This window comes from Rhamphochromis longiceps, linkage group LG3 (assembly GCF_057381845.1).
Source record: "Rhamphochromis longiceps isolate RC_006_pf linkage group LG3, R_longiceps_female_GT1.1, whole genome shotgun sequence".
NCBI lineage: Eukaryota > Metazoa > Chordata > Actinopteri > Cichliformes > Cichlidae > Rhamphochromis > Rhamphochromis longiceps.
The window spans coordinates 70,601,802-70,845,594 of record NC_140559.1 but is presented as its reverse complement, the minus strand read 5'-3'; the positions used below and the strand labels follow the sequence as shown (position 1 = coordinate 70,845,594).

The 243,793-nt window shown below is 41.4% G+C and overlaps 5 protein-coding genes, 2 long non-coding RNA genes and 2 pseudogenes across 11 annotated transcripts in view; 5 read left to right on the top strand and 4 right to left on the bottom strand.

Moving 5' to 3' along the window:
• Window positions 1–515: 515 nt before the first annotated feature.
• LOC146676628 (OX-2 membrane glycoprotein-like) lies at window positions 516–3,032 on the top strand. Its single transcript, XM_085402180.1, has 3 exons — window positions 516–570; window positions 2,263–2,601; window positions 2,694–3,032. Exons 1-3 carry the CDS (start codon window positions 516–518, stop codon window positions 2,999–3,001), a joined length of 702 nt encoding a protein of 233 aa, XP_085258306.1. The 3' UTR covers window positions 3,002–3,032.
• Window positions 3,033–24,122: 21,090 nt separating this feature from the next.
• LOC146676627 (uncharacterized) lies at window positions 24,123–26,556 on the top strand. Its single transcript, XM_085401226.1, has one exon. It carries the CDS (start codon window positions 24,220–24,222, stop codon window positions 26,554–26,556), a length of 2,337 nt encoding a protein of 778 aa, XP_085257352.1. The 5' UTR covers window positions 24,123–24,219.
• A 3,338-nt stretch (window positions 26,557–29,894) lies between these two features.
• LOC146676622 (uncharacterized) lies at window positions 29,895–178,648 on the top strand. 2 transcript variants are annotated; one of them, XR_014910561.1, is made up of 3 exons: window positions 29,895–30,850; window positions 177,909–178,329; window positions 178,455–178,648. It is a non-coding gene; the product is annotated as an uncharacterized LOC146676622 (long non-coding RNA). The 2 variants fall into 2 exon arrangements; XR_014910560.1 differs by having other exon boundaries at window positions 177,909–178,339.
• On the bottom strand, window positions 61,514–75,366 carry LOC146676626 (protein NLRC3-like). 2 transcript variants are annotated; one of them, XM_085402152.1, is made up of 9 exons: window positions 75,239–75,366; window positions 75,062–75,154; window positions 74,194–74,298; window positions 72,384–72,391; window positions 71,362–71,595; window positions 69,454–71,245; window positions 67,767–67,943; window positions 64,940–65,116; window positions 61,514–61,700 (listed from the first exon to the last, which is right to left on the bottom strand). In XM_085402152.1, the coding sequence occupies exons 1-9, from the start codon at window positions 75,325–75,327 to the stop codon at window positions 61,514–61,516; spliced, it is 2,862 nt and encodes a 953-aa protein (XP_085258278.1). In that variant the 5' UTR covers window positions 75,328–75,366. The 2 variants fall into 2 exon arrangements, with proteins under 2 accessions (XP_085258278.1, XP_085258277.1); XM_085402151.1 differs by lacking the exons at window positions 64,940–65,116; window positions 71,362–71,595; window positions 72,384–72,391; ... (1 more) ...; window positions 75,062–75,154; window positions 75,239–75,366 and having other exon boundaries at window positions 69,454–71,264.
• On the top strand, window positions 82,176–86,554 carry LOC146676625 (OX-2 membrane glycoprotein-like). The gene is made up of 4 exons (XM_085400844.1): window positions 82,176–82,185; window positions 83,056–83,163; window positions 85,348–85,686; window positions 85,779–86,554. The coding sequence occupies exons 1-4, from the start codon at window positions 82,176–82,178 to the stop codon at window positions 86,084–86,086; spliced, it is 765 nt and encodes a 254-aa protein (XP_085256970.1). The 3' UTR covers window positions 86,087–86,554.
• On the bottom strand, window positions 126,183–138,330 carry LOC146676624 (protein NLRC3-like; annotated as a pseudogene). The gene is made up of 7 exons (XR_014910535.1): window positions 138,195–138,330; window positions 138,012–138,110; window positions 137,766–137,864; window positions 136,906–137,007; window positions 129,788–130,023; window positions 127,880–129,671; window positions 126,183–126,369 (listed from the first exon to the last, which is right to left on the bottom strand). The product of XR_014910535.1 is annotated as a protein NLRC3-like (transcript).
• Window positions 144,677–147,893, top strand: LOC146676623 (OX-2 membrane glycoprotein-like; annotated as a pseudogene).
• A 4,013-nt stretch (window positions 178,649–182,661) lies between the features above and the next one.
• On the bottom strand, window positions 182,662–187,548 carry LOC146676621 (uncharacterized). 2 transcript variants are annotated; one of them, XR_014910557.1, is made up of 5 exons: window positions 187,459–187,548; window positions 185,426–185,517; window positions 184,544–184,701; window positions 184,061–184,118; window positions 182,662–183,131 (listed from the first exon to the last, which is right to left on the bottom strand). It is a non-coding gene; the product is annotated as an uncharacterized LOC146676621 (long non-coding RNA). The 2 variants fall into 2 exon arrangements; XR_014910556.1 differs by lacking the exon at window positions 187,459–187,548 and having other exon boundaries at window positions 185,426–186,324.
• Window positions 187,549–233,193: 45,645 nt separating this feature from the next.
• LOC146676620 (protein NLRC3-like) overlaps window positions 233,194–243,793 on the bottom strand; it is a 13,426-nt gene continuing 2,826 nt past the window's right edge. Inside the window, exons 4-6 of the mRNA XM_085402116.1 lie at window positions 236,805–236,881; window positions 234,885–236,688; window positions 233,194–233,374 (exon numbers count right to left, since the gene is read on the bottom strand). Of these exons, the coding sequence (XP_085258242.1) occupies window positions 233,194–233,374; window positions 234,885–236,688; window positions 236,805–236,881 (2,062 nt within the window). The remainder of the gene's footprint in view (window positions 233,375–234,884; window positions 236,689–236,804; window positions 236,882–243,793) is intronic.

Sequence of the window (243,793 nt, the reverse complement as noted above, 5' to 3'; positions counted from 1 at the left end):
TGTAAGTTCAGTATGTACCTCAGTGAATTCTGTTATGTAGTTGTTGTTTTTTTTTTTAAAATGAAACATAAAACACGGACTATGAAAGCCTCTTATTTTGTTTGTGCAGCTCTAACAACAGTGATACAAGCACAGCAGACTGTGCTGGCTGCAGTGGGAGAAGATGCTGAATTCAGCTGTCAGCTCTCGGAGACTAAATACATCCTTCAGGTCACATGACAGAAAATCTTACAAGATGTGGAGACAAATGTTGACACCTACAGCTTTACTGAATTTTCAAAATGCAGAAAAAAATGATTGAGTTTGCTGATTAAAACACTGATGAAACTCTGCACTGGGAAGTTTTTGTACTTTACTTGGTACAGTTGATCATTCTAACATACCTTGGAATGTCCCACAAGGAAGGGAGATTCTTCCTTCCTTCGGGGACATTTGAGTTTTCAATAATTTGGCTATTGTACGACGTTGTTTCAATACGTGGTACAATAGCCAGTGGGGACACAGAGACGTGCACCATGTCAGACTGTGGGATTCTGTGTTTGTTTTTTCTTTTTATGGCCTTTTCAAAAGGTAAGTTTTATTCCGTATTGTTGTTTTTGTTTTTTAAAGTTATTTATTGTGACAAGAGAAAAAAAAAGAAAACAAGAACCTTCACTCGTAATAATTAAAAATTGATCCTAAAATGTGAGAACTTTTCTCTGAAGTGACAAAGAGATTGTCTTTAGACAGAATTAGAGGGAGATACAATTACTGAAGAGTTTAGATTTTGTTTGAATGAGTGACAAAACGTTTCTCCCACTGAACACTCAGCCTAATAAAAAAGAACAAAATCAACTTTCTGTGTCATGAGTTGTTCATCATTCAGATTAATGAGACTGTTTTGAGAGCTGTGTGAAAACAGCTTTAGACTGTTTTGTTAAAGGTTGCCCCATGCCTATTCATATTACGATGAAAGCAATAGATAAACCACATGTTTGTGTGTTATGTATATATGGTTGGTAAATTAACAAAAATTGGGTTGTATGTGGCCTACAATGTAAAAGACGTTTCACAACCCCAATGTAGTTAAAAACAAGAAGGCACTCATTTCCATTAGACAGAGACGGAGTTCAGGTCATAAGTAGTTTACTGACAATTATTTAACATTTGAAATGAAAAGATCCGTCAGTCCATTCACATATATACTGTTCAGAGAAGGAATGTAGTTTAGAGCAAAGTGTAGTAGTGTGAAGTGGCTAAACACACTCACCAATTGTTCTAAAATAAACAATTTATCAAAACATTAACAGTCTTTCACACATACATACGGTTTATACACTATTTTAAAAAGAAGGGGTTGAAGACCTGATTGATTACAAAAAGTCTATTAAAATGTTCTGGGTAACCACAGAAATCTTAGTCAGTTATGTCTGAGAGAGAATGTTTATGACAGAAGTAATGCCAAAATCTCAACAAGCCAAAGTTACATACATGCTAAAGAGAAAGATCAAACTGTGCTGAAATTAGGAAGTGGGCAATATAGGGCTTCCCCAGTGAAATAACTGATCTGAAATAATTGAGGCACAAATTAATAAATGACATACTAGTAATCCACAGAAGGGGAGGCCTCTGGGAAAATGTAGAAAATCAATGGGAATTTCTACAGTAGCACGAGTTACCAGTCAATACCAGTCCTGGTATTGGTTATGTTGAAGTGATGGGTTTTATAATTCATTTTTGGTCCACTGAAGGGATTGTTTTGTAACCCCAATATTGATATTTTGTAAATAAAAAATATGACCTCAATTAAACCTTTAAATTCCCTGCACTTGTCATAGATATCTACATGATGTCCAACAAATATACATCAAGTCCAAGGTTCTAATGTTGAACGCCATATTGATGTCCAGCTTAAATCATGGTTGGACCTCCAAATTGTTGAAAAAGTTCAAATGCAGTACAGACCTCCAGAATTGGTCATGGACCAACAGAACCAATATAGACTCGATCTGTACATCTATCTGACTTTCTTTGTTTAGTTGGTAGCTAACTGAATTGTCTTACTTTTTTTTTATAGATGAAAGAAAATGTCCCTGAAACATACAGTATGAAACAATGAGTGTCAGGTTTATATTTATAGTCTACATCACATTTAAGTGGTACCCATATGTCAATTTGTTTGAGCCTAAAACACAGACTACTCCATGACCCGAATTATTGTTTAATCCTTCCCATCAATACCTCTCAGTTCCACATCTCTAACTCATGTTATTCTCCATGCAGCTCTAACAGCAGTGGTCCAAACACAGCAGACTGTGCTGGCTGCAGTGGGAGAAGATGCTGAATCCAGCTGTCAGCTCTTGGACACTGAAGACGTCCTTCAGGTCACATGGCAGAAAATCTCACGTGATGTGGAGACAAATGTTGCCACCTACAGCAAGTACTATGGTCAGAGAGTGAATGATGGCTTTAACGATAAAGTCAAGTTTAAATACACTGGACTACAGAACTGCTCCATAGTCATCAGGAATGTGACGGAGCAGGATGAAGGATGCTATCACTGTCTGTTTAACACTTATCCTGAAGGCTCCTTCACTGGTAGAACCTGCTTCCAAGTCTATGGTAAGAACTTTTGCATTAATGTGTTTAAATGTGCTAGAAACTGATTTCCTTTCAACAACATATTCCTTGCAATATCTCCTGATCCTTCACAGAGCTGCATGAACCTGTTGTTGATGTCAGAGAGTCAAACTCTGCTGAAGAGTGGGTTGTTTCCTGTTCAGCCACTGGTCGACCTGCTCCCACTGTAACACTCTCACAACAAGACCTCAGCTTCTCACAGTACAACACTGTCAGTGTGTCCAACACCAACGCTACATTCACTGTCACCACTACAGCTGTGCTCTCAGGTTCACGTAAACACAGCACACAGGTGGGATGTGCAGCACGAGTGCTCTCTGCTCCTCACAGAGAGGTGATGGAGACGATTCCTGAGGTCCAGCAGACGTCAGATTATCAGTGATGGTGAGAAACTGAGATGCAATAACAATGCATTGTGGTAGTATGCATTTCGTGTCACATTTTTCCTGCTTTTTCAAGTTTCCTCCTGGATCATTGTATTACGGGTCAGAGGGCCCGGTGGCGCCTGTGTCCGGCAGCCTCGCCTCTGTCAGTGCGCCCCAGGGCAGCTGTGGCTACAATGTAGCTTGCTATCGCCAGTGTGTGAATGTGTGTGTGAATGGGTGGATGACTGAATGTAGTGTAAAGCGCTTTGGGGTCCTATGGACTAGAAAAGCGCTATACAAATGCAGGCCATTTACCATCTCCTGTCTTTCCTTCTCTACCATTGCCTCCTAACTGCGGATGGGCACCGGTATCTGATGTCATTATGGCACCGGGTCTGACATAAAGTAGTAACCAGACTGAAAAGCAGTGCACATTTTGGTGCTTTTTTTCCTGAGATGTCATACACTTTGGATTCTAGCCAATCATTTTACCTTTCCAAGGATAGTAGGCGGGCCCCGGTACGTATGTTCTTTTAGAGCAGAGCGACAGATTAAAAATGCCCAAGGCTAAGCGGTCAAAGTCTGGCTGTACTTCACAGCAAAAGATGCAAACTCAGCAGCCTGCAACAAGTGCTTTAAGCTGATACTGTGCAAAGGAGGTAACACCTCGAATCTGGTGAAACAGGGAGGCTGTAGCTCAGGAGGTAGAGCTGGTCACCTACTGGTCGGAAGGCTGATGGTTCGATCCCAGGCTCCTCGTGCCAAGTATCCTTGGGCAAGATACTAACCCCAACTTGCTCTCCACATTCGGAGTGTGAATGTACTTAGAAAGCACTGAGTACAGATAAAGTGCTGGTGTGATTGGGTGAATGTGGCATGTTGAGTACTCTGGGAGAGTAGAAAAGCGCTATATAAGAATCAGTCTGTTTACCATGAAACACCCGGCGACGCATAGTGTTTTTTTTTTAAAGCCGAGAAATGCACCGTATTTGATAGCTTCCTGCAAGACCTCACACCGAGCACAACTACTGCGGGTGTGGTGCCTGTTATCGGACACGGAGTTAGCAACATCCCCCAAGAACCTGAAGAGGAGAGTCCTGGCCCCTAGCCCTGCCAGAGGAGCAGAAATGATGAGGATGATGACGGCAGCAGCAGCCGTTCTTCTCTGCGTGTGTAGCTTAATGTTGTTTGTGTGTAATTTACGTTGAGTAGGCTAACCACGTTATTACATTAATGTAAGGTGAACAAGCAAACACCGTTGTAGTTACATGCTGCTGTCTTCTTGTTTGATAGAGTGATACCATATATGCCCTATAGCTGCACAAAAGGCTAACATTGTTATCTTTTTACAAAAAAAACAACAAAACATGAGCGGTTTCAGGACAAAGTTTGTGTTCTCCATTCTTTAAGCACCGGTTCCAACCAAAGGAGGTATCTTGTATCAACAGAAAAGGCTAACTTGGTTATCATTTTGCAGAAAAAAAGAGACTGCTAAAAATAAAAACATGAGAGGTTTTTGGACAAAGTTTGTGTTCTCCATTCTTTAATCACTGATTCGAGCACCGATTAAGCACAGGCACTGTTTCAAAAGTACCGGTTTGGCACCGGTATCGGATAAAACCTAAACGATACCCATCCCTACTCCTAACATGCCTCCTTCCTCCTCTTCCTTTTCTTTCCGCCATCAGTAGCATGACAGTCTTATTCATTATGATCCACGCATTTTATTTGGTAAAGCTTTAGTTCAGAAGGCCCTTACTAATGCAACACTCCCCATTTACCCAGGCTGGCACTTGGAGTACACTGGCTTGTGGCCCCTTGTGCCAGCATTAGTGCTTTCCTCCTTTCTGCTGCTCACAATTCACCGATCACACTTTGACTATTACCATTAAAGGCTGCAGAACCTGCGTCTGAAGCCTCTGGTTTAAAAGAGTTCAAATAAATAATCCAGCTATAGTTGTCAGTATTTCCACTGCTGCACAGGAAAAAACTTTATTATAAAATAAATAATAAGAAATAAACTTTATTTTTCAAACACAAGCTTTACACAACTTGTACGTTCACACAAGCACTTTTTCCATGTGTCTAAGTGTTTCCTGTCGAACATTCACCAGGACACCATGCAGACTGGCATTAAACCACCAACCTTCTGGTTAGCAGGTGACCTGCTCGACCACCTGAGTTCCAGCCACCTCATCAAAGTGACCAATCACATTAGAATCCTGTCCTGCTTTGGGCTCCGCCTCCAAACCATCCAAAGCGGGTTTATTTGCACCATGTATGCAGGTAAACTTAAACATCCATTCAGCTGCTTCAGAAGGAAAATGTCAGCTTGTGGTTTCAGTCACAGGAAACTCACAGGTTAGAGTCCAGCCAGAGGGCTGCTGTTGTTTATCTGTAAAGTCTTTCAATTTACAGAAATAAATAATCATGTGGACACATCTGGATCATCAGCAAACATGAAACCAGGTGACCACCAGGACCAAGCTGACTGCTGACACAGAGTTCATACTCTAACTGCTAGCTGCTCTGCTAGCTAAGTTAACTGATGTTAAAGGTCAGAGTAAAGAAATGACGTGATGCTGCTGGGAGTGACACCACAGACTAGCAGCATTTAGTTACTCAGCATATAATGCAGTTAATCTGAAATCTCTTTTTCTCTCTGAAACAAAGTGACAGCAGACTGAGTCAAAGACAGAAACCTTATTGAAACACCAAATATTCCCCGGCTTCACTTCCTGATCCAGGATTCAAAGAGGACGTTGCACTTACTCAGCTTCTTCCCATGAACGTCTTCCCTCTGCAGCTCTGCTGTCTGGACCAGGTCTGTGTAGAAACAGAGACAATCTTCTGCTTCATCAGTCCTCTGTGTCTGCAGGCTGAAGTCACATTAAACACTTCACACCAGCAAAGAGTCTGAAGCTCAAAGGTCAAAGGTCAGCTGCTGCACCTTGTGTGATATTGTTTGATCAATAATTAACCTGCAGCAGGTTTCTGCTCCAACTCCGACACACTGAACAACCCTGAGAACAAATTAGAGGATGTGGGTGTGTCTGCAAGCTTCAATAGTATTAAACACCTCACACCAGCAATGAGTCTGAAGCTCGCAGGTCAAAGGTCAGCTGCTGCACCTTGTGTGATATTGTTTGATCAATAATTAACCTGCAGCAGGTTTCTGCTCCAACTCCAACACACTGAACAACCCTGAGAACAAATTAGAGGATGTGGGTGTGTCTGCAAGCTTCAATAGTAAACACCTCACACCAGCAATGAGTCTGAAGCTCGCAGGTCAAAGGTCAAAGGTCAGCTGCCACACTGTATATAATATTTCAATATGTATACAACCTGACTGTGGGTGTGTGTGCAGCCATAAACAGTTTAAACATTAAACACTGAACCATAAAAGAAGCTTAAGCTGCAGCTCACAGGTCAAAGCTCAGCTGCTGCAGCCAGTTATGACTTTACATAAATCATCATGTTTTCCCTCTCAGCACTTGGGCTGTTTTGACTCAGCTACACTATGGCAAATGGCCAATGGTTCCACAGCTGTTCTTGTTGTGTTAGGGCTGAAAAGCCCGACTTGTTCTCCTCTGCAGGTCATCAAATGCACCACAGAAGTTTGTATTTGCAGAAGCCTGTGTATGTTTGATGGCTTTATTATTCTCTGTTCAAAGACAATAAATGTGGAAAATGTCTCATGTAGTATCAGCGTCATTTAAAAATGACTGCAAACATTTAGAGAACATGTGCTGCTGTTTGTCCTTGTAACAGGGCGGCCCTTAGCGGCTGGAAACACAGTGAGACAGACCAAGGCAAGTGTAGTGGAACAAAGTATTTATTTGCTATATGGCTCTCCTTACAACAATTAACTTGTCGAGCTTCTTCACAGCACAAAAAATCCACCTCTAATGACAACTGGCAGCCTTAAATATGTTCAGCTGTCACAGACTTAACCATTATTCCACTCTCAGGTAAATTCTTAAATCCCAACCTTCCACCACAGTATACAATATATTAATTAGAATAAATAAATACATAAATACATTTCCACATTTACATATTAATAAATATTTCACACTTAATGTTACACCAAACCCAATATTATAAAAACCCAGAAACCCAAGCACAAAAAGATTCACCACACTCTCTTTACCAATGGTCTCTCCCGGAACCTTTAAATGGTGTCTGGACCCCAGGGGAAACATTTGCCCAAACACCTTGAAGAGGACACAGGCAAGAAAGGTGAGTAATCATTAACTTACAAACACTTATTTGCACCACTTTTATCCCTAGATTTCACACACACGTTTGCATTAGTTTTCCTTACTGGTAAACCTTAAATCACAATCTCAATCACCATTCTTCTCTCCTGACAGACAACCACCACATTCCTTGATGAGGAGCAGCTGTGCAGGATCTGAAATAAGGCTACCAACTGATTTTAAAATTCCCAATAAATAGTCAATAAATATTTAAACTTCTTGTGTGCAAATCCATGCTTAAAGTGCAATGCTCATAAATTGCTTGATAAGGTGCTGTTAATAAAGTGAAAGGTGTGCTCTAAAGTGCTATACATATAATATAAATAAATACAGTCAAGTCTGTCCCGTATTCAGTAAGTGAAAATGAAATGAACAATAAAAGGTGAATCAAATGGACCATTACGGCAAGGCTGGGATGGTCAATTTGGTAAAGTAAATCCGTTGGGCATCTTTCTTTGCCTTTAGACAATAGTTCTGATGGCAAAAGAGCCAAACGGGACAGGCACAAAAAAAAAAAATACAGTAAGGGAGTCCTCTTCCTTACATTTCCTCCTCCCTCTCTTGAGCGCGAAGTGCTTCAGTCCTCTGTCATCCTAGATAAACAATCAGCAACCACATTTGACTTCCCTGGCCTATACTGGACCGTAAAGTCATAAAGCTGCAAAGACAAGTACCATCCTGCGGTTCAACCACTGGAGGGGACGATGATCAGTCTCCAGAGTGAAGTGACGTCCCAGAAGATAATACCTCAAGGCCTCAATAGCCCATTTCATGGCCAAGTACTCTTTCTCCACCGTCGAATACCTCGTCTTCCTGTCGAGTAGTTTCCGACTCAGAAACACCACAGGCCTTCTTTCACCATCCACCTCTTGCTGAAGGACAGCACCAAGGCCAACTCCTGAAACATCAGTTTGCAAGATGAATGGCTTGTTGAAGTCTGGACTGTGTAGAACTGGATGTGTGCAAACTGCTTCCTTGAGGTCTCTGAATGCTTGCTCACAGTCTTCTGTCCAACGCACTTTGTTGGGGGCTGAGCCTTTTGTGAGGTCATTCAGTACAGTGGATCGCTCTGCAAAAGAAGGTATGAATTTCCGGTACCAGCCTACTAGACCCAGAAAACCTCTCACCTTCCTTTTTGTTGTCGGAACTGGGAAGGACTGAATTGCTTCAATCTTTCCAACCTGCGGCTTTATCTTCCCAGAGCCAACTACAAAGCCCAAGTACTCCACTTCTCTCTTGGCTATGGAGCACTTCTTGGGATTGATAGTCAGTCCAGCCATTCTGATGGAGTGTAGCACCTTCTGTAGGTGAATGACATGCTCTTCCCAGGACTGGCTGTTCACCACCACGTCATCCAGATATGCTGCAGAGAATGCTGACACATCTCTCAGTACATGGTCCATTAATCGTTGGAATGTCGCTGGTGCACCTTGAAGCCCAAATGGCATGACTTTAAATTGGTACATACCAAAAGGAGTTTTGAAGGCTGTCAGCTCTCTCGCTTCTGGTGCCAAAGCCACTTGCCAGTATCCTTTACACATTGCTCAAACTCTTATAGCCTCTGGTGCCTCCACCTTATCATAAAAGCCTAAACATTCACATCCTTTCTCTCACACGGCGCCTAAGCTACGACCTTGGCTCCCCGTTTATCTGCTCCTGCTGAGATGGGGCAGAAAACTCCAGTATGTTCTGTTCTCTTCTAATCAGACCAATAAGGTGATGACTTTCTGCAAACAGTATTTCTTATAACTCAGCAGTATAATGCATCATAAAACAATATCATTCATCCACAATAAATCAGCAGTCTAATGTAATGCAAATCAGTTTAACAAATGCAATAGTTATCATCTTCTTCTAATTCAGGAGAATGATGCAAACTAAAACTACATAATAATTCACAATCTTTAATTAGGGGTATAACATGGCATAAAATAATATTATAATCTAACAATTCCCCCTGATGAGCTCGTTAGAATAATGAGCTCACCAACACCCTATAATCCAGTGTCGCCGGGTTCATCTCTTCTCACTCCTGAGGCCCTTTGTCCCCCTGAGGGGCGAACCATATGTGAGATGACCTCTGTGTTTGCGCAGTTCAGATGCAAGAAAAACTATTATTCCAACAATAGCAGGTACAGATGACACTCCCCAGTTCTCCCACAGCTTTATTTTGGTGCTACCTTATACCCTTCCGACGTACTCAGACTAGAACCTCTGTCCAAGGAGCTTTTAGCCTTTATTTTATTGCTGCAGCTACCAGTGTCTTCCAGTTGGGTGATCCTCTGCTCTTCATTCTTCAACCTCAGGGGTTAGACAACCCTTCAGTCGTGGCACAGATCAGGGGATTATTCTGCCCCGATTTCAAACAACGATCTGTGTATCCTCCAGAAAAAGATCAGGAACGCGTCCCCCTTTTTGCCCAAGAGCCTCTCGAACTTCGTTGGTCTGGTGTTCCTGGATTTCCGCCAACCCCTTCATGGTTATTGCTGTGTTTATGGGATCCATCCTTTTGTGGTGACTAGCTGGAGCCCAAACGCCATGACACTTGGACCCAGTTGATGTCTCGGCAGTCACTGTGTCTGTCTCTGCTGCGGAGGATCCTCGCATATCTGTGACCTCGTCTGGTGTCTGTCCCTTTCTCTGTAAGAGACAGAAAACCAAAACACCTCTCTTCCTAACCCTAATAATCTAATGTTGTTATCTACTGACCTTCTAGTGATTCAGAATTGGTCTAAAACATTCAGAATGTCCCAGGGACTTATTCTAATCATATCCTATGTGTGTGTAAGCGTGTTTGCATTTAGCCCTCTGCACTCAAGGCATTTCCTACACTTTATCAGTCCGGACCATCACGCCGAACGAAGCTTATGACCTTCAAAAGGCCGAGTGCCAACTCATCATAAGCACATTTGCAAGGTGTGTCTGAAACTTATTGAAACCACTCTTTTTAACAAAAGATAAACAAATTAACAAATCTTCTAAACGCTATTCAGTTCATTTCAATGATTGATGCTTACACATGGAAATAATGATTTATGCTTCTCACTGATTCTCTACAAAAGACCGGAAACTTCTCGGGCCGCTATTAGCTTAAGCTTTACCATTCCTAAGTTATTAAAGACACAAATGAAGTTATAAAAATGTTCAAATAATCCTTGTTTGATGTTAAAACTCAACTTCCCCCCCCCCTTTTTTTGACACATTCCAATGTGTCAAATCAACGGAGCTAGAACATTCAAAGAAAAGGTTAGGCAGCTACAAGGTTTCCCAGATTGTTAAGCTGATCTGCGTATGATGCTCTGACTCAAGTATATAATCTTAAATGAATGTCATTTAATTAACTGCCACTATTTAAAACTTAGCTTAAAGACATAATTGAATAAAAATCACAAAGAATAACATGATATCAATGTTATGTAAGCGCGTGCGGCCCTCTATGCTCGAAGTCACTCCACACCATAGATCAGCCAAACATCGCGTTGACTGTAGCTTTTAACCCTTATTAACTTGAGCACAACTCTATAATGAGCAACAAACTGCAATATGTCTGAAAATGATCATGGTTACACCTGCAATAGAAGATCGTATGATTATCCTGACACCTGTAAATAGAAAATTAACCTGCGGTTATAACAATCACTGGAACACAAATGTTAGTACAATGTCAAAAACTTCAATAAATGTTTAATGCAATGCTAGTTATATGATTCTGATGCAATAATAAAGCTGATGCCAAAATAAGAGTAAAACACCCCCTTTTATCCCGTTTCACTTGACACATAAACGTTTATAAATGCCTCTTTTAAATCTTATTTCCCCCTGATCTCCCCTTACTGACCACAGCAGGGGAAACTCCGCTATGAGTCAACCATGAATGCAGCTCACCTGATTCATCACTGAGCTCCACCGTCACTGGCGTCTGACAGGGTGGCGCTGCATACTCTTCCTTTAATGTCACTATTTTCAACCTGTTGATTAGAGTGCTTAAACCTGAAGTCGACTACGTCCACAACAAGTCAATACAGCTGTAAATGTGGCCAATTATCAATCTATTACCAATCAATAACAACAGATAAGTTTTATTTTATGCATGCTTTCAGTCAACCACTCACCCAGAGGATCTCCAATCCCAGAAAATTCCTTCTCCTCAGTCAATGAGTCTGTCCTCCTTCCATGGCCTGGTAACTGGTCCATCCAGAGCCATATGATCTCAAAATATACATACAACAAGCCAAACCACACCTTGGTCACACCAACCCTTTTCCGCCCTGAAGATGTTCAACGCCATCTTAGTCTGGACTGTCAAAGGTGACTTTAACGCTGGCTGTTCCGACAATCCATTTTATAACATTTCCTGGTCAGATTCGCCAATCTCTGCACCAGGGTTTTAAACGTTTTGCCATCTTCATTAGTTTTTATTTTTATTTAGCTTCGACTCCAGATTTTCAATTTTTACCAGTTGTAATCAGTTTTTACCAATCAGTCGCTAGTTTAGTCTAGTTTTTATTTTCTGAACATCCTTAATTTCAGTTTAGTTTTGATTAGTTTCAGTTATAGTTTTAGTTGTGTTTTGCAAAAATTAAGTGTAACCAAATCCCAGTTCCATCATATCAATCATGCTCTTCCGCTTATCCTTGGGTATTGAGACTATTAACTCTTGCAGCACCGGGTGTTCCTAATTTTGGTTCAAGTGAATTGATAAACTTTTTGAAGGCGATTGACTCACACAATTATTTAGATGTCCCAGTCCTGTTGTCTCGGGACGCATCACGCTGCCTTATCTGGGGTTAGCTGTTTTCTGGGGATGCTGGTTAAGTGGGGGAGCTCTTCAAGGAGGGGGGGGGGGGGGGGGGGGGGGGGCTCTTCAAGGTAAGCTAGGTTAACCTTCTTGTGTGAGCTTTTCAAGTGCACTTCAAGGTTTGTGGGATTTTTAGTTTTATAAATGTCCCTCATAACCCCCTGATGACCCAGTAATTCATTTTTGCACACTGTAGTACACATTTAGTTTTTTTCTTGTAGCTCTCATACTCTACTTGCCACTCCTCTAAGTCCTGATGTTTCTTAGAGAGGACAACAGTACCTTTAAAATTATATCACATGTGTGGGGGTGTGGCCTTGCCAATTGTTTTCCCACCTTTTCAAAATGGCTGGCATGCCCACCAGCACATTTTAAGGAAGAAAGAAAGGTAAGCTTGATATTTACATTTAAAATGTTTTGTTAAACTCAGATTTTTATTAATTTTCAAAAAATAAACATCTAGTAAATAATTTGAGGGGTCTTTAAGAATTAGGCTTATTGAGTTTCACAGAGAACATGACTAATTTATTAATGTGTACTCTAGTGCACGTCGGGACTTTGTACTTATATTTATTTACAGGAAGCGGTGCCTGAGGAAAGCGGGGAGGATCATCAAGGACTCCAGTCACCCCAGCCATAAACTGTTCAGACTGCTTCCATCAGGAAGGAGGTTCTGCAGCATCCGGTCCCGTACCAGCAGACTGAGAGACAGCTTCTTCCACCAGGCCATCAGACTGCTGAACACGTCATAGACACCTCAGCTTCACTACTGGAACTTCAACATTATGCACTCCACACTGTATATAAATGCCACTTGTTTTGCACATATTCAACTCTGTATATTTTATATATTTTATTATTATTATTATTATTATTATTATTATTTTTTTTTTTTTACTATTTAATTTGTAAAAATGTGTATACACACACACACACACACACACACACACACACACACACACACGTAGGAAAATATTTAGTATACACATCCAGAAATGCATACACTATTATATATTGTACATATATTTATTAGTTTCAGGTTGGCCATTCTTGTATTTTGCTCGTTTGTGTTGTTGTGGTTGCACATCTCTGTTGCTTGTGGGGCTCGCACACAAGAATTTCACTCGCATGTGCTGTGCCAGTGTGCCTGCACATGTGATGTGACAATAAAAAGTGATTTGATTTGATTTGATTTATTTCACTTTTTCCTAGTAGACAACTCTTTGACAAAGGCAGAGAGAATTCTTAACAGAATAATTGAGCGAGATTCAAACAGAGATTTTTCAGAAGATGAGAGTCATGTGAGCCAGATAGGAGAGGGTGAGAACCCAGGAGGAGCCACACAAAGATTATCGAGATGCAGTGGCAGATGTGATAGAGAAAAACACAGGGCCACCTGAAATCTGTCGTCCTATCTGGTCCAAAACCAACATGTAGGAGAATCTGGAATTTTTGCTTTGAGTTAAAAATAAAATATGGGTAAAATGCAGGAATGATTTCCAGTATAGTAAAAAATAAGAGTCGCATTTATAGCTGAATCCATGACACCTGATTGTTTCTACACGATCACGTCTTTGCTGAAAGTTATCAATGATCTCAATGTGCAAAAAGAACTCCCAGTATCTGGAGTTCAAGCTCCTCTTGGCTGAGAAACCAGGGACAAACATGTGAACAAGACCTGAATAATACCAGTAATGAAGACTTCTCTCCAAAAATCAAGAAAAGGAGGCCCCAATCAGATGAGAGTGTAGCAAAATATGGTTCCCTCCACTTGCCTGAGATGGTTAACAGTCCAAGGCATTTCAGTTGTAGAATGGTTGGGTGCAACAGTAAAACATATGTGAGATGTGGGAAGTGCCAAATGTTGCTTTGTGTCTCCAAATAAAAAAATCACAGTACTTCCTCAGATATCATAAATGAATTGATTTTTGTGAAATAGAAAGCCCAGTGCAATCACTTGTTCCTGAACCAATGGCTTACAGCTAGTGAAGTGTCAGTGACTTCTAAGTTGGTCCCTGATCTACATTTTTATTATTATATTGTTATATAAATAAGTTTTAATATCCTGCTTACAACAAATTCAGTGGAGCTTTTAATTTTCTTAAATAGCTCTTGAATTTTGTTAGTTTCACATTCGTGATCAATGAACTCCCCTTGTGCACTGTAGTGCACATGTTGTAAAATTTAAATAAAATTAGTTAAAAACAATTTTGTTTTTGTAATGTGTTTTTTTTACCGTCCCAACACTTGATTTATCTGAAAAAGAAAAAAAGAAAAAGAAAAAAGGAAAATGCTTTTCCTTTTTTCTTTTTTCTTCCTCCCTGGGTCTCAGGAGGACATTGTGTCTATCTTACTTTTAAATTGCTGACTATTTCAAGAAAGCACCCAAAAGACGGGGACCAGTGTTTATCATTACATATCTCCATTTTGAGTGTGGCAAGTCTATCATTCCCCTGTTATTCATAGACCTCAGTGGAGGTTTTTGTTTTTTTGTTTTTTTTTACCTCTATAAAAGTTAATTGACTCTTTACAGTGACCTGCTATGGTTAATAATAACCTGCTCCGTCATGAGTGGAATCAAACCTTTTCTTCACTTTAGCATTTAACATTCCCAACCATATAATATGATACATTAATCGAACTACAGCTACTAAAAACACAATTTTCTTAATGCAAACATCAGTAACTCAAAATTAGCAACCAAAGGGTTCAGTCTGCAGTTCACACTCATGTGAAGCTACAGCCTCCCCCCTTAGTCTCTATCATCCTTCTGTTCTTGCAAAAACAAAACAAAGCAAGACAAAACATCCACCCTTCTTTTACAGGCTGGGTGAATTGTTGTGGACATTCACTAATCCTAAAGTCGGTACCGTTTTTGTCTCAATATCAAGTCAGTTAAACTTTTAGTCGTCAGTCCGTCACAGTCCAGTCACATGCATACATCCACACACATTCATACCAGATATTGCTGATAATGGAGTCTCACGCGCAACCTATTCGAGCCTCCATCACCAGCAAGATGACGTCATCATTTTGAAGGAAACAGTTCCTTGTTTTTGGACTGGATTGACTCGCTGCAATCCTTTTAGGCTCGGGACTTCTCATTCGATCAGTGTCCCATATAAGTGAATTTCTCCCAAGCTCATTATAATCATGGAGAAAAATACTTTGCGACTGTTTTCAGTAAGAATATTTTATAGCGCTTTAAAGTTCAATCTCTCAGGCCTGGATTAAAGAGCTGATTTGTTAAATCAGGAACTCACAAAATACCAAAATATCACCACCGGTGGATCATACAGTGGGGCAAAAAAGTATTTAGTCAGCCACCGATTGTGCAAGTTCCCCCACTTAAAATGATGACAGAGGTCAGTAATTTGCACCAGAGGTACACTTCAACTGTGAGAGACAGAATGTGAAAAAAAAAATCCATGAATTCACATGGTAGGATTTGTAAAGAATTTATTCGTAAATCAGGGTGGAAAATAAGTATTTGGTCAATAACAAAAATACAACTCAATACTCACCAAATACCAAACAGGTAAGGTGTAATTGAGCCATAGTGCTTGGTCTCTTTGTCCGATTTAAATCAATTGCAGTTAGAGGCCACATTAATTTTCTTTCTGTAAGCACTTATTGAAATCATCTGAGCACATTACAAGTACATATTTGCTTACTCTGTATGCTCAAATGTGACCCGTTATGGCCACTAGAAAAAAAGCGGAGGCCCGAAAAACAGGTGGGGGTCCTCCACCACCACCACTCACAGAGGCTGAGCAGTTGGCTTCCACATTTGTGATAATGTTGGCAGCATCACATATGATCTTCACAGTGCAGAGAACACAAATTAGCATCCATTACTATAATGAAATGATTTGTTAGTTTGAAATGCTACAGGGAACTATGTACCTGTACATTAATGCTGTGGAAAGACTTCCTGTTCACATAGTCTCCTTCATTTACTGAAGGAGCAATGATTGGAATGTGAGTGCCATCTATACAGCCAATCACGCCTGGGAACCGTGAAAATAGATGTAAAATTTAAGTAGTAGTTCAAGTATCACCACATCATGAATTAAATTTTGTTCATCCTGCTACCTGCAATTTTGTGGCATCCCTCTTTGATAAATCTTGTGGGTCTATGACCGGGGAACACCACAAACGAGTACAGGAGACGTTTCAGTGCAACTGTAACATTCCTGACTGCCCGACAGACGGTAGCCTTGGAAACGTGCTCAGCGTCACCAATATTATACAGAAAGCTCCCGTTTGCAAAAAACCGAAGTGCAATACAAATAATATGCAATGAACTGAGAGCATGTCCGCGATGTGTCACATGAGCAATATTAGGCCTGAGGATGTTCTTCAAATAACTTATAGATTGTGCTGAAAAACGGTAACGTTCACACAGGAAATCATCAGGAAATGATAAAATGTCCGAACGCGCTCTAATCACTCTCTCCCGGCGGAGAGCTCTGCGGAGAATTTGGGCTTCAACATCTACTGGCTCTTCAAGGAAGGAGCACGCCATGTCTGACACTTCCTACAGTCAGGTTTCCGACACAGAGGCGGAGAACGTCAGGGTTAGTTGAAGTAAACCTGCTAGGGAGCAGGTTAGCTTCACAGAGTGTGTCGTCATAGTAACTCACTCAGGATTAATCTAAACTCGCTTTGTGAAACCGAAAACCCAGAGTTTTCGTTAACTCAGGGTATACTTACTCAGAGTTTGCACTAAACCGGCTTCCTGAAATAGGGCCCAGATCTAAATCCAATCAAGAATCTGTGGCAAAATCTGAAAACTGCTGTTCACAAACGCTGTCCATCTAATCTGACTGAGCTGGAGCTGTTTTGCAAAGAAGAATGGGCAAAGATTTCAGTCTGTAGATGTGCAAAGCTGGTAGAGACATAAGGCAAACCAGATTATAAGGAGCACTGTCGATTTCCAGAAAAATCAAAGGACTGATTTTTAGAGTGCCTTATTTTCCGAAAAGCACAGTAATAACATAATAACAACGGCCCGCTAGCATGCTCTTGGTTGCTGAGGGCTATGCTGTGGCTGAGCTGCAAGATTAACTCTGCAAAACCAACTTTCATCAAGTAACAGGGCTCTAGAGTGCAACCAATTTGGTCGCAAATGCGAATCCGTGTAAATGAGAGCAGGTACACTGATTCCACACAAAGACGTAAACACAGAACGGACCGACGCATCAGAATCAACTTTGTCTTTCTCGGCTTTCTCACCCGACGGCTCGTAGACGGACACGCTGTCGGAGCTTAGCGATCCTGATGCGTCCGGTCCGCGCTGCGATTACGTCTTCTTGCGCTGATTCTGAGCTGCAGGTTTTGTCTCTCCAACCAAAATTCAGAGCCAGCAGCAAAAGAAGCAGCAAACTGCGCTTCACATTTGATCAATGTCATTAATTTTGCTGTTTTGCTTCCACGACTATTAAAATCACACTCCATGCACAGCTAGCTCTCTCTCTATCTGTCTCTGTACTTCAAGAACAGTTTCCCGTCTCCAATCTCTGTTTTCTGTATTATTCATGCGCTTATTACCCACCAGTCTACCGTTGTTTTTTCCCTGCTAATATTAGCATCACACGGCACAGCTTCTGTATCACGTGGTATAAGGCTCCGCCCTTGTCATTTGTTGAGCAGGAAGAGTGAGCACTTGGTTTCATGCAGAGTACGTCCCGGATCAAAATGCGGTACAATCGTCGTCGTCTTTTTCTTTCTTTTAAATCGTCATTTGGAAATGAGATCGCAAATAAGTTTGAATCGAGATCGCGATTTTCTAACGATTAATCGTGCAGCCCTAATCCTATTAGTCGACTAATCGCAAAAATAATCGGTGACTAGTCGACTATCAAAATAATCGTTTGTGGCAGCCCTAATGCACACAGGGAAAAGTTAGAGAGGAAAAGAGAGAGCAGGAAATTACTCTTACTCTTAGGACGTATATGGCCCAACAGGCCTCGCGATACAGATGAGCTACATCCTCCTGGAAAGCAGCTGCCAATACAGTCTCCCCCATCTGCTGGAAGGCAGATGCTTCAAAACAGAGTGAGAAGTAAAGAGAGAGGGAAGGAACTCAAACAAATTAACACTATATTTTATCTTTTATAATCATATATATTGCTTTACCAAAACAGCTTGTTTTTGTGTTTTTTAAACTACCATCTCTCTTAAACCAACTTGAATTGAACAGTGAGCACAGCCACTAAGTTCTATGTAACAAAAATACAGGGATGGGAGGGAGGGAGACGGTACCTGCACTGACGTTTAAAAAGAAGGAATAGGAGGAGGAGGGGTGGAGGTGGTGGAGCTCTCCGACAGGGGGAAAACTGAGATTTCAGTAAAGCTCAGTCCAAAGCACTTTCCTAATGATTTCCCTGTAACATTAGTCCTCGAGGTCCCCGTCACAGCAGACTACTGTGAGTGCCACCAGACAGTTAATGAGACAAAAACGAGATGCTCTTACAGCCAGGAGGATGCTTCCAGATGACGCTTGATTAATTTGATTGATTATCTGTGAATAAGTCTTGAGCCTCTCCTCAGTTCTTTATATTTTGCCTGTGCTGAGCCAGATGTTGTTCTTCTTCCTTTCTTTAGACTTTCTGAAGGTCATTTAAAGTTTTTCTTTGGACATTAACTGCTTTTTCACCCATTTTCAGTCCAGTCCTTGTACCTGATCGCTTTCAGAGCGATATTTTTGTTTTTTGGGGGGGTTAAACCACTTAACCTAACTCAAGGGGACAAACCCGAGTTGTCAAATACAATACAAAACACACAACTTAGCAAAGAACCAATTTTAAATTTTATCTTTAGGGACTTTGTTACTAGCAACCTGTCACAGAAACACACTATTTAATTTCTTTGGATTGGGAAAGTAGAAGACAGAAAAAAAGGGGACAAGCTGAAAAATCTATCTACAGTGGAGGAACAGTACCTGAAAGTCATGTCAAAAAAAATTCAGCAAACACCTGACACAGGACCTGAAAGATGCACTTGGTCCTTCAGTTGATCCATCTAGTGTTCACCAAAGCCTCATCTCATGGTGTCAGTGAAGGGTGGCTGTCAAGAAGCCATTATTAAGGAAGGGAACAGGGAGAAAAGGCTGAGGGATGCCAAATTACACAAGAACTGGACTGAAAATCAGTAGCAGCAGGTCTGATGGAGTGATGAACCAAAATTTGACAGTTCTGGTTCAAATTGTGGTAATATGTCTACAACCACCTGTAAACTACTGTACAGCTCTGCCATAGTTTGGGTCTGCATTTCAGCCAGGGTGTTGGGGATTTCGTCAAAATTGATGGAATTATGAAAAGTACCACCAGACTTTGATGCACCATGCAATACCATCTGGAAAGCGTCTGATCGGCAGCAGCTTACTAAACACATCGAAACACCATCATTCATGGACTGACCTGAGCCGTGTGGGATCATCTCGGCAGAGAATGGAACAAAACGGCAGCTGATATCGAAAGAAGAGCTCTGAATGTCCTTAAAGAAGCTCGGAGAACTATTCCTGAAGACTACTTAAAGGAATTCCAAAGAAATGTGCCTAAGAGAGTTCAGGGCGTGCTGAAGATAAAGATGCTCAAGCTCATTACCTCATTATATCAACTCTGTTTTTGCCTTTTATATTGTATTTTCATGTAAACTTTTCAAATTTAAACTGTTGCACCCGTTTCCCATTACCCAGCAAGTTATATCTTAGAATTAAGGTGTGGCTCAAACTTTTGCACAGTCCTACATTTCCCATCTATAAAATGATTTGACACCTGATAAACCTTTAAAAGCACTGACCTGCCTCTCCAACTATCTGTTTTAAACAACACGCACTTACCAGCAGTTGTGTTGCGTTTTCGTCAGGTTAGTGGCTCAGACCTAAAACAGCCCAACATTATCTCTAATTCAGGTCTGGACCCAAGCTGACCCATTAAAGTACGTGGTACTCCTTTTATTTGTACTTGTGTACTCAGGCATAAATTAGACTTTTCAGGTACAAACTAAATAACACAAAGAGGAGCTTATGAATAAGAATGAAACTGAGAGGCCCACTGCAAGAAGATACACACCCAAGTGCTGAGATTGTAAAGATGAAAAGTGAGCAGAGGAAAACGAGCGTTTCAGGACAACGAGGCGGTTTCCTCTTCTTCCCATCTGGCAGCCTCACAGCGGGGAGTTATGAGGTAGCCCCAACCTACCTCACATCTCCCCGCTGTGCAAGAACGAGCTCAGCAACACAAGCATCCTTTCTCTTTCGCGAGTGCATACGTGCACATCTACAGTGCTGCATGCCAATGAACCCATTTTCTTGGAGCACCTACACAAGCTGCAATCTACAGATCGTGTTTCACAGCGCTACAGCGAGAGGCAAACACCTCCCTCTGTTTGTGCTTCATTCTAGCTTCGCCCTTCTCTTCCCAACCACACACACCAACACCTTCCTCTTGTGAATTTTATTTTAATCCTTAACATAAAGACAGCTATAAATTAGGATAATCAAACTTGATTTATTACCTCCTGCACCCCCCCCACTGTGTGTTCAACAGGAAGCTAAAGACTGGTGCTGTTAAAGTGTTCAAAAAACAGCAGGAGCTCGGTGTGAGGCCACAGTGGGCCAAAAAACACAAGATGACCTCCAGCAAGGACAAAATGTATCTGGACGTCTCTGTGAGCATCTGTCTCACTGTGTAAGTGTAGCACAGTGTCTGTGTGTGCATGGCTGGGCAACAGAGACAGCACAACTGAAAGCCAGCACTCAGACGAGGACCCGGTGCATCGTCTGTCTCATCTCAGCCAGTTTACTTACAAACTCTTTAAGTTTGAATTTTAAAGCCGACAATGTGCACAGGGCAGTGATATTTAAAATGAAGGTAAACTATTCCAATCTCTGCAGCCCCAATTGTGTCTCTCACACACACACACACACACACACAGTCCTGAATTCATTACTGAAGTCTCATCCAGACATTCAATGTGCTGTGTAATTAAATTGAGACGTGGGGTCAAAATTCCCACCTAGATTGAGTGAGATGAAATAGAAATCGGCTCTCCTCTAACTGACTTTATAGAAATAATTACATAAGCTGCATTTATAACTGTTATTAAATAACAGCAGCACACGAGAACTGAAGTGTAATCCCAGCACATTTCGCTTCGCTTGCACTGATTCTTTAGAGATGACGACCGTGGTGGGTAATTAAGGGCAAACAATATACAAGTGGCGTGAAAAATGGAGGCTGCATTACCTTTCCAAAGCTTCCTTTCCCGATGGCCCGCAGTATCTGGAAGTGGTCAAAGTTCACTGTGGAGAAAATGAGAAGCAGTTAGTGAGAACGTGTCAGTTTGAGCTGAGCTATAAAACAGGGAACATGACATGTACAGCACTGTGCAAAAGTCTTGAGCCATCCCTCATTTGCTTCCAGGGATCCGGACTTCCCTGTAATCTTTAAAGTGGTATTAAGGAATAGCTCTCCAGGCTTTTTAAAGTGTTTCTGATTTTTAATCCAGGGCTTGTATTTGACCACTTTTTGTCTGTTAAGACCCTTCACACTAATCTCTGAAACATTCAAACATAAACAGACACCTAAGTCACGGAAAGGACCAGAAAACTTAACAAAGAACCAATTTTAAATTGTATCTGTACACATTTACTTGCAGCCTATTGCAAAAAAACAAAAGCCCACATCATTTGTTCTCACTTCTTTAGTTGAAGAATGCAGTTAATAACACCGTTAACACAGACTGACCTGGCAAAACACGAAAAAATAAGGGGGTGGTTCAAGACTTTTGCTCGGTACTGTATGAGAAATGGAAATGTGCACTTCACAATGTATCGCTGCACTTCGGCAGTACTGTGAAGATTAAATGTTTTTTCCTTCCCGATGCATGTGAAAGGTTAAGACTTACATCTCCAAATGTACTGGAACTGATTTGAACCAGAGGACTCAGCCACACTGTTACTATGTACTGCATAAACACGTTTACCGATGAAGGTAAATCAGACGCTGTCCTGACTGTGTGGCTAAATTTTGTGCTGAAAGCATCAAATCAATTGAATATGATTAACTTGCTATGAGAGGTTTTTACTCCAAGTGTGACTTTTTCTGGCTTCATACACCTTTCAGGGTCAAATTCAAGCACTTTGTGAGCACGTTTAATGTCCATTTTCAACATTTTCCAGCACATTACCATAAAAAGGATGCATATTTCACTTCGCATCACCTGAATAAGACCACGTGAAAGGCCAAATTAATAAGTCTTCTCATCAGATATTGATGCTTCTTTCTTATGTGACACAAAAAACAGGAGGAGACAGATCTTTGCTTGTGTTGTTTTTTAAGTTCATTCATTCAAAACTAACTGTAAGACGCTTAACTACATTGCAGTCTGTGTTATTGTTGTAGACCTAATTATCACCTTTAAAGTGTTTGTGCTAATAACATCATGTAGAGTAAGACAGGCATAGAGAACAGCACTGACTGGGAGAGGCTTTGAACAGATGACATACTCAGATCAATTCAACACTTTAGACTTTAAAAATGCACAAGCGTCTTTCAAAAACCCATTTATTTAATCTATCATCATTGATATTATTATGTACAGTTATAATGTACTGTTCATCTCCCTTAAATAAACAGGCAGCCTTAAAGTGTGAAATAGTCACTTGTCTACTGTCTCAGTGGCTGATAGTGCCCCACAGGCCTCAATGTCAGCTTGAAGCCATTATGTTTCAATTGTTTAATGAGAAACAGATTTTGAATGAAAGCGAGGAAACTTCGGTAGCACAAAAAAGTGCCTATTCTTTGTTCCCATATGGTTCAGTCATATTACCGTCATTTCCCCCTAAGCTGTTCCCAAAGACACCAGGTTAATACTTGAAAAGGCTGCAGCGATACACAAAAATATCATCAATATTCTGTTTACTTGGTGACAACGTCGCTTTTAGCCTTCAATCAGAAAGCCTGACGTTGGCTAGTTAAGCATCGGGCTAACGTTTAACGCTTTCACTTGAGGGAAGTAACTCGTATTACTGCTACTGCTGTGTAATCTTGGTTCAATTCACAGCATATTCTACAAGTTACCCTGCAATAACTAACTGTTAGAATAGCGCCACCGTATTGTATCGCACTGAGTGCACTTCAATCCTTTATCCCGCGAGTTTGCTAGCTAGCAAAATAATAATACCAATTTTAAACAAATAACATGTGTAACGTACACACTCGAGAAAATTATTTACTAGTACTTACGCAAACTCCCCCGTTGTGAAAACGTACAAATCCTTCTTGTATTTTTCGTTTTCCAGCAAACACTCATTAAAACGGCCTCCAGGCACATTAGCGCACTCACCCCCGACTGATCAGGGAGGGGGTGAGGGGTCACACACTGAAACAGACTAACGTGCAGAGGTACAGCCCAGGCAGAGAAATGTTGCTTTTAGACTTTGCGACTCGTTTTATTTCTCTATCTGATAAGAAAAATATTCAATCAGATAGTTATTTGTGGTGAATGAAATACGGTTACAGTTTCAAGAAGTTTTAAGCACCAAATCCGAAATCCAAGCACTGCAATATTAAAATCCAATTCAATTTCTTGTTTGCTCCGAAATCTACGACATGACTATATACAGAAAAGCTTGACATGGTATGCAAAAAACCCCCCGAAGACAATACAAATACAAATACATGAACAAAAAAGGTTTTAACTGTCAGTTATGTCATTTTAAAATTTTCCAAAACTAACATTTTCTTTGATTGACTGATATTAAATTGATTAGGGTCAAGTTTAGTGTGAACAATATTACACAAACAAGCACGTGTGTGCGCATGCGCACATATGAGAATCCCTTCGATCACTTCTCATATGTGCGCATGCGCACATATTAGAATCCCTTCGATCGCTTCTCATATGTGCGCATGCGCACATATTAGAATCGCTTCGATCGCTTGTGACGCGGTAACTTTGCTTTGATCCTTTCTGACGTCATAACTTTGCTTTGATCCCAAAACCCATAAATAGGAGCGCTCACCTGTTACTTTATGCTTAACGGACGTTGACCTGCAGCAACTGAAACCCTTTCGAGAAGTTTTGAGAGCAATTTACGAGAGAAACCAAAACAAGTTCAGTTTTGTTTCTCACCAATCCACAGCGCAAACAGACACATTACACCATGTCAGCCAACCCATCCTTCGGCTCAGATGAGCTTGGAATATCTAAAGGGACCATTTTGGGAGATCACCACATGGTGGAGGCTTTCCTTGGAGAAGGAAGCTTTGGTGTTGTAACGAAATGTCGCGATACAAAAAACAACAAAACGGTTGCTATTAAAGTCAACAAGAGCGACCCTGAAATTCTGCTCCAGGCAAAACTGGAAATTTTCATCCTGGAGCAGCTACGACGCTTGGATCCAGACAGGTGCAACATTGTCGAATGGAACGGCTATTTCCTCGATGGAGAGCGCATTTGCTTGAATTTCGAACTCCTCGACCAAAGCCTGTCAGACTACATAGGGGACCGGAATAACCAAGGTCTCCCAATGAGAGAAATCAGGCCAATTTTGAATCAGCTCGCAAATGCTCTGTTCCACCTGGGTTCTGTGGGAATAGTGCATGCTGACCTCAAACCTGTCAACATCATGGTTGTGAACCGCAGTGAGTCTCAAGTCAGAGTCAAACTTATAGACTTTGGCATCGCATGTAACACCTCTGCAGTGATTCCTGGTGACTGTGTGGGGACAATTGGTTATTGTGCACCTGAGATTATGCTTGGCACTCCATATGATGACGCAATTGACATGTGGTCTCTGGGGCTGGTAGCTGTGGAGCTTGCTACAGGGGTGCCTCTCTATCCTGGGGAAGACGATTATGACGTTTTGAAATTCATAATTGAAACTCAGGGTCAGCTACCAGATCATCTTCTAGAGTCTGGCTTGTACACTGACAGCTATTTCATCGAGGATAACCACAACGAACAGCGCTGGACATTTAAGACCCCAGAACAATTTCAATACGAAACAGATTATCGATCCAAGGAAACTCGATCGATAAAACTTAAGTGTCTCGATGACCTCGAACAACTGCTGAAAGTTAGGCGAGGACCGGAAAATGGCCAATCATTATTTGTAAGGCTAATCAAAGAAATGTTGGCCTTGGATGCAAATCAGCGCATAACACCCTCGGAGGTTCTGAAGCATCCCTTTTTCGACCCTGGCCTCTCAAGGAGAACCCCCTGCACGGACATGAATAGTACAGGGGGACAACTCCTTGTGCTCTCTCAGCAGCCTTCAAGCTGGAAAAGTCATGGATCGCAAAAATTCAGCTGCAGTTTCCAAAACTCAGTTGAATTTCCTCAAAAAAGAGACATCAACACCTCAGCCAACCCATCTGCCTCTGAAGATGATCTTCAAATAACGAAAGGGACCATTTTAGGAGATCACCACGTGGTAGAGGCCTTCCTTGGAGAAGGAGGCTTTGGTTTGGTAACCAGATGTCGCGATACAAAAAACAACAAAACGGTTGCTATTAAAGTCAACAAGAGCAACCCTGAAATTCTGCTCCAGGCAAAACTGGAAATTTTCATCCTGGAGCAGCTACGACGCTTGGATCCAGACAGGTGCAACATTGTCGAATGGAACGGCTATTTCCTCGATGGAGAGCGCATTTGCTTGAATTTCGAACTCCTCGACCAAAGCCTGTGGGACTACATTGGGGACCGGAATAACCAAGGTCTCCCAATGAGAGAACTCGGGCCAATTTTGCATCAGCTCGCAAATGCTCTGTTCCACCTGGGTTCTGTGGGAATAGTGCATGCTGACCTCAAACCTGGAAACATCATGGTTGTGAACCGCAGTGAGTCTCCCGTCAAAGTCAAACTCATAGACTTTGGCCTCGCATGTCCTGCTTCTGCAGTGATTCCTGGTGACCGTGTGGGGACAATTGGTTATTGTGCACCTGAGGTTATGCTTGGCATTCCATACGACAAAGCAATCGACATGTGGTCTCTGGGGCTGGTAGCTGTGGAGCTTGCTACAGGGGTGCCTCTCTATCCTGGGGAAGACGATTATGACGTTTTGAAATTCATAATTGAAACCCAGGGTCAGCTACCAGATCATCTTCTAGAGTCTGGCTTGTACACTGACAGCTATTTCATCGAGGATAACCACAACGAACAGCGCTGGACATTTAAGACCCAAGAACAATTTCAATACGAGACAGTTTATCGATCCAAGGAAACTCGATATATAAAACTTAAGCGTCTCGATGACCTCGAACAACTGCTGAAGGTTAGGCGAGGACCGGAAAATGGCCAAACATTATTTGTAAGGCTAATCAAAGAAATGTTGGCCTTGGATGCAAATCAGCGCATAACACCCTCGGAGGTTCTGAAGCATCCCTTTTTCGACCCTGGCCTCTCAAGGAGAACCCCCTGCACTGACATGAATAGTACAGGGGGACAAAACCTTGTGCTCTCTCAGCAGCAATCATCGTTTGGGTGGCCAGAATTCTAGGGGAGCTAGAAAATTCTTGTGGAAAAAAAGCCCAAAACAATAACATCAACAAAAACAACCAGTGAATGTGGTCTTAAACTTGGGCACAATTTGGCTTGAAATCCATCAACTAATCTCTCAATATTCAAAGCGGAACAGCAGACAACTTACCATCACATCAGTCCTTCAATCAGACCTACAACAAACGTCTTCCTTCTCTCACCCCAACCGGTCGCAGCAGATGGCCGCCCCGACCTGAGCCTGGTTCTGCCGGAGGTTTCTTCCTGTAAAAAGGGAGTTTTTCCTTCCCACTGTCGCCAAAGTGCTTGCTCATAGGGGGTCATATGATTGTTGGGTTCTCTGTATGTACTATTGTAGGGTCTACCTTACAATAATACATACAGCCTTGAAGTGAGTGGTGATGTGATTTGCTGCTGAATGAATTGGGAACTAATTGGAAATCTGGATATTAATTAAATAAACCTGCTTTGAGCATCAATTAATTGTTGTTTGAAATTCTTTATAAATATATAAATATAGTGCCACTCTTCTACTGTTTAAATTGCAACTGTTTAAAACTGACTAATTTATTCATACACTTGAGCATAAACACACGCACAGTAAATGGCCTGTATTTGTACAGCGCTTTACTTAGTCCCCAAGGACCCCAAAGAGCTTTACACTACATTCAGTCATTCACACATTCACACACTGGTGATGGCAGCTACATTGTAGCCACAGCTGCCCTGGGGCGCACTGACAGAGGCGAGGCTGCCGGACACTGGCGCCACCGGGCCCTCTGACCACCACCAGTAGGCAACGGGTGAAGTGTCTTGCCCCGGGACACAACGACCGAGACTGTCGGAGGCGGGGCTCAATCTGGCAACCTTCCAATTACAGGATGAACTGCGAACTCTTGAGCCACGATTGCCCTATATACACATATACTTTACAGTACTAGTCAGTGCTTACATACTAGTTCTTTTCCCTACTTTTTCATGCTTACTGGTACAAATGCCTGTTACTAGAGTTAAATGCTATCAATGTATTCTCACAGTTATGGAACTGTACAAATGCATACAAAATAACGCTCACGTAAACATAACTGTGCACTAGTTTGCCCTTATTGCTGCAGTTTGTTTCAAGTTGTTCTCTCTCACACACACACACACACACACACACACACACACACACACACACACACACACACACACACACACACACACACACACACACACTATGTAACGTTTCAGCAAGAAAATACCGCCCCTCCCCCCCACAGTGACACCACCACCACTAGTCTGCACAGCTGACATGAGGCAGCATGGATCCATCCTTTCATGCTATTTATGCCAAATTCTGACCCGACCATCTGCATGTCAGAGCAGAAATCAAGACTCATCAGACCAGGCAACATTTATCCAATCTTCTCATGTCAAATTTTGAGAACTGTAGCTTCAATTTCCTGTTCTTAGCTGACCAAAACGCTCTTCTGCATTCTTTGGTTGCAACAAATGGTTGTATGAGCTACGGTTGCCTTCCTATCAGACATTTTTCTCTGACCGTTGACATCAATAAGGCAGTTTTTCCAAGAGAACTGCCTTTCACTGGATATTTTCTCATTTTTGTCACCGAAAAGGGTGTCTGTGTTACTTCTTGTCTTATATATATTGTCTCTGTTTTCCTCTGTCCTTTGTCAGTGTCTGTTCACCTACCCCTGTGTCTCCATATTCCCAGTGTTCAAGGTTTCCGAGTGTTTTCCCAGTTTAGGTTTTCATGGTTGGTTCTGTTTGCTACTCAGCCAGAATAAACAGCTCGCTCTTTTTAAAAGTAGGCTCCAGAATGGATGATGGCATGTTCGCATGTCTTTATGCAACACTGAGTGTGCTGAACTAAAGGTAGGCCTAGTTTCATTTTCATGGTCATTATTATCATGACAATGATTACGCCTTATTCTGATTATTTCTCCCTTTTGGAGATGTAACATTTACATGAGGGGTGTAGGAACATTTCCCCCTAAATATTTTTAGATAAATTTTTGTTGAAGTCACTGTTTTTGTCGTATTGATGATGCAGCTAGAATAAGTGCTTTTAAATAAAAGAATAACCATTCAAAGTGCTCAGTGGTGAAACTGTAACTCTTTCAGAGTTTGACAGCTGGACAAGTGATGCCGTATTTAAAGAAACATGAGATGAGTGCAGCATATTATCTGAACAGAGATCATTCAATGAGCAAGAATAAACACTGAAAGAGAAACACTTCACTGTTGATTATCATATGAAGTCTAATAAAAGCTGTTAATCTGTTAATATCCTGCTAATCTGCATACAGCAAATACAGAACATGCGACTTTAAAGCATCCAGCAAAGTGATAACTGTCCTCTGCCCACTAAGTAGTGACTCTACAAAAGATTATTTTCAATATCATCTTTATATTATATTTAGTTATTCTCCAGCGCAACAATGTAAGGAGCTCTGTGATTGGTTAGGAAAGGACAGACTGGCCACCTCGATTTTTCTTCACTGCACATTGATCCATAGCTTTGCTCTGTAAAGGCTAACAAAGTGCTTTTGCTTTACAAAGACATTCAGCGTCGGTATTCACTCTTTTAAAATGCCACTGAACACTGGAGTGAAATGGAGCCCTGATCCTCAGAGTTTTATTGTTGCTAACATTTCTTATAGATAGCACAGATAGTGCCCCACTGCAGTAATCACTCATGTCTAGATATTCCTGTTAAAAAGGAGTTTTTCCTCCCCACTGTAACATGGCAAACATAGCAAACGGATAATCCAGCTGAAGCTTCAGACAGCCGTCAGACAGTGAAACACTGCCATCTGCTGGACGCGAATAACAAAGACGCTGCTTTGACGGGTGAGGGAGTTTCAACAAGTCTGCAACGACTCAAGCATCAAACTACAGAACTATTCTAGCGGACATGGTGCTCTAATGACTGCTTCATTAACGCAGGTCAGAAAGGATCAAACATATCAATAAATCATAAAACACAAAACGTCTCTTATTGCCCAGGGCTCAGGAAGTGAGTGTGTTCCTTATAGCCCAACACGTTCTCACTCCCAACTCGTCAAACGTGTGACGCATGGTCAGGCTCCCTCTGCTTCACTTATGGACCATATGGACCACCAGGTAAGACCATTTAAACGGACAGCATTTATAGGATGACTATTAAAAGTCTGCGAGTGTCAGTAATGTTAATGTGGTTATGTTAGTAATACACCGAGTGCTAATATAACAGCTTTAAGATGCATTTGTAGATGTTATTACGTGTTTTACCGTCTTTATGGTGCTAGCTTAAAGTTACGGTGTAAACGTTAGCTTATATTGGAGGAAAGCTGTTACTGTTTAAACGATGTTAGCACAGAAATATTAGCTTCTGTCATGACTGATGAAGTTACTAGTTAATAAAGTTTCCAGTAAAGTGTTTAATCGCAGCCACAGACTGACAGCAAATATCTCGATTAGCTTCAGTGCATCTGTAATAAATATGTGCAAGTTTCAGTGCTTCGTTTAAACTGTATGATACTTATACTGACCCAGGGTCAGTGTAAAATACAATCCTAGCTGTGTGAACAAAGCCTGGCTGCTTTAATCCTGCATGACAAACCTCAGGATGCAGGTTATTATTACTCTTTCCTGCTGGCACACCTGTCACACCTGAGAGTCAGCTAGAAACTCACAGTGACGTGGACATCATGCAAAGACTGCCAGACTCTGTAATACTGCAAATGATCAGTGACTCAGGTTATCACTAAACTTTAAACGGCACCTCTGTGTCTCTGTGTGCTGAACATCTAGGATTGAGTCAGGCTGCATTGACTGTGGGACTTTAATGTGTTAAAAGCAGGTTGAAGACGGCTCAGAAACATTTGAAGATTAAAATTTAGCATTATGGCTGCTGGTGGTTTGTAAAGCCTCTACTCAGCTGTATTTTTGTTACTAATTTATGTTTGTTGTTGTTTAACACAGATTTCAGAAGAGCAAATATGCTTAATAGTTTAACTAGATTTCATTTGTCAGTGTGGGACTGCTGAGTCACCTGAAGAACTCATTTCATTCATTCTCCACATGATGTTCATTTACAGAAATGTTTCACAGGAACTGATTTCTCCCAAAGGGTGAACTAGTGTGTTTCCATAGATTACCTCTGTATGAATGTACTTCTTAAATGAAGGCAAGTGTTTGTCCTTTTTTGTTCCTCAGGTACAGTACGTGATATCAAGGGCAGGCGGTCATCACTGGGGGTAGACAAGAAGCAGACGTACTTCCAAGAGGGAGCTGCAGTGAGGTCAGAGGTCAGAATCTGAAACAGCTCAGGTTTATATTTTAGAGGTTATAAAAAATCAAAATGTATTATTTAAAGAAACCTTTAAATAATAGTCATAATTATGATTATTATAAGAAATATCAAACATTTAAGTGGATTTTCTGTTACACATATCGTGTTAGCCCTGCAATAAACTGGCAGCCTGTCTTTGTCCTGTATCAGCTGGGATAGGCTTCATCCTCCTGCAACCCTGAATTGGATACATTGTATTCCAATTATGTAATCTGATCATTTACAAACTCAAGGTATCTAATCAAAATGTAAGTGATGCCGCCCTTGACAGACAGGGAGATTTTATTCCTCAAAGACCATCATCCAGTCGAAGTACTAGTTGCCACGTGGTCAGTGTTCTCACAACCATTGATTTTATCTCACAACTTGTTTTCACCAAAGAATTTCAGTAAGTAAATATTCTTCAATCTCTTTTTCCCCCCAGTGTCTGCAGATCAGCATCAGTGTCCACGTGAAGAACCTAGTTATGTTGCCAGTGTCAACCCAACAAAAGGTACTTTACCTTCTTGTATATATTGTGATTCCTTTACTTTTATATTTGTTGTTATAGTTGAGTTAGGCAGGGCTTTTGTGCAGTCCTAAGAAACATACTGCCTAGAGTGTTTTTCACTTTGTGGAAGAGTTTCTTTATTTTTTTTCTGTTAGTGTGTGGAACTGAGGTGCTTCGTCAGGAGCTCCTTCAGTTGTTGGAGGATGGAGAAGAGGACGCAGCCATGACTTGTGAGACGTTGTCTGAGTCAGCTGCTACTCACTGGGCGATCAGAAACATGGTGTCCTTGCTAAAGTGGAAAGAGGCCAGGCCTTGTCTTATAGACAATATGTTAGCTACTCTGGATCCACAGTCACACCGTGTGTGTCAGTGTGGCAAACAAGTAGTTGTGAGGTGTCTGGACTGCCTGCCTCTTCCATTCCTTTGTGCTGACTGTGATATTGCAGTTCACACACGCTTTGTCCTGCACAGCAGAGAGGCAGTAACAGGAGGGTTTTTGCAGCCTTCATCAGAGTTTCACAATCCAATATGTACGGTTTTTAAGTCTTATGCATTTATTGCTATGTACTATGAGTGTGTGCTGTTATTGTATATTTATTGTGTATCATTTAATTTCCAATTCTTTTTATATATATTGTGTGTTTTTAATGTTAGTTCGGCTGTTGCCTGTGCAAAGACCAGACTGTGTGTGACTGCCCAGCAGGTAACGTTGAGGTTTCACCCGGTGCAATTGTGGCTCTTGTAACCATAAATGGTAAGTTGCTCTTTTGTCACACAGTACATACACAATAGATGTGTTTGCAGGTTTTAGTGCAAATTGTACATTGCTACATTGTTTTGAATTACCCTCGGCCCGCAGTATATGTGGGCACCTGTCAAAGGTCATTTGGATTTACCAGACCGCTTTGAAAACAACATGGGAAAAAATGAATGTCTTTGTTGAGCCATGACTGGATTTCTCCTTATCCTTCCTAAAGGCCGTTATAACCTTGCACTGCCAGTGGTGAGCTGCACCAGCTGTGGCCTAATGTGGTCCCCCTCAGTTAAGGACTTCCAGGGTGGTGGATATTGGCCTGGCACCTTAAATTTCTGCACCCTGTTTTCAATGGATGTCTTTCAGTCTTTCTATGACATTAAGAAGCTGCAGCAGGGATGTCACTTAAGGCCTTTGTCAAAGTGCTGGATGAACGAACAGCCCATTTTGGAAGGGTGAGTTTCTAAATTTGTCAAGTTTAAGGAAATTGTGCAAATCAATGTTTATGATGACTGTCCGTGAATATTCTGTTGTTTGTCCTCTACTTAAAAGACTGGCCGAATATCAGCTGATGCCTTCAGCAAAAGTTTCTTGGAGTGGAGTGCTGTAAAGTGTGAGGTGGACAGGATGTGCAAGGAGCCATGCTTTAGCTGCCCTGCCTGCACTCCAGACATGCTCGCCGTCTCAGTTGATGGAAACTGCAAGCTTTATCGCTTTCAATCAAATGCAAGGTACGTTATGCATTGTGTACATAAATCAAATATGGATTTGTACAAAAATTGTATTTTGATGTTTCTTTTCAAACAACTGTCACCGTGTTCGTTCAGCACTTCAGAGCAGGGGAACTTTGAAGGTGTCTTCATTGAGAAAGATGAGGAAGTTGCTGAGTTTGTGAAATACATCCAGAGACACACAAATGATGTAAGATACACATATATATCAGTGCTGTCAGCGTTAATCTTGTTAAAATGACGTTAACGCCATAACCATATACTCATACGTGTGTGTGTGTGGATACATATTTGGATGGGTGGATATTTATTTTGTTTTTCTCTTGGTGTTGTCGTAATACTATTTACTTGACTTTATCTTAATGTGTACTTCATTTGGAGTAGCTCACACTTGGATGTGCGAGGTATACTGCAGCTTGTAGTCTTGGATACGTTTAAGACATTTTGTTATAAGGTTGAATGAATTCAGCAGTCATGTATTGTGACCTCCTTTCTATAGATCAAATGGGGAGGTGCGTTTCAGGATGGGGCCGGTTCTACAGTTGGAGAAGAGGTGGAACAAGTAAACAGTTTCCTGTCTAGGGCGGCCATCACAACGAAGTACATGTCTAAAGCAGGTGTGTGTCTGTGTGTGAGATTCCACTCAGTCTCCTGCTCATTCATTCTTATTTGTATACTAACTGAAATGCAGGGCGAACAGACATGCTGAGCCTCCTGGCTTTGGGCTGGAACAAAAGGAAAGTGGAACAACTGGGCCGCACTTTGAGCCAGAGATATCTAAAGGTCATTTTTTCAACACCCATTTTAATGTGTGTGGTAATGGGGCAAAAACACCAGTACTCTAAAAATGTCCATATGAATGACATTTATTAATGTATTCTTAGATCATAAGGATCCTTAGAGAACAAGTGGAGAGCCTGAATGCGAGCAGAAATGAGCTGGGTGTGGATGACGACACACTGCAGCAATGGGCTGAAGGTGAGTCTCAATATAATGCACTCGTGTATAACAACAGGACCCACCATGGCCTCATTAAAGAACTTAGAGTTAAGATCTTTCTGACAGTGTCAACAAACAATGAAAAATAAGCTTGTAAAAGCAGAATTGATGGCAGAGTTGTTGCGTTTGATCAAATTGGATTGGACCTGGGTTGAAGTGATGTCGTACTAGTTGGTTTTATAAAGCTGAACACCAACATACTTGTTATCTCATGATAATGCAGCACATGAAGGCTCCAGATGTCTTATAATGAATATCATCAAGTCAGTGATTACAGAGTCCACTGTAGTTTGGTGACTGTTACTCATCCTGTGTTCTGATTAATATTCCTCTCACTTAGAAACGGATCAAACTGATGGCAGCCTTGGAGCGTTGCAGGCACGAGTAGAGGAGCTTGTCGTCATCATCAGAGTGCGAACACAAAGTCTTTACAGACAAAATGGTGTCACAGTTTCTTTGAAACGGACCGTTTGATGCTCAGTTTGTACAGCTTGTACAGCTACTTTGTAAACAGAATAAAATCAGATCCAGGTTTGTTTAAGCTGGATGTGATTTGTTCTAGCAAACGAATTGATGAGTGTAGATTAAAATGTAAATATATACATTATGTGAAGGTGTTCCTTTTTATGATTATTTACAGATAGCAACAAGAGGCGACACAGAATTCACAAGGTCATCTTAGATGAGAAGAAACGCTTGGCGGCTGCTGTTGACGACTACAACAAGGAAACAAGCAACAAAGCAAATCGTATCCAGTGATGCCCTCATGCAGAGCGACGTTTGGCCCTGGCAGAGCACAAGTGAACGTAAGCTCTTGATTTCTAAATATCCTTTTTAAACAAACTCCCAGTATCTGAGCAGCAGTTGAATGTTTTGTTCTTGAATCATAATATGCTGCTATGTTTTCCCATCTGATGTTGTTAAACTGCAGCTGCTGCTGACCTCCGGACAAAGAGAAAGGTCTTTGAGAAGGTGATGGCTGTGAGGCGCCTGAGAGAGGAGGAGATGATCCTTTGCAGGGAGATGCAGCATCACTGGACAGTGTTGCAAATGCGATCTGTGGTGTTGGGGACAATCTCCTCAGACTGTAAGCACATCTTTTATTTATTTATACATTTGGTGATGAATTGATTGAAAATAATAGCAGATGCTAAAGTCTTACTGGATCTTTTACCTATATTTGGGTTGCTAGCTAACACTGCCTTCTCCCTTAAAAAAAGTTTAATTACATGATCCTAACTCCTTGTGTTTATGAGGTGAGTTTTTTTGTCTGTTTGTTTGTTTTACTTATATTTAATAGTTTTGTTGTTTTTCTAGCCTCCCTTGTTGGCATGTCGGAGGATGCACAGAAAGGACTCCATAGCCTGGTTTAAAAACAAAGTGAACTGAAAGCTGAAACGCTCAAAGTAAAGGACGTGTACAAGAGAATCCTCAGCCACCAACCACTCCTGGAAATGGACTCGGAGGAGGAGGAGGACGTTCCAGATGATGAGAGTGATTTGAGCACTTCTGATGAAGACTGATTGTGTCATCATTGATGTTATGTTTGCTAGAATAAAAAGTTAATCACATCTGTTTAATGTGATTTTTATAATGTCTGTTTCAGAAATTGCTTATCAACAGACATTTTACATGTTGAGAAGAAAAATGTAATTCCCTTGGTGCAGTTGTTTACCCTGAATCATTCTTTCCCATCTAATTTAATGACTCGTGTACATGTTCAGATACAATAACATCATTGAATTCATGGGATGCTTTCTGGGCTGCTCAAATTACCACAAAATGTAAAAGCACCAGGCAGCACACTCACAAGGACATGTTTTGTTCAGTGTTTTGTTGAAGAAATCAACAAGTACAACTGAGATGTTTGCTGTAGTGGTGTGTTTGTTAAGAAGCATGCCAGCACACTGGTGAACTGACAGTCCCAGAATGCACCCGAGCCAGTGACTCGCCCCAGAACAAATGACATTAATTATCTAGAAAGACAACCGTGATCAAAGACTAAGTAAAAGAGTAGGAAACAAAAGATAAGGAAAGGTACTGTGGGGTAGGAAAGAAAGGCCAGAGCCGTGCAAAATGACCTCCAGCAGGCCACAAATATGCACGTCTGTTCAAACGGTCAGATACTGACTCCATGAGGGTGGTATGAGGGCTCGACGTCCACAGGTGGGGGTTGTGCTTACAGCCCAACACCGTGCAGGATGTTTGGCATTTGCCAGAGAACACCAAGCTTGGCAACTTTGCCACTGGCGGCCTGTGCTCTTCACAGATGAAAGCAGGTTCACACTGAGCACGTGTGACAGAGTCTGGAGACATATTGGAGAACCTTCTGCTGCCTGAGTTGGCAGATGCTCTAGTCCTGGAGTCTGGGAGGAGATCCATCAGGAGACCATCTGCCACTTCATCAGGAGCATGCCCAGGTGTTGTAGTGAGGTCATACAGGCATGTGGAGGCCACACAGACTACAGAGCCTCATTTTGACGTGTTTGAAGGACATTACATCAAACCAGATGAATGATTCTGTATTGCACTGATCAAGGAACCAACCCAATAGGAGCTAAAGGCATCCTCTTCACATTACTTAACATAGTGAGTTTATACTATGTTTAATGTGCATTTTCTTCATCAGTCTAGAACATAACATGTTAGCGCTCCCTGGTTCTTTTTGGAGACAGATCCTGAGACAGCAGGCAGCTTTGGAGAACTCATGCCAGCTGTGGTCATTAAGGAAAACTTTGATTTAATATTGATTTCATGACAACTATCCTCAGGCACATATTCCTGGATATATACAATGACACGAGTAGACACTAACCCCCAGCAGTCTGGTGCTATGACAGCATAACTAAGGGCTGACCTGAACCAGCCCCAACTATAAGCTCTATAAAGAAGTGAAGTCTTATGCCAACTCTTAAAAGTCTTGACCATGTCCACCTCCAAAACTCATAATGGACTTTGGAGGTGGACAGCTATCAAGCTCCTCACAGAGGAGCAGCTTGACAGCTAACAGCTCCCAATTTACTTTAGTCCAAATACATGAATTCAAATTGAGGTGATAACTATTTATCAACAGTATGAATGTCTGTTCCCGTCCAACAAAGTTGTTACTACATACCATGTTGAGCAGGGCTTCCACTTGACTTTAACTTCTTCTTTGTCCTGAAAAACATGATATAAACAAACAATTAATTCAGAAAGACATGCAGGTTGCATACAAAAAGGAGCCTACAAACATTTGTGTACTGTTGAATGGCTCAATATATTATACAGTTAGTTTACAAAAACATAAGAACCACTACAATGCTTGTACTGCCAGCATCGAGTGCATGTCAGCAAAGCAACACTGCTTACATTGTGGCTCACAAGCTCCACTCCTTTTCATCAAAACCAAAATTTTATCTACATTCTGTTTTTTACACTTTAAATCCCAGTTAGGTTAAATATTACCAGTAGCTTTTCAGATAAAACAGTAATAAAGTCCTAATGGTTTCATAAATCTTCATATTTTTTTTCATATAAGCATCGGGGACAAGGCTGTCTTGCAACTGTTGAGGTCACTAGTGTGCGCCCTATTTCTTCCAGGATCACTCTTCATTTGTAGGTTTTAGTGGACTCCTACTACTGTGAAGTGGTTTTCATGGGACAGGGGCTTGTATTCCAAGATCTGGGAGATTGTAGAAATGAGCTGTGATGCCCTTCTTGCCATCTTTCCAGAAATATCAGTGATCTGGAAGCTGTTAGGCTGACTTACAGCAGCAGCACTTTCTGCACCTGCAGAAACTCCAGGACACATTTACTAACAGTGTTTGTTGCTGTGTGTGCTGCAGCTGCAGCTTTGAATTTTTTTTGAGAGCTAATATTTTGGCTATGGTGTCTTGTTATGAAATGTACAAGAGTAAGAGTGTTAGCATGTGTGTCAAAGCTACGTTTGACTGGGAAACTCAAAGCTCAATAACCTGTATCAACAACAATTCACTGCAGCCTGTGTAATATTTGATGCATCATAATTTATTCCAGTCTATCTTGCAAATACATGTTTGCGTTGCAATGTCATGCACAACACACACAACTATTAGAGCCTTAAGATCAAACCTGCATCATTCTTTTGGTCCACTGCAGTGTAGCAGTCAAACAAGGAGAAGTGAAGTGGCCCCAAATGGCCAGGATAGAGATCAGAGGGTTAATGCGTAAAATGCATAAAAATATTATTGATTACAGGATAATACATTAATGTTAATATCAACAATAAGCTTTTTACTCTGAAGTTACAAGTATAAACAATGCTGTTGCATTTACACTTAAATTTTTTACTATAAGTATGGAAACAAGTGAACAGCATTTTATAATAAGTTTAACTGGAATTCTGTACACTGAAAAACAAACAACAGATAAAAAACACAAACAAACAGCCAGTGCCTTCATCTGTCCATTAAATGTCAAACATCGCTTTGACCTGTAGTCTCTGCTCGTCAGCACATGCTTTTAAAAAGAGCTCCATGTCCTCTGCAAACTGAAAAACAAAGAGGAAGAAGTCCCTCTACACAAAAACACTGTGGATGACAGGCCAGGCAAACATCTATTGACCTGTTTGAATGCCTCCTCATCATGTGAGCCTTGAAGTTTTTTTGTAAGAAGACTAAGACCACAGTGAGGACGTTTCATTTTCATGGACTTTCCACAAGCCCCAGTTTCATTTAGCACAGAGGGTAGAGCACATGAATGTTCTACCCAAGATTCAGGAAATGGTTTAGATGCTGGAGACGAGACATGGAGAGGGAGACGAGGCTCCACGGAGAGTTCAGTGGGGAGCAGTCCTGAATGCTGACATGACAATAATTGCCTTGCCATATCCCCACGCTGTATGACTGTCATGTTACAGAAGGGCAGTGAAAGTGCACCGGCACATCATTTTGTCTGTAAGAGAGAAAAAAAGAAAAAACATGTAATTTAAATGTAGTTGTATAGAATGCAGTCAGTTTATCTAACAATCAGATTGTACATATTAACAAAAATATCCAAGCCGTCCTCAATAATGAAAGCAAAATGGTGTGGATCACAAGAGCTGTCAGGAAATGTGGTGAACAGGAAAAATATTTAATGAAAACACTTTTTTCTCTCGCTGATGAATGAACTGAACTGTACAATGTGAAAAATAACTTTTAAGTCAACAAAGACCTGCAGAGGTGCTGAAAAGAAGTGCATATTTATGACTTTAACTATGAGGTATATTTAATACCAACATACCTTTGAAAGGCAAAGCACTTTGAATGTGTCCATTTATATGCTGCTCAATCTTTGCCCTGACAGCAGGGCTGAGAGTGGGGCACAGAGGGCAGTGAAACAGCCAACACGTGGTGCATTCCTGCAATTCTGGCCTGGAGGCAGAACTCCAATTTGATATTTGCATCTAAAACAGAGAGAAAAACAGATAAACACCATATACACATTTAAGTTCAGGTTTTAGCAGAAATAACACGTTACAGTTAGCATGTAAGAGATTTGGGAGAAAATTCTTTACAAAAACATAATTTACAAGACACTTATTTGTGACATACGTATCTATTGACATATAAAAGACAACTGAACAAAGGCTAACTAACATCTTGGCAATAAAGCAGAATAAATAGAGAATATTAGTATTTATACATACATAAAACTCTCTGTGACGACCTTTACAATGTTTTTGCAGGTGGAATGAGAGATATGAATAAAGTGCAATATGCAGTAAATGGAACAATGTGCATTGATGTTACAGATCGTGAAAAGTAGTGAAGTGAATTTGTTCATAACAAGCAAAAATCAAATACGTTTGAAACTGACCACTAAATGCTAACCAGAGGTGTCAAAAGTGCACATTCTTACTAAAGTTTAGATGCCTCGGGGGTCTGACCGTTGTTGTAGCGCTAACAAAGTGCCAACGTAATCAGTGTAAGCAAACTAGATGATTCCTACAATTATATAATTATTAACGGCAAATTTAGACATGAAAGACTCTGTAACAACCTTTACGATCCACTTGCAAGGTTTCCACAGTCGATGGCTGTATCCCAATTCAGGGTCTGCAGCCTTAAAGTTCGCAGCCTCAACGGTCCATGAACTCTGAACATCTGAACTCTGAAGCATGAACTCTGTGTCAAAGATTCAAGTTGCAGTTATTTATATTTCCTATCACCTTAAATCTTCACTCAAAGACACTCAAGTATCTGTGACAGTGTGTATATAGATGTATCATATATAAGAGAGAAATATTGTTCTTTTAATATGTTGGCATTACTAAATGTGGCTCAGTGCTTACATATATGTGTAAAAAGCAAATGTACGAGCTGTGATAACTGTGTCTGATAGAATGAAGAGTAGACTGATAAATGAAATATTCCTTTATTGGGTGAGAAAATCAGACCATGTCATAACTGCTTTAAGTCACACAGAATAGACATCAGAGCCTTAAACAGGCTGACTTCTGCTAAATGGGTCAAACTGGGCAGAAAGTCTACAAACACATAACATCCTTATAGAATATGATGTAACACTATAGATCAACTTAGCTCAGAATATATAAAGCAAATAAACAATTACAGCAATATGATGCAACAAACACAGCAGTGCTACTGATCCAAAATACTCAAAGCTTCATAGAACTGAAACAAACATTTATTTTTAGCTCCATTCTGCTGCTGATACAGACTTTAGGTTTCTGAACATTAAACTTGTTGCTGCCTTTCATAGTGTGTAACTTGAAGGCCCTGAGTACTTTCTCCCACAATGGAAACACTGGAATGACAACATTATTTGAACATTACCTAATAAGACTGATTCAGGACAGACAGTTATGTTAAACTTTCCTAGCAGTCCTTCACAAACAGGGAACAGTCTGTCTATTCTCTCCATCTGTCAGCTGCTGCTGGCTCTTCCTCCTCCTCTTCCTCACACACTGCTGAGTTTGTCCTGGTGGATCATCAGGGCTGCAAAGCCTCACAGATGATGTGCAGCAGTGGGTCCCTCAGTCTGTCCTCACTCTGGACACTTGCAGTCGTCACACATGGAAATCAAATGTGTGATAAGCTGCAGGATTCAAACACAAGTGTGACTTATAAACACATGTTCATACTTTTATTCCACAATCAGAGAGAAAGAAACAGAGAGAGAGTGCAGGACCATAGCTGGACTCGCCATCGGGCATACCGGGCATTTGCCCGGTGGGCCGCTGGCGATTTTTTGCTTTTATGGGCCGATCGATTTTTATTTTTTTTTTGGAAGGGTATAAATAATGAAAGGTGTTGGATTGGCCAATTGGTCATGATCGACTCTGGGCTGGACCAATTACAGCCGAGGAGGGCGGATGCACCCTCCCCCTTGTTTAGCAATCTTATAGATGAACTAAAGAAAATGGAGAACAAAAAAAGGAAAGAAGGTGCAGAAAAAATTAGGGCCAAAAAGAAACAAGCCCTTCAGGCAGACGCTGCCAAATGTGTAAAAATAACTGAATTGTTTGGCGGTAGCTGTGGCATAGCTTCCACAGATTTAGCAACATCAGCAAGTGGTGGAGGCCAGCAGGTGGATAAGGGAAAGGGGAGGCAAGAGGAGGAGAGACCCGAGGCGGCCACCGGTCATAGTGGCAGAGGAACTGAACTTCAGGTAAGAAGTTATGACCTGCTGTCTATCTGTGTCAGATATAAACCAAGTTTAGTTGTAGTTTGTTTTCGTTGTGCTGACTTTTTACAGTCGCTTAGAATAACTGGTACTAGCTAGCATGACGGAGTTTATATACTGCTGGGCGGGTGCTATGAAGTTACTGATAGTAAATTTTATTTTATGCTTAAGGTTAGTTTCTCAAACTCCTCAAAATCTTAACAAATTGTGCCAATCCTTACATGTTGCACCAGGCTGATTTATCATCAAAAGTGGAGAAGTCTGTGACAGAGGAGACAGAAGAGCAGCAGAGAGAGATGGAGCAAGAGAGAGAAATAAAAGAGCAGGAGATGGAGATGGAGAGATGACTTTATGTCATCCATGAGGGATGCATTTGACATATGTTTCACATATTATAGCCCAACAAGTTACTTATAGCAATTTAAATACGAGCAATCACTTTTTGGCAGACAATCACTTTTTGGCACAACACCGGCTATTTTTTGTGTTTCTTTTTATCGCTCTGTAGCTGAGTTCAATTGAAAGCCTGCATGCGCTAGTACCTCTTGCCACAAGTTCCCAGAATCCTTTGCGGTTTTTACCCCTGAATGACGTCACATTTTTGGTGGGCCGGTCTCTAGTCAAAATGCCCGGGCCGATTTTTTGTCCCAGTTCAGCCCTGTGCAGGACAGACAGACAGGTGACAGTCTCAGGTGTATACACTGCTACACAACAGCACCAGAGAAGGAGGATTTAGTGTTTGTGTTATTACGAGTGCTAAACAAGAAGAGTTCCAGATGGTGCAGTGGACACATGTGTGACTGCTGTGATTAAAGCATCTTTCTTTCAGCTTAACGAGTGAACCGTCAGCTCGTTCAAACACACGTTAAAGTCCGTTTGGCTCGACACCACCGAACAGAGGCAGCAATATAACATAGCTAACATTAACAGTGCAGTGAATCCTGCTTGTGCCGTGATATTCAGGACTGCAAACCGAGCAGCATCACTGACTTTCAGCTTGTTGTGTTTGTGGATAAATGACTGACTTTAATTATCCACAAAATCATCACATTCTCTGTAGGATTAAGGTCGACTATTGAACAGCGTATATTTTAAAGTAAAGGCTTTAAAACCAAGTAAACGCTGAAAGTACAAACATCACTAATGTCACATAACTTTGCCAACATGTGGCCAACAGGAATGTTTTAATGTTCTTCATTATTAAACATTTGCACATAAATAAGTGACATAATATTCAGTACTTACTTCTGAAAGTTTACTCTTCAGCCGCCCCTCTTCCGCCGTTTTCTTTCGGCAACATTATCCACACCCACCGCCGCGCCGTTCTCTCAGAACTGAAGAAACTTCTTGGATAAAACGTCTTCAAGAAATTTAAAGCAGTTCAGACGCTTTTCTTTCCCAGCTCCTCAGACTGTCCACCCTGTTAGCTTCGTTAAGCAGCCATGAAGAGTAGAAGGCCAAGTATGAGTTTCAAACAGTAAACACATTTATTTTTAAACCCTGCAAATAAACAACATTAACATCAAAAGTTTTACATTTCCTAAATTTATCCCACAATCTGAATATAACACCCACTTCCCTACATTTGATCTGCTGTGTTAAATATGATTAAGAACAGAATGCAATCATTTGCAAATCCTATAAACCAGTATTTTAAACAAAGTGAGAAAATGAAACATTTAAAGAAAAATATTAGCCCATTTTGAATTTGATGGCAGCATCCTCTCTCCAAAAACTAAAGGCTTTACGATGTTTAGTGCTGGACCATGTTGGTTAATGTGTAAACTCAACAGTTTCCATTTTGATTAACCTGACCAACATCTAACATAGAACACCTTTGAAGTGGACCTCGCACCCTGTGGATAACTTCAAACACGTCGAGGTCTTCAGAGGCTGAACTTTGACCCAGCATCACAACGAGCGCCATAAACACTTGTTACGGTTATTAGAAGGAAGCCAGCCTTTAGACATCCCCACAACGACATCGTGACCAAGGGTCTGTTGCATGATTTTTAACATGGCTACAATGTGTCGTCTGCTGAGTCATCGTTTAATACAACAACGTACTGAAAGAGAGCATTCAGCATCTGACTGAGCTGGACTAACCTTCCCTTTCAAAAGTGAAAACTGCAACATAAAACTGGAATACAACCAACTTCTAATGAAATGTAACATTTTATAACATGAACACAGATTCCAGGTGAGCTGTGTCTTCCAGGACTGGATTTACCAGAACAGGTATGAGGACGGTGCCTGACGGGCATGTACGAGCTGGAGTGGATCCCAGCTAACACAGGGTGAGGAGACAGACGACCGTTCACGCTCACACTTATTCACCAGTTAACCTAACCCCACTACCTGAATGTCTGTGAACTGTGGGAGGAAGCCAGAGTCCCCTGAGAGGACCCACACAAACACGGGGAGAACATCCAACCTCCACAGAGACTCTCTCTGCACTAAAAGCACAAAATAAAAACCACACCGTCATGTAATTCAAGAAACTGGTCTTAAAAACAGTTAATCTAACCCTAATCTAATATGTCCACATGGAGCCCGTGTTAAGGTCCGTACTGGGCTAGAAACATGATGTGGAACAGCTGACCTGTAGATCTGCTCAAGAACAATCGTCACAGTCTGATCACAGTCAGTCCCACGTCTGCCATGTTCTCAGCTTCCTTTAGTACAGGTAGCTTTAATGATCATTTCAAGTGTGGTTGTTTCATGGAAACAGAGAGCAGACTGCAACATCTGTGACAGCCACCTCTAACACTCTGATGGACGTGTGGACAGCAATGCTGCCTTGAACAGTACCGATGTTTCAGGGCTGATGACGTTTTTGGGAGGGACATCTACATCCTGACATATCAAGGTTACTTTACTTTTACGTAAATTTGCTTTACAGAAAAATAATAGCATTTGTCATCCCTTCACAAACACACACATCGATTTAAACCTGACAGACACACATTTGGAAATTAGACGCGATTAATCAAATCAGAAAAACAGTTATTAGTTATTAAGTTTAGTGACGGCAGCAGGGACAAAGCTGCTTTTATAAGACTTTGTCCTGCATCATTCTCATGATAAAACAGACTCAATGGCCCCAAGATATTTATATGACTGCACTTGCTCAGGTTTGTCCGGATTTCAAACTGTTCTAAAAGTCTTTTGATTCAAATCTGGGGCTGTGTTATTGAAAGCAGCAGAGAAATCGATGAACTGAAGTCCTTTACTCTCTACATGTTTGACAATCAGGTGAAGTAGAATCAAAAGCGCGTCCTCCACTCCTCTGTTGGGCTTATGTGCAATCTGCATTGAATCAAGCTGAAGTTCAGTGTCTTCCATAATCACATTTCTGATGATTTGTTCAAAGACTGAGGTGAGGGCAGCAGGCCTGAAGTCGTTTAGAACTTTTGGACGACTAGATTTAGGACCAGGAACCACGACAGCTTCTTTCCCAAGAGAGGGCATGAACGATTTATTCAGAATAACCTAAAATATAGGACTGAGTTCTTGAGCACAAGTGTAGGAGCCATATGAGTTGTTCCTTTTTGTTTTGGATTAAGAGGGTTGGTTTAAATGCACACCTTGTATTGGTGCACGGGTGTGGGGCGTGACTCGTGGGCGTGTTAGGTGATAAATGTGGTTGCACTCACCTGTTCACCGCACCTGATGAGCAGAAAGGTCGGGTGAGCATGAGGGGAAACCTGTTGACCCCAGCTTGAGTCATTGTGATGCCTTTTTGGCTGTAACTTGATGTATGCTTTATGCACTAATTGATGCCATAGGCCGATGTTGTAGTTTGGTGTAGTAATTGGTGTAATTCGTTGTGAGTTGCAGTCATTGTGTTTGTGCAGTCTGTGCATTTGTTTAATAGTTCGATGAGCCGTTTGGAATAATGCCGCCCTCTGCTGGACAGATATCGTGTTGTCCCTGAGTCCTTCTGATCCTCAGCACTTTCTATCAGGAGACAACGCACTCAGGTCCCATCTGACGTTGTTCACTTGATGTTCTGAAGCCCAGTACGGACCTTAACACGGGCTCCATGTGGACACATTAGATTAAATGTTTTTTAAGACCAGTTTCTTGAATTACATGACGGTGTGATTTTTATTTTGTGCTTTTAGTGCAGAGAGAGTCTCTGTGGAGGTTGGATGTTCTCCCCGTGTTTGTGTGGGTCCTCTCAGGGGACTCTGGCTTCCTCCCACAGTTCACAGACATTCAGGTAGTGGGGTTAGGTTAACTGGTGAATAAGTGTGAGCGTGAACGGTCGTCTGTCTCCTCACCCTGTGTTAGCTGGGATCCACTCCAGCTCGTACATGCCCGTCAGGCACCATCCTCATACCTGTTCTGGTAAATCCAGTCCTGGAAGACACAGCTCACCTGGAATCTGTGTTCATGTTATAAAATGTTACATTTCATTAGAAGTTGGTTGTATTCCAGTTTTATGTTGCAGTTTTCACTTTTGAAAGGGAAGGTTAGTCCAGCTCAGTCAGATGCTGAATGCTCTCTTTCAGTACGTTGTTGTATTAAACGATGACTCAGCAGACGACACATTGTAGCCATGTTAAAAATCATGCAACAGACCCTTGGTCACGATGTCATTGTGGGGATGTCTAAAGGCTGGCTTCCTTCTAATAACCGTAACAAGTGTTTATGGCGCTCCTTGTGATGCTGGGTCAAAGTTCAGCCTCTGAAGACCTCGACGTGTTTGAAGTTATCCACAGGCTGCGAGGTCCACTTCAAAGGTGTTCTATGTTAGATGTTGGTCAGGTTAATCAAAATGGAAACTGTTGAGTTTACACATTAACCAACATGGTCCAGCACTAAACATCGTAAAGCCTTTAGTTTATGGAGAGAGGATGCTGCCATCAAATTCAAAATGGGCTAATATTTTTCTTTAAATGTTTCATTTTCTCACTTTGTTTAAAATACTGGTTTATAGGATTTGCAAATGATTGCATTCTGTTCTTAATCATATTTAACACAGCGGATCAAACGTGGGGAAGTGGGTGTTATATTCAGATTGTGGGATACATTTAGGAAATGTAAAACTTTTGATGTTAATGTTGTTTATTTGCAGGCAGTGGCGGTCCTAGCCTGTTTGGCACCCTGGGCGAACAATCCCTCTGGCGCCCCCCCCCCACACACACACAGACACAAATCCTTACACACATTAACATAAAGCTGCTGCACACACACACACACACACACACACACACACACACACACACACACACACACACACACACACACACACACACACACACACAGTATGCATTGTATGCAGACGGCTACCAAACAGCCATCATAATTCGTCATACAATGAGAACAGGACAAATCAACAATTGACAAGGACTAATTAATATTTAAATCTGTAACATAATGTATTGTTTGGAGTTTAGTCTGTTACTGTTTGTTTTTTTACCATTTCTTCTTGGAGCAACTGTAACCCACATAATTTCTGACTCACTCTGATTCTGATAGTTTCAGGATGACCTGCCATTATCCAATCACACATCTGCTTACCTGCATCTTTTGCTCGTTTCTCCTCCTCTTCTTTTCTATTTTTTCTAAGTTGAGCACCATGATGGCTTTGAACTTTTCTTGTCCATCTTCCATTGGTTTTAATTTTGCACTCCAGTATGAACACAAATCCCCCAACACAAGGATCACCACAACATGATCTAATAGACCTACACCTTAGTTCACAGATTCACTTCATCTAGGGTGCATTTCTGAGATTTCACACAACCCAGGATTCAAATCATGAATACATAATGGACTTGGATTTACAACATTATAAATGAAATGTGCTCTTTTTGGAAGCAGCAGGGGCCCCCTCCCCTCAAACTGTAAATTTAAATTGTTATTGATCCTTTACCCCTGGTCCTAAAGTGTATATTTATTTTCTTACTCTTCTTATTGTTTGTTTACTTGCACTGCTGTAACTGGAGCCTCGTCATCTCATATCTCTGTATACTGGACTGTCTGTAGCGGAGATGACAATAAAGTTTACTTTGACTTTGGCAGCGAGCAGGCGCACCGAGGGCTCTCGCGCTCACTTTCGTGTATAGAATTTCGAAAAAACATTGGTGCAAATTATAAGTCTGTATCATGATGCCTGGTGTTTTTGTGTTTGTTGGTTTGTTTTTATTTTTCTTTATTTTGTGAGTTGGTTATTAGATGCTGCTCCAGCCGGTCAGACTCATCTGGCTAACCTAACAGCAGTCCTGGCCAGGCTAGAAAAATATGGATTGAGAGCAAACAAAAACAAATGTGAGTTCTTCAAGGATGCCATTGAGTATTGTGGACACAAGATCGACAGACATGGGCTCCACAAAACCGAGGACAAAGTTGAAGCAGTCCTGAAGGCACCAGACACTAAAAATGTGAGTCAGCTACGTTCATTCTTGGGCTTAATTAATTATTACCACAAGTTTCTACCAAACCTTTCAACAGTCCTGCACCCGCTGAACTCTCTGCTGCAACAAAATGTCAAATGGAAATGGACAAACTATGAAGAGGCATTTAATTTAGTTAAGTTAAACAGCTCATTACATCAGAGGAGGTTCTGACACACTTTGACCCCAAGCTACCACTTCGCCTCGCCTGTGATGCCTCACCATATGGCATTGGTGCCGTGCTATCTCACAAAATGCCTGATCGATCCGAACGACTACTTGCCTTTGCCTCAAGGTCCCTAAATGCAGCCGAGCGCAACTATACGCAGATAGACAGAGAAACACTCAGTCTAGTGTGGGGAGTGAAGAAGTTTAATCAGTATTTATATGGACGACACTTCACCCTGATCACAGACCACCGACCGCTGGTGTCCATCTTTAACCCTCAGAAAGGTATTCCAACCATGGCTGCGGCACGCTTGCTTGGGCTTTGTTCCTGGGTGCACACACCTACACCATTGAGTTCAAAGGGAAAAAGCTACATGGAAATGCAGATGGACTTTCACGTCTTCCACACATGCAACCCACCGAAGAAATGACTGCTCCAGCTACTGTGTTTCATGTTACACAAATGGAACCCCTACCTGTCACAAGTGCTCAGGTGAAAAGAGAAACGAGCCAAAACACAATCTTGTCAAACGATCTTACTGTGAATGGTTGGCCGTCCTGTAGTGACACTCAGTTCTCTGCGTACTCCACCCACAAAGACCAACTATCCGTTTGCCAAGGATGTGTCATGTGGGGAACTCGTGTCATCTGCCACCCAAACTACGTACAAAGGTACTGGACTCACTGCACGATGGACATTTGGGTGTTAAGATGAAAGGTCTTGCTAGAAGCTATGTTTGGTGGCCAGGCACTGATTGTGAAATGGAGAATATGGCTAAATCCTGCATTGTTTGCCAGCAGACGCTGCGCCAGCCTCAAACAGCACCTGTACACGCGTGGGAGTGGCCATCTGCTCCATGGCAACGCATTCATATAGACTATGCTGGCCCATTTATGGACTAAATGTTCCAGGTTGTGGTTGATGCCCACTCAAAGTGGCCAGAAATCTTCCCCGTAAAGCAAGCAGCAGCTGCCAGCACGATCAATAGTCTTTGGTCACCGTTTGCACGCACAGGTCCGCCACAACAGCTCGTAAGACATATCACTTCAGCTCCCCATCATCCTGCAACAAAGCTGAACCAGCCAGTCGCACAGAGGGGAAACCGCTACAACAGAAAATTGACAATTTTTTTACTGTCTTACCACTCATGCAACAACTGGACACACACCTGCAATGCTCTTCATGGGATGAGATCTGAGATCACATCTAGATTTGCTGAAACCAGACATTCGCAAGGATGTCCAAGATAAACAGTCTTCCATGGTGGAAGCAACAAGAAACAAAACCAGGTTCTTCAATGTTGGACAAAAAGTTCTCGCCAGAGACTACAGAGACCCAAGTCAGAAATGGCATTCTGGCACGATTCGTTCACGGACCGGACCGCTGATATACACCATAAATGTTGGAGCCAACTTAGTCTGGTGTAGACATGTTGATCAGATTCTAGATGCAGAATGTCACGTGGTTCCAGAGCAACCTGAGAGGACACATCTACACCTCAAGATTCAGAAGAGTTTGCCCTCGCTTCACCACCTGAGGTTCAGGGTTTACGTGAAACCACCAATGTTCAAACACCTGAACTTTCCACACAGAGCACTATGGACTCTGACCAAACAGGCAGACATTACCCTGAGAGAAATCGCAGAGCACCTCAGAGACTGAACTTATAGGTTTCCAGTTCATTTTGTAAGGAAAGCGGTTAAAATGTTTAAGAGGAAACAACCTACCTCTATGTTGTAAATCACTGAGTAGATGTTATGACATGCATAGGTTCTTTCTCTTCAGCACCCTCTGCTGGTCATAATGGGAATTCTCACCTGCTTTTATTTTGGTGGGGTTTTTCTGTGTTCCTGTGGGTAGAAGAAACAGGAAGCTGGTCGCTTGTTAGCCTGCAGGATATGTTGTTGCTCTTTAAAACGTTTCTGCCTTGGAGAGTTATTGCTTGTGAGTATTAATGTATAACATGTTTACAAGTTTATTTGGTGCATTTCTATTACATAGATCTGTTTAGGAACCAGTTATTTCATGTGCTATGTTTATCTTTGAGGAAGCTAAACTCTCTAAGTTGTATTGTGATCAATACTGAGTCGCTGTTGATTACACATACTATATAACAGTATAGTTCATATCCTAGAAGTGTGTGTAAAGAGGAAAAGACATCTTGTGACATTTACTTTGTGTTTGTTTTTAGTTTTACGGGAAGAAAAGAATATCAATCATTGAACTACTGACGAAGTAAAAAGCCTTAAACTTACTTCCGCCTCCAATGTTCATTGAAACCGTTAGCTGTCTGTCAAGTTGGGCAAAGGGACGCACAATAAGGACAGAACAGTAAAAAAGCAGCTTCTCAGCAGGCAGAGATAATCAAAGACAGCAACTTCGTCTGCCAGCACGTCTCATCTCTACTACTGCTTACGCTTGCCACACAGCAGCATTGTGGGATGGAGGACACACAAGTCACAAAAGAAATAACGCAGCTGTCGGCTCTAGAGACCAGGTCAGTGGCCTCTATAGCATCGAGTGGATCATCAGCCAGTCGAGCCGCTGCTGCAGCTCGTGCTAAACTGGAGGCAGCTCGCGCACGAGCTGATTATGCCAAAATAGAGTCAGAAATGATGATTGAAAAGGCTCGCATAGAAGCCAAATTGAACACTTTACAGTATGAAAAGGAGGTAGCAGCAGCTATGGCTGAAGCCAGCATCCTTGAGGTTGCAGCAGAGGAGTCTGTCAAAACTGAAAGGAAACCAGCCTTTGAAGAGACTGCTGAAAGGACACGGCAGTATGTGGAGCAGCATCTACAGCCAACCGAGAGTGCTAAACCAGAGGAAGAGCATAGAGAGTCAACTGTTCATGAGTTGAAGCCCACGATTCAACCCAGGCAAAGCTTTGGTACTCCATATGTTGAATCTCACTTGTTCAAAATGAGAAACAAAGCCATTCCAACATCAGGGCTATCTCAGGAACCAAAGTCTGGTATTTATCCCCACTCAACACCGCACCCACCAGAGAGCACAAGGGAAAGGTCGCCTGATCGAGTCACACCTCAACTCCTACCAGATGGCAGTGCTCAGGTGGGTGATATAGCAAGGTACTTGGCACGGAGGGATCTTATTAATGCTGGTCTCACAAAGTTTGATGACTGCCCTGAAAATTACTGGGCGTGGAAATCCTCCTTTCTGAATGCAATCAGTGGACTAAAACTCAGCCCCAGTGAAGAGTTGGACCTCCTTATTAAATGGCTAGGGCACGACTCAGCACGGCACGTGAAAAGAATAAAGACGGTGCATGTCTGTCGTCCTGAAGTTGGACTGGACAAAGCCTGGGAGCGTTTGGAGGAATGTTTTGGCTCTCCAGAGATAATTGAAAAAACACTGTTCGACAGGCTTACAAACTTCCCAAAGGTCAGTAGCAAAGATCCTGTTAAGCTGAGAGAGCTTAGTGACCTGCTGCAAGAGGTTGAGGCAGCAAAATCAGAGGGTTATCTCCCAGGGCTAAGCTATCTTGACACTGCACGTGGTGTCGCTCCAATTGTGGACAAGTTACCACACAATATCCAGGAAAAGTGGCTCTCTCAGGGTTTTAGGTATAAAGTTGACCATAGTGTCATTTTTCCGCCATTTTCCTTTCTCTGTGACTTTGTCTGCAGAGAGGCACAAGCCCGCAATGATCCAGGCTTCAGGCTCTTAGCATCTACAACAGACCACTTTAGATCAGATACTACAGTGAGGAAGACCTATAAGGGTTTGGTCTCTGCTCACAAGACGGAAATATCACAGGGGAAAGCTGGCCAAGACAGCGTGAGAGAGCAAACCTGTGATGTGGAAAGGCAGTGCCCTATTCATAAAAAGCCACATCCCCTCAAGCGCTGCAGAGGGTTTCGCAATAAACCCATTGAGGAGCGTAAGACCTTCCTCAAGGACAATGGTATCTGTTTTAGATGCTGTTCTTCCACTAGTCACATGGCCAAGAACTGTAGCACAACAATCAAGTGTACAGAATGTGAAAGCAGGAATCATATCTCTGCCCTTCATCCAGGACCACCTCCTGCAACTCTCTTTGGTCATGGCGGGGAGGGCACAGAAGAGACAACTCAGCCTGCTATAACATCGACTTGTACCGAAGTATGTGGAGAAGCTCAGAGAGGAAGATCCTGTTCTAAGATCTGCTTGGTAAAGGTTTTCCCAAAAGCGCAGCCAGAGCGAGTGACAAAGGCTTATGTCGTGCTCGATGATCAGAGTAATCGGTCACTTGCCAGGTCAGAGTTTTTTGATGTTTATGGCATAGAGGGGTCAGAGTCTCCATTCACACTTCGTACATGTGCGGGAACAACAGAAATGATGGGTAGAAGAGCTACAGGCTTTGTAGTGGAGTCACTAGACGGAGCCACATCAGTCACGCTGCCGACAATAATTGAATGTAATAACATTCCGAGTAACAGAGCTGAGATACCTACCCCTGAGGTGGCAGCAGAACATGCTCATCTAAGGCCAATAGCCCATCTCATCCCACCACTCGATCACAAAGCAGAGATCCTCCTTTTACTTGGACGTGACCTACTTAGTGTCCACAAAGCGAGGCAGCATAGAAACGGTCCTCACAATGCCCCATATGCACAGAAACTGGACCTGGGATGGGTCATCATTGGTGACGTCTGTTTAGGTGACGCTCATAAGCCTGCAGCTGTGGATGCCTATCACACTAATGTGCTTGAGAACAATCGCCCATCCTATTTCAGACCATGTCCAAATATGGTTCATATCAAAGAGAAGTATGGGTCCAAGTCTGAGCGTAAAGCCTTCCCTACCACCGAAACACCTATAGTTAAGGCATGCACTCTTGGAAGCACCATCTTTGATACATCCGAGGACGATAACAAAATCGGCCTTTCTATTGAAGACAAACTGTTCCTAGAGGTCATGAAGAGAGAGATGTTCATAGATGACAGCAACAGCTGGGTGGCGCCACTTCCATTTAAGGGACCTCGCCAGTGGCTGCCCAACAATCGCGACCAGGCCGTCAAACGCTTATCCTCTCTTCAGCGCACCCTTGAAAAAAGGCCTGAAATGAAGAGGCATTTCTTTGCTTTCATGCAGAACATATTTGATCGTGACCATGCTGAACTGGCTCCTCCACTTGAGGTGGACAAGGAGTGCTGGTACTTACCTACGTTTGGGGTGTACCATCCTCAGAAGCCGGATCAGATCAGGGTTGTGTTTGACTCAAGTGCAAAGTGCCATGGCGTCTCTCTCAATGATGTTCTCCTCTCTGGACCTGACCTCAATAATAGCTTATTGGGAGTATTGTTGAGGTTCAGACGTGAAACTGTTGCAGTAACCGCTGACATTGAACAGATGTTTCACAGTTTCATTGTAAGAGAGGACCATCGAAACTATTTGCGCTTCCTCTGGCATGAAGACAACAATCCTGCCAATGACATCTGTGAGTATCAAATGAAGGTTCACGTGTTTGGCAACAGCCCCTCACCATCCGTAGCTATATACGGCCTTCGATGTGCAGCAGCTCATGGTGAAGAGGAATTCGGATCAGATGCACGACGCTTCATTGAGAGGGAGTTCTACGTTGATGATGCGCTTATGTCAAGGCCCACAGCCAGTGAAGCTATTGATCTAATGAAGAGAGCACAGGAAATGCTTGCCACATCTAACCTTCGCCTGCATAAAATAGCATCAAACAGCTCTGAGGTTCTTGATGCATTTTCTCCAGATGACCGTGCAAAGGGGCTTAAAGAGCTAAATCTGGAGACTGATGTGACACCTACACAGCGAAGCCTTGGTCTGATATGGGACCTAAAGAAAGACGCCTTTACCTTTCGAGTAGCAGAGACAGTGAAGCCCTTTACAAAGCGAGGTGTCTTAGCTACAATCAATGGTCTTTTTGATCCCTTAGGATTTGCTTCACCGGTTACAATCCAGGGAAAGATGCTGCTGAGAGAACTTTCAAGTGAGGCCCTAGACTGGGACACTCCACTGCCTAGAGAAAGGGAGGCCGAGTGGGATACATGGAAAGAATCTCTTGTCGATCTCAAGAATGTACATATTCCAAGGACCTACGCTTCTGCTACGATGTCAACAGCAATCAGAAAAGAGTTACACATCTTTTCAGATGCCTCCACTAAAGCCATTGCAGCAGTTGCTTTCCTAAAGACCACTGGCGAAAATCAGAACCATCAGGTGGGCTTCGTTCTAGGGAAAGCAAAATTGGCCCCACAATCTGCTCATACAATTCCAAGACTGGAATTGGGAGCTGCTGTTTTAGCTGCAGAGCTTGCTGAAGTCATCACAAGTGAACTGGACCTAAATCTTGAGGCAGTTGAATTCTACACAGACAGTCGTGTGGTTTTAGGCTATATAAGCAACCAGACGAAGAGGTTCTATGTATATGTTGGCAACAGGGTGCAGCGAATCAGGAGGATTTCAGAACCAAAACAATGGCACTATGTCCCTACGAGCTCTAACCCTGCTGACATAGGCACACGCTCGGTGCCTGCCGCCATGCTTGGTGACAGTGCCTGGCTTAAAGGACCTGCCTTCTTGTTACAAGCTAGTGTTACAAGAGAAGCTGAAACCTATGACCTTGTGGACCCCGAGTTGGATGATGAAATACGCAGCTTTGTCACTCACACGAGTAATGATGGGTCTCTGCTTGGATCGCAAAGGTTCAGACGTTTTTCCTCTTTGAAGAAACTCCTCAAGGCCCTTAGTTTGCTCATTCATATTGCAAAGGTCTTCAAGAGCAAAGATGAAGGTCCCTCTTGCAGTTCATGGCATCATTGCAAACAGTCTCGCACAGCAGAGGAACTGACAAAGGCTGAGATTGTCGTCATCAAAAGTGTGCAGAAGGAAATGTTTGAGGAGGAACTTGCCTGTATTGCTAATGGTAAAGACATACCAAAACACAGCTCTTTACAAAAACTCAGTCCCTACTGTGATGATGAAGGACTCTTGAGGATAGGTGGAAGGCTCAAACACGCCAACATCGACTACAAGGAGAAACATCCTCTCATTATTCCAGGTGGTAGCCATGTTGCCAAGTTGATAGTAGAACACCATCACCAGCGAGTAATGCATCAGGGACGGGTGTTCACAGAAGGTGCAGTCCGTACTGCTGGATATTGGATTACAGGAGCAAGGAGGCTAATCAAACAGATTATCCACAACTGTATCACCTGCAACAGACTTAGGAAGAAAGCAACTGAGCAAAGAATGGCAGATCTGCCTGCTGATCGTATCAGCACCGAACCTCCTTTCACCTTCGTGGGTTTGGATGTATTTGGCCCTTGGTCTGTGGTCACAAGGCGCACAAGAGGAGGCCAGGCAAATAGCAGAAGGTGGGCTGTTCTTTTTACGTGTCTTAGCACACGTGCTGTGCACATTGAACTGATTGAGTCGATGGACGCATCAAGTTTCATCAATTCCCTGCGTCGATTCTTCAGTTTGAGAGGGCCTGTTAAGCAGATTCGATCCGATTGTGGGACTAATTTCGTTGGTGCTTGCCGGGAGCTAGGTTTCACACTGACAGATCCCGACGTGTCAAGCATTAAAACATACCTGGGAGAAGAGGGATGCACCTGGATCTTTAATCCACCTCACTCTTCTCATATGGGAGGAAGCTGGGAACGTATGATAGGATTGTCCCGACGTATCCTGGATGCAATGCTTCTCCAAACCCCGCACTCTCACTTGACACATGAGGTGCTTTCTACTCTAATGGCAGAGGTAACAGCCATCATTAATGCTAGACCTTTGTCTCCTATCACAACAGATCCTGACACACCCTTCCTGTTGACACCTTCCATGCTTCTCACTCAGAAGGTGTGCACTCCTCTTCCCCCTCCGGGAAGTTTTATTGAGAAGGATCTCCATCGACAGCAGTGGAGGCAAGTTCAACACCTTGCAAACACATTTTGGACCAGATGGAGACGGGAGTACTTAGGGACACTGCAAAGCCGGAACAAGTGGCAACGTAACCATGCAAACCTCAAGGTGGGAGATTTGGTGCTCATCAAAGATGCACAAGCGAGGCGCAATGAATGGCCAATGGGACTTGTCAACCAGATCTTCCCGGATAAGGATGGCAGGGTCAGGAAGATTGAAGTGAGGGTCTCAAGAAATGGAACTATTAATACTTACCTGAGACCTGTGTCAGAGACAGTGTTATTGATGTCCCCAAAGGACTGAGAAGTATGTGTGTCATGATGGTAAACATTGTATTCAGATATAATCTGTAAAATCTTGCAGTTTATGATGTTTCAGTTGGTTCATAATGGTATTTTACAATACCAGACGGGGAGTGTTATGACATGCATAGGTTCTTTCTCTTCAGCACCCTCTGCTGGTCATAATGGGAATTCTCACCTGCTTTTATTTTGGTGGGGTTTTTCTGTGTTCCTGTGGGTAGAAGAAACAGGAAGCTGGTCGCTTGTTAGCCTGCAGGATATGTTGTTGCTCTTTAAAACGTTTCTGCCTTGGAGAGTTATTGCTTGTGAGTATTAATGTATAACATGTTTACAAGTTTATTTGGTGCATTTCTATTACATAGATCTGTTTAGGAACCAGTTATTTCATGTGCTATGTTTATCTTTGAGGAAGCTAAACTCTCTAAGTTGTATTGTGATCAATACTGAGTCGCTGTTGATTACACATACTATATAACAGTATAGTTCATATCCTAGAAGTGTGTGTAAAGAGGAAAAGACATCTTGTGACATTTACTTTGTGTTTGTTTTTAGTTTTACGGGAAGAAAAGAATATCAATCATTGAACTACTGACGAAGTAAAAAGCCTTAAACTTACTTCCGCCTCCAATGTTCATTGAAACCGTTAGCTGTCTGTCAAGTTGGGCAAAGGGACGCACAATAAGGACAGAACAGTAGGTGTCATATTTCAGTTTAAGTACAATTATTGGGTTACGGCATTTACCTGAAAATATCTCGATTGTTTGATACTTAATGTGTTCATCAAAGCTGGATGGGAGGAACTGTGATGTATTTAGTAAAATCAGTTTATATTTTGTGGTAAAGTAGAGAACACCAAGTGTGGTGTATGTGTGCATTGATATGCCTGTGCCGTTCCACAACATGGTTAATAAAGTAAGTTACTAACAACCAAAAATGTGTTGTTACTTTACCAGTTAAGTTATAAGAGAGAACATAACAAACTGGTTGAGATCCTGGATTAAAGAGGGAATGGGAAGGGAAGAGGAGTACAGAGGACTGATTGGTCGGTTCGTGAGGAGAATCACCTGAAACTGAATGTGGCCAAAACAAAGGTGCTGGTGGTGGACTAATTGTAATTTAAAATGTGAAAATTTTAGCTGTCCTCCATCATTCTCCCTGAGGAGTCGAGTTACGGTGACTTTGTATCTTCTACAAGAGACGCACAAGAGCAAGTTTAAAAAAAAACTGTAGAGGAAAATATGGCAAAGTCCCAAGACTTACAAAAGGAAGCTTATGCTAGACGAGTCCAGAAGTACAGAAACCTTGTGTACAGCGTTGGAGATGAAGTTCTTCTCTTGAACATGAAACGTGGAAGGAAGGGAGGAAGACTTGATCCAGATTTTTCAGGACCCTACACCATTCAAGACATCGCTGGCAAATGTGTGAGATTAAAAAACACAGAAGGAGCAACTTTAAGAAATCACTACAGCATTGACCATATCAAGCCGTACAGAAGAAGCCACCATGTAAATATCAGTGACAAGTAAAAATACCCAACTCGCAGTCAGACAGTGAACAGCAGCACAGACCTGAAGATGCCCCCCTGCCATCCTACTGCTAACCCTCAGTGCCAGCAAAGTCCAGAGGATTCATTATGCACCCAAAACGGCTGACACAAGGAGTTTAATTGTGTTCCAGGACCAGAAACGCGTGAACAAGAACTTCCCTCCCAGAAACAAAGCTTAGAAGATGAAGGTGACATAGTGAACAACTCTTTTTGACCAGTTGGTCATTTGTTGCCAGTTTGGCGTTGCAACTTAATTGACTGTTGCATGACTTTGTTTGCATTTTGCAGTCTTCAACTCATATTAGATGTAAAGAAACGTGCACTGAGCTTGTGGAAGTCTGGAAATGGATCTGCCTGTCAGTAATTTTCTCTTTTGCCCACCCGCTGTACCTTTCCTATTTCTCTGCGTGTAAATGCATGCCTATTGTATTGACTTTTTCCTGTTGTGGCCCGTCGGCCTTTACCAAGCTTATCCACTAGAAATCTCATGCATGCCTGAGCTAACTTATCATATTTTTCTTTTAGTAAAGAGGCTATGGCGTGCAAAGGATACTGGGCGCTTGGAGGCAGCTGTTGGACCATACAAGTTATTTTTCGAACACTGCAGGGGTCACGGTGGCTTTCTGATGAGGTAAGAGAACTTATCATTATTGATTCTGATTTCGAGGTTCTGCTCCTTCTGAAGCATTTGCAGTGCAGAGACCATTAATAGTTTAAAATGTGCGAGTAGGTGGGGGGGTTTGTATTGCAAAACTCTGATAAGGTTTCACCCATTCACTTCAATAGGAAAAAATGTTATCAACCACAACACAGATGTTGTGACATCTGTGACATCATAATACCCAGTTCCAGTATATGCAGAAAGAACCTTTATCAGCAATTCTATTCCTTTAGATGTTTTTGTGTACAGCACTCAAGCAGTTACTTCAAAAATTGTTGCTGTTGTTGTATAAACTCAGATTTTTCAAAACAGGTCATTGATGCATATCTGCACCGTGTTATTGACAGACGAAAGGTAAGTAAGAAATGTCATTTACCTACTAATTTTGAAATTAAAAAAAAACCCTATTTACTGTTCTATAACATTTTTCTATACTTGTGCAGAATGCTGCACACCTGCTCTGTTCAGTAGTTGCAAGCTCGTTGTTTTCTGGGCAGTTCAGATGCCTCAACTGGTATGTTGAAAGCTCAGAAGTGGTCCAAACAGTTGACTCCTTTCTGTTGCTGAGGAAAGAGTTCGGTTCCTTTAAAGAAGACTATATTTGAAAACACCCTGAGACGCATGGTACCTAAGTAAATCCAAATTACTCTGCACTTCCAATCCCACAGATGAAGTTCCCAGTTGAAGACGTGGCTGTGCCCTGTGAACTTTGGTACACACTGGATTCTTGTGGTATGTGTTCATTTTGTTATTAATTTGCGTAATTTGTTGTGAAGCAGTTTCTTGCACAAAGTGTTATTTTTAAATAAGTTTTCAGTGGCACAAACAATTGTAATTTTTAATTTAACTTTTTCTTTAGATTGTCAACATCTCTGCACAGAAAATACTGCTCATAGACCCCATGGGAATGAAGGTGTTTATGACAGGAAAGTTCTGCGCAACTGGAGGTATGTATGATACTGAGGTGTTATTCTTAGATTAAAAAAAAAAAATCTTGTTTCATTACAAACACTTTTGTTCAACTAGGAATTTTCTGAGGATGAGAGGGCATGAAGACACCATGGAGTGGCAGTTACAGACTATGCAACACAACAAGCGACAGGATTCCAGCAGTTGTGGAGTTTTACTGTTAAAGGTAACCCGTATTCAAATGATTCAGTTTCTTGTTAGCTAGAATTAAGACTTTAAGTGAATTTAAGTGAAGTGAAAGTTATTTCGGTCAACAACAACAAAGATGATCATTTTACATAGAAGTACTTAATCATACAGTAACTGAAAAAGGAAAAGGCTGAAGCCTTGTGGCTTATAATTATCCTATCCTTTACCTAATTAAGACTTTACATTCTAATTATGATCAATCTCACAGTTTGCAGAACACTACCTTGATTTTGGAGAGGTCAGTGAGGTGTCAACCACTACAGAGCCAGTTGTGCTGGAGCGAATGCAGATAGCTTGCACCCTACTTGAAAATCGAGGTAAGTCCAGTAAAGTCCTTATCACGTTAGTGCGTACTTCCAATTTAAATAGTGCTTTTCAAACAGCACAGTACAAATAGTGCTCTTCAAACACTTTCAGATAAGACCCTTCTCAAAGTCTAATTTAGACTAATTTTCCAGGAAGTATATTTGGAAAAAATGTACTATTATTTTTTAATTATTCAATAAATAATGTTTGATTAAAACCTAACTATGATTGTGTTTCAGGGAACGCTGAGGACTACTGCATTGTTTGCTCCATGTTAGATGCTAACGCTGACCGCAGCATGATTGAAATGGTAAAACAAAACAAAACAAAAGAAACACATAAGTCTTAGTATCATTACTTGCCAATCATAATTAAAATGTTGAGTAATAGTATTCACCAAACAGAATATGAGCCATTTATTTTTCCTTTCCAGGTGCAGTGTGAATCTTGCCAAAGATGGGCACATTTTGAATGTGAAAAATATAAAGAGAGCAACCAAGAATATAAATGCCAAAAATGTAGCCAGAGTCAGACAGAGACTGTGCAGAGACTGTAGAAGGACAGAGCAGCAGCAGAGCAGTCCAGATACACTGATGATCCTCTGTCAGATCCAGAGGGACACACAGGGATGATGCTGGACTCTACATTGTGTCTGACAGTGGAGCTGTTCTCAGAGCAGTTCACTCTGCAGCACTGACAGTCATCTGCACTTCTTCTCATTCCTCTGTCAGTCACTGCTGGATGAAGCTCTCCTCTCCACCTCCCAGTAACATGGCCCAGTCAGAGCGTCTCTACACACAAGCTGCTGCTGCTTCAACCTCTCTGGATCATCAGGACACAGCTCCTCCTCTCTCAGCACACACACCGTCCTGTTTACCATCATCACCTCCACCTGCAGAGAGAAGAAGGAAGAGCAGAGGAGATAAACGAGTGTTTCCAGAGACTCTTCATCAGCTGTCAGTCAGTGATGCAGCACATCCAGTATAAAGAGCAGCAGGGACTTCAGTGCTGGGACTGTACTAGGACTCATTGTTGCTTCACTTTTTCTAATCTTTGGATTTTTATTGAAGTTGATGAAGATGTTTTTCCCTCCTAGTTTGAGTTTGGACTTTCATTCATTAGAAGAACCTTGGTGTGTCCACTCTGAGCTCTGTAGGAACCCCAACAACAAGCCCAACAATCCAGATGGACGGTTCCAGCTGTTAACTGGAGGAATTCCATCCAAACATCTGCTCTCACTAAATTCTTCCTCACCTACAGACTGTGTTCTTCACTGCTTTAAACTTGGAAATGAATGCAGTCATTGGTCTGCGTGCTGCTTTGTTCAGAGAGCTGATTGGCTGTTGACAGTGTTTGATCAGAGCGTGTCAGCCGTTACTATGGTGACCATAAAGGTCAGAAACAGGAAGTGTTTGTGTCCAATCCTGAAGCCTGTCACCATTCTCCTCTCACAGCTTCACTGAGAAGCTGCAGCTTTACAGGAAACACTGGATCTTTGTTTCATACTGACTGTGTTTAGTACAATACTGCTGACAGCACCACCCACTCACTCCATCACTCTACTGACCACAGAGTCTCCAGTCTGTAGTCTGGACTCTGCTGAAGATCAGACAGCTGCTTCACATCTGGATCCTTCAGGTTATTTCCCCACAGCTCCAGCTCTCTCAGATGGGAGGGGTTGGACTTCAGTGCTGCTGCCAGATAATCACAGCTGATCTTTGACAAACCACAGTCCCACAATCTGTATAAAGAATGAAAGATGTAAGTTTATTAGACAAAGTGTGAGCTTGAAATCATTCAGTGTTTCATCATCTGTTCAGAGCTGAAGAAGGTTCAGAATGTAGAAGTTTAGAAAATGGAAACTCCAAACAGCTGAAGCCAACAGGAAGCAGCTTCAAACAGGAAACTGTGCAGAGTTTCAGACTATATGTCCTGATGCAGCCAGTTGGATTTTGGAGATTTGAATCTCTGTTCTGTGACTAAGTCCTTGAATCATTTCTTCCAGTTGGTCCAACAAGACAGACTAAGTATTGGACATGTGTTGTGGCTCCATTAGGGGAGCTTCTAAATGTGATGTGATGGCCCCTCTGGGTCTGTCAGGTCACAGGACTGAAGAGAGCTCAAACTGGGCACACAGTTGTTCCAGTCTGGACCAAAGACTCTATACTGGGACTGAGGGACTGCTTTGACTGCACCCACTGGGACTTTTTAAAGGCTCATGTTCTCACTTAGATCATCGATTTCTACTTACATTTCTTTCTGGGAAAAATGGGGATTACTTTGGAAACAGGAAGTATTTTCCCCAATAAGCAGCCCTGGATTAGTAAATCACTCCAACATGTTCTCAGGCAGAAGAAGCTGTCTTGTTATGAGGGAGAGAAGAAAAAGATTGAGGCACAGAAACTTGTTGAAAGAGAGATAAAGCAGCTAAAATCAGGTGTAAAAGTAAAGCAGAGGATGAGCTGAATAAAGGACACTCAAGGCTGGCTTGGAAAGGAATGAAGTCCATGGTGGGGATGCAGAACAAGGAGCAAAGATGAATGTGATGCTGAATCAGCAGAAGACTTGGACTCATTTGATTCCAGCTTTGATATCATTGATTTCAATGAAGAGCTTTGTGATTGTAGCAAAGGGCTGGTAGCTCTGAGAGTCCCACTGATGAGGTGTTTGTGTGGAAATCTCTTAGTGGGACCAAAGAGAGAAAAAGCCCTGGTCCTGATGCTGTGGGAGGGAAATGATTGAAGTGTGCTGTGAGGAACTGACTGGGAGAGTTTCACACATTTTCCAGTCCTCCTTGGAACAACAGGAAGTTCCCAGCACATGGAAACAAAGGTTAAGTGTCCTATGGCACTCAGTGATGATGGTGCTGTGGCCCCACCACCTCCACCTCTTTGTAAAGGAACTAACTGTAATCTGAAGCTTCAAATGGGACTAAGACTTCCTCCACTAGGTGGCAGTGTCTGATGAGAAAGTGTTAGTGGAGCTGGCCTGGAGTCAGAAACAGGAAGATGCAGGATTTGGGCTGAAATGGGGAAAAGTGGTTGGCACTAGTGCCTTAAAGCAAGAAGGTTGTAGGTTGAAGCTTGTTGGCCTTTCTGTGGAGGTTGGATGTTCTCCCACAGTCCAATGAAATGCTGCTTAGGTTCATTGGTGCTTCTAAATTGGCTGTAGGTGTGGATGTGAGAGAGTGCTTCTCTGTCTCTCTCTGTTGGCCCTGTGATGGACTGCTCACCTGTGCAGGTGGACCACGCCTCTTGCCCTATGACAGCTAGGGCACAGGCTGCAGCCCTGTGAGCCTAAGCTGAATAAACAGTTAGCAAAAATGATCCATAGATGGCCTGAAATCCCCCAGTTAGCAGTTTGGTAGATAGCTATGACATGCTAATCCCATCCAGCAGCTGTATTCTACCTGTAAGCTGATCCCTGCTGAGCCAAAGCACTTTTTCATATACAAATTACAACCTTTAATAGAAACCTATTGGTCAGCATCTTATTAGCCTGCTGTTAGCTTCATTCCACAGAAAACTGAGAGAAACTAACAGAGTTGATAAAGAATAAAGAGAAATGTGCTGATTTAAAGCCTTTGAAGTGCTTCAGATGATCTCTGTCCACTTCTGTCCACTCATTCATTCATGTAAGCTTTCTAATGCAGCTTTGATCTTCACAGTCTGCTTCATGAAACTCATTCTAACCCTGAATGTCAGAGTGTTCCTCCTTCTCTTTCCCATCATTCATGCTGGCAGTGGAGGAGATTTGGATGTTGGACTGTGTTTTGGATGATGTGTGTATGTTTGTGTTGGACTGCTGTCTGTAAAGCAAACGCACATTTTGCTTTGGATTTCAGTGTCAGACAGACTTTAAGGTGGAATGAAAAGTTGGAGAGTTTCACAGTGAATTATCCAGTGGAGGATTTTTCTTCTTCTTTGAAGGTTTGAAATGTGAACATTGTTCTGCTGCAGTCAATGGACTAAACCAGAGAAGAAGAAAACAGACTTTACCATGAAGATCCTCAGTGTGGATCAGTATAACTTCCAGATGAATCACACACCTGTCATTGGAATATTGGTGTACATTTACCTTATGTCTAATTTTATCTTACAGGCTTTCGTTATGCAGCTGCAGAGTCTGAAGGTGTGCCCCGTGCAGAAGTGATTGATGAAGATCTGACAGAAGACCAACAGCAAAATCACAATGTCATGGAGGCAGTGGTCAGCAGTTGTGTTGGACAAGTGGAGGTTGAGGTACCAGCTGCAAATGTGGATATACTGAAGAAATGTAAACCTTTTAAAATGATGACAGATTACAAACTCTCAGCTGTGTCTGTAATCAAACCTCTGTAACTTTGCTTCACTTCAGCAGCATCAGCTCATGTTCACATGTTGATTCATGGTTTGCTTCAGTTTTTGATGGACTGCAGAATATTTTGAAGGTTATCTGCTATAAAAAGCCAGAACAGGAAAATCTGCTTCATGTGTTTCTGTTTGATCCTCAGTGACTTTGACACAAAGGCCTCTGCTGTGATGATCACACCTCTGATCAAGTCTCACAGTGTCAGCTTTGTTTTTATACATATGGATATGTGCTGATAAATGATCAGAGTTATAATATTTCCCACTGCCTGCTGTGTGCCGTGACCTTTGACCTGCTAAAGACAGTCAGCTGTGGATTATTCATTGTTGTGTCTGATACTTAGAACTGTGAGGAAGAACACTACACAGTTAATCAGGGTCCCCTCTCTCTGAATCAGGGAAGGTGGGCAGGCCGCGTGTGGGCCGCGGGCCATACGTTGAGTCTCACTGTTTGAAATGTGAACATTGTTCTGCTGCAGTCAATGGACTAAACCAGAGAAGAAGAAAACAGACTTTACCATGAAGATCCTCAGTGTGGATCAGTATAATATCAGCCTGATGTCTGCAGTTTAGTGTCAGCACAACTTTCACATCATATTCATCTCAGCACAACTAAAACATGCTGACTGACCCCAGAGTTTCAAGTCCACATCCTGGACTCTCCAGGAAACCACACAGATGCTTCACTCCTGAATCCTGCAGCTTGTTGTTGAAGCTCAGGTGCAGCTGTCTCAGATGGGAGGGGTTGGACTTCAGTGCTGCTGCCAGATAATCACAGCTGATCTCTGACAAACCACAGCCCCACAATCTGCATAAAGAATGAAAGATGTAAGTTTATTAGACAAAGTGCTTGAAATCATTCAGTGTTTCATCATCTGTTCAGAGCTGAAGAAGGTTCAGAATGTAGAAGTTTAGAAAATGGAAACTCCAAACAGCTGAAGCCAACAGGAAGCAGCTTCAAACAAACACAACAAGAGAAAAAACTCTGAATGTTTCACATTAAAGTCGTACATTTCTCATAAAAACAGGACAAAGACTTGAAAAAGTCGTGTTTTTCCTTCCAGGAACCACAAGGCTTCACTTTTAAAGGTGAAGTGTGAAAGAAATGGACATATTTGAAGTCCAACACCTTTTTCCAGTCACATTATTAAAGCAGACAAACTACAAGCTCATTTTCATTCCAACAAGTCATCTTCTGACCTGGACTAACAACACTGGTCTCTATGTGCAGCTGGCTGTGAGACCAGTGCTCAGGGAGCATCTACAAAGTGCAACACTGAAAGAACATCGCACACTAGCTGTGTCCCAAAACGTCGGCTGCATCCTTCGGAGGACCCGGTATTCGCGGTCTACGTGGGCCGGGTCCTTCAAAGACTGAAAAGGCTGGAAGTGCGAGGCTGTGAAATGGGACGGTCTAGCCTTCAGATTTGCGTCACCGCTGTGTCGGTGGAGTTTAATAAACTCGGCCGTCTGCTCCTTGCTATCTAAAATATAACAGGACACTGGCGTAAATTCTCGACCGTCTCACACTTCTGTTTAATCAGTTTCCTGTTTAACGTTTATTCAGCTGTGTGAAAATCCCGGAGGAACTTTGATCTCAGCCAAACCGATTTACTCCGGAACAAATAAAACACAGAAAAAAGGCAAACAATTACATTTTTAAGTTATCCGAGTGACTTATATATCATGTTTAACCTGAGTAGTGAAAGAGCGGGGTCTGAAAACGATGAAGCCGGGCGTCCGCTGCTCTCGCCGGCTGGAGTGACCATTGAACCCCCCGGCTTGCTAGCGAGCGGGTGGGTAACAGACGTCTCCGAAAACGTCGGCACACTTTTGCAAATATGCGATGTCTTGATAAACCAAGCAGATATTTGAAGTTTAAACAGCTACTTTCTCGCCTGAAAATATGTTAAACGTTTATTTTGTGACCCAGAAAGATTAATAAGAGTAATTTGAAAACTTAGTAGCAGCCGCCATTGTTGGCAGCTGAAATTTGGCTGGGCCGCGCTATGAATTCTGGGATATGGTGGGCCACGAAGGACACACCCGACGAATCCTTCAAATTCGGGGAAATGAAGGACGCATTTGTCGGGCACATTTGAAGGAGTCGACAAATACGGACAGCCTTCATCGCCTGGCTGTGACGTAATCGGCCTTCAAATGCAGCCTCTGGAGGATGCAGCCGACGTTTTGGGACACAGCTACTAATTTGCTTCCATCATCCAACCTGAAGAGGAAACAGAGACGCCTCCCCTTCAAAGTAAAAGCTGCTCCTTTTGGACACAGTATCAAAGAAAGTCTACAGTATAACATAGAAAAGACAGAACAAAGTTTTGGTTGTTTTTAAATTGTGCAGAAATGAAACTACACTAAGCTCAATTATGTGACAGACATTTCATCCCATGTCAGTTTGGCCTCATCCTGGGCCGGATTATCCAGCACACACTCTGACCACAGGCCCAGGGGCCACGCACAGCTGGGCTCCATCCAAGAGACAGCAAACAAACCAACACAATAATAAAAAGCACCATGTGATCTTCTTACATCTTCAAGACAAACATAGTAAAAACATGAGCACATTTGTTTCCTGATAAAATGATGTGACAGGTAGAACAGAGTAAAGTGGTGGTGTTACAGCCTTTCTCCCCTCTGCTGCCGAGGCTGTTAGTCTCTCCCAAACTCAGCTACAGGACTTCCAAATGAATGAAAGCAGCAGAAGTGGCTTTACAAATGAAAGAGGAAGAGGAGAAGAAGAGGAGAGGGAGGCCACCCTGACCATCACTCCAGCTGAAAACATCACACTTCCATTAAAGTTGGTGAGGAAATGTTGAGCAGGATGAGCTGCTGGCTAATCTGGAGGCTGTAGCAGCAGCTCACAGTCACAGTGGATTTCCACTCATGAAAAAGCTCTGGCTGCTTCATTTCTCATCTCATATCAGAGACTTTAATGCTTCACTGAAGCTGTACTGTGATGCTTCCATATTGCAGTGAGGCCTCCATAATGATTTCAGCTGTTCTGTACACACACTGTGTGCCCTGTATGGCTCAAAGTCTCTGCAGCCTGTTTTTATCTGCTATCATCAGATCTTCATCATCCTCATTCACATCCCTCACACACTCTACAGCCTCATCAGCACTGACTTCATCTTCACTGACTGATGGAGCACAACATGAACCTGTGGAGGCTGAAACACTGTCCTGTCAAACATCTCCCCGTCACCACTCCACTTCTGTCAGCCTTTAAATGAACCCTGCTCAAGTCTGTCACTTCTGTTTGGAGCCAAAAGGAAAAACTGTTGTTCAGTCGTTTGGAAAGACAACATTTCTGAAAGCACTCAAACTTCTTCACATTTGTCTTCAGACACATCCTGAACATTTAGGAACTAAAGAAAGTTTCAAACATCAATCAAAGACCTGAAATATAGAAAAACTACAACAGCCGCAGTCAGTGAACTCACCTCAGAGTCTCCAGTCGACAGTTTGGACTCTCCAGTCCAGCACACAGAAGCTCCACTGCTGAATCCTGCAGGTTGGTGTTGTTACTCATGTCCAGCTCTGTCAGATGGGAGGGGTTGGACTTCAGAGCTGAGGCCACAACTTCACAGTGAGACTCTGAGAGTCCACACTGAGTCAGTCTGTGATGACAGAAAATATAAAATGTGTTATTATAAAAGCAGAAAATCTGCATTATAAACACAGACTGAATGTATATGAAGACAAAACAGAGTGAGGTCATAATCTGATGAATCTGCTCTTCACATCTGTGCTTCAGCTCCTCTTACTGTGTTTGACATGACACAACGATTGAGTCTCTCTCAGACCTGCAGACTTTTAATGAGAATCTTTGTTTGGCTTTAATCTGCAGATGAAGGAGGAAGATGGTGTCACATTTAGGCTTCCATAATGTCCACAGTCTGTCACTGAGATCTGATCCAGAGTCAGAGTGAAGACACACATTTGGACTGTTTCCTGTTTTGACTCCAGAACATTTTGAATGAGTTCAGCTCAGTGAAGAGTTCCAGCTGGAAAGATGATCTCTGTTTGCTACCTGCTGTCAGGTACGACTGTTCACGTCCACACGCAGGAAAAACCTGCTGACTGTTACCAAACGGAGCAGAAATCTCATCACTGGACAATAATGATGAATGAACTCAGAGCTGCTGATATCAGATCTGATTTCAGGGGAACTAAACACAGAAATGATTGGCTCATTTTAGCTTTCTGAGCCATTATCTGCTGCTGTGTCGCTAGTTGGCAGAAAATGATTTGTATTCCTGTTCAGGGCTTCAGTGTTTATGAGTCCAGATCCAGGTGACAGCAAGTCAAAATGATGTTACCTGTCTGTGTCCAGCAGCAGCCTGTATTCACTTTGAATATTGTTATAACCTGACATGGATCAGTTTGTCTTTGATTGGTTTGTAAATGTCACTGTTTCCATTGGACCTGAGTGACGTACAAAGACAGAGAGGGAGAGAAAGGAGAGAGAGGATGGAGACAGCAAAGAGAGAGCAAACACAAACAGGTGAGAGTGGACAGGTGACCAAGGTCAGCAACCAATCAGAGAGCTTCTGTTTGACCCACAGTCACTGATGATGACTGCACATAACCAAGCAGTGTGTTACTCTGATATCAAATATGGATCCTGCTCTTATAATAATGATCATCAGATGATATTATTGTGTTATTTTGTAGCTGAATACGATGTTTGTGTGATTATCAGTGAAAGAAGCAGTGAGGAGGATGGAGAGAGAGAGAGGACAGAGGGTGAAGTTAGAAACACTAAAAGGATTTTTCATGGATTTCATGGATGATTTGAGTGATTTCCAGCAGGACACTTAAACATGTCAGTGGACGTCCTAAAGAACATATTCACTGATATGAAACGTGTCATTGAACAGGATTAATATCAGTGGAAACATGGTGGAAACAGCTGTGACTGCATGGATGTGACACACTTCAAATCTGTTCTCCACTCTTGGATTTGGGATCCATGGAGCTGCTGCTGAGTCTGTACAATAAAGGAATGGTGTGGAAGGTTGCAGCGTACGGACACAAACACTTTCTGCTTACAATCTGATTTTATTTTCAACATTAAACTACTAACCTACACTGATCAATGATGCTAATGATCACATCTGGACTCACCCAGCCTTTCTGCAGTTCCTCACAGCTGGAATCAGTCTCTGTCGTCCCCGCTCTGATGTGTTGTACTTCTGCAGGTCAAACTGATCCAGAACCTCCTCTGACATCTGCAGCATGAAGGCCAGAGCTGAGCACTCGATCTCAGAGAGTTTCTTCTCTGATCTGTTCTCTGACTTCAGGAACTCTTGGATCTCCTGATGTACTGAGAGGTCGTTCATCTCCATCAGACAGTGGAAGATGTTGATGCTTCTGTCAGGAGAGATTTCATAACTGTTCATCTCCTTCAGGTTGTTGATGACTCTCTGGATGGTTCCTGGACTGATCTCTGTCTGACCCAGCAGACCTACTAAGAGTCTCTGGTTGGACTCCAGACAGAGGCCATGAAGGAAGCGAACAAACAGGTCCAGGTGGCCATTTTTACTCTGGAGGGATTTATACATGGCTCTGCTCAGGAAATCATCCAGAGAGGACTCGTTGTATTTTTTTCCCAAAAAGTTCTTCAGCACCTTTGTCTTCCTGTTGGTGAAACAGTGGAACTTGTAGACAGCAGCCAGAAACTCCTGAATGCTCAGATGAACAAAGCAGTAGACTGGTTTCTGGAAGATCACACACTCTCTTTTGAAGATCTCTGTACAAACTCCTGAGTACACCGAGGCCTCTGTCACATCCAGACCACACTGCTCCAGGTCTTCTTGGTAGAACATGATGTTTCCTTTCTCCAGATGTTCAAACGCCAGCCTCCCCAGCTTCAGAAGAACTTTCCTATCAGCCTCCGTCAGCTCCTGTGGACTCGTCTCACGTCCCTCGTGGTACTTGTTCTTCTTCCTCTTTGTCTGAACCAGCAGGAAGTGTGAGTACATGTCAGTCAGGGTCTTGGGCAGCTCTCCTCTCTGCTCTGTAGTCAACATGTGCTCCAGAACTGTAGCAGTGATCCAGCAGAAGACTGGGATACTACACATGATGTGGAGGCTCCTGGATGTCTTCATGTGGGAGATGATTCTGCTGGACAGCTCTTCATCACTGAATCTCCTCCTGAAGTACTCCTCCTTCTGGGCGTCAGTGAAGCCTCGTACTTCTGTTAGCCTGTCAACACATGTAGGAGGGATCTGATTGGCTGCTGCGGGTCGGGAAGTTATCCAGACGAGAGCCAAGGGAAGCAGATTCCCCTGGATGAGGTTTGTCAGCAGCTGGCTGACTGATGACTTCTGTGTGACATCAGACAGCAGCTTCCTGTTGGTGAAATCCAATGAAAGTCTGCTTTCATCCAAGCCGTCAAAGATGAACAAAAGCTGAGAGACAGCCAGCTTCTCTGCTGTGACCTTCTGTAATGTTGGATGGAAAACATGGAGCAGCTCCAGAAGACTGTACTGCTCATCTCTGATCAGGTTCAGCTCCCTGAATGAAAGCAGAACCACCACACTGACATGTTGGTTCTCCAAGCCCTCTGCCCAGTCCAGAGTGAACTTCTGCACTGAGAAGGTTTTTCCAACACCAGCCACGCCGTTGGTCAGAACCACTCTGATGGGTCTCTGTTGGTCAGGTAAGGCTTTAAAGATGTCCTGGCACCTGATTGGAGCGTCATGGAGGGCGTCCATCTTGGAAGCTGTCTCCAGCTGCCTCACCTCATGTTGGGTATGAACCTCTTCACTCTGTCCATCTGTGATGTAGAGCTCAGTGTAGATCCTGTTGAGGAGGGTTCTACTTCCTGTTTCATCACTTCCTTCAGTCACACGTTCACATCTCCTCCTCAGACTGATCTTATGTTCATCTAAAACCTCCTGCAGACCAACATCTGCTGAAAGAAAGAAAAACAATGAGACTAAAGAGAAAGAAAACTCTTCAATGTCTGAACAACACAAGAAGTCCAGTTTTCAGAAATGAGTCCATCAGCAGACAGATGTTCAGTCTTACTTTGTACACAGCTGCTCTGACTGGCTGTCTGCAGTCCAGCTCTGCTTCTGGATCTTTCTCCACACTGGGGACAGGAGGAGTCTCCCGATGAAGCAGACTGGTCCCAGTATGAGGAGATGCACTGTCTGCAGAACCAGTGTCCACAGCTGGTAGAGACTGGATCCTTCAGGACGTCCTGACACAAAGCACAGCAGGACAGCTGCTCCTCATCACAAACACCACTCCTCTTCCTCTCTCTGTGAACACATTTCTTTATCACTAAAACATTTACTGTCAGTGAAAAACATCCAGATGTGACCAAACTGCAGTTCCTCACAGTTCCTTTGATTTCATCAACACTAATGAGCTGCTCTTCCTGTCTGCCTGTCTCATTAAACACTGAGTGATGAATACAAACTCAACACTTCCTGCAGACTTCCTGACTTCACAATAAAAGCTTTCCATCAGAGAGACAGTTATGACTTTCACTGTTTTACAGCCGCTGTGTGCAGATTATCTGGGTCAGTTCACTCTGAAGCAGCTTAGAAGTGTCCGTGTAGAGCCGTGGTCTGACACACAGAGACTTCTGATTTTCTCTGTTTAAACAAACATGATGAAGATGAGCAGGTTTCTCTTCTAGTATAAACTCTGTGTCTCTGGCTCATGATGGCTTTTCAGGTTTTATGTTTTGCTCTCTCCTGCTAGCGTTTTGCCTGCCTGGGTGGAGATTGTAATGGCCTCTCGCTCTTGGTCCACACAGTTATGATGATTACACCACCTGTTGCTGACTCACCTGGGCTTACCGGTAACCATTTAACGCTGCGGCATGGAGCAGTTCGTCGCTGGGACATTGACCCTCCTGTGTTCATGATCTCAGCTCCTTGCTAAGAAATCTCTCTAAATTCACCAGCTGGGTTAACTTTGTGTATACTTTGAGTAAATATTTCCCCGGACCTGGTTACAGACGCTTACCTGTGATTCCTGTGTGTGGCTGTGTGAGTGGAGAGCAGGACAAGAGTGACTGAAGAGGAGTGAGTGTGGACTCCCTTCCCTCTTTTCCCTGGAGCCCTGGACCCCCTCCCTAACTCACTGTACATATATAGAGCACTGTGGTTCACCCCTTTGGTAAATAAACTGTCACCTTTTTGTTTGTCAGAACTCAGTCTGTGCTTGAGTTCCTCTGTTAGCCATGACATTTTGTTGGTTCTCTGTCTTCAGGTCCCTGTAAGTGTTTGATCTAAAACATTATATTTATTCTGCTTTGATTGTTTTGTGTGCTGAGGGACATTGTTGCATGATCCACTTTTTCTTATCACTCAAATATCCTGATACTTTCAGAAAGTTGGAGAGCTCTCCTGGCTTGCTTAGTCTTTGCTCTGTACTGCAGTACTTGCATTGGTTTCACTGGACAAGTCTGCATGTGAATCTACAACTGATCTGACATTGTGGCACAAACACAGTAAACAAACACTACGAGCACCTTGTTTCATGTGCAGTGGCTTTCTTCTCATTCTGTTACTGAACACTGTATGAAAAGCCTCTCACTGCCAGCATCCTTCCAGCCCCACGACAACAAGACCAACTCACATCTTCACAACACCAAGAATTTTTCCCCTTTTCTTTGGAGAAACTGAGAAGCCAATAGGATTGTAGCTCAAACTTGCTCACAGTCCTGCTTCATCAGGAGCAGGACTTGGGGCAACCGTAGCTCAGGGGTTTGGGAAGCGTATCTGTAACCGGAAGGTTGCCGGTTCGATCCCCGGGCTCTCTGTCCTGGTCGTTGTGTCCTTGGGCAAGACACTTTACCCTACCGCCTACTGGTGTTGGCCAGAGGGGCCGATGGCGCGATATGGCAGCCTCGCTTCTGTCAGTCTGCCCCAGGGCAGCTGTGGCTACAACCGTAGCTGCCTCCACCAGTGTGTGAATGTGAGAGTGAATGAATAGTGGCATTGTAAAGCGCTTTGGGTGCCTTGAAAAGCGCTATATAAATCCAATCCATTATTATCACTGCTCACTCCTACCTGTGTTGGTGCTGAATGGACAGTCATAGCCTGCTGCTAGCATGAATGCTAAATGTACTGCTGTGGATGATCAGCAGAACAAGATGTTGACTGTTTGCTGTATTTAAAGTCTTTTTCTCAGTTCGTCTGTATTCAAAGTGCATTCGGGGCTTTAGCTGACAGCTCTTTGTGCTAACAAACTAAACTCTCTTAGTTTAAGCCAACAGACTTTACCAAACACAAAGCCTGCTGCAGCCTCCATGGGTTAGCTTGTGTGACTGGTGTTTGCACCAATGAAATCTAAATCACACTAATGTGTCCTCCAAGGTGTTTGGTGGGAGCACTGAGTGAAACATAAGAGCTCTGGTAAAATAACAAACAGGGCTGTGAGAGCAACTGAAGTGATAAAAATACTGTTTAAAGATAAAAAACACTTTGATGTTCTCTCGTCACCTAACAAAGTCCAAACCCTGTGAACTATTTTAGCTTTAATAATTGTGGATTCAGGTATCCTGAACCCATCTTTGGACATTTGTAATTAAATATTTTAAAACTCCATCAAAGACTCCTGATGTGGCTGTTTGGAGAAGGAAAAGAGGGACAAAGTGGAGCGTTGAGCTGAGGCTTCATTCACTGCAAACCTACAGTTATGTTTTCTTATTTCTGCTGTTTGCATGTTCACAGCTGAAATAAAGCTGCCTCTTTGACTTCATCCTGTTGTGTTTGGGTCCAATCCTGCCTGCCACACAGCGCTACAGGACAAAGTCTAATATTTTTATCTTTTTAATGAATCTTTGGTCATATTTATCCAGGAAAACACAAACATGTAAAGGAGTCATCACAGGTCTCTGACCTCATTGGTCCAGGTTCACCACTGAAGTGTGGAGGGTTTCTTTGTTTGGACCAGTCACTCCTCACAGACGGACAGCTGGATCCTGCAGACTGTGACCTCTGACCTCTGCAGACACAAACATGTTTTATTCAATGATCAATTCTCTGATGAAGTGATTGAAGCAGCTGTGGTCACACAGACTGCAGATAATGCAGCTGTTTCCTGTCAGTAACAGTCCTCTTAGATTAGAGTTCAGCTTTTTACAGGAAAACAAATGTCCCTGAATGCAACAGTGAGACACAGTCTGCCTGTGTGGCTGTGATAGCTGCCGTTAGGAGCGCTCATGTGTTTGCAGTTAGACGAGGAGATGTTACCATCATGGACACGTTAACAAATCCTGCAGCATCACGTGGCACAAACACTTTGTGTTCCTGTCATCTGCAAGCAACAGGAAGTTCATTAATAAAGGCGGGATGGAGACGCGACTGTGATGGTTCTCCTTCATCCAGCTGTTACACACATCTGGGCTCACACGACGAGCCTTTGTCTAATACAGCAGCTGCTCTCTGAACACTTTTCTGAAGAGGAGCTGCACAAACCTTTGTTTGCTTTCTAGAGCAGCGTATCAAAGTCAAACTACCCACTGCTAGCAGCTGTTTCTATCATAGTTTAGGATCCAGATGTGTGAGGTCTAGATTTACACCTCTGATTAAAATACATAGTTAAAAACAGCCAATTGAGTCCAAATGTGTCTTAAACCAGATAAACTGACAGTTACAGCTGAGCCTGTGTGTCCTTGGAGACACTGCTCTGCTACAGAGATGCATTTTAGAAACCAGGAAACATCAAAATCATTTAAATCAGAGAGTTCTTGTTACTAACAGCTCACCTCGCTGCAGCAGAGACTTTGAAATTAATGAAGTCATCTTTAGACGCGTCACTCTTACAGGACACACAGCTGGGTGGAGGTCCAGGCTGGTTCCTGTGAATAATGATGGAGCAGTGATGTGAGTGCTGAGCTGTGACATGGAGAAGAGTCATGGACAGTTAGAGATGGTCATCTCACCTCTGAGCTTTGGTCTGGCTCTCATGTTCCCCACACAGAGTGCTTTTAGAGGGAGGGACTCCCTCCTCTCTGTCCTCACACTGATCCATGCTGCTCAATTCACATCAGCTCACACACACTTTCTACCTTCACCTGCAGAGGAAACACAAATCATTCATGTGCACATCAACTGAGAGCTGCAGAGGTCGTGTCTGATGTGTTGGACTAACATCCATCTGAGACGCAGCTTTCATCAGTTCACTACAAAAAGTGTCAAAGAGCCGAGTTCAGCCTCCAAATCCTCCATTACTGTAGTCCTACAAAGGTCAAACATGGCTGCAGAGAGCAGCTTTATGTCAGTAACCATGTCCAGGACCGAGCTGACTGCTTACAGAGTTCATACTCTAACTGCTAGCTGCTCTGCTAGCTAAGCTAACTCAGTAACAGTGACTCTGACAGCAGTTACTGTGGAACAGCGGCCGAGCTCAGGACACATTCAGTGTGTTTAGTCTGAGTCCTGGACTCTGATTCAATGGATTCAATCCAGCTCAGAGTTTCATGTGTTCATCAGAATAAAATACATGTACTAATATAACAGAAGTAATGCTCTGAATGCAGGACTGTAATGGAGGATAAACAAGGTTTTTACAGCCTGAAAGAAACATTCAGTTCATATATTTGTAGACAGTGAAGCAGTTTTTAATACTGCAGCTGTTTCCTTCACCTGTGTGTGTGTGAGCCACACCTTCATGTGCTGCTTTAGAAATATGTGGTCTGACTGCTCAGACTGAGTCTAGGAGGAAAGTTCACACGCTGGAGAAAGTTTTGTTCCTAACTTTGTCAGAGTTCGGCTCCAAAGACAAAGAAGACGGAGCTCACAGTCTGTAGATGGTCCTCAGTGTGTGTGTGAAGCACACAGGAGTGTGTTTATGTCAGCAAATCAGTGTGTGTGAAGAGTCTGAGGGAGTGTGTGAATGAGACTAAACACTGAAACCAACAGTCCAAGAAAAGCGTCTGGACTTCTTTAAGTTTAACTTAAAGAAGTCCAGACGCTTTTCTTTTTGTCTCCATAATGTCTCCATAATGCTGCAATGTTATCTGCCCCAGAAACACTGTGCAGAAGCTCTGATGGTGACACAGAAAAGTCAAAGTGGAGATACTTCTGTCCACCTTTGATTAGACTCATTATAAAAAGGAAAACAAAGTTTGAACACAGTCATGTTTCCAGTTCACTGACTTACATTTATTCCATGGACACTCACTCTAACCTGAACCACAGCTGCGACCATATTTGTAATAACTACAACCCAAACATCAGATGTTAATCGAAATTTTTTGCTCTCTCTCCTCCTTAAATGTGTTTTTAATGTTAGTTATAATTCAGAATTGGCGACTGGAATACGTATGACACATACGAACATCAGGAAATAAAAACTCGATAAATATAACCTCAGTAAATGAAGTCAGTGTACAGCGTGGAATTATTTTATGTCATAAGAAGAAACATATTCATGTTAACACTCACCTGCCTCAGCTCCACCTTCCTCCTCCTGCTGCTCTGAACGGAGGCTCAATACTTTCACTTTCACTGCACCTCCCTAAACACAGAGGATGCTGGGACTTGTAGTTGTTTCCTTCCGGTGTGGTCTTCCTCTTTGTTTGTTTGTGTTTGTGTTCAAGTTATTTCGATCATGTAAACATCAACAGAACACGTGAAGCCACACAGAGTTTGTATGTCGAGGTGGGTAGGAGGGTTTGAGGGTTTGGGGAGGGGTCAGAGGGAAGAGGTCTCTCAGTCTGGACAATCCACATTGATGGCATTGCATCTTTCAATGTGTTTGTGGGTCGATTTGGATGCTCCAGGTGTGAGAGCAGCCACTCAGCCTCTACTGCAGATGTGTGTCACAAGTTCATCTAGTAGTAGGCTATGGCACTTGGCCACAGGTGGCAGCAGTGGACTGGTATTAAAACCCGATTCTTTGATCCCCATGATAGAACAGAGAAAACCCGACTCATAGTGGTCAAAACATTTATAATTCTTTATTCAATCATCTTCCGGAAGAGATCAGATGGGCCCAATGGCAGTTGTAGGATCTCTAACATTAGAATCTAAAAATGTGTCTTATATAGGTGTTATTTTGGTACTTTACACGTCACACAGTTTCAACAACTCCTTATATGGTACAAGTTTGTTTTTTCTATCTGGCTTCCTGTATTTATTAATATGCTTGTATATTTCTACACTAACTTCCTGTTTTTCAGTCTGGCTGAGCACTTAGTTTGTGAGTCAAAAGTGGCCTTGCTTTACAAACCTTCATTATTAAAGTACATAAAACTATATAATCAGAAAATAAGCACTAAGAATATATTAATTACATGACAGTTCTTCCCTTTTCGTGTTTCCTAAGAAACACGACATAATTCCTAATTTATCCCATTAAGTTTACCTGCATGTTAAAAGGCTAAAATATAACAAAAGAGATTATGCTAAACAAAATGAAACCTTTCAATTGCCCAACCCTATCTGTCCCCTCAACGGGTTTTATGTTTTCAATGTTTCATTATTATTTTGTCATAATTACTTCTATCCACAACAAATAAATAAAGCTCTAAGACAGCACCTGTGAAATGTGAAATGTCCTAAATCTACTTCCTACACCCCCTTTTTTACCCAGAATCCCAATTTAAACCCACTTCTGACTTCCCTCAGTGCTCACTGTAAACTGCAGATACAATCAGATATATATATATATATATATATATATATATATATATATATATATATATATATATATATATATATATTATAAAAAAATACCAGCACGCCCCTGCGGGCGGTTTATCCTTCAAGCTCGGGTCCTCTACCAGAGGCCTGGGAGCTTGAGGGTCCTGCGCACACACATATATATATATATATATATATATATATATATATATATATATATATATATATATATATATATATATATATATATATATATATATATATATATATATAATATATATATATATATATATATATATATATATATATATATATATATATATATATATATTTATAAAAAAATACCAGCACGCCCCTGCGGGCGGTTTATCCTTCAAGCTCGGGTCCTCTACCAGAGGCCTGGGAGCTTGAGGGTCCTGCGCACACATATATATATGCACATATATATACATATACATATACATATACATATGTATATGTATATAAAAATCACCTTTGTGAATGGTATACCGGAGTCTCTGAGTGACGATGTCCTTTTACCTCCGGATAAGAACGATGTGATGAATACTGCGTCTGACAGCATAGAAGTTCAAAATGTGTTCACACAATACGTTCATCATAGGAACTTGAGCTGCATGTATTTAGTTCAGAATTTGTTTATGCAACAATTTCGTTGAACACTAATTATTTAACTCTGTTTAACAACCCCAGAGATAAATATCAAATTTCAGTTTTAGGTAGACAGATGTTTCCAGGTAATACAAAATACTTCTTAGAAGCTTTTAATGATGCCACATCCACCCCATACGGGTATCTTCTAATCGATTATAAATCTAAGACGCCTGACTATTTAAGACTCAGAACCAATTTGTTGTCAGATCGTCAAGTTGTTTATATCCCCAAAAAACGGCTAAAGCGGTAAAAAGGATGTCGTATTCACGGATGCAGAGAAACATTGCACTGTTGGAGTTGTTGTATAAATCCCCACCCAGCGTACGGAGGAATATTATTTGTAATGCAAGCATGGATTTTATTAATGCTCTGTGTGAGATATCGCTCAATGTTTTGAAAGGTGTTATCCCGCTGACTGATCAACAGTACTGTTAGGGAAAATATTCTAAAACACTTCTTCAGTAAAGACTGACTGATCAAAATGACTGATCAACAGTACAGACAGCTAAAAAAGAAGTGCAGTGGGAGGGGTCTTAGAAGGTTTGGGTGTATACACATACAAGCCGTTGCCATCCTGCTTAGTAGATGTTGGCTTGGTTATGTTGGATATCACATCAGACACTATGCCTGATGCTGCTGTTTTTAGGTGGGGTTTGACTATGCTGACTCCTTTTTTAAACAATGGTACAGCAATTCTAAACAGGCTGCTGAACAAACCTCCCAGACCTGCGCCACATTGCGTACTGGTCCCAATATAACCATTCAATTCGCCACCAGCCTGAAAAAGGGTATGTGTTGATTTTGGTCGTCTATCAAATCAATTTCTATGTCATGGATTAAGGATTTCGAGACCTGTGTGCAGTGTGGGCTGTCAAATTGAAGAATGGCTCCCCGACGGTCATCGTCTGTTATATTTATTGCTCTTAATAGCCGCGCATGGGCGTCACCCACAAGCTGGTAATCAACAATATCTGCATAAATAAAAATGTTCTATTTTCCGCCGTATACGTCTGCAGGATGTGGTGCGTATGTGTTTTTATAAAGAAGTACAAACGGGTCTTCTGATTTGAATCCTAAGATTTCTGCCAGTCTCCCTCTAAATGTGAGAACTGTGCCCCCCCATAACACTAACATAGTTACTAACTTCACTGTATTGTGTTTTAATGTCGGTGTTATGTTTTAATGTTTTATTATCTGCGCCACAGATGCATAATGCCCCACAGACAGCTCAATCACGGTTATGGACAATGCTCCATTTGTGACTGGATCATAAATTTCCACTCGCGAATCTGATTGTGGAAAAGACAACCATAGTCTTGGGTATTGAAATTCTATAACACCAACCTCATACGGTTCATTTAAAACAATAGGTGTTATAACCTCAGGATAAAAATGCTCGGAAACTCAAGTGCCAAGTGCCTCTTTTTTTCTGCCAAGTATTTTCTCTATTTTAAACCTTTTGTTTTTGTCAATAGTCACCTGCTGTATCTCAGGTTCGTAAATTACACCTTTCACTGCAGCTCCTGTGAGATCCTCCAGTTTGTATACGGGAGGGTCTCTTCCTAAACGCTCCTTTATGGTAAAGTACTCGTCTGTGTAGGTCTGATGGTAACGCTTTCAGAATATGCCTCGTAGTTTAGATATTCTCTCTGTATCGCCCACATTAAATTTAAAAGTCACCGGTTTTTGGGGTTTCATTTTGTACAGGGTGTTAAAGACTGCTTTCTCATTATCTTTGCACACCTCGGTGGGGTCATTTTGATAGAGCTGTGATAAGACAGGTTATAGGACTGTACAAGATCTTGGATCACATTAACATATCTTGGCGAGTTAACTGATGTTAAGTATTTCCACATTTTCCCCTTTAAGGTGCGGTTAAAACGCTCTACCACACATGATTTCATTTCACTAAAGGTTGAAAAATGTGTGATGTTATGCTGCTCCATTAGTTTTTTAAATGTTTATTATAAAATTCCTTCCCTAAATCTGTTTGGAGTTTTTCAGGCACACGGCCCTCTCTCAGAATATCACCAAAAGCCTCAGCAACAGCCTGTCCTGTCTTGGTTTCAAGGCACCTAACCCATGCATACTTAGAAAACACATCTATGCATGTCAATAAGTACCTAACATTATCATCATCTGCAGAATATTCACGCATGTCAACCAAATCAGCTTGAAACTGTTTGTCAGTCCCGTTAACCAAAACTCTATTTCTGTATCCTTGCATTTCTGTATCCTTGCATTTCTGTGTCCTCTATCCTTGCAGGTTTATAAAGAGTATATGTGTCATCTCCTTTTAAAAACGCTCCACGTCAGGTAATGACGGCTTTAAGCCTGTTGCCTCACTGACAGCGATACGGAGCTTCTTTACACTTCCTAAACCCCCTGGGTGTGCAGGGTTGTGATATATTTTTCTCAGCGTGTTTTCCATAATCACTCTGACCAAACACAAATACAAATGACCAGAAAAAAGTGTTAGCATACGTTTTTATTTCATTTTCTGTGTAGTGCACAGTAAGGTTTTTATAACAGATGTGCATTAAATCTTGTGTCTCCCAGACCAGTAGTTTCCAATCATGTGGAGCAGCGCTGATTTAACTCCGCGGGTGTGATGATTGGTATTTAGCAGGTATCCGACATTCTCATCAGTGGTGCAAACAATGTGCGGCACTGATCTCAGTTCACACAGAAGACGCTCTGCAGTGCTGATGATTTGTGCTTTAGCCTCACTGACACTGTATGAGCAAACAAACAGACGGATGGCCAGGATGAATCGGGGCGTCCGGAGCTTTTCCATCACCTCATCATGGTAAATGGTAAATGGCCTGTATTTATATAGCGCTTTTCTAGTCCCTAAGGACCCCAAAGCGCTTTACATATCCAGTCATCCACCCATTCACACACACATTCACACACTGGTGATGGCAAGCTACATTGTAGCCACAGCCACCCTGGGGCGCACTGACAGAGGCGAGGCTGCCGGACACTGGCGCCACCGGGCCCTCTGACCACCACCAGTAGGCAACGGGTGAAGTGTCTTGCCCAAGGACACAACGACCGAGACTGTCCAAGCCGGGGTTCGAACCGGCAACCTTCCGATTACAAGGCGAACTCCTAACTCTTGAGCCACAATCACCCCAGGTCTCGAAGAAAAACACAGGCAGCTCAAACAGGCAACTGTGTTGTAACTGGCTGGGGTGACCGGATTGGCATCCATAACATATCTCCTGCACATACTCATTCAGTGCCATCGACAGCAGGTGGAAGGTTGCGAGTTTAATGTTGAGTTCCATTTCCTCAGACAGGTGTGATCCTGCAGAGTCCTGTGAGCATCCTGGAGAGGGGGGCGGAGTCGGTGGGGTCTGGATTAGCAGTGCTGGAGGGGGAGACTCTGAGCGGTCCACAATATGGCAGATGTTGTCTGTAAAAGAAATCCACGCATTGCATTTTTTTAAAAATATCGGGTTTAATGCCAACGTCTCTCACACAGAGACAACCTACCTTTTGTTTTGTTTTTTTGTTTTTCTGTCCTCAAGGTTTTTGATGATTTTTGGCCTGAACATGGCAGAAGGTAAACCAATCTTCGGGCCATGTGCGAGCTGATCATATACAAGACGCTTCCTAATATTCTCATAAGAAGAGTTGACCTTGTCTCTCTTGATAGTCTTATCGACCTCATTAAACACCCGCTGCAGTGCTCTCCAGTCTGACCACTGAATAAAAAACAAATCCTTAAACCATGATAAACGTTCTTCAAGGGTGAGGGGGTATGGGTGCAACCTCCAGCTTTCAAGGCCCCAGAGTGAAACCTCTGTAACGTTGAGGTTTCACCCGGTGCAATTGTGGCTCTTGTAACTGTTGTGATATTTTGATACCATGGTAGCATTTACAGGATATTGTTTTATAGTGATATTATACAGGAAAACTGTTACTCAATAAGGCCCATTTACTAGTTGTTTTTCTCTTTCTCTGTAACCTAAGAATTAATGTGTAAGAATCACAGGTTGGTACCTCAAGGTTGAAAACACCACAGAGATCACTTCCTTACTCCCATCCTCCCTTCCTTATCTCTTAGAAAGGAGCTTGTTAAAGGCCAGGTGGTTCGTTTCAGAATTCACTAATGAAAGAACTCTGTATTCTGTGTCTAGGAGTGTATTTTGCTGGGATGATCATAAATTGTAGCTGAACTGATAAACTATACAAAGGATACTTCTTTGCTCACAAGGCAGGAAGACGTTCCCTTATTTGGTCTGTACCGGTTTGAACTGAGAATCTGTTGACAGACGAACCTTTTTCCTCTATATATACTGTTGTCTGATGAATAAACCTTTGAGTTGGTTTTGGGAAAGCAACCCGTACAGTCTCTGTGTCGTTTTGTTCTCCCAGCTGCTCCCGACGTCGTAACTAACACGCTGAATGGCATATTTGACTGTTACTTGAGAATATTTCTTTGAGTTCTATAGGTTATGGACAATCTCTGCTGATAGGTGCTCACGCCTCGAAGGAAACCCGATCCACAGACGGAGATTTCTTTCAGTAACCATAAATGGTAAGCTGCTCTTTTGTCACACACTACATACACAATATATGTGTTTTAGTGCAAATTGTACATTGCTACATTGTTTTGAATTACCGTCGGCCCGCAGTATATGTGGGCACCTGTCAAAGGTGTTGTGATATTTTGATACCACGGTAGCATTTACAGGATATTGCTTTGTAGTGAAAACTGTTACTCAATAAGGCCCATTTACTAGTTGTTTTTCTCTTTCTCTCTGACCCAAGAATTGATGTGTAAGACTCACAGGCTGGTACCCCAAGGTCGAAAATACCACAGAGACGAGACCACTTCCTTACTCCCATCCTCCCTTCTTTATCTCTTAGAAAAAGGCTCGTTAAAGGCCAGGTGGTTTGTTTCAGAATTCACTAATGAAAGAACTCTGTATTCTATGTCTAGGAGTGTATTTTGCTGGGATGATCATAAATTGTAGCTGAACTGATAAACTACACACAGGATACTTCTTTGCTCACAAGGCAGGAAGACGTTTCCTTATTTGGTCTGTACCGGAACCTGCTGACACACGAACCTTTTTTCCTCTATATAAGCTGTTATGTACTAAATAAACCTTTGAGTTGATTTGGGAAGGCAACCTGAAGCAGTCTGTGTTTCCTTGTTCTCCCAAGCTACTCCCGGCGCTGTAACTAACCCAGCTGAACGGCATACTTGAGTGTTACTTTGAATAATTAGGAATCTAATAAAGAAAGGACAGAACTCTGCTTATCGGTGCTCGTGCCTTGGAGGGAAACCGGGACGGAGATTTTCTCTTCAAAAGGTCATTTGGATTTACCAGACCGCTTTGAAAACAACATGAAACAAATGAATGTCTTTGTTGAGCCATGACTGGATTTATCCTAATCCTTCCTAAAGGCCGTTATAACCTTGCACTGCCAGTGGTGAGCTGCACCAGCTGTGACCTAATGTGGTCCCCCTCAGTTAAGGACTTCCAGGATGGTGGATATTGGCCTGGCACCTTAAATTTATGCACCCTGTTTTCAATGGATGTCTTTCAGTCTTTCTATGACATTAAGGTCATAAGTAGTTTACTGACAATTATTTAACATTTGAAATGAAAAGATCCGTCAGTCCATTCACATATATACTGTTCAGAGAAGGCATGTAGTTCAGAGCAAAGTGTAGTAGTGTGAAGTGGCTAAACACACTCACCAATTGTTCTAAAATAAACAATTTATCAAAACATTAACAGTCTTTCACACATACATACGGTTTATACACTATTTTAAAAAGAAGGGGTTGAAGACCTGATTGATTACAAAAAGTCTATTAAAATGTTCTGGGTAACCACAGAAATCTTAGTCAGTTATGTCTGAGAGAGAATGTTTATGACAGAAGTAATGCCAAAATCTCAACAAGCCAAAGTTACATACATGCTAAAGAGAAAGATCAAACTGTGCTGAAATTAGGAAGTGGGCAATATAGGGCTTCCCCAGTGAAATAACTGATCTGAAATAATTGAGGCACAAATTAATAAATGACATACTAGTAATCCACAGAAGGGGAGGCCTCTGGGAAAATGTAGAAAATCAATGGGAATTTCTACAGTAGCACGAGTTACCAGTCAATACCAGTCCTGGTATTGGTTATGTTGAAGTGATGGGTTTATAATTCATTTTTGGTCCACTGAAGGGATTGTTTTGTAACCCCAATATTGATATTTTGTAAATAAAAAATATGACCTCAATTAAACCTTTAAATTCCCTGCACTTGTCATAGATATCTACATGATGTCCAACAAATATACATCAAGTCCAAGGTTCGAATGTTGAACGCCATATTGATGTCCAGCTTAAATCATGGTTGGACCTCCAAATTGTTGAAAAAGTTCAAATGCAGTACAGACCTCCAGAATTGGTCATGGACCAACAGAACCAATATAGACACGATCTGTACATCTATCTGACTTTGTTTGTTTAGTTGGTAGCTAACTGAATTGTCTTACTTTTTTTTATAGATGAAAGAAAATGTCCCTGAAACATACAGTATGAAACAATGAGTGTCAGGTTTATATTTATAGTCTACATCACATTTAAGTGGTACCCATATGTCAATTTGTTTGAGCCTAAAACACAGACTACTCCATGACCCGAATGATTGTTTAATCCTTCCCATCAATACCTCTCAGTTCCACATCTCTAACTCATGTTATTCTCCATGCAGCTCTAACAGCAGTGGTCCAAACACAGCAGACTGTGCTGGCAGCAGTGGGAGAAGATGCTGAATCCAGCTGTCAGCTCTTGGACACTAAAGACGTCCTTCAGGTCACATGGCAGAAAATCTCACGTGATGTGGAGACAAATGTTGCCACCTACAGCAAGTACTATGGTCAGAGAGTGAATGATGGCTTTAACGATAAAGTCAAGTTTAAATACACTGAACTACAGAACTGCTCCATAGTCATCAGGAATGTGACGGAGCAGGATGAAGGATGCTATCACTGTCTGTTTAACACTTATCCTGAAGGCTCCTTCACTGGTAGAACCTGCTTCCAAGTCTATGGTAAGAACTTTTGCATTAATGTGTTTAAATGTGCTAGAAACTGATTTCCTTTCAACAACATATTCCTTGCAATATCTCCTGATCCTTCACAGAGCTGCATGAACCTGTTGTTGATGTCAGAGAGTCAAACTCTGCTGAAGAGTGGGTTGTTTCCTGTTCAGCCACTGGTCGACCTGCTCCCACTGTAACACTCTCACAACAACACCTCAGCTTCTCACAGTACAACACTGTCAGTGTGTCCAACACCAACGCTACATTCACTGTCACCACTACAGCTGTGCTCTCAGGTTCACGTAAACACAGCACACAGGTGGGATGTGCAGCACGAGTGCTCTCTGCTCCTCACAGAGAGGTGATGGAGACGATTCCTGAGGTCCAGCAGACGTCAGATTATCAGTGATGGTGAGAAACTGAGATGCAATAACAATGCATTGTGCTAGTATGCATTTTCTCTTTGATCAATAATTGATGTATTCATTTTGATCAGTGTCACATTTTTCCTGCTTTTTCAAGTTTCCTCCTGGATCATTGTATTAGCTGCAGTATTGGTGATGATGGTCTTTGTCAGTGTTGCTGCTCTGCAGCTACTCTTTAAAGAAAAAGACCAGATAACTTTCATTTTTCATTTCTTGTCATTTTTTTCTACACCAAAATCTATCCAATAATATCTGCATAACATTTTCTACTTGTGATTTAGTTATTAATTCTTTGCTTCATGATTCAATCGGTCTTTGTCTAGTATTAAATTTTATGTTTCCCATTTAATCCCACTGGCTTTAAAGTGTTTCACCAGATTTTTACGAAGTATTTCCAGTCTTTTGTTGTCTCTGTCCCAAATGTTCTGAAATGTGTTGCATGTATTAAAAGAAGTTGGACCAAAAAATGTACTATGTACTTATAAACTTACATTTATGAAAGCTGAACAAACACTGATGTACTTGACTTTTGTAACAGTGAAAAGGCGATCTGTTTTTATTGATAAATATATATGTTTGCATTACTGTTATTTAGATTGCCATGTTAGAACGTAGCAAACAACATTGTTTGTTCCTCTATGGTTTCTTTATTTTTACAAATCTAAATGTTTTTGGTCAAAAGATTAATAATTTCATATTGAGGTCAGACGGTCAGCAGTTTTGATGTTTTTGCAGAGATTTTATTTTTTGCAAAATAGCACAAGTAAACATTAAAAGTAGTTCCTAAATCAAGGCATTTATTATTAAGGCGGCCATTATTATGGCCCTGTGTGGAAAAAGTGATTGCCCCCTAAACCTAATAACTGGTTGGGCCACCCTGAGTAGAAACATCTGCAATAAAGCGTTTGGGATAACTGGCAATGAGTCCTTTACGAGGTGCTGGAAGAATTTCTGCCCACTCATCTTTGCAAAATTGTTGTAATTCAGCCACACTGGAGGGGTTTTGAGTATGAACCACCTTTCCAAGGTCTCAGCTCCTCAATCAGATTCACGTATGAACTTTGGCTAAGCCATTCCAAAGTCTTTATTTTGTTTTACTTAAGCTGCTTAGAGGTGGACTTGTTGGTGTGCTTTGGATCAAGTGCACTTCAGCTTGTGGTCGTGAACAGATGGCCAGACATTCTCCTTCAGGATCCCAGAAACTGGATTCTGTTCATCTTGACGTTGCATCTCCAGACTGAGAGATCTCAATTACTTTGTTTCTTATTTGCTTCTGAATTTCCTTGGATTGCGCCATGATGTGTAGTTTTTGAGGATCTTTTGGTCTACTCTACATTGTCAGACAGGTCCTGTTTAAGTGATTGATTCAGCACAGGTTTGGCAGTAATCGGGCCTGGCTATGACTATGGAAAAATTGTATATTTTCTATTGATAAATGCAAATATTTTATGTCTGTTATGTGCATTGCCGTGTGGAGAATATAAGGAAAACAATTGTGTGGTTTACATTGTTTCTTCCTCTTAGATTTTTTGATTTTTTTTTTAAATTGCAATAACTTTATGTTAATTTCAGTGCACTTTCACATTTCTTTAAATTCAAACTACAGTCCTGTGAATAACTAGAAACACTTCTAGCAGCACAAATGTGAGCTAATTGTTTTCTGCTTGACTTTATCAGTCTCTCATATTGTTGTGGAGGAATGTTGGCCCACTCTTCATTACAACGTTGCTTCAGTTCTTTGAGCTTTGTGGGCATTTATTTAAGCACAGCTCTCTGAATGTCCCAGGTTGAAGTCTGGACTTTGCTTTTCAGCTATTCTGCTGTAGATTTGCTGCTGTGTTTGGGATCATTGTTCGACTGCAAGACCTAAACTTTACCTATTAAACAGTTAACTCTGTATTTTACACTTTATGTGAATATTGTTGCAGATTTCAATTATTAATGTTTTTATAACTTTGTTCTTTCTTATATTTAATATTATACAATATTTATACTTCATGTCTCTGTCTTCTTTTGAACACTCCAGCACAGCATCACTATAACTTTGTCCTCACTGACAATAAAGCTGTTTTATATATTTCATTGCAAATGTTTCAAGCAATTTGTAGCTGTATCTTAAGATATTTTGTTAATAATATAGTATTTTATATTGTTTTTTTCCCCATATTTGAGAAATATTTAACATGTAAAAGTCTGTTTATGTACAATTTGGTGATATTAGCCCTGATTATTGGAGGAACTTGTACATGAAGCAGATTTCTGAGACTTCAGATTTGAAGGTTGTTGTCATATAATCTAAATGATGGCAGATTAACGTTCCCTACCTCTGTCCTACAACCACAGGACTCCTTTGCATTCGACTGATAGAAATTTCAAGCTCAGTGTTAATGAAGATTTCAAAGGCCTTAGTGCAGGGGTAGGGAACGTCTAAAACCTGCAGGGACACCGGCCCTCGAGGCCTGGAGTTCCCTACCGCTGCCTTAGTGTGAAAGGAATGAAGCTGTAGCGCCTCCCAGTGGTTGAAAAGAGGTACACAAGAGGTTAGAAATAAGAGGCTGTAGAAATAACATTACAGAAAAGCAGGACATGCTCAAGCAAAACATTATAGAAAGTCTGTCACGGTTCTGGGTCAGTTTGACCCAGTATTTTGAGTTGTCATGTTTTTGCAGGTTTAGTTTAGTTCCATGTGTCATTTTCTGTCTCTCTCTCTATGTCGAGTCTGCGTCTTAGTGTGATGGTTTCTTGTTCCTGTTTTATTGTGAAGGTCTGCGTCTCATGTGAGTGTGTTCAGTTTGACCTCTGTCTCGTCTTGGTGATTATTCCCAGCTGTGTCCACCACCTGTGTGTAATTCCCCTGTGTTTCTCTGTGTATTTAAGTCGTGTCCTCTGTCATTGTAGTTGCTGGTCTCACCCGTGTGTTTGTGCTCTGTAGTTTAGTTGTTTCCAGTCTAGTTTAGTTCGTGCTCCATTTGCTGTTTGTCCATATTTATTTTTGTGTTCAATAAACCACCTTCACTTCTCCACTACTGCCTGCGATTGGATCCTCATTTATTATTTTCACACGGCTCTCCTCACCCGCCGTGACAGTACGGACCAGCCAGATATGGATCCAGCGGGCAGTCACCCCACCTAGGGAGCTTCAGGAGGCCGTTATCGACTCTGCTTCTAAATTGATTTACCAGCTGTTAGAGCATGAGGGAGAAGTGTCTCTTTACACTGTGGAAGCCAACCTACAACACCTTATTTCCAGTTACCCCTGGTTATTGGACTCACTGCGTCCGCTCGTACAGAATTTTGTTCTTCACGAGCTTCACCTACACCCCCCCCGCCGCTACCGCTCGCCTGCTCATGCAGTGATATCATCAGTGACAAGTCAGGTGATAGAGGCTAATGCAAAATGGTGTTTCAGTGAGGCACAATTTATTATGACAATACATTTTTTTTAAATACTCAGTATGAATTAAACAGGTTAAAGGTCAATGTTCTGTTGTAATATAAAGACAAAATGATTGACAGCAGCCCAGCAATATCAGTAAAACACAAATTAGCCACATGGTGCAATGTAAGGAGCTCTGTGATTGGTTAGGAAAGGACAGACTGGCCACCTCGATTTTTCTTCACTGCACATTGATCCATAGCTTTGCTCTGTAAAGGCTAACAAAGTGCTTTTGCTTTACAAAGACATTCAGCGTCGGTATTCACTCTTTTAAAATGCCACTGAACACTGGAGTGAAATGGAGCCCTGATCCTCAGAGTTTTATTGTTGCTAACATTTCTTATAGATAGCACAGATAGTGCCCCACTGCAGTAATCACTCATGTCTAGATATTCCTGTTAAAAACGAGTTTTTCCTCCCCACTGTAACATGGCAAACATAGCAAACGGATAATCCAGCTGAAGCTTCAGACAGCCGTCAGACAGTGAAACACTGCCATCTGCTGGACGCGAGTAACACAGACGCTGAAGGAAAAGCACGCACACTTGGAAGACTTGACCATTTGCACAAAATGAATGGCTGACACTGGACAGATGAGAGAATGTGGATGGTCACACCCTCGTGCATTAAAGAGGGCTTTCAGTTCATTGAAAACACAAAACCAAACACACAAAAGACACAATGAGACAGCTGATCAGTTTGCTTCACTAAATCATCGACACAAGCCGTGTTGTAGAGGGTACTGCAGCCGTGGCAGGTTATCATCTTAATGTGGCCCTGACACTCCATCGTACGCCACAAAGCTGTGAATAAATGAAAAGCAAAGAGGCATCATCACTAACATAATAACTGTAGAAGTTATCCCGCTGCATTACATTTATCAGGATATCGTAATAAATGCTCATCATATGTTGCTTTGACCCATCATTGTTGTCATTAATATCGGTACGTGACACTGGACACTTCCTGTCATTCATATGTCCTGACTTTGTGATCAGTGTAGCAGCTTGAAAATAACTGCTTGGTTAACAGCAGGTGTACAGGCAGGTGCTCTGATCAAATAACATGTTTGGCTAAAGAAACAGAAAATAAAAACATGTAAATAGGAACACCCACATCTCTACTTCTTCTTCTATTTTCCATTTCACACTTACAAAAAAGTTCTCCTGCGTAGGTGTTGAGACAAATATATGTCAATTTAATACTTCAGACAGGCCCCAGAGCAGGTCTGAACAATTAGTCCACTTAAAATCAAAACTGCAATTTGAAACCATGCAATTAGCAATTTTGCAAAGAAAACTTGGCTAGGCTAAGCTAAGCTAACTGTTAGACAAAGTAGAGGAGTTGGAAGAGTAAAGGATTCTGGTTAACTCCAGTTCAACTTAACATTAAATTAAACTGACAAATATCATGTTTATATTCATATCTTAGTCTTTTGATGAGCTCTATCTTATAAATCTATTAGACTCAGACGAGGTCGGCACAGGGACAGGCCTCGGGGGTCCAGGCCCACCCGGTGAAGTCCTTCTTCCCCAACATCTTCTGATGTACTTCATTTATACATTTTGGTAATGAAGTACTTAAACTACCACCTCACTGATTAGTTATTGCAGTGTGAGCTCAGTTCAATTAATCAGGTCACAGTAGTTTAGCACTTCTACAGCAATCATGCAACCAGCATGACTGAGGAGGACACTGGGTGGACGGGCTTTGCAGGTCAGACTTTGAAACTATCTTTTATTGTCATTACGCCAAAAGCAGTGAAATTATATGCTGTCCCATTCAGTGCAAATAAAGAATCTGTGTTTACTGACAGGACAAAGCACTGAACATGATTTCATCTGTTAACCTGGACAAATTCCAAAACAATTCCTTATTATTTCTTTTTCTTCTACTTCAAAAATATGGACTTAACACTGAGATCCTGATATTTTAGACCAGTTGAATTTAGATGATCTTTTTTAGTTCGTTCAGTTTGCTGGTTCTAACGACGACGGTCTTCATCAGTTTTAATGTCACTGTGACTCATATCTCTGCATGGCTGTTTTGTTCTGAGTGCACTGTGACAATGAAGTTAAGATCCGGTGATCAGCACAGCAGCCTGGGAGTGACTGCTTGGTTAACGACAAGGTTTACAAGACCTGATCAAATGTCACACTGGAAATATTTTGCAAGTGAAACAGCAAAAATGTAAATATGTTAATTGGACCACCTACATTGTTTCGAGAGCAGGGGTGAACTAAAGAGTGCGACCCATCACTTCAGTTTCAGCATATAATTTCTATTTAACACAAAAAAATCTGTTGTACAAGTATTAAAAATATATTCACAAATGAAATTGACATGCCTGAGATGAAAACATTACTCATACAAGTTGTCAGGTAAAGTCTATAGCACTGTTACATCTAAATATGGACACTGAGCTGGGACGATGTCACAGATCTGAGCCTCTGCACCTTCACTATACGTTTGTGTATGTCAGGCCTGTCCTGTATCTCTCCACCACCTGATCCAACACACCACCAAATCCTGATCAGCTGATCATCTCTGCTCCTCTAATCACCTGAATATCCAAGTATCCGAAAGTGTCCATCGATCTGACAATACAATTGTAAAACCGATCATTGACCTGTGCCCTAATGTGTTCTGTGCACTTGTGAACACACTTCCTTATGGAGTACGTTTATTAAGGACACTCTTTCATTAGCACACAGGTTCAATAACACAACAAATAACCTCCAATAAACCTTTTAATAAACTGTCATTGGAGGCTGATGTGTTCTCTCTTGGCTTGTTTTCTTGTTGTGTGCCACACAGAAAATAAATGCATGGTGTCTTAACTCACTGATACTGGGATATCAATGAGCACAGAGTCCAGCCAACGATGGCACAAAGTCAAACCTCCTTCAAGGAAACTGGAGAGTCCAACACTGGCATTGAGGCTACCCCAACAATATCAATATGGTGTAACTTCCTGCTCTAACTCAGGCTCCTTCCCCACAAGAAAGATGATATTTTATGTACTCGAAGTCAGACCTGGAATCTGTGGGTCAGACTTCCTGGGCCCCCGACCCCTGACCTCTGAGATTTTCATGTCTTGTATTTTATAATATTTATCTTTTGTTCTCCTGCCAAAATTGTAAACACTGTCATCATGCCATATTGCACTGTTGTTCGATCAGCTTCATTAAATATACTTTTATATATACTTTTATCCTTTGTTTTGTTATACATCCATTTAAATCCTCATATGAAATTATTACAACCAACTGGTAGTAAAACAAAAATAAAAAGATTGTTCAACATTTTAACTGCAAATGGTCAAAACACTCACTTTATTTGCCAAAAATTATACTTAAAAAGGGGAAAAAGAAGTGTTAATAGTTTATTTGAAAGGTCAAAATATACCAACACATCTTTTTATTTTAAATCTATTTGTTTGTGCATTAATTTTTTTTCTAAAGCCAGATGTGGAAAAACAGGCTGCATCTACATGCAGGTTCTTGTGGTCAGTGGTCATCATATTTGCATTATCTTTCTGAGTCACAAGCAGGGAAGTGTTAAAGTTTCCTAGAAGTGGTGGGCCAGTGATGTAGGTGTGGATGCAAAGGATTATTTGAGGTGGTGCTGATCAGAAGTATAAAAATCAAAGTGTCCAGATCCAAACACACTTTGTTCCTCTGTGACAGAAGTGAACTAGAACTCACAGCAGCATCTGAACTGCAGAAGAGATCTCTGCTCATCTCCGTCTGCATTCCTCTTTTGGTAAGAACTTATTATGTATCATTTAAAATGATTTTCCTTTTAAAGCTGGGCAGCAGGCTCACGTTGAACATCTCCATAAACTGTCATAATTCTGCTGCTACACTAAACACTGCATTCGGTGAGCACACTAAACTTACGTAAGCTGTATATTTGCACGGTGAGAGACCTGTTTTTGCTGATTTGTGTTCAAATACAACAAGATCTTATTTAAACTGACTGTCAGATGTTGCCTATCCAGTTATGTAATGAACCCACTATATACATTAACCACAGACCCTTCACCACATCTTCATCACCTGCTGTTCCAGACAACCAACTTATACCTGAACCACTGCAGGTTAATCATCATCATTAGTAAAGGAAAAAAAAAGGTGAGTGTCTTATTATTTTTATTTTGCAGTGTGTCATTGTTACTACAGAGCACACTGAAACATGTGACAGGAAAGAATAACTGAGTGCAGAAAGGCTTTTATATTAAATCGGATTTAAACTTTGTTCTTAATGAACCGGATCTATTATGACCTGGACTTTTATCTATAAAATGGGCTTGTGAAACCCAGAGGAAAACTCTCTCAATATATCTGTAGATATAAATATATATTTATCCAAATCACATCAAGTAAAAAAGGCAAAATGACAAAATTAAAAAAAAGAATAACAAAAAGTATAAATGAAAACACAAAATTTTAAGGCAAAAACAAATATCTTGATGTCTTAATACGATGAATATAAAATATAAAGTAATACAACAAGGTTAAATATCTAAACATTTAAACTACTTCAGCTTTTCAAAGCTTCTTTTTCCAGTTGAAAATGACATCATCACGCCTGAATCTGCTTCCAGGAGCCGTCCAGATCAGGCTTGTTCAGGATATTTAGAAATCGTCCTAACAGTTGAAAAATAAAAAATAAACAGAGAACAAAGTAATATATATGATTAGAAATAAATAAAAAAGAAAACTATAAATAAAACGACTTCTTTCATTTAAAGAAAAAGGTCTATCAGTCCTCTTGTCGTGTGTGTTTGCAGCTCACAAAGACGACTTGCTGAGCTTCAGGATCCAAAAGGATGTATCTGCCAAATTCTTAATGTGGAAAAATGTCCATGTGTTTTCTTCTCCAGGAGACGATGAAGACACTGTTTGTCTGCACGATGCTCGTGCTGCTCTTTGCTTCCAGATTTTCCAAAGTGAACAATTTTCAACCAAGCGAGCACCGACCTGAAGAAACACCTTATGAAAAGTTTAGAAGACAGCATGTAGATGCTAAGATGACTGAAAAGCTGTGTAACACAGAAATATCAAATAGGAATATCTACAAACTTGACAACAGTTGTAAGGAAACCAACACATTCATCCTCAGCATTCCAGCAAAGGTCAAATCCATTTGTAGAGGTGATGGGAGGTACGATGAAAATAGCGGCATGACGTATAGTACCGCAACGTTTCGCATAATTAAATGTAAGCTAAAGCATCAGGGAGCCAGGAAACCCAGCTGCCAGTATGAAGGCAGGCTTCTCACCAACAGGATCATTGTGGTGAAATGTGAAGGGAAGTTACCTGTGCACTTCGATCGGGACCTTCTGCCCTCTGAGCGCAACGATGGCGAGCAACTATGAGGAAAGAGTGGTGTGGAGGGGGGCGTGGTCTGTGATGCTGCTGCAGGTCAGATGGATGTACCTGCGCTGCATTTGCTATCACGCCTCGCCAACTTAAAAGGCTTTGTGCTGTCTGAGTTGTTGGTGTTGTGGATGTGTTGGCTGGCAGTCCACAGACAGACTGATTTACACAACTGTGGAAAAAATAAAATTAATAAATAAAATAAATTGGAAAACATAGATGTGTCATTATTTCATATAGATTTCAAATAACATACCATTTGATGTCAACATGGTTTAGTTGCATTTGCAGTGCTCGTGCTGTTATATTCTTATGATTCTGTTCATTTTATGAGTGTATCCTTCAGCCTTGCTTCACATATTTACTGCTGCTTGATCAGCTTTAGTCCTGCTAGCATCAGCACAGGTAGAAACAGATCACACATCAGAGAATCGGCCGTGCATCTAAATGCAAATGGAAACTAAAAATGAAAACATAGATAACTGAGCTGAACTTCATAGATCTGAAAGTTGACCAATGCATACATAGTGCTAAAAATCAGGTATCGGGAAAACACATTATTTTATATTATGCTGATGTCAGGGCTCTGAGTGCGGGCAGGTGGAAATGTGGATCCAAATGCAGGACTCCGAGACGAAATGTAACTAAAACCACAGCTTTTATTGCTAGCATGAAACAAAAACAGAAACCAAACCATGAAACCAAGCAGGAACACACAGGCAGGGTCTGAGGGTACGACGCGACACCAAGCGTGGGAAAACACAGGGCTTAAATACACAGGGTAGTAATGAGGGAATGGGCCACAGAAGGGAGACACAGCTGGGGGAGCTGAACTTCATAGATCTGAAAGTTGACCAATGCATACATAGTGACAACACATTATTTTATATTATGCTGAAGTCAGTTTTTATCCAATTTTATAACTATATCATATAATAAAGTCTGTTTTGAAGTTTACTATGGTAACAATTCATCTTTTTAGGCTTTTCAGAAACACTGTAACTTCATAGGTATGAACCAACAAACCATTTTTCATCATGACAATAAAAAATAAATCTAAAGGAGATAAACATCACAACTGTTCAACCAAGCATTAAGTCCATTTTGAAACAAAGAACGATGTACACTCAGCCAATCACATGGCAGCAACTCAATGCAGTGTAAAAGGTGAGATGTAAAATAAAACAATTAAAAATATTAATTAATCTTAATCAATCTTAAAATATGAAGCAATCTTCTAACTCCCCTTTACATACAAAGCTGTGGCCAACCTTACAAACCATTTTGAATTTTTTCCAGCCGAGGCGTTCAAAATAACCAAACTGCTGATAGTCACGGTTTAATTTGGGCAGCTGCCTGCCTAATATAATGTAAAATCATCACAATATTTTACACAAAGAGAGTAAATGTATCCTTGTACTCAGCTAAGACAGCTGGGCTGCTGTGGCTTGTGTTTATGTTCAGAGTGACATCTGATTTAAAAGCAGACTGTCATGGTTGCGGCTGTGTGCAGGCAGGATGAGGACCCAAACGCAAGCTCACGGAGGCAGGAATGAACTCAAAACACAGCTTTATTGCTGGAGAGAGAAACCATACAACCTAAACGAGGAAACTATAACGTAATACACAGAGAAACACACGGCCATGAATGAGGGAGAACGCGACACAGAACTGAGGGAGACGCAGACATAAATACACAGAGGGTTAACGAGGGAAGTGGGAGCACACGGGGAACACAGGTGACACTGATAATCATAACAAGACACGGCAGGAGTGAACGCAACACTGACGGGAGACTGTCAAAGTAAAACAGGAAGTACACGGAGGTTCAGAGAGGAGGAGAGACAGCACGGGGAGAGCACGGACATAACGGGCTGGGAAAACATGGAATAAAACTCAAGGAGGGGAAACGAGGGCTCACAGATAAACAGAGGGGCACACAGGAGGTAATCAAATAAGGAACATCTTAACAGAAACCATGGCATAAATAAAGAACAACACACAAAACATATGAAAACTAAGAATGCTGGGCCAACATGGCCCAGGATCATGACAGACAGCAAAAGACACTGAGCAGCATATCAGTCAGCATGGGAAAAATGCCATAGATTTAAGGAACCAGGCTAAAATAATTGGTTTCTAGTGGGTTCTATTGTAAGTGCTCTATATTTCAGCATGACATACTGTATGCATCCTACACTGAGAACCCTTGAAGCTGATCATCAGGGTATGCTGTGTACTTCTTACACAGAAGATAAAATAACATGCAAAGATTTTAGATGGTTGTGGTTGGTCCTTACACACAGATGTAAGGTCAAAAAAAAAAAATCACCCACAATGGATCGTTCACAGACGCTGGTCCAGTGGAACCCACTTCCACAAAGGCTGCACCTGCTCTGGCAGAACAGGAAGCATCAACTACATAGTAGCTATTTTCATAATTAAGACATCAACTATAGGTGTTCCCAAAATGTGCCATGTTGTCTGCACACCTGACAGCTCAATAAGTCCTGTGTTGATTACAGATGGTGGTTGTTTCCAGAAACAGCACTTGCATAAAACAAGTACAGAGCACTTTATGAGCCAACCTGCTTCTTTAATGAGCATTTAGGTTGTTTGTATTCAGTGTTCACAGATAATATGCTCATTAAAAGGGGGGATCCACTATGTCCTTCTTCACAATCCTGTCTGCCAACTTTAAGAAGAAATCAGAGTGACGCAGAAGCTTTAAAACAGTGTTCAGAATAATCAGTGATGCTTTTATCTGAACTGATGACAGATAAAGATGAACGTGAGTGTGGCAGAAGAGTAAGTTCTCCCTCTTTCTTGGAAGTATACAAAAGTCTGTTGTTTCTAAAAAGTTCATAAACAAACAACAAGTTCTTACAGAATGAGACGTGAAGCCTGGAGACGAGCAGTTCAGACACGCTGTTATTAAATTCTACCTGAGCAGGTTATAGTTCACCTCAGTTACGGAAGAACAAATAACACTTGGCTCTGGGAGCTTCAGTTTTTATACACTGTCGTAGCACCACCCTAAGCCATCATTTGCATCAACACCTACATCACTAGCCCAGCAGTTCTAAGAAACTTCTCTGTTTGTGGTTCAGAACCTAATGTGACACCAATGAGCACAACAGCATGCAGCTGCAGGTTGTTGTTCATACCTGGCTTTACAATAAAGAGCCATGTTTGCAGGCAGCTGTTTGAAGTTTTGTGTAAAATATCATTTTTATAGAAATAAACCAAATGTGTCTAAATATATTAAGTAAACAATCAGAATAAGAACATTTTGAAATAAAATCCAAAAACTGCATCTGGCTTAGTTTTTGTTGAATAAATAATGACTCTGTGTAATATGTCATGTGTTGTATATGTAAGTTGTATTTGTACAATGAAGCCAGGCTTTCTTTGTGTTAGCTGCCTGACAGAACCTAAAACTCTAGTCAGAGATTGCAGGTGTCACAACAGACATGATCAGCTTTCTCTGTCGATCCTATCTTTCTGTTTCACACTCTGTGCACTCATAGAAAAAAATCTTAAAAAAAACAATCACATGACTCTTCTTCCACACAACATGATCCCTGAGTGCCGCCTGCTCCAACCAGACATGTTCTCACAGCGACGATGGTGATAATTAAAATCTACAAAGAACGTGATAAACATTATTAAAATGCAGCACTGTTAAAGCAACGTGATTAATGCTGCATTAAAATGAGCCTTTAGCACATAGAGATGATTCAACAGTTTCATTTGACTTCATTGTTTCTAAGGCAGATGCTACACCAGTGAAGGTGCACTTAGTTTTCACACACTGCTTCTGCATTGTGTCTTAGTTTTAGTGGATTAAATAATGACACAGTGTTTGTTTGTTTTTCTTTAGTAACAAATGACCTCAGACCAGCTTATAATATTTTATAAACAAATAAGCATAAATGCATAAACTCAGCCTGGAATCACATGGGATAAACATGGGATGTGCATTTTTTTATTTGTTTTGTGTTACTGAGTCTTGCAAGAATGCCAACCTTACCAGCAGCAGCTTGGTTTTTTTGTTTGTTGTTTTTTTAATTGAATGAGTGCTGAAAGTTGAGCAACAGCTGTGACAACGAGAGAAGATGGAGCCAATCAGAAACAACTGTGAAAATGTACAATATGCAAGCTAAGAAAGCAAAGTGTAGCAATGTTGCCATCATTTTTGTTGTTGTGGGATTTTTTCAACATTCACTGAAAATCACTTCTCTCATATTTCCTCTTTATTATTTTCATCACTGTTTAAGAAACGTAACAAAGTCTTATAAAGCATCTAAACCAGCATCATGAAGTGATGTTTAAAGATGGCAGCAAGCTCACAGCATCTCTCAACTCAAGAGCAACATTCAAAGTGCACAGGCTGAAGGAAAGTATTGATTTTATCACATGCAATTACAATACGCCTTTTCATCTGTATCTGGATGTACAATGGATATCGTTGTTTGTCCCAGCAGTTTACAATACAGAATGTGCACGTCTGTGGGGCTTTTATAAAGATTTCTATTTGCATTGATACGATTGCTTGGATCACAAATTGTTCTAACTTGATTAAAGTCACCAATGATAAAGGTATTCTTGCGCTTACAGTTACCATTATTATCTCTGTTTGCTATCAGATCATCACATCCCCCTTGTGGGATCATGTTGATGATATGCTGGTTTTCTGAACACGTCCGTTAGTCATGCAGAGCACAGTGCCAGAGAGCGCCACCAGCAGGAACATGGAAGTCTTCATTGTATTTCTATATCGAAAAAGTAAACAGAGTGAATATATAAATCAGTATTATTTCATTTCATTTATTAACTTGTTTATTTTTGTTTCCTAAATGTTAATCGTGCTTAACTATTAAAGTAAAAATACAGATAGATAGGAAACTCTCTGAAAAGTCAAACTGTTTTCAGTGAGTTTATATATTTGCCAGAGGAAAGGTCAGAATCTGCATATCTGACCACTTTGAATCAATTTATATCTAAACAGAAATCAGTAAAAGTTAAAATCACTTTTATCAATATCCTCACTTATGAGGATATTGATATCCGTATAACTGGAGTTATTATAGATTTTCATACATGACATTTGTGAAAAAGGCGAGGGTGTCAGGGTCCCTGTGTCTACCCGGTCGCCTCAGTGTGGCTACATGTGTTTTTTTGTTTTGATTTTGTCCCCGCTCTCTCCCTCCCTCCTTCTCTCACTGCCTGGGCGGAGCTCATCTGTGGGCTCCTGCCCTTGGCCCACGCACCTGGTGACACCTGTGGCTCATCACCCAACAGTGTTCCAGTCCCCTTATAAGATGGCAGCCCTGTATTTCTCGTCGCTGGACCGTTGCCGACTCTCGTCAGTGTTAACCCCAGCTCAGTTCGTTCTCGTGTTTCCCTAGCGATCTTCTTACAGTAACCTTTTGCATCTCTGTGAATAGATTTCCCTGGACCTGCCCCTGTGTTACCTGAGCGATCAAGTGTGTGAGGATTGGAGCGAGCTTTTGTGTTTCTTGTGGAGTGTGAAAGAGGAGCGTGGAGCGTGGATGGAGTGAGGACTTTGGAGCGTGTGTGGACTGCAAGTGTCTTTCCCCCCTCCTGTTCGTGTGTGGATTCCCGGAACCCGTCTTTTCCCCACTGTGTAAATAGATCACCTGGTGCTTCTGTAAATAAAAAACCTTTATTGTTCCCTACTCAGAGCCTACGCGTGAGTCCGTTCAGTCCCGTTGTGACAGAGGGTAAGGACGTAAATCGACTGGTAAAGAGGGACTGGTGAAGAGTCTGCAGCCGCAGCACCGATCCATCTGTCCATCTCCTGTTCCCTTCTCTGATCACTCGTGAACAAGACTGCGAGTTTTGTAACTTAATAAAAGCAGTAATTTGTTTGCCAGAGGGCCCCTTCCACGTCACACCCTGTTCTTTCCTTCTTGTCTTATATGAAAATTCACTTTGTGGAGCTTTTTGGGAAATTGTTAAACTTCAGGAAGATTCTGAACATGCCCCATCGTTTAGCCAGCTCTTTGGAGCTGAGCAGGTTCAGGCCTGTTGTTGTAAGTTTTATAAAACGATCTCATTTAAACGGATAATCCAGCTGAAGCTTCAGACAGCCGTCAGACAGTGAAACACTGCCATCTGCTGAACTCGAATAACAAAGACGCTGCTTTGACGGGTGAGGGAGTTTCAACAAGTCTGCAACGACTCAAGCATCAAACTACAGAACTATTCTAGCGGACATGGTGCTCTAATGACTGCTTCATTAACGCAGGTCAGAAAGGATCAAACATATCAATAAATTATAAAACACAAAACGTCTCTTATTGCCCAGGGCTCAGGAAGTGAGTGTGTTCCTTATAGCCTATTAAACCTTAGCAGGTTATTTTGATGTGTTACAGATGAAACAGCTATCCAGTAACATTCAGCTACAAAAACGCTTTTTTATAATTACTTTTTTACAGCTTCGCACTTTTACACAAGTTTTATCATCAGTGTCACAATGGCTGCTGCTAAAATTGAGTACAAGATATTTGTTGGCCTGATTAAAAGGTCTTGATGCGTGCTCAATCATCAGGGAAGTAAATCTCCAAAAGTTGATTCTGTTCTTCTGGACGTAGCGTTTTCAGTCAGAGAAACCAGCCGACTGAAGGAACAATGGGCTGGGAGGTCAGTTCCTTAATCATGATTATGCAAATTCTCATGACCATTGATCAACAACCACTGATCAATGGTCCTGAGTACCATTCACAGAGAGTTGGGGAATGGCTGCAATCACAGCATTGTAAGATGGTGACAGATGTACCCTTAGGCCCCCTCCTTGATTCAGAGAGGGTCTTTCCCTTTTCACGTAAATGGCCTCCTTGACTCCGCCCTCAAACCAGCGTTCATTGCAGTTATTGTTGACAATCACATTGTGTCGTGTAACCATCCAGCTCACATATTCAATGTAAATGATTTGTTGAACTGAAGACATGATGAATGTTCCTGCATTAAAACACATCCAGCCTAGTGTTCTCACTCTCCCTAAATGGATCTGTTACATTAGTGATATATGGGAGTTGTGTTTCAGTCTTTTCCACATGAGGACATTTACATTTAGTTTTTGCTTTACTGATGAGTGGCTGGTTAACCTGCAGTGGTTGAAGCATGTGTCGGTCGTCTGGAAGAGTAGGTGTAGAAGACGTCTTTAATGAATGTAATGCTCTGAAGGTGTCAGTGATTACTGTGAATTCATTATAAAAGTGGATTTCAGTGAATAAAGTGAATAAAGACAGGCCCTCATGGTGACGCTCAGGTGTCCATAAAGTGTAACAGGAGAGCTTTGTCATACTTTCAGAGATTTTACATGAGCCAGTCTTTCAAAAATTACATAAATAAATAATTCATTCATTCATCCACAGGAAACACAATGCTCATATCTGAAAGTAAACTCTGATATATATCCCCGACTAGAGTTACTACTAAATAAAGGATCGCCCCAAAATGACTAAATATATAAAGACACTCTCCAGAAGAAGTTAAAGGGATTTTATTTATTGTACAAGCAATATCTTCATAAGAATTACAAATTCTGCAGACATATTACCTTCTTACTGAACCTGAACAACTCACACACAGACGTGTCTGCTGCTTATCTTTGTTCAAACATGATGTTTTATCTTCTCTTCAAAACACATTACTCATCTTTCTGGCATCGTGTTACATGAAAACACCTGCATTCTACCTGTGTCATTGTACCACAAAGACAATGATTGCAACACTGTGCTTGCAAAATAGAATAAATAAGACGACCAGCAAATACATAAAAGATGGTAAAAGTGATTCCATCTTTGTGTCTCCTCCCATTGTTTCCCCAGTCTGTCTAGTTCCCATATTCCCAGGACACCGCTGGACAACAAGTGGGTATTCCAAGACTGAGAGACAGCCAGAGTTGGCAAAAGATCAGACATTCTCCACTTAAGTAGAAGTAAAAATACTATTGTTCCAGTGAAAGTTAAAGTACTGATTCAACTTCATTACTCAGCTAAAGCAAAAAAGTACAGGCTCGAAGCGCTTACAGAGAAAAGCAGACAACAGAATACAACAGAATGCTGATGGCGGCAGTAACACACACTTGGAGGAGAGGCTCCAGCCGTCCATTCCAGCCCTATCCCTAACATTAACTCTAACCATAACTTTAACCTTAACCCTATCAGGTCTTGTTTTACAAAGCGATTCATGATTAGAACAAAAAACACATTTACACATACCGATGATTTGTCACATAGCATCGTTACCTGTTGGGATGAGAACGTGTTGTTTCCAGAGCACCACAAATTGGGGTGTCTGTAGCTCAGGTAGAGCAGGAAACCTACTAATCAGAAAGTTGCTGGTTCAATCCCCGCCTGCTCCAGCCTGCATGCCAAATATCCTTGGGCAAGACGCTAACCCCAAGTTGCTCTCCGATGCATCCATCGGGAGGATGAATGCGTATCAATGTTAGATAGAAAGCACTTACAGAGAAAAAGCATAGAAAAAAGTGAGTGCATGAATGAGGCAAGTTGTAGAGAGTAGAAAGGTTTTATACAAGAACCAGTTCATTTACCGTTATATTTTAGTTTCATTTTCAGTTCTGTACTTTTTACATGTAATATTGATTCATTAGATTGACTACATGCATTAGACCTAACTTGCTGACAGCAAATTTAAACAACCGTAATAATTTCTTTTCAGCGTCTGAAATATTTATTTAGTTTGTTTTTTGTTTTCTTTTTGGCTCCTGATATTAGTCAACTACTATTTGTCAATGTTGAACTAATAATGAATCTAAGAAAAGCTATTTGTCACGGTTGGCCAGCGTCAACCGTGGGGATGTGAGGAAGGAGGAGCCAGGCACGGAGCTCTGAATGCAAGCAGTGCGTTTATTTACAGTGAATGGAAAATAACAATAAATCCGCAGTGCGTTCCCGACTCCCGTGAAATGTCCTCTTCCCAGTGCTAGTGTTCCTTGTCTCCGCTCCTCAGTGTCTGAGCACCCCGTGCTCGCTGCCCTCTCATCTCCACGCTTCTCCTGGGGAGATAACAAACAGGCAGCCGTAAGACACATACAATGCGGCAGACTATCCGTACTGACTGGCCGAGAGACTAACGTGAAGTCACGCAATGATCCAGCGTCAGAGAGAGCGCCACCGCATTCTTAAGTAGCTCCTCTGACAAGGCTTGATCAGCTGTGTGATGGTCTTCAAGTGTGGCCAACCACCTGGCAGGGCCACACCCACCAGGCCTGAAGGTGCCTGTAAACAGGTGCTCTCAGAAACTCCGGCATCCACACACACACACACAGATATACCTGCAAGCAGGGAGAACGAGGGACAGCACACCAAAAACACACATGTCCATAACTGCTGGGTCGTTTAGACTCCTGACCTGTGCACGAGGGGTCGAACACCCACTGGAAGGCCGGGCACTGGTTTTCAACCGTAATATACCTGATGTGCTCAGGTAACCTGTAGCGCCATGAAACCTCTGTCACACCAGGGCGCATAAAAATGATGCTTTAAGAGACTGATGGGATCGGGCAGCAGGGAAAACATCCACAAAATGCTACTTTCAGTTTGACTCCCTAAGACTACCTAAACTAAGTAGAGTCATTACATGCTTGTTAAAAGCAAACTCTCATATAGTTTTTAATGTGCTTCTTTCATTACAATGACTAGATAAAGAATGTGGCCCTGTCTCTATTTAACACTGGCTACCCCAAAATGTTTCCAAACCTACAACCGTAACTTTCACTGAGAGATTTTTAGATACGGTTATTGAAGCTGTGGGGTTAATTTTTTAAGTAACATGAGAGAGAGGCAGCAGCATACTGTTAGATTATAATATTATTTTATGCCATGTTATACCCCTAACTAAAGATTGTGAATTATTATGTAGTTTTAGTTTGCATTATTCTCCTGAATTAGAAGAAGCTGACAACTATTGCATTAGTTAAACTGATTTGCATTAAAGTAGACTGCTGATTTATTGTGGATGAATGATATTGTTTTATGATGCATAATACTGCTGCAGAAAGGCATCGCCTTATTTGTCTGATTAGAAGAGAACAGAGCATGCTGGAGTTTTCTGCCCCAACTCAGCAGGAGCAGATAAACGGGGAGCCAAGGTCGTAGCTTAGGCGCCGTGTGAGAGAAAAGCATGTGAATGTTTAGGCTTTTATGATAAGGTGGAGGCACCAGAGGCTATAAGAGTTTGAGCAATGCTCCACCATTTTGAGATCTGAGGCTGTCTGCATACGGTGTCCATCTCCCACGCGTGTGACTATTAAAATCATCGTTTGACTTAACCCGGCCGGACCAGTGTTGTTATTGTGGTTTTTTTCTCTTGTCTCTTGTCTCCATCCCCATATTTTGAACCATAACAATACACACAGAGCATCAGTGATAGAAAGCTAGGCTAACATAGGGTAGCTACCTGTTCAAGGAGAAACATGTATAGGCCCATCTCAAGTGCCAGTGAACATCTAAATGATTCAGGGAAGACTTTGGAGAAAGTGCTGTGGGGAGATGAAACCAAATTCCAATTATGTGGCTTTAACTGACCTTTTGAAATAGGAGTGTGATGCAAAAAATAGCATCCCCGCAGTCAAGCAGAGAGATGGAAACATTATGATGTGGGCTACAGGACGACTTAGTCGGGGTTCCAAGCAGTCAGGAAATGTGACATCGTCAGACTGCAGGCCACGGATTGGCTTGTCAGTCGCGGCACTCAATGAGTCATGAGACGGTGTCTTTCACTAAAATCAAAACTGCAGTTTTTTAAAAACCCTGCAACAAGGCAAATAGCTGCACAACACCGTGGTTTCCAAGTGTGACAAAAAGCCACAGATACATCATTCACACATTCACACACTGGTGATGGCAGCTACATTGTAGCCACAGCTGCCCTGGGGCGCACTGACAGAACATTGCAGAACCTTCAGCACCTCGTATGAAAAATATTTGACTGTGTGCATGCTTTTAGCACTGTTTGGATTTGAGAAAATCTAAAATAAATCGAAATTTGCTTTTAGAAGTTGTTTTATAAAGTTCAGTGGTATATTATGCATACAATAGGACATCTATTTAGATTTACATCTTCCACAGAAAAAACTGCACATTACTGAAACTTAGTATACTGGACTTTGTTGTTGTCCCACACAGGTTCAATTTCGAGTGGTAGATGGCTCAGTGCTCAGTCAACCAAGATTTTATGATAGTGGGCACAATGAGATAGATAAGCTGCTTGTAAACAGTACTTTTATGCTCTCTTTTTCCATTTGGATAAGAAAGAAAGAACCAGGAAACAAAGGCAAACAAATAATCTGTGCCTTTATCCCAGATTCACATTATAGGAACAGCTGCTCAATGACCACTGTAGTCTTTGCTTACAGCACTTTTATCTAGATCTATGCAAAGTGATCCACTACACCTACTTTTACAGTTAAATCATTTTATGAGCACTGATGCCATTTTAATCTGAGTTTCTACTCAAATACAATCAGTAAAGAAAAACACAGTCTGTGACGTTTGTTTTGAAGGAAAAGGTATTCCCTGCAAATGTTTATCTGTGTGAGACTATTCAGAAAACAGTCATTTTGTTTTATAGGTGAGACACTTGGCCTCTTTTTTCCTTGTTCTACGTTTGTCTTTTGTCCGATTACTCTGGAACACAAGATGGAAAACTGATATTCTCATGTTAAAAATATAGAAAAAGGATTTTATCACCCATAAATGTTAACTTCTCATGCCTCTAAGCACAAGCAGGAGCAGAAGTGCCCTCTGCAGTTTGTGTGTGGAAGTGCAAAAGCTAACAGCACCTGGTTTTCCCAGGCGGTCTCCCATCCAAGTACTGACCAGGCCCGACCCTGCTTAGGTCACGATATCGGGCAAGCAGAGCTGAAGAGGAGGATGCAGGAGGCCTGTGCGTGTTCAGCAGCCTGCTGCATTGGAGTTTGCCTGGTAACAGATGACTCAAACAGCCCACACACCCGCTGGACGTGACCGCAAACATGCCCCCCTACACCTTTTACATAGCCCGGCTGCTCGAGTTCTTTTGCTGGTTTTTCCCGCGACCCCCCACCTTCTTCAAATCCAACAAAACGTTTATGCTACGTTTGTGCTGTAAAAATTTTTGTTTGTGCTGCTATCATTTTAAAGATATTCAAGAAAATTTCTAGAGGTCCCCAGAGGTCAACCAGCCCCCCCCCCCACATTAATTAAATCAAACAAAACTGGTGTCAATCAACTGTGCTACGCTTGTGCTGGTTTGTGCTGCTAAAATTCTCGTTTCTGCTGCTTCTGTTTTAAAGATATTAACGAAAATGTAAAGGTCAAAAGGTCTCTTCAGTATCCTTCCTGATGGCAGCAAACTGAAGACGCTGTTGAAGAGATGAGTGGAGTCACCTGTAATGAAGAGGACCTTTCGAATGAGGCAGGCACAGTAGATCTCCTGGGGAGGGAGGCAAGAGAGGACCCTGCAATCCTCTCCACTGCTCTCACTACCCGTTGTCATATTTTTCCTGCAGGACCCAGTGCAGGAGTCATACCACACAGTGATGCAGTTGGTGAGGATACTTTCAATGGTGCTCTTTAGAAGGTGCTCATAGTGGGGGTTGAATCTCTTGTCAGCAGAGTGAAGAGAATTGTTATGTGCATTATTATTCAGCCCCCTTTGGTCTGAGTGCAGTCAGTTGCCCATAGACATTGCCTGATGAGTGCTAATGACTAAATAGAGTGCACCTGTGTGTAATGTAATGTCAGTACAAATACAGCTGCTCTGTGACGGCCTCAGAGGTTGTCTCAGAGAATACTGGGAGCAGCAACACCATGAAGTCCAAAGAAACACTCTGATGGACGTGTGGACAGCAATGCTGCCTTGAACAGTACCGATGTTTCAGGGCTGGGTGACGTTGTTGGGTGGGACATCTACATCCTGACATATCAAGGTTACTTTACTTTTAGGTCAATTTGCTTTACAGAAAAATAATAGCATTTGTCATCAAGATATTTATATGACTGCACTTGCTCAGGTTTGTCCGGATTTCAAACTGTTCTAAAAGTCTTTTGATTCAAATCTGGGGCTGTGTTATTGAAAGAAGCAGAGAAATCGATGAACTGAAGTCCTTTACTCTCTACATGTTTGACAATCAGGTGAAGTAGAATCAAAAGCACGTCCTCCACTCCTCTATTGGGCTTATGTGCAATCTGCATTGAATCAAGCTGAAGTTCAGTGTCTTCCATAATCACATTTCTGATGATTTTTTCAAAGACTGAGGTGAGGGCAGCAGGCCTGAAGTCGTTTAGAACTTTTGGACGACTAGATTTAGGACCAGGAACCACGACAGCTTCTTTCCAAAGAGAGGGCATGAACGATTTATTCAGAATAACCTAAAATATGGGACTGAGTTGTCTGTGACGGTTCTCAGTCATCCAGGTCATTGTAGACTAAGGAGCTTGCAAAGAAAAGCGTCTGGACTTCTTTGAGTTGCTTGAAGACGTTTCACCTCTCATCTGAGAAGCTTCTTCAGTTCTAAGGGTCAGTTGGTGGGGAGTCCCAGATTTAAACCCAGTGGGAGTTTCCCCCCAAAGAGGGACAAAGGACCCCCTGATGATCCTCTACGTAATCACATGAGCCAAGGTGTGAAAGCGGGTGGGGGTCCTAATCAGCCAGGGTTTCGGGTGAGCTCATTGTGAAACCTGGCCCCACCCTATCATGTGATTTCCTGAGGTCAGATGGCCCAGGATGTGAGTGGGCGTTAAGGTGTCTGGGGAGGGAACTCAAAACTGGATTATAGATTATTTATATTATATATTGATATTATTTATCTGAATATTTATTTATCATAACTCTGTTTCTACACTCACTTTATATGAGTGCTTGTTGTTTCTTGTATATTTGCTGCTATGACAACTCAGTTTCCCTCCTGGATTAATAAAGTTTCTCTGATTCTGAAATACAGTGAGCCATTATATTTGTAGTTTCTAACTAACAATATAAAGGCTCTGCAACCGATAGTGCCACAGCACGTCCCACTGGCAGCTGAAGGAGCTTTTATACAAAGGACTTTGTAATTGAAGCTTTATTTATACAGGTCGGCTCATTGAGACTCAATGTCTCATTTACAAGAGAGACCTGTTCCAGACACACATATTAAAATTACAACAATAAGAGAAAAGTTTGTGTAATGTACTCAGTCACATTAAAAACGAGAACAAGTTCCCAGAGATGGTTTCACAAAAACATGTGTACGTCTTTTGAAGTCTGCAAGTGAAATCAACGGAGAGCCTTAAATCCTTCGGTTATGTTTTCCATGAAGACGGAGCAGAAAAGGAGAACGCCTTCTTCCCAAGCTCTGCATGAACTGATGGAACAGTGAATGTAATGATGTCCTGAGACTGCAGGCTGTGACTAAACTGTTTGCCTAACATGTACTCTGATGAATAGGAGGCAGTAACCCAGAAACAGATTTATAGATAAAATGATACTAATGGACCATCCTGTGTAAGACCAATGAGGACCAGTTAACCAGAGAACACAGAGTATAGTGGTGTTCTTCTGTTGTAGAGAAAGATTAAAAATATAAGACACTGGCTCAGCTATGATATTTGCAGCCAAGTGCAAGAAGGAAGGAGAACGATTGTGAGGACGAGTTTCTGGTGTTGGGGCTATTCAAAGCCTTACAAACCTCTTCTACTGTGACAGGTGTGAAGGAAAAGGTATCAGTAAGCAGGAACTACGAGCAGAGTTGTGTGCAAGAGGTTTACCATCAGATACTGTGCTGAACAAAGAGCAAGAAGCAACAAAGTGTTTGTTAAAGCAACATTTCAGTTTTGTCTGACACAGGAGTGGAGTCGATATTTAAGTGAGGAGGAAGCTCTGAGGAGTCACAGCTGGCAGAGACACTTTATAGTTTGCCAAAACCTCCTACGGTCGTTTGGACTGTCAGTCGTTAAAGTAAAAAATAGTTACATCTTGATGATGGAGGCAGTAATCCGATTACACAGCTAATGAAAACGTAGCCAATCAGCATCAGAGCCAGACTTCCTGCCCAGGCCTGGTTTCTCTCATGTAGGAGATCGGCCGGTACTGAACCAAACCAGGCCTGTCCCGACCTTTCACCCTGACCTGGCAAAAAGGGGCGTGTCTGTCCACAAAGTAGACACAACTCTCCTGTAAATGTTCCCAAACTGACATTGTCAGCCTGTTTAATACGACCCCAGTTCAAACTGATGCGGGCTCGGAGCGTGAGATTTTAGTGTTTCTCACAGCACCAACTATGCAGTGATCACTCAGGTCGTTGGCAAAAACTGCAGATGTGGAAAACTTACGCAGCATATTAGTTAAAAAAGGTCAATAAGAGCAGATTTATCTGGGTGTTTAGGATCAAGGCGTGTGAGGCTTTAAATAATTTGAGTCAGTTTTAAAAACAAGCAGCGTGCCTTAAAATCATCAGACACAGAAGAAAGCCAGTCCCAATGAAAATCATCCATCTGAAAGACGTCATTAAAATGCAGCTCAGATAAAAGTTGAACCAGAGACGGTGATGTGCTGGGGGAAGCAGGTGGAGGCTGATAGCAGCCAACAACAGTCTGATTTCCAAACAGATCAATAGTTAAGGCCAAGATTTCAAATGGCTGAGGTGCAGATGGAGAGAACAAGACTTGAGCAGCAAGACAGAGCTTCACATAAACTTCCAGACCTCCGCCTTTTCTGGGACAGTCTGAGAGCTAAATGTTAAATCCATCAGTTGCTACGTTTTTATCCAGTAAAGATTTGGAAAGTCTCAGAAACAACAACGATACCAGCACCGCTTGAACAGCCCAGATTCCAATCATATCCATGTTAGGAAGCACACGACGTGATGCACGTGTAACCCAGACAGTTTTTAACATCTGCTGGTGTTTCACATTCAGCCAGAGGCCCAGGGTTAGGTTGGATACCAGACAATAATAAAAGCATCGTTATTAGACTCTAGAGCTCGTTTATAGCTGACACCACATGTAGAGTTTAAGTTCACACAGAGACGATGACATTTTTCTAAAACCAGCAAACAATAAACAAGAAATGTAACAAGAGTTTCAGAAGAAGCTGTTTTACAGAGAAATGATTCCCTGAAGACAAAATTATTATTATCATCTTTATTTCTCCAGGTGAAAATTTAATTGAGATTAAAAATGTGGTTTTCAAGAGAGACCTGGCATCATGGCAGCAAGAGTCAGAAATACATCATAATTCAAACAAATACAAAATAGGAAAAACATCCTACATAAACTTCATAAAGTTTCATTAACAGACTTTGAACAATGGACTTCAAACTTCCCCCCAAAACAACAGAAACACATTTGAAGATAATGAATGACATTTATCCCTCTAAAGAAGGACTTAGACTACGATTTAATATGAATGAGAACATGTTCATAAATGGATGCAACCAAAGATTTCATCAATCCCTGATTTAGAGACAACAGAACATTTGGTTTGATTTCACAAGATAAGAATGACGACTGAGTTGGAAGATTGTTTTACGTTTAGTCAAATCTTTCATACATAAAGTCGGATTACAAAATCATCCCCTAAGTTTGTTGTTTTATTCAAGGAATTGAAATTATAGAGAAAATCTGTGAAATGACTTAAAGAAAACAAACCACAAAAACTCCAAGATGCTCTAAACCTCCTGGTTTAGGTCGGCAACCTTTCTGATGTTGAGTGCATCTAACATTTCCTCAGAAGTCAATGTGCCATATGATTGCATTAGCAATAAATTACACACTATATAGAACCACTTCATAGGATTATATTTGTGCGCAGATGTTTGCAGCTATCAGCGAATATTTATCAGCTATTTTGAAACAAAAAAAGACTTTTTATCCATAACAGCAAATGAACTGTACAACAGAAAATACAAATGCTATTTATGGTCACCTCACAACAATGATAAGAAAAATAAACTGGGCCAATATGTCATGTTTCTTAATACAGAGACACACATGTTAATGTGATCTCTGGTCTCCTCTGAGTGGGAGTTATTATAACTGACTGTAAAAAGTCAGCACAAGGAAAATAAACTCCACCTAAACTTGGTTTATATCTGACCCAGACAGACTGCAGGTCATAACTTCTTACCTGAAGTTCAGTTCACCTGACACTCGGACCGGCGGCCGCCTCGGGTCTCTGCTCCTCCTGCCTCCCCTTTCACACATCCACCTGCTGCCTCTGTGGAAGCTCCGCCATAGCCACCACCAAACAACTGACTTATTTTTACACATCGACCAGCATCCGGCCAATCCGCCATCTTTCATTGTTTATACCGTTACAAAAAAATAAAAAAACATCATCAGCCCATAAAAACGAAAAATCACCATCAGTATGCCCGATGGCCAGTCCAGCTATGGTCGTGCCATCAGTTAACCCTTCACGTGGCAGCTGTGACACGCGTGCCCAGGGTTGCCGACCCCTGCTCTAAAGCATCTGATTTGGATTCCTGAGATCAAATATATTTTCCTTTGTGTTTGTTTTCTTCCCATTTGTGGCTTTAATGTAGTGTTACATCCTGTTTGTTTGCTTCCATCTGTATACATGTCCAGATTCACTGTTATGTTTCTATTCTTACATTGCTGTGTGATCACTGTTCCCTCTGCTGACTGATGTGACCTTTTGTATCTCACACTGATACTTGTCATATTTGTATCTGCGCCTAAAAGATAAAAAGTTTTCCATGCTAAAACACAGCTCCACCTCCTGCAGTTCTCCCTCTGAACCACTAGATGTCTCTGTTATCTAAATGAAGACGTGCAGCACAGCAACCACAGCAGCGCTCAGATCACACGTGTCCTGTTATTATGTATAAAAGCATGAAACAGGTGAGACAGGTGGGATCAATATTAATGTTGTGGAAATATATGAAAAAGCAACAGAAGAGTGAAAACATTTCGTGTTTCTAGAAAGATCTTTCAGCTCACAGCTGCTCACAGACTGTATTTACAAGTGACAAACTGCAACTCTACAGTACATCTACAGTATATATCAAATATATTCTGTATTCAAATCTATTGAGTGATGTTTGAAAGTCTTTCCAGGTGAGTTTGATCCAGGAGGGTCTGAAGCCAGAGTCAGACAGAGACTGTGCAGAGACTGTAGAAGGACAGAGCAGCAGCAGAGCAGTCCAGATACACTGATGATCCTCTGTCAGATCCAGAGGGACACACAGGGATGATGCTGGACTCTACATTGTGTCTGACAGTGGAGCTGTTCTCAGAGCAGTTCACTCTGCAGCACTGACAGTCATCTGCACTTCTTCTCATTCCTCTGTCAGTCACTGCTGGATGAAGCTCTCCTCTCCACCTCCCAGTAACATGGCCCAGTCAGAGCGTCTCTACACACAAGCTGCTGCTGCTTCAACCTCTCTGGATCATCAGGACACAGCTCCTCCTCTCTCAGCACACACACCGTCCTGTTTACCATCATCGCCTCCACCTGCAGAGAGAAGAAGGAAGAGCAGAGGAGATAAACGAGTGTTTCCAGAGACTCTTCATCAGCTGTCAGTCAGTGATGCAGCACATCCAGTATAAAGAGCAGCAGGGACTTCAGTGCTGGGACTGTACTAGGACTCATTGTTGCTTCACTTTTTCTAATCTTTGGATTTTTATTGAAGTTGATGAAAATGTTTTTCCCTCCTAGTTTGAGTTTGGACTTTCATTCATTAGAAGAACCTTGGTGTGTCCACTCTGAGCTCTGTAGGAACCCCAACAACAAGCCCAACAATCCAGATGGACGGTTCCAGCTGTTAACTGGAGGAATTCCATCCAAACATCTGCTCTCACTAAATTCTTCCTCACCTACAGACTGTGTTCTTCACTGCTTTAAACTTGGAAACGAATGCAGTCATTGGTCTGCGTGCTGCTTTGTTCAGAGAGCTGATTGGCTGTTGACAGTGTTTGATCAGAGCGTGTCAGCCGTTACCATGGTGACGATAAAGGTCAGAAACAGGAAGTGTTTGTGTCCAATCCTGAAGCCTGTCACCATTCTCCTCTCACAGCTTCACTGAGAAGCTGCAGCTTTACAGGAAACACTGGATCTTTGTTTCATACTGACTGTGTTTAGTACAATACTGCTGACAGCACCACCCACTCACTCCATCACTCTACTTACTCCAGAGTCTCCAGTCTGTAGTCTGGACTCTGCTGAAGATCAGACAGCTGCTTCACATCTGGATCCTTCAGGTTGTTTCCGTACAGCTCCAGCTCTCTCAGATGGGAGGGGTTGGACTTCAGTGCTGCTGCCAGATAATCACAGCTGATCTCTGACAAACCACAGCTCATCAATCTGTATAAAGAATGAAAGATGTAAGTTTATTAGACAAAGTGTGAGCTTGAAATCATTCAGTGTTTCATCATCTGTTCAGAGCTGAAGAAGGTTCAGAATGTAGAAGTTTAGAAAATGGAAACTCCAAACAGCTGAAGCCAACAGGAAGCAGCTTCAAACAGGAAACTGTGCAGAGTTTCAGACTATATGTCCTGATGCAGCCAGTTGGATTTTGGAGATTTGAAACTCTGTTCTGTGACTAAGTCCTTGAATCATTTCTTCCAGTTGGTCCAACAAGACAGACTAAGTGTTGGACATGTGTTGTGGCTCCATTAGGGGAGCTTCTAAATGTGATGTGATGGCCCCTCTGGGTCTGTCAGGTCACAGCACTGAAGAGAGCTCAAACTGGGCACACAGTTGTTCCAGTCTGGACCAAAGACTCTATACTGGGACTGAGGGACTGCTTTGACTACACCCACTGGGACTTTTTAAAGGCTCATGTTCTCACTTAGATCATCGATTTCTACTTACATCTCTTTCTGGGAAAAATGGGGATTACTTTTAAAACAGGAAGTATTTTCCCCAATAAGCAGCCCTGGATTAGTAAATCACTCCAACATGTTCTCAGGCAGAAGAAGCTGTCTTGTTATGAGGGAGAGAAGAAAAAGATTGAGGCACAGAAACTTGTTGAAAGAGAGATAAAGCAGCTAAAATCAGGTGTAAAAGTAAAGCAGAGGATGAGCTGAATAAAGGACACTCAAGGCTGGCTTGGAAAGGAATGAAGTCCATGGTGGGGATGCAGAACAAGGAGCAAAGATGAATGTGATGCTGAATCAGCAGAAGACTTGGACTCATTTGATTCCAGCTTTGATATCATTGATTTCAATGAAGAGCTTTGTGATTGTAGCAAAGGGCTGGTAGCTCTGAGAGTCCCACTGATGAGGTGTTTGTGTGGAAATCTCTTAGTGGGACCAAAGAGAGAAAAAGCCCTGGTCCTGATGCTGTGGGAGGGAAATGATTGAAGTGTGCTGTGAGGAACTGACTGGGAGATTTTCACACATTTTCCAGTCCTCCTTGGAACAACAGGAAGTTCCCAGCATATGGAAACAAAGGTTAAGTGTCCTATGGCACTCAGTGATGATGGTGCTGTGGCCCCACCACCTCCACCTCTTTGTAAAGGAACTAACTGTCATCTGAAGCTTCAAATGGAACTAAGACTTCCTCCACTAGGTGGCAGTGTCTGATGAGAAAGTGTTAGTGGAGCTGGCCTGGAGTCAGAAACAGGAAGATGCAGGATTTGGGCTGAAATGGGGAAAAGTGGTTCGCACTAGTGCCTTAAAGCAAGAAGGTTGTAGGTTGAAGCTTGTTGGCCTTTCTGTGGAGGTTGGATGTTCTCCCACAGTCCAATGAAATGCTGCTTAGGTTCATTGGTGCTTCTAAATTGGCTGTAGGTGTGGATGTGAGAGAGTGCTTCTCTGTCTCTCTCTGTTGGCCCTGTGATGGACTGCTCACCTGTGCAGGTGGACCACGCCTCTTGCCCTATGACAGCTAGGGCACAGGCTGCAGCCCTGTGAGCCTAAGCTGAATAAACAGTTAGCAAAAATGATCCATAGATGGCCTGAAATCCCCCAGTTAGCAGTTTGGTAGATAGCTATGACATGCTAATCCCATCCAGCAGCTGTATTCTACCTGTAAGCTGATCCCTGCTGAGCCAAAGCACTTTTTCATATACAAATTACAACCTTTAATAGAAACCTATTGGTCAGCATCTTATTAGCCTGCTGTTAGCTTCATTCCACAGAAAACTGAGAGAAACTAACAGAGTTGATAAAGAATAAAGAGAAATATGCTGATTTAAAGCCTTTGAAGTGCTTCAGATGATCTCTGTCCACTTCTGTCCACTCATTCATTCATGTAAGCTTTCTAATGCAGCTTTGATCTTCACAGTCTGCTTCATGAAACTCATTCTAACCCTGAATGTCAGAGTGTTCCTCCTTCTCTTTCCCATCATTCATGCTGGCAGTGGAGGAGATTTGGATGTTGGACTGTGTTTTGGATGATGTGTGTATGTTTGTGTTGGACTGCTGTCTGTAAAGCAAACGCACATTTTGCTTTGGATTTCAGTGTCAGACAGACTTTAAGGTGGAATGAAGAGTTGGAGAGTTTCACAGTGAATTATCCAGTGGAGGATTTTTCTTCTTCTTTGAAGGTTTGAAATGTGAACATTGTTCTGCTGCAGTCAATGGACTAAACCAGAGAAGAAGAAAACAGACTTTACCATGAAGATCCTCAGTGTGGATCAGTATAATATCAGCCTGATGTCTGCAGTTTAGTGTCAGCACAACTTTCACATCATATTCATCTCAGCACAACTAAAACATGCTGACTGACCTCAGAGTTTCAAGTCCACATCCTGGACTCTCCAGGAAACCACACAGATGCTTCACTCCTGAATCCTGCAGCTTGTTGTTGATGCTCAGGTGCAGCTCTCTCAGATGGGAGGGGTTGGACTTCAGTGCTGCTGCCAGATAATCACAGCTGATCTCTGACAAACCACAGCCCATCAATCTGTATAAAGAATGAAAGATGTAAGTTTATTAGACAAAGTGTGAGCTTGAAATCATTCAGTGTTTCATCATCTGTTCAGAGCTGAAGAAGGTTCAGAATGTAGAAGTTTAGAAAATGGAAACTCCAAACAGCTGACAGAGTTCATACGCCTTTGTCAGGGTCAAATTCAAGCAAGACCATGTGAAAATTAAAACACATCATCCTAGGTGAACTTAAACACCTTTGTTCCCCTTTTGTTAAGACATAGAAAAGTACACCACACAAAAATACTGCAAAAGGAAACGGTCGCCTTATATACATAGTGTATAAACTCAAAATGCACATTTCACTTCAAATTAAGATTAAGGCTTTGAACAGATCACATAGTTCAGTTCAACATATAAGACTTTAAGAATGCACAAGCATCTACTTAAAATCTATTTAATTTATCATCCATGATATTATTTTGTACAATTCCAATGTATTTTGTTCATCTCCCTTAAATAAACAGGCAGTCTTAAAGTATGAAATATTCATATACAAACACATATAAATGTGTGTACTGTCTCAGTGGCTGATAGTACCCCACAGGCCTCAGTGTGAGCTTGAAGACATTTATAATGTTTAAGTAGTTTAATGTGCAGGTGCTGACGATAAACACATTTTGAATGAAAGCCGGGGAACTTTGGTAGCACAGAAACAAGTGGCTATTCTTTGTGACTATATGGATCACTCACAATACCATTATTTCACACAAAGGCACCAAATTAATACTCAAAAAAGCTGCAGCAATACACACAAATATAAACAGTACTTGGTGACAACTTTGCTTTTAGCCTTTAACCCTTCTTGACTACTTTTGATGTGGCCTCTATATTTTACCTTTAAAAACAGTTTATCTTGCCAATCTGTTATTTTCTCATTTTGACCAACTGTATCAGCACAATTTATCTAAATTCAGACAAAATTTAAAATACACGTAGAAAGTGATATTTTGACTGTAAAAACCACACACATGTTTAACGAATCATCTTCATAACTTGAAATGCAAATAGAGATTGTACATTTTTAAAAATACGCACACGTTTTGCAAACAACAAAGTTATATGGTACTATTTACCAAAAAATGCAGCCAAGGCTCAGACGTTTTTCATATAATCATTTCAAACTATTTACAGAACAATCAGGTGTCAAACAATAGTTTGTGTCACTCTAACACATATGAGAACAGCACAGGGATAAACCTGCAGGTCTGACAGCAGGTGTGTCACTCAGCGTTTACACTGCAATCTGCCTTTGTTGGCTTTAAGGCAGCAACTGTGACGATCACTAGTAGAACTGACACACAAAACAAAACAACAGCTACACACTAAATACACAAGACAACAAACTAACTTGAGACCAAACACGGTAAACGTCACAAATCTCTCACGTATCAAAACTCTCTCTCTCTTTCGCTCACTCGCTCTCTCTTGCCGGTCACTCCTAAAACTTCCCCCTTTTGCTAAACAACCAAATGTCATGTTTCCATATCATTTTTGATTGGTCGACATGGTACATTTTCCCACCTATAGGGCTTTGGAGCGTGATGTCACGGGAGATGGGCCATGCCCCCTTCCGCCATGACAGTAGGCCAGCCAAAGGATACCATTTCAGCTATGGATCGTACGTGTTGTGTTGTCGGTTGCAACGTTAGATCACACGATCGTGAAGGCAAGAAGCTGGATAACGGGCTCTCTTTTCATCGTTTTCCATCCTGGAGGCAACGTGAGGGATCCCATGTATCCGATATTACTAAACAAAGACGTCAGGCTTGGATTGCAGCGGTGAGACGAGCGGATATCGAGTTCTCTGCAATCCCCAGCTTTTTGTTGGTTTGCTCACGGCATTTTCTTTCCGGTGAGTTCTAAATTAATTCATATCACTCTTGAAAGGCTTTTAGTGTTATTTTCAATGTGCTGAGGTCATAGATAATGAGATAAAACATGCTAATGTGTGATGCTGCAGAACCACATCATGTCGACTGAGTAGCTTATGATTTGGCATTATTGCAGGCAAACCAGCATATGAAATGGATGTAACAAATCCAGACTGGGCACCAACACTGCACATGGGGCATGACGACATACCTGTATCAGACTCGGACCGGCACTCAAGGCGTACGCAACGGAAGCGAAAAAGAGCACCCATCGGAGGTAAACAACCCCCCCCCTCTAAAAACATACTAAATTGCTATCACTGTACACTAATCCGCACATAACTTCCAGATGAATCACACACCTGTCATTGGAATATTGGTGTACATTTACCTTATGTCTAATTTTATCTTACAGGCTTTCGTTATGCAGCTGCAGAGTCTGAAGGTGTGCCCCGTGCAGAAGTGATTGATGAAGATCTGACAGAAGACCAACAGCAAAATCACAATGTCATGGAGGCAGTGGACAGCAGTTGTGTTGGACAAGTGGAGGTTGAGGTACCAGCTGCAAATGTGGATATACTGAAGAAATGTAAACCTTTTAAAATGATGACAGATTACAAACTCTCAGCTGTGTCTGTAATCAAACCTCTGTAACTTTGCTTCACTTCAGCAGCATCAGCTCATGTTCACATGTTGATTCATGGTTTGCTTCAGTTTTTGATGGACTGCAGAATATTTTGAAGGTTATCTGCTATAAAAAGCCAGAACAGGAAAATCTGCTTCATGTGTTTCTGTTTGATCCTCAGTGACTTTGACACAAAGGCCTCTGCTGTGATGATCACACCTCTGATCAAGTCTCACAGTGTCAGCTTTGTTTTTATACATATGGATATGTGCTGATAAATGATCAGAGTTATAATATTTCCCACTGTCTGCTGTGTGCCGTGACCTTTGACCTGCTAAAGACAGTCAGCTGTGGATTATTCATTGTTGTGTCTGATACTTAGAACTGTGAGGAAGAACACTACACAGTTAATCAGGGTCCCCTCTCTCTGAATCAGGGAAGGTGGGCAGGCCGCGTGTGGGCCGCGGGCCATACGTTGAGTCTCACTGTTTGAAATGTGAACATTGTTCTGCTGCAGTCAATGGACTAAACCAGAGAAGAAGAAAACAGACTTTACCATGAAGATCCTCAGTGTGGATCAGTATAATATCAGCCTGATGTCTGCAGTTTAGTGTCAGCACAACTTTCACATCATATTCATCTCAGCACAACTAAAACATGCTGACTGACCTCAGAGTTTCAAGTCCACATCCTGGACTCTCCAGGAAACCACACAGATGCTTCACTCCTGAATCCTGCAGCTTGTTGTTCCAGCTCAGGTCCAGCTCTCTCAGATGGGAGGGGTTGGACTTCAGTGCTGCTGCCAGATAATCACAGCTGATCTCTGACAAACCACAGCTCATCAATCTGTATAAAGAATGAAAGATGTAAGTTTATTAGACAAAGTGTGAGCTTGAAATCATTCAGTGTTTCATCATCTGTTCAGAGCTGAAGAAGGTTCAGAATGTAGAAGTTTAGAAAATGGAAACTCCAAACAGCTGACAGAGTTCATACGCCTTTGTCAGGGTCAAATTCAAGCAAGACCATGTGAAAATTAAAACACATCATCCTAGGTGAACTTAAACACCTTTGTTCCCCTTTTGTTAAGACATAGAAAAGTACACCACACAAAAATACTGCAAAAGGAAACGGTCGCCTTATATACATAGTGTATAAACTCAAAATGCACATTTCACTTCAAATTAAGATTAAGGCTTTGAACAGATCACATAGTTCAGTTCAACATATAAGACTTTAAGAATGCACAAGCATCTACTTAAAATCTATTTAATTTATCATCCATGATATTATTTTGTACAATTCCAATGTATTTTGTTCATCTCCCTTAAATAAACAGGCAGTCTTAAAGTATGAAATATTCATATACAAACACATATAAATGTGTGTACTGTCTCAGTGGCTGATAGTACCCCACAGGCCTCAGTGTGAGCTTGAAGACATTTATAATGTTTAAGTAGTTTAATGTGCAGGTGCTGACGATAAACACATTTTGAATGAAAGCCGGGGAACTTTGGTAGCACAGAAACAAGTGGCTATTCTTTGTGACTATATGGATCACTCACAATACCATTATTTCACACAAAGGCACCAAATTAATACTCAAAAAAGCTGCAGCAATACACACAAATATAAACAGTACTTGGTGACAACTTTGCTTTTAGCCTTTAACCCTTCTTGACTACTTTTGATGTGGCCTCTATATTTTACCTTTAAAAACAGTTTATCTTGCCAATCTGTTATTTTCTCATTTTGACCAACTGTATCAGCACAATTTATCTAAATTCAGACAAAATTTAAAATACAAGTAGAAAGTGATATTTTGACTGTAAAAACCACACACATGTTTAACGAATCATCTTCATAACTTGAAATGCAAATAGAGATTGTACACTTTTAAAAATACGCACACGTTTTGCAAACAACAAAGTTATATGGTACTATTTACCAAAAAATGCAGCCAAGGCTCAGACATTTTTCATATAATCATTTCAAACTATTTACAGAACAATCAGGTGTCAAACAATAGTTTGTGTCACTCTAACACATATGAGAACAGCACAGGGATAAACCTGCAGGTCTGACAGCAGGTGTGTCACTCAGCGTTTACACTGCAATCTGCCTTTGTTGGCTTTAAGGCAGCAACTGTGACGATCACTAGTAGAACTGACACACAAAACAAAACAACAGCTACACACTAAATACACAAGACAACAAACTAACTTGAGACCAAACACGGTAAACGTCACAAATCTCTCACGTATCAAAACTCTCTCTCTCTTTCGCTCACTCGCTCTCTCTTGCCGGTCACTCCTAAAACTTCCCCCTTTTGCTAAACAACCAAATGTCATGTTTCCATATCATTTTTGATTGGTCGACATGGTACATTTTCCCACCTATAGGGCTTTGGAGCGTGATGTCACGGGAGATGGGCCATGCCCCCTTCCGCCATGACAGTAGGCCAGCCAAAGGATACCATTTCAGCTATGGATCGTACGTGTTGTGTTGTCGGTTGCAACGTTAGATCACACGATCGTGAAGGCAAGAAGCTGGATAACGGGCTCTCTTTTCATCGTTTTCCATCCTGGAGGCAACGTGAGGGATCCCATGTATCCGATATTACTAAACAAAGACGTCAGGCTTGGATTGCAGCGGTGAGACGAGGGGATATCGAGTTCTCTGCAATCCCCAGCTTTTTGTTGGTTTGCTCACGGCATTTTCTTTCCGGTGAGTTCTAAATTAATTCATATCACTCTTGAAAGGCTTTTAGTGTTATTTTCAATGTGCTGAGGTCATAGATAATGAGATAAAACATGCTAATGTGTGATGCTGCAGAACCACATCATGTCGACTGAGTAGCTTATGATTTGGCATTATTGCAGGCAAACCAGCATATGAAATGGATGTAACAAATCCAGACTGGGAACCAACACTGCACATGGGGCATGACGACATACCTGTATCAGACTCGGACCGGCACTCAAGGCGTACGCAACGGAAGCGAAAAAGAGCACCCATCGGAGGTAAACAACCCCCCCCCCCCCCCCCCCCCTCTAAAAACATACTAAATTGCTATCACTGTACACTAATCCGCACATAACTTCCAGATGAATCACACACCTGTCATTGGAATATTGGTGTACATTTACCTTATGTCTAATTTTATCTTACAGGCTTTCGTTATGCAGCTGCAGAGTCTGAAGGTGTGCCCCGTGCAGAAGTGATTGATGAAGATCTGACAGAAGACCAACAGCAAAATCACAATGTCATGGAGGCAGTGGACAGCAGTTGTGTTGGACAAGTGGAGGTTGAGGTACCAGCTGCAAATGTGGATATACTGAAGAAATGTAAACCTTTTAAAATGATGACAGATTACAAACTCTCAGCTGTGTCTGTAATCAAACCTCTGTAACTTTGCTTCACTTCAGCAGCATCAGCTCATGTTCACATGTTGATTCATGGTTTGCTTCAGTTTTTGATGGACTGCAGAATATTTTGAAGGTTATCTGCTATAAAAAGCCAGAACAGGAAAATCTGCTTCATGTGTTTCTGTTTGATCCTCAGTGACTTTGACACAAAGGCCTCTGCTGTGATGATCACACCTCTGATCAAGTCTCACAGTGTCAGCTTTGTTTTTATACATATGGATATGTGCTGATAAATGATCAGAATTATAATATTTCCCACTGTCTGCTGTGTGCCGTGACCTTTGACCTGCTAAAGACAGTCAGCTGTGGATTATTCATTGTTGTGTCTGATACTTAGAACTGTGAGGAAGAACACTACACAGTTAATCAGGGTCCCCTCTCTCTGAATCAGGGAAGGTGGGCAGGCCGCATGTGGGCCGCGGGCCATACGTTGAGTCTCACTGTTTGAAATGTGAACATTGTTCTGCTGCAGTCAATGGACTAAACCAGAGAAGAAGAAAACAGACTTTACCATGAAGATCCTCAGTGTGGATCAGTATAATATCAGCCTGATGTCTGCAGTTTAGTGTCAGCACAACTTTCACATCATATTCATCTCAGCACAACTAAAACATGCTGACTGACCTCAGAGTTTCAAGTCCACATCCTGGACTCTCCAGGAAACCACACAGATGCTTCACTCCTGAATCCTGCAGCTTGTTGTTCCAGCTCAGGTCCAGCTCTCTCAGATGGGAGGGGTTGGACTTCAGTGCTGCTGCCAGATAATCACAGCTGATCTCTGACAAACCACAGCCCCACAATCTGTATAAAGAATGAAAGATGTAAGTTTATTAGACAAAGTGTGAGCTTGAAATCATTCAGTGTTTCATCATCTGTTCAGAGCTGAAGAAGGTTCAGAATGTAGAAGTTTAGAAAATGGAAACTCCAAACAGCTGAAGCCAACAGGAAGCAGCTTCAAACAAACACAACAAGAGAAAAAACTCTGAATGTTTCACATTAAAGTCGTACATTTCTCATAAAAACAGGACAAAGACTTGAAAAAGTCGTGTTTTTCCTTCCAGGAACCACAAGGCTTCACTTTTAAAGGTGAAGTGTGAAAGAAATGGACATATTTGAAGTCCAACACCTTTTTCCAGTCACATTATTAAAGCAGACAAACTACAAGCTCATTTTCATTCCAACAAGTCATCTTCTGACCTGGACTAACAACACTGGTCTCTATGTGCAGCTGGCTGTGAGACCAGTGCTCAGGGAGCGTCTACAAAGTGCAACACTGAAAGAACATCACACACTAGCTTTGTCCCAAAACGTCGGCTGCATCCTTCGGAGGACCCGGTATTCGCGGTCTACGTGGGCCGGGTCCTTCAAAGACCGAAAAGGCTGGAAGTGCGAGGCTGTGAAATGGGACGGTCTAGCCTTCAGATTTGCGTCACCGCTGTGTCGGTGGAGTTTAATAAACTCGGCCGTCTGCTCCTTGCTATCTAAAATATAACAGGACACTGGCGTAAATTCTCGACCGTCTCACACTTCTGTTTAATCAGTTTCCTGTTTAACGTTTATTCAGCTGTGTGAAAATCCCGGAGGAACTTTGATCTCAGCCAAACCGATTTACTCCGGAACAAATAAAACACAGAAAAAAGGCAAACAATTACATTTTTAAGTTCTCCGAGTGACTTATATATCGTGTTTAACCTGAGTAGTGAAAGAGCGGGGTCTGAAAACGATGAAGCCGGGCGTCCGCTGCTCTCGCCGGCTGGAGTGACCATTGAACCCCCCGGCTTGCTAGCGAGCGGGTGGGGAACAGACGTCTCCGAAAACGTCGGCACACTTTTGCAAATATGTGATGTCTTGATAAACCAAGCAGATATTTGAAGTTTACACAGCTACTTTCTCACCTGAAAATATGTTAAAAGTTTATTTTGTGACCCAGAAAGATTAATAAGAGTAATTTGAAAACTTAGTAGCTGCCGCCATTGTTGGCAGCTGAAATTTGGCTGGGATATGAATTCTGGGATATGGTGGGCCACGAAGGACACACCCGACGAATCCTTCAAATTCGGGGAAATGAAGGACGCATTTGTCGGGCACATTTGAAGGAGTCGACAAATACGGACAGCCTTCATCGCCTGGCTGTGACGTAATCGGCCTTCAAATGTAGCCTCTGGAGGATGCAGCCGACGTTTTGGGACACAGCTACTAATTTGCTTCCATCATCCAACCTGAAGAGGAAACAGGGACGGCTCCCCTTCAAAGTAAAAGCTGCTCCTTTTGGACACAGTATCAAAGAAAGTCTACAGTATAACATAGAAAAGACAGAACAAAGTTTTGGTTGTTTTTAAATTGTGCAGAAATGAAACTACACTAAGCTCAATTATGTGACAGACATTTCATCCCATGTCAGTTTGGCCTCATCCTGGGCCGGATTATCCAGCACACACTCTGACCACAGGCCCAGGGGCCACGCACAGCTGGGCTCCATCCAAGAGACAGCAAACAAACCAACACAATAATAAAAAGCACCATGTGATCTTCTTACATCTTCAAGACAAACATAGTAAAAACATGAGCATATTTGTTTCCTGATAAAATGATGTGACAGGTAGAACAGAGTAAAGTGGTGGTGTTACAGCCTTTCTCCCCTCTGCTGCCGAGGCTGTTAGTCTCTCCCAAACTCAGCTACAGGACTTCCAAATGAATGAAAGCAGCAGAAGTGGCTTTACAAATGAAAGAGGAAGAGGAGAAGAAGAGGAGAGGGAGGCCACCCTGACCATCACTCCAGCTGAAAACATCACACTTCCATTAAAGTTGGTGAGAAAATGTTGAGCAGGATGAGCTGCTGGCTAATCTGGAGGCTGTAGCAGCAGCTCACAGTCACAGTGGATTTCCACTCATGAAAAAGCTCTGGCTGCTTCATTTCTCATTTCATATCAGAGACTTTAATGCTTCACTGAAGCTGTACTGTGATGCTTCCATATCCCAGTGAGGCCTCCATAATGATTTCAGCTGTTCTGTACACACACTGTGTGCCCTGTATGGCTCAAAGTCTCTGCAGCCTGTTTTTATCTGCTATCATCAGATCTTCATCATCCTCATTCACATCCCTCACACACTCTACAGCCTCATCAGCACTGACTGATGGAGCACAACATGAACCTGTGGTGGCTGAAACACTGTCCTGTCAAACATCTCCCCGTCACCACTCCACTTCTGTCAGCCTTTAAATGAACCCTGCTCAAGTCTGTCACTTCTGTTTGGAGCCAAAAGGAAAAACTGTTGTTCAGTCGTTTGGAAAGACAACATTTCTGAAAGCACTCAAACTTCTTCACATTTGTCTTCAGACACATCCTGAACATTTAGGAACTGAAGAAAGTTTCAAACATCAATCAAAGACCTGAAATATAGAAAAACTACAACAGCCGCAGTCAGTGAACTCACCTCAGAGTCTCCAGTCGACAGTTTGGACTCTCCAGTCCAGCACACAGAAGCTTCACACCTGAATCCTGCAGCTTGTTCCAAGTCATGTCCAGCTGTGTCAGATGGGAGGGGTTGGACTTCAGAGCTGAGGCCACAACTTCACAGTGAGTCTCTGAGAGTAGACACCCAATCAGTCTGTGATGATAGAAAATATAAAATGTGTTATTATAAAAGCAGAAAATCTGCATTATAAACACAGACTGAATGTATATGAAGACAAAACAGAGTGAGGTCATAATCTGATGAATCTGCTCTTCACATCTGTGCTTCAGCTCCTCTTACTGTGTTTGACATGACACAACGATTGAGTCTCTCTCAGACCTGCAGACTTTTAATGAGAATCTTTGTTTGGCTTTAATCTGCAGATGAAGGAGGAAGATGGTGTCACATTTAGGCTTCCATAATGTCCACAGTCTGTCACTGAGATCTGATCCAGAGTCAGAGTGAAGACACACATTTGGACTGTTTCCTGTTTTGACTCCAGAACATTTTGAATGAGTTCAGCTCAGTGAAGAGTTCCAGCTGGAAAGATGATCTCTGTTTGCTACCTGCTGTCAGGTATGACTGTTCACGTCCACACGCAGGAAAAACCTGCTGACTGTTACCAAACGGAGCAGAAATCTCATCACTGGACAATAATGATGAATGAACTCAGAGCTGCTGATATCAGATCTGATTTCAGGGGAACTAAACACAGAAATGATTGGCTCATTTTAGCTTTCTGAGCCATTATCTGCTGGTGTGTCGCTAGTTGGCAGAAAATGATTTGTATTCCTGTTCAGGGCTTCAGTGTTTATGAGTCCAGATCCAGGTGACAGCAAGTCAAAATGATGTTACCTGTCTGTGTCCAGCAGCAGCCTGTATTCACTTTGGATATTGTTATAACCTGACATGGATCAGTTTGTCTTTGATTGGTTTGTAAATGTCACTGTTTCCATTGGACCTGAGTGACGTACAAAGACAGAGAGGGAGAGAAAGGAGAGAGAGGATGGAGACAGCAAAGAGAGAGCAAACACAAACAGGTGAGAGTGGACAGGTGACCAAGGTCAGCAACCAATCAGAGAGCTTCTGTTTGACCCACAGTCACTGATGATGACTGCACATAACCAAGCAGTGTGTTACTCTGATATCAAATATGGATCCTGCTCTTATAATAATGATCATCAGATGATATTATTGTGTTATTTTGTAGCTGAATACAATGTTTGTGTGATTATCAGTGAAAGAAGCAGTGAGGAGGATGGAGAGAGAGAGAGGACAGAGGGTGAAGTTAGAAACACTAAAAGGATTTTTCATGGATTTCATGGATGATGTGAGTGATTTCCAGCAGGACACTTAAACATGTCAGTGGACGTCCTAAAGAACATATTCACTGATATGAAACGTGTCATTGAACAGGATTAATATCAGTGGAAACATGGTGGAAACAGCTGTGACTGCATGGATGTGACACACTTCAAATCTGTTCTCCACTCTTGGATTTGGGATCCATGGAGCTGCTGCTGAGTCTGTACAATAAAGGAATGGTGTGGAAGGTTGCAGCGTACGGACACAAACACTTTGTGGTTACAATCTGATTTTATTTTCAACATTAAACTACTAACCTACACTGATCAATGATGTTAATGATCACATCTGGACTCACCCAGCCTTTCTGCAGTTCCTCACAGCTGGAATCAGTCTCTGTCGTCCCCGCTCTGATGTGTTGTACTTCTGCAGGTCAAACTGATCCAGAACCTCCTCTGACATCTGCAGCATGAAGGCCAGAGCTGAGCACTCGATCTCAGAGAGTTTCTTCTCTGATCTGTTCTCTGACTTCAGGAACTCTTGGATCTCCTGATGTACTGAGAGGTCGTTCATCTCCATCAGACAGTGGAAGATGTTGATGCTTCTGTCAGGAGAGATTTCATCACTGTTCATCTCCTTCAGGTTGTTGATGACTCTCTGGATGGTTCCTGGACTGATCTCTGTCTGACCCAGCAGACCTACTAAGAGTCTCTGGTTGGACTCCAGACAGAGGCCATGAAGGAAGCGAACAAACAGGTCCAGGTGGCCATTTTTACTCTGGAGGGATTTATACATGGCTCTGCTCAGGAAATCATCCAGAGAGGACTCGTTGTATTTTTTTCCCAAAAAGTTCTTCAGCACCTTTATCTTCCTGTTGGTGAAACAGTGGAACATGTAGACAGCAGCCAGAAACTCCTGAATGCTCAGATGAACAAAGCAGTAGACTGGTTTCTGGAAGATCACACACTCTCTTTTGAAGATCTCTGTACAAACTCCTGAGTACACCGAGGCCTCTGTCACATCCACACCACACTGCTCCAGGTCTTCTTGGTAGAACATGATGTTTCCTTTCTCCAGATGTTCAAACGCCAGCCTCCCCAGCTTCAGAAGAACTTTCCTGTCAGCCTCCGTCAGCTCCTGTGGACTCGTCTCATGTCCCTCATGGTACTTGTTCTTCTTCCTCTTTGTCTGAACCAGCAGGAAGTGTGAGTACATGTCAGTCAGGGTCTTGGGCAGCTCTCCTCTCTGCTCTGTAGTCAACATGTGCTCCAGAACTGTAGCAGTGATCCAGCAGAAGACTGGGATACTACACATGATGTGGAGGCTCCTGGATGTCTTCATGTGGGAGATGATTCTGCTGGACAGCTCTTCATCACTGAATCTCCTCCTGAAGTACTCCTCCTTCTGGGCGTCAGTGAAGCCTCGTACTTCTGTTAGCCTGTCAACACATGTAGGAGGGATCTGATTGGCTGCTGCGGGTCGGGAAGTTATCCAGACGAGAGCCGAGGGAAGCAGCTTCCCCTGGATGAGGTTTGTCAGCAGCTGGCTGACTGATGACTTCTGTGTGACATCAGACAGCAGCTTCCTGTTGGTGAAATCCAATGAAAGTCTGCTTTCATCCAGGCCGTCAAAGATGAACAAAAGCTGAGAGACAGCCAGCTTCTCTGCTGTGACCTTCTGTAATGTTGGATGGAAAACATGGAGCAGCTCCAGAAGACTGTACTGCTCATCTCTGATCAGGTTCAGCTCCCTGAATGAAAGCAGAACCACCACACTGACATGTTGGTTCTCCAAGCCCTCTGCCCAGTCCAGAGTGAACTTCTGCACTGAGAAGGTTTTTCCAACACCAGCCACGCCGTTGGTCAGAACCACTCTGATGGGTCTCTGTTGGTCAGGTAAGGCTTTAAAGATGTCCTGGCACCTGATTGGAGCGTCATGGAGGGCGTCCATCTTGGAAGCTGTCTCCAGCTGCCTCACCTCATGTTGGGTATGAACCTCTTCACTCTGTCCCTCTGTGATGTAGAGCTCAGTGTAGATGGTGTTGAGGAGGGTTCTACTTCCTGTTTCATCACTTCCTTCAGTCACACGTTCACATCTCCTCCTCAGACTGATCTTATGTTCATCTAAAACCTCCTGCAGACCAACATCTGCTGAAAGAAAGAAAAACAATGAGACTAAAGAGAAAGAAAACTCTTCAATGTCTGAACAACACAAGAAGTCCAGTTTTCAGAAATGAGTCCATCAGCAGACAGATGTTCAGTCTTACTTTGTACACAGCTGCTCTGACTGGCTGTCTGCAGTCCAGCTCTGCTTCTGGATCTTTCTCCACACTGGGGACAGGAGGAGTCTCCCGATGAAGCAGACTGGTCCCAGTATGAGGAGATGCACTGTCTGCAGAACCAGTGTCCACAGCTGGTAGAGACTGGATCCTTCAGGACGTCCTGACACAAAGCACAGCAGGACAGCTGCTCCTCATCACAAACACCACTCCTCTTCCTCTCTCTGTGAACACATTTCTTTATCACTAAAACATTTACTGTCAGTGAAAAACATCCAGATGTGACCAAACTGCAGTTCCTCACAGTTCCTTTGATTTCATCAACACTAATGAGCTGCTCTTCCTGTCTGCCTGTCTCATTAAACACTGAGTGATGAATACAAACTCAACACTTCCTGCAGACTTCCTGACTTCACAATAAAAGCTTTCCATCAGAGAGACAGTTATGACTTTCACTGTTTTACAGCCACTGTGTGCAGATTATCTGGGTCAGTTCACTCTGAAGCAGCTTAGAAGTGTCTGTGTAGAGCCGTGGTCTGACACACAGAGACTTCTGATTTTCTCTATTTAAACAAACATGATGAAGATGAGCAGGTTTCTCTTCTAGTATAAACTCTGTGTCTCTCTGGCTGGCTCATGATGGCTTTTTAGGTTTTATGTTTTGCTCTCTCCTGCTAGCGTTTTGCCTGCCTGGGTGGAGCTTGTAATGGCCTCTCGCTCTTGGTCCACACAGCTATGATGATTACACCACCTGTTGCTGATTCACCTGGGCTTACCGGTAACCATTTAACGCTGCGGCATGGAGCAGTTTGTCGCTGGGACATTGACCCTCCTGTGTTCATGATCTCAGCTCCTTGCTAAGAAATCTCTCTTTTAATTCACCAGTTGGGTTAACTTTGTGTATACTTTGAGTAAATATTTCCCCGGACCTGGTTACAGACGCTTACCTGTGATTCCTGTGTGTGGCTGTGTGAGTGGAGAGCAGGACAAGAGTGACTGAAGAGGAGTGAGTGTGGACTCCCTTCCCTCTTTTCCCTGGAGCCCTGGACCCCCTCCCCAACTCACTGTACATATATAGAGCACTGTGGTTCACCCCTTTGGTAAATAAACTGTCACCTTTTTGTTTGTCAGAACTCAGTCTGTGCTCGAGTTCCTCTGTTAGCCATGACATTTTGTTGGTTCTCTCTCTTCAGGTCCCTGTAAGTGTTTGATCTAAAACATTATATTTATTCTGCTTTGATTGTTTTGTGTGCTGAGGGACATTGTTGCATGATCCACTTTTTCTTATCACTCAAATATCCTGATACTTTCAGAAAGTTGGAGAGCTCTCCTGGCTTGCTTAGTCTTTGCTCTGTACTGCAGTACTTGCATTGGTTTCACTGGACAAGTCTTCATGTGAATCTACAACTGATCTGACATTGTGGCACAAACACAGTAAACAAACACTACGAGCCCCCTGTTTCATGTGCAGTGGCTTTCTTCTCATTCTGTTACTCAACACTGTATGAAAAGCCTTTCACTGCCAGCATCCTTCCAGCCCCACGACAACAAGACCAACTCACATCTTCACAACACCAAGAATTTTTCCCCTTTTCTTTGGAGAAACTGAGAAGCCAATAGGATTGTAGCTCAAACTTGCCCACAGTCCTGCTTCATCACTGCTCACTCCTACCTGTGTTGGTGCTCAGTGGACAGTCATTAGGGTTGCCAACTCCCTGAAAAATAAATAAGGGACACCTCGTGGCCAGGGCCGGGCAACCTAGTTGTCTTCACCCTTCCCAGTGTGGTAGCTCTTTTTTGTGTGTGTGAAATTTTTTTTTAACCATTTGACTTGAATTTGATTTAAGCAGATGCATATTCTATTCTTTGTGATATGACCATATGGGAAACAAATGATCCTTTAGCCATTTATTTTTAGCTCAAAATGACAACATTAACACAGTAAAACAGGTCTCCTTCTTAAACAGAAGCCTGTCATGCTTAACTTTTGAGAATAAAAGTAAATCTTTCTTTAAAAGAACTCTGTCCTGCTTAACTTAAAATTATATAAATTAATAGAAAGCAATAGAACGAAAAATATTCTTGTAACAGTGCACATATAGTGCATTTAGTACAATTGGCTTCAGCTGAGGTATTATTTCAGCTTTTCTAATGCTAATCAGCTGCTCCTGTTTGTAAACCCGCTTGTTCCCATGATTACGCATCATAACTCATCATCATTATTCATCTATGTATTACTTTTATGTATTAGTCATCTATTTGTTGTAATCATCTATCCTTGCAGTTGTCTATTACACAAAATAAATTATATTATCACACTTCTGGCCACATAGCGCTGATATTCACTGCACATGCCCATATTAACCTTAACCAGAGGGTTTAAAAAAAGAGACAGTGTTTACATACCATATCTGCTTCTGCCGTGGCCTGGTGGACAACAAATTGGTTTAGGGTTCCCCGAGCTTTCACGCCCCTCATGTTCTTCATGTGCCCACCATTAGAAGCATGCCTATGGAAAAAGTGCGCCGGCACACAGTGCAGTGCGCTTTATATGTGTTATCGTGCACTTTTCCAGCCAGGTGTTTTCCTTTTCCCATTCCTCCCTGTACTTTTGCAGCCTTTTTTTCTTTCTCTGAGCGAACAAACATTGCTGCTCTGATGCTGGGCTCACACTGTGCGATTTTTGGCCCATTTTGAGATGATTTTTGAGTCATGCGACCGATTTGGCGATCGGCCCAATTTTGGCCTTCATCGTGCATCGTGTAGTATACGTGGGGTAACGAGAAGCGATTAACACCTCACGACCAGCTCCCGATCATCAATCGCTCGTGAGCGTGTCACCACAGCCGTTCACACTGCTCACGCGCAAACACGTAAACGTCGGTGAAAAAGACGGAGCAGCACGGCTGTGCAGCGTGTGATCTGGACACAAGCGATGGAGGCACAACTTGTAGAACTTTGGAAAGCTCATCAGAGCCTTTTCGATGTGGCATCACAAAATTATCACGACCACAACAACCGTGAACATAGTTGGATTTACATGCTGCTCAATCACAGCTGCCTGATCAATGTTTTTCATTAGCAATTTAGCAAAGTTGATGGTGGTGGTGTGTCTGTGTGAGTGAAAGACAGAGAGAGAGAGCGACAGATTTTCTGTTATAACCTTCATGTTATGGAGGCACAGTGTGAGCACTCAGGTCTCATCAGAGCATCGGGCGGTATAGTGTGAGACCTGCATCGTGACCTACCAACTGCGAGTCAATCGTGCACAGCTTTAGGTGTACTGTCGTCCGAGACTTGCACCGCAGTGTCGGCATTTGTTTCCCTGTTGGCCATGCTTCTTGTTGTGGTCATCTGTTGTCTTCCGGTATTTTCTCCGCAAGCGACCTTTCCTCGACCAATGAGATGAGTGGTAATCTGAATTGTCATAAGTGTGCTGTCAGCTCATTGGTCACAAAGCAGGAGAGGGGCTGGGAATTATGTTTTCAAACAAAGCGTTAATTCCATAAACATTTATAGACCACTTTTGATTCTCACTGTATTACGGGACAAAGTATGTCCCTTATTAGCTCAATACGGGACAAAGTGCGTCCCTTATTAGCTCAATACGGGACGTGTACTTTTGTTTCTACAAAAAAACGATTCCGTTTTTTAAGGGACGGTTGGCAACCCTAACAGTCATAGCTAGGGTTGCCAACCGTCCCTTAAAATACGGAATCGTCCCGTATTTCGAAACAAAAGTACACGTCCCGTATTGAGCTAATAAGGGACGCACTTTGTCCCGTAATACAGTGAGAATCAAAAGTAGTCTATAAATGTTTATGGAATTAACGCTTTGTTTGAAAACATAATTCCCAGCCCCTCTCCTGCTTTGTGACCAATGAGCTGACAGCACACTTATGACAATTCGAGTATGACAATTCAGATTACCGCTCATCTCATTGGTCGAGGAAAGGTCGCTTACGGAGAAAATACCGGAAGACAACAGATGACCACAACAAGAAGCATGGCCAACAGGGGAACAAACGCCGACTCTGCGGTGCAAGTCTCGGACGACAGTACACCTAAAGCTGGGCAGACACTGTGCGATTTTTTCAGTCGCGTTATTCAGCTCCTGCTCAAACTGCACGATTGACTCGCAGGGGTTAGAAGTTGGTAGGTCACGATGCAGGTCTCACACTATACCGCCCGATGCTCTGATGCGACCTGAGTGCTCACACTGTGCCTCCATAACATGAAGGTTATAACAGAAAATCTGTCGCTCGCTCTGTCTCTCACTCACACAGACACACCACCACCATCAACTTTGCTAAATTGCTAATGAAAAACATGATCAGGCAGCTGTGATTTAGCAGCGATGTAGATCCAACTATTTTCACGGTTGTTGTGGTCGTGATAATTTTGTGAGGCCACATCGAAAAGGCTCTGATGAGCTTTTCAAAGTTCTACAAGTTGTGCCTCCATCGCTTGTGTCCAGATCACACGCTGCACAGCCGTGCTGCTCCGTCTTTTTCACGGCGTTTACGTGTTTGCGCACGAGCAGTGTGAGCGGCTCACGAGCGATTGATGATCGGGAGCTGGTCGTGAGGTGTTAATCACTTCTCGTTACCCCACGTATACTACACGATGAAGGCCAAAATCGGTCCGATCACTCAAAAATCGGCTCAAAATGGGCCTAAAACCGCACAGTGTGAGCCCAGCACTAGAGCAGCAATGTTTGTTCCCCTCAGAGAAAGGGAAGAATGGGAAAAGGAAAACACCTGGCTGGAAAAAGTTAATATGGGCATGTGCAGTGAATATCAGCGCTATGTGGCCAGAAGTGTGATAATATAATTTATTTTGTGTAATAAACGACTGCAAGGATAGATGATTACAACAAATAGATGACTAATACATAAAAGTAATACATAGATGAATAATGATGATGAGTTATGATGCGTAATCATGGGAACAAGCGGGTTTACAAACAGGAGCAGCTGATTAGCATTAGAAAAGCTGAAATAATACCTCAGCTGAAGCCAATTGTACTAAATGCACTAAATGTGCACTGTTACAAGAATATTTTTCTTTCTATTGTTTTCTATTATTTTAAGTTAAGCAGGACAGAGTGCTTTTAAAGAAAGATTTACTTATATTCTCAAAAGTTAAGCATGACAGGCTTCTGTTTAAGAAAGAGACCTGTTTTACTGTGTTAATGTTGTCATTTTGAGCTAAAAATAAATGGCTAAATGATCATTTGTTTCACATGTGTTCATATCACAAAGAATACACATCTACTTAAATCAAATTCAAGTCAAAGGGTTAAAAAAAATAATTTCACACACAAAAAAAGAGCTAGAAAATTCACCACACTGGGAAGGGTGAAGACAACTGGGTCGCCCGGCCCTGGCCACGAGGTGTCCCTTATTTATTTTTCAGGGAGTTGGCAACCCTAGTCATAGCCTGCTGCTAGCATGAATGCTAAACGTACTGCTGTGGATGATCAGCAGAAAAACATGTGGTCAGTTTGACTGTTTGCTGTATTTAAAGTGTTTTTCTCAGTTCGTCTGTATTCAAAGTGCATTCGGGGCTGTAGCTGACAGCTCTTTGTGCTAACAAACTAAACTCTCTTAGTTTAAGCCAGCAGACTTTACCAAACACAAAGCCTGCTGCTGCCTCCATGGGTTAGCTTGTGTGACTGGTGTTTACACCAATGAAATCTAAATCACACTAATGTGTCCTCCAAGGTGTTTGGTGGGAGCACTGAGTGAAACATAAGAGCTCTGGTTAAGCCTCATCAGCTGGATAGGCTGTCCACCCTAGTCCAGGCTTTAACTCAAATCTCTGACTGGCTTTCTAACAGCTACCTTGTTAGAACAAGACAGAGACCATGATCATAGCTCCTCCTGATCTATATTCTAAAATCAGTCAAGTTGTTGCCCCTTTCTGTTCTTCTGCTGAGCCAAATATTCGAAATCTTGGAATAATATTTGACTCTTCTTTGGGCCTTGACTCACATGTAAAGTCTCTGTCTCGTTCCTGTTTCTTTCATTTAAGGAATATTTCTAAACTGCGACATATGGTCTCCTTAGCTGAACTGGAAAAAATTGTCCATGGATTTGTGTCATTGCGTTTAGATTATTGTAATTCCCTGTTTACCAGCTTGGATAAATCATCTCTTTCTCGCCTCCAAGCTGTACAAAACGCAGCAGCCAGACTACTAACTCGCTCTACCCAGCGAGCTCACATCACTCCTATTTTATGTTCTTTACATTGGCTCCCAATAGATTTTAGAATTCTTTTTAAATGATTGTTTTAACGTACAGAGCACTAAATGGCCCCAGATTATTTATCCAAGCTTCTCACTAAATACACTGCTGCTCGCTGTCTCTGCTCACAGACTCAGAGTTTGTTGGTTGCTCCCAGAACACGTCTGAAGACGAAAGGGGGCGGAGCCTTTCAGTCTGTGGCACCAAGACTGTGGAACAGTCTACCTCTACAACTACGTTTGGTTGACTCTGTGGGATCCTTTAAAAAACAGTTAAAAACTTTACTGTTTAAACAAGCTTTCTGTTGACCAATGCTGTTTACATTGTTATATTTTTAATTCACATTTAAACTCTATATTGTGTATATTGTGCATTTTGCTATTTATCATACTGTTTATTTTAATCTCTGTGTGCAGCACTTTGTGACTACCTGTCTATGAAAAGCGCTTAATAAATAAACTTTACTTACTTACTTACTAAAATAACAAACAGGGCTGTGAGAGCAACTGAAGTGATAAAAATACTGTTTAAAGATAAAAAACACTTTGATGTTCTCTCGTTACCTAACAAAGTCCAAACCCTGTGAACTATTTTAGCTTTAATAATTGTGGATTCAGGTATCCTGAACCCATCTTTGGACATTTGTAATTAAATATTTTAAAACTCCATCAGAGACTCCTGATGTGGCTGTTTGGAGAAGGAAAAGAGGGACAAAGTGGAGCGTCGAGCTGAGGCTTCATTCACTGCAAACCTACAGTTATGTTTCCTTATTTCTGCTGTTTGCATGTTCACAGCTGAAATAAAGCTGCCTCTTTGGGAAAACACAAACATGTAAAGGAGTCATCACAGGTCTCTGACCTCGTTGGTCCAGGTTCAGCACTGAAGTGTGGAGGTTGACCTTTGGACCCATCACTCCTCACAGACGGACAGCTGGATCCTGCAGACTGTGACCTCTGACCTCTGCAGACACAAACATGTTTTATTCAATGATCAATTCTCTGATAAAGTGATTGAAGCAGCTGTGATCACACAGACTGCAGATAATGCAGCTGTTTCCTGTCAGTAACAGTCCTCTTAGATTAGAGTTCAGCTTTTTACAGGAAAACAAATGTCCCTGAATGCAACAGTGAGACACAGTCTGCCTGTGTGGCTGTGATAGCTGCCGTTAGGAGCGCTCATGTGTTTGCAGTTAGACCAGGAGATGTTACCATCATGGACACATTAACAAATCCTGCAGCATCACGTGGCACAAACACTTTGTGTTCCTGTCATCTGCAAGCAACAGGAAGTTCATTAATAAAGGCGGGATGGAGACGCGACTGTGATGGTTCTCCTTCATCCAGCTGTTACACACATCTGGGCTCACACGACGAGCCTTTGTCTAATACAGCAGCTGCTCTCTGAACACTTTTCTGAAGAGGAGCTGCACAAACCTTTGTTTGCTTTCTAGAGCAGCGTATCAAAGTCAAACTACCCACTGCTAGCAGCTGTTTCTATCATAGTTTAGGATCCAGATGTGTGAGGTCTAGATTTACACCTCTGATTAAAATACATAGTTAAAAACAGCCAATTGAGTCCAAATGTGTCTTAAACCAGATAAACTGACAGTTACAGCTGAGCCTGTGTGTCCTTGGAGACACTGCTCTGCTACAGAGATGCAGAAACCAGGAAACATCAAAATCATTTAAATCAGAGAGTTCTTGTTACTAACAGCTCACCTCTCTGCAGCGGACACAGGCTGGGATTTAAAACCAATGAATCGATGATTGGACCGGTCACTCTTTAAGGACACAGAGCTGGATGGTTTCTCATTGACGCTAAAAATATGTGAACATGTGTCACATCCAATGTGACCAATACATTACATAAAAAGTATAAACTATGTAAATAGTATATTATTTAAATCGTTAAATAGTAAAAAGCTGATTAAAATTTCAAACATTTTAATACTGACATGAACTTACTTTTTGTCAGATGACTTTTTTTGCCCTAAATTACGAAAGAAATGCTTCACCCGTTTGCTCTTAGAGGACACACTTCTGGGTGGAGGTCCAGGCGGGTTCCTGTGAATAATGATGCAGCAGTGATGTGAGTGCTGAGCTGTGACATGGAGAAGAGTCATGGACAGTTAGAGATGGTCATCTCACCTCTGAGCTTTGGTCTGGCTCTCATGTTCCCCACACAGAGTGCTTTTAGAGGGAGGGACTCCCTCCTCTCTGTCCTCACACTGATCCATGCTGCTCAATTCACATCAGCTCACACACACTTTCTACCTTCACCTGCAGAGGAAACACAAATCATTCATGTGCACATCAACTGAGAGCTGCAGAGGTCGTGTCTGATGTGTTGGACTAACATCCATCTGAGACGCAGCTTTCATCAGTTCACTACAAAAAGTGTCACAGAGCCCAGTTCAGCCTCCAAATCCTCCATTACTGTAGTCCTACAAAGGTCAAACATGGCTGCAGAGAGCAGCTTTATGTCAGTAACAACGTCCAGGACCGAGCTGACTGCTTACAGAGTTCATACTCTAACTGCTAGCTGCTCTGCTAGCTAAGCTAACTCAGTAACAGTGACTCTGACAGCAGTTACTGTGGAACAGCGGCCGAGCTCAGGACACATTCAGTGTGTTTAGTCTGAGTCCTGGACTCTGATTCAATGGATTCAATCCAGCTCAGAGTTTCATGTGTTCATCAGAATAAAATACATGTACTAATATAACAGAAGTAATGCTCTGAATGCAGGACTGTAATGGAGGATAAACAAGGTTTTTACAGCCTGAAAGAAACATTCAGTTCATATATTTGTAGACAGTGAAGCAGTTTTTAATACTGCAGCTGTTTCCTTCACCTGTGTGTGCGTGAGCCACACCTTCATGTGCTGCTTTAGAAATATGTGGTCTGACTGCTCAGACTGAGTCTAGGAGGAAAGTTCACACGCTGGAGAAAGTTTTGTTCCTACCTTTGTCAGAGTTCAGCTCCAAAGACAAAGAAGACGGAGCTCACAGTCTGTAGATGGTCCTCAGTGTGTGTGTGAAGCACACAGGAGTGTGTTTATGTCAGCAAATCAGTGTGTGTGAAGAGTCTGAGGGAGTGTGTGAATGAGACTAAACACTGAACAGTCCAAGAAAAGCGTCTGGATTTCTTTAAGTTTAACTTAAAGAAGTCCAGACGCTTTTCTTTTTGTCTCCATAATGTCTCCATAATGCTGCAATGTTATCTGCCCCAGAAACACTGTGCAGAAGCTCTGATGGTGACACAGAAAAGTCACAGTGGAGATACTTCTGTCCACCTTTGATTAGACTCATTATAAAAAAGAAAAAACGTTTGAACACAGTCATGTTTCCAGTTCACTGACTTACATTTATTCCATGGACACTCACTCTAACCTGAACCACAGCTGCGACCATATTTGTAATAACTACAACCCAAACATCAGATGTTAATCGAAATTTTTTGCTCTCTCTCCTCCTTAAATGTGTTTTTAATGTTAGTTATAATTCAGAATTGGCGACTGGAATACGTATGACACATACGAACATCAGGAAATAAAAACTCGATAAATATAACCTCAGTAAATGAAGTCAGTGTACAGCGTGGAATTATTTTATGTCATAAGAAGAAACATATTCATGTTAACACTCACCTGCCTCAGCTCCACCTTCCTCCTCCTGCTGCTCTGAACGGAGGCTCAATACTTTCACTTTCACTGCACCTCCCTAAACACAGAGGATGCTGGGACTTGTAGTTGTTTCCTTCCGATGTGGTCTTCCTCTTTGTTTGTTTGTGTTTGTGTTCAAGTTATTTCGATCATGTAAACATCAACAAAACACGTGAAGCCACACAGAGTTTGTATGTCGAGGTGGGTAGGAGGGTTTGAGGGTTTGGGGAGGGGTCAGAGGGAAGAGGTCTCTCAGTCTGGACAATCCACATTGATGGCATTGCATCTTTCAGCGTGTTTGTGGGTCAATTTGGATGCTCCAGGTGTAAGAGCAGCCACTCAGCCTCTACTGCAGATGTGTGTCACAAGTTCATCTAGTAGTAGGCTATGGCACTTGGCCACAGGTGGCAGCAGTGGACTGGTATTAAAACCCGATTCTTTGATCCCCATGATAGAACAGAGAAAACCCGACTCATAGTGGTCAAAACATTTATAATTCTTTATTCAATCATCTTCCGGAAGAGATCAGATGGGCCCAATGGCAGTTGTAGGATCTCTAACATTAGAAGCTAAAAATGTGTCTCATATAGGTGTTATTTTGGTACTTTACACGTCACACAGTTTCAACAACTCCTTATATGGTACAAGTTTGTTTTTTCTATCTGGCTTCCTGTATTTATTAATATGCTTGTATATTTCTACACTAACTTCCTGTTTTTCAGTCTGGCTGAGCACTTAGTTTGTGAGTCAAAAGTGGCCTTGCTTTACAAACCTTCATTATTAAAGTACATAAAACAATATAATTAGAAAATAAGCACTAAGAATATATTAATTACATGACAGTTCTCCCCCTTTTCGTGTTTGCTAAGAAACACGACATAATTCCTAATTTATCCCATTAAGTTTACCTGCATGTTAAAAGGCTAAAATATAACAAAAGAGATTATGCTAAACAAAATGAAACCTTTCAATTGCCCAACCCTATCTGTCCCCTCAACGGGTTTTATGTTTTCAATGTTTCATTATTATTTTGTCATAATTACTTCTATCCACAACAAATAAATAAAGCTCTAAGACAGCACCTGTGAAATGTGAAATGTCCTAAATCTACTTCCTACACCCCCTTTTTTACCCAGAATCCCAATTTAAACCCACTTCTGACTTCCCTCAGTGCTCACTGTAAACTGCAGATACAATCAGTTATATATATATATATATATATATATATATATATAAAAACAGCACGCCCCTGCGGGCGGTTTATCCTTCAAGCTCGGGTCCTCTACCAGAGGCCTGGGAGCTTGAGGGTCCTGCGCACACACACACATATATATATATATATATATATATATATATATAAGAAAAATCACCTTTGTGAATGGTATACCGGAGTCTCTGAGTGACGATGTCCTTTTACCTCCGGATAAGAACGATGTGATGAATACTGCGTCTGACAGCATAGAAGTTCAAAATGTGTTCACACAATACGTTCATCATAGGAACTTGAGCTGCATGTATTTAGTTCAGAATTTGTTTATGCAACAATTTCGTTGAACACTAATTATTTAATTCTGTTTAACAACCCCAGAGATAAATATCAAATTTCAGTTTTAGGTAGACAGATGTTTCCAGGTAATACAAAATACTTCTTAGAAGCTTTTAATGATGCCACATCCACCCCATACGGGTATCTTCTAATCAATTATAAATCTAAGACGCCTGACTATTTAAGACTCAGAACCAATTTGTTGTCAGATCGTCAAGTTGTTTATATCCCCAAAAAACGGCTAAAGCGGTAAAAAGGATGTCGTATTCACGGATGCAGAGAAACATTGCACTGTTGGAGTTGTTGTATAAATCCCCACCCAGCGTACGGAGGAATATTATTTGTAATGCAAGCATGGATTTTATTAATGCTCTGTGTGAGATATCGCTCAATGTTTTGAAAGGTGTTATCCCGCTGACTGATCAACAGTACTGTGTTAGGGAAAATATTCTAAAATACTTCTTCAGTAAAGACTGACTGATCAAAATGACTGATCAACAGTACAGACAGCTAAAAAAGAAGTGCAGTGGGAGGGGTCTTAGAAGGTTTGGGTGTATACACATACAAGCCGTTGCCATCCTGCTTAGTAGATGTTGGCTTGGTTATGTTGGATATCACATCAGACACTATGCCTGATGCTGCTGTTTTTAGGTGGGGTTTGACTGTGCTGACTCCTTTTTTAAACAATGGTACAGCAATTCTAAACAGGCTGCTGAACAAACCTCCCAGACCTGCGCCACATTGCGTGCTGGTCCCAATATAACCATTCAATTCGCCACCAGCCTGAAAAACGGTATGTGTTGATTTTGGTCGTCTATCAAATCAATTTCTATGTCATCGATTAAGGATTTGGAGACTGGTGTGTAGTGTGGGCTGTCAAATTGAAGAATGGCTCCCCGACGGTCATCGTCTGTTATATTTATTGCTCTTAATAGCTGCGCATGGGCGTCACCCACAAGCTGGTAATCAACAATATCTGCATAAATAAAAATGTTCTATTTTCCGCCGTATACGTCTGCAGGATGTGGTGCGTATGTGTTTTTATAAAGAAGTACAAACGGGTCTTCTGATTTGAATCCTAAGATTCCTGCCAGTCTCCCTCTAAATGTGAGAACTGTGCCCCTATAGGGCCCATAACACTAACATAGTTACTAACTTCACTGTATTGTGTTTTAATGTCGGTGTTATGTTTTAATGTTTTATTATCTGCGCCACAGATGCATAATGCCCCACAGACAGCTCAATCACGGTTATGGACAATGCTCCATCTTTGACTGGATCATAAATTTCCACTCGCGAATCTGATTGTGGAAAAGACAACCATAGTCTTGGGTATTGAAATTCTATAACACCGACCTCATACGGTTCATTTAAAACAATAGGTGTTATAACCTCAGGATAAAAATGCTCGGAAACTCAAGTGCCAAGTGCCTCTTTTTTTCTGCCAAGTATTTTCTCTATTTTAAACCTTTTGTTTTTGTCAGTAGTCACCTGCTGTATCTCAGGTTCGTAAATTACACCTTTCACTGCAGCTCCTGTGAGATCCTCTAGTTTGTATACGGGAGGGTCTCTTCCTAAACGCTCCTTTATGGTAAAGTACTCGTCTGTGTAGGTCTGATGGTAACCCTTTCAGAATATGCCTCGTAGTTTAGATATTCTCTCTGTATCGCCCACATTAAATTTAAAAGTCACCGGTTTTTGGGGTTTCATTTTGTACAGGGTGTTAAAGACTGCTTTCTCATTATCTTTGCACACCTCGGTGGGGTCATTTTGATAGAGCTGTGATAAGACAGGTTATAGGACTGTACAAGATCTTGGATCACATTAACATATCTTGGCGAGTTAACTGATGTTAAGTATTTCCACATTTTCCCCTTTAAGGTGCTGTTAAAACGCTCTACCACACATGATTTCATTTCACTAAAGGTTGAAAAATGTGTGATGTTATGCTGCTCCGTTAGTTTTTTAAATGTTTATTATAAAATTCCTTCCCTAAATCTGTTTGGAGTTTTTCAGGCACACGGCCCTCTCTCAGAATATCACCAAAAGCCTCAGCAACAGCCTGTCCTGTCTTGGTTTCAAGGCACCTAACCCATGCATACTTAGAAAACACATCTATGCATGTCAATAAGTACCTAACATTATCATCATCCGCAGAATATTCACGCATGTCAACCAAATCAGCTTGAAACTGTTTGTCAGTCCCGTTAACCAAAACTCTATTTCTGTATCCTTGCATTTCTGTATCCTTGCATTTCTGTGTCCTCTATCCTTGCAGGTTTATGAAGAGTATATGTGTCATCTCCTTTTAAAAACGCTCCACGTCAGGTAATGACGGCTTTAAGCCTGTTGCCTCACTGACAGCGATACGGAGCTTCTTTACACTTCCTAAACCCCCTGGGTGTGCAGGGTTGTGATATATTTTTCTCAGCGTGTTTTCCATAATCACTCTGACCAAACACAAATACAAATGACCAGAAAAAAGTGTTAGCATACGTTTTTATTTCATTTTCTGTGTAGTGCACAGTAAGGTTTTTATAACAGATGTGCATTAAATCTTGTGTCTCCCAGACCAGTAGTTTCCAATCATGTGGAGCAGCGCTGATTTAACTCCGCGGGTGTGATGATTGGTATTTAGCAGGTATCCGACATTCTCATCAGTGGTGCAAACAATGTGCGGCACTGATCTCAGTTCACACAGAAGACGCTCTGCAGTGCTGATGATTTGTGCTTCAGCCTCACTGACACTGTATGAGCAAACAAACAGACGGATGGCCGGGATGAATCGGGGCATCCGGAGCTTTTCCATCACCTCATCATAGTAGGTCTCGAAGAAAAACACAGGCAGCTCAAACAGGCAACTGTGGTGTAACTGGCTGGGGTGACCGGATTGGCATTCATAACATATCTCCTGCACATACTCATTCAGTGCCATCGACAGCAGGTGGAAGGTTGCGAGTTTAATGTTGAGTTCCGTTTCCTCAGACGGGTGTGATCCTGCAGAGTCCTGTGAGCATCCTGGAGAGGGGGGCGGAGTCGGTGGGGTCTGGATTAGCAGTGCTGGAGGGGGAGACTCTGAGCGGTCCACAATATGGCAGATGTTGTCTGTAAAAGAAATCCACGCATTGCATTTTTTTAAAAATATCGGGTTTAATGCCAACGTCTCTCACACAGAGACAACCTACCTTTTGTTTTGTTTTTTTGTTTTTCTGTCCTCAAGGTTTTTGATGATTTTTGGCCTGAACATGGCAGAAGGTAAACCAATCTTCGGGCCATGTGCGAGCTGATCATATACAAGACGCTTCCTAATATTCTCATAAGAAGAGTTGACCTTGTCTCTCTTCATTGTCTTATCGACCTCATTAAACACCCGCTGCAGTGCTCTCCAGTCTGACCACTGAATAAAAAACAAATCCTTAAACCATGATAAACGTTCTTCAAGGGTGAGGGGGTATGGGTGCAACCTCCAGCTTTCAAGGCCCCAGAGTGAAACCTCTGTAACGTTGAGGTTTCACCCGGTGCAATTGTGGCTCTTGTAACTGTTGTGATATTTTGATACCATGGTAGCATTTACAGGATATTGTTTTATAGTGATATTATACAGGAAAACTGTTACTCAATAAGGCCCATTTACTAGTTGTTTTTCTCTTTCTCTGTAACCTAAGAATTAATGTGTAAGAATCACAGGTTGGTACCTCAAGGTTGAAAACACCACAGAGATCACTTCCTTACTCCCATCCTCCCTTCCTTATCTCTTAGAAAGGAGCTTGTTAAAGGCCAGGTGGTTCGTTTCAGAATTCACTAATGAAAGAACTCTGTATTCTGTGTCTAGGAGTGTATTTTGCTGGGATGATCATAAATTGTAGCTGAACTGATAAACTATACAAAGGATACTTCTTTGCTCACAAGGCAGGAAGACGTTCCCTTATTTGGTCTGTACCGGTTTGAACTGAGAATCTGTTGACAGACGAACCGTTTTCCTCTATATATACTGTTGTCTGATGAATAAACCTTTGAGTTGGTTTTGGGAAAGCAACCCGTACAGTCTCTGTGTCGTTTTGTTCTCCCAGCTGCTCCCGACGTCGTAACTAACACGCTGAATGGCATATTTGACTGTTACTTGAGAATATTTCTTTGAGTTCTATAGGTTATGGACAATCTCTGCTGATAGGTGCTCACGCCTCGAAGGAAACTCGATCCACAGACGGAGATTTCTTTCAGTAACCATAAATGGTAAGCTGCTCTTTTGTCACACACTACATACACAATATATGTGTTTTAGTGCAAATTGTACATTGCTACATTGTTTTGAATTACCCTCGGCCCGCAGTATATGTGGGCACCTGTCAAAGGTCATTTGGATTTACCAGACCGCTTTGAAAACAACATGGGAAAAAATGAATGTCTTTGTTGAGCCATGACTGGATTTATCCTAATCCTTCCTAAAGGCCGTTATAACCTTGCACTGCCAGTGGTGAGCTGCACCAGCTGTGACCTAATGTGGTCCCCCTCAGTTAAGGACTTCCAGGGTGGTGGATATTGGCCTGGCACCTTAAATTTCTGCACCCTGTTTTCAATGGATGTCTTTCAGTCTTTCTATGACATTAAGGTCATAAGTAGTTTACTGACAATTATTTAACATTTGAAATGAAAAGATCCGTCAGTCCATTCACATATATACTGTTCAGAGAAGGCATGTAGTTTAGAGCAAAGTGTAGTAGTGTGAAGTGGCTAAACACACTCACCAATTGTTCTAAAATAAACAATTTATCAAAACATTAACAGTCTTTCACACATACATACGGTTTATACACTATTTTAAAAAGAAGGGGTTGAAGACCTGATTGATTACAAAAAGTCTATTAAAATGTTCTGGGTAACCACAGAAATCTTAGTCAGTTATGTCTGAGAGAGAATGTTTATGACAGAAGTAATGCCAAAATCTCAACAAACCAAAGTTACATACATGCTAAAGAGAAAGATCAAACTGTGCTGAAATTAGGAAGTGGGCAATATAGGGCTTCCCCAGTGAAATAACTGATCTGAAATAATTGAGGCACAAATTAATAAATAACATACTAGTAATCCACAGAAGGGGAGGCCTCTGGGAAAATGTAGAAAATCAATGGGAATTTCTACAGTAGCACGAGTTACCAGTCAATACCAGTCCTGGTATTGGTTATGTTGAAGTGATGGGTTTTATAATTCATTTTTGGTCCACTGAAGGGATTGTTTTGTAACCCCAATATTGATATTTTGTAAATAAAAAATATGACCTCAATTAAACCTTTAAATTCCCTGCACTTGTCATAGATATCTACATGATGTCCAAAAAATATACATCAAGTCCAAGGTTCGAATGTTGAACGCCATATTGATGTCCAGCTTAAATCATGGTTGGACCTCCAAATTGTTGGAAAAGTTCAAATGCAGTACAGACCTCCAGAATTGGTCATGGACCAACAGAACCAATATAGACTCGATCTGTACATCTATCTGACTTTCTTTGTTTAGTTGGTAGCTAACTGAATTGTCTTACTTTTTTTTTATAGATGAAAGAAAATGTCCCTGAAACATACAGTATGAAACAATGAGTGTCAGGTTTATATTGATAGTCTACATCACATTTAAGTGGTACCCATATGTCAATTTGTTTGAGCCTAAAACACAGACTACTCCATGACCCGAATTATTGTTTAATCCTTCCCATCAATACCTCTCAGTTCCACATCTCTAACTCATGTTATTCTCCATGCAGCTCTAACAGCAGTGGTCCAAACACAGCAGACTGTGCTGGCAGCAGTGGGAGAAGATGCTGAATTCAGCTGTTAGCTCTTGGACACTAAAGACGTCCTTCAGGTCACATGGCAGAAAATCTCACGTGATGTGGAGACAAATGTTGCCACCTACAGCAAGTACTATGGTCAGAGAGTGAATGATGGCTTTAACGATAAAGTCAAGTTTAAATACACTGGACTACAGAACTGCTCCATAGTCATCAGGAATGTGACGGAGCAGGATGAAGGATGCTATCACTGTCTGTTTAACACTTATCCTGAAGGCTCCTTCACTGGTAGAACCTGCTTCCAAGTCTATGGTAAGAACTTTTGCATTAATGTGTTTAAATGTGCTAGAAACTGATTTCCTTTCAACAACATATTCCTTGCAATATCTCCTGATCCTTCACAGAGCTGCATGAACCTGTTGTTGATGTCAGAGAGTCAAACTCTGCTGAAGAGTGGGTTGTTTCCTGTTCAGCCACTGGTCGACCTGCTCCCACTGTAACACTCTCACAACAAGACCTCAACTTCTCACAGTACAACACTGTCAGTGTGTCCAACACCAACGCTACATTCACTGTCACCACTACAGCTGTGCTCTCAGGTTCACGTAAACACAGCACACAGGTGGGATGTGCAGCACGAGTGCTCTCTGCTCCTCACAGAGAGGTGATGGAGACGATTCCTGAGGTCCAGCAGACGTCAGATTATCAGTGATGGTGAGAAACTGATCAATAATTGATGTATTCATTTTGATCAGTGTCACATTTTTCCTGCTTTTTCAAGTTTCCTCCTGGATCATTGTATTAGCTGCAGTATTGGTGATGATGGTGTTTGTCAGTGTAGCTGCTCTGCAGTAGGCTACTCTTTAAAGAAAAAGACCAGATAACTTTCATTTTTCATTTCTTGTCATTTTTTTCTACACCAAAATCTATCCAATAATATCTGCATAACATTTTCTACTTGTGATTTAGTTATTAATTCTTTGCTTCATGATTCAATCGGTCTTTGTCTAGTATTAAATTTTATGTCTCCCATTTAATCCCACTGGCTTTAAAGTGTTTCACCAGATTTTTACGAAGTATTTCCAGTCTTTTGTTGTCTCTGTCCCAAATGTTCTGAAATGTGTTGCATGTATTAAAAGAAGTTGGACCAAAAAATGTACTATGTACTTATAAACTTACATTTATGAAAGCTGAACAAACATTGATGTACTTGACTTTTGTAACAGTGAAAAGGCGATCTGTTTTTATTGATAAATATATATGTTTGCATTACTGTTATTTAGATTGCCATGTTAGAACGTAGCAAACAACATTGTTTGTTCCTCTATGGTTTCTTTATTTTTACAAATCTAAATGTTTTTGGTCAAAAGATTAATAATTTCATATTGAGGTCAGATGGTCAGCAGTTTTGATGTTTTTGCAGAGATTTTATTTTTTGCAAAATAGCACAAGTAAACATTAAAAGTAGTTCCTAAATCAAGGCATTTATTATTAAGGCGGCCATTATTATGGCCCTGTGTGGAAAAAGTGATTGCCCCCTAAACCTAATAACTGGTTGGGCCACCCTGAGTAGAAACATCTGCAATAAAGCGTTTGGGATAACTGGCAATGAGTCCTTTACGAGGTGCTGGAAGAATTTCTGCCCACTCATCTTTGCAAAATTGTTGTAATTCAGCCACACTGGAGGGGTTTTGAGTATGAACCACCTTTCCAAGGTCACAGCACCTCAATCAGATTCACGTATGAACTTTGGCTAAGCCATTCCAAAGTCTTTCTTTTGTTTTACTTAAGCTGCTTAGAGGTGGACTTGTTGGTGTGCTTTGGATCAAGTGCACTTCAGCTTGTGGTCGTGAACAGATGGCCAGACATTCTCCTTCAGGATCCCAGAAACTGGATTCTGTTCATCTTGACGTTGCATCTCCAGACTGAGAGATCTCAATTACTTTGTTTCTTATTTGCTTCTGAATTTCCTTGGATTGCGCCATGATGTGTAGTTTTTGAGGATCTTTTGGTCTACTCTACTTTGTCAGACAGGTCCTGTTTAAGTGATTGATTCAGCACAGGTTTGGCAGTAATCGGGCCTGGCTATGACTATGGAAAAATTGTATATTTTCTATTGATAAATGCAAATATTTTATGTCTGTTATGTGCATTGCCGTGTGGAGAATATAAGGAAAACAATTGTGTGGTTTACATTGTTTCTTCCTCTTAGATTTCTTGATTTTTTTTAAAAATTGCAATAACTTTATGTTAATTTCAGTGCACTTTCACATTTCTTTAAATTCAAACTACAGTCCTGTGAATAACTAGAAACACTTCTAGCAGCACAAATGTGAGCTAATTGTTTTCTGCTTGACTTTATCAGTCTCTCATATTGTTGTGGAGGAATGTTGGCCCACTCTTCATTACAACGTTGCTTCAGTTCTTTGAGCTTTGTGGGCATTTATTTAAGCACAGCTCTCTGAATGTCCCAGGTTGAGGTCTGGACTTTGCTTTTCAGCTATTCTGCTGTAGATTTGCTGCTGTGTTTGGGATCATTGTTTGACTGCAAGACCTAAACTTTACCTATTAAACAGTTAACTCTGTATTTTACACTTTATGTGAATATTGTTGCAGATTTCAATTATTAATGTTTTTATAACTTTGTTCTTTCTTATATTTAATATTATACAATATTTATACTTCATGTCTCTGTCTTCTTTTGAACACTCCAGCACAGCATCACTATAACTTTGTCCTCACTGACAATAAAGCTGTTTTATACATTTCATTGCAAATGTTTCAAGCAATTTGTAGCTGTATCTTAAGATATTTTGTTAATAATATAGTATTTTATATTGTTTTTTAACATGTAAAAGTCTGTTTATGTACAATTTGGTGATATTAGCCCTGATTATTGGAGGAACTTGTACATGAAGCAGATTTCTGAGACTTCAGATTTGAAGGTTGTTGTCATATAATCTAAATGATGGCAGATTAACGTTCCCTACCTCTGTCCTACAACCACAGGACTCCTTTGCATTCGACTGATAGAAATTTCAAGCTCAGTGTTAATGAAGATTTCAAAGGCCTTAGTGCAGGGGTAGGGAACGTCTAAAACCTGCAGGGACACCGGCCCTCGAGGCCTGGAGTTCCCTACCGCTGCCTTAGTGTGAAAGGAATGAAGCTGTAGCGCCTCCCCGTGGTTGAAAAGAGGTACACAAGAGGTTTTTGCAACCTGCTGTTTAATGAAGGTAATCAGCTGGGACAAAGGTACATTATGAGAATAATATCTCTGACAAACCTCTACCTCAATTAAAAGATGCATTTTGATTTACATGAATGCATTTCATCTTCTCTGCAAAGGCTACACAACCTTCTTTGCCATTTGAGTGTGTCCAGTCCAGCTGAAACCAGCTCATTACTGATGGCATGAAAACGATCTGTGAGGTAACATTTTTACTGTCATTCATTCCTGTTGAAAACTTGTCACGTGTTTGCTTAGGTTCTTCTCAGTAATCCTCCCGTATCCTGTGTAAAAACTACCCGAGCTTAAAGTATACAGACTGCCGGGAGGGGCGAGACGGGAATTTTCATTGCATATATATATATATATTAAAATACAGATAGCAGCAGCCACGAAAACATAGGCAAGAGAGAGCATAGCAGTGTCGTAGATGTAGCCAAATAAGACAGATAAATTAAGATGGAAAATCCCCAAAACAAAACCCAATCTTTAGTGTGGGAGCATTTCCATGTCATTCCCAAAGGTGTGATTATTTTCAGCGACTGCAAACTGAACACAAACTTTTCATAACTGAGTTTGTTTCTTCAGTTGTATTTTGGTAATGCTGTTGTACAGCAGGGAAGCAAACACAAGTGCTAACGCTAACAACATCCAATCAGGATTTATTGGTTAGATCAAAGCTAACATCTGCATTACATGTGAGCACTACACATGTTATTTAACATATATAACGTATAAGATTTTTACATCTTTCTCTTTCCCTCGAGAAGAACTGCTAAAACTGTAGAAATAACATTACAGAAAAGCAGGACATGCTCAAGCAAAACATTATAGAAAGTCTGTCACGGTTCTGGGTCAGTTTGACCCAGTATTTTGAGTTGTCATGTTTTTGCAGGTTTAGTTTAGTTCCATGTGTCATTTTCTGTCTCTCTCTCTATGTCGAGTCTGCGTCTTAGTGTGATGGTTTCTTGTTCCTGTTTTATTGTGAAGGTCTGCGTCTCATGTGAGTGTGTTCAGTTTGACCTCTGTCTCGTCTTGGTGATTATTCCCAGCTGTGTCCACCACCTGTGTGTAATTCCCCTGTGTTTCTCTGTGTATTTAAGTCGTGTCCTCTGTCATTGTAGTTGCTGGTCCGTCTGTGTGTCCACCATGTCTCACCCGTGTGTTTGTGCTCTGTAGTTTAGTTCGTGCTCCATTTGCTGTTTGTCCATATTTATTTTTGTGTTCAATAAACCACCTTCACTTCTCCACTACTGCCTGCGATTGGATCCTCATTTATTATTTTCACACGGCTCTCCTCACCCGCCGTGACAGTACGGACCAGCCAGATATGGATCCAGCGGCAGTCACCCCACCTAGGGAGCTTCAGGAGGCCGTTATCGACTCTGCTTCTAAATTGATTTACCAGCTGTTAGAGCATGAGGGAGAAGTGTCTCTTTACACTGTGGAAGCCAACCTACAACACCTTATTTCCAGTTACCCCTGGTTATTGGACTCACTGCGTCCGCTCGTACAGAATTTTGTTCTTCACGAGCTTCACCTACACCCCCCCGCCGCTACCGCTCGCCTGCTCATGCAGTGATATCATCAGTGACAAGTCAGGTGATAGAGGCTAATGCAAAATGGTGTTTCAGTGAGGCACAATTTATTATGACAATACATTTTTTTTAAATACTCAGTATGAATTAAACAGGTTAAAGGTCAATGCTCTGTTGTAATATAAAGACAAAATGATTGACAGCAGCCCAGCAATATCAGTAAAACGCAAATTAGCCACATGGTGCAATGTAAGGAGCTCTGTGATTGGTTAGGAAAGGACAGACTGGCCACCTCGATTTTTCTTCACTGCACATTGATCCATAGCTTTGCTCTGTAAAGGCTAACAAAGTGCTTTTGCTTTACAAAGACATTCAGCGTCGGTATTCACTCTTTTAAAATGCCACTGAACACTGGAGTGAAATGGAGCCCTGATCCTCAGAGTTTTATTGTTGCTAACATTTCTTATAGATAGCACAGATAGTGCCCCACTGCAGTAATCACTCATGTCTAGATATTCCTGTTAAAAGGGAGTTTTTCCTCCCCACTGACTGTAACATGGCAAACATAGCAAACGGATAATCCAGCTGAAGCTTCAGACAGCCGTCAGACAGTGAAACACTGCCATCTGCTGGACGCGAGTAACACAGACGCTGAAGGAAAAGCACTCAGAAGGAAAAGCACGCACACTTGGAAGACTTGACCATTTGCACAAAATGAACGTCTGACACTGGACAGATGAGAGAATGTGGATGGTCACACCCTCGTGCATTAAAGAGGGCTTTCAGTTCATTGAAAACACAAAACCAAACACACAAAAGACACAATGAGACAGCTGATCAGTTTGCTTCACTAAATCATCGACACAAGCCGTGTTGTAGAGGGTACTGCAGCCGTGGCAGGTTATCATCTTAATGTGGCCCTGACACTCCATCGTACGCCACAAAGCTGTGAATAAATGAAAAGCAAAGAGGCATCATCACTAACATAATAACTGTAGAAGTTATCCCGCTGCATTACATTTATCAGGATATCGTAATAAATGTTCATATGTTGCTTTGACCCATCATTGTTGTCATTAATATCGGTACGTGACACTGGACACTTCCTGTCATTCATATGTCCTGACTTTGTGATCAGTGTAGCAGCTTGAAAATAACTGCTTGGTTAACAGCAGGTGTACAGGCAGGTGCTCTGATCAAATAACATGTTTGGCTAAAGAAACAGAAAATAAAAACATGTAAATAGGAACACCCACATCTCTACTTCTTCTTCTATTTTCCATTTCACACTTACAAAAAAGTTCTCCTGCGTAGGTGTTGAGACAAATATATGTCAATTTAATACTTCAGACAGGCCCCAGAGCAGGTCTGAACAATTAGTCCACTTAAAATCAAAACTGCAATTTGAAACCATGCAATTAGCAATTTTGCAAAGAAAACTTGGCTAGGCTAAGCTAAGCTAACTGTTAGACAAAGTAGAGGAGTTGGAAGAGTAAAGGATTCTGGTTAACTCCAGTTCAACTTAACATTAAATTAAACTGACAAATATCATGTTTATATTCATATCTTAGTCTTTTGATGAGCTCTATCTTATAAATCTATTAGACTCAGACGAGGTCGGCACAGGGACAGGCCTCGGGGGTCCAGGCCCACCCGGTGAAGTCCTTCTTCCCTAACATCTTCTGATGTACTTCATTTATACATTTTGGTAATGAAGTACTTAAACTACCACCTCACTGATTAGTTATTGCAGTGTGAGCTCAGTTCAATTAATCAGGTCACAGTAGTTTAGCACTTCTACAGCAATCATGCAACCAGCAGGACTGAGGAGGACACTGGGTGGACGGGCTTTGCAGGTCAGACTTTGAAACTATCTTTTATTGTCATTATGCCAAAAGCAGTGAAATTATATGCTGTCCCATTCAGTGCAAATAAAGAATCTGTGTTTACTGACAGGACAAAGCACTGAACATGATTTCATCTGTTAACCTGGACAAATTCCAAAACAATTCCTTATTATTTCTTTTTCTTAAGTAAAACCAGTAAAAGCTTCTACTTCAAAAATATGGACTTAACACTGAGATCCTGATATTTTAGACCAGTTGAATTTAGATGATCTTTTTTAGTTCATTCAGTTTGCTGGTTCTAACGACGACGGTCTTCATCAGTTTTAATGTCACTGTGACTCATATCTCTGCATGGCTGTTTTGTTCTGAGTGCACTGTGACAATGAAGTTAAGATCCGGTGATCAGCACAGCAGCCTGGGAGTGACTGCTTGGTTAACGACAAGGTTTACAAGACCTGATCAAATGTCACACTGGAAATATTTTGCAAGTGAAACAGCAAATGAAAAAATGTAAATATGTTAACTGGACCACCTACATTGTTTCGAGAGCAGGGGTGAACTAAAGAGTGCGACCCATCACTTCAGTTTCAGCATATAATTTCTATTTAACACTCAAAAAAATCTGTTGTACAAGTATTAAAAATATATTCACAAATGAAATTGACATGCCTGAGATGAAAACATTACTCATACAAGTTGTCAGGTAAAGTCTATAGCACTGTTACATCTAAATATGGACACTGAGCTGGGACGATGTCACAGATCTGAGCCTCTGCACCTTCACTATACGTTTGTGTATGTCAGGCCTGTCCTGTATCTCTCCACCACCTGATCCAACACACCACCAAATCCTGATCAGCTGATCATCTCTGCTCCTCTAATCACCTGAATATCCAAGTATCCGAAAGTGTCCATCGATCTGACAATACAATTGTAAAACCGATCACTGACCTGTGCCCTAATGTGTTCTGTGCACTTGTGAACACACTTCCTTATGGAGTACGTTTATTAAGGACACTCTTTCATTAGCACACAGGTTCAATAACACAACAAATAACCTCCAATAAACCTTTTAATAAACTGTCATTGGAGGCTGATGTGTTCTCTCTTGGCTTGTTTTCTTGTTGTGTGCCACACAGAAAATAAATGCATGGTGTCTTAACTCACTGATACGGGGATATCAATGAGCACAGAGTCCAGCCAACGATGGCACAAAGTCAAACCTCCTTCAAGGAAACTGGAGAGTCCAACACTGGCATTGAGGCTACCCCAACAATATCAATATGGTGTAACTTCCTGCTCTAACTCAGGCTCCTTCCCCACAAGAAAGATGATATTTTATGTACTCGAAGTCAGACCTGGAATCTGCGGGTCAGACTTCCTGGGCCCCCGACCCCTGACCTCTGAGATTTTCATGTCTTGTATTTTATAATATTTATCTTTTGTTCTCCTGCCAAAATTGTAAACACTGTCATCATGCCATATTGCACTGTTGTTCGATCAGCTTCATTAAATATACTTTTATATATACTTTTATCCTTTGTTTTGTTATACATCCATGTAAATCCTCATATGAAATTATTACAACCAACTGGTAGTAAATCAAAAATAAAAAGATTGTTCAACATTTTAACTGCAAATGGTCAAAACACTCACTTTATTTGCCAAAAATTATACTTAAAAAGGGGAAAAAAGAAGTGTTAATAGTTTATTTGAAAGGTCAAAATATACCAACACATCTTTTTATTTTAAATCTATTTGTTTGTGCATTAATTTTTTTTCTAAAGCCAGATGTGGAAAAACAGGCTGCATCTACATGCAGGTTCTTGTGGTCAGTGGTCATCATATTTGCATTATCTTTCTGAGTCACAAGCAGGGAAGTGTTAAAGTTTCCTAGAAGTGGTGGGCCAGTGATGTAGGTGTGGATGCAAAGGATTATTTGAGGTGGTGCTGATCAGAAGTATAAAAATCAAAGTGTCCAGATCCAAACACACTTTGTTCCTCTGTGACAGAAGTGAACTAGAACTCACAGCAGCATCTGAACTGCAGAAGAGATCTCTGCTCATCTCCGTCTGCATTCCTCTTTTGGTAAGAACTTATTATGTATCATTTAAAATGATTTTCCTTTTAAAGCTGGGCAGCAGGCTCACGTTGAACATCTCCATAAACTGTCATAATTCTGCTGCTACACTAAACACTGCATTCGGTGAGCACACTAAACTTACGTAAGCTGTATATTTGCACGGTGAGAGACCTGTTTTTGCTGATTTGTGTTCAAATACAACAAGATCTTATTTAAACTGACTGTCAGATGTTGCCTATCCAGTTATGTAATGAACCCACTATATACATGAACCACAGACCCTTCACCACATCTTCATCACCTGCTGTTCCAGACAACCAACTTATACCTGAACCACTGCAGGTTAATCATCATCATTAGTAAAGGAAAAAAAGGTGAGTGTCTTATTATTTTTATTTTGCAGTGTGTCATTGTTACTACAGAGCACACTGAAACATGTGACAGGAAAGAATAACTGAGTGCAGAAAGGCTTTTATATTAAATAGGATTTAAACTTTGTTCTTAATGAACCGGATCTATTATGACCTGGACTTTTATCTATAAAATGGGCTTGTGAAACCCAGAGAAAAACTCTCTCAATATATCTGTAGATATAAATATATATTTATCCAAATCACATCAAGTAAAAAAGGCAAAATGACAAAATTAAAAAAAATAATAACAAAAAGTATAAATGAAAACACAAAATTTTAAGGCAAAAACAAATATCTTGATGTCTTAATACGATGAATATAAAATATAAAGTAATACAACAAGGTTAAATATCTAAACATTTAAACTACTTCAGCTTTTCAAAGCTTCTTTTTCCAGTTGAAAATGACATCATCACGCCTGAATCTGCTTCCAGGAGCCGTCCAGATCAGGCTTGTTCAGGATATTTAGAAATCGTCCTAACAGTTGAAAAATAAAAAATAAACAGAGAACAAAGTAATATATATGATTATAAATAAATAAAAAAGAAAACTATAAATAAAACGACTTCTTTCATTTAAAGAAAAAGGTCTATCAGTCCTCTTGTCGTGTGTGTTTGCAGCTCACAAAGACGACTTACTGAGCTTCAGGATCCAAAAGGATGTATCTGCCAAATTCTTAATGTGGAAAAACGTCCATGTGTTTTCTTCTCCAGGAGACGATGAAGACTCTGTTTGTCTGCATGATGCTCGTGCTGCTCTTTGCTTCCGGATTTTCCAAAGTGAACAATTTTCAACCAAGCGAGCACCGACTTGAAGAAACACCTTATGAAAAGTTTAGAAGACAGCATGTAGATGCTAAGATGACTGAAAAGCTGTGTAACACAGAAATATCAAATAGGAATATCTACAAACTTGACAACAGTTGTAAGGAAACCAACACATTCATCCTCAGCATTCCAGCAAAGGTCAAATCCATTTGTAGAGGTGATGGGAGGTACGATGAAAATAGCGGCATGACGTATAGTACCGCAACGTTTCGCATAATTAAATGTAAGCTAAAGCATCAGGGAGCCAGGAAACCCAGCTGCCAGTATGAAGGCAGGCTTCTCACCAACAGGATCATTGTCGTGAAATGTGAAGGGAAGTTACCTGTGCACTTCGATCGGGACCTTCTACCCTCTGAGCGCAACGATGGCGAGCAACTGTGAGGAAAGAGTGGTGTGGAGGGGGGGCGTGGTCTGCGATGCTGCTGCAGGTCAGATGGATGTACCTGCGCTGCATTTGCTATCACGCCTCGCCAACTTAAAAGGCTTTGTGCTGTCTGAGTTGTTGGTGTTGTGGATGTGTTGGCTGGCAGTCCAGAGACAGACTGATTTACAAAACTGTGGAAAAAATAAAATTAATAAATAAAAACAATTGGAAAACATAGATGTGTCATTATTTCATATAGATTTCAAATAACATACCATTTGATGTCAACATGTTTTAGTTGCATTTGCAGTGCTCGTGCTGTTATATTCTTATGATTCTGTTCATTTTATGAGTGTATCCTTCAGCCTTGCTTCACATATTTACTGCTGCTTGATCAGCTTTAGTCCTGCTAGCATCAGCACAGGTAGAAACAGATCACACATCAGAGAATCGGCCGTGCATCTAAATGCAAATGGAAACTAAAAATGAAAACATAGATAACTGAGCTGAACTTCATAGATCTGAAAGTTGACCAATGCATACATAGTGCTAAAAATCAGGTATCGGGAAAACACATTATTTTATATTATGCTGATGTCAGGGCTCTGAGTGCGGGCAGGTGGAAATGTGGATCCAAATGCAGGACTCCGAGACGAAATGTAACTAAAACCACAGCTTTTATTGCTGGCATGAAACAAAAACAGAAACCAAACCATGAAACCAAGCAGGAACACACAGGCAGGGTCTGAGGGTACGACGCGACACCAAGCGTGGGAAAACACAGGGCTTAAATACACAGGGTAGTAATGAGGGAATGGGCCACAGAAGGGAGACACAGCTCGGGGAGCTGAACTTCATAGATCTGAAAGTTGACCAATGCATACATAGTGACAACACATTATTTTATATTATGCTGAAGTCAGTTTTTATCCAATTTTATAACTATATCATATAATAAAGTCTGTTTTGAAGTTTACTATGGTAACAATTCATCTTTTTAGGCTTTTCAGAAACACTGTAACTTCATAGGTATGAACCAACAAACCATTTTTCATCATGAAAATAAAAAATAAATCTAAAGGAGATAAACATCACAACTGTTCAACCAAGCATTAAGTCCATTTTGAAACAAAGAACGATGTACACTCAGCCAATCACATGGCAGCAACTCAATGCAGTGTAAAAGGTGAGATGTAAAATAAAACAATTAAAAATATTAATTAATCTTAATCAATCTTAAAATATGAAGCAATCTTCTAACTCCCCTTTACATACAAAGCTGTGGCCAACCTTACAAACCATTTTGAATTTTTTCCAGCCGAGGCGTTCAAAATAACCAAACTGCTAATAGTCACGGTTTAATTTGGGCAGCTGCCTGCCTAATATAATGTAAAATCATCACAATATTTTACACAAAGAGAGTAAATGTATCCTTGTACTCAGCTAAGACAGCTGGGCTGCTGTGGCTTGTGTTTATGTTCAGAGTGACATCTGATTTAAAAGCAGACTGTCATGGTTGCGGCTGTGTGCAGGCAGGATGAGGACCCAAACGCAAGCTCACGGAGGCAGGAATGAACTCAAAACACAGCTTTATTGCTGGAGAGAGAAACCATACAACCTAAACGAGGAAACTAACGTAATACACAGAGAAACACACGGCCATGAATGAGGGAGAACGCGACACAGAACTGAGGGAGACGCAGACATAAATACACAGAGGGTTAACGAGGGAAGTGGGAGCACACGGGGAACACAGGTGACACTGATAATCATAACAAGACACGGCAGGAGTGAACGCAACACTGACGGGAGACTGTCAAAGTAAAACAGGAAGTACACGGAGGTTCAGAGAGGAGGAGAGACAGCACGGGGAGAGCACGGACATAACGGGCTGGGAAAACATGGAATAAAACTCAAGGAGGGGAAACGAGGGCTCACAGATAAACAGAGGGGCACACAGGAGGTAATCAAATAAGGAACATCTTAACAGAAACCATGGCATAAATAAAGAACAACACACAAAACATATGAAAACTAAGAATGCTGGGCCAACATGGCCCAGGATCATGACAGACAGCAAAAGACACTGAGCAGCATATCAGTCAGCATGGGAAAAATGCCATAGATTTAAGGAACCAGGCTAAAATAATTGGTTTCTAGTGGGTTCTATTGTACGTGCTCTATATTTCAGCATGACATACTGTATGCATCCTACACTGAGAACCCTTGAAGCTGATCATCAGGGTATGCTGTGTACTTCTTACACAGAAGATAAAATAACATGCAAAGATTTTAGATGGTTGTGGTTGGTCCTTACACACAGATGTAAGGTCAAAAAAAAAAAATCACCCACAATGGATCGTTCACAGACGCTGGTCCAGTGGAACCCACTTCCACAAAGGCTGCACCTGCTCTGGCAGAACAGGAAGCATCAACTACATAGTAGCTATTTTCATAATTAAGACATCAACTATAGGTGTTCCCAAAATGTGCCATGTTGTCTGCACACCTGACAGTTCAATAAGTCCTGTGTTGATTACAGATGATGGTTGTTTCCAGAAACAGCACTTGCATAAAACAAGTACAGAGCACTTTATGAGCCAAACTGCTTCTTTAATGAGCATTTAGGTTGTTTGTATTCAGTGTTCACAGATAATATGCTCATTAAAAGGGGGGATCCACTATGTCCTTCTTCACAATCCTGTCTGCCAACTTTAAGAAGAAATCAGAGTGACGCAGAAGCTTTAAAACAGTGTTCAGAATAATCAGTGATGCTTTTATCTGAACTGATGACAGATAAAGATGAACGTGAGTGTGGCAGAAGAGTAAGTTCTCCCTCTTTCTTGGAAGTATACAAAAGTCTGTTGTTTATAAAAAGTTAATAAACAAACAACAAGTTCTTACAGAATGAGACGTGAAGCCTGGAGACGAGCAGTTCAGACACGCTGTTATTAAATTCTACCTGAGCAGGTTATAGTTCACCTCAGTTACGGAAGAACAAATAACACTTGGCTCTGGGAGCTTCAGTTTTTATACACTGTCGTAGCACCACCCTAAGCCATCATTTGCATCAACACCTACATCACTAGCCCAGCAGTTCTAAGAAACTTCTCTGTTTGTGGTTCAGAACCTAATGTGACACCAATGAGCACAACAGCATGCAGCTGCAGGTTGTTGTTCATACCTGGCTTTACAATAAAGAGCCATGTTTGCAGGCAGCTGTTTGAAGTTTTGTGTAAAATATCATTTTTATAGAAATAAACCAAATGTGTCTAAATATATTAAGTAAACAATCAGAATAAGAACATTTTGAAATAAAATCCAAAAACTGCATCTGGCTTAGTTTTTGTTGAATAAATAATGACTGTGTGTAATATGTCATGTGTTGTATATGTAAGTTGTATTTGTACAATGAAGCCAGGCTTTCTTTGTGTTAGCTGCCTGACAGAACCTAAAACTCTAGTCAGAGATTGCAGGTGTCACAACAGACATGATCAGCTTTCTCTGTCGATCCTATCTTTCTGTTTCACACTCTGTGCACTCATAGAAAAAATCTTTAAAAAAAAACAATCACATGACTCTTCTTCCACACAACATGATCCCTGAGTGCCGCCTGCTCCAACCAGACATGTTCTCACAGCGACGATGCTGATAATTAAAATCTACAAAGAACGTGATAAACATTATTAAAATGCAGCACTGTTAAAGCAACGTGATTAATGCTGCATTAAAATGAGCCTTTAGCACATAGAGATGATTCAACAGTTTCATTTGACTTCATTGTTTCTAAGGCAGATGCTACACCAGTGAAGGTGCACTTAGTTTTCACACACTGCTTCTGCATTGTGTCTTAGTTTTAGTGGATTAAATAATGACACAGTGTTTGTTTGTTTTTCTTTAGTAACAAATGACCTCAGACCAGCTTATAATATTTTATAAACAAATAAGCATAAATGCATAAACTCAGCCTGGAATCACATGGGATAAACATGGGATGTGCATTTTTTTATTTGTTTTGTGTTACTGAGTCTTGCAAGAATGCCAACCTTACCAGCAGCAGCTTGGTTTTTTTGTTTGTTGTTTTTTTAATTGAATGAGTGCTGAAAGTTGAGCAACAGCTGTGACAACGAGAGAAGATGGAGCCAATCAGAAACAACTGTGAAAATGTACAATATGCAAGCTAAGAAAGCAAAGTGTAGCAATGTTGCCATCATTTTTGTTATTGTGGGATTTTTTTCAACATTCACTGAAAATCACTTCTCTCATATTTCCTCTTTATTATTTTCATCACTGTTTAAGAAACGTAACAAAGTCTTATAAAGCATCTAAACCAGCATCATGAAGTGATGTTTAAAGATGGCAGCAAGCTTACAGCATCTCTCAACTCAAGAGCAACATTCAAAGTGCACAGGCTGAAGGAAAGTATTGATTTTATCACATGCAATTACAATACGCCTTTTCATCCGTATCTGGATGTACAATGGGTATCGTTGTTTGTCCCAGCAGTTTACAATACAGAATGTGCACGTCTGTGGGGCTTTTATAAAGATTTCTATTTGCATTGATACAATTGCTTGGATCACAAATTGTTCTAACTTGATTAAAGTCACCAATGATAAAGGTATTCTTGCGCTTACAGTTACCATTATTATCTCTGTTTGCTATCAGATCATCACATCCCCCTTGTGGGATCATGTTGATGATCTGCTGGTTTTCTGAACATGTCCGTTAGTCATGCAGAGCACAGTGCCAGAGAGCGCCACCAGCAGGAACATGGAAGTCTTCATTGTATTTCTATATCGAAAAAGTAAACAGAGTGAATATATAAATCAGTATTATTTCATTTCATTTATTAACTTGTTTATTTTTCCATTTTCCTAAATGTTAATCGTGCTTAACTATTAAAGTAAAAATACAGATAGATAGGAAACTCTCTGAAAAGTCAAACTGTTTTCAGTGAGTTTATATATTTGCCAGAGGAAAGGTCAGAATCTGCATATCTGACCACTTTGAATCAATTTATATCTAAACAGAAATCAGTAAAAGTTCAAATCAGTTTATCAATATCCTCACTTATGAGGATATTGATATCCGTATAACTGGAGTTATTATAGATTTTCATACATGACATTTGTGAAAAAGGCGAGGGTGTCAGGGTCCCTGTGTCTACCCGGTCGCCTCAGTGTGGCTACATGTGTTTTTTTGTTTTGATTTTGTCCCCGCTCTCTCCCTCCCTCCTTCTCTCACTGCCTGGGCGGAGCTCATCTGTGGGCTCCTGCCCTTGGCCCACGCACCTGGTGACACCTGTGGCTCATCACCCAACAGTGTTCCAGTCCCCTTATAAGATGGCAGCCCTGTATTTCTCGTCGCTGGACCGTTGCCGACTCTCGTCAGTGTTAACCCCAGCTCAGTTCATTCTCGTGTTTCCCTAGCGATCTTCTTACTAGGGCTGCCACAAACGATTATTTTGATAGTCGACTAGTCACCGATTATTTTTGCGATTAGTCGACTAATCAGATCATCATCCATTAGACGTAAAACTACAGCTTATTGCACCAGCAGCATCTGCTCTTATATAACTATCATTAGCTTACAGCTTTAAGTGTTTAGGGTCTGTGCTAACTAAAAATAAAGACAAGATGATAGTTTATTAAATTTTAATGAAATTTGCAGATTGTTTCGGTGAAGTTTAATAAACTCCTTGCTATCTAAAATATAACAGGACACTGGAGTATATTCTGGAGCATCTCACACTTCTGATAATCAGCTGTCTGCTTGACGTTTATTCAGCTGTGTAAAAACTATAACTTTAATCTCAGACAAACTGATTTACTCAGGAACAAATAAAATACTAAAAAAAAAAAGCCAAACAATAACATTTTAAGTTATCTAAGTGACTCATATATATTTAACCTGAGTAGCGAAAGACGGCGGTGGGTTTGAAAACGATTTGCGGGGAGTCCGGTGTTCTCAGGGCGCTAGTGAGCCTAGCCCCCGGCTCGCTAACGAGCTAGTGGGTAACAGATGTCTCCGAAAACGTCGGAGCGCTTTTGAAAATATGTGGTGTCCTGATAAACTGAGCAGATATTTGAGGTTTACACAGCTACATTCTCGCCTGAAAACATGTTAAACGTTTATTTTGTGACCCAGAAAGAATAATAAGAGTAACATTAAAACTAACTAGCTGCCGCCATTGTTGGAAACTGCGCTGGGCCGCGCTATGAATTCTGGGACACAGCTGCTTCTTCTTCTTCTTCTTCGGGGTTTAACGGTAGCTGACATCCTTGTACATGCAATGCTGCCATCTTCTGTTTCAGTCCGTTATTACACTCTTAAATCCTGCCACTTATTCCTGCGTCTTTTGTGATCTTACAAAGCTTCAAACGACGCGTCGACTATTAAATCAGTCGTCGACGATTTTGATAGTCGACGTAATCGTGACTAGTCGACAAATCGTGGCAGCCCTACTTCTTACAGTAACCTTTTGCATCTCTGTGAATAGATTTCCCTGGACCTGCCCCTGTGTTACCTGAGCGATCAAGTGTGTGAGGATTGGAGCGAGCTTTTGTGTTTCTTGTGGAGTGTGAAGAGGAGCGTGGAGCGTGGATGGAGTGAGGACTTTGGAGCGTGTGTGGACTGCAAGTGTCTTTCCCCCCTCCTGTTCGTGTGTGGATTCCCGGAACCCGTCTTTTCCCCACTGTGTAAATAGATCACCTGGTGCTTCTGTAAATAAAAAACCTTTATTGTTCCCTACTCAGAGCCTACGCGTGAGTCCGTTCAGTCCCGTTGTGACAGAGGGTAAGGACGTAAATCGACTGGTAAAGAGGGACTGGTGAAGAGTCTGCAGCCGCAGCACCGATCCATCTGTCCATCTCCTGTTCCCTTCTCTGATCACTCGTGAACAAGACTGCGAGTTTTGTAACTTAATAAAAGCAGTAATTTGTTTGCCAGAGGGCCCCTTCCACGTCACACCCTGTTCTTTCCTTCTTGTCTCATATGAAAATTCACTTTGTGGAGCTTTTTGGGAAATTGTTAAACTTCAGGAAGATTCTGAACATGCCCCATCGTTTAGCCAGCTCTTTGGAGCTGAGCAGGTTCAGGCCTGTTGTTGTAAGTTTTATAAAACGATCTCATTTAAACGAATAATCCAGCTGAAGCTTCAGACAGCCGTCAGACAGTGAAACACTGCCATCTGCTGGACTCAAATAACAAAGACGCTGCTTTGACGGGTGAGGGAGTTTCAACAAGTCTGCAACGACTCAAGCATCAAACTACAGAACTATTCTAGCGGACATGGTGCTCTAATGACTGCTTCATTAACGCAGCTCAGAAAGGATCAAACATATCAATAAATTATGAAATAAAAAAATTACTGTTTCACTGCACACACAAACCTTCTCTCATTAGCACAACACTGCCCAGGCCTCAGAGTGTATTCCTTATAGACTATTAAACCTTAGCATGTTATTTTAAAGTCTTACAGGTGAAACAGCCAACCAGTGATCCTAACTGTAATTTAAAATATTCAGCTGCAAAAATGCTTTTAGCAAATAGTTTTTTATGACTGTGCTAAGATTCAATACTAGATTTTTGCTGGTCTGATTAAAAGGTTAAATGTAGAAGTTTTGGGATCATATATTAATACTTCCAAAACAATAAAGTTGTTGTAGAGAATCTATGTTCATTATTGTTGCTCATCATGGAAAGACAAAGACATCAGACTCTGCTGAAAGATTTTACACTCCTACTCTCTGCACACAGCGGTCTGAGGGACCTTCCAGGATCGGGGATTTTATTTATTTTGTTCTTTTTCGGTCTTACTGGTTAGTAGGTTGTGATTTTCTACCTGTTGATCTCTCATTTGGAACATGATTTGCTCTGGAGCAGATTAGGTTCAAAGCATGAGTTGACCTGGCATTATGTCTTGGATTACAAAAAAATCCCACATTAAACCTTGAAGTTAGCCGGATAAGACAGCGTTCTGTTTCACAGTAAAGGCCTCAGAGAGTTGTTGCTAACCAAAGTCTATCTTGTACAGCCATGCAGCATCTAATGACGTTTTGTAACCTGTCACTACAAAGGAGCAGTGAAATGATTGCTGTTTTAGCGCACATACACAGTGTGGTGATCAGTATAAGGACATTAAAGTGATGTTGCAGAAAGCTGCATCTGGTCAGAAGGAAAAAAAACACGCACACTTGGAAGACTTGGCCAGATTTGCACAAAATGAATGGCTGACAGTGGACAGATACAAGGATGTGGATGGTCACACCCTCGTGCATTAAAGAGGCCGTTCACAAAACCAAACACTCAACAGACACTGATCAGTTTGCCTCACTAACTCATCTACACAAGGCGTGTTGTAGAAGTAGAGCAGGGCGATATGGCCAAAAATATTCATCACGATATAAATTTGAAAATGTGCGATAACGATATAACTGACACGAGACAAAATACTTTACAACTCCACTTCATTTGTGCAAAAAATAAACAAAAACAATCAATGTATTTTCACTTAAATAAGCAGCTGCTTTTCATGTGCATTAAACTTATATAAAAATGTAACAGTGCAAATGCAAATTCCTCCCTGACAGTTTAACCAAAAGGCATTTCCAGTGGAAACTGGCCGACATATCCTCAGCACAACCATGTATAATATCCACAAAACTTAAAAAGAGGTTAAACAAACACACAATACAGTAATATTATGTTGAAGCACAGTACGTATCACTCCGCGGGGCTCCTGCCTACGATAGCCGTAATGCTCCAACAATCCATCAAGCGGTGCGGCTTCGTAGCTTAGCAAAGTCGTACTAAAACATTTGACAGATTTTCGAGCGCCGTGCACATAAAATCATTTCCAGGTCAGTAAACACAACCAGGATTCATACAGTGGCTTGCAAAAGTATTCGGCCCCCTTGAACTTTTCCCCATTTTGTCACATTACAGCCACAAACATGAATCAATTTTATTGGAATTCCACGTGAAAGACCAACACAAAGTGGTGCACACGTGAGAAGTGGAACGAAAATCAGACATGATTCCAAACATTTTTTACAAATAAATAACTGCAAAGTGGGGTGTGTGTTCAGCCCCCTTTGGTCTGAGTGCAGTCAGTTGCCCATAGACATTGCCTGATGAGTGCTAATGATTAAACAGAGTGCACCTGTGTGTAATCTAATGTCAGTACAAATACAGCTGCTCTGTGACGGCCTCAGAGGTTGTCTAAGAGAATATTGGGAGCAACAACACCATGAAGTCCAAAGAACACAGCAGACAGGTCAGGGATAAAGTTACTGAGAAATTTAAAGCAGGCTTAGGCTACAAAAAGAAACAACGTCCCACGGAGCACTGTTCAAGCGATCATTCAGAAATGGAAGGAGTATGGCACAACTGTAAACCTACCAAGACAAGGCCGTCCACCTAAACTCACAGGCCGAACAAGGAGAGCGCTGATCAGAAATGCAGCCAAGAGGCCCATGGTGACTCTGGACGAGCTGCAGAGATCCACAGCTCAGGTGGGGGAATCTGTCCATAGGACAACTATTAGTCGTGCACTGCACAAAGTTGGCCTTTATGGAAGAGTGGCAAGAAGAAAGCCATTGTTAACAGAAAACCATAAGAAGTCCCGTTTGCAGTTTGCCACAAGCCATGTGGGGGACACAGCAAACATGTGGAAGAAGCTGCTCTGGTCAGATGAGACCAAAATGCAAAATGCTCTGTGTGGAAAACTAACACTGCACATGACTCTGAACACACCAGCCCCACTGTCAAATATGGTGGTGGCAGCATCATGCTCTGGGGGTGCTTCTCTTCAGCAGGGACAGGGAAGCTGGTCAGAGTTGATGGGAAGATGGATGGAGCCAAATACAGGGCGATCTTGGAAGAAATCTTCTTGGAGTCTGCAAAAGACTTGAGACTGGGGCGGAAGTTCACCTTCCAGCAGGACAACGACCCTAAACATAAAGCCAGGGCAACAATGGAGTGGTTTAAAAGCAAACATATCCATGTGTTAGAATGGCCCAGTCAAAGTCCAGATCTAAATCCAATCAAGAATCTGTGGCAAGATCTGAAAACTGCTGTTCACAAACGCTGCCCATCTAATCTGACTGAGCTGGAGCTGTTTTGCAAAGAAGAATGGGCAAAGATTTCAGTCTGTAGATGTGCAAAGCTGGTAGAGACATAAGGCAAACCGGATTATAAGGAGCACTGTCAATTTCCAGAAAAATCAAAGGACTGATTTTTAGAGTGCCTTATTTTCTGAAAAGCACAGTAATAACATAATAACAACGGCCCGCTAGCATGCTCTTGGTTGCTGAGGGCTATGCTGTGGCTGAGCTGCAAGATTAACTCTGCAAAACCAACTTTCATCAAGTAACAGGGCTCTAGAGTGCAACCAATTTGGTCGCAAATGCGAATCCGTGTAAATGAGAGCAGGTACACTGATTCCACACAAAGACGTAAACACAGAACGGACCGACGCATCAGAATCAACTTTGTCTTTCTCGGCTTTCTCACCCAACGGCTCGTACACGGACACGCTGTCGGAGCTTAGCGATCCTGATGCGTCCGGTCCGCGCTGCGATTACGTCTTCTTGCGCTGATTCTGAGCTGCAGGTTTTGTCTCTCCAACCAAAATTCAGAGCCAGCAGCAAAAGAAGCAGCAAACTGCGCTTCACATTTGATCAATGTCATTAATTTTGCTGTTTTGCTTCCACGACTATTAAAATCACACTCCATGCACAGCTAGCTCTCTCTCTATCTGTCTCTGTACTTCAAGAACAGTTTCCCGTCTCCAATCTCTGTTTTCTGTATTATTCATTCGCTTATTACCCACCAGTCTACCGTTGTTTACAGCGCTGTGGCTGCTGTCTTTTTCTTTTTTTCACTTAAATGACCTCGGACAAGAAAGCCTATTTTTTCTGTTGTTCAATACTGAAGAAATTTAAACTTCATATGCAGAACATTGTAGAATATTTTTAAGGTTATCTGCTATAAAAAGCCAGACCAGGAAAATCTCCTTCATGTTTTTCTGTGTTTTATTCTCAGTTACTTTCACACAAAGGCATCTGCTGTGATGTTCACAATTCTGATGAAGTCAGTACTGATAAATGATCAGAGTTATAATATTTCTGACTGTCTGAGGCTAAGTTGAATCGAATCGGGACTTTGAAAACCGGAATCGAATGGATTATAGAAATCAGTGATGATACCCAGCCCTAGTGAGCAGTCTAGGCACGACAGAAGTGGATGTAGCTGTAATAGGAAAAGAACTATTGCTAACTTTTCTGTTAAGTTAAGGCCTGATCCTTCTGAAATTCATAGCCAGTGCTCTGACACGGTGTCATCAATCTTTGAATGCTGAAAAAGCACAGTGTATCCAGAAAAACACATTATATTATATCAATTATTATAAAATTTGTGTGCGCCTAACTTTTTAAAGTTAGGCGTACCGGTACGCCCATGGCAAAAAGTTAGTCTAGAGCCCTGCAGTAAAGACGAGAGTTGGTTTTGAAAGGTGCAAAGAAGGGAGGGATGAGAAGTAAAAAGCAGCTACTGTCAGTCTTTACAGACAGAAGGACTGATTGGCTGTCTGGGAGCCCAACGGATGTTAAAAAAAAGAGAAAAAAAAGTTGAAAACGTTGAAGGTTTGATCATCTACTCCCTCATCTCCATCTCGTTTTTACTCCCACTCATTTCCAGCAGCCGTCTCTGTTAGTCTGCCTTCCCATTTCCATCCTAATGAGGATTTATTCCCACTGAAGCAGCTGCACGGCGCAGGGAAAGAAGACGCAGGAACCGCACGCTGAGTTCATCCACAACTTATGACCTTCCCTGTCTCTCTCCATCCACCTCTCTTCTATCCGTTTAGATGTTTACCTGTCCATGTGACTGTTGACATTAGGAAGCTGTCACTAAACTGCTGTCGCTGCCAATGACTGTCATGTCCCCCTCGAGTGTTAGCCCCGCTCCAGAGCTCTAAAGCACAGGCTTTAATAAGCCCGGCAAGAGAAATGCCAGCTTCCTATGCAGCCTGAGCTGAGAACATTGGAGTGACAAAAAAGAGGGGGGCAAAAGTCTGATGCACACTAGGGCTGCCACGATTAGTCGACTAGTCACGATTACGTCGACTATCAAAATCGTCGTTTGAAGCTTTGTAAGATCACAAAAGACGCAGGAATAAGTAGTAGGATTTAAGAGTGTAATAACGGACTGAAACAGAAGATGGCAGCACTGCATGTACAAGGATGCCAGCTGCCGTTAAACCCCGAAGAAAAAGAAGCTGTGTCCCAGAATTCATAGCGCAGCCCAGCTCAGTTTCCAACAATGGCGGCAGCTAGTTAGTTTTAATATTACTCTTATTATTCTTTCTGGGTCACAAAATAAACGTTTAACATGTTTTCAGGCGAGAGAGTAGCTGTGTAAACCTCAAATATCTGCTCAGTTTATCAAGACACCACATATTTCAAAAGCGCTCCGACGTTTTCAGAGACGTCTGTTAGTCACTAGCTCGATAGCTAGCCGGGAGCAAGGCTCATTAGAGCCGGTGAGAACACCGGAATCCCGGCAAATCGTTTTCAAACCCACCGCCGTCTTTCGCTACTCAGGTTAAACATGATATAAGTCACTTAGATAACTTAAAAATGTTATTGTTTGGCTTTTTTTAGTATTTTATTTGTCCCTGAGCAAATCGGTTTGGCTAAGATTAAAGTTATAGTTTTTACACAGCTGAGTAAACGTCAAGCAGACAACTGATTATCAGAAGTGTGAGATGCTGGAGAATATACTCCGGTGTCCTGTTATATTTTAGATAGCAAGGAGCAGACGGCTGAGGTTATTAAACTTCACCGAAACAATCTGCAAATTTCATTAAAATTTAATAAACTATCATCTTGTCTTTATTTTTAGTTAGCACATACCTGAAACACTTAAAGCTGTAAGCTAATGATAGTTATATAAGAGCAGATGCTGCTGGTGCAATAAGCTGTACGTTTTACGTACAATGGATGATGATCTGATTTAGGGCTGCACGATTTTGCATAAAATGAGAATCACGATTTTTTGGCTTAGAATTGAGATCACGATTCTCTCACGATTTTCTTCCATCCATCCATCCATCTTCATCCGCTTTATCCGAGGCCGGGTCGTGAAGAGGCTCTAAGAAAAGAGGCCCAGACCTCCCTCTCCCCAGCCACCTCCTCCAGCTTATCCGGGGGAACACCAAGGTGTAGCGGCAACCTTCGGTCCTTCTTTGCCGCTTTTGCAGAACGTAAAGTTTCTGACTCGTGCTCTTGTTAAGTCTCTTGGATGCCTTCCGGTAGCAAAAAACGAGGCGAAGGAAAAAAGGGGCAAAACATTTATTTTCCTTACAAAACGAAAGGTACAAAACAAATGCCTCTGGTGGGAGCTCCGTTTATATTCCCTTTGTGTGGCTACAAAAAATAACATTAAAACGGCGACGGTCAGAAAACTGTTGCTCCACGTCCTGCTTGCTTACCTAACCTTTTTTCCCTACCCCTCCGCATGCGGGCCAAATACACACCCCCTTTACGACATCTACCAACACTTTACAACAACAACAGACTAACAAAGCAGGATTAATTTATGGAGCACAGCATATTACATTATAACCTAAAATGATCAAGATTATAATAAAAACTTAAAGATCATGACAAATACTTAAATATGGCATGATGTAACTGAGTAAAATATTGGCCTGGACTTGGCTCCAACACCAAGGCGTTCCCAGGCCAGCCGAGAGATATAATCTCTCCAGCGTGTCCTGGGTCTGCCCCGGGGCCTCCTCCTGGTGGGACATGCCTGGAACACCCCACCCAGGAGGCGCCCAGGGGGCATCCTTGTTAGATGCCCGAACCACCTCAGCTGGCTCCTTTCGATGTGGAGCAGCAGCTGCTCTACTCTGAGCCCCTCCCGGATGGCCGAACTTCTCACCCTATCTCTAAGGGAGAGAGGCCAGCCACCCTTCGGAGGAAGCTCATTTCTGCCGCTTGTATCCGCGATCTCGTTCTTTCGGTCACTACCCACAGCTCGTGGCCATAGGTGAGGGTAGGGACGTAGATCGACCGGTAAATTGAGAGCTTCGCTTTTACACTCAGCTCCCTCTTCACCACGACGGACCGGTGCAGCGTCCGCATTACTGCAGCTGCAGCCCCAATCCGTCTGTCGATCTCCGGCTCCTTTCTCCCATCACTCGCGAACAAGACCCCGAGATACTTGAACTCCTCCACTTGGGGCAGGAACTCATCCCCGACCCGGAGTGGGCACTCCACCCTTTTCCGGCTGAGAACCATGGCCTCAGATTTGGAGGTGCTGATCCTCATTCCTGCTGCTTCACACTCGGCTGCGAACCGTTCCAGTGCGAGCTGGAGGCCCTCACCCGATGAAGCCAACAGAACCACATCATCCGCAAAAATCAGAGATGAGATTCTGAGGCCACCAAAGCGAAAGCCCTCCGCCACTTGGCTGCGCCTAGAAATCCTGTCCATAAAAATTATGAACAGAACCGGAGACAAAGGGCAGCCCTGGCGGAGCCCATCACCCACCTGGAACGAGTCCGACTTATTGCCGGCAATGCGACTCAAGCTCTTGCAACGGTTGTATAGGGATCGAATGGCCCGTAGCAATGGGCCAGACACCCCATACTCCCGCAACACCTCCCACAGGACACCCCGAGGGACACGGTCGAATGCCTTCTCCAAGTCCACAAAACACATGTAGACTGGTTGGGCAAACTCCCATGCACCCTCAAGTATCCTCGAGAGGATAAAGAGCTGGTCCAGTGTTCCGCGACCAGAACGAAAACCGCATTGTTCCTCCTGTATCCGAGGTTCAACTAGCGGACGAACTCTCCTTTCCAGCACCCTGGCATAGACTTTCCCAGGGAGGCTGAGGAGTGTGATCCCCCTGTAGTTGGAACACACTCTCCGGTCCCCCTTCTTAAAGATGGGGACCACCACCCCGGTCTGCCAGTCCACAGGTACTGCCCCTGATCTCCACGCAACATTGCAGAGGCGTGTCAACCAGGACAGCCCTACAACGTCCAGAGCCTTCAGGAACTCGGGGCGGACCTCATCAACACCAGGTGCTCTGCCACCAAGGAGTTGTTTAACTACCTCAGTGACCTCGCCCCCGGAAATTGGCGGGTCATTCCCCTCATCCCCAGACTCTGCTTCCTCCTCGGAAGACGTGTCAGTGGGATTAAGGAGGTCCTCGAAGTATTCCTTCCACCGCCTGACAATTTTCTCAGTCGACGTCAGCAGCGCTCCCCCAGCACTATACACAGTGCAGGTAGAGCACCGCTTTCCCCTACTGAGAGGCCTGACGGTTTGCCAGAATCTCTTCGAGGCAGTCCGAAAGTCTTTTTCCATGGCCTCTCCGAACTCCTCCCACACCCGAGTTTTTGCTTCAGCCACTGCCCGAGCCGCATTCCGCTTGGCCTGTCGATACCTGTCGGCTGCCTCCGGAGTCCCACAGGCTAACCAAGCCCGATAGGACTCCTTCTTCAGCCTGGTGGCTCCCTTCACCTCTGGTGTCCACCATTTGGTTCGGGGATTACCACCACGGCAGGCACCAACCACCTTGCGGCCGCAGCTCAATGCAGCAGCTTCGGCAATGGAGACGCTGAACATGGTCCATTCGGACTCAATGTCCCCAGTCTCCCTCGGAATGCTGTTGAAGCTCTGCCGGAGGTGTGCGTTGAAGATCTCGCGGACTGGGGCCTCTGCTAGACGTTCCCAGCACACCCTCACTACGCGTTTAGGTGCACCAGGTCTGTCCAGCGTCCTCCCCCGCCACCTGATCCAACTCACCACCAGGTGGTGATCAGTTGACAGCTCAGCCCCTCTCTTTACCCGAATGTGTCCAGAACATGTGGTCGCAGGTCTGGTGATACGATTACAAAATCGATCATCGACCTACGGCCTAGAGCGTCCTGGTGCCACGTGCACTTATGGACACTCTTATGTTCGAACAGGGTGTTCGTTATGGCCAAACTGTGATTAGCACAGAAGTCCAATAACAAAGCACCGCTCGGGTTCAGATCAGGGAGGCCGTTCCTCCCAATCACGCCCCTCCAGGTCTTGCTGTCGTTACCCACGTGAGCATTGAAGTCTCCCAGCAGGACAACAGAGTCTCCAGGTGGAGCACCTTCCAGCACCCCCCCCCCCCCCCAGGGACTCTAAGAAGGCTGGGTACTCTGAACTGCCACTCGGCGCATAAGCGCAGATGACAGTCAGGACCCGTTCCCCGACCTAAGGCGCAGGGAACAAACCCTCTCGTCCACCGGGAAAAACCCCAACGTACCGGCAGCAAGCCGAGGGGATATTAGAATACCCACCCCAGCCCGCCGCCTCTCACCAGGGGCAACGATTTTCTTTTCCAGTATAAATATTTATTGCACCACCACTAGTCTGCACAGCTGACATGAGGCAGCATGGATCCATCCTTTCATGCTATTTATGCCAAATTCTGACCCGACCATCTGCATGTCAGAGCAGAAATCAAGACTCATCAGACCAGGCAACATTTATCCAATCTTCTCATGTCAAATTTTGCGAACTGTAGCTTCAATTTCCTGTTCTTAGCTGACCAAAACGCTCTTCTGCATTCTTTGGTTGCAACAAATGGTTGTATGAGCTACGGTTGCCTTCCTATCAGACATTTTTCTCTGACCGTTGACATCAATAAGGCAGTTTTTCCAAGAGAACTGCCTTTCACTGGATATTTTCTCATTTTTGTCACCGAAAAGGGTGTCTGTGTTACTTCTTGTCTTATATATATTGTCTCTGTTTTCCTCTGTCCTTTGTCAGTGTCTGTTCACCTACCCCTGTGTCTCCATATTCCCAGTGTTCAAGGTTTCCGAGTGTTTTCCCAGTTTAGGTTTTCATGGTTGGTTCTGTTTGCTACTCAGCCAGAATAAACAGCTCGCTCTTTTTAAAAGTAGGCTCCAGAATGGATGATGGCATGTTCGCATGTCTTTATGCAACACTGAGTGTGCTGAACTAAAGGTAGGCCTAGTTTCATTTTCATGGTCATTATTATCATGACAATGATTACGCCTTATTCTGATTATTTCTCCCTTTTGGAGATGTAACATTTACATGAGGGGTGTAGGAACAGCCCAGCAATATCAGTAAAACGCAAATTAGCCACATGGTGCAATGTAAGGAGCTCTGTGATTGGTTAGGAAAGGACAGACTGGCCACCTCGATTTTTCTTCACTGCACATTGATCCATAGCTTTGCTCTGTAAAGGCTAACAAAGTGCTTTTGCTTTACAAAGACATTCAGCGTCGGTATTCACTCTTTTAAAATGCCACTGAACACTGGAGTGAAATGGAGCCCTGATCCTCAGAGTTTTATTGTTGCTAACATTTCTTATAGATAGCACAGATAGTGCCCCACTGCAGTAATCACTCATGTCTAGATATTCCTGTTAAAAAGGAGTTTTTCCTCCCCACTGTAACATGGCAAACATAGCAAACGGATAATCCAGCTGAAGCTTCAGACAGCCGTCAGACAGTGAAACACTGCCATCTGCTGGACGCGAATAACAAAGACGCTGCTTTGACGGGTGAGGGAGTTTCAACAAGTCTGCAACGACTCAAGCATCAAACTACAGAACTATTCTAGCGGACATGGTGCTCTAATGACTGCTTCATTAACGCAGGTCAGAAAGGATCAAACATATCAATAAATCATAAAACACAAAACGTCTCTTATTGCCCAGGGCTCAGGAAGTGAGTGTGTTCCTTATCCGGTTGTTCAGTCTGACGTCACTAGCCGTGTCTGGGTCTAAACTCCGCTGCAGGTCCATATATCAAACGATCACTGTGGCATTACTGAGAGTTGAAAAACTGTCTAAAGTCTTTCATCTTTAATAAAATGATCAGTGTTCTGCTCTACCGGGTGTAACAATTGAGTTTAACATCCAGGCATCCATGAAAACGGAATTTATGACATTTAACGGAGTTAGAAGTTAGCAGGGAGTTAGCTCGCTAGCTTCTATCTAAATACAATATAGCATGTCCTGACTGCGGGGTTTTGGAAACAAATTAAAACGTACAGCTCTGTTATCACTTCCAGCATAAATGAAGACAGAAAACTAAACAGCAGTGACGTTTGTAGGGTTACTGAAGTTGGGCTAGCTGGTATATAATGATGTGCTGCGTGACCGCTAGCGACACAGCTACGTTAGCATAATATAAACAAGCTAACTTTTTTTTCCACTCGATAAAAGTTACCGTGAGTGTTCTCGGTGGTCAGGAACAAATGTAATCGCATGGCAGGATGCTGTAAAAGGACCAAACTTCAGCCAGGAGAACAACTGAGATAATCCATCCACAATACGAGGTTAGTCATTCATATACTGCTGCATGGGCTGGGCTGTAGTTACATCCTAAGGTTTTAAAAACTGAGCTTAAATAAATGATTAGCGGTAATAAAAGCCGAGGGAGGTCAACAGTGATCACTGACTGTTTTAGGAGCTTTTTGAGATCAAATAGAAGAAAATACATAACATTAAACATGTTAACAACACAAAAGCCATATTAAACGCAGACTACTTTAGACCCGGAAGTAGGATTCGTCGCGTCATCACTGAACAACCGGATAGCCCAACACGTTCTCACTCCCAACTCGTCAAACGTGTGACGCATGGTCAGGCTCCCTCTGCTTCACTTATGGACCATATGGACCACCAGGTAAGACCATTTAAACGGACAGCATTTATAGAATGACTATTAAAAGTCTGCGAGTGTCAGTAATGTTAATGTGGTTATGTTAGTAATACACCGAGTGCTAATATAACAGCTTTAAGATGCATTTGTAGATGTTATTACGTGTTTTACCGTCTTTATGGTGCTAGCTTAAAGTTACGGTGTAAACGTTAGCTTATATTGGAGGAAAGCTGTTACTGTTTAAACGATGTTAGCACAGAAATATTAGCTTCTGTCATGACTGATGAAGTTACTAGTTAATAAAGTTTCCAGTAAAGTGTTTAATCGCAGCCACAGACTGACAGCAAATATCTCGATTAGCTTCAGTGCATCTGTAATAAATATGTGCAAGTTTCAGTGCTTCGTTTAAACTGTATGATACTTATACTGACCCAGGGTCAGTGTAAAATACAATCCTAGCTGTGTGAACAAAGCCTGGCTGCTTTAATCCTGCATGACAAACCTCAGGATGCAGGTTATTATTACTCTTTCCTGCTGGCACACCTGTCACACCTGAGAGTCAGCTAGAAACTCACAGTGACGTGGACATCATGCAAAGACTGCCAGACTCTGTAATACTGCAAATGATCAGTGACTCAGGTTATCACTAAACTTTAAACGGCACCTCTGTGTCTCTGTGTGCTGAACATCTAGGATTGAGTCAGGCTGCATCAGCTGAAGCTGTTATTTGTATATATCAGTATTTTTTATTCAGGTGTGGGGAAAATACGTAAGACTGCAGTGAAGCGATGCACCAGATTAATCCCTGGCCAAAGGTATCGTACTTAAATCAGACTACTGATCCAGCCACATCAGCCTTTTGTGAGGTCTGTTTAAAGTTGACTAAAAATGAACTGCAGGTTCCTGAGAGGTGGACTGTGAGCACAGAAACACATGATTCATACATACAGCTGCAGCAAACTTACATTAATTTTAAATAGATTTGTTACTCTGATGTCTGTCTCTGTGTTAGTCCTCTGACAGACTGGTGACCTGTCCAGGTGTGCTCTACCTATGACTACTGGGACAGGCTCTAGCCTCTGTAATAGAAATTTTCTGTTATTCTCATTTAAAGTATTTAAGTGCTTATGCATATGCTTAGTTGTGACACTGTTACTGTTCAGTGAAAGTTTCTAAAACTAGATGAACTTACTTCAGCGTCAGCAGTTTGAAAAAACAACTCCCTTTACAGGTGCTGATAAGGCCAAGGGCACAAAACAGCATAACCACTGATCCATTAGGTTTCATAGCGAGACACGTGAAGTGTGGTAGGATCAGTTTGTAACTTCCTCCCTCTTCCTTGGAATGCATAAAGGAGGAGGAGCACCACTTCTGTGGCAGCGCTGACATGACTGAACTGTGATGTTTGATGTGTGTTGGTGCAGTAATAAAAAGCTTGATCACAGCTCTTTCTGTGTTGCAGACTTTATTAAAAAAATTCCACGACACCCCCCCCCCCCCCCCCCCCCCCCCTCCCACTGTGAACCTGAATTGAATATTCAGAAGACATTTGTTTAAATAGTTCTACAAATCTGAGCTGTGGGTGTGTCCTTGGATTGTGTGGTAATAATATTAGAGCCTGCAATCTTTCTTACTGAATCTCTACTATGAGTCATGTTACCTGAGATTAATTCTATGTTTACCTGTCAGCCTGGACGAATGTGCTGTGTGAAGGAAATTAAATTAAATCAGATCTGAACTGCGTACATTTGAGGAACCTGTTCATATTTAATTGAAATATGAACCAGTGTTTTTTTTGATTGCTGATTCCAAGATAGTCTTTGTGGAAATCCTGTTTGGCTTTTTGTTATTTTAATTCTCTTCTCTGTTTTCCAGAACAGTTCTCCACAGTCGCTGTCCACATGGGTCAGTGGGACCAAGAAGCACTCTGCTAATGTGGGACTCTGACCAGCAACATCCAGCAGGACCCAGACAGCGTTTTCTATCTCCCAGCTGCAGTTTTTGTTTGTCAGTGACTGGAGAGTCAGATTTTTGTTGAGCTTCACACTTGCAGAGCTAAGTCAGTTTGCAGAGATCCCTCCCACCCTGGCTTTTATGTGCTAGATTTCTTATCTGAAACAGTAATATTTCAGTGACTGCTGCTTATACCACAGGTTAATACACGCTACTGATCCCTGATGGGAGAATCATCAATTTTGGCAACAAAGAAGCCTGGTGGATGTTTGTTTACAGTCTGATGATGGGACATCATGCTCTGCATCTTCAAAGTTTGCCTCCTCATTATTATTCATACCCAGTAATGTGAAGTATGCTCATATCTGCTATAACTGAACCAACCTGGTGCTCTTCATTTATGGAGGCTGTTGAGTCTGAATGTTGGATGTTGTGTATCTCGTGTTCTCTGGGCTTTGTTGTCCTCAGTCTTTTTGCAGGATCAGAAAACAAAACCAGGAGGCGCGTAAATGTTTCTTCTCCATGATGTTTCTTCAAATGTTTCTTCTGGATGATGATAAGACTGTGACACGGGATGCCACCTTTGGTCTTGTGATGAAGCAAAGCTCAGGAAGAAGTGGGATTAAATGGTACCCACATGCTGAGAAGGATGTACAGGGGCACCTGCAGCCAAATGCAAGCCTCAGGTTAGTTGTAGTTGCAGATCGCTATAGACTGAGACAGCTGAGGCATCAAATGTTTGATTAAACGGATGAAAAAGAGAAGTTTCTTCCCTATAATTATCACTTCTTAAAATCTGTAGCAACTTCAAGTCTGTCAGCGTGCTGAGCATGCTCAGAATGTGACAATATATTTTTGTTCAATATTTAATTTCTTTCAGTTGAAATGGTTAAATGAAAAAAAAAATAAAAATATATTCTTATAATTTAGCAAACTAATTTATCAAAAAATATATACATATATCTGCATTAGTTTTAATAAATTAATTTGACAGCTGTATTGAAAATACCATATTGTATTCATACAGAATCAGTTTGGTATCATTGTTTGTCTGCTCACTGATTGTTGAAACTAAGAGCTGCTTTGATCTGTTTAGATCTAAATTATCCAAAGTTGAGCTCTGATGTTTCTTCACCCCTGTGTGTGATATGTGATTCCTACATGCTGGCAGAGCAGAGCAGCAGTTTGTGCTCACAGATGGTGACGGTGTGGAGAGTCGGTGGTGTTTCCTCAGAAGAACCAGCAGAGTCACAAAGGACACCAGTCCATCTCACCACCGTGACTCGCTGACTGATGCTCGTCTGCACTGCACAGAGGAAATCAGCTGACCGAGGTTTGTCCAGTGACGTGTTATGAATGTATATTTGTTTTATGCTTACAGTTATGTTTTTCTTGACAGAGGCTCTGCAGAGGTTAGACAAAGCAGAGAAAACATGTGCTTTACATTTTACTGTGATTTATTGAGATATTTGTTGCCTGATGTTCAGCAGGAATGGAGAAATAGAATCAAAGGGAGATGTTTTTGCTGTTTTTGTAATGATGTAAGTAAATCTTCAATATTATTTATTTGCTTGGTTATATTAGGAGTGTTTCTGAGTGGGGGGGAGAGGAGTCATCATCCAGGTAAAGTGACGTAGATCAGTGGATACACTTGTCTCCCCTTTAAAGGAGACGATCAGAGTCATCCTTAAATGTTAGTGCTTTCAAATACACAAACATTTTTAAAGGACAGAAATGAACATCCAACTTTGACTGTAACACAAAATAAATCTTTGCATGTGTGTTTTCAAACTCTCAGATGGGCAGCATATCAGTCTTGGACTGTCTAACCTGCAGCACTGAATGACCACCACACATGAGCATGTTCCTGCAACATTCAGCATCTGATCCTTCATCTGTGTGCTTCTGCTTTTGGTAAGTACAGTTACCCAACTCCAGTAACTCTAAACACATGCCATCCATTTCTAACGGCCTGGTTACTTCCTGTCAGTTACTTTAGAAACCATGTGGTCACCTGACCTAACACTGTTTCTTCTTCTTCCCCTTAATGTTGAAGTGTCAAATGTCCAACAGCTGGAGAGGAAACTACACCAGTGTACTGAGATGTTTCAGCAACATGTGCCAGATGCTGTTCCTTCATGGTGACATCACCAGAGACAGCCCCGCCCACCTCAGGACCTCGCCATTGATCATGATGATTATAATGATGACAGCGAGCGGAACTAAGACTGTAAAAATCCACGACCAGAATGTTTCTTTCTAATTATGAATGAATACTGAGAGCCTCTTTCTGTGTTTTCTCTGTTTTATTTTTTACCTCATTTGTTACTAACAAAGTTCACAAACTCACACAGTTTACATTCTGTATGTTTCCATCTTTACCAGCCACACTCTAACTGCATTTAAGAAAATAATCCTTAGAAATCGTCGTTTTTCTCTTTTGTAATTGATGATAATTCAGTGAATATACTGCGCTGCTTCCTTCTATTGCGTCACACATTGCTTTAAGTTTTTCAGTGTCCAGTTATTTTTTACTGCTGTTTGAATTCTCTGAATGTTTGACCCTGTAGACTGTTTGATGGACTGCTTGTCTTCCTGTTTGTTACCGCCGCCTGTTTTTGACTAAAGATTTGGATTTCTGACTTCAACACAGCCTCTGCGTGTCCTCCCTTTGTGTCGTCTTCCTCTGTGAATGTGTTGCATGTGTCACAGATTCCTTTTATTAACAGCTTTCCCACAGTGAGTTGCATCAGCATTCATTCACAGCACATTTCAGAAGGATTCAGATTAATACAGTGATCTTACAGTCAGAATGATCCTGACAGAGTGCCACTGTAAATGATCTTTCATCAGGTACATTTTAAAGCTCAGTATTTCAAAGCAGGAGTTATGAAGAATCATGCTGGCATTAGGACTAATAATATGTACTTACAAAGTCAACGTTTTTTAATTATGCTAGAATATTGGAAGACAATCAACTTTTAGTGTTTTCCGCATATTAATTATTCTGAAATAGAGACGGTGACCCTAACTGTACAGAAGCACTAAACAGCTGACAATCTAACAGACATCATTGGCCTGAGCCGTCATGCACAGTGAGTCTGATCCTTTGCTGTGAGAGTCTGACAAGCATGTTTCTGGTCAGTTTGGAAGAAATAAGATCACAATGTTGATCTTTCTTTCCAATATTCCTTCTCTTTTACAACATAAACTGTGATCAAAGCTACTTATGTTCACAGCATGTAATAATACTGACAGTCCAGGGCATTGTGGTCTGTTGAGCTAGGGTTAGGGTTAGCAATTCAGACATATGTAATCAATATTAAACGTCTCTGACGTGGGCCACTGTCCGCAGTGTTGGGAAATCCATACCAGGCTGGAACGAGTCAAGGTAGGTGAGCATCCACGAGAAGACAGCAGATGCATCCTACTGACAGGACCAGGAGACTCCAGAAACCGAGCATCTTCTCTTCAGTGCCATCCTCTCCTGTTACCCTCTCTGCCCGCAGCTCTTTGAGTATGGGGTAGATAAGGGCGCAGAGAAACCCTTATTACTAATTTGTATTATAATTCAATTTTCATGAAATATTCAGTATTGGTCCTTTTATATTATAACCACGTATCCACCCAGGCTCATGGTGGGGCAGGGCTCTGTCCTGGGATGCTTGAGTGAAAGGTAATGTACACCTGACCAGGTATCCAGTCTGTCAGAATTGTTTTCAATATTTGGTTCAAAAACATGAGTGACAACAAAAATCCAACTAGGATTCTTGCATATGATGAATGAAGTCTGTCTTTGACTGTATTCTCCAGCTGATCCATCAAACCCCCAGCAGGTGAACCTTATTCATGACATAACACGGCAACAATGTAAAAAATGAAACAGCAACAGTCTAAATGTAAAGTGCATTCTAAAGTCCTCTTCAATAAATCATATGCAAAGAGTCATTCAGGACTGTAAAACATGAACTACAGAACCCAGAGTCTTCATCATTAAATCTCTGGTTGCTTCATTTTTCTATCCTATATCAGATACTTTAAGGTTAGGTTAGGTAAACTTGCATTCTCATGGTGAGGCAAAGTGCTTTATGTGTGTGTGTGCGTGTCATGAACGGCTATAAAAGGCCTATAATTAAAGAACAAAGCGGGGTTTGAGTTCGAGTTGCGGCGACTGTCACTACTTGTAAATGGAACGCAGCCTTCCTACGGCGGACAGCTAATAACAGGAATCGGATGCGGTCCACCCAAGTCCACAGCAACCACCATAGCAACCGCCTAGCATGAACTTAAAAACATATTCTGTCTTCATAACTATCAAACACGTGAAATGATTTGCAAAGTGTGAAAGTGTTACAGCTGCAGAGAGCTATGGCGGTATCTTTGGAAGCTGTTTACATAGCTAATAATATACGATGTAACCATGGAGACAGTCAGTCACGTGAGCTAGCGGTGCACGTTTACTACAGTGAATAAGGTGATTGTGTGCACAGCGTCCACACGCTGCAGAGGGTAAAGACATTACTTTAATATTGTTTTATATTGATATATATTTGCCTTCTGTTCACCATCACCTCAGGTTCACCATCACAGTTTCAGCAGACAGATGCACACTGTCTAAATATCAACACATTCAAAAACTCATGTCTCAGAAATAAGCACAGCTGTTCATGTTTGTCATTAGAGTTTTATTTGTAAGAAAATTATGAGCTTCATATTGTGCATCAAATAAAAGAACATTTCACAACTCTGAGTCAACAGAAACAGGTAACAGAAATGTCTCTAATGTAGACATGTACAGTGTAGTGTAAGCATTAAAAGATCATAAAGGAAACACTAACATTCATGTGAAACTAATTGTAATAAAAAATGAGCAGGTGCTTTATAGATGTAAAAGAAAGAATCTGAAAACAACACTTTTTTGGTCTAAGTGATCAAAGTAGAAAACAGAACTGATGTTCAAGAACAAACCGTAGCTGCACTAATATTACACATCTCCATTGTTGTGGTGAACAGACATGTTGCTTTTAAAACCACATGCAGTGTGTGACCATGACTGTTCACTGAGACCATGAACGCCACTTTGCTGAAGCCTTCGCCTTCTTCTTCTTCTTCTAAATTGGAAGCAGAAGGAGCTGCTTTGATCTACTGAAAGGAAAAAGCAGAACATCTGAGCTGAAACCAATAAGACAGGAACAAATTCAATGCAGTGTCTCAGGTGGCTTAGCCTGTTACAACTGTTGATACAAGCTAAATACGGTTAACACACAGTGTCAGGGAGCTCCAGTGTGGGAACTAGTGGCTTTAGGTTTGTAGTCATTTAACTTTCATCCATTCATTCATTTAATTCAGGAGGAAGAAATGCCAGGTTGGTGCAGGCTGGTTACATGCATTTGGTCCCATGCTGTCTTTAACTAAATGACTTGGTTCACTTTATGGCTGGGCTGTATGTGGGGTTATATCATGTTATTTGGGCAGGAGTACCTGTCCTCTGTTAGACTTAGAAAGTTTCTCCATAAGTAGAGTTTCTAACTCTTCTAGCACATCTGTGGCTGACAGCTTTTTGTGGCTCTTTTTACCCCACACTGGTTGTGAGTGTGTAAATAGCCCCACTAGTTCTTTTGGGTTGCAGTTAACTTGGGAGGAAGAGGTAGGTCTGCCATGACTAGATGAATAACAATTATCTGGGATACATAAATTTTATAATGCATGCATATATCTCTATAAACCTGCCTGAGGGCTGCCATTTTTACATTCAGTTATTTCTTTGTTGAATCTAAATAATGAATGTGTTACAGTTAGACTGACACTGGTCAGTGTAAATGGCTCATTGGGACACAGAAACCTTTAAATTAAACCCTATCACCTGATATCGAGTGTCAAACAATATCAAAGCTGTAAAAGCTGTTTACAGTCAGAATTTATAAAACTATGATTGTAAATAAATTCAAACAAGTGAGCTTTTCTCTTTGTGCTGAATATCAACACTGTGATTTCTTAGACTGTAAGCTTTACTTCAGCACAACCACTTGTAGAAGCCGTCACTCCAAATGTCTTTGATAACAAGAAAAAAAGACCTTTTCAGTCCACGGCCTGAAGTTCTTCTCTGACATCTTCTGCCATCGGCTTTGTCTGCTGGTTTGAAGACAATAAACCACAAAAAGATGATTTAGTCACTTTGTCTGCGTCATGCAGCTCGAATGTGTCGTGTAACGATGTTGAATAGCCGTCGTTATCCCTCTGCTGTGTCAGTAGGATTGTACTGTACAGCATCTCATTGATATGTGAGGAATGCTAATGTAACACGATAACAGACTTACATCATTAAAACATAAAGGGCAGGAGATATTTAGATATTTTTATATTTATATTACATTTTATAGCTGACGGATGTTACTAAATAGATAGAATTTACTAAATAGCTGGATGAACATGAAAAATATGTCTATAATAACAAATGACCATGAGAGCCAGTAGAATTAATTCAACTGGACACTCGAAAGACGTCCTTAAATGCTCTTTAAGTGGCAGAACAAACGAACAAACAGTTAATCGCTTACTTGAGATGAAATCTGCTCAGCTACTTTGAAAACAGCTTCTAACTGGTTCCTCCTTTAACAGGATGACGGCTCAGGGGTAAGGCCATCATGTAGTCCAGCAACCTTTATGGTTCTGCTTTGATTCACCAGGAACTATTAGGGAAACCTTCCAGCGCCTCCTGTGAAAGACACAGGCATAAACACACAAACATTTATTAATATGTTCCACAGTCTTCCAGTTTGATTTTCTCATTCTGTGGACAACAAAGAACATGGATGCAGGTTTATTGTGAACTTTTGTAAGGTTTATTTAGTGAACATATCCAGCTGCAGCTCCACTGTGATCCTGAACTGGATAAGCACTTAAGAAAATGTGTCAATAAATGCACATACATCAACTTACTATATTTATCCAAACAGACGGGACCAATAATGCTTCACTGAGTTAGAGACTTTAACGTCTCTTCTATGTAAGAATGTCTCGTGCTGATATACCTGCAAACTTGACAACAAAGGTTTTTCAGACTGCATGTAGCTGTCCTCTATGTCAGCTCACACATTTACATTTATGTCACACTTATTTCTGCTTTCCCATTTTATAATTATTACTTACATTTTGATTAGATACCTTGAGTTTGTAAATGATCAGATTACATAATTGGAATACAATGTATCCAATTCAGGGTTGCAGGAGGATGAAGCCTATCCCAGCTGATACAGGACAGAGACAGGCTGCCAGTTTATTGCAGGGCTAACACGATATGTGTAACAGAAAATCCACTTAAATGTTTGATATTTCTTATAATAATCATAATTATGACCATTATTTAAAGGTTTCTTTATATATACATTTTGATTTTTATAACCTCTAAAATATAAACCTGAGCTGTTTCAGATTCTGACCTCTGACCTCACTGCAGCTCCCTCTTGGAAGTACGTCTGCTTCTTGTCTACCCCCAGTGATGACCGCCTGCCCTTGATATCACGTACTGTACCTGAGGAACAAAAAAGGACAAACACTTGCCTTCATTTAAGAAGTACATTCATACAGAGGTAATCTATGGAAACACACTAGTTCACCCTTTGGGAGAAATCAGTTCCTGTGAAACATTTCTGTAAATGAACATCATGTGGAGAATGAATGAAATGAGTTCTTCAGGTGACTCAGCAGTCCCACACTGACAAATGAAATCTAGTTAAACTATTAAGCATATTTGCTCTTCTGAAATCTGTGTTAAACAACAACAAACATAAATTAGTAACAAAAATACAGCTGAGTAGAGGCTTTACAAACCACCAGCAGCCATAATGCTAAATTTTAATCTTCAAATGTTTCTGAGCCGTCTTCAACCTGCTTTTAACACATTAAAGTCCCACAGTCAATGCAGCCTGACTCAATCCTAGATGTTCAGCACACAGAGACACAGAGGTGCCGTTTAAAGTTTAGTGATAACCTGAGTCACTGATCATTTGCAGTATTACAGAGTCTGGCAGTCTTTGCATGATGTCCACGTCACTGTGAGTTTCTAGCTGACTCTCAGGTGTGACAGGTGTGCCAGCAGGAAAGAGTAATAATAACCTGCATCCTGAGGTTTGTCATGCAGGATTAAAGCAGCCAGGCTTTGTTCACACAGCTAGGATTGTATTTTACACTGACCCTGGGTCAGTATAAGTATCATACAGTTTAAACGAAGCACTGAAACTTGCACATATTTATTACAGATGCACTGAAGCTAATCGAGATATTTGCTGTCAGTCTGTGGCTGCGATTAAACACTTTACTGGAAACTTTATTAACTAGTAACTTCATCAGTCATGACAGATGATAGGTTTGTAGCATAAACCTATTCGCTGGAACGTTGAAGACAATATAATTACACAGCAAAGCAAGACACAAGGCACCAAAGTTCTCTGGTTTACTCATGCATGAGGGAGACCTGCCTAGAGCCAAGTGTCGTCCCACCACTTGACCTCCATCAGACTCTCAGCCAGGCTCCCCATAGCACTCCTTTTATTGTGGTTACATGAATATGCATAGGTTCATTAACATATGACGTCTACATACACACAAAGAGTACCTTGCCTGTGTGTGTGTGTGTGTGTGTGTGTGTGTGTACTGCTGATCAAAGGGTCAAACATCCTTGGTCAGGAAGAGGGTAGCCTCCCCCTCACCCTAGATGGTTCACCCTAGATAACACGGTGAGGAAGTCCTGCAGTTCATCTAAACAAAGAGCACTTAGACTAGAACAGACGCAACTACGTTAATCTTACCATAAAACAATAAGACATGGTACGACCTCTCATGCTCCCAGAGTGCTGTCTAATACACACAAAGTTTGCAGACTATCAAGGATCAAACCCTCTACCAATCTACAACTAATTACAAAACTCTAAGCATATATAAGTAAATATTTCTAAGCATAAATAACAATCAACAATACAAATCTAACAACAGAAGCTAATATTTCTGTGCTAACATCGTTTAAACAGTAACAGCTTTACTCCAATATAAGCTAACGTTTACACCGTAACTTTAAGCTAGCACCATAAAGACGGTAAAACGCGTAATAATATCTACAAATGCATCTTAAAGCTGTTATATTAGCACTCGGTGTATTACTAACATAACCACATTAACATTACTGACACTCGCTGACTTTTAATAGTCATTCTATAAATGCTGTCCGTTTAAATCAGTGGTGTCGAACTCCAAGCCTCGAGGGCCGGTGTCCTGCAGGTTTTAGATCTCACCCTGGGTCAACACACCTGAATCAAATGATTAGTTCATTACCAGGCCTCTGCAGAACTTCAAAACATGTTGAGGAGGTAATTTAGTGATTTAAATCAGCTGTGTTGGATCAAGGACACATCTAAAACCTGCAGGACACCGGCCCTCGAGGCTTGGAGTTCGACACCTGTGGTTTAAATGGTCTTACCTGTACACACTGCATATCCACCGGATTCCAGCCAGAGTGGATTCTGGAGTCTTCCACGCTCCTGTTAGTGATCCTCCATCTGGATGGATGATAACAACCTTCTGAACAATCTAGCAGGAGATGGCCCATATCTATGGGACTGATTTGTGCTAATAACGCCCATTGTATGGACTGATAACAGCCGAGCGGGTGAATAAAGTCACCCAGTCGCTAGCTGTGCCATTACCCAGCATACATCACTCCCTCCATAAATGCAATAAACGATACAAAAGCATCGTTCTACCTGTTTTTCAGGTAGTTGTTTACATTATATAATTTATTGTGTTCAGCAGGGGCGGAGCGTGGGGGTGGCTTACTGGGCTTAAGCCCGGGTTGTTTTGTCAGAAGCCCGGGGTCTTTTGGAGTGTAATTTTTTCATAGTTAGATGCCTGGCTGACAAGTGTATAAAACAAAAAGCACACACAATATTCGAAGCACATAGTGCACACTGTGGGAATTTAGGACTGTGCGTGAATCCCCCCTGATATTGGTATAGAATATTCTTTATTGTCATTGTCACAAGTACAATGAAATTGAAAGATGTCTCCGGTCAGTGCAACATCACGAAAGATAAATACTTAAAAACTATAATAGATATGATATAAAAGATAGAAATACATATAAAATACAGTGTTCTCATACAGTAAATACACCCAAGCAATCCAGGCCTAAGGCCCCATACAGACACTCAACATACGACCTAGTTGATATATCACTCAAACAATCAATCACTCAATCAATTTGTTAGCGCATCCAACAAAACATGTCTGAAAGCATTCCAACATCAAGGGCACAAATGACAACAGGGGCAATGAAAGTCATCTACTTTTAGTAGCATTGAGACATGATATTGCAATTGGGTAGAAATTGTGTTTGAGTCTGTTAGTCCTTGTGTATGTTGTTCTATACCGTTTACCTGAAGGCAGCAGTTCGAACATGGAGTGTCCAGGGTGTGAGGTGTCCTTTATGATGTTATGGGCTCTTTTGAGGCAGCGGGAACTGTGTAGGTCTTTCAGTTTGAGGAGAGGGCAGCCGATTGTCCTTTGGGCAGCGTTGATTACTCCCTGGAGTGCTTTCCTCTGAGCCACTGTGCAGCTAGCGTACCATATGCCTATGCAGTACGTTAGTATGCTTTCGATGGAGGCTCTGTAGAAAGACACCAGCAGTCTCTGTGTGATGTTGTTCTTCCTAAGCACTCTCAGAAAGTACAGTCTCTGTTGTGTCTTTTTCAGTAGCTCAGAGGTATTCACACTCCAGGATAGGTTTCCCTCTATGCTGACTCCCAAGAAGCGGAAGTCTGCCACCCTCTCCACATAGTCGTCGCTGATGATTAGTGGTTGGATTTCTGTCTTGTGTCTTCTGTAGTCAATTATGAGTTCTTTGGTCTTTTTCGTGTTTAGGAGAAGGTTGTTATCCTTGCACCACGAAGACAGCCGCTCCACCTCATCTCTGTAGGCAGACTCATCTCCCCCAGATATGAGCCCCACCACAGTAGTGTCATCTGCGAACTTTACAATGGTGTTGCTCTGGTGGGCGGGGGTGCAGTCGTGTGTGTAAAGCGAGTAGAGCAGTGGACTAAGCACGCAGCCCTGTGGCGACCCAGTGCTTAGATTTAGGGCTGGAGATGTGTAACGTCCCACTCTCACTCTCTGTCTGCGGTCGGTGAGGAAGCTATTGATCCACTTACAGGTGCTGTGAGGAAGCCCTAGGTCTTTTAGCTTGGCGTCCAGTTTGTATGGAAGAATGGTATTAAATGCCGAGCTATAATCCACAAAGAGCATACGCACATAGCTTCCTTGGCTCCCCAGATGTGTTAATGCTACATTGAGTGCTGTTGCTATGGCGTCCTCTGTCGATCGGTTTGCTCTGTAGGCAAACTGGTGTGGGTCAAGGCTGCTGGGTAGGGCTGCTGTGATGTGGTAACGCACAAGTTTCAAGTATGATCCGAGCTCAGGCACTAAGCGACTGAGCGAGGGGGCAGCTGCTGCCAGCAGTGAGTGCGCTGTTGGAGAAACGGAGCCAGCCATACTAAGGAGAGCTGAAGTTTGACCAGGTACCAAAGCAAATCATTCGCACCGTACAAATAATGTAAATATGACGGTGCATCACGAAAGATTGATATCAAACTGATCACTTGACCAATATTACGTTAATTGCTCTTCAAGTAAATCAACAAATGGCGAAATGAAAAGCTGAACAAGTGCTATTTTTTTAGAGAGTCTTAGCTTATGTGTGTTTATTTCATATTTTCAGTTCTTACCCTCCCCGACTAAATCGGTTTCAGTTATGTACTGAAATATAAGAATGGACATTAGAGGCTTCTTTCAAAGAAAAAACTTGTAAATGTTATTTTATATATTATGCTTTGTATGTTGTTCAGTATATTTCTATGCAAAACAAGAGGGATTTCAATACACAGCAGGATATTCACATTTGTAACCAGATATTTACATACACTTTAGGGAGAAAACATAAAACATTTTTACTGTACAACATCAATTTAGAGTAAACTTTTGTTTTAGATAAATATTGAAATATCTTTTGAATTAGTTAAATGTCAGAATAAAGAGAGACAGAGCAAACGCACTCCTTTATGGACCCTCAAAGTGGCCCGCATACGCAAAAGCAGACGTCACACACAACGCGCTCTGTTTAGATCCAGACCAAACAGCATTGTTTGACTGATGGCCTTAATATAAAGACTTGTTTCAGACTTTACGTTGTCCAATTTTGCTTTAAGTTATTTTGTTATTTATATATGGCCTAATAATGATCCTTATTGTTGTTTTAGAGAGGAGCGGTGCTTCAAAGGATAGTTGCAGATTTCTGTCAGAATCTGCAGATTATACAGTACAAATAAAATGTTCACGTTGTCTTCCCAACAGTTTCACTAATATCTGCACGGGATGCACACGAAGCGCTCGTGTGTTCTCAATGTCTTCTCCAGCTCTGATAATTGGCATATGTTTTGTGTCAGTGAAATAAAAGACGGATTTAAGGTGACATGACCATTCAAACAGCAGTTGCTTTCTAAAACATCAGATATGTATCGGATTAAGTACCACATACGAAAGTGACCCAGATCGGATTTGAAAATATCAGATTTTGGCTGTTTTTACACCGTCATACCATGATTGGATATGGGTCGCATACGGTCAAAAAAGTCGGATTTGATGCGTTTTCGCGTGCAGTGTGAACGTAGCCAGAGCCTCCACATGTTCTCACTCTAATTTGCACCTCATGAAGGAATTTATGATTGCACTAATTTGAATGTTCGGGAGAAAATCAAACGCATTTTACTCACAGTACCCTACAAACGTCACTGCTGTTTAGTTTTCTGTCTTCATTTATGTTGGAAGTGATAGCAGAGCTGTACGTTTGAATTTGTTTCCAAAATCCCTCATTTAGATGGAAGCTAGCGAGCTAACTTCCTGCTAATTTCTAACTCTGTTAAATGTCATATATTCCGTTTCATTTTCATGGATGCCTGGATGATAAACTCAATTGTTACACATGGTAGAGCAGAACGCTGATCATTTTATTACAGATGAAAGACTTTAGACAGTTTTTCAACTCTCAGTGATGCCACAGTGATCCTGTGATTTATGGACGTGCAGCGGAGTTTGAGCCCAGACACAACTAGTGACATCAGACTTAAAGACCGGATAAAGAGTGATATGAACATATCTATAACTTACGGGAATGAAAATGTCTGCAGCACACCAACAGATACTAACTAGACAATCCTGTATACTCCAACCCAACGCCATATAATACCAATAAATTTAATGTTGGAGGGGTGTACATGATTTTTTTTTTAAATTTTACTTCATGAGTGGCACTGGCTAATCTCTCTTGAACTTTGACCATACAGTTTTAAAAATGTTCAAATACATAAATAAAGTGAATGCAAAAAGTTGCACAAATCTGGCACTAACTTATCTCACAGTTAGCTGGTACTCTGGCTTTCATACTTAGTGCTCAGCTAAACCTTAAGGGTGTTTTCGCACCTGTCATTTGTTTACTCAGCTCATGGGTTTGTAAGCTTGTAGTGTTTTTCTATGGTTTCATTTGACATAGAAAAAACTCCAAGTGAACTAAAAATGCATGACTACAAACCGCATTAGAACATTTAATGTGCTTATTGATCAGATGTGTCTGTGGCAGCAGCGACATATTAAATACAGGAAGAAGGTTCTTTGTTCTCAAAGTTGCAATTGGATTGCATCACATTCCCACTATAAACGCTGGAGTTTGTTTTGAACCGGACAAACATCACCTTCTCCAAAGGGTCTTGGTGCAGTTGTTTTTGTGTGATTACGGCGTTCACACTTACACAAGTTAACTGCTTCAAAGGGGGGAAAAATTTAGTTTGTTATCAACGGACTAAACACATCTAAAATTGTGTTAAAATTTCTTCAGGAGAATTTCTAAGGCACTATGTGTTTTGTGGGCAGTTTATTTACGTAACAAAAACAAGTCACATGTTCTCATTGTTCTCAACAGCTATCTGTTGGTATTGAAGCTGTGACAGTGCATTAGTCAGCCTGTCAGAGTGCATGATACGGAAGCGTAGAGCTGCCACCCAGGCAAAAGAAAAATACAAGTGTATCACGTTATAACGTGAAAGGTTTATTGTTCTAACAAGATACTTTTCCTGTTTGTACAATATACTATCATGTTTGTACAATATACTTTTCACGTTTGAACAACATAATATCACGTTATTACAATATACATAATTATCACCTTCGTACAATATAATATTTATATTGTACGAAGGTGATAATTATGCCTCTCACCCTATGACAGCTGGGATAGGCTCCAGCGCCCCCCGCGACCCCGAAAAGGATAAGCGGAAGCGAATGGATGGATGGATGGATGGTTTTAATCGTGACCGTTTGAAAGTCAGAGCTAGGTCTGCACCACCACCTGCTACATCCGCCATCTTTCACTCTTTCACTCTTGCTATTGATGCTTGATGTTTCATTCGAAGAAGATTTTAGATTCGGAAATTAGACCTATGAAGCTGTTCACAAAATGTTGTATGAATTGAGTGGACTGATGCAAATACTGAGTGGACCTTTTCTAATATTGCATCTGTTCTTTCCCATAGAAGGTCTATGGATATTAATATATTTCATAAATTAATTATGTAAATTTTTTAATTAATTACTGAAATAATTAATTCATTAGTTATGTATGTATTTAATACAACCATAAAATTATTGCTAGTTTAAGTAAAATCAATTTAAGACATTAATATTAAAGGTTAAATTATGATAATGAATACATGCAACTATAACTGATTACATAAAAATTAGGATTTTTTAACATGCCAAGTGCTGACTCACTTGTCATGTTACTCTCAAATGTTTTCCCTAATAACAAGAACATAATTACACTTTAGCCACAAGAGGGCAGCAGCATTAATATAAGTCACATGTATATAAAGGTACAGTGATTATATTACAGTGATTTTGACAAAAACAAAACAGAAGCTGATGGCAGTGTGTTTTTCCATGACAGAATAATTATGCACACCCCACTTTGCAGTTATTTATTTGTAAAAAATGTTTGGAATCACTTATGATTTTCGTTCCACTTTGTGTTGGTCTTTCACGTGGAATTCCAATAAAACTGATTCATGTTTGTGGCTGTAATGTGACAAAATGTGGGAAAGTTCAGGGGGGCCGAATACTTTTGCAGCCACTGTAAAGTTCACTGTCAGTAACATCATAGCACCACCCAGCTGTATAGAAACTCCGTCATGCTAGCTAGTAGCAGTACGAGTTATTGTAACTGACTGTAAAAAGTCAGCACAAGGAAAATAAACTGCACCTAAACTTGGTTTATATCTGACCCAGACAGACTGCAGGTCATAACTTCTTACCTGAAGTTCAGTTCACCTGACACTCGGACCGGCAGCCGCCTCGGGTCTCTGCTCCTCCTCCCTCATCTTCCCTCATCCACCTGCTGCCTCTGTGGAAGCTCCGCCACAGCCACCACCAAACAACTGACTTATTTTTAGAAATCAACCAGCATCCAGCCAATCCACCACCTCTCATTGTTTATACCGTTACAAAAAATAAAAAAAAACATAAAAAAACATCATCGGTTCATAAAAACGAAAAATCACCATCAGTATGCCCGATGGCCAGTCCAGCTATGGTCGTGCCATCAGTTAACCCTTCAAGTGGCAGCTGTGACACGCGTGCCCAGGGTTGCCGACCCCTGCTCTAAAGCATCTGATTTGGATTCCTGAGATCAAATATATTTTCCTTTGGCTTTGTTTTCTTCCCATTTGTGGCTTTAATGTAGTGTTACATCCTGTTTGTTTGCTTCCATCTGTATACATATCCAGATTCACTGTTATGTTTCTTTTTTTTTTTCAATATATTTTTATTGATTTTATAATTGAGCAGTATACAACTATCACCTTCAAAAGAACACAATAGAAGGTGGACGGCAAGTCAACAAGGTGGTAATACAGCATACATAAATGTTAAGACAGAGTATATTTCACTTAAGTTTATCAGGCTAATGACTGGTTGCCAAATCTTATAAAACACACTCTCTCGCTCGGTTAGACAAGGTAAACCTGATTTTCTCCAGATGGAGTACATTTCCAAATTCTCTCAACCACATTTCAAAGGTAGGAGGTTTATCAGACTTCCAGCAGAGAAGTATCAGCTTTCTAGCCACAAGTGTGGTCATTGACACAACCTGCGTCTCTGTCTTGTCTCTTGCCCATCCCGGTTCAGACACCCCAAACAATGCTGCAAAGGGGGTACATGGGACCTCCCTGCCAATGGCCTTGGTCAGAAAATCAAACAAATGATTCCAAAAAAGCTGTAGTTTTTGGCATTGAAAGAAAAGGTGAGATAAAGTTCCTCAACCACTTGAACACTTAACACAGAGGGCTGAAACGTTCTTATATATTTTTTCCACTTTAGTGGGAGAAAAATGCAACCTATACACAACCTTAAATTAGATCAGACAATGTCTAGCATTTATAGAACTACAATATATATTCTTAATGCACTCTTGCCAGAGATCATCAGTAACATCCACCCCCAGTTCTTCCTGCCACTGCTCCCTAAAAGTATTAGATGAAGGACTGTATATATCTAGTAAGGCCCTGTAAAAGCGAGACACAGCACCTCTAGTATAGGGCTCAACTGATATGAAGCTGTCAAGCACTGAGTTTCGAGGAATCAAATTGTATTGTGGAATAGATGCTTTGATGAAATGTCTTAATTGTAAAAATCTGAAAAAATGTGAATTTGGAAGATTAAATTTCACCCTCAATTGCTGAAAAGATGGAAAATGTCCATCAATGTGAATATCTTTGAGAGAACAAATCCCTCTTCCCTGCCATGTCACAAACGTGATGTCCTCCAGCCCAGGCCTGAAGGCATGATTGTTACATATTGGAGCATCCAAATACATTTTAGGAGCCTTTACTGTGCCCAATAGTTGGTTCCAGACCTTAATTGAATTTTGAATCACAGGATTTCTGCCATATAGTGTATTCTTCACTTTTATCGGGCTATTAAGCAGGGCTGGAAGACAAGTTGGTCTACAAGACAGGTGTTCCATCATCAACCATGAAGGTTGTCCTTCCAAATCAGCACCTGGAGTACACCTTCGCCAAAATGAAAAAATATTTAAGTGTGCAGCCATATAATATAATCTAAAATTTGGGAGTCCAAGGCCACCACAAGTCTTATGTTTAACAAGATGCTTTTTGGAAATTCTAGGAACCTTACCCGACCAAACAAAGGAGGATACAATAGATTCCAGCTTTTTAAAATATGACTGGGGAATGCACACTGGGATTGACTGAAAGATGTACAAAAATCTGGGCAAAACTACCATTTTGATGGCATTAATCCGCCCTACCATGGAAATTGGCAATGTGATCCAAAACTCAATATTCTTCTCCAATTGATTAACTTTTCTATCCCAATTTTGCTTTAAAAGTTGTGAGACGTTACATGTGACTGTGATACCGAGACATTCAAACTTATCTAGCGCTATTCTAAATGGAGTATTATGCAGATAAGCCATGTCCACCCCATCCGACAGAGGCATAAGTTCACTTTTCGTCCAATTTATCTTATACCCTGAGAGAGAGCCAAATTCGTTAATAAGCTGCAATAGTGGACTGATCGAGGTCTTAGGTTTTGATATGAATAAGACTACGTCATCAGCATAAGCGGAGAACTTATGAGGAATACCCTGATGTATAATCGGTAGTATATCAGAACTTAGCCGTATACGAGCTGCTAAAGGTTCTAGGGCCAGGGCAAAAATAAAAAGAGAAATGGGATCTCCCTGTCGCGTGCCCCTGTGCAATCGAAAAGGGTTTGATACATCATTATTAGTCCTTACCGAGGCCATAGGTCCTTTGTACAAAATTCTAATCCAATTGATAAAAGAATCACCAAATCCAAATTTGCATAATACAGTAAACTTATACGGCCACCCGACCTGATCAAAAGCTTTTTCAGCATCCAAAGCTATTACCACAGAATCATCTGAACACCTAGCAGGACTATATATAAGATTAAATAATCTACGCAAATTAAAATAAATGTAGCGGTTCGGGATAAACCCTGTCACTGTTATGTTTCTATTCTTACATTGCTGTGTGATCACTGTTCCCTCTGCTGACTGATGTGACCTTTTGTATCTTACACTGATACTTGTCATATTTGTATCTGCGCCTAAAAGATAAAAAGTTTTCCATGCTAAAACACAGCTCCACCTCCTGCAGTTCTCCCTCTGAACCACTAGATGTCTCTGTTATCTAAATGAAGACGTGCAGCACAGCAACCACAGCAGCGCTCAGATCACACGTGTCCTGTTATTATGTATAAAAGCATGAAACAGGTGAGACAGGTGGGATCAATATTAATGTTGTGGAAATATATGAAAAAGCAACAGAAGAGTGAAAACATTTCGTGTTTCTAGAAAGATCTTTCAGCTCACAGCTGCTCACAGACTGTATTTACAAGTGACAAACTGCAACTCTACAGTACATCTACAGTATATATCAAATATATTCTGTATTCAAATCTATTGAGTGATGTTTGAAAGTCTTTCCAGGTGAGTTTGATCCAGGAGGGTCTGAAGCCAGAGTCAGACGGAGACTGTGCAGAGACTGTAGAAGGACAGAGCAGCAGCAGAGCAGTCCAGATACACTGATGATCCTCTGTCAGATCCAGAGGGACACACAGGGATGATGCTGGACTCTACATTGTGTCTGACAGTGGAGCTGTTCTCAGAGCAGTTCACTCTGCAGCACTGACAGTCATCTGCACTTCTTCTCATTCCTCTGTCAGTCAGTGCTGGATGAAGCTCTCCTCTCCACCTCCCAGTAACATGGCCCAGTCAGAGCGTCTCTACACACAAGCTGCTGCTGCTTCAACCTCTCTGGATCATCAGGACACAGCTCCTCCTCTCTCAGCACACACACCGTCCTGTTTACCATCACCAGCTCCACCTGCAGAGAGAAGAAGGAAGAGCAGAGGAGATAAACGAGTGTTTCCAGAGACTCTTCATCAGCTGTCAGTCAGTGATGCAGCACATCCAGTATAAAGAGCAGCAGGGACTTCAGTGCTGGGACTGTACTAGGACTCATTGTTGCTTCACTTTTTCTAATCTTTGGATTTTTATTGAAGTTGATGAAAATGTTTTTCCCTCCTAGTTTGAGTTTGGACTTTCATTCATTAGAAGAACCTTGGTGTGTCCACTCTGAGCTCTGTAGGAACCCCAACAACAAGCCCAACAATCCAGATGGACGGTTCCAGCTGTTAACTGGAGGAATTCCATCCAAACATCTGCTCTCACTAAATTCTTCCTCACCTACAGACTGTGTTCTTCACTGCTTTAAACTTGGAAACGAATGCAGTCATTGGTCTGCGTGCTGCTTTGTTCAGAGAGCTGATTGGCTGTTGACAGTGTTTGATCAGAGCGTGTCAGCCGTTACAATGGTGACCATAAAGGTCAGAAACAGGAAGTGTTTGTGTCCAATCCTGAAGCCTGTCACCATTCTCCTCTCACAGCTTCACTGAGAAGCTGCAGCTTTACAGGAAACACTGGATCTTTGTTTCATACTGACTGTGTTTAGTACAATACTGCTGACAGCACCACCCACTCACTCCATCACTCTACTTACTCCAGAGTCTCCAGTCTGTAGTCTGGACTCTGCTGAAGATCAGACAGCTGCTTCACATCTGGATCCTTCAGCTTGTTTCCGTACAGGTCCAGCTGTCTCAGATGGGAGGGGTTGGACTTCAGCGCTGCTGCCAGATAATCACAGCTGATCTTTGACAAACCACAGAAACTCAATCTGTATAAAGAATGAAAGATGTAAGTTTATTAGACAAAGTGTGAGCTTGAAATCATTCAGTGTTTCATCATCTGTTCAGAGCTGAAGAAGGTTCAGAATGTAGAAGTTTAGAAAATGGAAACTCCAAACAGCTGAAGCCAACAGGAAGCAGCTTCAAACAGGAAACTGTGCAGAGTTTCAGACTATATGTCCTGATGCAGCCAGTTGGATTTTGGAGATTTGAATCTCTGTTCTGTGACTAAGTCCTTGAATCATTTCTTCCAGTTGGTCCAACAAGACAGACTAAGTGTTGGACATGTGTTGTGGCTCCATTAGGGGAGCTTCTAAATGTGATGTGATGGCCCCTCTGGGTCTGTCAGGTCACAGCACTGAAGAGAGCTCAAACTGGGCACACAGTTGTTCCAGTCTGGACCAAAGACTCTATACTGGGACTGAGGGACTGCTTTGACTGCACCCACTGGGACTTTTTAAAGGCTCATGTTCTCACTTAGATCATCGATTTCTACTTACATTTCTTTCTGGGAAAAATGGGGATTACTTTTAAAACAGGAAGTATTTTCCCCAATAAGCAGCCCTGGATTAGTAAATCACTCCAACATGTTCTCAGGCAGAAGAAGCTGTCTTGTTATGAGGGAGAGAAGAAAAAGATGGAGGCACAGAAACTTGTTGAAAGAGAGATAAAGCAGCTAAAATCAGGTGTAAAAGTAAAGCAGAGGATGAGCTGAATAAAGGACACTCAAGGCTGGCTTGGAAAGGAATGAAGTCCATGGTGGGGATGCAGGACAAGGAGCAAAGATGAATGTGATGCTGAATCAGCAGAAGACTTGGACTCATTTGATTCCAGCTTTGATATCATTGATTTCAATGAAGAGCTTTGTGATTGTAGCAAAGGGCTGGTAGCTCTGAGAGTCCCACTGATGAGGTGTTTGTGTGGAAATCTCTTAGTGGGACCAACGAGAGAAAAAGCCCTGGTCCTGATGCTGTGGGAGGGAAATGATTGAAGTGTGCTGTGAGGAACTGACTGGGAGATTTTCACACATTTTCCAGTCCTCCTTGGAACAACAGGAAGTTCCCAGCATATGGAAACAAAGGTTAAGTGTCCTATGGCACTCAGTGATGATGGTGCTGTGGCCCCACCACCTCCACCTCTTTGTAAAGGAACTAACTGTAATCTGAAGCTTCAAATGGGACTAAGACTTCCTCCACTAGGTGGCAGTGTCTGATGAGAAAGTGTTAGTGGAGCTGGCCTGGAGTCAGAAACAGGAAGATGCAGGATTTGGGCTGAAATGGGGGAAAGTGGTTCGCACTAGTGCCTTAAAGCAAGAAGGTTGTAGGTTGAAGCTTGTTGGCCTTTCTGTGGAGGTTGGATGTTCTCCCACAGTCCAATGAAATGCTGCTTAGGTTCATTGGTGCTTCTTAATTGGCTGTAGGTGTGGATGTGAGAGAGTGCTTCTCTGTCTCTCTCTGTTGGCCCTGTGATGGACTGCTCACCTGTGCAGGTGGACCACGCCTCTTGCCCTATGACAGCTAGGGCACAGGCTGCAGCCCTGTGAGCCTAAGCTGAATAAACAGTTAGCAAAAATGATCCATAGATGGCCTGAAATCCCCCAGTTAGCAGTTTGGTAGATAGCTATGACATGCTAATCCCATCCAGAATCAGAATCAGAATCAGAATCAGAATGGGTTTATTGCCAGATGTTGAGGTTTACAACATTAGGAAATTGCTGCGGTGCTTCAGTGCAAACAATAAGAATTAAAGTGCTATGTAGAAAGAAAGATATGTGCATGAGATATACATGAGATATATACATGAGAATAAGAATTATGAGTGCTACGTAGAAAGATATATACATGAGTGCAGGTGGTGATCAGTGCCAGACATGAAATGATGCAGTGACACAGCGTAGGGTCATGTGTTAGTGGTGGGAACAGTCATACGGTTATTGTTCATGTGTCCAACAGCAGAGGGGAAGAAACTGTTCTTATGGCGAGAGGTTCTGGTGCGAATGGACCGGAGCCTCCTGCCTGAGGGGAGCAGGTCAAACAGACTGTGTCCAGGGTGAGAAGGGTCAGCTGAGATCCGGGCTGCACGCCTCAGTGTCCTGGAGGTGTACAGGTCCTGCAGAGATGGGAGTCTGCAGCCAATCACCTTCTCAGCAGAGCGCACAACACGCTGCAGTCTCTGTTTGTCCCTGATAGTGGCTCCAGCGTACCACACGGTGATGGAGGAGGTGAGGATGGACTCGATGATTGCAGTGTAGAATTGCATCATCGTCCGTGTTGGCAGGTTGAATTTCTTCAGCTGCCTCAGGAAGTACATCCTCTGCTGGGCTTTCTTGATGACGGAGGTGATGGTGGGCTCCCACTTCAGGTCCTGGGTGATGGTGGTACCCAGGAAGCGGAATGAGTCCACAGAGGTGATGGGGGTGTCAGTCAGGATGATGGGGGGGAGTGGGGCTGTGTGCTTCCTGAAGTCCACAATAATCTCCACTGTCTTCTGGGCATTCAGCACCAGGTTGTTGTGGCTGCACCAGGACACCAAATGTTCAACCCCCCTCCTGTAGGCAGACTCATCCCCGTCAGAGATGAGCCCAATGACGGTGGTGTCATCTGCGAACTTGATTAGCTTGACAGACTGGTGGGTGGAGGTGCAGCAGTTTGTGTACAGGGAGAAGAGCAGAGGAGAAAGAACACAGCCCTGAGGGGAGCCGGTGCTGATGGTCCGGGAGTCCGAGACATTCTTTCCCAGCCTCACGTGCTGCTTCCTGTCCGTCAGGAAGTCAGTGATCCACCGGCAGATGGGATCAGGCACATTCATCTGGGAAAGCTTGCCTCGGAGATGGTCTGGAAGGATGGTGTTGAAGGCAGAGCTGAAGTCCACAAACAGGATCCTGGCGTAGGTTCCTGGGGAGTCCAGATGCTGCAGGATGAAGTGTAGGGCCATGTTGATGGCGTCGTCTACAGACCTGTTGGCTCTATATGCAAACTGCAGGGGGTCCAGGAGGGGGGCCGTGAGGGTCTTGAGATGGGAGAGAACTAGGCGCTCAAATGACTTCATGACCACAGATGTCAGAGCCACGGGTCTGTAGTCATTTAGTCCAGTGATCCTAGGTTTCTTGGGACAGGGATTATGGTAGAGGACTTGAAGCAGGCAGGCACATGACATGCCTGCAGTGAGGAGTTGAAGATGCCAGAAAACACTGGGGCCAGCTCGTTTGCACAGTGTCTGAGGGTGGCAGGAGACACACCGTCTGGGCCGGGAGCTTTCCGAGCATTCAGACTCCTAAACAGCTTCCTCACATCTGCTTCATGAATATGAAGAGTTGTGGTCGGAGGAGGTGGTGTGAAATCCAGCAGCTGTATTCTACCTGTAAGCTGATCCCTGCTGAGCCAAAGCACTTTTTCATATACAAATTACAACCTTTAATAGAAACCTATTGGTCAGCATCTTATTAGCCTGCTGTTAGCTTCATTCCACAGAAAACTGAGAGAAACTAACAGAGTTGATAAAGAATAAAGAGAAATGTGCTGATTTAAAGCCTTTGAAGTGCTTCAGATGATCTCTGTCCACTTCTGTCCACTCATTCATTCATGTAAGCTTTCTAATGCAGCTTTGATCTTCACAGTCTGCTTCATGAAACTCATTCTAACCCTGAATGTCAGAGTGTTCCTCCTTCTCTTTCCCATCATTCATGCTGGCAGTGGAGGAGATTTGGATGTTGGACTGTGTTTTGGATGATGTGTGTATGTTTGTGTTGGACTGCTGTCTGTAAAGCAAACGCACATTTTGCTTTGGATTTAAGTGTCAGACAGACTTTAAGGTGGAATGAAGAGTTGGAGAGTTTCACAGTGAATTATCCAGTGGAGGATTTTTCTTCTTCTTTGAAGGTTTGAAATGTGAACATTGTTCTGCTGCAGTCAATGGACTAAACCAGAGAAGAAGAAAACAGACTTTACCATGAAGATCCTCAGTGTGGATCAGTATAATATCAGCCTGATGTCTGCAGTTTAGTGTCAGCACAACTTTCACATCATATTCATCTCAGCACAACTAAAACATGCTGACTGACCTCAGAGTTTCAAGTCCACATCCTGGACTCTCCAGGAAACCACACAGATGCTTCACTCCTGAATCCTGCAGCTTGTTGTTCCTGCTCAGGTCCAGCTCTCTCAGATGGGAGGGGTTGGACTTCAGTGCTGCTGCCAGATAATCACAGCTGATCTCTGACAAACCACAGTTGATCAATCTGTATAAAGAATGAAAGATGTAAGTTTATTAGACAAAGTGTGAGCTTGAAATCATTCAGTGTTTCATCATCTGTTCAGAGCTGAAGAAGGTTCAGAATGTAGAAGTTTAGAAAATGGAAACTCCAAACAGCTGACAGAGTTCATACGCCTTTGTCAGGGTCAAATTCAAGCAAGACCATGTGAAAATTAAAACACATCATCCTAGGTGAACTTAAACACCTTTGTTCCCCTTTTGTTAAGACATAGAAAAGTACACCACACAAAAATACTGCAAAAGGAAACGGTCGCCTTATATACATAGTGTATAAACTCAAAATGCACATTTCACTTCAAATTAAGATTAAGGCTTTGAACAGATCACATAGTTCAGTTCAACATATAAGACTTTAAGAATGCACAAGCATCTACTTAAAATCTATTTAATTTATCATCCATGATATTATTTTGTACAATTCCAATGTATTTTGTTCATCTCCCTTAAATAAACAGGCAGTCTTAAAGTATGAAATATTCATATACAAACACATATAAATGTGTGTACTGTCTCAGTGGCTGATAGTACCCCACAGGCCTCAGTGTGAGCTTGAAGACATTTATAATGTTTAAGTAGTTTAATGTGCAGGTGCTGACGATAAACACATTTTGAATGAAAGCCGGGGAACTTTGGTAGCACAGAAACAAGTGGCTATTCTTTGTGACTATATGGATCACTCACAATACCATTATTTCACACAAAGGCACCAAATTAATACTCAAAAAAGCTGCAGCAATACACACAAATATAAACAGTACTTGGTGACAACTTTGCTTTTAGCCTTTAACCCTTCTTGACTACTTTTGATGTGGCCTCTATATTTTACCTTTAAAAACAGTTTATCTTGCCAATCTGTTATTTTCTCATTTTGACCAACTGTATCAGCACAATTTATCTAAATTCAGACAAAATTTAAAATACAAGTAGAAAGTGATATTTTGACTGTAAAAGCCACACACATGTTTAACGAATCATCTTCATAACTTGAAATGCAAATAGAGATTGTACATTTTTAAAAATACGCACACGTTTTGCAAACAACAAAGTTATATGGTACTATTTACCAAAAAATGCAGCCAAGGCTCAGACGTTTTTCATATAATCATTTCAAACTATTTACAGAACAATCAGGTGTCAAACAATAGTTTGTGTCACTCTAACACATATGAGAACAGCACAGGGATAAACCTGCAGGTCTGACAGCAGGTGTGTCACTCAGCGTTTACACTGCAATCTGCCTTTGTTGGCTTTAAGGCAGCAACTGTGACGATCACTAGTAGAACTGACACACAAAACAAAACAACAGCTACACACTAAATACACAAGACAACAAACTAACTTGAGACCAAACACGGTAAACGTCACAAATCTCTCACGTATCAAAACTCTCTCTCTCTTTCGCTCACTCGCTCTCTCTTGCCGGTCACTCCTAAAACTTCCCCCTTTTGCTAAACAACCAAATGTCATGTTTCCATATCATTTTTGATTGGTCGACATGGTACATTTTCCCACCTATAGGGCTTTGGAGCGTGATGTCACGGGAGATGGGCCATGCCCCCTTCCGCCATGACAGTAGGCCAGCCAAAGGATACCATTTCAGCTATGGATCGTACGTGTTGTGTTGTCGGTTGCAACGTTAGATCACACGATCGTGAAGGCAAGAAGCTGGATAACGGGCTCTCTTTTCATCGTTTTCCATCCTGGAGGCAACGTGAGGGATCCCATGTATCCGATATTACTAAACAAAGACGTCAGGCTTGGATTGCAGCGGTGAGACGAGGGGATATCGAGTTCTCTGCAATCCCCAGCTTTTTGTTGGTTTGCTCACGGCATTTTCTTTCCGGTGAGTTCTAAATTAATTCAAATCACTCTTGAAAGGCTTTTAGTGTTATTTTCAACGTGCTGAGGTCATAGATAATGAGATAAAACATGCTAATGTGTGATGCTGCAGAACCACATCATGTCGACTGAGTAGCTTATGATTTGGCATTATTGCAGGCAAACCAGCATATGAAATGGATGTAACAAATCCAGACTGGGAACCAACACTGCACATGGGGCATGACGACATACCTGTATCAGACTCGGACCGGCACTCAAGGCGTACGCAACGGAAGCGAAAAAGAGCACCCATCGGAGGTAAACAACCCCTCCCCCTCTAAAAACATACTAAATTGCTATCACTGTACACTAATCCGCACATAACTTCCAGATGAATCACACACCTGTCATTGGAATATTGGTGTACATTTACCTTATGTCTAATTTTATCTTACAGGCTTTCGTTATGCAGCTGCAGAGTCTGAAGGTGTGCCCCGTGCAGAAGTGATTGATGAAGATCTGACAGAAGACCAACAGCAAAATCACAATGTCATGGAGGCAGTGGACAGCAGTTGTGTTGGACAAGTGGAGGTTGAGGTACCAGCTGCAAATGTGGATATACTGAAGAAATGTAAACCTTTTAAAATGATGACAGATTACAAACTCTCAGCTGTGTCTGTAATCAAACCTCTGTAACTTTGCTTCCCTTCAGCAGCATCAGCTCATGTTCACATGTTGATTCATGGTTTGCTTCAGTTTTTGATGGACTGCAGAATATTTTGAAGGTTATCTGCTATAAAAAGCCAGAACAGGAAAATCTGCTTCATGTGTTTCTGTTTGATCCTCAGTGACTTTGACACAAAGGCCTCTGCTGTGATGATCACACCTCTGATCAAGTCTCACAGTGTCAGCTTTGTTTTTATACATATGGATATGTGCTGATAAATGATCAGAATTATAATATTTCCCACTGTCTGCTGTGTGCCGTGACCTTTGACCTGCTAAAGACAGTCAGCTGTGGATTATTCATTGTTGTGTCTGATACTTAGAACTGTGAGGAAGAACACTACACAGTTAATCAGGGTCCCCTCTCTCTGAATCAGGGAAGGTGGGCAGGCCGCGTGTGGGCCGCGGGCCATACGTTGAGTCTCACTGTTTGAAATGTGAACATTGTTCTGCTGCAGTCAATGGACTAAACCAGAGAAGAAGAAAACAGACTTTACCATGAAGATCCTCAGTGTGGATCAGTATAATATCAGCCTGATGTCTGCAGTTTAGTGTCAGCACAACTTTCACATCATATTCATCTCAGCACAACTAAAACATGCTGACTGACCTCAGAGTTTCAAGTCCACATCCTGGACTCTCCAGGAAACCACACAGATGCTTCACTCCTGAATCCTGCAGCTTGTTGTTGCAGCTCAGGTGCAGCTGTCTCAGATGGGAGGGGTTGGACTTCAGTGCTGCTGCCAGATAATCACAGCTGATCTCTGACAAACCACAGTTGATCAATCTGTATAAAGAATGAAAGATGTAAGTTTATTAGACAAAGTGTGAGCTTGAAATCATTCAGTGTTTCATCATCTGTTCAGAGCTGAAGAAGGTTCAGAATGTAGAAGTTTAGAAAATGGAAACTCCAAACAGCTGACAGAGTTCATACGCCTTTGTCAGGGTCAAATTCAAGCAAGACCATGTGAAAATTAAAACACATCATCCTAGGTGAACTTAAACACCTTTGTTCCCCTTTTGTTAAGACATAGAAAAGTACACCACACAAAAATACTGCAAAAGGAAACGGTCGCCTTATATACATAGTGTATAAACTCAAAATGCACATTTCACTTCAAATTAAGATTAAGGCTTTGAACAGATCACATAGTTCAGTTCAACATATAAGACTTTAAGAATGCACAAGCATCTACTTAAAATCTATTTAATTTATCATCCATGATATTATTTTGTACAATTCCAATGTATTTTGTTCATCTCCCTTAAATAAACAGGCAGTCTTAAAGTATGAAATATTCATATACAAACACATATAAATGTGTGTACTGTCTCAGTGGCTGATAGTACCCCACAGGCCTCAGTGTGAGCTTGAAGACATTTATAATGTTTAAGTAGTTTAATGTGCAGGTGCTGACGATAAACACATTTTGAATGAAAGCCGGGGAACTTTGGTAGCACAGAAACAAGTGGCTATTCTTTGTGACTATATGGATCACTCACAATACCATTATTTCACACAAAGGCACCAAATTAATACTCAAAAAAGCTGCAGCAATACACACAAATATAAACAGTACTTGGTGACAACTTTGCTTTTAGCCTTTAACCCTTCTTGACTACTTTTGATGTGGCCTCTATATTTTACCTTTAAAAACAGTTTATCTTGCCAATCTGTTATTTTCTCATTTTGACCAACTGTATCAGCACAATTTATCTAAATTCAGACAAAATTTAAAATACAAGTAGAAAGTGATATTTTGACTGTAAAAACCACACACATGTTTAACGAATCATCTTCATAACTTGAAATGCAAATAGAGATTGTACATTTTAAAAAATACGCACACGTTTTGCAAACAACAAAGTTATATGGTACTATTTACCAAAAAATGCAGCCAAGGCTCAGACGTTTTTCATATAATCATTTCAAACTATTTACAGAACAATCAGGTGTCAAACAATAGTTTGTGTCACTCTAACACATATGAGAACAGCACAGGGATAAACCTGCAGGTCTGACAGCAGGTGTGTCACTCAGCGTTTACACTGCAATCTGCCTTTGTTGGCTTTAAGGCAGCAACTGTGACGATCACTAGTAGAACTGACACACAAAACAAAACAACAGCTACACACTAAATACACAAGACAACAAACTAACTTGAGACCAAACACGGTAAACGTCACAAATCTCTCACGTATCAAAACTCTCTCTCTCTTTCGCTCACTCGCTCTCTCTTGCCGGTCACTCCTAAAACTTCCCCCTTTTGCTAAACAACCAAATGTCATGTTTCCATATCATTTTTGATTGGTCGACATGGTACATTTTCCCACCTATAGGGCTTTGGAGCGTGATGTCACGGGAGATGGGCCATGCCCCCTTCCGCCATGACAGTAGGCCAGCCAAAGGATACCATTTCAGCTATGGATCGTACGTGTTGTGTTGTCGGTTGCAACGTTAGATCACACGATCGTGAAGGCAAGAAGCTGGATAACGGGCTCTCTTTTCATCGTTTTCCATCCTGGAGGCAACGTGAGGAATCCCATGTATCCGATATTACTAAACAAAGACGTCAGGCTTGGATTGCAGCGGTGAGACGAGCGGATATCGAGTTCTCTGCAATCCCCAGCTTTTTGTTGGTTTGCTCACGGCATTTTCTTTCCGGTGAGTTCTAAATTAATTCATATCACTCTTGAAAGGCTTTTAGTGTTATTTTCAACGTGCTGAGGTCATAGATAATGAGATAAAACACGCTAATGTGTGATGCTGCAGAACCACATCATGTCGACTGAGTAGCTTATGATTTGGCATTATTGCAGGCAAACCAGCATATGAAATGGATGTAACAAATCCAGACTGGGCACCAACACTGCACATGGGGCATGACGACATACCTGTATCAGACTCGGACCGGCACTCAAGGCGTACGCAACGGAAGCGAAAAAGAGCACCCATCGGAGGTAAACAACCCCCCCCCCTCTAAAAACATACTAAATTGCTATCACTGTACACTAATCCGCACATAACTTCCAGATGAATCACACACCTGTCATTGGAATATTGGTGTACATTTACCTTATGTCTAATTTTATCTTACAGGCTTTCGTTATGCAGCTGCAGAGTCTGAAGGTGTGCCCCGTGCAGAAGTGATTGATGAAGATCTGACAGAAGACCAACAGCAAAATCACAATGTCATGGAGGCAGTGGACAGCAGTTGTGTTGGACAAGTGGAGGTTGAGGTACCAGCTGCAAATGTGGATATACTGAAGAAATGTAAACCTTTTAAAATGATGACAGATTACAAACTCTCAGCTGTGTCTGTAATCAAACCTCTGTAACTTTGCTTCCCTTCAGCAGCATCAGCTCATGTTCACATGTTGATTCATGGTTTGCTTCAGTTTTTGATGGACTGCAGAATATTTTGAAGGTTATCTGCTATAAAAAGCCAGAACAGGAAAATCTGCTTCATGTGTTTCTGTTTGATCCTCAGTGACTTTGACACAAAGGCCTCTGCTGTGATGATCACACCTCTGATCAAGTCTCACAGTGTCAGCTTTGTTTTTATACATATGGATATGTGCTGATAAATGATCAGAGTTATAATATTTCCCACTGTCTGCTGTGTGCCGTGACCTTTGACCTGCTAAAGACAGTCAGCTGTGGATTATTCATTGTTGTGTCTGATACTTAGAACTGTGAGGAAGAACACTACACAGTTAATCAGGGTCCCCTCTCTCTGAATCAGGGAAGGTGGGCAGGCCGCGTGTGGGCCGCGGGCCATACGTTGAGTCTCACTGTTTGAAATGTGAACATTGTTCTGCTGCAGTCAATGGACTAAACCAGAGAAGAAGAAAACAGACTTTACCATGAAGATCCTCAGTGTGGATCAGTATAATATCAGCCTGATGTCTGCAGTTTAGTGTCAGCACAACTTTCACATCATATTCATCTCAGCACAACTAAAACATGCTGACTGACCTCAGAGTTTCAAGTCCACATCCTGGACTCTCCAGGAAACCACACAGATGCTTCACTCCTGAATCCTGCAGGTTGTTGTTGTAGGTCAGGTCCAGCTGTCTCAGATGGGAGGGGTTGGACTTCAGTGCTGCTGCCAGATAATCACAGCTGATCTCTGACAAACCACAGTCCATCAATCTGTATAAAGAATGAAAGATGTAAGTTTATTAGACAAAGTGTGAGCTTGAAATCATTCAGTGTTTCATCATCTGTTCAGAGCTGAAGAAGGTTCAGAATGTAGAAGTTTAGAAAATGGAAACTCCAAACAGCTGAAGCCAACAGGAAGCAGCTTCAAACAAACACAACAAGAGAAAAAACTCTGAATGTTTCACATTAAAGTCGTACATTTATCATAAAAACAGGACAAAGACTTGAAAAAGTCGTGTTTTTCCTTCCAGGAACCACAAGGCTTCACTTTTAAAGGTGAAGTGTGAAAGAAATGGACATATTTGAAGTCCAACACCTTTTTCCAGTCACATTATTAAAGCAGACAAACTACAAGCTCATTTTCATTCCAACAAGTCATCTTCTGACCTGGACTAACAACACTGGTCTCTATGTGCAGCTGGCTGTGAGACCAGTGCTCAGGGAGTGTCTACAAAGTGCAACACTGAAAGAACATCACACACTAGCTGTGTCCCAAAACGTCGGCTGCATCCTTCGGAGGACCCGGTATTCGCGGTCTACGTGGGCCGGGTCCTTCAAAGACCGAAAAGGCTGGAAGTGCGAGGCTGTGAAATGGGACGGTCTAGCCTTCAGATTTGCGTCACCGCTGTGTTGGTGGAGTTTAATAAACTCGGCCGTCTGCTCCTTGCTATCTAAAATATAACAGGACACTGGCGTAAATTCTCGACCGTCTCACACTTCTGTTTAATCAGTTTCCTGTTTAACGTTTATTCAGCAGTGTGAAAATCCCGGAGGAACTTTGATCTCAGCCAAACCGATTTACTCCGGAACAAATAAAACACAGAAAAAAGGCAAACAATTACATTTTTAAGTTATCCGAGTGACTTATATATGATGTTTAACCTGAGTAGTGAAAGAGCAGGGGTCTGAAAACGATGAAGCCGGGCGTCCGCTGCTCTCGCCGGCTGGAGTGACCATTGAACCCCCCGGCTTGCTAGCGAGCGGGTGGGTAACAGACGTCTCCGAAAACGTCGGCACACTTTTGCAAATATGTGATGTCTTGATAAACCAAGCAGATATTTGAAGTTTACACAGCTACTTTCTCGCCTGAAAATATGTTAAAAGTTTATTTTGTGACCCAGAAAGATTAATAAGAGTAATTTGAAAACTTAGTAGCAGCCGCCATTGTTGGCAGCTGAAATTTGGCTGGGCCGCACTATGAATTCTGGGATATGGTGGGCCACGAAGGACACACCCGACGAATCCTTCAAATTCGGGGAAATGAAGGACGCATTTGTCGGGCACATTTGAAGGAGTCGACAAATACGGACAGCCTTCATCGCCTGGCTGTGATGTAATCGGCCTTCAAATGCAGCCTCTGGAGGATGCAGCCGACGTTTTGGGACACAGCTACTAATTTGCTTCCATCATCCAAACTGAAGAGGAAACAGAGACGCCTCCCCTTCAAAGTAAAAGCTGCTCCTTTTGGACACAGTATCAAAGAAAGTCTACAGTATAACATAGAAAAGACAGAACAAAGTTTTGGTTGTTTTTAAATTGTGCAGAAATGAAACTACACTAAGCTCAATTATGTGACAGACATTTCATCCCATGTCAGTTTGGCCTCATCCTGGGCCGGATTATCCAGCACACACTCTGACCACAGGTCCATGTTGAGCAGGATGAGCTGCTGGCTAATCTGGAGGCTGTAGCAGCAGCTCACAGTCACAGTGGGTTTCCACTCATGAAAAAGCTCTGGCTGCTTCATTTCTCATCTCATATCAGAGACTTTAATGCTTCACTGAAGCTGTACTGTGATGCTTCCATATTCCAGTGAGGCCTCCATAATGATTTCAGCTGTTCTGTACACACACTGTGTGCCCTGTATGGCTCAAAGTCTCTGCAGCCTGTTTTTATCTGCTATCATCAGATCTTCATCATCCTCATTCACATCCCTCACACACTCTACAGCCTCATCAGCACTGACTTCATCTTCACTGACTGATGGAGCACAACATGAACCTGTGGAGGCTGAAACACTGTCCTGTCAAACATCTCCCCGTCACCACTCCACTTCTGTCAGCCTTTAAATGAACCCTGCTCAAGTCTGTCACTTCTGTTTGGAGCCAAAAGAGGTTAAAGATTACGCCACTACATTCTTGTCTAGAAAATATTAAAGTGTATTTGGTGACACACAAAAAAGGGTAAAAGTATAGTTTGGGTCCACACATGTCCAAACCCTGGTGTGTAGGCCTACTTAGTATCGAGAAAAGCCCACTAAAAGAACGCCCACCAGACCAAAGCAATGGTGTTGACTTGATCAGCATTAACCCCGCCCCCTGACTTTGATGGGTGAAGCTGACAAATAAAATGTATTTATGAACAGCGATGCAGGGCCAGGAGTAGCAACGTGAATTAAATAAATAGATCATTAAATAATTCATTAAATGTGTCAGTAAAATAATTAAAATAGAAAACAAACCAACAAAATATGTAATTAACTAATTTGAATTGTACATAAATACTTAATGAATTATTTTAAATGAAATTAACTGATAATTCATTGTGATTTTGTTTTGTGTTTTGATGAGCTAATAATCAGCTCTCTTTTTCTCATTGTTGTTCTAAGCCGCTTATCCAAAGGTAAGGCACTACCTGTTGAATTATTTCCAAAGTGTGCCAAATTGGACATTACAAATTAAAGTCTACTCACTGAAATTACTGGGGAATGTCTGCTTTGATTTTGATGAGAATCTCATGACAGTACTGAGGATTTAATGCGGTTGGACTGCTAAAAATGATTGAATGCGGTTGGACCGCTAAAGGATTTAATACGGTTGGACCGCTAAAGGATTTAATACGGTTGGACCGCTAAAGGATTTAATACGGTTGGACCGTGGAAAGCAGTTGGACTGCTGAGTGATTTTAGTATATTAGGGAATTTGGTTATTGTTTGGGGTGGAGCCCGTATTGGTTATAAGGTTGGACCTGCTTCAGTCTTACACTTTTTTGGCTGTTTTACTGTTGTTCCAAAGTATTATAAATTATTCAAGAACGTCAGTTGGACTGATAGGAAGCACAGTGCTCAGAGGTAACGCTTGCCAATGCCAAGGACGCTTAGGCATTGTCCTCGAAGAGGGATAGTCAGTTGGTCACTGTGGAGCTTGGGGCACTCCAGAATAACTAGGAGTTAGAGTCTCCTTACCGTTTGGAACGGTAGTCTGCGCTTTTTTGGCCAGCAGAAGTTGGACTTCGGGCGTGTAACTTTAACTTAAAACTTCGGGGTAAGCCTTGGCTGTGAAATGCCAAAAATAGAGCTTCAGGCAAAGTTTGGGTTGGTTGACGCTTTTAAATTGAGTTAGGGATTTTAGAGATGAGGCCAGAAACTGTTGGACAGATACTGGTTAATTGATCACAAAAAAGTTGGACTTTATCGGTTGGACCGTTAACTTAAATTTGTCGAAATTGTTTAGGCGCTAAAGCTGACAGATGTGACAGTGGTTGTAAATATAAGACGTCTTTGTAATATAAAATAAGAGATCTCTGTGTGAAAGGAGTCTGAGGCAGTGCTGGAGCTATTTTTAGACTGTGTGTGTGTGAGTGTGAAAATGCAAATTAGTCAGCAGTGAACTGTTTAAACCACAGTTGGTTTTACAAATACTGCTGCAAACATTGTTGAGTGTGTGTTTAAGACGCCATTTATGTTCATTAGAGGGCTATAAATAAAGTTTTGAGTTGCCGTAGTGAATGTATAGTAATTGACTGAGTTTTGATATATAAATATAGTGAGTGCACTGTATATATTTAAGACTAACATATTACTTTTAGGAGTAACCTCTCATCAGCAATAAATGCTGGTGTGTTTTATTTTTTCTATTCTATGTGTGTGCTGTGAGAATTAATAGAGGTTTCAATTGTTTTCTTTGACTTGCTCTTTCTGATTATGAAAGGCATGTCTGAAATACTCTTAGGAAAGCGTGTTGTGAGTATATTCCTCAACTCTTGTCACAGTTTAAGTGTGTGAATGCTGTGAGTAGCAGGCTTTGAGTGATTGGGTGTGATTTGTACAAAATAATAAATAATAATAACACTATGAAAGTTGATAGTAGAGTGAGTGCAGAAGTGGAAGTGTGAGAGAAAAGGCGGTGTGTGTGTGAGACGATCTGACAAACGCAAAGAATTTAGTATATTTAGAAGTGTGTGCGTGAAATAAGGGTGAATTGTTTTAGATCAAGACTTAGTAAAACAAGAGTTTTATTAGCCTGTAAAAAAAACAAAACAGGAGAGATAGAAACAGAAAATATGGTTCTGAGCAGCTGCAAGGTTGACAGGAAATGGTGTGTGTGACAGGAACTTTGCATGCCCATAAAAGGAACTGACTGTGACAAGTGAGCACACAGAGAGAGAAACATACGAGTTAAACTCCAGGCAGATGAAGCAAATGGAGGTTTTAAGAAAAGAAATGAAAAGGATATTAATTGTATGCTTTAGTGTGTCAATACAGGTGGACTTCTTTCAACCTAGAATCTTGAGTACAAAACCATTGATTAACAGAATTGGGAGGAAAACAGGCCAGATTTTGGCTTAAAATTTTACAGCTTGACCTCCCACTTGTCCCGATCCTGAGAAGAAGCTCATAGGACAGTTAATCTCCTGATGAAGACCGACAGAACATCGTGGACTTCAAGAATTAACAGCAGGCAAAAGACAGTGCAACTGAAACTACACTGACGATACCAGCAGCAGCATGGAAGAAAAGCACGTGATGGAAAATGCACGGTGAACTGCAGGCTGGTAAGAACAGTGTGACATAACTGTTTAAAGACACTGAATGGGATATTTTGCCAGGCTGGGATTTAATCTAAAAGGAAAATACTGAAAAGAGCAACGGAGAAGAAACAGAGAAGAAACAGACTGTGTTTGCTGGGGATCACAAGACAACAAAGAACACTAAGAGAAGGGCACAGGGGCCAGTGGGAAGGTGAAGCCCAGACGAGTTCGACTGCGAGAATAGAGGGTACAATTGGGTTGAAATTGAAGCCGGAACTCAGGATGGTTTAGGGATGTCCACGTCACAAACAAAGAGGTAAACAAAAAGAAGGTAAAATAAAGAGAGAAAATAGCTGACAATTACATTAATGAATAGAAGACACACATACAGATATTACATAGATTTATTTTTAGGATAAAGGGGAGAGCTTATACGTAGAAATTACTTTTTATACATATTGCATTTTGTGCCTTTAAGGGAGTTGTGGCTCAATTCGTCTCTTGTGGGTCACGAGCCTTTGGCTAGCGCTATGATTAGCCAATCTACTGTGAGGATGATATGAGTTATTGAAGGATTGCACACGCTTACAGACATATAGAGTCCATAAACACACATGACAGTATTGATTCCAGGCAAAAGGCCTCAAATTAATTTAGCGTTTAACTGAACTTGAGCTGGCCCTGTAACAAGTGACAGAAAAGAGGAACTGAATAGGAGTTTCTTGCTTTAGAGAAGGACCAAAGGAAGGAAAGCATATATTTTGGTTAAGTCTGATAAACTAGAATGAGAAGGTATTGTTACATCAAAGGAGCAAGATGAAATAAAAAGGCTGTACCAAAAACAGGTTATAACATAGGAAATGTGAGTTTTAAAATGAAGTTAGTGTTAACACACAGGAGTTGTTTCAAGGCAGCGTTTAGCTGTGATAAAATGTATGCAGGAGTAATTGCTTATATGTTTAAACTTAATTGATTAAAGTGGTTGTTTTTTTGGATCTTTTAGTAGAATAGGCGCTTATAATGATTTTCTTGTGAAAGGAGATTCTAGGTCAGAGTGGAGGCCTTGCAGCAGCGAGACTTCTGTGTACAGGATGTTGATGATTAGATAAGGCAAGCGACAGGAAACGCATGCAGGGACGTGAAAGCAGCGTTTTAAGAGTTTTAAAATGATGAGTAATGTTGAAGAATATATATAAATACAAGTCAATAAGTCAAGAAGATAATTAGGATCAGGCTTTTGATTAAAGAGTCCCAAAGATGATAAGTTAGGGAGGTGCAGGAAAAGGTGTTTGGTTTGCTTTACAGAAGATCTCGGCGACCACAGGGGGGTGAGGATGCTGGAGGCCCGAGGCATGATGGACCACAAGAGAGGGACGCAGAAAAAACCTAATCTTACGCATGGAGTGTTCTCGAGGGGGAGCTGATGTTTATTACTGGACCACTTAGATGACATGAGGTTGTCTGATTTGCTGAGCCAGAGGACGGCTAGAGAGGGTCAGAGCAGGAGTGGTGACCCCGATGTCCATGATGCCATGGATGGACATGGAAGCAGCTGAGTGGGCCGAGGAGTGACCCAACACAATGTATTGTGACCTCTGGTGTTCCAGAGGTCGAGAGAGGGAGTATTGAGATTGGAGAGATATTTTGCTGCTATTGTTAAAGGCTCATGTTCTCACTTAGATCATCGATTTCTACTTACATTTCTTTCTGGGAAAAATGGGGATTACTTTGGAAACAGGAAGTATTTTCCCCAATAAGCAGCCCTGGATTAGTAAATCACTCCAACATGTTCTCAGGCAGAAGAAGCTGTCTTGTTATGAGGGAGAGAAGAAAAAGATTGAGGCACAGAAACTTGTTGAAAGAGAGATAAAGCAGCTAAAATCAGGTGTAAAAGTAAAGCAGAGGATGAGCTGAATAAAGGACACTCAAGGCTGGCTTGGAAAGGAATGAAGTCCATGGTGGGGATGCAGAACAAGGAGCAAAGATGAATGTGATGCTGAATCAGCAGAAGACTTGGACTCATTTGATTCCAGCTTTGATATCATTGATTTCAATGAAAAGCTTTGTGATTGTAGCAAAGGGCTGGTAGCTCTGAGAGTCCCACTGATGAGGTGTTTGTGTGGAAATCTCTTAGTGGGACCAAAGAGAGAAAAAGCCCTGGTCCTGATGCTGTGGGAGGGAAATGATTGAAGTGTGCTGTGAGGAACTGACTGGGAGATTTTCACACATTTTCCAGTCCTCCTTGGAACAACAGGAAGTTCCCAGCATATGGAAACAAAGGTTAAGTGTCCTATGGCACTCAGTGATGATGGTGCTGTGGCCCCACCACCTCCACCTCTTTGTAAAGGAACTAACTGTAATCTGAAGCTTCAAATGGAACTAAGACTTCCTCCACTAGGTGGCAGTGTCTGATGAGAAAGTGTTAGTGGAGCTGGCCTGGAGTCAGAAACAGGAAGATGCAGGATTTGGGCTGAAATGGGGAAAAGTGGTTCGCACTAGTGCCTTAAAGCAAGAAGGTTGTAGGTTGAAGCTTGTTGGCCTTTCTGTGGAGGTTGGATGTTCTCCCACAGTCCAATGAAATGCTGCTTAGGTTCATTGGTGCTTCTAAATTGGCTGTAGGTGTGGATGTGAGAGAGTGCTTCTCTGTCTCTCTCTGTTGGCCCTGTGATGGACTGCTCACCTGTGCAGGTGGACCACGCCTCTTGCCCTATGACAGCTAGGGCACAGGCTGCAGCCCTGTGAGCCTAAGCTGAATAAACAGTTAGCAAAAATGATCCATAGATGGCCTGAAATCCCCCAGTTAGCAGTTTGGTAGATAGCTATGACATGCTAATCCCATCCAGCAGCTGTATTCTACCTGTAAGCTGCTCCCTGCTGAGCCAAAGCACTTTTTCATATACAAATTACAACCTTTAATAGAAACCTATTGGTCAGCATCTTATTAGCCTGCTGTTAGCTTCATTCCACAGAAAACTGAGAGAAACTAACAGAGTTGATAAAGAATAAAGAGAAATGTGCTGATTTAAAGCCTTTGAAGTGCTTCAGATGATCTCTGTCCACTTCTGTCCACTCATTCATTCATGTAAGCTTTCTAATGCAGCTTTGATCTTCACAGTCTGCTTCATGAAACTCATTCTAACCCTGAATGTCAGAGTGTTCCTCCTTCTCTTTCCCATCATTCATGCTGGCAGTGGAGGAGATTTGGATGTTGGACTGTGTTTTGGATGATGTGTGTATGTTTGTGTTGGACTGCTGTCTGTAAAGCAAACGCACATTTTGCTTTGGATTTCAGTGTCAGACAGACTTTAAGGTGGAATGAAGAGTTGGAGAGTTTCACAGTGAATTATCCAGTGGAGGATTTTTCTTCTTCTTTGAAGGTTTGAAATGTGAACATTGTTCTGCTGCAGTCAATGGACTAAACCAGAGAAGAAGAAAACAGACTTTACCATGAAGATCCTCAGTGTGGATCAGTATAATATCAGCCTGATGTCTGCAGTTTAGTGTCAGCACAACTTTCACATCATATTCATCTCAGCACAACTAAAACATGCTGACTGACCTCAGAGTTTCAAGTCCACATCCTGGACTCTCCAGGAAACCACACAGATGCTTCACTCCTGAATCCTGCAGCTTGTTGTTGCAGCTCAGGTGCAGCTGTCTCAGATGGGAGGGGTTGGACTTCAGTGCTGCTGCCAGATAATCACAGCTGATCTCTGACAAACCACAGTTGATCAATCTGTATAAAGAATGAAAGATGTAAGTTTATTAGACAAAGTGTGAGCTTGAAATCATTCAGTGTTTCATCATCTGTTCAGAGCTGAAGAAGGTTCAGAATGTAGAAGTTTAGAAAATGGAAACTCCAAACAGCTGACAGAGTTCATACACCTTTGTCAGGGTCAAATTCAAGCAAGACCATGTGAAAATTAAAACACATCATCCTAGGTGAACTTAAACACCTTTGTTCCCCTTTTGTTAAGACATAGAAAAGTACACCACACAAAAATACTGCAAAAGGAAACGGTCGCCTTATATACATAGTGTATAAACTCAAAATGCACATTTCACTTCAAATTAAGATTAAGGCTTTGAACAGATCACATAGTTCAGTTCAACATATAAGACTTTAAGAATGCACAAGCATCTACTTAAAATCTATTTAATTTATCATCCATGATATTATTTTGTACAATTCCAATGTATTTTGTTCATCTCCCTTAAATAAACAGGCAGTCTTAAAGTATGAAATATTCATATACAAACACATATAAATGTGTGTACTGTCTCAGTGGCTGATAGTACCCCACAGGCCTCAGTGTGAGCTTGAAGACATTTATAATGTTTAAGTAGTTTAATGTGCAGGTGCTGACGATAAACACATTTTGAATGAAAGCCGGGGAACTTTGGTAGCACAGAAACAAGTGGCTATTCTTTGTGACTATATGGATCACTCACAATACCATTATTTCACACAAAGGCACCAAATTAATACTCAAAAAAGCTGCAGCAATACACACAAATATAAACAGTACTTGGTGACAACTTTGCTTTTAGCCTTTAACCCTTCTTGACTACTTTTGATGTGGCCTCTATATTTTACCTTTAAAAACAGTTTATCTTGCCAATCTGTTATTTTCTCATTTTGACCAACTGTATCAGCACAATTTATCTAAATTCAGACAAAATTTAAAATACAAGTAGAAAGTGATATTTTGACTGTAAAAACCACACACATGTTTAACGAATCATCTTCATAACTTGAAATGCAAATAGAGATTGTACATTTTTAAAAATACGCACACGTTTTGCAAACAACAAAGTTATATGGTACTATTTACCAAAAAATGCAGCCAAGGCTCAGACGTTTTTCATATAATCATTTCAAACTATTTACAGAACAATCAGGTGTCAAACAATAGTTTGTGTCACTCTAACACATATGAGAACAGCACAGGGATAAACCTGCAGGTCTGACAGCAGGTGTGTCACTCAGCGTTTACACTGCAATCTGCCTTTGTTGGCTTTAAGGCAGCAACTGTGACGATCACTAGTAGAACTGACACACAAAACAAAACAACAGCTACACACTAAATACACAAGACAACAAACTAACTTGAGACCAAACACGGTAAACGTCACAAATCTCTCACGTATCAAAACTCTCTCTCTCTTTCGCTCACTCGCTCTCTCTTGCCGGTCACTCCTAAAACTTCCCCCTTTTGCTAAACAACCAAATGTCATGTTTCCATATCATTTTTGATTGGTCGACATGGTACATTTTCCCACCTATAGGGCTTTGGAGCGTGATGTCACGGGAGATGGGCCATGCCCCCTTCCGCCATGACAGTAGGCCAGCCAAAGGATACCATTTCAGCTATGGATCGTACGTGTTGTGTTGTCGGTTGCAACGTTAGATCACATGATCGTGAAGGCAAGAAGCTGGATAACGGGCTCTCTTTTCATCGTTTTCCATCCTGGAGGCAACGTGAGGGATCCCATGTATCCGATATTACTAAACAAAGACGTCAGGCTTGGATTGCAGCGGTGAGACGAGGGGATATCGAGTTCTCTGCAATCCCCAGCTTTTTGTTGGTTTGCTCACGGCATTTTCTTTCCGGTGAGTTCTAAATTAATTCATATCACTCTTGAAAGGCTTTTAGTGTTATTTTCAACGTGCTGAGGTCATAGATAATGAGATAAAACACGCTAATGTGTGATGCTGCAGAACCACATCATGTCGACTGAGTAGCTTATGATTTGGCATTATTGCAGGCAAACCAGCATATGAAATGGATGTAACAAATCCAGACTGGGCACCAACACTGCACATGGGGCATGACGACATACCTGTATCAGACTCGGACCGGCACTCAAGGCGTACGCAACGGAAGCGAAAAAGAGCACCCATCGGAGGTAAACAACCCCCCCCCCCCCCCTCTAAAAACATACTAAATTGCTATCACTGTAAACTAATCCGCACATAACTTCCAGATGAATCACACACCTGTCATTGGAATATTGGTGTACATTTACCTTATGTCTAATTTTATCTTACAGGCTTTCGTTATGCAGCTGCAGAGTCTGAAGGTGTGCCCCGTGCAGAAGTGATTGATGAAGATCTGACAGAAGACCAACAGCAAAATCACAATGTCATGGAGGCAGTGGACAGCAGTTGTGTTGGACAAGTGGAGGTTGAGGTACCAGCTGCAAATGTGGATATACTGAAGAAATGTAAACCTTTTAAAATGATGACAGATTACAAACTCTCAGCTGTGTCTGTAATCAAACCTCTGTAACTTTGCTTCACTTCAGCAGCATCAGCTCATGTTCACATGTTGATTCATGGTTTGCTTCAGTTTTTGATGGACTGCAGAATATTTTGAAGGTTATCTGCTATAAAAAGCCAGAACAGGAAAATCTGCTTCATGTGTTTCTGTTTGATCCTCAGTGACTTTGACACAAAGGCCTCTGCTGTGATGATCACACCTCTGATCAAGTCTCACAGTGTCAGCTTTGTTTTTATACATATGGATATGTGCTGATAAATGATCAGAGTTATAATATTTCCCACTGTCTGCTGTGTGCCGTGACCTTTGACCTGCTAAAGACAGTCAGCTGTGGATTATTCATTGTTGTGTCTGATACTTAGAACTGTGAGGAAGAACACTACACAGTTAATCAGGGTCCCCTCTCTCTGAATCAGGGAAGGTGGGCAGGCCGCGTGTGGGCCGCGGGCCATACGTTGAGTCTCACTGTTTGAAATGTGAACATTGTTCTGCTGCAGTCAATGGACTAAACCAGAGAAGAAGAAAACAGACTTTACCATGAAGATCCTCAGTGTGGATCAGTATAATATCAGCCTGATGTCTGCAGTTTAGTGTCAGCACAACTTTCACATCATATTCATCTCAGCACAACTAAAACATGCTGACTGACCTCAGAGTTTCAAGTCCACATCCTGGACTCTCCAGGAAACCACACAGATGCTTCACTCCTGAATCCTGCAGCTTGTTGTTCCAGCTCAGGTCCAGCTCTCTCAGATGGGAGGGGTTGGACTTCAGTGCTGCTGCCAGATAATCACAGCTGATCTCTGACAAACCACAGTCCCTCAATCTGTATAAAGAATGAAAGATGTAAGTTTATTAGACAAAGTGTGAGCTTGAAATCATTCAGTGTTTCATCATCTGTTCAGAGCTGAAGAAGGTTCAGAATGTAGAAGTTTAGAAAATGGAAACTCCAAACAGCTGACAGAGTTCATACGCCTTTGTCAGGGTCAAATTCAAGCAAGACCATGTGAAAATTAAAACACATCATCCTAGGTGAACTTAAACACCTTTGTTCCCCTTTTGTTAAGACATAGAAAAGTACACCACACAAAAATACTGCAAAAGGAAACGGTCGCCTTATATACATAGTGTATAAACTCAAAATGCACATTTCACTTCAAATTAAGATTAAGGCTTTGAACAGATCACATAGTTCAGTTCAACATATAAGACTTTAAGAATGCACAAGCATCTACTTAAAATCTATTTAATTTATCATCCATGATATTATTTTGTACAATTCCAATGTATTTTGTTCATCTCCCTTAAATAAACAGGCAGTCTTAAAGTATGAAATATTCATATACAAACACATATAAATGTGTGTACTGTCTCAGTGGCTGATAGTACCCCACAGGCCTCAGTGTGAGCTTGAAGACATTTATAATGTTTAAGTAGTTTAATGTGCAGGTGCTGACGATAAACACATTTTGAATGAAAGCCGGGGAACTTTGGTAGCACAGAAACAAGTGGCTATTCTTTGTGACTATATGGATCACTCACAATACCATTATTTCACACAAAGGCACCAAATTAATACTCAAAAAAGCTGCAGCAATACACACAAATATAAACAGTACTTGGTGACAACTTTGCTTTTAGCCTTTAACCCTTCTTGACTACTTTTGATGTGGCCTCTATATTTTACCTTTAAAAACAGTTTATCTTGCCAATCTGTTATTTTCTCATTTTGACCAACTGTATCAGCACAATTTATCTAAATTCAGACAAAATTTAAAATACAAGTAGAAAGTGATATTTTGACTGTAAAAACCACACACATGTTTAACGAATCATCTTCATAACTTGAAATGCAAATAGAGATTGTACATTTTTAAAAATACGCACACGTTTTGCAAACAACAAAGTTATATGGTACTATTTACCAAAAAATGCAGCCAAGGCTCAGACGTTTTTCATATAATCATTTCAAACTATTTACAGAACAATCAGGTGTCAAACAATAGTTTGTGTCACTCTAACACATATGAGAACAGCACAGGGATAAACCTGCAGGTCTGACAGCAGGTGTGTCACTCAGCGTTTACACTGCAATCTGCCTTTGTTGGCTTTAAGGCAGCAACTGTGACGATCACTAGTAGAACTGACACACAAAACAAAACAACAGCTACACACTAAATACACAAGACAACAAACTAACTTGAGACCAAACACGGTAAACGTCACAAATCTCTCACGTATCAAAACTCTCTCTCTCTTTCGCTCACTCGCTCTCTCTTGCCGGTCACTCCTAAAACTTCCCCCTTTTGCTAAACAACCAAATGTCATGTTTCCATATCATTTTTGATTGGTCGACATGGTACATTTTCCCACCTATAGGGCTTTGGAGCGTGATGTCACGGGAGATGGGCCACGCCCCCTTCCGCCATGACAGTAGGCCAGCCAAAGGATACCATTTCAGCTATGGATCGTACGTGTTGTGTTGTCGGTTGCAACGTTAGATCACACGATCGTGAAGGCAAGAAGCTGGATAACGGGCTCTCTTTTCATCGTTTTCCATCCTGGAGGCAACGTGAGGGATCCCATGTATCCGATATTACTAAACAAAGACGTCAGGCTTGGATTGCAGCGGTGAGACGAGGGGATATCGAGTTCTCTGCAATCCCCAGCTTTTTGTTGGTTTGCTCACGGCATTTTCTTTCCGGTGAGTTCTAAATTAATTCATATCACTCTTGAAAGGCTTTTAGTGTTATTTTCAATGTGCTGAGGTCATAGATAATGAGATAAAACATGCTAATGTGTGATGCTGCAGAACCACATCATGTCGACTGAGTAGCTTATGATTTGGCATTATTGCAGGCAAACCAGCATATGAAATGGATGTAACAAATCCAGACTGGGAACCAACACTGCACATGGGGCATGACGACATACCTGTATCAGACTCGGACCGGCACTCAAGGCGTACGCAACGGAAGCGAAAAAGAGCACCCATCGGAGGTAAACAACCCCCCCCCTCTAAAAACATACTAAATTGCTATCACTGTACACTAATCCGCACATAACTTCCAGATGAATCACACACCTGTCATTGGAATATTGGTGTACATTTACCTTATGTCTAATTTTATCTTACAGGCTTTCGTTATGCAGCTGCAGAGTCTGAAGGTGTGCCCCGTGCAGAAGTGATTGATGAAGATCTGACAGAAGACCAACAGCAAAATCACAATGTCATGGAGGCAGTGGACAGCAGTTGTGTTGGACAAGTGGAGGTTGAGGTACCAGCTGCAAATGTGGATATACTGAAGAAATGTAAACCTTTTAAAATGATGACAGATTACAAACTCTCAGCTGTGTCTGTAATCAAACCTCTGTAACTTTGCTTCCCTTCAGCAGCATCAGCTCATGTTCACATGTTGATTCATGGTTTGCTTCAGTTTTTGATGGACTGCAGAATATTTTGAAGGTTATCTGCTATAAAAAGCCAGAACAGGAAAATCTGCTTCATGTGTTTCTGTTTGATCCTCAGTGACTTTGACACAAAGGCCTCTGCTGTGATGATCACACCTCTGATCAAGTCTCACAGTGTCAGCTTTGTTTTTATACATATGGATATGTGCTGATAAATGATCAGAATTATAATATTTCCCACTGTCTGCTGTGTGCCGTGACCTTTGACCTGCTAAAGACAGTCAGCTGTGGATTATTCATTGTTGTGTCTGATACTTAGAACTGTGAGGAAGAACACTACACAGTTAATCAGGGTCCCCTCTCTCTGAATCAGGGAAGGTGGGCAGGCCGCGTGTGGGCCGCGGGCCATACGTTGAGTCTCACTGTTTGAAATGTGAACATTGTTCTGCTGCAGTCAATGGACTAAACCAGAGAAGAAGAAAACAGACTTTACCATGAAGATCCTCAGTGTGGATCAGTATAATATCAGCCTGATGTCTGCAGTTTAGTGTCAGCACAACTTTCACATCATATTCATCTCAGCACAACTAAAACATGCTGACTGACCTCAGAGTTTCAAGTCCACATCCTGGACTCTCCAGGAAACCACACAGATGCTTCACTCCTGAATCCTGCAGCTTGTTGTTGGAGCTCAGCTCCAGCTGTCTCAGATGGGAGGGGTTGGACTTCAGTGCTGCTGCCAGATAATCACAGCTGATCTCTGACAAACCACAGTCCCACAATCTGTATAAAGAATGAAAGATGTAAGTTTATTAGACAAAGTGTGAGCTTGAAATCATTCAGTGTTTCATCATCTGTTCAGAGCTGAAGAAGGTTCAGAATGTAGAAGTTTAGAAAATGGAAACTCCAAACAGCTGAAGCCAACAGGAAGCAGCTTCAAACAAACACAACAAGAGAAAAAACTCTGAATGTTTCACATTAAAGTCGTACATTTATCACAAAGCTCAATTATGTGACAGACATTTCATCCCATGTCAGTTTGGCCTCATCCTGGGCCGGATTATCCAGCACACACTCTGACCACAGGCCCAGGGGCCACGCACAGCTGGGCTCCATCCAAGAGACAGCAAACAAACCAACACAATAATAAAAAGCACCATGTGATCTTCTTACATCTTCAAGACAAACATAGTAAAAACATGAGCATATTTGTTTCCTGATAAAATGATGTGACAGGTAGAACAGAGTAAAGTGGTGGTGTTACTGTTAAGTCTAATTGTTGAATGTTGCCATTGTGTTTCTTAAATTTGTACAGTCTTAGTTTAAGCAGTAGGATCGAAGCCATTCCTTTGATCCTGACCACCTCTCCAACCTCTCTGTGCTGGGGGAGGTTTTATTGTAGATACATCCTATCTGGAAGATCTGTTTCTTTTGATGTAAGCTTCCTGGGTTTATGACCCTTTGGTCAGCAGGAGGTAACACACACACACACACACACACACACACACACACACACACACACACACACACACACACTTACATACAGTGCCTTGTCTATGTAACCAAAGGGGGGTTGCAAGGGGAGGTGCTTTGTAAACTATTGTTTGAAGATTGTCAATAAAAGGCAGCGAGAGGAGGCCACCATTGGGGTCATTGTCGTGCTGGACACAGACGAGGCCTCCCTTGCGCAAGTAATGGATCGATCGACTGTCTTGTTTTCTTCATGATGAATAAGTCTCTAGAATTAGCGGGGTTTGTGGAAACACAGACCCAACATTTATTTGGTCCTTCGGAGCCGGAGCCTAACACATTGCATCCACCGAGGAGAGGGAGAGGACGCCACCGCAACGTCTGGGATGATTGACGTAAAGCCCTGGTGTTTTTGGCTTGCCACCAGGCCGGGAAGTTTGCTCCTGACCTCCCCTCGGGATGGATGACGATTGACGGGATCCAGAGGCTCTTCCCATGAACGTAAACAAACAGTGAGTACAGAAGGCCTTAGAGAGCGGCTACGGGCTGTGCGTTAAACGTGAGTCCGGGAGCGCGCTAGCCGCGTGAGAGAGACGCAGGCTTCTCCGCCATTTGGGGCGTAGAGAGTTCTCCGCCATTTGGGGCGTGGAGATAACCTAGGTTCGGCGTCTCCGCCGTGAAGGAGTCCGGAATCTCCGCCATTTGGGGCGTTAGAGAGTGTCTGAAGGTTGAATTCTCCGCCATATGGGGCGTTTGAGAGTTTTCAACAGAGAGCGCTAGCTGTGTGTGCAGACGCAAGCGATAGGCCTATGTTGTGTGTGTGTGCGGGCCAGACGTGGTCTGCGTGAGTGTGGCTGATTGTTAATGGAGAATAAAATGTGTAAGTCTGCCTTAGAAGGAGATTTAAAATTTATGGAGAAATTTTTACCAGGCAGCACGCAGTATGTAGGTTGTTGGCGTAAGAAATGTGGATTTGAAGGGACATTAGTGGAAGTTCAGTGTAAAATGCTGGTAGAAAGAATAGCTGTAAGTGTAGCTGGTAAAACAGGTAAAGCGAAGCAGAGGAAGGAATTGCAGTTAGCAATTGCTAAGTTGTGGCTGGAGCAGGTTCAGAAGAGGAGAGAAGCAAGAATGTTAGCAGAAAGTAGAGCCAGAGAAGAGCGTGAGAGAGCAGAGGCTGAGTATGGAGAGACATTGGGAGAAGCATTGAGTCCAAGACAGACTGGGCAGGGTAGGAAACAGAAAGTAAAGTTAGTGAACACAAACGTTACAACTACATATCCATCCCTGACACAAAACAAACAAACAAACAAAAAAAACATATGGTGTTTCTGTCCCAGAGTGTGAAGATGAAGAAAGTTTTTCTCCTGATCCAGTCCGTGAGTGTGTCTGACGTCATGGTGTGTGTGAAAGGTATCCAGCTGGGGCAGACGTGATTCTGCAGGTCACCTGCCCAGTGGACAAAAAGAAATAAAATAGTTGTGTGGATGAATGATAGCACGAAGAGTGTTTGGTGTTTCTAAGTCTGAAACAGCTGTAATGCTATTTTCTGTTTTGGAGAAAAGTACAGTTAAAGAAAAAAAAACAGAGAGAGATGTGTGTTGTTTTAAGCAGTGATGAGAATAATGAAAGTGTGATGAGAGAAGAACACAAAAACATACTGAAAATGCATTAACTATACTAACCCTACATGCATTTACACATAAATGATACTCATGAAGACCAGACAGCATCTTAAGCATGAGATTCTGTTTGTCATCTTGTCCAAGTCACTAGTAAGATGAAAGTGATACATAGACTAGTGGACTGAATATTATAGGAGGACAGATGGTTGCATCATAGATGAGAGGTCTTAAATGAGTGAGCTGAGTGAGCTGATTGTGAGTTTCTGGTGTGTGAAGAAGTTTTACCATGGCACACATTTAGTTACATGAGAACTAAAACTTATTATGTGCTAAGACAACAGGGTTATGCTGTATGTTGTGTGTATGGCTGATTGGATGAATGTTTGAGATTAAACTGGCTGTTTGATTTGTCTTTTGTTATTTAAGTTGAGCCTGCCAATTGGGTTGTGACGATTTATCCCCCTGGCATGAAGAACACGTGTCATGACTTAAACAAGGCCTTTCTTTCCTTTGATTTCCTTTATTTTCTTTCTTTTATTTTGTTACTTTCATGGTGCACTGAAAGTTTTGTTTGATGATCTCTGTTTGAGCACGATCAGAATCGAAGCGTCGTCGAGAAAACTGTTGCAAAGTGAGCTTCTCCAAAATTAAAATGGGCTCAGGAGAAATCCACTTATTTGAGACAAGTTCCTGTCCAAAAGGATTCAGCGAGAAAATCCAGTCTAAATTATTTTTCTTTTTGAAATGACGTTGTTTTGCTGAGCGTGGAAACGGATGCGACGATAATTTCCACAATTAGCAAAAGAAGGAATCACTGAGTGAATGAGTAAGAGTTTTAAAATAAATGGGAAACTGACTGACTGACAAAAGCTGACAAGACTGACTGACTTAACACCATTGTGTGAAGTCAACCCCCACCTGACAAAGGTGTGGATGTGTCTCTGTGTGTGTCTCTGTTGCAGGAGCAGAAGGAGACCACAGGAGGAAACTTGGGTCACATGACTATGTGAACTCTGAAAATTTAACCTTTTTAGTTTAAATTCTATGTCTGTGAATTTACCATGTGTGTGTCATTCACTACCTTGTGTTGCTCACAGAGATTACTGTGAGAAAGTGTGTACACACCTGCGCAGCGCTAACATTTACATTTCTCTTTACAGCAGATGGTTAATCATGTGATTTGATCATGTGGTTTACAGCAGGACACAACTTAATGATGTTTCTCTACCACAGGATTACTGAGATTTTGTATGAAGAGAACTGTAGTTACAGGCTATATGTTGATGATGAAATTACACTGTGTTTTTGAGAGAATGTTACAGGGAAGAAATGAATGCAGTGTGAGACATACTGTGATGAGACCATTGTTACTTTTTCCACAGCGAGTGTTAACTTTATGACTTTTCACAGCTCCTCTGGAATCTGGATGGCCGACACCTGACAACCGGGATGAACCTTGTGTTTGGCTAATGTTGTTTTTCTTTAAGAGTGCTTGTAAAGGATTCAGCACAGACAGACGAGTGACAATTGAACAGATGTGCAGTGGTTACAGAATAGTTACATCGGGGCCCATTATCTGACCACACTGTTGGGCTCATGGTGAGTAACAAACTTAAGGGACGTCACTGATTACAATGTGGAATGACGGTGAGATGTTAAATAATTTGGAACAAATTATGGGGAAAAGTAGGAGTTTAATGAGTTTAGAATAAACCTGCAATGATACTTGTCTCTGTGATGCTGAATACTTTATTACTCTTATGATCTATAGTTGGTTGCAAATGTGAAGTTGTTTTAATTTTAAGACTTTGTCTTCTAGGATACAGGAGCTGGGAGCTAAACAAGCTGAACATTTCAATGCTGACTAATGTTTTTACACAGGGTTACAGCTTGGAGTGAAGCTGCTCCAAGGGACAAACCTTGGAGATTGTTTTAGGGAGACTGTGCAACACTCTTGTACATGTCTCATTGGGGAGTTGACACATGGCGAAAGCCGTGTGGCGAGAGGAGTGTCATTTTTTAATTTGTAGATATCGTGAGGTGCCATGACGAGAAGGAGTGACTGAGAGGATCGTCCACAAGATGGAAGCTGAGGCCAGGAGAGAGTTTTCAGGAGGATCGGAGATCACCTTCAGCACAGAGAGCTGTGTTACTGGTCTTCCAAAGGATCGTCACGAGGAGACTTTGCACAGCAAATCTTAAATAAGATGAAAGAGTTTCGATGTTGACGTTAAGGAAGACAACTAAGCTGTTTGCGTGTCGAGGAGCCTGTGCCATCACCAGGGAAGTCTCAAATGTCCCAGGAATGGGTGGACCAAAGACCAGCTTTCCAGAGTCATTATTTTGTTTTAGGAGTTTTATTTTTCATTTTGTTAGACATGGCACAGTTGAAAGTAAAAGAAGACCACTCTAATTTGTCATGTGTTGTCATATTTTGATATATTTGATTACTTTTCATTGGTTATATTATATCGGGTAAAAATCACCCGGCATTAGTGATCGTGTTACTATTTATAGCGATAGTGTTCTAGGGTTAAATCTTCAGCAGCGTTGGAAAATGGAACCTGAGGGAGCGTGCCAAGCTCCAGAAAGTGACAGCGCAGAGGAGGTCCAGCGATGGACTTGTGGTTCTGTGAACAGCACAAATGCCAGGTGACTGTAAAATAACTAACAGCACTTTTTCCACAAGTGAAGCCAGTAACTTACTATCCTAAAAGATTAGCTCTAGTTGCTCGTGCTTTACCTCCATGCGTGAGATCAGTATGTGCAGCAGTTTAAGCTGTACAATGTTTCAATAGTTTATTTCACCTTTTGACATTGTTAGTTCCACACGAGGTAGATGTCTACTACTGCAGACTAAACTTACATTTCTGACACCTACAAGACACTTGTCTTTAATGTTACTCTCACAACCACACATATTACCATAAAGTGGTGCACAATTCTGAATCTGTCCAACCCTTTTTGCCAACGGAGGAGGGCACTTCTCATGAGTGTAGAGAGCGCGAGGAGAAGAAGTGTAAGCTGAGGGATGACTTAATAGATGTGCCACTCGTTGAGGGAAAGGTTTGGTTTGCTGATGGTTTGAGTTTTACAACAGCAGAGGGACAGACTAGAACACGTTTTACTGTAGCAGACAGTGAGAGAGAGTTATCTATGTAGGACAACTAGCATGTTTCATATTTGCTTGAGCAGCAGAGATGCTAGCTTTAACGGAAGTGTGTAAAGCTGTAGAGAGACAATATACACTGATAGGCAGTATACATTTGCTACTGTACATTTCTTTGTAGTGCAGTGAGTGAGACGAGGTGTGACAACCTCTACAGGGAAACCTGCAGAACACACCAAACTCTTGCAAAATCTGCTGGAGGCAGTGTTATTAACCAGTAGAATTGCCGTTTGTAAATGTGCAGCACACATGTGAGGGAAAGATCCAGTTGCATTAGGGAAAGTTTTTGCAGATAAGATCACAAAAGAAGCAGCTGTAGTTAAACATGGTGTTAACCTTTTATCAGTACAGCATCAGCAGACATGCAGGCCCACTCACCTACAGCAGGAAAACAGTTGTGACTTACAGAGGGAGCAAGCTTGCAGGATGATTTTTTATCTGTGTGATAAACCAGTACTGCCTGATAATTTGTATAAGACTGCTGCTATTTTGAGCCATTGGCTTTGCCATGTCTCAAACAGGAGGGAAATGAGCAGTCGTTATACTCATTCTAGGATTATTAAATACTTTTTAAAAAAAAAAACTTTTGCAGGCAGAGAGAACTAATGGAATAGTAAAGTTAAGATTTAGGAAGACAGGCAGGACATGGTTAGACTGTATAGAATAAGTACATGAGGATTACTCCAACAGAGAATGGTCTGACTCTTTGAGATTACACATGTTAGAGCATTTAGAGTTCCAGTCTTCTGTAGTGATGATAGAAAAGCAGAAGAGAGAGCGTATTAGCAGATTAGATGCTTGAAAATGTTTAAAAGTAAAGTAGTCATGAGAACAAATGATCTGCCAGATGATTCTGTTTCTCCGCAGGAGCAGAGTCTGAAGTCTGGAGATTGGATGTTGATAAGGCCATGGAGAGGAAGTGCTGGTCCAGTCCATGGTGGGAAGGTCCATATCGGATGCTGCTGACGACGACCACAGCAGTGAAGATTGCTGGAAGGAACACTTGGATATATCAAGCGCACTGCAAGAAGGTGACACACATCCAGGCCAGCTCGGAGTAAGTGGCAGGAAGACCGGGAACAAAGGGGGGGGAAAGCCTCCAGGGCCCCTCGTCTCAATCCGGTGAAGAAACCAACTGAGCCACAGGTACTCATCAGAATGGCTGGGAATGTGCTGTGCATCTTCTTGTGCCTGTGGACCCTGAGTGGGATGACAGGGAGTGCACTGGAACAGAGCAAACCACACCCAGTACCAGCATGGGTTTTCAACAACTACTGGTGGCAGTTTAAGAACACAACCGCTCACATAAAGAATGAGACCAATGGTTATGCTTGTGATGCCACTGGCTACACATTCTTCTGGACTGTGGCCCTATAGCATCACTGAGAGCGAGGCAGTTTGTCTGGTTGCTTTAGCAACACATCCGGGAACACTGCCAACTTTTCAACTGCTCTGAACCTGAATGGAAGGTTGATTCACCAGTAGCTGGGAAGGTGAACTGCTCTGGTGAGACAGACCTGCTCGTCTGACTCAAAGAATATGACTTGCTGCAGGACATTGAACAGCTAAACGAACTGGAAACAGGCCAATTGCCTATGTGTATGAAGGACAATGGATTAGCCAAAGTTGGAGATCAACCATGGAACATGGCAACATCACCTATTCTTTTGTCTTCTGCAAGAAGGATGTAAACAGAGAAGCCTTTTGTCTACATTACATCATGAACACTTGAGGTTTCGAGCCAAGAAGTTCAAAACAGCTTGATCCAATTTCCTTTACAAAGCTTTTTCTGTGGTGACAACAGGACAGGAGAAGAGTTGTAAATGCAGATAATTCACCAGTTGACTCTAACCCCCACAGGATGCCTACAGTGAAAAGATTTGGGGGGTTGATAGGAGTCATAAAGAAGGGTGTTGACCAGGCTGCAGCTTTGAAGTTAGCTGAGAGCCATATGGACAAACAATAAAGTCAACTGATGCGTTTAAATACCTATGTCTGTATACAGTTGGATTGTAGTGACATATGATTTTTGAGAATGATGATTCTTCTTGTTTGACCTTTGACATTCAGTTGTTTACTTGAAGAAATACATAATGAATTGCACGACAGGAGTAGATCCGCCACAAGGCTGGATAGCTTGGTTACCGTCTGGTCCTTGGTGGCATCTTCTTTTGAAAAAATTAATTCCTGTTTTTGGACTGTTGATACTGATTTGCTTATGTATAGGATGTAGTTTACTGTGTATGAATGAAATCTATACTGACACTGTCCAAACAAAGGGTGCATAAGTTGAAATTTAAGAACAATGACAAAAAGGAGGGAAATGTTAAGTCTAATTGTTGAATGTTGCCATTGTGTTTCTTAAATTTGTACAGTCTTAGTTTAAGCAGTAGGATCAAAGCCATTCCTTTGATCCTGACCACCTTTCCAGCCACTCTGTGCTGGGGGAGGTTTTATTGTAGATACATCCTATCTGAAAGATCTGTTTCTTTTGATGTAAACTTCCTGGGTTTATGACCCTTTGGTCAGCAGGAGGTAACACACACACACACACACACACATACACACACACACTTACATACAGTGCCTTGTCTATGTAACCAAAGGGGGGTTGCAAGGGGAGGTGCTTTGTAAACTATTGTTTGAAGATTGTCAATAAAAGGCAGCGAGAGGAGGCCACCATTGGGGTCATTGTCGTGCTGGACACAGACGAGGCCTCCCTTGCGCAAGTAATGGATCGATCGACTGTCTTGTTTTCTTCATGATGAATAAGTCTCTAGAATTAGCGGGGCTTGTGGAAACACAGACCCAACAGTTACAGCCTTTCTCCCCTCTGCTGCCGAGGCTGTTAGTCTCTCCCAAACTCAGCTACAGGACTTCCAAATGAATGAAAGCAGCAGAAGTGGCTTTACAAAGGAAAGAGGAAGAGGAGAAGAAGAGGAGAGGGAGGCCACCCTGACCATCACTCCAGCTGAAAACATCACACTTCTATTAAAGTTGGTGAGAAAATGTTGAGCAGGATGAGCTGCTGGCTAATCTGGAGGCTGTAGCAGCAGCTCACAGTCACAGTGGATTTCCACTCATGAAAAAGCTCTGGCTGCTTCATTTCTCATCTCATATCAGAGACTTTAATGCTTCACTGAAGCTGTACTGTGATGCTTCCATATTCCAGTGAGGCCTCCATAATGATTTCAGCTGTTCTGTACACACACTGTGTGCCCTGTATGGCTCAAAGTCTCTGCAGCCTGTTTTTATCTGCTATCATCAGATCTTCATCATCCTCATTCACATCCCTCACACACTCTACAGCCTCATCAGCACTGACTTCATCTTCACTGACTGATGGAGCACAACATGAAGCTGTGGAGGCTGAAACACTGTCCTGTCAAACATCTCCCCGTCACCACTCCACTTCTGTCAGCCTTTAAATGAACCCTGCTCAAGTCTGTCACTTCTGTTTGGAGCCAAAAGGAAAAACTGTTGTTCAGTCGTTTGGAAAGACAACATTTCTGAAAGCACTCAAACTTCTTCACATTTGTCTTCAGACACATCCTGAACATTTAGGAACTAAAGAAAGTTTCAAACATCAAAGACATGAAATATAGAAAAACAACAACAGCCGCAGTCAGTGAACTCACCTCAGAGTCTCCAGTCGACAGTTTGGACTCTCCAGTCCAGCACACAGAAGCTTCACACCTGAATCCTGCACCTTGTAGTTTCTACTCATGTCCAGCTCTGTCAGATGGGAGGGGTTGGACTTCAGAGCTGAGGCCACAACTTCACAGTGAGTCTCTGAGAGTAGACACTGAGTCAGTCTGTGATGATAGAAAATATAAAATGTGTTATTATAAAAGCAGAAAATCTGCATTATAAACAGAGACTGAATGTATATGAAGACAAAACAGAGTGAGGTCATAATCTGATGAATCTGCTCTTCACATCTGTGCTTCAGCTCCTCTTACTGTGTTTGACATGACACAACGATTGAGTCTCTCTCAGACCTGCAGACTTTTAATGAGAATCTTTGTTTGGCTTTAATCTGCAGATGAAGGAGGAAGATGGTGTCACATTTAGGCTTCCATAATGTCCACAGTCTGTCACTGAGATCTGATCCAGAGTCAGAGTGAAGACACACATTTGGACTGTTTCCTGTTTTGACTCCAGAACATTTTGAATGAGTTCAGCTCAGTGAAGAGTTCCAGCTGGAAAGATGATCTCTGTTTGCTACCTGCTGTCAGGTACGACTGTTCACGTCCACACGCAGGAAAAACCTGCTGACTGTTACCAAACGGAGCAGAAATCTCATCACTGGACAATAATGATGAATGAACTCAGAGCTGCTGATATCAGATCTGATTTCAGGGGAACTAAACACAGAAATGATTGGATCATTTGAGCTTTCTGAGCCATTATCTGCTGGTGTGTCGCTAGTTGGCAGAAAATGATTTGTATTCCTGTTCAGGGCTTCAGTGTTTATGAGTCCAGATCCAGGTGACAGCAAGTCAAAATGATGTTACCTGTCTGTGTCCAGCAGCAGCCTGTATTCACTTTGAATATTGTTATAACCTGACATGGATCAGTTTGTCTTTGATTGGTTTGTAAATGTCACTGTTTCCATTGGACCTGAGTGACGTACAAAGACAGAGAGGGAGAGAAAGGAGAGAGAGGATGGAGACAGCAAAGAGAGAGCAAACACAAACAGGTGAGAGTGGACAGGTGACCAAGGTCAGCAACCAATCAGAGAGCTTCTGTTTGACCCACAGTCACTGATGATGACTGCACATAACCAAGCAGTGTGTTACTCTGATATCAAATATGGATCCTGCTCTTATAATAATGATCATCAGATGATATTATTGTGTTATTTTGTAGCTGAATACGATGTTTGTGTGATTATCAGTGAAAGAAGCAGTGAGGAGGATGGAGAGAGAGAGAGGACAGAGGCTGAAGTTAGAAACACTAAAAGGATTTTTCATGGATTTCATGGATGATTTGAGTGATTTCCAGCAGGACACTTAAACATGTCAGTGGACGTCCTAAAGAACATATTCACTGATATGAAACGTGTCATTGAACAGGATTAATATCAGTGGAAACATGGTGGAAACAGCTGTGACTGCATGGATGTGACACACTTCAAATCTGTTCTCCACTCTTGGATTTGGGATCCATGGAGCTGCTGCTGAGTCTGTACAATAAAGGAATGGTGTGGAAGGTTGCAGCGTACGGACACAAACACTTTGTGGTTACAATCTGATTTTATTTTCAACATTAAACTACTAACCTACACTGATCAATGATGTTAATGATCACATCTGGACTCACCCAGCCTTTCTGCAGTTCCTCACAGCTGGAATCAGTCTCTGTCGTCCCCGCTCTGATGTGTTGTACTTCTGCAGGTCCAACTCATCCAGAACCTCCTCTGACATCTGCAGCATGAAGGCCAGAGCTGAGCACTGGATCTCAGAGAGTAACTTCTCTGACTTCAGGAACTCTTGGATCTCCTGAAATAATGAGAGGTGGTTCATCTCCATCAGACAGTGGAAGATGTTGATGCTTCTGTCAGGAGAGATTTCATCACTGTTCATCTCCTTCAGGTTGTTGATGACTCTCTGGATGGTTCCTGGACTGATCTCTGTCTGACCCAGCAGACCTACTAAGAGTCTCTGGTTGGACTCCAGACAGAGGCCATGAAGGAAGCGAACAAACAGGTCCAGGTGGCCATTTTTACTCTGGAGGGATTTATACATGGCTCTGCTCAGAAATACATCAAGTGATTGGAGATGTTTGTTATCAAAAAGACTGGTGAAAGATTCTGATTTTAGAAACATCTTCAGCACCTTTGTCTTCCTGTTGGTGTGACAGTGGAACATGTAGACAGCAGCCAGAAACTCCTGAATGCTCAGATGAACAAAGCAGTAGACTGGTTTCTGGAAGATCAAACACTCTCTTTTGAAGATCTCTGTACAAACTCCTGAGTACACCGAGGCCTCTGACACATCCAGACCACACTGCTCCAGGTCTTCTTGGTAGAACATGATGTTTCCTTTCTCCAGATGTTCAAACGCCAGCCTCCCCAGCTTCAGAAGAACTTCCCTGTCAGCCTCCGTCAGCTCCTGTGGACTCGTCTCATGTCCCTCATGGTACTTGTTCTTCTTCCTCTTTGTCTGAACCAGCAGGAAGTGTGAGTACATGTCAGTCAGGGTCTTGGGCAGTTCTCCTCTCTGCTCTGTAGTCAACATGTGCTCCAGAACTGTAGCAGTGATCCAGCAGAAGACTGGGATACTACACATGATGTGGAGGCTCCTGGATGTCTTCATGTGGGAGATGATTCTGCTGGACAGCTCTTCATCACTGAATCTCCTCCTGAAGTACTCCTCCTTCTGGGCGTCAGTGAAGCCTCGTACTTCTGTTAGCCTGTCAACACATGTAGGAGGGATCTGATTGGCTGCTGCGGGTCGGGAAGTTATCCAGACGAGAGCCGAGGGAAGCAGATTCCCCTGGATGAGGTTTGTCAGCAGCTGGCTGACTGATGACTTCTGTGTGACATCAGACAGCAGCTTCCTGTTGGTGAAATCCAATGAAAGTCTGCTTTCATCCAGGCCGTCAAAGATGAACAAAAGCTGAGAGACAGCCAGCTTCTCTGCTGTGACCTTCTGTAATGTTGGATGGAAAACATGGAGCAGCTCCAGAAGACTGTACTGCTCATCTCTGATCAGGTTCAGCTCCCTGAATGAAAGCAGAACCACCACACTGACATGTTGGTTCTCCAAGCCCTCTGCCCAGTCCAGAGTGAACTTCTGCACTGAGAAGGTTTTTCCAACACCAGCCACGCCGTTGGTCAGAACCACTCTGATGGGTCTCTGTTGGTCAGGTAAGGCTTTAAAGATGTCCTGGCACCTGATTGGAGCGTCATGGAGGGCGTCCATCTTGGAAGCTGTCTCCAGCTGCCTCACCTCATGTTGGGTATGAACCTCTTCACTCTGTCCCTCTGTGATGTAGAGCTCAGTGTAGATGGTGTTGAGGAGGGTTCTACTTCCTGTTTCATCACTTCCTTCAGTCACACGTTCACATCTCCTCCTCAGACTGATCTTATGTTCATCTAAAACCTCCTGCAGACCAACATCTGCTGAAAGAAAGAAAAACAACGAGACTAAAGAGAAAGAAAACTCTTCAATGTCTGAACAACACAAGAAGTGCAGTTTTCAGAAATGAGTCCATCAGCAGACAGATGTTCAGTCTTACTTTGTACACAGCTGCTCTGACTGGCTGTCTGCAGTCCAGCTCTGCTTCTGGATCTTTCTCCACACTGTGCAGAAGCTCTGATGGTGACACAGAAAAGTCACAGTGGAGATACTTCTGTCCACCTTTGATTAGACTCATTATAAAAAGGAAAACAAAGTTTGAACACAGTCATGTTTCCAGTTCACTGACTTACATTTATTCCATGGACACTCACTCTAACCTGAACCACAGCTACAACCCAACATTGTTGAGGCCTCATCTCCTCCTTTCCTGACTGTAGAGGTTAAATATGCAACAACCAACAAATAAAAGAATTTGGTTCATTTCAAAGAAATTCACACGGTGACCAAGTAAAGTAACCGTAGTAAAGGAGACAACATCCCGTTGATGGTGGGATTATTTGAAAGATTTGCTTTAGTCACGTCACCAAATGCAGTTGAACCACCCGTGGATCCATGTTTGACCATTCTACCACTCTGAGCTCTGCTTTTTAATCATTTTATTATTATCATCATTCATTTATTCATTCTTTGGAGGGGGGCTATTTCCTAATGCCGCCCTAATAAGCTGATGTTCAAGGGGAAATATAACAGAAACTCTTTCAGTGTTATTCATTAATAAATTAACAGATAAACTGTGAAGAAGAAAAAACTGAGATTTAAAGGAGAGAGTGAGAAACTTGATCATCCATCCTCATAATACATGTTTATCAGTATCTGCTGTGACCATACTGCAGTAATAACTACAAGTCTACATTTCTGTGACTGTTGATCAATCACAGCAGGAATCTGAGCTCATCTCTGCACACAGAGCAGCTTCAGCTCTGGGATAAACTGCTCGCTTCACGTCCTTCTCAGCTCACAGACACTCATCCTGATATTTTCCTTTAACATTTGATGGTATAATTCATCTGAGTTTACACTTTATCTGCATAAATACAGAAAAACAGACCCAAACACCAGAAACCATCAGTTTCACCATGTAGAATATATTGTTGTTTCCTTTTAATTCAGAGAAAAACTCTGATTTGGATTTTCTCTGTTCTCTTTGCCACAGCCCATCCCAGCAGCAGCTGAAGCAGCTGACTGTCACAACACTGAATAACACTTTAGGAGGAATTTCAGAGGTCAGTAAAGCTCCAGGTTCAACATCAGTTAATTAATCATAGTTCATCATAAATGTGAACCTGGCTGGCACACATGTTAATGTTAGCCATTTAAATATTAGCAGTTAGCTGAGGCCACAAGAAGAAGAGGCCCTAGAAGAACAATGGATGATAAGATTAGATTTCCAAGACTAGGCAGAGACGTGTTTTCCTTTACTGTCCTCTTACAGAGGAGGGAGCAGATACCAGACGAGGTCACGGAGGTACGGGGAGGATTCGCAGCAGACAGCAAGACTGCCACGTCCATGCGAGAGAGCGATGGCTACGATAATCTCTGTTTTTAAGATAAGATAAGAGATAAGATAAGATAGAACTTTATTAATCCCTCGGGTGGGTTCCTCTGGGAAATTCGACTTCCAAAAAGCACAGCAACGACCGAAGTTACAGTTACAGAATTGTTATATATATATATATATATATATATATATATATATATATATATAACTTGAATATATAGAATGATCTTCTGAATATATAGAATGAAACTTGAATATATAGAATGATCTTTTGAATATATAGAATGAAACTTGAATATATAGAATGAAACTTGAATATATAGAATGATCTTTTGAATATATAGAATGAAACTTGAATATATAGAATGATCTTTTGAATATATAGAATGAAACTTGAATATATAGAATGAAACTTGAATATATAGAATGATCTTCTGAATATATAGAATGAAACTTGAATATATAGAATGAAACTTGAATATATAGAATGATCTTTTGAAAATATAGAATGAAACTTGAATATATAGAATGAAACTTGAATATATAGAATGATCTTCTGAATATATAGAATGAAACTTGAATATATAGAATGAAACTTGAATATATAGAATGAAGCTTGAATATATAGAATGATCTTCTGAATATATAGAATGATCTCTTGAATATATAGAATGAAACTTGAATATATAGAATGAAACTTGAATATATAGAATGAAACTTGAATATATAGAATGAAACTTGAATATATAGAATGATCTTCTGAATATATAGAATGAAACTTGAATATATAGAATGAAACTTGAATATATAGAATGATCTTCTGAATATATAGAATGAAACTTGAATATATAGAATGAAACTTGAATATATAGAATGATCTTTTGAATATATAGAATGAAGCTTGAATATATAGAATGATCTTTTGAATATATAGAATGAAACTTGAATATATAGAATGATCTTCTGAATATATAGAATGAAACTTGAATATATAGAATGAAACTTGAATATATAGAATGATCTTTTGAATATATAGAATGAAACTTGAATATATAGAATGAAACTTGAATATATAGAATGAAACTTGAATATATAGAATGATCTTCTGAATATATAGAATGAAACTTGAATATATAGAATGAAACTTGAATATATAGAATGATCTTTTGAATATATAGAATGAAACTTGAATATATAGAATGAAACTTGAATATATAGAATGATCTTTTGAATATATAGAATGAAACTTGAATATATAGAATGAAACTTGAATATATAGAATGATCTCTTGAATATATAGAATGAAACTTGAATATATAGAATGAAACTTCAATATATAGAATGATCTTTTGAAAATATAGAATGAAACTTGAATATATAGAATGAAACTTGAATATATAGAATGATCTTCTGAATATATAGAATGAAACTTGAATATATAGAATGAAACTTGAATATATAGAATGATCTTTTGAATATATAGAATGAAGCTTGAATATATAGAATGATCTTTTGAATATATAGAATGAAGCTTGAATATATAGAATGATCTTTTGAATATATAGAATGAAACTTGAATATATAGAATGAAACTTGAATATATAGAATGAAACTTGAATATATAGAATGATCTTTTGAATATATAGAATGAAACTTGAATATATAGAATGATCTTCTGAATATATAGAATGAAACTTGAATATATAGAATGAAACTTGAATATATAGAATGATCTTCTGAATATATAGAATGAAGCTTGAATATATAGAATGAAACTTGAATATATAGAATGTATGAACCTCTTTTTTAGAGATGATGTGTTTCTGAATTCTCTGCCTTTACAAAATGGCATCAGCTGAACTATTTCAGTACTTTTTAGAGCTTGACAACTGTTTTGCGACAGCTGTTCAAATTGCAAATTTCCATAGTCCACTAGTTGTATCCTGTGGTTGTACAGTGTTCCAACATTTACTGACAACATTTGAGATATGGCCATCCAACTAAACCCCAAGTCTCGCATGTCAGTCAGCTGAGTAGCTGGTATGTTGTACCTAAAAGAGTTAGAAACAAAAGAAGAAATATGTTAATTTCTTTCTTATTTCTTGCATTCATTATCTTGTTTGCCATCTCTTGACTCTTTCAAGTGCCATACACATTATGAATGAATTTGTTTCCATTTTTATCACTTACCTTGACCTTCCTCTTTGAGATGTAGAATGATATAATGAGCCCATAACATGTGCTTCAGCTTCTGCTCGAAGTGTTAGCTCAGTTGACATCTCCATCAGTGATTGATAAATTCCCTCAAGAAGTGTGCATAATCTTCTCCCAGAAACATTTTGTTGAACATTATTCATGAGCACTAGAAATGTTGCAATAATGAAAACGTGTTCTTCAAGGTGACGTAGTATAAATTCAAATTACTTCTACCATTTGCAGTTTGAACAGCTGTCGCAAAACAGTTGTCAAGCTCTAAAAAGTACTGAAATAGTTCAGCTGATGCCATTTTGTAAAGGCAGAGAATTCAGAAACACATCATCTCTAAAAATGAGGTTCATACATTCTATATATTCAAGTTTCATTCTATATATTCAAGTTTCATTCTATATTTTCAAAAGATCATTCTATATATTCAAGTTTCATTCTATATATTCAAGAGATCATTCTATATATTCAAGTTTCATTCTATATATTCAAGTTTCATTCTATATATTCAAGTTTCATTCTATATTTTCAAAAGATCATTCTATATATTCAAGAGATCATTCTATATATTCAAGTTTCATTCTATATATTCAAGTTTCATTCTATATATTCAAGAGATCATTCTATATATTCAAGTTTCATTCTATATATTCAAGTTTCATTCTATATATTCAAGAGATCATTCTATATATTCAAGTTTCATTCTATATATTCAAGTTTCATTCTATATATTCAAGAGATCATTCTATATATTCAAGTTTCATTCTATATATTCAAGTTTCATTCTATATATTCAAGTTTCATTCTATATTTTCAAAAGATCATTCTATATATTCAAGAGATCATTCTATATATTCAAGTTTCATTCTATATATTCAAGAGATCATTCTATATATTCAAGTTTCATTCTATATATTCAAGTTTCATTCTATATATTCAAGTTTCATTCTATATATTCAAGAGATCATTCTATATATTCAAGTTTCATTCTATATATTCAAGTTTCATTCTATATATTCAAGTTTCATTCTATATTTTCAAAAGATCATTCTATATTTTCAAAAGATCATTCTATATATTCAAGTTTCATTCTATATATTCAAGAGATCATTCTATATATTCAAGTTTCATTCTATATATTCAAGTTTCATTCTATATATTCAAGTTTCATTCTATATTTTCAAAAGATCATTCTATATATTCAAGAGATCATTCTATATATTCAAGTTTCATTCTATATATTCAAGTTTCATTCTATATTTTCAAAAGATCATTCTATATATTCAAAAGATCATTCTATATATTCAAGTTTCATTCTATATATTCAAGAGATCATTCTATATATTCAGAAGATCATTCTATATATATTCAAGCTTCATTCTATATATTCAAGTTTCATTCTATATATTCAAGAGATCATTCTATATATTCAAGCTTCATTCTATATATTCAAGTTTCATTCTATATATTGAAGTTTCATTCTATATATTCAGAAGATCATTCTATATATTCAAGTTTCATTCTATATATTCAAGATTCATTCTATATATTCAAGTTTCATTCTATATTTTCAAAAGATCATTCTATATATTCAAGTTTCATTCTATATTTTCAAAAGATCATTCTATATATTCAAGTTTCATTCTATATATTCAAGTTTCATTCTATATATTCAAGTTTCATTCTATATATTCAGAAGATCATTCTATATATTCAAGTTTCATTCTATATATTCAAGTTTCATTCTATATATTCAGAAGATCATTCTATATATTCAAGTTTCATTCTATATATTCAAGTTTCATTCTATATATTCAAGTTTCATTCTATATATTCAAAAGATCATTCTATATATTCAAGTTTCATTCTATATATTCAAGTTTCATTCTATATATTCAGAAGATCATTCTATATATTCAAGTTTCATTCTATATATTCAAGTTTCATTCTATATATTCAGAAGATCATTCTATATATTCAAGCTTCATTCTATATATTCAAGTTTCATTCTATATATTCAAGTTTCATTCTATATATTCAGAAGATCATTCTATATATTCAAGTTTCATTCTATATATTCAAAAGATCATTCTATATATTCAAGTTTCATTCTATATATTCAAGTTTCATTCTATATATTCAGAAGATCATTCTATATATTCAAGTTTCATTCTATATATTCAAGTTTCATTCTATATATTCAAAAGATCATTCTATATATTCAAGTTTCATTCTATATATTCAAGTTTCATTCTATATATTCAGAAGATCATTCTATATATTCAAGTTTCATTCTATATATTCAAGTTTCATTCTATATATTCAAGTTTCATTCTATATATTCAAAAGATCATTCTATATATTCAAGTTTCATTCTATATATTCAAGTTTCATTCTATATATTCAGAAGATCATTCTATATATTCAAGTTTCATTCTATATATTCAAGTTTCATTCTATATATTCAAGTTTCATTCTATATATTCAGAAGATCATTCTATATATTCAAGTTTCATTCTATATATTCAAAAGATCATTCTATATATTCAAGTTTCATTCTATATATTCAAGTTTCATTCTATATATTCACGTTTCATTCTATATATTCAAAAGATCATTCTATATATTCAAGCTTCATTCTATATATTCAAAAGATCATTCTATATATTCAAGTTTCATTCTATATATTCAAGTTTCATTCTATATATTCAAAAGATCATTCTATATATTCAAGTTTCATTCTATATATTCAAGTTTCATTCTATATATTCAGACTTTGGTTGGAATATATATATATATATATATATATATATATATATACATACACACACACACACACACACATATATAAATACAGAGACAAATATAAATAAAATATACAAAGGGGATAAATAGAATAAATAGGAATAAAAAATAAAATAAAAATACAATGTCTCCCTATATAATGTTGTACAGCCCATGTGAGGGTTATCCTCTCTGCGAACCAGATGCTTGATTTCACACAGAGGTCCACCAACTGAATTTGATCAGTTATGGAACGATTTACCTCGACAGGCTCCTTCACTCGCTGCTTTTAAACCTCCTTTAAAACACACTTTTACTCCCTGACCTTTGACCCAGTGTGACATGTTGACTCACTACCTCAGACAGCTTAAAAATAGTCTTTTTGTTTTTTGGTGCTGCCTAAAAGAACCGTGAAATATCTGTCCTATATACAGTCATGTTCATATATTTTTGTGCTACATCAGGAAACTCAAAAACATAGTTTTTAATATTTTAATCCTTATTTTTAAAACTTTTTTTGTCATTTTTCTGAATAACACTTTAGGAGGAACGTCTTGATGCATTCTCAATCATCCAGGAAAGTAAATCTCCAAAAGTTG

What these genes read in the sequence shown, in the direction of transcription:
- LOC146676628 (XM_085402180.1), top strand. Translation starts at nt 516, where the DNA reads ATGTCAGACTGTGGGATTCTGTGTTTGTTTTTTCTTTTTATGGCCTTT. An exon ending in TTTTATGGCCTTTTCAAAAG is followed by an intron (nt 571 to 2,262) that starts GTAAGTTTTATT and finishes TTCTCCATGCAG; the next exon opens with CTCTAACAGCAGTGGTCCAA. An exon ending in AACCTGCTTCCAAGTCTATG is followed by an intron (nt 2,602 to 2,693) that starts GTAAGAACTTTT and finishes GATCCTTCACAG; the next exon opens with AGCTGCATGAACCTGTTGTT.
- LOC146676627 (XM_085401226.1), top strand. Translation starts at nt 24,220, where the DNA reads ATGTCAGCCAACCCATCCTTCGGCTCAGATGAGCTTGGAATATCTAAA.
- LOC146676626 (XM_085402152.1), bottom strand. Translation starts at nt 75,327, where the DNA reads ATGGATCAGTGTGAGGACAGAGAGGAGGGAGTCCCTCCCTCTAAAAGC. An exon ending in AGCCAGACCAAAGCTCAGAG is followed by an intron (nt 75,155 to 75,238) that starts GTGAGATGACCA and finishes CATTATTCACAG; the next exon opens with GAACCAGCCTGGACCTCCAC. An exon ending in TGTCGACTGGAGACTCTGAG is followed by an intron (nt 65,117 to 67,766) that starts GTGAGTTCACTG and finishes TTCTTTATGCAG; the next exon opens with ATTGTGGGGCTGTGGTTTGT.
- LOC146676625 (XM_085400844.1), top strand. An exon ending in TCTTTCAGTAACCATAAATG is followed by an intron (nt 83,164 to 85,347) that starts GTAAGCTGCTCT and finishes TTCTCCATGCAG; the next exon opens with CTCTAACAGCAGTGGTCCAA. An exon ending in AACCTGCTTCCAAGTCTATG is followed by an intron (nt 85,687 to 85,778) that starts GTAAGAACTTTT and finishes GATCCTTCACAG; the next exon opens with AGCTGCATGAACCTGTTGTT.